Below are 267,824 nucleotides of genomic sequence, written 5' to 3' on the forward strand. Positions count from 1 at the left end.
TATATATATATACGTATATACAGTATATATACAGTATATATATATATACAATCTGTTGAGGGGGCCCAATTTTTTATTTTTTTTTGCACTGGGGCCCATGAGCTCGAAGTTACACCACTGGCAGTTTTATTGCCACCTGAAATGAGTATGGCTGGATGTTTTTACTCTGCCTGCTCCTCATTTTCATTGCCTGATTGTAACTTTTACTCTTAATAGTAACAGCTTATCAAAAACATGCAATTTACTGCCTTTTTAAAGAGATAAAATAAGTATTAAGTGGAATTAAGTTCAGTCATTGGTCCGGCACTCCACAACAGTCCCAGTTTCTAATGTGGCCCCCACACCTGCTCCAGGGCATATTGTGCTTGAAAATACCAAATCAACAGTTTCTAACATACACAAATCAGCCTGGCTTCAAAAATCATGTCACGTAACGTCAACATTAAAGTCACTCTAATCACGTTATTTTATCATCTTGAAGCTCAGTGTGAACATTAAAGCTCTTGGCTCTGTATGTCTGTATTCTTTTATGAAGCATTGTGCTGCTGCCACATGAATGGCTGATTGAATAATTTCATTGCACTACAAATAAGCAGATGTACAGATGTTCCTAATAAAGTAGCCAGTGAGAGTAAGTATCTGGTTTCAGCCCTTGAACCTTATAGTAGTGTCCCAGCCAATAACATTGATAGATACAGTGATTTATGTGTTTCATAAGTATTTCATTCATTTGTTCTGCAGAAATTGCATCGTTATTAGGGTTGCAGTATGTTTAGAGTTGAACACTTAGTGAAACACAGTGTTCTGGGGATTTTAATGATTTATTAATAATTTAATGGGTTATGATACATTTAAAAATACACAGTACATTTCCCAGATATATGAATGCACACACACACACACACACAACAGAAAATCAAGTGTGCATTTGTGAAATTAATAGTCAGTTATATTAACACTAATCACTAAATCCCTTAAATATCTTAATAATGATAGAAGAAGAAAAGTTCATTTCTGAGCTTCACACACCTGCAGTGTATTTAACGTCCCTCTCTTAATAAAGATTCATCCACATTACAGATAACCTAATATAACAACTGTCAGTGTTCCACCTCCAAACATCATTAAGTTATATCACCTTCCACTGCTTCAACTCGGATTTCAGTGCATCTCACACAGGTAGGTGAAATGGAAATCTGGCTTGTATAACCGTCTACGTCTGAGAGCTCTTGCCTCTCAGGGTGAGTAGCAGCATTAGTCAGAGTGCTGTGTGAGCAGGTGTGTGGGCAGGCTGACTGGTTGAGAGCCCAGGCAGATGAACCTAAAAGCTCATCCTCTGAATACCTAGCCTCTCCTGTGACAGTGCATGCATTAACAAAAAGGGGCATTATCCCTCACTTTTGAATGTTCCACAAAGGTCTTTATAAATTTAAACCGCATGTGTTTTTTTTTTCCTCGGCAGTGGGAATTAGCACAGGACCTTAGTCACATGTCATGTGGTTTAAGGTTACTAATAGCTCCCACCAATTGCCTTTTTTTTTACTTTCTACTTTTTTTTTTTTTTTTTTTTACAAAGCGCTTCCCTGCAGTGACAGAGAAAGCCTTTGCCCCCAGGTGGGGAGCGGAGGCGGACATGCCCGCTCCCTGGAGGCCGTAACCAGAGGCTTGTAAGGGCCCGGCGCTGTTCTCTAATACTCCTGTGAAAGACCTTCTCCAGCGCCTCCCAATGAGCCACCTCTCTAAACGCGGAGGCTGAAATGGAAAACGCCTCAGTCCTTCAGTGGAGTACAGAGAAAAGACCATCGGGGGGTGGGGGGTGAAGTTGTCTCAGGAGTGGGTTGCTTGTTCTGGAGCAAAAAAAGGAAGAAGATAAAGTGTGAGAGATAGACAGGGAAGGCTGGGAGAGAAGTGGTACTTCTATGCGCGTAGGCGGAAAAAAGGGGGAGGGAATGAGCAAGTGAGTGAGCGGAGAGGCCGTTGCACTTCTTTCGGGGTCCCTGTGCTGAAGATCATCTCCCTGGCGGGGGTAAGTGTAGGGGGGGGTAACGCCCGACATCCGAGCGCATCAGCCTTTTTTCAGTGTGTCTCAATGGAGATGGAGCATAAAGATGGTCTGGTTCATTTCAGTTCAGTGACATTCAGACGTAAATGGAGTCTTCGTCACTTTTCCATTCATCACTCCATTATTTAATATGACTAACTGAATGATGGGCACTTGTGTAATGACACCTTAGAAATATTTGCCAGCATCACTTGTTTTTGTTCTTTATCAATTGTGTCTCTGATTTGCATTCCAAATCAGCAGATAATAAACAAAGCCTAAGAGGTCATGTTAAATGCCACAGTGACCAGTGTGTTCTTGCGTACTGATACTGTCTTTTATGGAAATTTCCCTCCTATTAGATAAGCCCACAAAGGACACAATGGACAGAAATGGCTCATTTCCAGCACGACAAAAAAACAACAAACATACACAAAGAAGCACAATGTAAACTAACAGTGTCAATAAAGCTGTACAATTACTCATGGGGGGCGGCACAATGGCTCAGTGGGTAGCACTGTTATCTCCCAGGTAAAGCGGTGTGGGTCCCAGCTATAACATGCAGCCACTTTTGGGCCCTTGACCCCTATGGCTCCAGGGGCGCCGCACAATAGCTGACCCTGTGCTCTGACCCCAGCTTCCAAATGAGCTAGGATGAAAAGGCAGAAAATAATTGAATTGTACTCTACTCGTGTATATGTATGTATGACAAATAAGAATAAATATTCTAAAATATGTGGTTTGCATGTTCTCCCTGTGTCTGTGTGGGTTTTCTCTGGGTGCTCAGGTTTCCTCCTACAGTCCAGCTGGACATTCTAAACTGCCCTGTGATGGAGTGCAAACACGTCTTAAGATGTGCAACAGTTCAAAATTCTCCACACATTCTCTATTGGGGACAGGTCAGGGCTGCAGGCAGGCAGGCCAGTCCAGTACCCGTACCCTCTTCTTCCACAGCCATGCCTTTGTAATGTGTGCAGTATGTGGTTTTGCATTGTCTTGTTGAAAAATGCATGGACGTCCCTGAAAAACATGACACCTTGAAGGCAGCACATGTTGCTCTAATTTTTCAACGTACTTTTTTGCATTAATGCTGCCATCACAGAAATGTAAATGACCTTGCTAAGGTCACTGACACAGCCCCATACCATGACAGACCCTGGCTTTTGGACTTGTTGCTGATAACAGTCTTTGGTCCGGAGCACATGGCGTCTATTTTTTCCAAAAAAGACCTGAAATGCTGATTCATCCATTCATCCATCAAACCATGATTACAATCACCTGTTGACATCACCTGTTTAAAATCGCATTATTATTTAGTTTTTTCACCTCATTACTAGCCCTAAATTGCCTCGTCCCAACTTTTTTTGGAATTTGTTGCAGGCCTGAAATGCAGGAAAGGAGGTATATTAAAAATTAAATGAAGTTGAGCAGATAAAACATGAAATATCTCAGGTTCATCCTGTCTGCAATCAAATAAAAGTCAAAGTAAATGTAAGGAACACTGCATTTTTATGTAATTAGCATTTTCCATACTGTCCTAACTCTTTCTGATTTGGGGTTATAATAGCACACAGTACCTGCTAATGAACGAGCTAAAACCTCCTCCTGTGTGTGGCACTCACACTACAGGATTTTGCAAGAGCAGCATTTTTCTAAAAACATGTTTGGTCAGGTTTTAGGACTTTTGCCAGCTTCCCACCCTCAACTCAGGGAGGGAACATGGCAGGGTATAAACACTTCATCCTAGTTATTACTTAACAAATACTTTTCTTAAATAAAATATGTGATCAGCCTTCAATTCTGCTGACTTTTTTCAGCTCTTTTGGCATCCACCGTGTTTCAAGTCTTATCATGTCAGTCACACATATGTCATGTGTGACAGACTGATGAATTAGTTTTGTCGCTGGTCCTTTTGTGGTTCAGCTTTGATCTTTTAAAAATCTCTCATTAAACCATTTCTTTGTCAACCCGGTTTTGCACAACATTTGTAGCGCAACCTGTTTTAAAGTTGATTATTGAACTTTAAAATTGTGGGTTGCCCAAATTGTGTTAAGTCCCAAGTTAAATGCAGTCCTTTTCTGGGGGGAAGACTTACTCTATTTGAGTCTTCAAAGCAAGCCTGCTTTAAACTTCTGCAAAAGCAAGAGCACGTCATGCTCTAAGCTGCTAAATGACCTTAGGGGTGAAAGAGGAAGAATTCCCTAAACATAACTCAACAAATGGACTGTTAAATATTCTCCTCTCTTTTTTAAACAGGTTGCCCTTTTGACATTTGTAACATAAAATGTACCATCCTATACCTATAAAAAACCGTTCACTTTTTTAATTGTGAAGAGATATTTAGAAAACCAGCTATTATTTGCAAAGGTGTTTTCTGTAGTAATTAAGTTTAAATTCATTGTCAATACTACAAAGGATAGTGGTACTGAAAGGCTTCTGAACGCTATCATTCTTTCCTTCTCTACTATTTAAAAAGCAAAGTCTTTTTTGTTTTTTTGTGATTTTTATTTATTTGATTGATAATGCAGTGATTGATAGTCAAAATATTATAGCCATAGCAACCTCCTTGTGTTAATAAGAGGGATGTTCATGATTTGGTAAAGTTATACTTTAATATCGGTTTCACAAATAAAGAAATCCCCAATCTCCTGCACATCAGCACCAGTTTGTTATTAGTATAAGGACACTGGACCAGCTTTACAATAAACTGTGTTTGTTTAAAAGAACTTGCACCATCGGTGCGCTCAAGTCTGCGTCGTCGCCAGTACTTCAACCGAGCCTTATGGACTCATACGATAAACTAAAGCCGTATGGCATCGCTATAAATGGTTGCATTGCCGGGTTTAGTCATCATGTCATGTGGATGGAAACGTACAATACAGCAGTAGTAGTGGTATTGTTATTATTATTATTAGTAGATGTAATAGTAGTAGTAAAAGTATTATTATTTTTTTCTTCTTAGTATTATTACTATTACTTTTATTGTTATTAGTAGAAGTAGTAGTAATAATAATAGTATTCATTTATTCATGTTTACACTAATAACACATTATCTTATACATCATATGTACGAACTAGTGTTTAACTGTGGCACTGGTAGGGCATCAATTTAGAATTAATTCTACTAGTGTGCACTTTTTTTTACTGTGCTGTGTAAAAACCTAGAACATCCTACAACATTCATTTATTCACTGTCTGTTTTACCAGTGCTTTATTCTGGTCAGGGTCAGATCTAATTAATTGGGCGAAAGACAGGAAACACCCTGGACAGGTCACCAGTCCATCACAGGGCAAACACACACGGCTTAGCCAGCTTAGCTACCGTGATGCTGATCTGTGGTTTCAGTGCAATTTTTTTGCATTGAGCAAATACCGATCACTGCATAATACAGACTTTGCAATTCACTCTAAATAACATGTTTGGGTTTGTGGCACAAAACATAATAAGTTTAAAGGTGAACTATTTAATAAAATTTAGAAATTATTACTGAATCATGTAAACATGGGCCTCTTAAAGTCTATCCAAACACAGTGTGCACCCCAGGCTGTCCAGATGAACCGTAACCAGAAGGCATTTATCTTAAATGGAAAAATAACAGATTATTTTATAATGAAATAACAGTGAAATAACAGATGTACTGTAATAACAATAGTAAACTGACCAAACAAAGGTCATCACAGTAGGGTGACAGGGTTAACCTAAACCACAGGATTTAATCACGATGCCCGACTGTTGTTTCAAGTAGCAAAAAAAGGAAAAGGTATGTGTTTTAACAATGACATAACATTTATTTTGTCCTCAACAATAAACGTCACAGCTGCTCTTAAGCATGAAAGTAATATTTCTGTGCAAGGTCACCTAAGGAGCACAAGGTCAAACATTCACATTCATAAAGTTTTACAGAAACCTCAGGGCTACCAAAGAAAAAACTGCAGGTATGTTGAAGGTGTGGTTGAGAAGTTGGCGAAGTTCCCAGACATTTCGGTCTGTCAGTGGGACAGTAGAAAGGTGTTGAACATTTACATTCCCTGAGTATTTTACCTACACTGATCAGCCATAACATTAAAACCACCTCCTTGTTTCTACACTCACTGTCCATTTTATCAGCTCCACTTACCATATAGAAGCAATTACTGACTGTAGTTCATCTACATACTCTCGACATACCTTTTTAGCCTGCTTTCACCCTGTTCTTCAATGGACAGGACCCCAACAGGACCACCACAAAGTAGGTATTATTTAGGTGGTGGATGATTCTCAGCACAGCAGTGACACTGACATGGTGGTGGTGTGTTAGTGTGTGTTGTGCTGGTATGAGTGGATCAGACATAGCAGCGCTGCTGAAGTTTTTAAATACCGTGTCCACTCACTGTCCACTCTATTAGACAAAAAAAAGTCAGAGACGATCACTCATCTATTGCTGCTGTTTGAGTTGGTCATCTTCTAGACCTTCATCAGTGGTCACAGGGCGCTGCTCACAGGGTGCTGTTGGCTGAATATTTTTGGTTGATGGTTTATTCTCAGTCCAGCAGTGACAGTGAGGTGTTTAAAAACTCCAGCAGCGCTGCTGTGTCTGATCCATTCCAGCACACTAACACATCACCAACCATGTCATTGTCACTGCAGTGCTGAGAATGATCCACCACCCAAATAATACCTGCTCTGTAGTGGTCCTGGGAGAGTCCTGACCATTGAAGAACAGGGTGAAAGCAGGCCAAAAAGTATGTAGAGAAACTGATAGACTACAGTCAGTAATTGTAAAACTACAAAGTGGTTCTATATAGTAAGTGGAGCTGATAAAATGGACAGTGAGTGTAGAAACAAGGAGGTGGTTTTAATGTTATGGCTGAATGGTGTAGCACTAGTGTCTAACTGTACACCTACAGTACATCAAGTGCCTAAAGGGGATTTGTTCCTGATAAAGAGGCCTGCTGTACCTGATACCCTTTTGATTGATACATGAGAAATGGGGTGTAAATTGTACACCCGCAAAGTTCATCTGTATAGAAAGCGCAGCTTGAAACACGACCAATTCAAGTATATACCAGACAGGTGTACCTAATAAAGTGCTCACTTAGTGTATACGTACACACATGAATTTACTGATCCGTGAAAACCTTTTTTAAAATGTTGATGATACCGGTTCCTCAATATTACTACTGAATTGCTGGAGGGTTTCACCTGTTAATCACTCTGACTGTCTTTCTTCACCCGGAGAAAACCACCAATAATATGTAAGTGACTAATCCAGTTTGACACAAGGTCATTATATGTGAATATGGGAAAAGCCTGTGTTTCGTTCAAACTTGAAACAATTACTAAAAGATAAATATTGCTTTGGCTTTGCCAAGTTCTCACAGACTCCTAGATCTATTATGGATAAATAAATAAAGAAAAAAATAAACACAACGGCTTCGTGTTCCAAAAAAGTTGGGACAGTGGTTCTATTTACATTGCTTTTCTTTGTAGCAGTGTTTATTATTTGTTTGGAAACCAAGGACAACAGATCTTGTAGTCGCAGAAGCCTTGTTTTCATTTTTGCTGGCTCCCACACTTCATTTGTTCAACAGTCTGAAGTCTTGATTGTTGTATATTTCGCTCGCACATTTTCAATGAGACAGGTCTGGATTGCAGGCAAGCCAGTCTAGCACCTGCACTCTGTGATCACAAAGGCACACTGCTGTAACACGTACATTCTTGCTGAAACAAGCAACCGGTTCCGGAAAACATTTTGTACCCATTAGCATTATTTACAGATATGCAGGTTACCCGTTCTGCTGGCACTAACACACTCCCATACTGTGACAGATGCTGGTTTTCAAAACTTTGTATCTGTCACAGTTGGTTTAATTGCCTTTTATGTACTGGGACTTTTCTAAATTCTTCACATTTTTTCATTTTATGGACTGTAGTGCATTAAGAAATATCGTGATTTCTTTAGCTGGGCTAAAATTGGCCACTAGTCTGCTGGGTGGGAAAACACCAGACTAAAAAGGGGGGTACTTCAAAGCCCATGGTGATGTAAAGTTTACTTGACTGTGGACAGTGACACCTTAAAATAAATAAAGTATCTATCTATCTATCTATCTATCTATCTATCTATCTATCTATCTATCTATCTATCTATCCATCTATCCATCTATCCATCTATCCATCTATCCATCCATCCATCCATCCATCCATCCATCCATCCATCCATCCATCCATCCATCTATCCATCCATACATCCATCCATCCATACATCCATCTATCTATCTACATACCCACCAGCCCGTCTGTCTGCCTGTCAGTCTGTCTATGTTCGAGCAGTTTCTATAAGAGTAAGGATTTTGTTAAGGGTGATGTGTTTGATGGGGTGATTCTTGCTGGTCCGGTCGGACAAATTACCTTCTAACATAAGATGCCGTTTTGGGTTTTTCTCTTGACCTTGGCAAAAAGACCACTGTTTTATGTACTTAATAGATGCAGTCAATTTAGACATATTCTTAAGGGCACAGAAGAGTCTCCAACTAGGATTTAGGATCATTCCACAAACTTAATTGATGTTATAGAAAATTTTCACTCTAACTTTATAATCTAAGTTGCTGTATGTATATTTTAAAGCCCTAGATTTTTGTTACATTTTTTGGAAAAAGGTCAACTTAAGAATAAACTTTCTGTTCGACAATGTGTATGTGTCCCAATTATTCTGTCACAAAAACATCTGCACATTGCCAACATCACTAAAGTCTAAAGTACCGTACATGTCCCGTCATGTATCAGGGCTGTAGTAGCTTCAACTTTTGAGAGATCATAAACTGCTGCCTTCCCTCTATAGTACTATTCTTCTGCCTGAACTTTTCATTCATTTTGGGAAATAGTTTTTCCCAGCATTCACTCACAAGCCGAGGCTGAAAATGTTGGAACAAACAGAAAAAAACACTTAATATAAGTGTGCAAACAGGGAGCAAGAAACAGTTCAGCAGTGCTTAAATTAGTCTTCCTCGCCAAACCATAAACTTTTAATGACCCAGTTTAGTTTTACGTCCGGACATTTTTACTGCATGCCTCAGCTTTATTGATACTTGTTAAACGGATGATTACACATAATATATAGCGCCTTAAAAGTATCCATCCCTTAATCCTCTGTTTACATAAATGATGTCACAACCTTGGATTTGTAACCATTTGCATAATTTAGGAAATTATTTGGGAAGTAGACGTTAATTTTCTCAGTAAAGACCTCAAAACTAATCATTTAATCCCTCTTAGTTTAGTACTTACTGTATTTGTGCCATACGTGGACATGACCATCATTATTCTTTATCCATCATGATTTTGTTTTATGTCCATCATTATAGGACAGCTCAGGCATTAATACAGTTAAATAGTATAGACTTGTCTCACACTGTACGGCTATAAAAGCAGCCATAACATTAAAACCACCTCCTTGTTTTTACACTCGCTGCCTATTTTATCAGCTCCACTTACCATATAGGATCACTTAGTAGTTCTACAATTATTGACTGTAGTCCATCTGTTTCTCTGCATGCTTTGTTAGCCCCCTTTCATGTTGTTCTTCAATGGTCAGGACTTCCAGGACCACCACAGAGCAGGTATTATTTAGGTGGTGGATCATTCTCAGCACTGCAGTGACACTGACATGGTGGTGGTGTGTTAGTGTGTGTTGTGCTGGTATGAGTGGATAAGACGGAGTTTTTAGATGGAGGTTTTAAACACCTCACTGTCACTGCTGGACTGAGAATAGTCCACCAACCAAAAATATCCAGCCAACAGCGCCCTGTGGGCAGCATCCTGTGACCACTGATGAAGGTCTAGAAGATGGCCAACTCTAACAGCAGCAATAGATGAGCGATCGTCTCTGACTTTACATCTACAAGGTGGACCAACTAGGTAGGAGTGTCTAATAGAGTGAACAGTGAAAGGACACGATATTTAAAAACTCCAGCAGCACTGCTGTGTCTGATCCACTCATACCAGCACATTACACACTAACACACCACCACCATGTCATTGTCACTGCAGGGCTGAGAATCATCCACCACCTAAGTAATACCTGCTCTGTGGTGGTCCTGTGGGGGTCCTGACCATTGAAGAACAGGGTGAAAGCAGGCTAAAAAGGTATGTAGAGAAACAGATGGACTACAGTCAGTAATTGTAGAACTACAAAGTGCTTCTATATGGTAAGTGGAGCTGATAAAATGGACAGTGAGTGTAGAAACAAGGAGGTTGATCAGTGTATGTGGTCTGGCTCTGGCACTGACACTGGACCTATGGAAGGAATAGGCTATTTATTATTGGTAATAAGATATTTTTGATGATGTACAAAAAGATTTTTAGGTGTGAAGCTGTACACAAAACAACCTCACAAAAAAGTCAGGCAAAGCACAAGGTTAAAAAATATTTCTTACAAACTGCTTCTAGAAGGACTGTCAGTTTGTGTGGAGCATTATTGATTGCGCTGACTTCAAGACTTCAATGTCAAGTTTTAAACAACCAAGAACCATACAAGGCCAACACCAATAACTAAAGCCCTACCTAATTCACAGCTGTGAAAATCATGTCACAGACCGTAGAATGAGCCGTTTCCTGTGAAATATTAAAAATGATTTCTTTGGAAACAGCACTTTATATTAAGTTACAAACTGCTTCTAGAAGGACTGTCAGCACAGAAACTGTTTGTATGTAGCATTGATGATTGCACTGTTTTCTTTTCTCTCTTTTTCTCCAACTTTTCCTCCCAATATTCTCACCTAATCTAGTCATATCCAATTACCCTAATTGGGTTACGCTTCAACCCTCCACTGCTGACTGAGGATCTTTGCAACTGACACACGCCCTTCTCAGACACGTGTGCAGTTAGATTCAGAATAAACAACCAACCGTCATCCTGGTCAGACATGGGGTCTGCCTGGCACCACCTGAAAACACTCGTCCATTTACTTACATTTACAGTCCACATACATTTACTTACTCAATCACATCTAAGGGCGACTGAGCGAGGTGGATAGAAACCTGAGTAGCCAAACAAGACCCATGAACACTGGAAGAAAATGCAAAAGTCCTCACAGAAAGTGATCAAAAGCTATGGTCCAACCTAGGACAATGCTGCTCAGCTTTTCCCACTCTACCAGAAATTCTCTTTTCCCAGCTTGTTGAGAAATTGAGGTCAGAACACAGGGTCAGCTTTGATACAGCACCACTGGAGCATTGAGAGCTTTGCTGTAGGACCAAACAGTGGCAGATCGGTGGAGACAGAATTTGTGAACCCTCAAACTTCCAATCAGTAGTCCAGAGAAAATTGGCTTAAGGCCAAGGAGAAAAGATGAGGGAACAGTGGTCTCAGGACGGGTCCTAAGAACTACAACCCTGCATTAAAAGACATAACTATTTTTTTTAGTGAACAGAGGTGAAGCTCATCAGATCACTTAATAGCTAAGCATCTGTCTTGAATGTGAAGCATGTGTAAGACCAGTGACCTCCCACCATGATGAGCTAAGCAGGGAGACACTCCGGTGGCCCTTACTACGTTGGCTTTGAAAAGCAAACAGCAGCATTAAAGATGGAACAATTTGCTGCTAATAACATTCACTATGGGGGATCATACAGAGCAAATACACAATGCATGGTGATCAGTTCTTCATTGCAACCTTTGAACCAAAATAAATTAAAAGAGCAGCAAGCCAGTCAGTAGCTAAATAACTTTCAGATATAATAATAAACAGTAGCATGATAATAATATCATGTAGACAATGTACAGTAAATAAGGAAGTAGATTGAACAGTAACAAATGAAGCCCCTAGAGCACTGATGGTGCCTGTGTGTCTATGGAGGAAAATCACATTGAGTTGATATCAAGTGCAGAAAAAATACACTTGATTCTGACCAGCACAGAAATGCAAGCAGTTCTGCTCAGAAACAGGTTATTTTAAGGGGGACGCTATCTAGAGCAGACTCGCTGAGGCCCCCTAGGTGACCTTAGTGAGCCTAGAATGGGGTCCAGTAAAAAAGTAACATTAAGCATTAAAACATAGTAACATTAAAACCACCTCCTTGTTTCTACACACATTGTCCATTTTATCAGCTCCACTTACCATATAGAAGCACTTTGTAGTTCTACAATTACTGACTGTAGTCCATCTGTTTCTCTACATAACTTTTAGCCTGCTTTCACCCTGTACTTCAATGGTCAGGACCACCACAGAGCAGGTATTATTTGGGTGGTGGATCATTCTCAGCACGGCAGTGACACTGACATGCTGGTGGTGTGTTAGTGTGTGTTGTGCTGGTATGAGTGGATCAGACACAGCAGCGCTGCTGGAGTTTTTAAATATCGTGTCCACTCACTGTCCACTCTATTAAACACTCTTACCTAGTTGGTCCACCTTGTAGATGTAAAGTCAGAGACGATCGCTCATCTATTGCTGCTGTTTGAGTTGGTTATCTTCTAGACCAGACCTGGGCATTGTACGGCCCGCGGGCCGGATGTGAGACAACCCCAACCGGCCCGCATGAGGTTCGTGGCAATTAAAAATTATATGTAAATAAATGTACATCAAACATGCAATATAACAGGATTGATTTTGACGGGAGCGCTGTGTCTTTAAATATCTGCAAGTTTTGTTTTACGTGTGTGCGCGAGTGTATCAGCTTCACTGTAATGCTGTAATGTTGTTTTTACTCTGCCTACTTCTAATTTTCTGATTGTAACATCTATACATTAACAACTTATTAGAACTGCACAATTTACTGCTTTTCATAAAGAGTGGGCAGTTGTAGCCTAGTGCTTAAGGTACTGGACTAGTAATTAGAAGGTCGCTGGTTCAAGCCCCACCACAGCCAGGTTGTTGCTGTTGGACCCTTGAGCAAGGTCCTTAACCCTCAATTGCTCAGACTGTATACTTTAACTGTATTGTAAATTGCTTTGGATAAAAGCGTCTGCTAAATGCTGAAAATGTAATGTAAATGTAAATAAAGAGATAAAATTAATATTGATCAGAATTAAGTTCACCCTATTGGTGCGGCCCTCCACAACAGTCCGAGTTTCTTATGTGGCCCCTTGGAAAATTTAATTGCCCACCCCTGTTCTAGACCTTCATCAGTGGTCACAGGACGCTGCCCACAGGGTGCCGTTGGCTGGATGTTTCTGGTTGGTGGACTATTCTCAGTCCAGCAGTGACAGTGAGGTGTTTAAAAACTCCATCAGCACTGCTGTGTCTGATCCACTCATACCAGCACAACACACACTAACACACCACCACCATGTCAGTGTCACTGCAGTGCTGAGAATGATCCACCACCCAAATAATACCTGCTCTGTAGTGGTCTTGGGAGAGTCCTGACCATTGAAGAACAGCAAGAAAGGGGACTAACAAAGCATATAGAGAAAGAGATGGACTACAGTCAGTAATTGTAGAACTACAAAGTGCTTCTATATGGTAAGTGGAGCTGATAAAATGGACAATGTGTGAAGAAACAAGGAGGTGGTTTTAATGTTATGGCTGATCGGTGTATATTATGCATTTTCTCCCTTTTTCTCCCAATTTAGTATAGTAAATTTGTTTTCCGCTGCTGGGGGATCCCCGATTTTTTGCAGTTGAGGAGGGTATATTGCTGCTCACGCCTCCTCCGACCCATGCGCAGCCCTTAACTGAACCCTCTTCCACCCATGCACTCTGCACAGGTGCCTCTATCTGCCAATCAGGGTCCTTACACAGCGTTTGAAGGCCCTGCCCTCATATTCCGGTCATACATCCCTGCAGGCACTGCCAATTACGCCCGCTAGCTGGCGCCCAGCCGACGGTGGCAACACCGAGTTTCGAATGGAGGAGTTCAGAATCTCGGAGCTGGTGTGATAGCGGAATATCCCGCTGCGCCATGTGAGCGCATAAATACTTTTTTAAAGTACGGTTGGTGAGCAGTAAAAAGCACTATCCCACTACTGCTAGGATCCAAGGTTTGAATACAAACATGTGCTATTAGCCGGTCGGGCATCTACATACAGACATGATTCGCTGTGTCTTGGGGAGTTTATTCGAAACCTATATCGCCCATGTGAAAAAGTCATTGCCCCTAAACCTAATAAGTAGTTGTAGTAATATTTTGTTTTATGCATTTTCTCCCCTTTTTAGCACATCCTATGCGCCATGCTTTCTCTCCACTAATGCCGACCCCCGCTCTGATTTGAGAACAAAGCTAACCCACGCCCCCTTCGACACGTGGGCAGCAGGCTTATGCATTTTGTCACCCACACTAGGCAAGTGCATATATGCAAATCAGCCTTGTGTACGGAGAGACACACCCTAAACCGCACTCTTTTCCCCGCCTCTGTGCAAGCACCATCAATCAGCCAGCAGAGGTCATAGTGCATCAGTTACGAGAAGTCCTGGCCTATCTGGCTTAATACCCCACCCCTATATGAACAACAGGCCAATCGTTGTTCATGTAGCCGCCCAGCCCAGCCCAGCCCAGCCCAGCCCAGCCCATGGCAGACCTGAGATTCGATGCGATGTATTCGAAATCCCAGCTCTGGTGCGCTAGCGTGTGTTTTTTTTACCGCTGCACCACCTGAGCGGCAAATAGATTTTTTTAATAGAGAGCAGAATTCTTGTTTCATCACTTATGAAAAATTGTCCAGATCCTACAGAAGCAAAGCAGCCCCAGATCATCACACTACCACCATCATGTTTGACTGATGGTATGATGTTCTTATGTTGGAATGTGGTGTTAGCTTTATGTCAGATGTAACAGGACCCATGTCTTCCAAATTCCACCTTTGACTCATCAGTCCATAGAATATCTTTTGTGTCATTTAAAGGTATTTTGGCAAATGCAAGATGAGTCTTTGTGTTCTTTTTGGTCAGGAGTGGTTTGCACCTTGCAACTCCTTCATGGATGCCATTTCTTACTGAGGCAGTAAGGTGAGGTGAAATTTGTTACGCCAGGAATTCCTAAATCTAAATCTAACTAAAATCTTACTTTATTATATTTCAATCCTGCAGATAAATCTGAAAGAGTGGCATAATAAAAATAGTTTGTTGGACTGAATCAAGGCATTCTAGGTCACACTGTTGATCTGTAACATCTTGGTGGGTTGGAATCAGCTGACAAATCCAGATGTTTTAAGACGCTGCAGCAGGGCTTTTAAGTAACAAAATACAAGTACTTTGTTACTGTACTTAATTTACAGAATCAATCAAGTTAAGAAATGAATACTTTTATTTTACCTACAACATAAAAAAATGGACTTTTTATTCACTACATTTTAAAAACATGTTAGTTACTTTAGCTTTCATGAATCTATTTATTAATTTGTTTTATCTCTCTATTTTTCTCTTTTATTAAGGCAAGTAATTCGATTACCAGAAATCATCAATGCAAATGTTTCGCATCAAAGCGTCATTTAATCTATACAACTATATACATCTCGTGTTGTTTTGCATGAACGACTTTCACTTTTGCACAACGCGTTCACGCTGTGGCCGGGTGACATGAAGAAGACGATGGCTTTGTCCGAAAACACATACTAAACAGTACGTACTAAATTAGAGGCAGTGCGCTCTGCTCGGCCAGAGGTAAGCTGTTTGTTTGTTTGTTTGTTTATTAGGATTTTAACGTCATGTTTTACACTTTTGGTTACATTCATGACAGGAAACAGTAGTTTATCTTCACACAAGGTTCATCAGTTCACAAGGTTATATCGAACACAGTCATGGACAATTTAGTGTCTCCAGTTGCACTTGCATGTTTTTGACCTGTGAGAGGAAACCGGAGCTCCCAGAGTAAACCCACGTAGACACGGGGAGAACATGCAAACTCCACACAGAAAGGACCCAGACCGCCCCACCTGGGGATCGAACCCAGGACCTTCTCAGAAGTAAGCTCTTTTAGTACGCAAGTATGCTGTGTTGCATACTCCATGTGTTTGCAAATGGCATCATCCGGGTACTGTTCGTGTACTGTTAACTGTTTTACTCTCGCGTAATGTATGGAAGTATGCGATTTTGGACGCAGCTGAGATTTCATAGCTCAAACTGCAAAATTGAGAAAGAGAGAAAAAATAGTGAGCGGCGAACAGAAGAGACGGGACAGAGAAAATGACAGAAAGTGTCCAAAGTTTGGGATCATTTTAGGCTTAAAAAAACAAAAACTCAGTACAACATCCACACCATCAGAGCGTCTGTTTTTTTGCAGCAGGAAACAACATCAACGCACAAGGCAAGGCTTAGGCAAACACACATGTACACGCACACAAACAGCAAATCTACCTCATATGGGAGATACAATCCTGACAGAACTTTTTTGCCTCCTACAAATGCCTGGATACATTTTAAAAGTAATTTGAATTTGATTTATTTTTTATAAATTTGTTTTTGCATTTCAAAAAACTGTACTGTATGCAAGCAATAAAAATGTGCAGTTTGTTCTAGGAGACATGTCTTATCTTATATATACAGTGTATCACAAAAGTGAGTACACCCCTCACATTTCTGCAAATATTTCATTAAATCTTTTCATGGGACAACACTATAGACATGAAACTTGGATATAACTTAGAGTAGTCAGTGTACAACTTGTATAGCAGTGTAGATTTACTGTCTTCTGAAAATAACTCAACACACAGCCATTAATGTCTAAATAGCTGGCAACATATGTGAGTACACCCCACAGTGAACATGTCCAAATTGTGCCCAAAGTGTCAATATTTTGTGTGACCACCATTATTATCCAGCACAATTGGGTTTAGTCCATCACCTTTACCTTCAGCTTCCTCAGCAAGGCAGTTGTCATCTTTGAGGTTGTGTTTGGGGTCGTTATCCTGTTGGAAAACTGCCATGAGGCCCAGTTTTCGAAGGGAGGGGATCATGCTCTGTTTCAGAATGTCACAGTACATGTTGGAATTCAAGTTTCTCTCAATGAACCGCAGCTCCCCAGTGCCAGCAACACTCATGCAGCCCAAGACCATGATGCTACCACCACCATGCTTGACTGTAGGCAAGATACAGTTGTCTTGGTACTTCTCACCAGGGCGCCGCCACACATGCTGGACACCATCTGAGGCAAACAAGTTTATCTTGGTCTCGTCAGACCACAGGGCATTCCTGTAATCCATGTTCTTGGACTTCTTGTCTTCAGCAAACTGTTTGCTGGCTTTCTTGTGCGTCAGCTTCCTTCTGGGATGACGACCATGCAGACCGAGTTGATGCAGTGTGCGGCGTATGGTCTGAGCACTGACAGGCTGACCTCCCACGTCTTCAACCTCTGCAGCAATGCTGGCAGCACTCGTGTCTATTTTTTAAAGCCAACCTCTAGATATGACGCCGAACACGTGGACTCAACTTCTTTGGTCGACCCTGGCGAAGCCTGTTCCGAGTGGAACCTGTCCTGGAAAACCGCTGTATGACCTTGGCCACCATGCTGTAGCTCAGTTTCAGGGTGTTAGCAATCTTCTTATAGCCCAGGCCATCTTTGTGGAGAGCAACAATTCTATTTCTCACATCCTCAGAGAGTTCTTTGCCATGAGGTGCCATGTTGAATATCCAGTGGCCAGTATGAGAGAATTGTACCCAAAACACCAAATTTAACAGCCCTGCTCCCCATTTACACCTGGGACCTTGACACATGACACCAGGGAGGGACAACGACACATTTGGGCACAATTTGGACATGTTCACTGTGGGGTGTACTCACTTATGTTGCCAGCTATTTAGACATTAATGGCTGTGTGTTGAGTTATTTTCAGAAGACAGTAAATCTACACTGCTATACAAGCTGTACACTGACTACTCTAAGTTATATCCAAGTTTCATGTCTATAGTGTTGTCCCATGAAAAGATTTAATGAAATATTTGCAGAAATGTGAGGGGTGTACTCACTTTTGTGATACACTGTATTTATTTTTGCTCTTTATTAAAGCAAAAGTATTTCTTATCCGATTACTCAATTAATCGCTGGAATAATCGGTAGAATACTCGATTACAAAAATAATCGATAGCTGCAGCCCTACCATGAGCGCCACAATTTTTCATTAGTTTCATTACAAACAGTACAAAATGAAAATGATTTGCCTGGTGAATGTGTACTGAGGCGAGTGTTAAATTACTGACCTACGGACAGGAAATATTCAAGTCATCGCTATGGGCGCTCTCTTTCTTCACTGCTGAAATCTACTCAGCACTTGCTGTGGAAGACAAAGAAAAGAACACAAATGTTTAGATGAAAGAAGATCCAAGACTGTAAATAGTCAAAAACAAGACACTAAAACAAAGAGTTTGAAAAATGGTCCTGAAAAGTCATGACAGGAGAAGAGAGGAAGACGGAACAGAAAATAGCAAACAGTCAACATTGTATGTTGAGCTGGCGTGATAATAGAAAGCAGATAGAAAGGACTTGCCAAAAGTTCAAAACAAGGCCTTCAAGCTACTGTCCACTCTGTTAGGCCTGGCTACTGTCTGTTAAAAAAAGTCTACATCCTCAGACTGTACTTTGGCAAACCTTTGTCAAGCCCTACAATACAGAGTTACATGCACAAATGCCACTTAAAACTTTACTGTGCAAAAAAGAAGCCTTATGTTAACCATGTCTCGAAGCGGAGTCAACTTCTCTGGGCTCAGAGGCACCTAGGATGGACCATCGCACAGTGGAAATGTGTACTGTGGTCAGATGAATCATCATTCCAGGTCTTTTTTGGAAAAAATGGATGCCAGACCAAAGACGACTGTTATCAGCAACAAGTCCAAAAGCCAGGGTCTGTCACGGTATGGGGCGGTCTCAGTGCCCTTAATAAAGTTAATTTACACTTCTGTGATGGCAGCATTAATGCAGAAAAGTACATTGAGATCTTAGAGCAACATGTGCTGCCTTCAAGACGTCATCTTTTCCAGGGACGTCCATGCGTTTTTCAAAAAGACAATGCAAAACCACATGCTGCACACATTACAAAGGCATGGCTGCGGAAGCAGAGGGTACGGGTACTGGACTGGCCTGTCTGCAGTCCTGACCTGCCCCCAATAGAGAATGTGTGAAGAATTTTGAAACTAAAAATGCGACAACGACCCCGTACTGTTGCACATCTTAAAGACGTGTTTGCAGGAAGAATGAGACAAAATAAAAGCTGAAAGACTAAATCACTTGGTCTCCTCTGTGCCAAAACGTCTTTTAAGTGTGGTGAAAAGGAACTGTCCCAACTTTTTTTGAAATGTGTTGCAGGCCTGAAATGCAGGAATGGATGTTTATTAATAAATGAATTGAAGTTGAGCAGATAAAACATGAAATATCTCAGGTTCATCCTGTCTGCAATCAAATAAAAGTCAAAGTAAATGTAAGAAATTCTGTGTTTATTTATTATTTGCATTTTCCATGCTGTCCCAGAATTTTCTGATTTGGGGTTGTAGTACAAACCATTTTGCACCCTTATTGTCATGGATGTGTACCACCTGCCATCTATAAAATATATTGTTTCTATTTCTACTTGAGTAAAATATATAGACCATACTTTTACTTAAGTAAAAACGTACTTCTACCACTTCTGCACTGCAGTGATGCTGATTTATGGGAGTATTTAACATCCACCATAATACTTTTCTTATGACAGCCTCAAACATGTTAAATTTATGAGAGTAAGACGGGGTTTTCAAGAGAAAATGACACATAAACAGAATGATGGATCCACTGGGGCAATTCTGCTGGATGAGGATATAAAAGATTCAATATCACAGGTTTTAAATTAAAACTTTTGCTAATAGAAAACAAACTCCCATCCTGGAGTTTCCCAGGCAGACTTCGGTTCTCCTCACATTCCCTCAGCTTTTTTCAGCCCCACCTCACTTACACAACCTCTCCATCTGTCTTTGGGAAATGAATCATTCTTCAAAGCTGTGGGTATTTCTGCACCCCACGGTTAAATAAGCTTTTTTAACACCTAAGTGTCTGTCAGAATTTGTGTCTTCGTCAGGAAGGTTCATCTGCTAACTGATCTTTTTACTTCATACACCGATCAGCCATAACATTAAAACCACTCACTGTCGATTTTATCAGCTCCACTTACCACATAGAAGCCCTTTGTAGCTCTACAATTACTGACTGTAGTCCATCTGTTACTCTGCATGCTTGGTTAGCCCTCTTTCATGCTGTTCTTCAATGGTCAGGACCCCCACAGGACCACTACAGAGCAGGTATTATTTAGGTGGTGGATCATTCTCAGCACTGCAGTGATACTGACATGGTGGTGGTGTGTTAGTGTGTGTTGTGCTGGTATGATTGGATCAGACACAGCAGCGCTGCTGGAGTTTTTAAATACCGTGCCCACTCACTGTCCACCTCCTACCTAGTCGGTCCACCTTGTAGATGTAAAGTCAGAGATGATTGCTCATCTATTGCTGCTGTTTGAGTTGGTCATCTTCTAGACCTTCATCAGTGGTCACAGGACGCTGCCAACGGGGCACTGTTGGCTGGATATTTTTGGTTGGTGGACTATTCTCAGTCCAGCAGTGAAATGAGGTGAGGTGTTAAAATACTCCAGCAGCGCTGCTGTGTCTTATCCACTCATACCAGCACAACACACACTAACACACCACCAACATGTAATTGTCACAGCAGTGCTGAGAATGATCCACCACCCAAATACCTATTACCTTACTCTGTAGTGGTCCTGGGAGAGTCCTGACCATTGAAGAATAGCATGAAAGGGGGCTAACAAAGCATGCAGAGAAACAGATGGACTATAGTCAGTAATTGTAGAACTACAAAGTGCTTCTATATGGTAAGTGGAGCTGATCAAATGGACAGTGAGTGTAGAAACAAGGAGGTGGTTTTCATGTTATGGCTGATCGGTGTATATATTTTAATTAAACAGTTTTCATACACTTGTAGGAGACAAGTAGGTCACGGCGGTCTTAAAATTTGAGTTTGAGTTCTTTAATATGTTAATTTTAGGCTTTTTAAAAAACATAAAACCTCTGGGCCAAAACTACTTCGACCACACACAATAAAATTACATAAAACAGAGGTGTTCTGCCAAGGTTATTAAATCTAATAATGTTTTATAATGCAAAAATCATTAAGAATCATTAAAATTCAAAGACTGTCATGACATAAACTGTCATTTTGAAGAATACTGACTGCTGGTAGGCCACCATGTTTTTAGGACACCAGCAACAAGTAAACAACTTTTCTGTTTTTTTTCCTGGAAACATTTAACATGCAGTCGTGTGTGAAACCTCAGAAGTTTAAAGGCACAACTTGAAATGGCAATCCAAACTATCCAATAAGCTCCTGATTTTTTTCAGATCACAGCAAACACCACAGAACCCTAATAGACATACATTAGAATTAGATAACAGACATAAATTGTAATTAGATAACAGTCAACCACCAGCAAGAAGGCATTTGATATACAGTACAATCCTATTTCCGGAAAAGTTGGGACGTTTTGTAAAATGCAAACAAATGCAACAAATGTAGAATTTGACGCCTGCAACACACTTAAAAAGTTGGGACAAAGGAATGTTTTCCACTGTGATTCATTAGCTTTCCTATTAATGAAACTTTTTAATGGTTTGGGAATTGAGGGAATTGTTGCAGCTTTTCAAGTGGAATTTTTCTCAGTTCTGGCTTGATACGCGTGTCTGATTCTCCTCTTCATGATGCACCAAAAAATTTTCAATAATAAAATCCTGATGTACCTTCACATACACTATATTGCCAAAAGTATTCACTCACCCATCCAAATCATTGAATTCAGGTGTTCCAATCACTTCCATGGCCACAGGTGTATAAAACCAAGCACCTAGGCTGCTTCTACAAACATTTGTGAAAGAATGGGTCGCTCTGAGGAGCTCAGTGAATTCCAGCATGGTACCGTGATAGGATGCCACCTGTGTAACAAGTCCAGTCATGAAATTTCCTCGCTACTAAATATTCCAGTCAACCCGATAGAACACCTTTGGGATGAATTAGAGCGGAGACTGCGAGCCTGGCCTTCTCATCCAACATCAGTGTCTGACCTCACAAATGCACTTCTGGAAGAATGGTCAAAAATTCCCATCACCCAGAAGAGTTGAAGCTGTAATAGCTGCAAAGGGTGGGCCGGCATTATATTAAACCTTATGGATTAAGAATGGGAGTCACTCAAGTTCATATTCGTGTGAAGGCAGTATGCAAATCATCCACACCATGGCCACAATGCACCCCATACCATGACAGATGTTAACTTTGCACATTTTGATAGTAACAGTCTGAATGGTACTTTCTGTCTTTGACACAGATAACTTTATGTCCACTACTTAATGTAGTCTCATCTGACCACATCACACATCCTTCAGTTTATCTGAGATTAACTCAGGCCCAGAAAACTCAGTGGCGTGTCAGTATAGAATTAATGTACAGCTTTGCTTTGTGTAATAGAGCTTCAGGTTGCATTTCTTGATGCAGTGGCAGACAATGTCAAGTGACAATGGTTTGCTAAAATACTCCTAAGTCTATGTGACTATATTTATCAGTTTCTACTGAGGTCAACAGTAATGTCAGGCCTTGTCCTACACAGACTTAGATTTTTAAGATTACCTGAATCTTTTATGATATTATGTAAGGCAGAAGGTAAAATACCTAAATTTTAAATTCTTACTTACACTGACAAATGTTTTTTTTTTTTTAATTGTTTGACAATTCTCTCATAAAGTTTGGAACAAAGCTGTGAGCCTTGACCCAGAATTGCTTGTAAAGACTGATCCTTTAGTGGATTCCCTCACCTGTCACCAGTTTACCTGCTCATTGTGGAATGTTTCAAAGTGGTATAATTTGAATTTTATATAAACTTTTTACTCTTACTTTGCCTCTTTCCCAACTTTTTTGTTGTGTGTGCTGCAGGCATTACATTTTAAATTTGTTTAAATTTACAAAATACAATGAGGTTGATTAGTAAAACATTGGAATTCAGTTATAAAAGATTCAAGAAACTTAACAAGTCACAGATTCTTCTTTTTATTGCGTTTGGCTAAACATCCAAACTTAGCTGGAAATGGGGTTTGTACATTAACATAGACATGAGAAAGCCACAAACAATCAAGCCAGCATTGTGTCCACAAAAATGCGTTTTTTATTACCCTAATGACTATTTTCAGGTGTTTTCAATTACGACGAAATATGGTGAAAGACTAAACCCCCTCCATTCAACACATCATGTTTATTTCTCCTTAGTGTATCTGAATGAGATTTTTTATTCATAGCTGATATTTCAGTCAAGAAAGTGATATGAGAAACATCATGTTTGCTTGCATACTGTATAAATCATAGACTGTAAGCTTAATAGTACTTCAAAAGCATCTAATTTTTGTCCTTCCTGTGTAGTGCAAGAACTGAATCTTTTAAAGCAAGGATAGTCTAAAAATGACTCTGGAGATTGTCAGAATCTGTTTCTTAAAGTAGGAAAGGTTGACTGCTGTTTTGACTTGTGATATATTACAGCAACACTAGGCAAATAACAGAGTTCCAAACAGGCCAAATAGTATGTAAAAAAAAATAAAAAATGGCAAGTTCACGGAAACGGAAATTCACAGAACCATGGAAATTTCCTTTTAGGGACAACTGTTTAAAAAGGGGATAGCACAACATGGCTAAAACTTTGACAAATGGTATCAGCAAAAAAGACAAATTGTGCCAAATTGAAGCTCATGTCATAATTCAATTAGGACTTTCACGATAAAAAATTGTAATCATGATTACAGAACCAAATCACAATTAATATGTTAAATATATTATATGTTATATGTTACATGTCATACATGTGTAATTATCTGTACTATTATGTGTATTGTGTACTATTATGTGTTCTATTATATGTATCACCAAAGCAAATTCCTTGTATGTGTAACATACCTGGCGAAATAAAGTGATTCTGATTCTGATTAATCTCAAACTGCAAAAATAACAAAACTAATTTTAACAGTTGTGCACAATTTTATTGTAATTTTTTTCTTACAAAATTAAAAAAATACTACCATTGTCATTTGCTACAGACCTTTGCCAACAATTTCACTTGCTCACAACCTGTCTGAAATGATGAGCCACATTCCCAGCCACGTGTCTATCAGTGACATTCTAAACACCCACTGACACAAACTGTAGTACTGCACATAATATTGAAAATAAAATTGTACCTGTTATTGATTATATTCTCTGTGCTCCATTAGATGTGCTGTGTTATTTTACAAAATTTCCCAACTTTTCTCAAAATGAATTTTTTTTTATATACAGTACATCTGGAAAAACATGCAGATTAATTAGTTTCTCTGGTTTTACTATTTTTAATTGGGTGTTTGAGTAAAATAAAAATAAAAATTTTAGTTTTATTCTATAAACTACTGACAACCTTTTACCCAAATTGTCATTTAGAGCATTTATTTTCAGAAATGACAACTGGTCAAAATAAAAAAGAAGCAGTGTTTAACAGCTTGAATACTGCAAGAAAAACAAGTCTATATATATTTTTAAAGCTTTTGTGCTCTTGGTATGCCGTCCACCAGTCTATTACATTGCTGTTGGGTGACTTTATGCCCTCCTAGCGGAATAAATCAAGCAGTTTGGCTTTTGTTTGTTTACCTACTTACTGACCCTCCATCTTTATCGTGATCACATTCCAGAGATTTTTAACAGGAATGATTAAAGTTCAACAATGATTCCAGTTATTTTTGGGGTACTACGAGCACTACCCAGCTGGTCCTTATTCAAAAGGATACTGATGCCCACAGCAGTGGTTTTTATACTCTTCATAGTTAAATAAGATTTAGTTTAGTTGATCATTTCATCCTTGTTTCGTTATGTAAAACAGCCTGTGCAGAGTGCATAGGTGTAAAAGGGTTCCGCATAGGGCTGCACACGGGTCTGATCGGGTCTGCTGTGTCTGATCCACTCATACCAGCACAACACACACTAACACACTAACACACCACCACCATGTCAGTGTCACTGCAGTGCTGAGAATGATCCACCACCTAAATAATACCTGCTCTGTAGTGGTCCTGTGGAGGTTCTGACCATTGAAGAATAGCATGAAAGGGGGCTAACAAAGCATGCAATGAAACAGATGGACTACAGTCAGTAATTGTAGAACTACAAAGTGCTTCTATATGGTCAGTGGAGCTGATAAAATGGACAGTGAGTGTAGAAACCAGGAGGTGGTTTTAATGTTATGGCTGATTGGTGTATTCTAAAATGTTCCACTTTGACTCAATAGTGAGTACATTAGGGGTTTTTTGTTTGTTTTGTTTTTTTAAAGAAGGTTTCTCTTGTTTAGTAGTGGTTTGAACTGCTAAATGCTATTTATGTCCACTTGTTGTAATGTGAAATTATTAAGGTTTGCTTTTTTACTACAGTTCAAATGTTTCTCCATTTGGAAGAAGTACCAGCATTTTTCACAAGCTGCTGGTATTCTTTTTGCCCTCTCCATACCAGGTTCTGATTGATTCATAAGACTGTACATAAACTGCAACACCCAGGATACTATGGGACCTGTTATTGTTCTAGTCTAGTACAAGACAAGCACTGTTAATTCACAATATAATACTTAATGATTTGCTTATACCGGTTGATATAGATGATTTGGTGAGTTTGATGTGAAGGATCCACTGTGGCCTGCACAGAGTCCCTAAACATCATTAAACACCACTGGGATTAATACAAGTGGATAAGCCTCTCATAAAACTTGGTCTTTTAACTGAATGTGCTAATTTGTTTGTTTGTTACATTCATTCATTACACTCATTACACAAGATTCATCAGTTCACAAGGTTATATTGAACACAGTCCTGGACAATTTGGTATCTCCAATTAACCTCACTTAATGCTCATGGTTTTAGATTAGAATGTCCAACAAGCTTAATTAATGCATTTTTTCTTTACTACATGGTAAATATGCACCATCAGCCTAAACAACCTGAATAAAAAAAATAATTTTGCTCCATTTCTTTTAAGAAAAACACATTTAGAATATCTGTTTTCTTTTTGTTACAAGTGTCTGATTGCATCTGTACAAACAAAATGTGTTTAAGCTGAAATAAAACAAGAAGCAGACACCACATGTGTTGGCTCACATACCGAAATATTAGCAGTATACAGAAAATTGTGGCAAAACAAATACCAGCTGATGCTTTTATGTGACTAAAAGGGCAAATGTTTGCATACTAAAACAAGAGGTTATAAAAATCTAATTTAAACAGAATCAGAACAGCAGCCGATGTGCTGTGAGAACAACAGCATTCTCTAACATATGGTGGTATGGTTTGATTGTTAAGAACTAAATGTGAACAATAAATTGTAGTCCCAAATCAGAAAAAGTTGGGAAATGGAAAATGCAGACAAAGTAAAAACACAGTGTTCCTTACATTTACTTTGACTTTTATTTGATTGCAGACAGTTTGAATTTAAGATATTTCATGTTTTATCTGTTCAACTTCATTTCATTTATTAATAAGCATCCATTCCTGCATTTCAGGCCTGCAACACATTCCAAAAAATGTTGGGACGGGGGTAATTTAGGGCTAGTAATGAGGTGAAAAAAACGAAATAATGATGCAATTTTAAACAGGGAATGTAAACAGGTGATTGTAATCATGGTTTGGAACAAAAGCAGCATCCAGGAAAGGCTGAGTCTTTGATGAGCAAAGATGATCAGAGGATCTCCAGTTTGTCAACAAATGTGTAAGAAAATGATTGAAATGATTAAAAACAATGTATCTCAAAGAAAGATTTGAAGGGATTTGCATATTTCTCCCTCTACAGTGCATAATATCATTAAACCATTCAAGGAATCAGGAGGAATTTCAGAATTTCAGCACCTCAAGGCCAAAGGTGAACACTTCAAGGCCAAAGGTGAACACTTCAAGGCCAAAGCTTAAGCTGAACACTTGTGATCTTTGATCCCTCAGACGGCACTGCATCAAGAACCGCCACTTAACAATAGCTGATATAACCACATGGGTGAGGGATTACTTTGGCAAACCTTTGTCAAGCACTACAATACAGAGTTACATGCACAAATGCTACTTAAAACTTTACTGTGCAAAAAAGAAGCCTTATGTTAACCATGTCCAGAAGCGGCATCTAGGATGGACCATCACACAGTGGAAACGTGTATTGTGGTCAGATGAATCAGCATTCCAGGTCTATTTTGGAAAAAATGGATGCCGTGTGCCGTTCTGACCAAAGACAGAAAGGACCATTTAGACTGTTATCAGCAACAAGTCCAAAAGCCAGGGTCTGTCATGGTATGGGGCTGTGTCAGTGACCTTGGCAAAGGTCATTTACACTTCTGTGATGCAGCATCAATGCAGAAAAGTACATTGAGATCTTAGAGCAACATGTGCTGCCTTCAAGACGTCATCTTTTCCAGGGACGTCCATGCGTTTTTCAACAAGACAATGCAAAACCACATGCTGCACACATTACAAAGGCATGGCTGCGGAAGAAGAGGGTACGGGTACTGACCTGTCCCCAATAGAGAATTTTGAAAGGAAAAATGCGACACTGACAACCCCGTACTGTTGCACATCTTAAGACGTGTTTGCAGGAAGAATGAGACAAAATAAAAGCTGAAACACTAAATCACTTGGTCTCCTTGGTGCCAAAACATCTTTTAAGTGTGATGAAAAGGAATAGCAACATTAAAAAGTGGTAAATGCTTTACCGTCCCAACAGTTTTTGGAATGTGTTGCAGGCCTGAAATGCAGGAAATAATGTTTATTAATAAATTAAATTTATTGATCGGATAAAACATGAAATATCTCAGGTTCATCCTGTCTGCAATCAAATAAAAGTAAAAAAAAAAAAGTGTTTTTTTATTATTTGCTTTTCCCATGCCGTCCCAACTTTTTCTGATTTGGGGTTGTACGTTTCTCTAATATTAAATCGTTTAGCATAAATGCTAAAGAGGAATCACTGAAAGCTCATGAAATAGATATAAACTCTTTGCATGATATATTTTCAACAGTGTTTGACGTGTAAGCTGTGGTATTTTTTAATAAAGATTGATAAATTCAGACCAGCCTCTTGGGATGATATTATCATAAAGATTAATAAATACCATTTTAACACAGTTAAAACCATCTACTCTGTTTGTGCCTCCTCCAAAATACAATATGAATAAAGCGTTCCTAAATTTTCATGCAAATCAACTCCTCATGAGGAATCTAGAGTTCTAGAGCAAGACAGATGGTAACCATTTAACGTCCTTTTTCCACCTTCTTCCAGTCTTTGAGCTTTACAGAGCGGCGGTCAAGGGCCATCTTCCTGTTACCATTCAGAGTGCTAAATCTTGTCTGAAATTACCAAGTCAAAGGATTTTAAGAAATACCCGTGGACACACATCCAGTGACGTACGCCCTCGTAAATCAGGGTATTTTTATAGTTGAAAGACATTCATAGATCCAGCAAGCAATATGCAGTATGAGTTATTGGGTTCATGTGTTTCAGCTACCCCCATTGCTAACAGGTGAACAAAATCAGTTTTATTAAGTAAATTATACATTTCCAACCTTGTGGCAACAATTTGAAGAAGAACTTTTTTCTGTTCCAGCATGGGCCCTTGTGCACAAAACAAAGTGTGAAGGAACTGCATTGGCCTGTGAAGAGTGTGAATAGGAATGTCAAAGATCCTCAACCAACATCAGTGCCTAAACTCACAAATGTTTTTGAATAAACGGGCACATTTTAACAGACACAATCCCAAATCTTGTGGAACAGAACTGCTTCCAGTTACAGTGTATCACAAAAGTGAGTACACCCCTCACATTTCTGCAGATATTTAAGTATATCTTTTCATGGGACAACACTGACAAAATGACACTTTGACACAATGAAAAGTAGTCTGTGTGCAGCTTATATAACAGTGTAAATTTATTCTTCCCTCAAAATAACTCAATATACAGCCATTAATGTCTAAACCACCGGCAACAAAAGTGAGTACACCCCTAAGAGACTACACCCCTAAATGTCCAAATTGAGCACTGCTTTTCATTTTCCCTCCAAAATGTCATGCGACTTGTTAGTGTTACTAGGTCTCAGGTGTGCATATGGAGCAGGTGTGTTCAATTTAGTAGTACAGCTCTCACACTCTCTCATACTGGTCACTGAAAGTTCCAACATGGCACCTCATGGCAAAGAACTCTCTGAGGATCTTAAAAGACGAATTGCTGCGCTACATGAAGATGGCCAAGGCTACAAGAAGATTGCCAACAGCCTGAAACTGAGCTGCAGCACAGTGGCCAAGATCATCCAGCGTTTTAAAAGAGCAGGGTCCACTCAGAAGAGACCTCGCGTTGGTCGTCCAAAGAAGCTGAGTGCACGTGCTCAGCGTCACATCCAACTGCTGTCTTTGAAAGATAGGCGCAGGAGTGCTGTCAGCATTGCTGCAGAGATTGAAAAGGTGGGGGGTCAGCCTGTCAGTGCTCAGACCATACGCCGCACACTACATCAAATTGGTCTGCATGGCTGTCACCCCAGAAGGAAGCCTCTTCTGAAGTCTCTACACAAGAAAGCCCGCAAACAGTTTGCTGAAGACATGTCAACAAAGGACATGGATTACTGGAACCATGTCCTATGGTCTGATGAGACCAAGATTAATTTGTTTGGTTCAGATGGTCTTAAGCATGTGTGGCGGCAATCAGGTGAGGATTACAAAGATAAGTGTGTCATGCCTACAGTCAAGCATGGTGGTGGGAATGCCATGGTCTGGGGCTGCATGAGTGCAGCAGGTGTTGGGGAGTTACATTTCATTGAGGGACACATGAACTCCAATATGTACTGTGAAATACGGAAGCAGAGCATGATCCCCTCCCTCCGGAAACTGGGTCGCAGGGCAGTGTTCCAGCATAATAATGACCCCAAACACACCTCTAAGACGACCACTGCTTTATTGAAGAGGCTGAGGGTAAAGGTGATGGACTGGCCAAGCATGTCTCCAGACCTAAACCCAATAGAACATCTTTGGGGCATCCTCAAGCGGAAGGTGGAGGAGTGCAAAGTCTCGAATATCCGCCAGCTCCGTGATGTCATCATGGAGGAGTGGAAAAGCATTCCAGTGGCAACCTGTGAAGCTCTGGTAAACTCCATGCCCAGGAGAGTTAAGGCAGTTCTGGGAAATAATGGTGGCCACACAAAATATTGACACTTCAGGAACTTTCACTAAGGGGTGTACTCACTTTTGTTGCCGGTGGTTTAGACATTAATGGCTGTATATTGAGTTATTTTGAGGGAAGAATAAATTTACACTGTTATATAAGCTGCACACAGACTACTTTTCATTGTGTCAAAGTGTCATTTTGTCAGTGTTGTCCCATGAAAAGATATACTTAAATATCTGCAGAAATGTGAGGGGTGTACTCACTTTTGTGATACACTGTAGCTGAGGCTGAGATTCATTAGTGATTTTGCTGATGAGATGGTGAATAGCCAGTGATATTCATGTTTTTTAAACAAAGCCAGAAATGTTTGGCTGAGGTAAAAACGTTGGATAACCAATGAAGACAAAATGTACTGGGGTGGGATTTAAAAGGTTTTATAGAATAAATAATATAATGTGATTAATAACTCATTAATAGCTCATTAAAACAACAACACATAAAAAATGGACCTGTTGAGAGTTCTGGAATATTGGCCCATGTGACTCATGTTAATGTAAAGCACCCTCAACACTCAAGTTGAATGATAAAATGTACATAGAGTTCTCAAATAATAAATACAACTTAAGTGAAGCACTGTTCAAGTGTTAAAAGATAAAAATTTTTACCTTAAAGTCCAGTCAAAGAGCTGATCTCATTGGTGGCAAGACCTCAAATTCTGGGGTACTCCACTGCATCCTAAGTTACTAAGCAGAATGTTACATCATATAAAAGAACAATGCTTTATCAGTTATGGCAAGTCATTCAGACCCTGAATCAGCCAGGAATCTTTACACCATCACACTTCCAGCACGTTAGACTGTTAGTATGTTGTTCTCGTGAAAATTTACCTCACGTCAGATGCAATGGAAGCCAGAAATGTTTGGCTGGGGTAAAAACGTTGGGTAACCAATAAAGACAAAATATACTGGGGTGGGATTTCAAAGGTTTTATAGAATAAATGATAGTGCATAGAGCTTTTTGATGAATATACCACATTAATACAACAGCACATATAAAATAATAGACCTGTTGAGAGATCTGGAACCTTGGTCCATGTGACTCATGTTAATGTAAAGTACACATGATAAACTGTAGAGAGTGTTCTCAGATAAAAAACAAAACAACCAAACTGAAGCACTGATCCAGTGTTAAAATGTAAAAAATGATACCTTAAACTTCAGTCTGAGAGCTGATCTCGTTGATCTCCATCAAACGTTGGTCGCAAGACCTCAAACTCTGGGGTACTCCACTGCTTCCTAAGTTACCAAGCAGAATGTTACATCATATAAAAGAACAATGATTTATCAGTAATGGCAAGTCAACCAGACCCTGAATCAGCCAAGAATCCTCACACCACCACACTTCCAGCTCGTTAGACTGTTGGTATGTTGTTCTCGTGAAAAGTTACCTCACGCCTGATGCAATGGAACACGTATTCTAAATCACTTCACTCCGCTGAGGTACAAAAAAACCATTGGGTAACCAATAAAGACAAAATGTACTGGGTTGGGATTTAAAAGGTTTTATACAACAAATTATAGTACATAGAGCTGTTTGATGAAAAACACATACAAAAATGGACCTGTAGAGAGCTCTCAGATGAAAAAACACCACCACTGAAGTACTGATCAAGTGTTAAAATGTAAAAATGATACCTTAAACTTCAGTCTGAGAGCTGATCTCATTGATCCCCATCAAACGTCGATGGCAAGACCTCAAATTCTGGGATACCCCACTGCTTCCTAAGTTACCAAGCAGAATGTTACAGAGCAATGGGCACAAAATAGTAAGACTCATCCGAAAGTATACTAGCTGCAAACAAAGACTCAAACAATACTGAATATGGGGAGTTTATACTAGTAATTAGATTTGTACTGTGTTGAAAGTCTGGATTATTCCACATCTAGGTTGTGGTAAATCATTGTGAAGTTGTTTATTTGAAGGTTTTCTAGCAAGCTGTAAATGTGATAGAAATGGATAAACTGAACTGAGGTTGGAGTGTGGAGATCCTAATTTCTTTTACCAAAATCAGTTCACTTTTAATCCATGATAACTGTACATTGCTGATGCATCATTGGGGAAAAAGTAGCCACACACCCATCAGAAGGAAAAAAACGTGTAATTCGATCCGATACTGTTGCTTAATGTAAATAACACTTAATGTAAATAAGGCCATTCAAAAATTAAAACGCACTGATCTACTCAAACTTTTAGCATTTTAAAAAATCATCTACTACTGCCACATCTAAAAACACCATTAAACGGCGTGTCGTCCAAAGTGTCTACAATTGGATGATGTGAATGTCAATTAAACGCGATGGACCAGTTAGAATTGACGCAGAGTTGAGATTTTCCTTCAAGTTCCGTCACGTTTTTAGATTATTAAACCCTGCTGGATCTGTGGCTAAATTGGAAACGGTGTAGTTTGTTTTATTTCATAACACTAATGCATTAAATTTCGTTGAGGATGTGAGAGAGCTCCAAGCCGGGAAACCATAGATACATTTGTTTATTTTTTATTATTTAATTGTTTCATTTTTGTTTATAAACAATATTTTGTATTATTTATTTTATAATTTTTTTGCTGCCTCTTCAAGGTGTAGACTTGAGAATTGACAGATCTAGAATTTTATATTGAAATTATAATTTATTTGTTAAATACAGATAAAGTTGCACTTTAAATTTTATTTTAAATGTTTGTACGTTGCTGTTAAACAAGCCAAAAATGCTGCTAAATGTTGTGTGTGTAAAAGTGAAAATAAAAACAGCAGTTTTGCAGAAGTGTGATGTTGTAGGTTCTGTATTTATTTCTTTAGAATATTAGTTTCACAGTCTGAGCTTTGTTATTTAGATAGCTAGTTTAACCATGGTGCATTGGGACATGTATTATTTCTGCTTAGTTGTTTGAGAGGAGAAATGACAGTATCGGATTGGTATCGGTATCGGCAGTTACTTAACTTGCAGTATTGGTATCGAACATAAAAAAGTGGTATCGAGCCAGCCCTAATAAAAAGTATGGTATATATATGGTGAAGAAAGAATGCTTTATGGCCTCTGTCCTCTTTGCAAAGAAGAGCATATTACACCATTGGTAGTGACTGTGGTCATTTGAGGGAGGTTAAGTGTTTTAATTCAGTAAATAGCTTTTTTGGCATCTAATGACAAAATGATTGCTTGTGTAATCTTTATGGACAGTGTGGTAAATTAAATTGATTGGATTAATATTGTGTAACTTTACTGCTTCAATTCTTACTAATCAATTTTGTCAATATTTATCGATGCAAGGGGTGAGCAGCTGAAGGGTAGCACAGGCTTTACAGTCAATATTTATATGCCGATTATATAGAGGTTTCTGGACAGAAAGGCATGAATACAATAATTCAAATAAAAGATGTTCAACAAGTCCATGTTGATGCGTCCACATACATTTGGCCATAAAGTGTGGGTCAGAAAAATGCTGTTCTATTTCCATTTACAATATAAAATACAGAAGTGAAATCGTTGAACAAAAATGTTTAAAAGTTTAAGCAGGGAATTCATCTGGGCAGTAAATTAGCTATCAAGTATCTTATTTAGAGCTTCATGCCAAATTCTGTTTAAGACACAGTATGCTGGCCAAATCAAATCTAGGCATAAACTGTTCAGTTGGGATTCTGATTTTCTTCGCATACGTGTATGAAAATCCCATATTAGCAAGAAATGACTCAAGCTGTATTTATAGCAGCAGTCACTGTGATACTTTGCTAAAATGCACAGAAGAAATAACTTTACTTTGCTTAGTGAAAGCCTCCTACACACACTATTATCAGAAACATAGATTATACAGGGTGGTAGTGAATTTCATTTACAATTTACAGAATCCTGATTAGCCAAGTAAAAAAACCTGCTGCCAAGTGACTGAAGTGCTACAATTAAAACCCTTCTGTAAGTTCAGAGGTCCAGGTCCAGTCAATATTAAAGATTTTTACTTCTCACAGAGTGTATCATCTGCACACAGAGCCATGCTATTTTAGCACCTGCTCCCAAAATGCACCACACCAACTCCCACTATTGTTTTTGACGAAGGTCCTTGTCACTGTTTACAAGACCCTGTGTGTGACCAAAATGCCCAAAATAACTTTTCCCACGTCAAATACAGGATATCGCCACCAAGGCTCCTGGACTGCTGCAACTACGGTCCTTTAGTTAGACAATGAGATGAAATCAGTCTCACTTTGTTGCTATTTTTTGTGTGTGGCCTTTAGTGTTTATTGGAAGAAAAATCAGCAGAAAGTAATGCTCTGCAAGCACACAAAACATGCCAAGTGATTCACTTGGGGCGTCTTAAATTTCTTGCCAAACAAGGTCAATATAATTGATAATGATAACTTTAGATTTTATTTACAGGTTTAAACTTTTGCTCAAGGAGAAGTCTCTAAACACTTAATAACCAACAATAAACCACACAGATGTAAACACTTTATTAAATCCAGCATCACAAATTGTGTGATTTTAAAGCAGTGGGAAAACTTATGCTCAAAGCCGCCATTAAAATCATTTTTTGTTGCAGAAACCTTGGTTACAGAGACCAAGAGTAACATGGCCCTCTAAACTATTTATCCTTTTACTGCTGGACACAACAAAGAGGTCATTTAACTTATTTAAACCACTGGTTACCATGACAAGCATTTGTGGTTCCACCCAACAGCAATAAAATAGTGTTTTTTATTACTGAGGACAGAATTATAATAGAATAATAATAGAATTATAATAAAATTATAATAATATTAAGAACTTGTATTTTAATAATAAGAACTTTGGAACATCTACACTGGCTTCCAGTACAATATCGAATACAATATAAACTGCTGGTGCTGGTTTTTAGATCTTTACACAGCCTCATACCTTCTTATCTTGAAAGTCTGCTTACATCATATACTTCAGAGAGAGACGATCGCTCATCTATTGCTGCTGTTTGAGTTGGTCATCTTCTAGATCTTCTAGACGCTGCCCACATGGCGCTGTTGGCTGGATATTTTTGATTGGTGGACTATTCTCAGTCCAGCAGTGACAGTGAGGTGTTTAAAAACTCCATTAGCACTGCTGTGTCTTTTCCACTCATACAGGTACAACACACACTAACACACCACAACCATGTCAGTGTCACTGCAGTGCTGAGAATGATCCACCACCCAAATAATACCTGCTCTGTGGTGGTCCTGTGGGGGTCCTGACCATTGAAGAACAGCAGGCAAGGGGGCTAACAAAGCATTCAGAGAAACAGATGGACTACAGTCAGTAATTGTAGAACTACAAAGTGCTTCTACATGGTAAATGGAGCTGATAAAATGGACAGTAAGTGTAGAAACAAAAAGGTGGTTTTAATGTTATGGCTGATCAGTATATATATATATATATATATATATATATATATATATATATATATATATATATATATATATATAAAGAAGTAAAAATAAAGACGTACCTACGACAGTAATGCCCAAGTTCAAGTGGGGGTTGGGTTAAAACAGGAAAAACAAAGTAAATGTCAAAATTATTTTGAATCTTCCTCTTCTGTCTTCTAGTCAGTGCCACCTCCTCAAAGCCATACAACATAGCAGCCTCACTACTGTCTTGTAAACTTCCATCTAATGTTTTATGACAAATCACTCCTACCACTCTATGCCACCCACTCCATTTTGCCTGCACGCTCTTTTACACTTTCCTACACTTGACCATTAATACTTAACTTTTATCACCACTTTTATCACCTCAACTCCTTGCAACTTAACATTTCTGCCACCCTCCTTCTCATTCATACACATGTACTCCTTTTTACTCTGGCTAACTTTTATCCCCCTTCTTTATAACTCATACATTCATCTCTCTAGGCTCTCCTCAACCTGCTCCCAATGTCATTCCATGGAGACTCCTGCTTAACCTCATCCGTCAGCCTGTCCGTGACCATCGCACACAATGATACAGTACTCATAAAACACCGTCCACATTTCTGTTGCCATTACTGAAGCCCTATTTCACATCAGGATCTTTCATGGATCCATTAGCAGCAAAGGTTGAGACTCCTTTTATTGTCAAATCATCTCTGGAAAGAAAACATCCAAAGAGTCCAAAACCTTGGACTTGCACTTCTAAGTAGACAGTGTAAATTACAGCTGACAGTTGACATGCATTTCAGAATGACCACCTTACATGCGCGACGGTTTGGTACTCATGTGTGACGAATCGAATAGCTGAATCGAATCGATAAGACTCATTCCCAAGAAGGAGTGAGAAAGAGACCACTGTTGGTGCGATAATTCGAAAATGGAAGAAATACAAGATCACAGTCAATCGCCCTCGCTCTGGAGCTCCATGCAAGATCTCACCTGGTGTGGTAAGAATGATTCTGAGAAAGGTGAGGTCAGTCCAGAATTACACGGGAGGAGCTTGTCAATGATCTCAAGGGAGCTGGGAGCACAGTCACCAAGAAAACCATTAGTAACACACTTCGCCGTAATGGATTGAGATCCTGCAGTGCCCGCAAAGTGCCTCTGCTCAAGAAGGCTCATGTACAGGCCCGTCTGAAGTTTGCCAATGAACACCTGAATGATTCAGAGAAAGCTTGGGAGAATGTGATATGGTCAGATGAGACCAAAATTGAGCTCTTTGGCATCAACTCCACTCGCCGTGTTTGGAGGCAGAGAAATGCCCAGTGGGGATGGTGTTCTTGGGGTCATATCCAGCATTTCTCTGCTCCCAGCTCCCTTGAGATCATTGACAAGCTCCTCCCGTGTAATTCTGGGCTGACCTCACCTTTCTCAGAATCATTCTTACCCCACCAGGTGAGATCTTGCATGGAGCTCCAGAGTGAGGGTGATTGACTGTGATCTTGTATTTCTTCCATTTTCGAATTATCGCACCAACAGTGGTCTCTTTCTCACCAAGCTTCTTGCTGATGGTCTTGTAGCCCATTCCAGCCTTGTGCAGGTCTACAATCTTGTCCCTGACGTCCTTTGATAGCTCTTTGGTCTTGCCCATGGTGGTTGAGAGATTTGAATGGAAGAAACTGATTCTGTGACAGGAGTCTTTTATACAGGGACAGGACTAATTTGTGTGCCTCATGGGCACATAACTGGTCTGTGGGGGTCAGAATTCTTGCTGGTTGGTAGGGGATCAAATACTTATTTCCCTTAATTAAATACAAATTAACTTATAACTTTTATTTAATGTTTTTTTTCTGGATTTTTTGTTGATATTCTGTCTCTCTCTGTTAAAATAAACCTTCCATAAAAATTATAGATTGTTCAAGTTTTTGTAAGGGGGTAAACTTACAAAATCAGCAGGGGATCAAATACTTATTTTCCTCACTGTACCTTTTTAGCCTGCTTTCACCTTGTTCATCAATGGTCAGGACCCCCACAGGACCACCACAGAGCAGATATTATTTAGGTAGTGCATCATTCTCAGCACTGCAGTGACAATGACATGTTGGTGGTGTGTTAGTGTGTGTTGTGCTCATGTGCTCATCGCTCATCTATTGCTGCTGTTTGAGTTGGTCAGATCTTCTAGACCTTCATCAGTGGTCACAGGACGCTGCCCACGGGGCGCCGTTGGCTGGGTATTTTTGGTTGGTGGACCATTCTCAGTCCAGCAGTGAGGTGAGTGACAGTGAGGTGTTTAAAAACTCCATCAGCACTGATGTGTCTCATCCACTCATACCAGCACAACACACACTAACACACCACCACCATGTCAGTGTCACTGCAGTGCTGAGAATAATCCACCTCCCTAATAATACCTGCTCTGTTGTGGTCATGTGGGGGTCCTGACCATTAAAGAACAGCATGAAAGGGGGCTAACAAAGCATGCAGAGAAACTGTTGGACTACAGTCAGTAATTGTTGAACTACAAAGTGCTTCTATATGGTAAGTGGAGCTGATAATATGGACAGTGCTGTAATGTTATGCCTGATCGGTGTATATTTGACTGTATAGTGTAGCTGAGAGTAACTTGTAGCTTAGCCAGCTATGTTATTAAACCCATTTTCTCAACACCACACTTAACACTTGCACTTTTACACCGGCATAACACACATCCCGGGGCATGAAACTCCATTTGAACAGTACTACAGACTAATACTAGTGAAAGGTCATGACTGATGCCAAATCACTCGTAAGGAATGCTAATAAGCAAACACATCTAACTCAAAATCTGACAGGTATCAGAATGTTATCAGAGAAGCTTAAATAAAAGTACAAAGAGTGGTGTGAGCAGCAGGCATGGACCTGCTTCACCTTCTGATCATGTGAAACAGCAGTGCTTTCACTTATACATGAAAGCCAGGACTGAAAAACACTGGTTTTGTCACTCATATGTGAAATTACTCAGCTAAGTGTGCTTTATTTACAGCTGAGCGGCGGCTACTGAGCTTCCTTTGAAAAGCCTAAATTTAAAAATGGAATGATATTTCTATTTCTAGCGTTCTCCTGACAAACAGTGGGGGCTAAAAGTCTGAAAACACTAATGCTTCTAAAAATGCTTCTATCTTGGCTTTTTAGACATAAATACAATATACAATGTACAATTCCAAATCAGAAAAAAAATTGGGACAGACTGGAAAATCCAAATTTAAAAAATGCAGTGTTTCTTACAGTTACTTTGACTTTTATTCTATTGCAGAGAAGTAGGGGCGGCACGGTGGCTTAGTGGGTAGCACTGTCGCCTCACAGCAAGGAGGTCCTGGGTTCGATCCCCAGGTGGGGCGGTCTGGGTCCTTTCTGTGTGGAGTTTGCATGTTCTCCCCGTGTCTGCGTGGGTTTACTCCGGGTGCTCCGGTTTCCTCCCACAGTCCAAAAACATGCAAGTGAGGTAAATTGGAGACACTGAATTGTCCAGGACTGTGTTCGATATAACCTTGTGAACTGATGAACCTTGTGTGAAGATAAACTACCGTTTCCTGTCATGAATGTAACCAAAAGTGTGGAACATGACGTTAAAATCCTAATAAACAAACAAACAGAGAAGTAGTAATTGGTCGTGTCTGAGAGACTGAGAGAGCTTATAGTCCGGATTTAGTGCCATCTGATTTCCTCCTTTTTGGACGCTCAAAGAAGCATTAAGGGGAAGAAGATTTTCATGTGATGATGATGTAAAAGCAGCGGTGCATCAGTGGAAAACTGAAAACTTTTTGCTGAGAAAAGTGATGTAATTTGTTTGTAAAATTCTTAATAAATAGAGTTAAAAAAGTACAGAAACTATTTGAAGAACCCTCGTACAAAGAGGCGGACACCTGTAGGAACATTAAAGCAGCCCTGACTGTTAAGACAAGTGTTTATTTTTAATTACATCAATAGCCAGGGCCTTTACCCCTCATCTGTGGGACACAGTGGACACTGTCAAAAATGCCCCGGAAGCAGAAAGATCTACAGAAAACATTAAACCAAGGAACTAAACCCACAAACAACTCATTGATCTTTAATCATCTAACTATATAAAATGGACAATCACTTGGACCCTAATATAATCGTATTAAAACTTGTGTAATCTAGGCGCTCGGGATAATCCGCTAGCTCACCAGTGCTGACAATCTGAGCTCCTGGGTTCGAATCTCGGCTCTGCTACTGGTCGGCTGGGTGACCTCTAGTAAGAATAGTTGTATATGTCTGGTGGGTGGGAAAGACCAGACAAAAGGATTGGGTTATCAACGCTGTGTAAGGAGTAAGGACCTTGATTGCTCAGGGCGCCTGTACTGACTGTGCGTACCGGAGGGGGCGCATGTCAGTTGAGAGGCGTCCTCAGTCAGCGGTGAAGGGTCGAATCAGTATAGAGGATGCAATCAGGGTAATTGGACACGTCTAGACTGGTGGATAAAATTTGGGGGGGGGGGGGGGGGGGGGGGGGGGGGGAGAGGAAAAGTATAAAAAAAAAAAAAAAAAAAAAAAAAAAAAAAAAAACCTTGTGTGATCAAATGTCACCAGAAATTGTACTAGCATTCGGAAAGCCACATAAATTGGCCTTGTGGTATACATTTTAGCCCAGGCGTAAACTGATCAGCATTAAAAAAAAAATCTGTAATTACTTAACTGTATTATTTAAGGATTATCAAATGCTATCAGGGGTAATTTCTGGGGGAAAAAAAACAGTTCTTACTGGAGAATTACCATCACAAGTGCCGGATGTAGAGCTTTTAAGATTTCTCAGGAAATTGGGCTTCCTTAAGAGGGTGTCCGAAACAAACCAAGCCAGTATAAACCAAACAAAGATAACACATAAGTCACCAACATGCCTGGGAGCAAAGTTAGAATTTCAGAATTTCAGTCCATTAGCCCATTATGTCAGCTCCACTTACCATATAGAAGCACTTTGTAGTTTTACAATTACTGACTGTAGTCCATCTGTTTCTCTACATACTTTATTAGCCTGCTTTCACCCTGTTATTCAATGGTCAGGACCCCCACAGGACCACTACAGAGCAGGTATTATTTAGGTGGTGGATAATTCTCAGCACTGCAGTGACACTGACATGGTGGTGGTGTGTTAGTGTGTGTTGTGCTGGTATGAGTGGATCAGACACAGCAGCGCTTATGGAGGTTTTAAACACCTCACTGTCACTGCTGGACTGAGAATAGTCCACCAACCAAAAATATCCAGCCAACAACACCCTGTGAGCAGCGTCCTGTGACCACTGATGAAGGTCTAGAAGATGACCAACTCAAACAGCAGCAATAGATGAGCAATCGTCTCTGACTTTATATCTACAAGGTGGACCAACTAGGTAGGAGTGTCTAATAGAGTGGACAGTGAGTGGACACGGTATTTAAAAACTCCAGCAGCGCCGCCGTGTCTGATCCACTCATACCAGCACAACACACACTAACACACCACCACCATGTCAGTGTCACTGCAATGCTGAGAATCATCCACCACCCAAATAATACCTACTCTGTGGTGGTCCTGACCATTGAAGAACAGGGTGAAAGCAGGTTAAAAAAGCATGTAGAGAAACAGATGGACTACAGTCAGTAATTGTAGAACTACAAAGTGCTTTTATATGGTAAGTGGAGCTTATAAAATGGACATTGTATGTAGAAACCAGTAGGTGGTTTTAAGGTTATGGCTGATCGGTGTATGTCCAAAAGCGTAATTACGTAACAAATGCACCATAAAGTGTATTTTCTTTTTAAATAATTGGAAACCAAGATAGGGTAGAGGTGTAGGTAGCAACGCCAACATAAACAAACAGTAAGCACCATGTCCTTCATTCCAACAGAAGAACAGAATTTATTAATCACACTGGGAAAAACCAAGCCCTTCTCGCAGTAAGCATCAAAACGTGACCTATTATGAACAGACGTTATTTTTAAACTGAAGCGTCTGCCTTATTGCCACCCATAAGCCTATTTACACATTCCGGTCTGGAGGAAAAAAAGGGCTCATCAATCATAAGTCACTGTGATGGACATTAAATACTAGAGGTTTGGGTTACAGAACAGCAGTAAGTTAAGACATGGTTTCACACTCGGTTTCACCAAGGACGGATTAAGGATAGTCTGGGCCCCTGGGCAAAGAGTTCAAACTGCTTGAAATTGCTTATCTTAAATTGAAATAATTGCAAAATTGCTAAATTAATTTGTGTCTCTGCGCTTAAGAGAAATTAAACATAATAATTTTGAAACGATACAAATTCAGAAACATTAAGTAAGGGCCTGAATCGCATATTTGCAACAAAACGTCTGTTATGAAATATGGTAACTTGCCTGGCAATTTGTAGGTCCCTAGAAAGTCAAGGAGCCATGGTAAACGACTTCTATGGAAGTCTAGGGCCCCATAGCAGGGGCCCTCGTGATCAAGGGCCCTCTAATGGTATGCCCTGCTCTTCTCTAGGGCCCCCTGGTAGGGGCTCTCATAACCAGGGCCCTCTAAAAATATGCCCCCCTCTTTCCTAGGACCCCTAATAGCCAGAAGTCGAAGTCAGAGCAGTGCCACAACGCCTCATCCATTTTCATAAGGGGCCCAAAAGCATAGCTAGGGCCCCCAAAAGCATGGCTAGGGGCCCCAAAAGCATGGCTAGGGGCCCCAAAAGCATGGCTAGGGCCCCTAAGAGGCCCTGGGGTCAAAGTCCCTAATAGTCAGAGGATCCTTAAAATGGAGGGCCCTCGGAAATAAAAAATATATTGTGTCATAAATGTTGATAGGCATCGCAAAATGTTTTGGGCCAGGGCCCCCCCGGGGCCCCCTGACCTCAAGGGCCCCTGGGCGCTGGCCCCACTGGCCCGGTCAGTAATCCAGCCATGGGTTTCACACAGCAGGACAGAGGATCATGGAATGACGCTGCATGTTCGGCTGCCAGAGGAATTCATTCTGTATAATTGGTCAATTTTTTGCATATTTTGTAAGAATCAAGGTGCAAAATCATTTATACAGGGAGCTATGGTTATGCAGCTATACATTTCCACTAACCCACCACTGATGAGGGTTGGAGGGGACAGTATTGACCTAGTGGGTAGAGCTTTGAGCCATTAATCAAAGGTTGAGTTCAAATACAGTTAATGTTGGACGCTTGAACAAGGCTGTTAACCCTCTGAGTTCCTGTAGTCTGCACTGCATCCCACAGGGTACGTGGGGGAAGATCCATAGAGCGAACACGACAATCAAGGTGGTCCCACAGATGCTCAATTGGGTTAAAGTATAGGGAATTAGAGGGCCAGGGTAGTACTTGGATCATAATCTCACAACCAATGTCGGACAGTTCTAGCCGTGTGACATGCCCGCGATTCCATCCACCCAGGGAAGACAATCAGCATGTATGGTTGTACTTGATCTGCAAGGATGGATTCATACCCAAATCGGTTGAGAGTGCCTTCCACATGGATGCATGGGCCCAGAGAATGCCACGTAAACATTCCCCAGACCATAACGCTCCCACCACCAGCTTGTGTTCCTCCAGCAATGGTGGCAAGAAGAATGCCTTTATTTGTCATACACAGACGTACAGTACAACAAAATTCTTTCTTCGCGTATCCCAGCTTATTTGGAAGCTGGGGTCAGAGCACAGGGTCAGCCATTGTACGGCGCCCCTGGAGCAGAGAGGGTTAAGGGCCTTGTTCAAGGGCCCAACAGTGGCTGCATGGCAGAGCTGGGATTGAAACTCTCAACCTTTCAGTTGATAGCCCAAAGCCCTACCAACTAGGCTACCACTGGTGTTTGTTCTCTGATGTTTCTCACCTGACAAGCCAACGTCTATCCGTTCGATGAAGCAGAAAACGTGACTCATCGGAGAAGGCAACCGTTTGCCAAACATCGTAGGTGCAATTCCAATACTGGCATGAAAATTGAAGCCTTTTCTGTCGAGGTGCAGTGACCATCCGTCTGCTTCGGAGCCCCATACACAGTGGAGTTCACTGAACTGTTGTTTTAGACACAACTGGTAGCCCTCTGGTTCATCAAGGACAGTTGTAGCCTTGCGGTTAAGGTACTGGACTAGTAATTGAAAGGTCGCTGGTTCAAGCCCCACCACTGCCAGGTTGTCACTGTTGGGCCCTTGAGCAAGGCCCTTAACCCTCAATTGCTTAGACCAGGGGTTTTCAACCTTTTTGGACGTGCGCCCCCCTTCATGTGCCAGCCGCGACTTGCGTTCTATGTTATGTATGAATTAACATTTTCCATCACATTGTGCAGACAGCCTATCGCACACCCTATATACCCACCAAGCCAGCTCACGAAATGTGACTTCCTTCATGAGCTACGTACTGCTGCCATCAAAAGTGGTCATAATTATGTGACTTGACTGTGTATATGGCAAATTAAGGCATTCCATCTGCCCTAGATTATTATTATCATCATAATCACCATCATCAGGAGGGGTATCCAGCAAAAACCTGTGCCAAGGCGAGTACTCGGACCACAATTGTTCGCTGTGGTGACTCGTAACACAGGAGCAGACTTAGCTTGTCTAATCCATACATGTTACGTCTCTCTGTAAGTATCCACCACTGGCAAGTAGACAGACATAGTTGTTGGCGGCACTCATGTCAAAGAAGAAGGAAGAGGCATGGTAATAGCCTGCAGCCCTTCAAGGGCAGCGTGGGTGTCATTCAAAGCATCTGAACTACAAGGTAAAACAAGCTACAAAATCCAACACAGCAAAAATGAAAAAAAAAATAAAAACATAAAGAATTACTTGTGTTCATGGTGCAGTTCAAAGAAATAAAGACTGTGGGTGATGTGGATGTTAGATGCGGTGGCGTCTATCAGGACGTTTAAATGCAAAATTAGGGTCAAAAACAGTTCTGGAATTTATTCTAGTAATGTTACATTGTTTTTAAGTCTGATGAAATTAGATAGAGCACAACAAACAAGTTATACGGTCCATTCCATCCATTATTCATGGTTATACTGACTGCCAAAGCTGAGAGGATGGTTTCTAAACCTTAGCAAGCAAAAGTAGGCTCTGTGAAACATTTATGTTTAAAAGAAGAAAAAAGCCACATGAGGTGTGGTTGGAACTTCCTGCTGTATTATTACTAGCAGTAAGTCATATCTGAATATTCCCTATATATGTAATTTTATGTAAATAATGTATAGTCAAGAGGCAAAAGCAAACTGCCAATCAGCATGGCGGATCCAGGCAGAAACGCACCCTTACTTTCTAAGCCGCTTATCCTAATCAGGGTCGCAGGGGTGCTAGAGCCTATCCTAGCTCTCAATGGGCGCAAGGCACACAGAAACATGGGAATTGAACCCAGGACCTTCTTGCTGTGAGTCACTGTGTCACCACTAGGCAGAAACTGAATAACATAAATTGAACTCATATGAGTAAATTCTTCAACGTGTGTTAGATCAAAGCAGCAACATTTAAGACTATACCACTAGCTTACTACTTGTTAACTAGTTCTGAAGCTAATCTATTAATTAACGTTGAAACCACCTTCTTGTTTCTACACTCACTGTCTAGTTTATCAGCTCCACTTACCATATAGGAGCACTTTGTAGTTCTACAATTACTGACTGTAGTCCATCTGTTTCTCTGCATGCTTTATTAGCCCTCTTTCATGCTGTTCTTCAATGGTCAGGACTCTCCCAGGACCACCACAGAGCAGGTATTATTTAGGTGGTGGATCATTCTCAGCACTGCAGTGACACTGACATGGTGGTGGTGTGTTAGTGAGTGCTGTGGGTGGATCAGACACAGAAGCGCTGCTGAAGTTTCTAAATCCCTCACTGTCACTGCTGGACTGAGAATAGTCCACCAACCAAAAATATCCAGCCTACAGCACCCCATGGGCAGCGTCCTGTGACCACTGATGAAGATCTAGAAGATGACCAACTCAAACAGCAGCAACAGATAAGCGATCGTCTCTGACTTTACATCTACAAGGTGGACCAACTAGGTAGGAGTGTCTTATAGAGTGGACAGTAAGTGGACACACTATGTAAAAACTCCAGCAGCGCTGCTGTGTCTGATCCACTCATACCAGCACAACACACACTAACACACCACCACCATGTCAGTGTCACTGCAGTGCTGAGAATCATCCACCACCTACATAATACCTACTCTGTAGTGGTCCTTAGAGAGGTGGTTTTAATGTTATGGCTGATCGGTGTATATATGACAAATAAAGATGTTCTGTTCTATTCTATGTCTGTGACTGTATGATTACACATTGCTTAAACTGCAATAGGCTTTAATGCTGCATTACAAGGAAGAAGTTCCTGCTTCAAACTCTGCACCAGGAAATATTCCACTCTAAACTCAGGACTGAGTCAGGACTGGGTGCAATCATAATAATAATGATTATTATTATTAGGATTTTAATGTCATGTTTTACACTGTTGCTACAGTCATGGCAGGACAGGTAGATACAGGTTACACATGATTCATCAGTTCAATGCAATGTCACGGGCAATTTTGTTCTTCCAGTTCACCTCACTTGCACGTCTTTGGACTGTGGGAGGAAACCCACGCAGACACGGGGAGAACATGCAAACGAATAAATCGAAATCTATGATACATTTATGCATACTGAGCCAGGAACGGCGAGCACAACTCCCACCAGTAAAGCACTCCTCGCCTCTGCTTCTCCGAGCTCCGGGGATAAACGCTTTACAGCTCAGAGCTGTCCAGAGGTCAGAAACAACTAACAGTCTACTGACAGCGAACTGGCCAGACTTGATGTGAGAATCTCATCCGTGTTAGTCTTGCACAAAAGAAAGCGCTACGTGAGGGCTTGGCATTTAGCCATAAACAAATAACATCCCTAACCAATAAAAACAAATCCATCTTCCAGCCTGTCAGCTCAACTGTCTCTGTCATGAAGGAAAATAAAGAAACAAAGGGGGGAAATATCGGATCTGCAAGAACACAGCGTGAGAGACGATATCGTGTTTTCAGGAATCTCAGAACGCTCACCTAAAAACCTGGAACGTCCGATTTTACAGCAACACAACATGAAGATCAACCTGAAAAAAATTACATTTCACAACGTAAGTGGCGTTTATGACGTTTTATTTCAAAATACACTGATCAGCCATAACATTAAAACCACCTGCTTGTTTCTACACTCACTGTCCATTTTATCAGCTCCACTTACCATATAGAAGCACTTTGTAGTTCTACAATTGCTGACTGTAGTCCATCATGCTTTGTTAGCCCCCTTTCATGCTGTTCTTCAATGGTCAGGACTCTCCCAGGACCCCCACAGAGCAGGTATTATTTAGGTGGTGGATCATTCTCAGCACCGCAGTGACAATGACATGGTGGTGGTGTGTTAGTGTGTGTTGTGCTGGAATGAGTGGATCAGACACAGCAGCGCTGCTGGAGTTTTTAAATACCGTGTCCACTCACTGTCCACTCTATTAGACACTCCTACCTAGTTGGTCCACCTTGTAGATGTAAAGTCAGAGACGATCGCTCATCTATTGCTGCTGTTTGAGTTGGTCATCTTCTAGACCTTCATCAGTGGTCACAGGACGCTGCCCACGGGGCGCTGTTGGCTGGATATTTTTGGTTGGTGGACTATTCTCAGTCCAGCAGTGACAGTGAGGTGTTTAAAAACTTCATCAGCGCTGCTGTGTCTTATCCACTCATACCAGCACAACACACACTAACACACCACCACCATGTCAGTGTCACTGTCATAATACCTGCTCTGTAGTGGTTCTGTGGGGGTCCTGACCATTGAAGAACAGCATGAAAGGGGGCTAACAAAGCATGCAGAGAAACAGCTGGTCTACAGTCAGTAATTGTAGAACTACAAAGTGATCCTATATGGTAAGTGGAGCTGATAGAATGGACAGTGAGTGTAGAAACAAGGAGGTGGTTTTAATGTTATGGCTGATCAGTTTATATAAACAGCTTAAAATCTGAGTTTAAATTTAAATCTTTAAAAAAATGCACGTTTTAAATTTTCTCCGAATTTGGCATGCTACACTTTTCCTGTAATGACAGAGTACATTCGAGCTGGCATGGACTCCACAACTTTATGCAAAATAGTCATGAGTCATGCCTTTGGCTTGATCTATGCCTTGACATGTGATCACAGAGATGCTCAGACAGGTCCTTGATCTTCAGGGCTTGGTTTTTTTGCTGACAATGCAGTTTAAATAGTGGGACCTCAGTGAGTCAGTGGATGATACAGACAACACGGGACTGCACTACATAATATGCCATTTGCTGTGAAGTTCAAAATGTAGTGTAGTGTGCAAGTGACTCATGTTTACTGGTTCATTTGCACTATGAGGCAGTCCTAGCAACCCTCCGGCAATTCAGTTAGCAATCGGTTAATCAAAATGTCCAAGATTTCGAATTCTAAAGCAGCTAAAAACGTGACTCAGGTAACTAAGTTTGGAGAACTCCCAAATGATTCTGTGGATGCAGAAGTGGGGGTGTCAAAACACGGACATCATTCAAATTCTGTAATTTAATGTGTAATTTAATGACTGCCATCAACTGTGGCACTTTTCTGTAAAAAGCCGTAAAATCTGTGATTTTTAAAAAACGAGGTCTGTGAAATTAAGCAATTCATCCTGTGAATTTAGTAACTATAACTATAACACAGATAGATACTTTATTAATCCTGAAGGATCTAGGGAAAACAACACCTCAACAACTCAAGGATGTATGCAAGGATCCTGTTTGTGGACTTCACCTCTGCATTCAACACCATCATCTGCTCCAAACTCTCAACGCGCTCTGTCCTCCGCCATCTGTCTGTGATCACCAGCCTCCTAACAGGCAGGACACAACAGGTGAGGCTGGGAAAGAGTAATCTCTCAATCACTTTACTCTCTCTACTCCAACGACTCAACTCCACCTCGACTGCTACAGACACAACAGTTAAACTCCTGAAGTTTGCAGACGACACTACAGTCATCGGACTCGTTCAAAATAGAGATGAGTCTGCATGTCAGCAGTAGGTTGAATGACTGGTGTTCTGGAGCAGTCAGATGAACACTAGTGGACACTAGAGACAACCCTTAATCCTGCTCCCAATAACAATATCAAACAGCACTGTGAATAAAGTATGTATCTATCTGTCCGTCCGTCCGTCTGTCCATCCATCTATCTGTCCATTCATCTATCTATCAGGGCCCAGCAAAGGATGTTTTTTTCTTTGCAACTGAGAATCCATGGTCTGCCACAGGAACTGTTCTACACTGCAGTCATTGATTCTATCCTGGGCACATCCCACACTGTATGGTTTGGATCAGCCACAAAATAGGACAGAATCAGACTGCAGTAAGCTGTGGGAACAGCGGAGAAAGCCTCAAAGCTTCCCTGACCACTCTCTAGGAAGAAAGCACAGACTCCTTACACCCTGGACACAACCTTTATCACCCCCTCCCCTCCGGCAGGCGCTTCCGAATCCTGCAAACAAAAACTAACAGACAGTTTTTTTCCCATATGCCATTGCACTCATAAATAACTGACCTGTGTCACAAACACACATAACCACACACAACTGTTTCCTGTATTGCTTAACACTCAACAACATCAGTACATTTTCAACTTATTACATATGAACGCTCAGTAGTATTATTTACATGCCATACTTGTACTATTTGTACACTAATTTTAAATTCTATTTCTATTTAATTATTATTACTATTTATTAAATACTTGGCCAATAAAGCTGATTATTATTCTGTTACAGGCAAAAACCAGGGAGATTCACTCGAAAGAGGCCCGGAATATTCTACTGTAACTTCCGTTACAAAAATATGCTACATACCTTGACGTATGTGTAATCGATTGCATGACATGCAATGTTCAAAGTCAAAGTTTGCTTTATTGTCAATACTGCAATATGTACAGGACATACAGAGGATTGAAATTACGTTACTCTCAGACCCATGGTGCAACACTAAACATTATATAAACACTAAACCTAAAATATATGAAAGATATAAAAATTGAATAAACCCACTAAAACACAAAAATATATTTACACTGAAACTTAAAATAGGAAAAATATAGGTTTAAACTTAAAATATAAAAAATATAGATCTTAACTTCAAACATAAAAAATATAGGTCTTAACTTAAAATATAAAAAATATAGGTCTTAACTTAAAATATAAAAAATATAGGTCTTAACTTAAAATATAAAAAATATAGGTCTTAACTTAAAATATAAAAAATATAGGTCTTAACTTAAAATATAAAAAATATAGGTCTTAACTTAAAATATAAAAAATATAGGTCTTAACTTAAAATATAAAAAATATAGGTCTTAACTTAAAATATAAAAAATATAGGTCTTAAGTTAATATATGAAAAATATAGGTCTTAACTTCAAATATTAAAAATATAGGTCTTAACTTAAAATATTAAAAATATAGGTCTTAACTTCAAATATTAAAAATATAGGTCTTAACTTAAAATATTAAAAATATAGGTCTTAACTTAAAATATTAAAAATATAGGTCTTAACTTAAAATATGAAGAATATAGGTCTTAACTTAAAATATAAAAAATATAGGTCTTAACTTAAAATATAAAAAATATAGGTCTTAACTTAAAATATAAAAAATATAGGTCTTAACTTAAAATATAAAAAATATAGGTCTTAACTTAAAATATTAAAAATATAGGTCTTAAGTTAATATATGAAAAATATAGGTCTTAACTTCAAATATTAAAAATATAGGTCTTAACTTAAAATATATAAAATATAGGTCTTAACTTAAAATATTAAAAATATAGGTCTTAACTTAAAATATGAAGAATATAGGTCTTAACTTCAAATATGAAGAATATAGGTCTTAAGTTAATATATAAAAAATATAGGTCTTAAGTTAATATATAAAAAATATAGGTCTTAAGTTAATATATGAAAAATATAGGTCTTAAGTTAATATATGAAAAATATAGGTCTTAACTTAAAATATGAAGAATATAGGTCTTAAGTTAAAATATAAAAAATATAGGTCTTAACTTCAAATATAAAAAATATAGGTCTTAACTTAAAATATGAAGAATATAGGTCTTAAGTTAATATATGAAAAATATAGGTCTTAAGTTAATATATGAAAAATATAGGTCTTAACTTAAAATATGAAGAATATAGGTCTTAAGTTAATATATGAAAAATATAGGTCTTAACTTCAAATATAAAAAATATAGGTCTTAACTTAAAATATAAAAAATATAGGTCTTAACTTAAAATATAAAAAATATAGGTCTTAACTTAAAATATGAAAAATATAGGTCTTAACTTAAAATATGAAGAATAGAGGTCTAAAATATGAAAAATACAGCTCCTCCCAGCTTACAGAGGAAGTAGAGGCGCTGATGAGCGTCTCTACTCCTAGGAACGTCCTAGGATGTTGGAAGTAATCTCCATTTTCTGCCAGACAATTTTGCCCTTTTTGCAGCTCTCTGACATAAGACCTCATCGATTGTGTCCTGCGACATTTTTGGACGGCCTCCGCCATGAGAAAATATCGATGATCCTGTCGTTTTCAGTGTCCTTACCATCTACTGAACAGCACTCTTTAGAAGAACATTATGAACCCCATACTTCTTCCTAAATTCACTCTGACATCTCTTAAACGAATGAGTGACCCAATAGGTGTGCACCTTGAAGATGCGCTGCTCAGTAATGTCCACCATCCTGATGAGAAGTCAAGTGACTGAGTGAAGGGGTACGGGGTATGCACCGGGAAGTTGCAAACGGAGGTTAAATGTTGTGACGGCTGTCCAGGCATCCCGGCTTGTTCGAAGCTCCATAATGAGCACACTGCACGTTGTTTCGTTCAGATCACTTCATCCTACGAAGAGTTATTACAGAATATTTGGGGCCTCTTTCAAGTAAATCATCCTGTTCAATAACTTTGATTAGTAAAATCTTTTGTTTCTATACGTCAGTTCAATGAACAAATCACTGATCGTTCCTTTTATTGCATTTTACAAAATGTCCCAAGTCTTTTGTGAATAGGGTTTGTATATTGCATTAATAATGCTACATTATGATAATACATAAACATTCACTGACCAGGCATAACATTATGACCACTGACAGGTGAAGTGAAAAACACTGCTTATTTCTTCATCACGGCACCTGTTAGTGGGTGCGATATATTTGGTCGCAAGTGAACATTTTATCCTCAAAGTTGACATGTTGGAAGCAGGAAAAATGGGCGAGCGTAAGGATTTGAGCAAGTATCACAAGGGCCAGATTGTCATGGCTAGACGACTGGGTCAGAGCATCTCCAAAACTGCAGCACTTGTGGGGTGTTCCCGGTCTGCAGTGGTCAGTATCTATCAAAGGTGGTCCAAGAAAGGAACAGTGGTAAACCGACGACAGGGTCATGGGCGGCCAAGGCTCATTGGTGCACGTGGGGAGCGAAGGCTGACCCGTGTGGTCAGATCCAACAGACGAGCTACTGTAGCTCAGATTGCTGAAGAAGTTAATGCTGGTTCTGATAGAAAGGTGTCAGAATACACAGTGCAGCACAGTTGCAGGGCTGTTTTGGAAGCAAAAGGGGAACCAACACAATATTAGGAAGGTGGTCAGGAATGTTACGCCTCATCGGTGAATAACATGTATTGATTTTAAAATTCTGTGTGCATTGATGATCAATACCTTTAAGTTTATTAACCAGTCAATTAGAAGTATTAGAATGACTATAACAAAAACACAGTTAAACAATCAGAAATTACTTTTTCCTGTTTGGCAGTTTTAGACGTTTATCTGATTGTTAATCTGGCTAGACCTCGCACCAAGCATTAACACCTAATGTGTTTATGACCTAGTCAGACATCATGTTTCTATTAGCTTCTTCCAACACTCATTCTGGGGAAAAAATAAAAGAAACTGACTCACTCGCTTTCTTAATCGCTTATCCAATTAGTGTCATTAGTGTGTGTGTGTGTGTGTGTGTGTGTGTGTGTGGGGGGGGGGGGGGGTGGTGTCTCCAGTTAACCCGACTGCATGTTTTTGGACTGTGGGAGGAAACCGGAGCCCCCGAAGGAAACCCACGCAGACACGGGGAGAACATGTACACTCCACACAGAAAGGACCTGGACCACCCCGCCTGGGGATCAAACTCAGGACCTTCTTGCTGTGAGGCGACAGTGCTACCCACCGAGCCACCGTGTCGCACAAAAAAACACACACCCATTCACCTATAGGGCAATTCAGTGTCTCCAATTAACCTGACTGCATGTTTTTGGATTGTGGGAGGAAACCGGAGCTCTCGGAGGAAACCCACGCAGACACAGGGAGAACATGAAAACTCCAGACGACCCCGACTGCGGATCGAACCCAGGACCTTCTTGCTGTGAGGCGACAGTGCTACCCACCGAGCTGCCCAGTAAAAGAAACATAAAAGTGAAATATGCCAATGTCACGAGATTTCAATTAGTTTTTTCTAATGTTACATTTTTAAGCTATAGAATCTATAGCTTTCTATATATAGAAAATAAATAAATAAAAAAGACGTATTCAGGCTTGTTCCCTAAAAAGAATGTGTAAAGAACCAATTTTCACTTTACATCAACAAAACATTACATTAAAATAAAGGTTTTTGATGTAATTTACAGTCCTGTGCAAAATTTTGCACAGGACTGTAAATGTATTTAAATACTAAATTAATCAAATAAAAACTAGGATCCACTCAAAGCTTCATTTATTCATAAAACGTGTCCATCAAAGTAAATAAACCGCCAGTCAGGTGCTTCCAGAAATACAGTATATTAGCAAAAGTATGTGGACACCTGGCAATGACTTTGTGAACCTTAATGTACTTCCCATTCTAAAACCACAGACATGCTGCACAGACAGGCCCTGCTTCTCCCAACACCTTCTATGAACCACTGCATCCCTCCCCTAGCTTGTAATCAACATCCTAATTCATTCCAAAGGTGTTCAGAGGGGTTGTAGTCAAGGTTCTGTGGAGTTCCTCTGGCCCAAAATGATCTATGTCTATGGAAGAAATGATTGCCTAAGTTGGAAGCATACCATTACTTTTGTATAATTCATTATATGTACCTGTTAATCATTGGAAGGTGTGTCCACATACTTTTGATCATGTAGTGTAGATCGGGGGAGGGGGTCTTATGGGCTAGATAGAGAGGTCTGGGAGTTGGATGGTCACTCAAAAGTGCTTCCAATGTAAATTTTTTGTTGTTTTTAAACAGTTTTGTACAAAAAGCACTAATCAGACAAACAACTACACGTGTTATTAAAAAGCATAATGGCTTTTAGCAGAGTGCTGTTTCGAGTGGCTTTATTATCTGTAGTGTTTTAATGCAGCAGAGGTGAAATCACAGGTCCATATGCACCCCAGTCACACGGCTTAGAGAGTGCATTAGCACTGCTACCGTTGGTGGCTTGGCAAACATGTAAATACGTCAATCTCGATGGTTTCAAAAGCTTTTTGCAGCTGTCACGTATCACTTCGCTCCAGGCAGGGACAGAATCCAATCTAAACAGTCATGCTGCTGATAGTCCCGGTTCTCAGATATTAGACAGTCGAACATGAAAGGATCGGCGAAACTCTGATGACACAAATGAAGTGAATGATTTTGTAAACTAGAAAGGTTGTCAGAGTGTCTACTTTAATGTGCGGATGTAGGTGAACAGGTCGTCGGGTTAAGTTTTCGCAGTTGTACAAGCAAGAGGCTGTTAATGTTATTCCATCATCAGTCTCAGAACATACAGAACTAATAATATGATGAAAAAAAAAAACATACATATCAAGGTATAACCCAGAAAAGTAAAAAAAAGTGTTTATCTGACCGAGGAACTGATCAGAATTGATGGTGTCTAGGTTTGGACAAAACATGATTTGTATTGCATTAAATCAGAGCTCAAGGCAGCCAAAAAATATTTATGTATATAGCCATAACATTAAAACCACCTCCTTGTTTCTACACTCACTGTCCATTTTATCAGCTCCACTTACCATATAGAAGCACTTTGTAGTTCTACAATCACTGTCTGTAGTCCATGTGTTTCCCTGCATGCTTTGTTAGCCCCCTTTCATGCTGTTCTTCAATGGTCAGGACTCTCACAGGACCACTACAGAGCAGGTATTATTTGGGTGGTGGATCATTCTCAGCACTGCAGTGACACTGACATGGTGGTGGTGTGTTAGTGTGTTGTGCTGGTATGAGTGGATAAGACACCTCACATCACTGTCACTGCTGGACTGAGAATATTCCACCAACCAAAAATATCCAGCCAACAGCACCCCGTGGGCAGTGTCCTGTGACCACTGATGAAGGTCTAGAAGATGACCAACTCAAACAGCAGCAATAGATGAGTAATCGTCTCTGACTTTACATCTATAAGGTGGACCAACTAGGTAGGAGTGTCTAATAGAGTGGACACGGTGTTTTAAAAACTCCAGCAGCACTGCTGTGTCTGATCCACTCATACCAGCACAACACACACTAACACACCACCACACCATGTCAGTGTCACTGCAGTGCTGAGAATCCTCCACTACCTAAATAATACCTACTCTGTGGTGGTCCTGTGGGGGTCCTGACCATTGAAGAACAGGGTGAAAAACAGATGGACTACACTCTCCATCAGTAACTGTAGAACTACAAAGTGCTTCTAAATGGTAAGTGAAGCTGATAAAATGGACAGTGAGTGTAGAAATAAGGAGGTGGTTTTAATGTCATGGCTGGTCAGTGTATATATATACAATTACTAAAAGAAACATGACAGCCATGGGATTTAGCACCGTCTTAAAACTGCTAGAGTGCTATAATTAAATCTGTGACACCATGAGGTGAAGAGAACAGAACAGACACACAAAACAACCAACAGACGAGGAGGCGAGGGACAGGCCACGCCGTGACTAAAAAAAGAAACGCACACAGTCCAAGAGGCATCCTGAGCTCGAGCTGAGGAACACACAAAGAACGCCTTAGTGAAGTCACTTCCGTTAATTGTCTTTGATTCTAAATAAAACAACTGACAGTGTCTCCCGAGTGTTAAACACTACTGATCCAGTGCTTTCCAACAATAAACAAATCCTAAAAAAAACACACATTCTGCGCATCCAGAATTCTGGGGCATTAAAAAGTACCTAATTTTGTGCTTCTCTCTTTTTATACTGGAATTTCACACCTTGTTTGCCGCCCATCATTGGCCCCAGGGTCAAAAAATCCCTAAAAACGTGACTCTCACAGTAAAAATAACCGAACAAAACAGTTTCCTTCTCACATGCATAAACAATCTGTCAGGAAAACCAACAGAGGCGCATCCCGTGCCCTAAACAGTTGTATAAAAGTAGTCCGATGGCACACAAACAAGGTTAATCGGTGCTTAAAATGCGCTCGATCTCCTCCAGCCTCTTCAACGCGGCCTCTCTTTTCTTTTCTATGTCTTTAATCTCTTGTGTGGATTTACTCTTAGTCCTCCTGTCGGGCTGGCTGTTGTCCAGCATCTTCTCCTGGCCGTCGGGGCTTTTGGCGGGGGAGGATTTCCGCAAATTCTTCTCCCTCCCTGCCTCTTCCCCTACTCCCGACGTGCCTGGCCGCCCTTCGTCCTCCTCTTCCTCCGAGTCGCCTCCCGGCCGCTGCTGTTTGCGATCGTTCTGCTGCTTCTTTCCTGCAGCCTCCGCTCCCTCTAGCGGCGCCTGAGGCCTCCCGGCAGCAGCGATTTTTGAGCGGACGATAGCAAGGTGCCGCTGTACGTACTCCTCGTGCGGAGCCATGGCCAGCGTCTCCTGGAGGCATTGCTCAGCCCGGGCGAGCTGCCGCTCCTCGAAGTACACCACGCACAGGTTGTGCTTGGCCTGCACGTTGCTCGGATCGGACCGCAGGATGCGCTCGAAGGCGTCACGGGCGCCCTGCGTATCCTTCAGCTGGTTCATTAAAATGTCACCCTTTAGGATGAGGCCCTTGGCGTGCTCTGGATGGTAGTGCAGGAGTTCGTCCAGGACGGTCAGAGCGTCGCGTTCGCGCCGGCCCTGGGCCAGGAGGAGTGCCAGGTTGAAGAGGGCACTGCGGAAGCCTGGCTGCAGAGCGATGGCTTTGCGCATCCAGCGCTCTGCTGCTTCGTTTTCCTCAGCATCCATGGCCAGCATGCCCAGGTTAAAGTAGCCGTTGGCGTCGTTGGGCTGCTCCTCCACGTAGCTCAGGAAGCGGCGGTTTGCTTCAGGGCGGAGCTTTGCCTCACCTGTGATACAGAAGCATCAGCAAAAGTTAAATCCTGTTATAACCACAACAGTGATTCTCCTGGCATGCAGTAAAGAACAAATAATTTTATTATATTCATTAAAAATCCAAATTCAAATTCACTGTGTACCAGATCCTATAATAATCCTATAATAATTAAAATAGATTATAACGTGGCTTTCCATGTACAATACGGCTATGTGGGCCATGGCTGTTATCATGACCTACATATGCAGGAAAAAAGGGGGTGGGGGGGGGTCATGCCATATCATCAACTGATGGGAACACTAATCGATTCTAACATTTTGGAAAGCTAGTGAGTGGAACTATATTGCCAAAAGTATTCGATCGTCTGCCTTCACACGCATGTGAACTTGAGTGACTCCCATTCTTAATCCATAGGGTTTAATATGATGTCGGCTCACCCTTTGCAGCTATAACAGCTTCAACTCTCCTGGGAAGGCTTTCCACAAGGTTTAGGAGTGTGTTTATGGGGATTTTTGACCATTCTTCCAGAAGCGCATTTGTGAGGTCAGACACTGATGTTGGATGAGAAGGCCAGGCTCACAGTCTCCGCTCTAATTCATCCCAAAGGTGTTCTATCAGGTTGACTTTGGAATATTTAGTAGCGAGGAAATTTCATGACTGGACTTGTTGCACAGGTGGCATCCTATCACGGTACCATGCTGGAATTCACTGAGCTCCTCAGAGCGACCCATTCTTTCACAAATGTTTGTAGAGGCAGTCTGCATGCCTAGGTGCTTGGTTTTATACACCTGTGGCCATGGAAGTGATTGGAACACCTGAACTCTATGATTTGGATGGGTGAGTGAATACTTTTGGGAATATAGCGTATTTTGTGATTGCGGCCTTGTTGTGGGCACTGTGTCTGCACTGGCAGGTTGTAATAAGTGGCCAAAAATTAGACATGTGTCTGAAAGGGCATGTGGTGACTCGGCTCTCTTTGATCAGATCAGGAACATTTTGTACTCTTGACTTTTAGCACGTGTGTTAAGGATTTGATTTTGAATAGATATAATAATTAAAATAGATTAAAATTTTACCCATAAATCTTAATTGCCCATTATGATTTCTCTACAAGCTTGGCAGGTCTGGATTTGGGCAGTTTATCCCATTCTTCTCAACAGATCCTCTCGAGCTTTATGATTATGGTGGATTTGATGGTGTGTGTCTGTGATCTATCACCTTCAGGTCTCTCCATAGATGGTGGTTGAGGTTTAGGTCTGGGCTTTGGCAGGGCCACTCAAGGACATTCAGAGACATAGGAACACATTAAGCCTTGGATACCGTTTTATATCTTAGCCCTGATCAATGCCTTACCACAGTTTGATTGTTTGTTATATCAAACACAATCATGGACAATTTAGTATCTGCAATTCTCCTCACTTGCATGTCTTTGGACTGTGGGAGGCAACCGAAGCACCCGGAGTAAACCCACGCAGACACGGGGAGAACATGCAAACTCCACACAGAAAGGACCCGGACCGCCCCACCTGGGGATCGAACCCAAAACCTTCTTGCTGTGAGGAGACAGTGCTACCCACTTAGCCACCGTGCCACCTCAGGTTTGATAGTAGTTAGTTCCTTGGACTTTGTGGCTTGGTTTTAGCCCTGACGATGCAGTGTAAGTTGTGGGTCCTTATAGACCAGTGATGGGCAAACTACAACCCGCAGACCACATACGGTCGCACTTAGACTCATTAGGCATTTACAAAATTACACAAAAAAAAAGCATTAATTTTGCCTTTGCCGTTTCAGCTGCTTTCACTAGATGGCGCACTTCAAACACTGCCGACCTTTGCTGAAGCCGAGTCGATGCACTGGCAAAAAACGATGATCAACAACACTTGTTGAATTGAATAAGGTAGCCAGTACCTAGGTAACTGTCACCTCTTAGTTAATGAGTGTCACATATAATTTATAATAGTTCATCATCAGCGTCTAATATTTGCCCGGCCTGTCTGTCAAATTTTAAAACCCAGTGTGGTCCTTAATCCGAAAAGTTTGCCCACCCCTGTAATAGACACAGGTATTCCTTTCCAAACTGGGTTTAATCAATTTAAATTTCAACAGTTGGGCTCCAGTTGAATTTTAGACACCCAGCACAAATTGGAATGGCACAGTAAAGGATTTGAATACATAGTTATGTCAACAAGTCTCCTAACCAATCACATTTGAAAGAGATGTGGGAACAGCGGTAACAAAGGAGTGAAGGAGACGTGTTTAAACAAGCATACAGCGAAACCCTCAGGTAAGTTAAAAACTGGATGGAATGTAAAGCAGTGATGGATTTTGCTACAGTTTCCACACAGCTGTTTCTTTCTGCAGAGGAAAGAATCAGCTACAGTCAGGTGGCACGCTGGTTTATTACAGTACTGCAGTCTGTGCTATCAGCCAGTGCTACTTTTTTTTTTCCAAACATTCATGTTCTTCATTTGCATAAATCGTAATAAATCATAAGTAAATCATAAGAATATGGTTTACTATGAAGATATGATGATTTTGGGGGCTTGAATGTGACATTTTATAACAAAAATCTTTTCTATTTTCTTTTTTTATATGTAAATTCTTAGTCATGTGATTACTAAAAAAAAAAAGTTCCTTGAGGTGCCCGGGTGGCACAGCGGGATTTTCCGCTACCTGGTATTCTAAGCTTTCAGAGTTCGAATCTCAGCTCTACTACCAGTCGGCTGGGCGCCCCCTAGCAGGCACTATTGGCAGAGCCTGCAGCAGACAAAATTGATTACTAGTCTGCTTGGTGGAAAAAGGGGTGGGGTCTTTGATGTTGTGTAGGGGTCCTGGTTAGTAGCTTGAGGTGCCTGTACAGAAGTCGATGGACTGTGTATGGTAGGGTGGGAGGGTGTGTCTGGCGAATATACCCTCCTCTGATGTGATCAGGGTCCCTAGCAGCAGAAGACTGGCTACATTAATTTGGGAGAAGAAGGGAGAAAGTGCATAAATAAAATGGTAACAAAATACAAAAAAGTTCCCCTGCAAATACACCGATCAGCCATAACATTAAAACCAGCTCCTTGTTTCTACACTCACTGTCCATTTTATCAGCTCCACTTACCATATAGAATCACTTTGTAGTTCTACAATTACTGACTGTAGTCCATCTGTTTCTCTGCATGCTTTGTTAGCCCCCTTTCATGCTGTTCTTCAATCTCCCAGGACCACTACAGAGCAGGTATTATTTGGGTGGTGGATCATTCTCAGCACTGCAGTGACATTGACATGGTGGTGGTGTGTTAGTGTGTGTTGTGCTGGTATGAGTGGATAAGACACAGCAGTGCTGATGGAGTTTTAAAACACCTCACTTTCACTGCTGGACTCAGAATAGTCCACCAACCAAAAACATCCAACCAACAGCACCCTGTGGGCAGCGTCCTGTGACCACTGATGAAGGTCTAGAAGATGACCAACTCAAACAGCGGCAATACATGAGCGATTGTCTCTGACTTTACATCTACAAGATGGACAAACTAGGTAGGAGTGTTCAATTGAGTGGACGGTGAGTGGACACGTTATTTGAAAACTCCAGCAGCGCTGCTGTATCTAATCCTCTCATACCAGCACAACACACACTAACACACTACCACCATGTCAGTGTCACTGCAGTGCTGAGAATGATCCACCACCTAAATAATACCTACTCTGTGGTGGTCCTGTGGGGGTTCCTGACCATTGAAGAACAGGGTGAAAGCAGGCTAAAAGTTATGTAGAGAAACAGATGGACTACAGTCAGTAATTGTAGAACTACAAAGTGCTTCTATATGGTAAGTGGAGCTGATAAAATGGACAGTGAGTGTAGAAACAAGGAGGTGGTTTTAATGTTATGACTGATGTGTATCATTCAGACTGACCAAAATGCAATTGATGCCAATGATTTATAGGCCTGTGACAGGCTCTTGGCCAAAGCCCTTAACCCCTAAATGACCCAGAAATGTGATTTAAGACTGATCCTGTACTCCCACACCCTTCTTTCACAGTTAAGATATATTTATTTAAAATAAAAAAACAAGCCTGTACCATCTTGATTATGATTTACAAATCAGCCATTTATGTGAGTAATCCTTTTAGACTCAATCAGCGAGTATTCAAAAAGCCACTTGTATAAAAGTAACAGATCCGCAAACAAACAAGCAGTGAATTTAAGCCCTAATCATTTACAGTGACAGACAGTTGCCGATCCCACCCACATACCTGCTTACTGAATAAAGGTAGGACAGCTTTTGTATAAATCTACCAACAATAAAAAGTGCTGCAGCACTAAAGGCCTGCAAATTCTTCAAGAGACACACTACTGAAAGTTAAATATTTCTTACAAACTAAGTAAACTGTCTTTCTATTCAGTCATTCATGGCACAAATCTTCAGCCTTTGTGCCAAAATGAATATTTGTATTGTACCAGAACACAGCATTCAGAATGGGCTGGTAAAGTACACAGGTACAGTGAATATAAAGCAGTGATTGACTCGCTTAATACCTTTCATTCATTCACACAGTACACAACCGTAACTCCACTTTCTAGACATTTTTGTTATTGTAAGTAGGGCTGTCGCGGTGAAAGAATTTCCCCTTGCGATATTCAACCTGTCTCAATATCGCGGTATGCGGTGATATCGCCATTTTTGTTTGTTTGTTTGTTTTTGAAAATTACTTAATTAATCTGGATTTTAGAGCTATATAAACAAGCTTTATTGTTAGGCTATGATTCGGTATATTATTGCTTTATAATGGCAAAGATGGGACAGCTTTAAGACCAATGAAATGCGTGTTTAATGTTAAATACAGAACAGAGCAGGGATGCGCGTCTTTTCTCTATTAAAAAAGGTTTAAATTTAGCTTTTAGCCTAGGATAGATATACACTGTGAAACGAAAAAAAAAAGAGTTTAGGCTAAATATTTTAAACGCACATCTAATCAAAATATGGTAAAAAAAAAAAAAAAGAATAAAGAATAAAGTCTGTAAGAGTTTAAACCTGCGTTATCATGCGCGCTAGAAGAACCAACATGTTCATCTGATGTGGTTTAGAGAGGATCTGAGTGGGGTAGTGATGTTCCCGACGTTACCGATGTTGCACTAATACACGTGTACTGATCCTGCATGCGACTTTACAGATCAAAGCAAATCTAGCCTGGTTATCGCGCCACTATTAACTATCTATTTAGTAGATATAATTAACATAACAATATATACTACATTTTAAGTTATTATCCGTTTCAATACATTTTTATTCAACGAAAAAATACATTTAAATCATTCCAGCAAGCCAGCAAGAGAATATTTGCAGGCTGCAATGCCATATTATAAAACGGATAGTTCCGGTCCTAAAATCTGATTGGCTGAGCCGCGTTCGAAGCCGTTGTAAAATCCCCGATAAACTCACACCTAGGACCACCTCACATCATTCCATATTAATACGCCACTGAATAGAAAAAATTAATGTTATTTTCGCCCTCATGTTGCCTAGCAACATTGTTAATCGAACTATTTTGCGTCGCGGAAGAATGCTTTATTGTAAGTTTATACACAATAAATACATTTATGAATTAAACATTGTTGTATTTATTATATTTTATGTTGACCGCCGTTTTATAAAAGCAATAAGCCACTCGAGACCGTGCGTTACTGCTATGATTTTAGCACGGGGAAAGAAGTTTTAGGCACTCCGCTTCACGTCACAGTAATGCACGGCCTCTCGTGGCTTATTGCTTTATTAACCGTCATTAATTGTTTTAGTTCGCCGAGGCTGTTTGAATATAGTCTAAATTACAAGTATTTTATTGAGTGTGAACTCAATTTGATCATTAATAAACTTGCCTATAATTCCTGTTGCGATTGTTTACATTTTAAAACACAAAGCCTGACACTCAGCAGCAACGCATGCGAACAGGTTGCGGGAAAATGTCGCTCCTAGCTCATTTTCATTATGAATTTATTTAACATTTATTACGCCCGATTGTAAGCGTATAAAACAAGATGGACCCTGCAAAAAAAAAAAAAAAAAAGAGAAGAAAGAAAGAAAAAACTTGAATATCGCGGTGATGCGGTTGCTTGGCATGCCCTGCGGTTGGCTGGTCTATACCGCGATATTTCAAAATTGCGGTTAGCGCGACAGCCCTAATTGTAAGCCTAGAATACACAGCTGAAAAAAGTCACATGAACCATAAAGTTCTGTATAAAAAAAACAACCTCCTGCAAGTTATCATGTAAAATGCAATGTTAAAGGTTTCTACATTACTATTTCATGCATTCACAGATTATCTATATTTATTTATTCATTTATTTATTAGGATTTAAAAATCATGTTTTACACACTTTGGTTACATTTATGAGAGGACAGGTAGTTAATGGTTACACAAGATTCATCAGATTAAGTCTTAATGTCAAACACAGTCATGGACAATGTTGTATTTCCAATTCACCTCACTTGCATGTCTTTAGAGCTACCGGAGGAAACCCACGCAGACACAGGGAGAACATGCAAACTCTACACAGAAAGGACCCGGACCGCTCCACCTGGGAATCGAACCAGGAGCTACTGGATGATCTACACCGATCAGCCATAACATTAAAACCACCTCGTTTCTACACTCACTGTCCATGTTATCAGCTACACTTACCATATATAAGCACTTTGTAGTTCTACAATTACTGACTGTAGTCCATCTGTTTCTCTGCATGTTTTGTTAGCCTGCTTTTATCCTGTTCTTTAATGGTCTGGACCCCCACATGACCACTACAGAGCAGGTATTATTTGGGTGGTGGGTCATTCTCAGCATTGCACTGACACTGACATGGTGGTGGTGTGTTAGTGTGTGTTGTGCTGGTATGAGTGAATCAGACACAGCAATGCTGATGGAGTTCACCTCACTGTCACTGCTGGACTGAGAATAGTCCACCAACCAAAAATATATCCAGTCAACAGCGCCTCATGGGCAGTGTCCTATGACCACTGATGAAGGTCTAGAAGATGACCAACTCAAACAGCAGCAATAGATGAGCGATCGTCTCTGACTTTACATCTACAAGGTGGACCAACTAGGTAGGAGTGTCTAATAGAGTGGACAGTGAGTGGACACGGTGTTTAAAAACTCCAGAAGTGCTGCTGTGTCTGATCCTCTCATACCAGCAAAACACACACTAACACACCACCACCATGTCAGTGTCACTGCAGTGCTGAGAATGATCCACCACCTAAATAATACCTGCTCTGTGGGGGTCCTGACCATTGAAGAACAGCATGAAAGGGGGCTAACAAAGGATGCAGAGAAACAGATGGACTACAGTCAGTAATTGTAGAACTACATAGTGCTTCTATATGATCAGTGGAGCTGATAACACAGTGACAGTGAGTGTAGAAACAAGGAGGTGGTTTTAATGTTATGGCTGTGGCTGATCTATGTATACTTGTATATTAGGATTTTAACGTCATGTTTTACACTTTGGTTACATTTATGACAGGAACGATAGTTAATCAGATTAAGTGTTAATGGCAAACACAGTCATGGACAATTTTGTATTTCTAATTCCCCGCCCTTGCATGTCATCAGAGCTCCAGGAGGAAACCCACGCAGACACAGGGAGCACATGCAAACTCCACACAGAAAGAACCAAGACCGTTCCACCTGGGAATCAAGCCCAGGGCCTTCTTGCTGTGATGTGACAGTGCCACCCACTAAGCCACTAGATGATGCATTTAGCCCATGTAAAAAAAAAAAAAAAGTCAATTTTTGTGTACTTAAACACCTGTGTTAAATGAAGACCACCAACCTGAGTCTTTCACACTGCAGTGATGGCATTTCGGTGCATTGCTTTGTACAAATGCTTTCATTTCGCTCCACTGGAGAGCTTTTGAGCACGAGCCGTCTAGTTAAGCTTCACATTAAGCATCTAAAAGGGGTTCAAGTAAAGACTAGGCCACTTCAGCCCTTTCATTCAGTTTGTTTTGAGCCATTAACAGATTAACAGCGAAATAGCTCTAGTGCTTGAAACTGTTGTCTTGTTGTGTTGCGTAATTGCACTTAAGCTTCAGGTTATGGACTGATGGGCAGATATTTTCCTTTGGGATTTTCTGCTAGACGACCCAATTCATTCTTCCGTCAATTCTAACAAGTCGTCCAGGCTTTGAGGCTGTAAAGCGTCCTCATGTCATGACACTACCACCGCTGTGTTTGGCTGTTATTTTTTTAACAACTGTGGAATGCTGTTAGCTTTATGCTGAATCTAATAAGCCTGTGTCTTCTAAAAAGTTCACCCTGAGACTCAATAGACAACAGAACACTATGCCGAAAGATTTGAGGAGTTTTTGGCAAATGGTAGACGAGTCTTTATGTTCCCCTAAATCCCCTCTACTGATAGGACAGATTAGGCATCAAATTTCTTCATTGATCATCCGAGGACTTCTGTGACTTGCAGGATGGTACGTTCTGCTTCCTCTTCACCAATGGCGATCCCCGCTCTGATTGAGGAGAACGAAGCTAACCCACGCCCCCTCCGACACGTGGGCAGCAGCCATATGCGTCATGCCACCTACACTCTGACGAGTGCAATGCGGATCAGCACTGTATACAGAGAGGCACACCCTGACAGCACTCATTTCCCATTTCTGTGCAGGCGCCATCAATCAGCCAGCATAGGTCGTGATTGCATTAGTTATGAGAGAGTCCCTATCCGGCTTTAATATCCCACCCCTATCTGAACAAAAGGCCAATCGTTGTTCATGTGGTTGCTCAGCCCAGCCGGCAGGCAAAGCTGAGACTCGATGCGATGTATTCGAGATCCCAGCTCTGGTGTTCAGCGTGTGTTTTTACCGCTGCGCCACCTGAGCGCCATTTTATTAGGATTTTAATGCCATGTTTTACACACTTTGGTTACATTAATGACAGGATAAGTAATTACAAGTTACACAAGATTCATCAGCTCAAAGTTTTAATGTCAAACACAGTCATGGACAATTTTGTATCTCCAATTCACCTCACTTGCATGTCTTTGGGCTGTGGGAGGAAACCAGAGCTCTTAGTGGAAACCCACTTAGACACAGGAAGGACCCGAACCGCTCCATCTGGGAATTAAACCCAGGACCTTCTTGCAGTGAGGCAACAGTGCCACCCAGTCAGTTGTTTCAAAATATTATTCCTTTAATTTATGAAATATGCACTTGGTGTTCCCTTAAGTTTATTGTCTATTAATAAGGCCAGTGGTAGCTTAGCTGCCCTTACAAAAGGTACTAGACTAGTGATTAGAGGGTTGCTAGTAGAGGTGGAAAGAGTACTAAAATATTGTACTCAAGTAAAAGTACTATTACTTTAATGAATTTTTACTTAAGTACGAGTAAAATTACTAGTCTAAAAATCTACTCAAGTAAAAAGTAACTCGTGTAAAATGTACTCAGAGTAAACGTTACTTAGTTACTTTTTCTACAGCAGGGGGGGTCTCTTCTGTGTAATGCAAACAGGACAAGTGGATATTAATCTCACAATAATGTGTCATTTTAGTCACATAAAACTTTTTCAAACTGTATAACCACTAGTGATGTGTCGTAGAATGATTCGATTCTATTGAATGGCCCTTTAAACCAAAATAAAGGAACCGAGTCTGGGAGTCGTTATATATATTTACGGCTCTTTAAAAGGAACCGAGCTAAAAGATCCGACTCCCCATCGCAGAATTCACTGCAGCAGTTTCCCAGACGCGATTTAGCGAATTAAAATGTAGCGAATTACAATTCTTAATACAAAACATACTTAAGTAAAATTACTGGCTGTAAAATCTATTTACAAGTACACATAAAAACTACTCAATTACAGTAACGCGAGTAAATGTAATTCGTTACTTTCCACCTATGGTTGCTAGTTCAGGCCACACCAACACCAAGTTGCCACAGTTGAGCCCTTGATCAAGGCTCTCAACCCTTAACTGCTTGAATTGTACTCAGTCAGAATTCAAAGTCGCTTTTAAAAAAAAATCATCTGCTAAACACCATGAATGTATAACTATATTTCTTCATGAATGATTTTGAACACATTTATCAAGCAGGATAAAAACACTCAAAGCTGTTTTCTGATAAAGTCTCACTCACCTGATTCTTGCATGAGCAGCGCTGAGTTAAACAGGGCGAGTTTGTGCCGTGGGTTGAGGTCCAGTGCGCGGTTGAAGTTCCTGAGCGCCTCCGATTGTTCCTTCATCTCGATGTTTACGATGGCCAGGTTGTACCACAGATCAGGATTGGTGCGGTCCAGTTCTAACGCTCGCAAGTATGCATCCTTCGCCTCACTGGGCTTATTCATTTTCAGAAGGAGCTCTCCTCTGTACATAATGCACAATGAGAAAATTGTCACATGCGCATTATAAGACCAAGGTTTAGATATGTAATATGTAATCTACACTGATCAGCCGTAACATTAAAACCACCTCCTTGTTTCTACACTCACTGTCCATTTTATCAGCTCCACTTACCATATAGAATCACTTTGTAGTTCTACAATTACTGACTGTAGTCCATCTGTTTCTCTGCATGCTTTGTTAGCCCCCTTTCATGCTGTTCTTCGATGGTCAGGACTCTCTCAGAACCACTACAGAGTAGGTATTATTTGGGTGGTGGATCATTCTCAGCACTGCAGTGACACTGACATGGTGGTGGTGTGTTAGTGTGTGTTGTGCTGGTATGAGTGGATCAGACACAGCAGTGCTGCTTGAGTTTTTAAACACCTCACTGTCACTGCTGGACTGAAAATAGTCCACCAACCAAAAATATCCAGCTAACTGCACCCCGTGGGCAGCGTCCTGTGACCACTGATGACCAACTCAAACAGCAGCAATAGATGAGCGATCGTCTCTGACTTCACATCTACAAGGTGGACCAACTAGGTAGGAGTGTCTAATAGAGTGGACAGTGAGTGGACACGGTATTTAAAAACTCCAGCAGCACTGCTGTGTCTGATCCACTCATACCAGCACAACACACACTAACACACCACCACCATGTCATTGTCACTGCAGTTCTGAGAAAGATCCACCACCTAAATAATAGCTGCTCTGTGGGGGTCCTGACCATTGAAGAACAGGGTAAAAGCAGGCTACAAAGGTATGTAGAGAAACAGATGGACTACAGTCAGTAATTGTAGAACTACAAAGTGCTTCTATATGGTAAGTGGAGCTGATAAAAAGGACAGTGAGTGTAGAAACAAGGAGGTGGGTTTAATGTTATGGCTGATCAGTGTATATAGAGGTTTAACTGTTCTCACTGTTATTGCTTCAATAGATCCTGCACACTATGAACTTAAGGACCACATCACCAGGATCTAAGGTCTAAGGCTTTTGCTTTCTAATAGACCCAAATACAACCAAAGACTAAATGCTTGCCAAGGATCAAATTTCCTCCTTACCGTGCAGGACAGACATAGTCAATGTCAGCCAATTGACTCACTTTTAAACAAGCATTAATATAAAAGATAAAATGGTTTAACATTAAATCATCTCAGATCTATGAGGACTTGCCTGCTGATGTAGGCCTGTTTGAAGTCGGGTCTCATGCTGATGGCCTGTCTGTAGAGCTGGTCTGCTTCTTCGAGGCGGGACTCATTGGCTCGGATGAGATTAGCAAGATTAATGTAAACGTTTAGGTGGTTGGGAGCCACGCGAGTAGCATACTTCTTTCCTGGAATGACCTGTATTTTAGGAAGAAAAAGATGAATGTTAAACAGATGGCACATGCTTAACACCAGTATGAACTTAACATTAATATGAAGTACAGACAGGAGGATTGAACAGGCTACAGATTTGCTGTTGCTCATGCTAAATTGTGTCCCATTGTAGAATTCATTTATTACTAAAATTAAAGACTGAAGGCAGTGAGAATTCAGGAACCATAAGCAGGGAAATGTATACTACTCAGCAGACTACACAGGACATTTAAATTCAACTATTATCCATATTATCCATAACATGTTACGCAATCCCACCACTACTGAGATCCGGGTTTGAAAACCAGCGATGCTATTAGCCAGATGGGCTATGATAGGCTATGATGTCTTAGGTCACCAGACCCTGACCCTAAATATATACGCTGATCAGCCATAACATTAAAACCACCTCCTTGTTGCTCCACTTACCATATAGAAGCACTTTGTAGTTCTACAATTACCGACTGTAGTCCATCTGTTTCTCTGCACGCTTTGTTAGCCCCCATTCATGCTGTTCCTCAATGGTCAAGACTCTCCCAGGACTACTACAGAGTAGGTAGTATTTAGGTGCACTCAGCACTTCTCAGCACTGCAGTGACACTGATAGTGGTGGTGTGTTAGTGTGTAATGTGCTGGTATGAGTGGATCAGACACAACAGTGCTGCTGGAGTTTTTAAATACCGTGTCCACTCACTGTCCACTCTATTAGACACTCCTACCTAGCTGGTCCACCTTGTAGATTTAAAGTCAGAGACGATCGCTCATCTATTGCTGCTGTTTGAGTTGGTCATCTTCTAGACCTTCATCAGTGGTCACAGGACGCTGCCCATGGGGTGCTGTTGGCTGGATAATTTTGGTTGGTGGACTATTCTGAGTCCAGCAGTGACAGTGAGGTGTTTAAAAACTCCATCAGCGCTGCTGTGTCTTATCCACTCATACCAGCACAACACACACTAACACACCACCACCATGTCAGTGTCACTGCAGTGCTGAGAATGATCCACCACCTAAATAATACCTACTCTGTGGTGGTCCTGGAAGTCCTGACCATTAAAGAACAGCATGAAAGGGGGATAACAAATCATGCAGAGAAACAGATGGACTACAGTCAGTAATTGTAGAACTACAAAGTGCTTCCATATGGTAAGTGGAGCTGATAAAATGTAAAGTGAGTGTAGAAACAATGAGGTGGTTTTAATGTTATGGCTGATCAGTGTATATACACACATATATATTTCGCAAATCTGTTTTGGATCTAAGAAATACACCTCACGCATTTGCATGCGGCATGTCTCAGCAAAAAATCAAGATATTTTACAGGAAACAAACTTTGTTATAAATAACAAAGTTATTTATTTGTTTATTAGGATTTTAACATCATGTTTTACACTTTGGTTACATTCATACATTTACCTGACAGAACAGGTAGTTACTTATTACACAAGATTCATCAGTTCACAAGTTTAATGTCAAACACAGTCATGGACAATTTAGTATCTCAATTCACCTCACTTGCATGTCTTTGGACTGTGGGAGGAAACCAGAGCTCCTGGAGGAAACCTCGGGAGAACATGCAAACTCCACACAGAAAGGACCCAGACCGCCCCACCTGAGGATCAAACCCAGGACCTTCTTGCTGTGAGGCGACAGTGCTACCTGTTGAGCCACCGTGCCGCCCTATATTTTGATTAGTGCTAATATTAAGATTAGAACACATTTAATAGAAAAAGACAAAATATTAAATGTACCAACTTTTGTACTGTTATTGTTTTATTTATTTCCTTAACACATTTAGCAAATAAACAATAAGTGTGTGAACACAAGCAGAAGTTTGTTCCCTCTAAATAATGTGTTCACTTCACTTCAAATAACAGCAAAACAGAATGTACCAAATAGAAGTTTATTGACTTTGACTTTTGACTTGACTTTATTGACTGGCTTTACTTCAGATCCCAAATGTAATTAAGTTCAAAGTACGAGGACGAGAGATGCAGTCGGAACAATAAATCAGAAAACTGATGAAAATCTCATGAAGGAAGATGATGACTGCAAGGTTACAGGATGGTAAGAACAGAACAGGGGAAACAGAACCACGTTATAATCGAAAGATATGTTATTTTGTACCAACATTATTTCCCAGGGTCGCGGAGGTCCAGTATATATATATATATTAGGGCTGTCGTTAATCGCGTTAATTAACGCAATTAACGCGTTAAAATTTTTATCGCGATTAAAAAAAATTAATTAATAGAGATTCAAATTTTTTATCTAACTATTTTTATTTGGCTGTTTGTGCCACATACATATGTGTCTCTGTGGTAATTAACTGTATTTCAAATGAATTAGGATGTAAAGCGCATGAACTGTACACGGAACTTTACAAACACTGTTGTTAAATGGATCATAATATACTGTATAAAGCAGGCAGGTCCGCGATCGGGTTTTATACGGCCCGCATCTTCTGTCTTAAATTGTTCAAACAGAAAAAATTTGTGATATTTGTAGTTTTTTAAAAACACATTTGTATCTAATATTTATATGGACTAAGCATTTACATGGACTGTATTAATTAACACTATTTTTTATAGCTACAGTCAAAAACTTATAATGTCTGGTAACTTGACTGTTTCAGGTATTTATAGGTGTTTAAATGGTAATTTAGAACAGTGTTTCCCAGTCATGTTTCTGCACATTACAGTATTAAAAGGTTTTCTTAATAGATCTATGAAATAATTGTATGTGTTTTGATGTTTTATTGATGCCTAATATTAGATCAAAATATTTTGAAAAGCATAATTTCTGAGTTAGCCAGAAAACTTAAGCAAAATGTCAAATATTGTTTAATATGTATGCCAGGAAATACTCCAAAGGTAGCCATGCATATTTTATTGTTTAAAATAATGTCATCAGGGACTGCTGGCCCTCAGGCACTTTCACATTATCAAATCTGGCCCTCCTCGAAAAAAGTTTGGACACCACTGGTATAAACGCTTTAACACAGTTAACGATGTGGGTCTACATGACGTTATACGAGATGCACAGGGGCGTAACTGATTTTTTTTTTTTTGGGGGGTGGGTATGGTTGGTGCACCTGTTTTCAGTGTCAGGGTTATGAACAGGAAAAGATCCTCACTTTTGTCAGATAATGTGCTTTCTAAAATGAATTTAGAATTAATAATTTTATCATATTTTATGAATGTTTGTATTGGTAAACACGTTCTTGCAATAAAAATGTGCATAACTTCAAATTTTGCTTAATTATTAGTTTGCGATTAATTGAGATTAATCGCGATTAATTTTGTTCTTCAAAATTTTTGATCGCGTGACAGCCCTAAAATATATATATATCTTATAAATAAACATCTTAATTTATGCATTTTCTCCCCTTTTTCTCCCTTTTAGCGCGTCCAACTGCCCGATTGCGTCATGCTTCCTCTCCACCAATGCCGATCCCCGCTCTGATTGAGGAGAACAAAGCTAACCCACGCTCCCTCCGACACGGCAGCAGCCGTACGCATTTTGTCACCTACACTTTAACTATTGCAATCAGCACTGTATACGGAGAGACACACCCTGACAGCATTCTTTTCTCGTCTCTATGCAGGCACCATCAATCAGCCAGCAGAGGTTGTAATTGCATTAGAGCTCAAGATGTCAGCTCTGGTGTGCTAGCATGTTTTCACCGCTGCACCACCTGAATGTCTAATTATAAATGTATATATAGATAAAATCCATTCTGTGTATGCTGTGTCTGATCCACTCATACCAGCACAACACACACTAACACACCACCACCATGTCAGTGTCACTGCAGTGCTGAGAATGATCCACCACCTAAATAATACCTGCACTCTAGTGGTCCTGGGAGAGTCCTGACCATTGAAGAACAGCATGAAACAAAGCTGACAAAGCATGCAGAGAAACAGATAGACTACAGTCAGTAATTGTAGAACTACAAAGTGCTTCTATATGGTAAGTGGAGCTGATAAAATGGACAGTGAGTGTAGAAACAAGGAGGTGGTTTTAATGTTATGGCTGATCAGTGTACATGATCAATGAGTTGAACTGACCTCAAAGCTTTATAAATGCCAAACTGGCTGATCAGACCTTGTTTGCACATTTACATTACATTTACATTTTTTGCATTTAGAAGACGCTTTTATCCAAAGCAACTTACATTGCAGTTGAGGGTTAAGGGCCTTGCTCAAGGACCCAACAGCAGCAACCTGGCAGTGGTGGTGCTTAAACCAGCAACCTTCTGATTAAGTTCAGTGTCTTAACCACTAGACTATGTTCAATGTCAAGAACACATGATTTTTCCATTTAAACAGTTATGAAAAGACAAATTTGGCTCACACACAGGAAAACTGGGGCCACTTTCACATGCAGTGTTGTTGTCAAACAAGAATTTATTACTGGGGACAAATAAAGTCGATCTTTCTAGATCTGAATTAGCCAACTTAATAAATAGCTTCAGGCCATAAGGCCTAATTTCTTCCTTCACACTTATTAATCTAGTGTTGTCAAGTGATCGTAAATCAGGGGTTTGTATTATTGAGGACAAAAGAAACAGTCAGAGGATGTGAGGGACTGCAGTGTAGTTTGCTCACAGGCGCTCTCCCCTAGCATGATTATATCCCGTGGTAAAATAAGAGGCCAACGACATGAGCGCTGAAACAAAGACGCCTGTTATTGTCATGAGAATTACACAATTATCACAGCGACATTGTTATTATACTGTCTAAATACAGCTCCAACTCCTTAAGCCTGATTTCCGTGAGGCTGCGTTTCATAACTGACTGGGAGTAAGACATTATTTATTCTGGCAGATTTGTTTCTTAGCTTGCATGCCAAAAACCGGCTCATCAAGCTGGTAGATATAGCAGCTTTATATAACTTTGTAGTTTTCTGTTATTTCTTTTTGGCTACACGTTTAAGCAATCTGGTCAAAGTACGTATTATTTTAAAGAGTGGAAACTAAATTATCTGTAAGTGGGAAAATACTTTCAGATCTTTATTTTACTTGACAAAATATTTCGATTTTGTCAAAGGAGTGGCTTTCTGGCTAATTTTTATTTCATACAAGCAGATACAGTGCCTTGCAAAAGTATTCGGCCCCCTTGAACTTTTCAACCTTTTGCCACATTTCAGACTTCAAACATAACGATATGAAATTGTAATTTTTTGTGAAGAATCAACAACAAGTGGGACACAATCGTGAAGTGGAACGAAATTTATTGGATATTTTAAACTTTTTTTAGAAATAAAAAAACTAAAAAGTGGGGCGTGCAATATTATTCAGCCCCTTTACTTTCAGTGGAGCAAACTCACTCCAGAAGTTCAGTGAGGATCTCTGAATGATCCAATGTTGACCTAAATGACTGATGGGGATAAATAGAATCCACCTGTGTGTAATCAAGTCTCCGTATAAATGCACCTGCTCTGTGATAGTCTCAGAGTTCTGTTTAAAACGCAGAGAGCATCATGAAGACCAAGGAACACACCAGGCAGGTCCGAGATACTGTTGTGGAGAAGTTTAAAGCCGGATTTGGATACAAAAAGATTTCCCAAGCTTTAAACATCTCAAGGAGCACTGTGCAAGCGATCATATTGAAATGGAAGGAGTATCAGACCACTGCAAATCTACCAAGACCCGGCCGTCCCTCTAAACCAGAGGTCACTAACAGGCGGACCGCGGTCCGGGTCCGGACCCAGAAGCTGTCCCATACGGACCCGGACCTATAGCCAAAACAGAAAGTTATTATTTGAAACCTGACGGAGCGCTTCTATTTTAACCGGCGCAGCTTTTGTAGTCTTTACGGTAGCGGTTTAGCGGATGAGAACCAATCACGTGACACCACTCAGCCAATCAAGTCTGTGCATTCCAGCCGGTAAACACTGCGACTGCAGTGCAGACAGTTGAGAGAGTTAGAGGCGAGTTACATGTGAAAAGACGGTGGAAAGAAAAAGAAAGATAGCGAATGTAGAAAAAACGAAGGGAGAGATACAGACAACTGTGCAGGAGAAAGTTGAGAAAAAGACGAGTGAGACAGGAGACAAATGGCGCTCTCCAAAAAAGAAACGTGTACAGCAAAAATACAGCATTTAATCCCTGATGGAGAGACTAATTTCTGTTTTTACTTCACACTGGAGCACAATTTATTTTTATTTTCTCTTAATTTGATAAGAGAAAGGTTTGATAAGGTGGGGCGGCCCGGGTCCTCTCTGTGTGTGCATGTTCTCCCCGTGTCCGCATGGTTTTCCTTCGGTGCTCCGGTTTCCTCCCACAGTCCAAAAACATGCAAGTGAGGTGTATTGGAGATACTAAATTGTCCATGACTGTGTTCGATATAACCTTGTGACCTGATGAATCTTGTGTAACGAGTAACTACCGTTCCTGTCATGAATGTAACCAAAGTGTAAAACATGACGTTAAAATCCTAATAAATAAACAGACATTTGATTTGACAGTTATTGATAACATGCAGATGTTGATACAACTACTAGGCTACATTATACTATATTGTATATATGTTATAGTGGTTAAGGTACTGGACAGTAGTATATATAATGCACTACCTGTCAAAAATATGATTTATGACCCTGATTTATGACCCCTTGCCCCCACCTCTGTGAGCGACAGGGTAGTTTGATTGACAGATCATGTTGACTGACATAGTATGGAACGCCCACCCAGTCCCGCCTCTCCCATTCCACCTACCACTCCCATCTCATCTCACCTCTCCCATCCCATCCACCTCTCCCACCCCACTCACCCTCCCACCCCTAGCACACTCCACACTACTCAGACACAAAAGCGATTTATGTTGGTGTCTTAAAGCAAACATCATTTGATTAATACCAACTAAATATAAAATTATATTTTAAATAAATGAGATACTTAGTTTTTCTTCACAGGCCAACACAACAAGCATAAACACACAACAAGCATAAACACACACACACACACACACACACACACCTACCAACCCACACACACCCTCCCAACCCACACACACACACACACACACACACACACACACACACACACACACACACACACACACACACACACACACACACACACACACACACACACACACACACACACACACACGCACATACACCCACATACACCCACCTAGGTTTTTAACATTAAAGTTTTTACGAAACCCCATTTTGTAACAATGTCTGTATATAGTGTTTAAGCAGCCGTATACTGTTGGAATTCTAGGGCAAAAAGCTTTAAAATGGCTAACGTATATGTAAATCAGACACATTTTAAGTATTTTACAGCAACACTATTGTTAGGCCTAGTGTTCGTGAAGCCAAATCGGTTTTGCATCAATGAGAAAAAGATGTCAAGGCGTTGGTAGTATGCATAGCAAGTATTTTAAGGAAAGTTAAAATAAAACCTATTTGATTCTTTGGCTCACGATGATTGTAGGTCTAATAAAGAGTAACGAGGCAAGCATTGTTTTGTCTGTTAAAAGAAACATCAAACACATACACATACACCTACACAACACTCCACCACTACTCAGACACATAAGTGATATAAACTATCGTTTTAAAGTATGTATCATTGATTAATGCTAACTAAATATAAATTTATATTTTAAAATAAAATGTATAATAAACAAATAAATGAGATACTCAGTTTTTCTTCACAGGCCAACAAACCACCCAAACCACAGACCCCCTACCACTCCACACACACAAGGTTTATCTGTTTAGGTGCGCTTCATAGGTTTCTAACATTAAAAGACACTTAGGTGCGATGTCTCTATATATGTTAATGTTTAAGGTTTATAACATTGGACAGACCGGCAGACAGCCTGAGTTATCTTTACTACAAAGGGGGCTTTCCAGACGTGTATCCACACCAACCCACAAATGGTGAGGGCACAAACACATTTCCAAAGGTTTACGATACCCCATATCACACAGATTGTTAAATCTTTTTTAGATATTTTTCAGCAACCCCAACTGTTAGTTCTTGTGTTAGTGAAACAATTTGATTTTTGCACCAAGGAGAAAAAGATTATGTCAATGCATATGACAGCCAACATCGTGATCACTTTAAGGTAGCTAAATTAACTTATTTGATTCTTGGGGTTATGACATTTTGTGGGTTGAACAGGAATAGCATGACATACCCTGTTTTGTCTGTTAAAAGAAACATCAACCACATCATCAACTTACATCACCTCACAACATTCCACCACTACTCAGACACAAAAGCGCTATAAGCTAGCGTTTTAAAGTATGCACCATTGATTAATGCTAACTAAATATAAATGTGTATTTTAAATTAAATGTTTAATAAAACAAATAAATGAGATACTTAGTTTTTCTTCACAGGCCAACACAACAAGCATAAACACACACACACATACACACACACATACTGTATATACCATCACAAATAAGGCTAGTTGAAGGTATAGTGTTGCTTTTTTTTTTTTTTAAACATTAAACGTATAGCCACCTTTCCTAAGACTCTAAAGCTACATTTTCCTAAGACTGAAGACATTTTTTCAGCAAGAGATTTTATTTTGTGAATGGCAAAATATATTAAGATAAGATAAGATAAGACTTTATTGATCCCCTTAGGGAAATTAACTTGTTACAGCAGTATGAAGACAGGAAAAAATGGAAAGAAATATTAAAATATTGCACACATAGTGTGTAATTATTTACTCTAAAAAAATATCTAACAATAATATATACATTAGAAATATACATAATATATTAGGTTATTGCACTTCTTCTTCTTTCGGCTTTTCCCTTTTCAGGGGTTGCCACAGCGAGTCATCCTCCTCCATCTCACTCTGTCCACTGCGTCCTCTGTCCTCACCCCAACTACTTCCATGTCCTCTCTAACTGCATCCATATACCTCCTCTTTGGTCTTCCTCTTTGTCTTTTTCCTGGCAGCTGCATATCTAACATCCTTCTACCAATATACCCACTGTCCCTACTCTGGACATGTCCAAACCATCTCAGTCTGGCCTCTCTAACTTTATCTCCTAGTTGTTTAACCTGTGCTGTACCTCTGATTATCTCATTCCTAACCTTATCCATCCTTGTCACTCCCAAGGAGAATATTAGGTTATTGCACTTATTGTAAATAAATTACATATTGCACTTGTTATTACACCATGAACATGTAAGATTGGGTATGAGTGAGATTATTATATATTATTACTGTTGTCCTGATGGCTGCTGGAATGAAGGACCTGCGGTAGTGCTCCTTCTTACACAGGGGGGCGGAGAAGTCTGGTACTTAAGGAGCTTGGTAGGTCTCCTCATGTAGTGGATGTGTGGTGATGTCCAGGATGGATGACAGCTTGGCTATCAACCTCCTATCTCACACCTCCTTTACAGGTTTTGGGATTTAGCAAGTGATTGTGCTGTCAAATTTAGTTTTATACAATGTGGATAAAGGTTCCACATACATTTTCTTATTAGCTTATTAACCTATAGAACTACACACTAGATAAATACTTAATCCCAAAATGAAAAAGTTACCAAATACATTTTTATACATGTATAACACATGTATAACTTTATAATAGACCTACAGCTGTATTGCTAAACCACTAATTACACTTAAAACAATTACAACTTAAAATACAACTGAAATTTTGCTTTGTTGCCCCCAAAACTTTTTCAGTCTTTGTTCGAATGTGGATGGTGCAACCGTCCTTCAGATCTACTGCATTTAAACTCTGGAGCCCACTCTCTCCCACAATTTCTGTTCTGCTCTTCCATCTCTTTCTTCAAAGATCAACTAAAAAACTTTCTTCTTTACAGCTCATTACTTTTCTTCATCCATCTTTTACTGATTTTTATGTTTTCCTCTTCTTCGTTATACCTATCATAAGTATCGCTGAGTTCGTGAAAAAGTTATATAAATAGAGTTATTTAATATTATTATTATAGTATTTAAGATGCTTTTACTTGCTGTTTTTGCATTAAAGTAGTTAGCTTGTTACACATTTGCACAGCGTTTTGTGTAAAAATAATATTATGTTAATCATTAAGTAGTTTCACACAAGGTTTTTTTCCCAACAACACTTTCTTAAAGCGATGCAGCCATAAATTTCACCTGTGGTTATCAACATATTTGTTTGGGTCTAATAATGTTGTAAGAAGGTGTGATGAGTGATGCTAATGAGGTGGCAGGGTAGGTAATACATTTACATAAGTCATTGTTTTTTGTTGTTTTTGTTCTTTTCTTGGTACAGGAATGATTTAAGATTCTTGTCCATTGTAATCACTAATGCTATAGAATGGTACATAATATAAGGTTATAATTTATTCCTTTAACATAAGAGCACACATTTTCCTGCTTACATCAAAATGAGAAACATTAATGCTGGCACAGTTATACTTTTAACATATTCTTCACAACACAGCAGTAGTACAATCCAAAGTATGAAAAGTCACACAGAATCACTTTTTAAAGTGACAAAACTCTTAACTCAGTACATGCATCACATATGTTGTTTAATTATTCTAGTTAATTATTGTTCACTACATATACTAGGTTATCAATAATGCTGTGAAGTTTTTTGTTAAGTCCATTGCACTTGGTTATTATTATTGTTTATAAATATTAAAAACTTTTAAAAACTATAATCATCCATAGTATTACAGAATTGACACAGAATGTTGTAGAAGAAAGGCCTTTAAGTTTAAATGTCTTAAATAATTATTGAAATGTTTTTACATCAACCGATAAAGCTATAAGTTCTCGCTGCAACTAAATACAAACCATTTTACAAACTGCCGTATGCAATAAAACCAAAGAAAAATACAGTCAAGAAAGACAGGCCATATTCGTCAGATAAGGTCACTTTGTGATCATGCAAACTGATTGCTACTGAAGACATGCAAATTGCTAGAGCGGATGTCGGTGAACAAATAAACTTTAAAAATGTATTGTTCATATAATTATGTATAGTTAGTAATGAACAAGACTGACTGATCTTATAATTCGGACTTTGAAAAGTATCATCTATTGTTTTTAACTAAATAAGTTTATCATATCTAGAATCTTGCTTGAAATAAAAAAGATTATGATTACATGATTGTAACTGTAAGATTAACAACAACAAAAAGAAAAGAAAAAAAAAAGTGAAATAACATATTTACACCTCAAACTCAAGAAGGGAAATGTATAAACATTCACTCATACTGTTCTGCCTACAAAACAGTTGGCAAACTTTGTTAGCTCAATAATATGATGCACAAGAGTTTAGTATTCTTCAAAAGAATGTAAAGACTCATTTTCTTCTTAATTTCATTTGTTGCTCGATATAATTTTTTAGAAGTAGGAAGGTTTTCAATTTGGGCTTATCATTAAATATAACCGGTTTATAAATAAAATGTGTCTGTATTGACACAATTAAGATTCCTATTTCATCGCCATACATAATGTATTAGGCCATAGATCTGTTTTAGACTGTTGTCAGAAATGTTCAGACTATGTTACTAGAAATAATAAAAATACTGCTCAAGCTATTTCTTGAAATGCCGGATTCATCTGAAGTTATATTTATTTTAGACATACATTTTTACACATAGATAAGGTGAGCATTTTCAACACCTTCACCATGAATGATGGGTATATGAAACAAGAAAATTGAGCTTAACAGGACACAGGAGACATCAGGATTTCCCCCCTACTCTTTCCTTAGAAACAATAGTATGGGTTATTTTAATATCATCATAAAGCAGGTAGTGTTAAACTTTTCTGGTTGTAACAAGAGAAAGTCCGGTGCAAGGTATCAGATACGTATGTCTGATTGTACTTGATATCAGTACTAGATATTACCAGATTCAGTTATCATTGTTCATCATCGCTTCATTAAAACAGACAAACTTTTACTGATCATTACTGTAAAACTGATTTCATCAAGGGGAACGTGCAATGTGATTGTTAAATGTAACTATCATGTGGTTTTGATACAAAACATTTTTTATTAAAATATATACAGTAAAAATTTTATTGTGCCATTCAGTTTATCATTATAAACATGGGTTACATTAAATTACAGTAGTGTTTAATAAATCTGCCATTAATAGTTACAGATCAATGATTTAGTTTACATGCTTTATTTTACTCTTAACATATATAAAAACAAATAAATATTTTCATATCCACGGATTAAACAGGTTTTACTTAACCGGTAAATTGTACGGCTTACATAATAGTTTATCGTACAGCCAGCTTTAGTCATATTTAAAGATCATACGAGTTTATGCATGTAATTGATTTGGTAGATAAGTGCAAATAAAACTACTCAAACTGAGCAAATAAAAATAGAAGGAACAAATAAACCAGTTTAAAAGTCAATCTGATTTATACATTTAGCTCCATGGTTAACAGAGCTAATCAACTCTAGAGCAGACCTCAAAAGATCATAAATTAAAAACATTATTATTAAAATACACAATATTTCATTCTTAAAAAATTGTCTTAAGTCACTTTTTTCATGTTTTTGTCCCTGTAAAATGGCTGCATGCATTCCTTTATCTTTTTAAAAAATTAACCGTATGGTAAACTGCCTAAAATCCGAGAAGCTGTATTAAATCATACATTTTTTACTCTAATATTCTTATACACATTATCTGTGATGCAATCATTACACACAGAGTTTATCTAATTTTAACAAAGCAAAATTTCAGTTGTATTTTAAGTTGTAATTGTTTTAAGTGTAATTAGTGGTTTAGCAATACAGCTGTAGGTCTATTATAAAGTTATACATGTGTTATACATGTATAAAAATGTATTTGGTAACTTTTTCATTTTGGGATTAAGTATTTATCTAGTGTGTAGTTCTATAGGTTAATAAGCTAATAAGAAAATGTATGTGGAACCTTTATCCACATTGTATAAAACTAAATTTGACAGCACAATCACTTGCTAAATCCCAAAACCTGTAGAGGAGGTGTGAGATAGGAGGTTGATAGCCAAGCTGTCATCCATCCTGGACATCACCACACATCCACTACATGAGGAGACCTACCAAGCTCCTTCAGTACCAGACTTCTCCGCCCCCCTGTGTAAGAAGGAGCACTACCGCAGGTCCTTCATTCCAGCAGCCATCAGGACAACAGTAATAATATATAATAATCTCACTCATACCCAATCTTACATGTTCATGGTGTAATAACAAGTGCAATATGTAATTTATTTACAATAAGTGCAATAACCTAATATTCTCCTTGGGAGTGACAAGGATGGATAAGGTTAGGAATGAGATAATCAGAGGTACAGCACAGGTTAAACAACTAGGAGATAAAGTTAGAGAGGCCAGACTGAGATGGTTTGGACATGTCCAGAGTAGGGACAGTGGGTATATTGGTAGAAGGATGTTAGATATGCAGCTGCCAGGAAAAAGACAAAGAGGAAGACCAAAGAGGAGGTATATGGATGCAGTTAGAGAGGACATGGAAGTAGTTGGGGTGAGGACAGAGGACGCAGTGGACAGAGTGAGATGGAGGAGGATGACTCGCTGTGGCAACCCCTGAAAAGGGAAAAGCCGAAAGAAGAAGAAGTGCAATAACCTAATATATTATGTATATTTCTAATGTATATATTATTGTTAGATATTTTTTTAGAGTAAATAATTACACACTATGTGTGCAATATTTTAATATTTCTTTCCATTTTTTCCTGTCTTCATACTGCTGTAACAAGTTAATTTCCCTAAGGGGATCAATAAAGTCTTATCTTATCTTATCTTAATATATTTTGCCATTCACAAAATAAAATCTCTTGCTGAAAAAATGTCTTCAGTCTTAGGAAAATGTAGCTTTAGAGTCTTAGGAAAGGTGGCTATACGTTTAATGTTTAAAAAAAAAAAAAAAGCAACACTATACCTTCAACTAGCCTTATTTGTGATGGTATATACAGTATGTGTGTGTGTGTGTGTATGTGTGTGTGTGTTTATGCTTGTTGTGTTGGCCTGTGAAGAAAAACTAAGTATCTCATTTATTTGTTTTATTAAACATTTAATTTAAAATACACATTTATATTTAGTTAGCATTAATCAATGGTGCATACTTTAAAACGCTAGCTTATAGCGCTTTTGTGTCTGAGTAGTGGTGGAATGTTGTGAGGTGATGTAAGTTGATGATGTGGTTGATGTTTCTTTTAACAGACAAAACAGGGTATGTCATGCTATTCCTGTTCAACCCACAAAATGTCATAACCCCAAGAATCAAATAAGTTAATTTAGCTACCTTAAAGTGATCACGATGTTGGCTGTCATATGCATTGACATAATCTTTTTCTCCTTGGTGCAAAAATCAAATTGTTTCACTAACACAAGAACTAACAGTTGGGGTTGCTGAAAAATATCTAAAAAAGATTTAACAATCTGTGTGATATGGGGTATCGTAAACCTTTGGAAATGTGTTTGTGCCCTCACCATTTGTGGGTTGGTGTGGATACACGTCTGGAAAGCCCCCTTTGTAGTAAAGATAACTCAGGCTGTCTGCCGGTCTGTCCAATGTTATAAACCTTAAACATTAACATATATAGAGACATCGCACCTAAGTGTCTTTTAATGTTAGAAACCTATGAAGCGCACCTAAACAGATAAACCTTGTGTGTGTGGAGTGGTAGGGGGTCTGTGGTTTGGGTGGTTTGTTGGCCTGTGAAGAAAAACTGAGTATCTCATTTATTTGTTTATTATACATTTTATTTTAAAATATAAATTTATATTTAGTTAGCATTAATCAATGATACATACTTTAAAACGATAGCTTATATCACTTATGTGTCTGAGTAGTGGTGGAGTGTTGTGTAGGTGTATGTGTATGTGTTTGATGTTTCTTTTAACAGACAAAACAATGCTTGCCTCGTTACTCTTTATTAGACCTACAATCATCGTGAGCCAAAGAATCAAATAGGTTTTATTTTAACTTTCCTTAAAATACTTGCTATGCATACTACCAACGCCTTGACATCTTTTTCTCATTGATGCAAAACCGATTTGGCTTCACGAACACTAGGCCTAACAATAGTGTTGCTGTAAAATACTTAAAATGTGTCTGATTTACATATACGTTAGCCATTTTAAAGCTTTTTGCCCTAGAATTCCAACAGTATACGGCTGCTTAAACACTATATACAGACATTGTTACAAAATGGGGTTTCGTAAAAACTTTAATGTTAAAAACCTAGGTGGGTGTATGTGGGTGTATGTGCGTGTGTGTGTGTGTGTGTGTGTGTGTGTGGGTTGGGAGGGTGTGTGTGGGTTGGTAGGTGTGTGTGTGTGTGTGTGTGTGTGTGTGTGTTTATGCTTGTTGTGTGTTTATGCTTGTTGTGTTGGCCTGTGAAGAAAAACTAAGTATCTCATTTATTTAAAATATAATTTTATATTTAGTTGGTATTAATCAAATGATGTTTGCTTTAAGACACCAACATAAATCGCTTTTGTGTCTGAGTAGTGTGGAGTGTGCTAGGGGTGGGAGGGTGAGTGGGGTGGGAGAGGTGGATGGGATGGGAGAGGTGAGATGAGATGGGAGTGGTAGGTGGGATGGGAGAGGCGGGACTGGGTGGGCGTTCCATACTATGTCAGTCAACATGATCTGTCAATCAAACTACCCTGTCGCTCACAGAGGTGGGGGCAAGGGGTCATAAATCAGGGTCATAAATCATATTTTTGACAGGTAGTGCATTATATATACTACTCTGGACTAATAAACAGAAGGTTGCCGGTTCAAGCCCCACCACCACCAAGTTGCCACTGTTGGGTCCCTGAGCAAGGCCCTTAACACTCAATTGCTCATTGTGTTCCGCTCATTGTGTAAGTCGCTTTGGATAAAAGCGTCTGCTAAATGCTGAAAATGTAAATGTAAATATCAATATATTTACATTATATATATATATATATATATATATATATATATATATATATATATATATATATATATATATATATATACAGTGTATCACAAAAGTGAGTACACCCCTCACATTTCTGCAGATATTTAAGTATATCTTTTCATGGGACAACACTGACAAAATGACACTTTGACACAATGAAAAGTAGTCTGTGTGCAGCTTATATAACAGTGTAAATTTATTCTTCCCTCAAAATAACTCAATATACAGCCATTAATGTCTAAACCACCGGCAACAAAAGTGAGTACACCCCTTAGTGAAAGTTCCTGAAGTGTCAATATTTTGTGTGGCCACCATTATTTCCCAGAACTGCCTTAACTCTCCTGGGCATGGAGTTTACCAGAGCTTCACAGGTTGCCACTGGAATGCTTTTCCACTCCTCCATGACGACATCACGGAGCTGGCGGATATTCGAGACTTTGCGCTCCTCCACCTTCCGCTTGAGGATGCCCCAAAGATGTTCTATTGGGTTTAGGTCTGGAGACATGCTTGGCCAGTCCATCACCTTTACCCTCAGCCTCTTCAATAAAGCAGTGGTCGTCTTAGAGGTGTGTTTGGGGTCATTATCATGCTGGAACACTGCCCTGCGACCCAGTTTCCAGAGGGAGGGGATCATGCTCTGCTTCAGTATTTCACAGTACATATTGGAGTTCATGTGTCCCTCAATGAAATGTAACTCCCCAACACCTGCTGCACTCATGCAGCCCCAGACCATGGCATTCCCACCACCATGCTTGACTGTAGGCATGACACACTTATCTTTGTACTCCTCACCTGATTGCCGCCACACATGCTTGAGACCATCTGAATTAAACAAATTAATCTTGGTCTCATCAGACCATAGGACATGGTTCCAGTAATCCATGTCCTTTGTTGACATGTCTTCAGCAAACTGTTTGCGGGCTTTCTTGTGTAGAGACTTCAGAAGAGGCTTCCTTCTGGGGTGACAGCCATGCAGACCAATTTGATGTAGTGTGCGGCGTATGGTCTGAGCACTGACAGGCTGACCCCCCACCTTTTCAATCTCTGCAGCAATGCTGACAGCACTCCTGCGCCTATCTTTCAAAGACAGCAGTTGGATGTGACGCTGAGCACGTGCACTCAGCTTCTTTGGACGACCAACGCGAGGTCTGTTCTGAGTGGACCCTGCTCTTTTAAAACGCTGGATGATCTTGGCCACTGTGCTGCAGCTCAGTTTCTGGGTGTTGGCAATCTTCTTGTAGCCTTGGCCATCTTCATGTAGCGCAACAATTCGTCTTTTAAGATCCTCAGAGAGTTCTTTGCCATGAGGTGCCATGTTGGAACTTTCAGTGACCAGTATGAGAGAGTGTGAGAGCTGTACTACTAAATGGAACACACCTGCTCCCTATGCACACCTGAGACCTAGTAACACTAACAAATCACATGACATTTTGGAGGGAAAATGACAAGCAGTGCTCAATTTGGACATTTAGGGGTGTAGTCTCTTAGGGGTGTACTCACTTTTGTTGCCGGTGGTTTAGACATTAATGGCTGTATATTGAGTTATTTTTAGGGAAGAATAAATTTACACTGTTATATAAGCTGCACACAGACTACTTTTCATTGTGTCAAAGTGTCATTTTGTCAGTGTTGTCCCATGAAAAGATATACTTAAATATCTGCAGAAATGTGAGGGGTGTACTCACTTTTGTGATACACTGTATATATATATATAGTTAAACATTCCGGACCTTTGCTTCAATACATTTTCTCTAACTGGACCCCTTGAAATTTTAGTTGAATACCCCTGCTCTAAACTTTCAGCTCAAACAAGGAGAAGACTGATCAGAGATGCAGCCAAGAGGCCCATGATCACTCTGAATGAACTGCAGAGATCTACAGCTGAGGTGGGAGACTCTGTCCATAGGACAACAACCAGTCGTACACTGCACAAATCTGGCAAGAGTGGCAAGAAGAAAGCCATTTCTCAAAGATATCCATAAAAAGTCACCTGGGAGACACACCAAACATGTGGAAGAAGGTGCTCTGGTCAGATGAAACCAAAATCGAACTTTTTGGCCACAATGCAAAACGTTATGTTTGGCGTAAAAGCAACACAGCTCATCACCCTGAACACACCATCCCCACTGTCAAACATGGTGGTGGCAGCATCATGGTTTGGGCCTGCTTTTCTTCAGCAGGGACAGGGAAGATGGTTAAAATTGATGGGAAGATGGATGGAGCCAAATACAGGACCATTCTGGAAGAAAACCTGTTGCAGTCTGCAAAAGACCTGAGACTGGGACGGAGATTTATCTTCCAACAAGACAATGATCCAAAACATAAAGCAAAATCTACAATGGAATGGTTCACAAATAAACGTATCCAGGTGTTAGAATGGCCAAGTCAAAGTCCAGACCTGAATCCCATCGAGAATCTGTGGAAAGAGCTGAAAACTGCTGTTCACAAACGCTCTCCATCCAACCTCACTGAGCTCGAGCTGTTTTGCAAGGAAGAATGGGCAAAAATGTCTGTCTCTCGATGTGCAAAACTGATAGAGACATACCCCAAGCGACTTGCAGCTGTAATCGCAGCAAAAGGTGGCGCTACAAAGTATTAACGCAAGGGGGCTGAATAATATTGCACGCCCCACTTTTCAGTTTTTTATTTCTAAAAAAAGTTTAAAATATCCAATAAATTTCGTTCCACTTCACGATTGTGTCCCACTTGTTGATTCTTCACAAAAAATTACAATTTCATATCGTTATGTTTGAAGCCTGAAATGTGGCAAAAGGTTGAAAAGTTCAAGGGGGCCGAATACTTTTGCAAGGCACTGTATCTTACCATAATACATTAATACTATCTTACCATAATGATTTCATACAATCTTACTATTAAAGGTTTTATACTATCTTACTACAGTGGTATCTTGAAATCCAACGTCAATGCGTTCCATGGTCCCATGAAACTACATATATTTTAGGCTACTGTAATAATAGTAATAATTACTAGGGATGTAACAATACACTCCTACCTAAGATGCGATTCACGATACTGGGTTCACAATACGATTTTTTTACCGGTTTTTTTTTTTTAATGCATTTTTTTTCCCCATTTTCCTCCTAATTTAGCACATCCAATTTGTCTTCCGCTGCTGACAGACTCCAGATTTGCATCCAAGGAGAGAACGCCACTGCCCACACCTTTACACGTGTACAGGCCTCCTCTTCTCGTCTGTGCTTCCTGCACGGGCGTCTCTTCTGCCAGTCAGGGTCCTAACACAGTGTATGATTACTCACCCACCCACATATCGTACGGTCCCCGCAGTGGCCAATTTGTATCTGCTGCAGGCACTACCAATTATGCCTGCCAGATGGCGCCCAGCCGACCGGTGGCAACACCGAGCCTCGAACCCGGGAGTTCAGAAACTCGGTGCTGGTGCGTCAGCGGCACATCCCGCTGCGCCAGCTGGGCGCTTTCGCGATTTTTTAAAACTGAAATTGAAGACAAATTATGGCAAAGTTTCCTCTTATTATTTCTCTTAAAAAATAAAATAAAATACTGTATTTGTGCTTATCTTTTATTTATCTAAATAATAAATGCCCTTTTATTTCTGAGGTGAGTACAAACTATTTAAAACAATTTTGAATTAAGCCCAATTTGGCTGAAAACCCCCGAATCTGGCAACCAGGCATATAGCGCCAGTGACGTGAACCAGGTGAGGTGTATAGCGCCAGTGCCCTCTTCTGTTTAAAGTGAATATCGATTCATTTTGGAATTTTTTAATCGGTTATTAACTGTCCTGCGGTGCATCGTTACATCCCTATTAAATGCTATTAATGATTTTACACTATCTGACAGTTTTTTCTTACTATCTTATTATTAATAATTTCACACTATCCCACTTTTAATGATTTCATATCACATTTTAACCACATGTTTTTTACTCCAAGGTGATTCTGACAGGAAGCTTTATACCCATCTGAGAATGAAGCTTACAAGGTTGAGACCGCCATGGCAACAATGCCGCTCCTGCTGGAAATGATGGGAATCTGCCGTATCTGCACTCAAAGCGTGTGTTCAAAAACCTAGTGAGCTGTCTTGCTGTCTTACTGCCTACATAGGCAGCTGCCTCAGTAGAGAGGATTATAATGAGTCATTGACTTATAAGTCATTGACTTAACTAAGCCAACACAGTTAGCCTCATGCCATTCAAACCAATGGGATGGGGTGGCACAACGCGCTAGCATGTCAGCTATTATCTCCCTCCCTGTACCGAAAACGGTTAAATTCACTGACAAGCCCGAATTTGCAAATAAAAACACTTGTGCACATTTATACAAATTAAAAATCACTGATAATTTGTTTACGTATGAAAATAACTCCATTCGTTTCTCCGCACCGCCCGCCATGATTTTATTTTTCTGTGAGAAAAGTTGTGCCGCACTGAATGCTGGGATTGCCTCCACCGCTAAGGCAGCCTCGGATGCTCCTTCGTTCTAGAGTCAAAGTACCGTTGAAATTTTAAGATACCTCACTAGTGAGCATATTAAGGCATCTAGGATTTCGAACAGCCTACTTCTCGGGAGCGCGTGTATGATGACATAAAATGCTGCCTATGTAGAGAGCTCACTAGGTTTTCGAACACACCCAAAATGTTCAGGACTCACTACGGACTTTATCACCGACTGATATAAAAATTATTGAACGATTATTTTATATTAGTCTATAATAATAAGAGCAAATAATAATTTAATTTTTTTCACTAGTTTAAACTTTTGTTTAATTTTCAGTTTTAATTCTTTTTAAGTATCTCCAGGCCACCTAAAGAGGACGGGTCCCTGTTGGGTCTGGTTCCTCTTAAGGTTTCTTCCTTGTAATTTTAAGGGAGTTTTTCCTTGCCACTGACCCCCTCGACTTGCTTAACAGGAGGATTTTGTTTTGTTGGTCCTGGACGCTTTAAAGTTGCACTGAGACACTGAGTCTCCAAAAAAAAAGGGTGGGGGGCGGTGCTGATACAAACTTGCTTCCTGTTTAGGGTGTTCCTGCCTTGAGCCCAGTGTTTCACAGTGAAACTGGACCCAGCACGACCCAGATGTGCTGATGATAAATGATGTAGATCTAAGAAAACTGAGTATTTTCTATAAAATGTCACAAAATGCTGTTACATTTAATTTGATTTGCTGCAATAAGTGGTTTTGCTTATTTCCACTGTGAATAACATTTGCCAGAAAACAGGCCAAATCTGACCTGACCAGAACCAGAATACATTTACAGCATTTGCATTAGCAGAAATTATTGGGCGGCACGGTGGCATAGTGGGTAGCACTGTCGCCTCACAGCAAGAAGGTCCTGGGTTCAATCCCCAGGTGGGGCGGTCCAGGTCCTTTCTGTGCGGAGTTTGCATGTTCTCCCCATGTCCGCGTGGGTTTCCTCCGGGTGCTCCGATTTCCTCCCACAGTCCAAAAACATGCCACCAGGCTAATTGGAAACACTGAATTGTCTTATAGATACCTAGCCGCTAGATGCACAAACCCAAGCGTCAGGAAGGGCATCCGGGGTAAAAATTGTGCCAAATCAATGCGGATCATGATCCGCCGAGAGCCGACCCCTCAACTGAACGGGACAAAGGCCATGGAAGAAGAAGCATTTGCAGAAATTATTGGATAACGGTCTTTCGCAACATGGGAAGAATTTTAGCCAACCTACATCTGCATAACAGTTATAAATAAGACACATTGTCTAGATTTCAGGTTTTGCTACGGTTCACGGCCTGTCATTTGAGTTTAAGTCATGACTTAGATTAGGCTAGTCAACAACTAGACCACTACGTAAGTCGAGACTTGAATCCAGTTGAATTGAAAACATAGCTGCATGTCTAATTTGAAGTGGTTCCACAAAAAGGAGTGGACTTCAATTCCCCTGACAGAGATGTCACAAAATAATAATACATTGTTGCAGTCGTTTCTGTTGAGGATGATGCAAGCAGTTCTAAAAGTTATAGTGGCAAAAAGGTTTATACAAGGGTCATACTGGTGTTGGATACCATTCTCTCCTAAATCAACAAAACAGTTTTACATAAGAGTTACGTTTTTACTTTCATTGTGATTTGTCTTATTCATTAAAATTATTCAGCAAAAAATGTGCTTGGAAGATGGGAATTATTTACAGCTCTTTGTAAAAAGAAAACAAACTCCTGAAGTGTTTTTTAGCAAAGTATAACGTATTGATCATATACACTGATCAGCCATAACATTAAAACCACCTCGTTTTCACATTCACTGTCCATTTTATCAGCTCCACTTACTATATAGAAGCACTTTGTAGTTCTACAATTACTGACTGTAGTCCATCTGTTTCTCTGCATGCTTTGTTAGCCTGGTCAGGACTCTCCCAGGACCACTACAGAGCAGGTATTATTTAGGTGGTGGATCATTCTCAGCACTGCAGTGACACTGACATGGTGGTGGTGTGTTAGTGTGTGTTGTGTTGGTATGAGTGGATCAGACGATGTATTTGAGATCCCAGCTCTGGTGTGTTAGCGTGTGTTTTTAGCGCTGCTCCACCTGAGCGACCCTATAAGCGATTTTGTTAACCAGTGACACAAGTAAAATATAGGGAGGGGGAGGGGCTGCACAAAATTGATCAATTTTGACTTGTGAATTCGCGCTGATGAGCAATGACACACTGCTATGCTGGGTTGACATCAAAAGAAGTTTTTTTGGGGACTTTTGCCTTTATTTTATTTTTTTATTTTATTTATTAATACGATTTTTAATGTCATGTTTTACACACTTTGGTTACATTCATGACAGGGCAGGTAATTACTGGTTACACAAGATTCAAACACAGTCATGGACAATTTTGTATCTCCAATTCACCTCACTTGCACATCTTTGGACTGTGGGAGGAAACCAGAGCTCACACAGACACTGGGAGAACATGCAACTACACACAGAAAGGATCCGGACCCCTCCACCCGGGAATTGAACCCAGGACCTTTATGCTGTGAGGTGACAGTGCTACCCACCTAGCCACCATGCCGCCCAACTTTTGCCTTTATCTCCCAATCAAAACATTCCCAATTATCGCCTGTGAATCAGATGTGGTCTGATCAAGAAGAGCCCCTCTGACAGGTGTCCAATTCGTGGCTGCTGCTTATCACCGGCCAGTGCTGGGCTCCCACACTAAATTAGATGTGCTAAGCTGTGTAAATACCTTTTATGACTGGGTTTTATTGTTTGGAAGGGCTGAGTTAGTTTTGGATGTAAACAAAGATTATTGATCTATTAATGATATAGTTTAATGGCTAATCTGTCAAACGTGGCCTGACCACGAGCAATTTATAAAGCAATGCAAATGGAAAGCTGTTGATGTGACTGGGACTTAAAATAGAAAATCAATTCTCCGTTAGCCATGAAAGCACATCATACCTGTGGCATAAGAGATTTTGCGACCAAATACGCCTCTTCAGCATCTTTGGATCGGTCGAGGTTCTTGTATGTTCTTCCTACATTCATGTGGGCACCGATGTCATCTACAGAGGTAAAACAACTGTCAAAATGAGCAATACAGCAGGTTTTGAACATGACAAAAGTAGGGGCTCTAAGCAGGCCACCTCTTTTCCTCAGAGTTCTTCTGTTGCCACAAAATCAGAAGCATGAGATTCTTTTATTTAAATATAACTGATTTTATACACCTTAGCAATGGGTGTGGCTGAAACACCTACATTCAAAAAGTACTCAAAGTAGCTGTTCTTTTACCTGGGCAGGAATTTTTCAGATCTCACAATTATAATCCACATACAAAAATTACTAAGACAGCACATTCATAACTGGGTCACTTCTAAAGTAATGTAGCCCTGACAATAAAATGATCAATGATGAGATTAGTTTTAACTTGAAGTACTCAGTAAATCTGTTTTTTAGTCTCCCTTCTGCACTGTGAATGAATCCCAAACTACAAAATCGCTTCTGGGAATTTATCCCCAGGCTGAAACAGTTGTGTGCAAGTGTTATTAGAAGCAAACTGATGCAGTAAAACATCTTTTAAAAACATTTATAGGTGATGAAAAGCTAAAAAAAAAAAAGCTGAAACTGTGTATCCAGTGATTACCGGTCAGCCAGGTGCCTGCATCAACACGAATGGCTCCACTTACTATAGAGAAGCACTTTGTAGTTCTACAATTACTGACTGTAGTTTCTGCATACCTTTTTAGCCAGTATCACCCTATTCATCAATGGTCAGGACCCCCACAGAGCAGGTAATATTTAAGTGGTGGATCATTCTCAGCACTGCAGTGACACTGACATGGTGGTGGTGTGTTAGTGTGTGTTGTGCTGGTATGAGTGGATCAGACACAGCAGTGCTGCTGGAGTTTTTAAATACCGTGTCCACTCACTGTCCACTCTATTAGACACTCCTACCTAGTTGGTCCACCTTGTAGATGTAAAGTCAGAGACGATCGCACATCTATTGCTGCTGTTTGAGTTGGTCATCTTCTAGACCTTCATCAGTGGTCACAGGACGCTGCCCACGGGGCGCTGTTGGCTGGATATATTTTTGGTCGGTGGACTATTCTCAGTCCAGCAGTGACAGTGAGGTGTTTAAAAGCTCTATCAGTGCTGCTGTGTCTGATTCACTCATACTAGCACAACACACACTAACACACCACCACCATGTCAGTGTCACTGCAGTGCTGAGAATGATCCACCACCCAAATAATACCTGCTCTGTAGTGGTTCTGACCATTGAAGAACAGCATGAAAGGGGGCTAGCAAAGCATGCGGAGAAACACATGGACTACAGTCAGTAATTGTAGAACTACAAAGTGCTTCTATATGGTAAGTGGAGCTGATAAAATGGACAGTGAGTGTAGAAACAAGGAGGTGGTTTTAATGTTACGGCTGATCGGTGTATAACGCACCGTCACAAAGCTGAACTGGCCAACTGTATAAAATTAGTGTAGTGAAGCCCAACATTATAATATAATTCAATAAAATTCTCAGCTGCTTAAGACTGCAGGGGAAATAACAGTTAAGGCCCTTCCTTAAATGATAGTCAAAACAAATCTGACTGTTATGTAACGGATAGACTTGTTATATAAAAGAACACCTGGCCACGAATCATACCTGGTTGCACTCTTGTGGCCTGGAGGAAATATTTGAGCGCTGTCTCATAATCATTTAGGTTTTCCAGAGCATGGCCAACGTTGTTCCATAATTTGGCGTTATTCTTGTTTACCTGCAGAGAGAAAATGTTGACGTGTTAGTGCTACATGTGCAGAAACCATCATAAATGTAATAATTGTTATCTGTAAAAACAAATCTCCCTCTCATATTTAGGTTTTTTTTTTAGGGCACCTTATATAAATAACTATTAGCACCTTATAAAAATATAAATAACTAATTTAGGGCACCTTGTATAAACATTATAAACATTATACAACCTACATATATATTAAACACCTTATCAACCATTTATAAACACTACCATATTGAACACAACCGGCACAGTCACTTTAACTATCTTGTGATTTGTTGCTGCTTAGTTTTGCTGCTGCTACACTTTTGCAATTATGCACTTTAGATCAACATAAGCTGCTGCAGCTTTTGTGCAATACTTTAAAATGTAAATACTTTGTACTTTTTTGTTTTGTTTCATAGTTTATTCTATTTTATACTTCTTAGTCTATTCTTATTTTTTTTTTATTCATGTTGCACGCACCGAGGCCTGGGTAACTGTATTTCATTCTATCATGTACGTGGTTGAATGACAATAAAAGAGTCTGAGTCTGAGTTTTAGCATGTAAAATGAGACAGAAATTTGAATGTGGGGGGGGAGGTCGCGTGGTGATCATATCTTCAGTTGATGTGCTAGTAATCCGATCCGCTCTTTTCATTTGTAAGATCTCAAAGCAACTAACAGACTTATAGTAATACTAAATAGTGGGTGTCTGGGTTGCAGTATCATCACCCTAATGCGGTGAAAAATAGTAGGACAGTGCAGGTCAGATGTTTTAGAGACAAAGTTAGGGAGGTGAGATTGAGATGGTTTGGGCATGTGCAGAGCAGGGATGAGAGTTACATCAGGAGAAGAGTGAGGAGGAGGACAGGAAGCCAAAGAGAAGATTTATGGATGCGGTGAGGGAGGACATGCAGGTGTTGGGGTGACAGAGGAGGATGCTCAAGACAGGGCAAAATGGAGATGAATGATCCACTGTGGCGATCCCTAACTTCTGCCAACATCCACCCCCACCTTCGTTCTGATTGGGGAAGGCTATAGTCTGCAAGCACACCCTCCAACATGTGCACAGTGCCTACCAGATAACGTATTCAGGTTTCAGAAACATAATATCTATATCATATCATGATCATAATAATATAATATGTCACAAATAATTCAAGAACAGTTTATTGAACACTGAAAAAACTCCATGACCCCTGAATGCATCTCAATGCCCAGATTTACACATCATGAAAGCACTATGCAGTAGCAGTAACACTCCCTGGAAAGGGCGCCAATCTATCGCGGGACTTTGGCCAATCCCTCATGGACACAGCCTGCACATTGACGGCCAACCGACCAATAAAACTTCTGGGGGTCTAAACCTTGGATCCCAGTGGTAGTGCGCTAGCATGATTTACCTGTGCCAACTAGGCATCTCTAATAAAATAACTTAAATTCATGAAAGTTACATTTAGTTACAACAAAACTAAGTCCAGTAACCCCAGTAATGTTTCACTTAATGTATTTTCATTTTATGATAATGTTTTACCACCGCTTTATTCGGGTCAGGGTCGTGGTGGGTTCGGCTTCTCCGGAATCACAGAGCAAGGACAGGACGTCCACACATTGCACTGACAGTTTGGAAAAGCACACATTAACAATTTACACCGCATTTACACCGAAATTGTAAAAATTAACTTTAAAAATGGTGATGTGAACTGGCCGCCAAGATCATGTGACTTGACGCCCTTAGACTTCTTTCTTTGGGGTTATCTTAAGGATAAAGTGTACACCAGCAAACCACAATCCATTGAGGACCTCAAAGAAGAAATTTGACACAACATTGCTGAAATTTCTCAGCAATTATGTCAACGTGTCATGGAAAATTTCATCAAGAGTGAACATGTGCTGCCACGGTCGAGGCGATCATTTGTCAGATGTTTTGTTTCATACATAACCTCCATGTCTTCACTTTCAAATAAAGCAAAAACATCATTAATGTTCAAATAAAAAGTGTGTTTTATTAAAAATTTTTAATGTCAGTTCATTTTGGGACACCCTGTAGTAACTATGCAGTGAAATATAGTGTCTGTCTGAAAACCTAGTAAGCTATACATAGGCGCATTTTACGTCATCCTGTGTGCGCTGTCTAAATTCTTAGATACCTTGAAATGCTCCTACTAAGACCGCTCAGGTGGCACAGCGGTAAAAACACACGCTAGCACACCAGAGCTGGGATCTCGAATCCATCGTATCGAATCTCAGCTCTGCCATCCAGCTGGGCCGAGCGGCCACATGAACAACGATTGGCCTGTTGTTTATATAGGGGTGGGGTATTAAGCCTGATAGGGACTCCTCGTGACTCGCAACTACGACCTCTGCTGGCTGATTAATGACGCCTGCACAGAGGCGGGGAAAGAGTGTGGATCACGGTGTGTCTCTCTGCACACAAGGCTGATTCACATATAATTTGCAATGAACAGAGTTCTTTTCAAATGCAAATACATTTTAATTAATTTTTTGTACAAAGGTGTACAAGAGTAAGTTATTTGCACATTCAGGCTTGTCAGTGACAATTTAACATTTTTCGGTACACAGAGGGAGACTTTTGCTGGCATGCAAACAGGTTGTGACACCTCAGCCCATTGATTTGAATGGCCTGAGGCTAACTGTATTAGCTTAGTAAGTGAAACTGTGGCTGTTTCATTAAGACTGTTGTTGTGAAGAGCGTAGGTTTAATTAGGGTGGATTAGAAATCACATACTTTTAAAGCAGAAGTGAACAGCGTGTACTCCGACTCCCAGTCCCAGGTTCTGTAGAATGTTTTCACTGCATGCGTCATTAGAAGAACTCCCATAAACAACCACGAGACTTTCTTCAAGACCCTGGAGAAGAAAAGAATGATACTCTCTGAGGTATAATATTTTTCTCGTCTTATAAGATTTGCAGAAGACTTTCTAAGCCAAAACGTCATAGTTTTTACTGTGTAGATACAAAAAAAATTTCAAATCCTGATTAAACCAAGTTTATATTGGATTATACAATTCCACATGAGCTGTATATGCAGATGAGCCAAAACATCAGGACCACCCCACAAAAATGTGCATGCCAATGTTTACATGCCACGGTCTGCTTTATATTAAATTCTGGGCTGATTGTAGTTTCTCAGTTCACATGTTGAATGAAGCAGATATTATCAAGCATAAAGAGCTGAGTGACTTTGATAAAAGCCAAATCGTTATGGCCAGACGACTGGGTTAATGTATTTACAAAATAGAAGGGGGTGTTCACAGTCAGCTATAAGTACCCACCAACAGTGATCTGAAGAGGGACAAGCAGCAACAGCTCATTGATGCAGAGAACATAAAGGCTATGGTGCCTGGTTTAAACCAAAAGTAGGGCTTCTGTGGCACAAAGTGAGGATCATTTTAACACTGGTGATGAAGTTTGTTTGTTTATTAGGATTTTAACGTCATGTTTTACAGTTTTGGTTACATTCATGACAGGAACGGTAGTTACTCATTACACAAGGTTTATCATCTCACAAGGTTATAAGCTGGGAAGTGGCTAACTCCTGTCCACCGTGGAAGACAGAACCAACAATGGACATCCAGCTATCTGAATGGATCAATAATAAGCGTGTAATGGTCAGAGGGGAATGAGGTCTCACAAGTTGAGGGGTGATGTGTTATTCTGGTGTGGCTCATAAGGCATCTAGAAAGGGTCACTTGGTCCACCTGGTTTTGGGGTCGCATCTTGACTTGGGTGCCTACAGTGGGACATTTTTATGTAGTTTATTTCTGATTAGGGAATCCAATTAGATTGTGACTCAGGTGAGTTGAGACGTTTATCTTTAAGGTCATATTACTAAATAAGTGACAATTTGAATTTAATTATGTAGGTAAGTGCCACACAGAAAAATAATTGTGTTGTATCTTATCTGTACAGAGACCCTTCTAAACAATTCTATTATTTTTTTATTTTATTATTTTCATTTTCAAGTTTTAGCGCCACCGTGTCCAGGTCAGGCAGTGAAATCACTGGGCACAATGCAGGAACACACCCCGAGCAGGACACCAACCTGCGAGGACTCGGCCAAACCCCCACCCCCTTAGACACAGCCAATAAATAATAGCACAGCTGAAAATTCAAACCCTGGATACCAGTGGTAGTGGGCTTGTGTAGTTTATTCTATCTGAGTGTTCCAAAATTATTATTATTATAAATTTTATAACATGCTGTGTTTTTATTTGTTTACTGTGTTTACTGGTTAATTTGCACTATGAGGCGTCCTAGCAATCCTACGGCAATTCAGTTAGCAATCGCTTGGGTAAAATGTCCAAGATGGCGAAGTCTAAAGCAGCTAAAAACATGACTCGGGTAACTAAATTTGGAAAACTTCCAACCAATTCTGTGGACACAGAGGGAGGGTGTCAAAACACAGATTTCGCATCGTCGCTGAATGTTCTAGGTTTACGTTCAAGCATGAATGTAGGCTGTGCTGTGTATTGTAGCTTTCATTTGTTTGTTTGTTTATTAGGATTTTAAGGTCATGTTTTACACTTTGGTGACATTCATGACAGGAACGGTAGTTACTCATTACACAAGATTCATCAGTTCACAAGGTTATATCAAACACAGTCGTGGACAATTTAGTGTCTCCAATTCACCTCACTTGCACGTCTTTGGACTGTGGGAGGAAACCGGAGAACCGGAGGAAACCCATGTGGACATGAGGAGAAAATGCAAACTCCACACAGAAAGGACCCGGACCGCCCCACCTGGGGATCGAACCCAGGACCTTCTTGCTGTGAGGCGACAGTACCCACTTAGCCACCGTGCCGCCCTGTAGCTTTTATTTATTCCATCATTCAATTTATGAGTGTAATTTAATGAGTGCTGTGTAATGTCGCACTTTTGTTTTAAAAATCTGTGAAATCTTGCCTTGCCTTGAAAAACAAGGTCTGTGAAATGAAGCACATTTTGTCGTGAATTTAGTAGGACCCTAAATATCAGGTAACAGGGACAAGCAGATAAAGGAAGATTACTTTTTCCTCTAAAAACATCTGCTGAACATTTACTATTTTAAAATCCTGGACCTTGTTTATTTTGCCATGTACACATGCATTTGTACATTCTGACTTGGCATCATTAATCTGAATGTAAACGTTGTTTGTGTCATAAGCTATAATTACGAGCCACATTGTAACGATAACTGCGCTTTGATGATTGAAAGATATTTGAATGAACAGTGTGTGTTGCAGCGTTTTACCCTTTGAAGGCCAGGCTCCTAAATCCGTGGGCCACCAACACGCAGAAGCCCATGCTGGGCACATAAAGCACACGCTCGGCCACCACAAAGCCCACGGGGAAGAAGAGGTTGGATGCTGGGATGAATGGGAGGACGATCAGAGAGAGAGCCTGCAGGAGACACGCAAGGAGAGGCGGTGATTAATACGACTTGTTGAAGTGATCACGTTCCCTGCTCTAGCTTTCCATTCATGATGTTTTTCATCTCTTCATGTAAATTTAACAGTGCGTGTTTCACAGCTTGGCTACAGTTTTAATACCCTATCAGCTTACAGCCGCCCCAGGACAACAACGTAAACGGCCAAAATAACAAGAAAATCAGTCAGGGGTAGACTGCAGGAGAATGTTTATGAACAGTGCTTTAAAAGTAAAAACAAGCTCTAAAGTTTTCATAATCTGAACAAAATCTTTTATTTTACTGCAGCGCCACAACTTTTTTAATGACATGGTAAATATAATTTCATAGCTTTTCTTCCTTGTACAAATGTTTTACTACGAGAGTAGATTAACCCAGGGGTTTTCAACCTTTTTAGGCATGCGCCCCCCTTCGTGTGCCGAGCACGACTTGCGCCCCCCCTCACAACAACCCCCCCCCTCCCCTTGGTGGAACAGCACTCGGTCGCGTGTACCAAGCGCTGCTTCCGCCACGCCCCCCCTCCCCTGGATAAGGCACGGCTCGAGCACGGATGCCAAGCACGGCTTTCGCCACGCGCCCCTCCCCTTAGTGGACCACGGCTCAATCGCGGATGCCTGCCACGTCCTCCGCCAGTCTCGTCTGCCACCGGTTCATAATAATAATAATAATAATAATAATAATCTCATAGTGCCACGCCCCCAAGTACTTGCGCCCAGGTTGAAGACCCCTGGATTAACCAATCAAAGGCTCAGACAAACACTCCGGTGGAACTAAGAAAGCCAACTAAGAACATACTTCAGTCAAAACGTTCTACAAAACACACAAAGGGAAAACCGTACATCAGTCCTAGCTCTCTGGGTCCAGGCTTACATCAGATGGCGTGGAAGACAGTGGAAACATGTATTGTGGTCAGATGAGCTGATGTATTAGTTTGTAAGTTTTCTGTGCCAAAGGACCATTCAGACAACTTTTCCCAGTATCTCTATGGTCCTTTCAGCAAGACAAAGCCAGGCCTCGTTCTGCAGGTACAACAGAATGGCTTCATAGACAGAAAGTGTGTGTGTGTGTGTGTGTGCTTGACCAGTCTGCCTGCAGTCCAGATCTGTCTCTATATGAAAATTTTTAGCACAGGGTGCTGGGTGGCACAGCAGTCTAACACTCTAGCAAACCACTGTTTGTAGTTTATCTGTTTCTCTACATACCTCTTTAGCCTGCTTTCACCTACTCTGTGGTGGTCCTGTGGGGGTCCTGACCATTGAAGAACAGGGTGAAAGCAGGCTAAAGAGGTATGTAGAGAAACAGATGAACTACAATCAGTAATTGTATAACTGAAAGTGCTTCTAAATGGTAAGTGAAGCTGATAAAATTGACAATTTGTGTAGAAACAAAGAGGTGGTTTTAATGTTATGGCTGATCGGTGTATACATGTATCTTCTTCTTCTTCTTTCGGCTTTTTCCCTTTTTCAGGGGTCGCCACGGCGAGTCATCCTCATGATCGCTCATTGATTTGGCACAATTTTTACGCCGGATGCCCTTCCTGACACAACCCTCCCTAATTTATCCGGGCTTGGGACCGGCACTACAATGCACTAGTGCATCTAGCGGCTAGGTATCTATAGGACAATTCAGTGTTTCCAATTAACCTGGTGGCATGTTTTTGGACTGTGGGAGGAAACCGGAGTACCCGGAGGAAACCCACGCGGACACGGGGAGAACATGCAAACTCCGCACAGAAAGGACCTGGACCGCCCCACCTGGGGATTGAACCCAGGACCTTCTTGTTGTGAGGCGACAGTGCTACCCACTAAGCCACCGTGCCGCCCCGGTGTATACATGTATACAGTACAATAATTTTTCTGCATGTCCCAGCGTGTTTGGAAATTGGGGTCAGGTTAAGGCCTTGCTCTGACTGATAGCCCAAAGCTCTACCCACTAGGTTATTTACTGATTAATCATTAAATAAATCAGTAAAAAAAGAATATTGGTGCGCCCAGCACCAGCGCTGAGTTCCTCGGTTCAAAACTCGGCGTTGCCACTGGTCGGCTGGGTGCCATCTAGCGGGCATAATTGGCAGTGCCTGCAGCAGACACGATTCTGCTAGGGCCGGATGACCGAGCTATATGGGTGGGGTCTTCAAACGCTGTGTAAGGACCCTGATTGGCAGATAGAGAGGCGTCTGTGCAGAATGCATGGGTGAAAAAGGTTCCACTAAGGGACCCGTGAGCAGCAATATACCCAGCTCAACTACAATCATGGATCCCCCAGCAGCGGAAGACAAATTGATGCTAAATTGGAAGAAAATGCATAAATAAAATAGAAAAAAAAATCTTGGTAATAAATGCATTGTGGTCTGGCGTCTGTGTGTCCCACCAGATCAACCACCCGTGAAAACTAAATAAAATAATAAAATCAAAACCATCAGAATGGAAAATATCCCTACACCTGAGGACTGAGGTATATTTAAATCTGTGAGAAACACTGGTCTTGTTTTATACTGTAAATGTATTAGTGACCGACAAAATGCACATTTTGTAGAAATCATTCCTAAATCTAATCAGGGCTCGGCCAGAGAGAGAGAGAGAGCGAGAGAGAGAGAGAGAGAGAGAGAGAGAGAGAGAGAGAGAGAGAGAGAGAGAGAGAGAGAGAGATAGGTGTAGCCGACACTGGAGATGTAAAGTGATGCACTAAAATACAACGAACAATATACACTGATCAGCCATAACATTATGACCATCTCCTTGTTTCTACACTCATTGTCCATTTTATCAGCTCCACTTACCATATAGAAGCACTTTGTAGTTCTACAATTACTGACTGTAGTCCATCTGTTTCTCTACATACTTTTTTAACCCGCCTTTTCCCTGTTCTTTAATGGTCAGGACCCCCACAGAGTAGGTATTATTTAGGTGGTGGATCATTCTCAGCACTGCAGTGACAATGACATGGTGGTGGTGTGTTAGTGTGTGTTGTGCTGGTATGAATGAATCAGACAGCAGTGCTGCTGGAGTTTTGAAATACTGTGTCCACTCACTGTCCACTCTATTAGATACTCCTACCTAGTTGGTCCACCTTGTTGATGTAAAGTCAGAGACGATCGCTCATCTATTGCTGCTGTTTGAGTTGGTCATCTTCTAGACCTTCATCAGTGGTCACAGGACGCTGCCCACAGGGCACTGTTGGCTGGATATTTTAGTTGGTGGACTATTCTCAGTCCAGCAGTGACAGTGAGGTGTTTAAAAACTCCAGCAGCGCTGCTGTGTTTTATCCACTCCTCCAGCACAACACACACTAACACACCACCACCATGTCAATGTCACTGCAGTGCTGAGAATGATCCACCACCCAAATAGTACCAACTCTGTAGTGGTCCTGGGAGAGTCCTGACCATTGAAGAGGGTAACAAAGCATGCAGAGAAACAGATAGACTACAGTCAGTAATTGTAGAACTACAAAGTGGAGCTGATAAAATGCACAGTGAGTGTAAAAACAAGGAGGTGGTTTTAATGTTAAGGCTGATCAGTGTATTTCTTTTAAAACGTTTTATGAAACACGTAAGGGAAAGACTTACATCAATTCTAGCTCTCTGGGCACAAGCTCACATCAGATGGACCGGAAGACAGTGGAAACGTGTGCTGTGGTCAGATGAGCTGATGTATTAGCTTGCAGAACAGCACAATCAGTAAATAAATCAGTAAATCTTGGGATTAAATGCATTGTGCTCTGGCATATGTTTGTCCCACCAGATCAACCACCCATGAAAACTAAATAAATAATGAAATCAAAAACAGCAGAATGGAAAATATCCCTACACCTTAGGACCGAGGTATATCTAAATCTGTGAGAAACACTGGTCTTGTTTTATACTGTAAATGTATTAGTGACCGACAAAATGCACATTACTCTGAGAAAGTGGAAATAGCAATCATTCCTAAATCTAATCAGGGCTCGGCCAGAGAGAGAGATATAGCGTTTTCATGTGCAATGAGTCGTAGCTGGTTCCGGAGCTGTGAAGCGGTGAACTAAAATACTCCCATTGTTTCCGCATCAAACAGAACTCTGAAGCATTTGATGCTAATCCCTTCTAATTGTGTCTGAAACACCAGGGCAGTGAAAACAATGTTGGGCTAAAACCAACCGAGTCAGATGACCTCAAACATAATCAAGTAAACACAACTAAGGTCACATGTCTATTTCCTGCTTAAAACCTATACACATTAACTTTGGATTGACCCAAAATAACACGTAGCTTCCGTTCGGCGTTAAACAAATAACATACTCTGCAAAAACCCCTTTGATAGCCGCTCAGGTGGCGTAGTGGTAAAGAAGACACGCTGCAACCAGAGCTGGATTCTGAGTACGTCGTATCGAATCCAGCTCTGCCTTACCGGTTCGAGGTTGAGTGGCTGTATGAGCAACGATTGGCCGGTTGCTCAGTTAGGGGGAGGGACAAAGAACCGGATGTCGGGTCTCTCTCTGTCAGAATGCGATTACGACCTCTGCCGGCTGATTAGAGGCACCTGCACAGAGATGAGGAAGAGTGCCCTTAGGGTGTGTCTCTCCGCATGCAACGCTAGGTGGCGCCACACTCATCAATGTGTGGGTGGTAAAAATGCATCCGGTTGCTGCCCATGTTTTGGAGGGGATATGGGTTAGCGTCGATCTCCTCGGTCAGGGCAGGGTTCGGCATAGACAGAAGCACGATGCAAACTGAACAATTGGATGCGCTAAAGGGGGAGAAAAAGGGGAAAAATAAAAAAAATAAATAAACAGCAGAGGGCACTGGCGCTATTCACCTCGCTTGGTTGATGTCACTAGCGCTACGCGCCTGGTTGCCAAATTCACGGTTTTTCATCCAAATTGGGCTTAATTCAATGTCATAGTGTCATATTTTGTACCTACCTCAGAAATAAAGATAATAACAAATATATAAAATTTTATTTTTTTTAAGAGAAATGATAAAAGGAAACTTTTTTTCAATTTCAGTTCGGGAATCGGGGAAAAATCGTATCGTGAACCCAGTATTGTGAATCGCATCGCTTCATGGGTAGAGTGTATCGTTACATCCCTAATGTATAGTCATAGCTATTTAGCAGCATCTTATATACAGTGTATCACAAAAGTGAGTACACCCCTCACATTTCTGCAGATATTTAAGTATATCTTTTCATGGGACAACACTGACAAAATGACACTTTGACACAATGAAAAGTAGTCTGTGTGCAGCTTATATAACAGTGTAAATTTATTCTTCCCTCAAAATAACTCAATATACAGCCATTAATGTCTAAACCACCGGCAACAAAAGTAAGTACACCCCTAAGAGACTACACCCCTAAATGTCCAAATTGAGCACTGCTTGTCATTTTCCCTCTAAAATGTCATGTGATTTGTTAGTGTTACTAGGTCTCAGGTGTGCATAGGGAGCAGGTGTGTTCAATTTAGTAGTACAGCTCTCACACTCTCTCATACTGGTCACTGAAAGTTCCAACATGGCACCTCATGGCAAAGAACTCTCTGAGGATCTTAAAAGACGAATTGTTGCGCTACATGAAGATGGCCAAGGCTGCAAGAAGATTGCCAACACCCTGAAACTGAGCTGCAGCACAGTGGCCAAGATCATCCAGCGTTTTAAAAGAGCAGGGTCCACTCAGAACAGACCTCGCGTTGGTCGTCCAAAGAAGCTGAGTGCACGTGCTCAGCGTCACATCCAACTGCTGTCTTTGAAAGATAGGCGCAGGAGTGCTGTCAGCATTGCTGCAGAGATTGAAAAGGTGGGGGGTCAGCCTGTAAGTGCTCAGACCATACGCCGCACACTACATCAAATTGGTCTGCATGGCTGTCACCCCAGAAGGAAGCCTCTTCTGAAGTCTCTACACAAGAAAGCCCGCAAACAGTTTGCTGAAGACATGTCAACAAAGGACAGGGATTACTGGAACCATGTCCTATGGTCTGATGAGACCAAGATTAATTTGTTTGGTTCAGATTTTGATTTGATTTGATTTTATTGAACCATTTCATATTTTATAAATAGATACAATACCTCCTATAAAAAACTGAAACAGTCAGGGATAACACAAAAAGTCCATAGACTTATTTCCATTGTGGTCACTGTGGTCCCCACAGATGGTCTCAAGCATGTGTGGCGGCAATCAGGTGAGGAGTACAAAGATAAGTGTATCATGCCTACAGTCAAGCATGGTGGTGGGAATGCCATGGTCTGGGGCTGCATGGGTGCAGCAGGTGTTGGGGAGTTACATTTCATTGAGGGACACATGAACTCCAATATGTACTGTGAAATACTGAAGCAGAGCATGATCCCCTCCCTCCGGAAACTGGGTCGCAGGGCAGTGTTCCAGCATGATAATGACCCCAAACACACCTCTAAGACGACCACTGCTTTATTGAAGAGGCTGAGGGTTGAGGTGATGGACTGGCCAAGCATGTCTCCAGACCTAAACCCAATAGAACATCTTTGGGGCATCCTCAAGCGGAAGGTGGAGGAGCGCAAAGTCTCGAATATCCGCCAGCTCCGCCAGGAATATCCGAAAAGCATTCCAGTGGCAACCTGTGAAGCTCTGGTAAACTCCATGCCCAGGAGAGTTAAGGCAGTTCTGGGAAATAATGGTGGCCACACAAAATATTGTCACTTCAGGAACTTTCACTAAGGGGTGTACTCACTTTTGTTGCCGGTGGTTTAGACATTAATGGCTGTATATTGAGTTATTTTGAGGGAAGAATAAATTTACACTGTTATATAAGCTGCACACAGACTACTTTTCATTGTGTCAGTGTCATTTTGTCAGTGTTGTCCCATGAAAAGATATACTTAAATATCTGCAGAAATTTGAGGGGTGTACTCACTTTTGTGATACACTGTAGTTACAGTTAACGTTGTATAGTTATCTATTTATTAGGGATGTCCCGGGCCGATCAAGGCATTTTTTAACTGATCGGAATCGGCTTTACTAAACCCGATCCTAATCCCGATCTTTTGTTTTACATCAGCATGTCCGCTGTGTGGAAATAGTTTGAATTGGAAAGTAAAACAAGTCCAACAGCGGTGTAATGTCTGCAATGCGAGCGTTTCACGAGGCGGGAGGAGCAGAGCTGCGTTCATTACTGTAGCATTTTACTATTTATATGGTGTGTGAGTCGAGGATCACTCCGGTTTACAAAACAACATAGTGATGCACTCGTTTAATAAAGAAATAAATGCACGGTATATTCACATATTGTCAGGAGCAGAACACTTTATTAACTTCTTCTGTTACGGTTCCAAATAGCGGACAGCTGAGTCAAGCACACTATTCCATGCACTATGGAAGCCCCAAAGGGTCAAAACACACTCACTTCGCATAGAAACGTCCATCAAACCATTGTCACAATACAAGCACTTTAAAAACTGGCTTTCCTTCATAACAAAAGAGCCTTTCCATTTTATTTTGGTATTCAGGTTTTACTGTAATGCTTTTAAGTAACTTTTTTCTTATATTCAAGTTAAGCTGCTACACAGATTTCTGTTCATTTTTAGTGCATCACTGCATTAAACAGATTTTTTTTCTTCGAATGTAAAGTTTAAAGTAAAACTAATTATCTCACTCATTTTGATTGATTTTGTAAAAATACAAAACATTAAGCAATAGCTTGGATGCAACATTTTTCCCTACAGCACTGCAGAGCTATTTAGTTGTTAAACATATACACTGGATTAATTTGAATAACTGTAATGTACTTGAAGTGTGCACTGTGTGAACAGTATTATCCAGTTCTTATCTAGACAATATCTAGAAAATACAAGTATCGGTTTGAGACTCGGTATCGGATCGAGATCAAAATTAATAATCGGGATCGGTATCGGGAACAAAGAAATGTGATCGGGACATCCCTACTATTTACACATCTTTTATTACTATTATTGTAGTTATATATATCTAACTAACCTTTTATTATTATTACTGTTATTATTATAATATATGCTTAATCTCATTCATATCCATATGCCTATTATTATTATTGCTATTATGGATATAGTACTAAGTACATAGATATAATTCCATACATGTAAATAGCTATAGTTATAACTACAGTATACAGTGTATCACAAAAGTAAGTACACCCCTCACATTTCTGCAAATATTTCATTATATCTTTTAATGGGACAACACTATAGACATGAAACTTGGATATAACTTAGAGTAGTCAGTGTACAGCTTGTATAGCAGTGTAGATTTACTGTCTTCTGAAAATAACTCAACACACAACCATTAATGTCTAAATAGCTGGCAACATAAGTGAGTACACCCCACAGTGAACATGTCCAAATTGTGCCCAAATGTGTCGTTGTCCCTCCCTGGTGTCATGTGTCAAGGTCCCAGGTGTAAATGGGGAGCAGGGCTGTTAAATTTGGTGTTTTGGGAACAATTCTCTCATACTGGCCACTGGATATTCAACATGGCACCTCATGGCAAAGAACTCTCTGAGGATGTGAGAAATAGAATTGTTGCTCTCCACAAAGATGGCCTGGGCTATAAGAAGATTGCTAACACCCTGAAACTGAGCTACAGCATGGTGGCCAAGGTCATACAGCGGTTTTCCAGGACAGGTTCCACTCGGAACAGGCTTCGCCAGGGTCGACCAAAGAAGTTGAGTCCACGTGTTCGGCGTCATATCCAGAGGTTGGCTTTAAAAAATAGACACATGAGTGCTGCCAGCATTGCTGCAGAGGTTGAAGACGTGGGAGGTCAGCCTGTCAGTGCTCAGACCATACGCCGCACACTGCATCAACTCGGTCTGCATGGTCGTCATCCCAGAAGGAAGCTGACGCACAAGAAAGCCAGCAAACAGTTTGCTGAAGACAAGCAGTCCAAGAACATGGATTACTGGAATGCCCTGTGGTCTGACGAGACCAAGATAAACTTGTTTGGCTCAGATGGTGTCCAGCATGTGTGGCGGCGCCCTGGTGAGAAGTACCAAGACAACTGTATCTTGCCTACAGTCAAGCATGGTGGTGGTAGCATCATGGTCTTGGGCTGCATGAGTGTTGCTGGCACTGGGGAGCTGCGGTTCATTGAGGGAAACATGAATTCCAACATGTACTGTGACATTCTGAAACAGAGCATGATCCCCTCCCTTCGAAAACTGGGCCTCATGGCAGTTTTCCAACAGGATAACGACCCCAAACACAACCTCCAAGATGACAACTGCCTTGCTGAGGAAGCTGAAGGTAAAGGTGATGGACTAAATCCAATTGAGCACCTGTGGCGCATCCTCAAGTGGAAGGTGGAGGAGTTCAAGGTGTCTAACATCCACCAGCTCCGTGATGTCATCATGGAGGAGTGGAAGAGGATTCCAGTAGCAACCTGTGCAGCTCTGGTGAATTTCATGCCCAGGAGGGTTAAGGCAGTGCTGGATAATAATGGTGGTCACACAAAATATTGACACTTTGGGCACAATTTGGACATGTTCACTGTGGGGTGTACTCACTTATGTTGCCAGCCATTTAGACATTAATGGCTGTGTGTTGAGTTATTTTCAAAAGACAGTAAATCTACACTGCTATACAAGCTGTACACTGACTACTCTAAGTTATATCCAAGTTTTAGTTCTATAGTGTTGTCCCATGAAAAGATATAATAAAATATTTGCAGATATGTGAGGGGTGTACTCACTTTTGTGATACACTGTATATTGATATTACTCATAGATATGTAAGTTTACTGATATTCTCTGTTTTTTTGCACGGTGCTACTATTTGCACTTCTGGTAGATGCTAATTGCATTTCGTTGCTTTGGACCTGTAATAAGCAGTGACAATAAAGTTGAATCTGTAGCTGTAGCTGTAGGTCCCGTGATGACATTGTAGGATTATTGGAGATTTCTTTACGCATCTTGCGGTCTGCTCTTGGGCTGAACTTGCTATAACGGCCTGACCTGGCCATGTTGGCAGTTGTTTTAAATGTTCACCACATGTAAATGATTTTCCGGACAGTGGAATGGCTGATTTTTAATGATATCACTTACTTCAACAATCAAGAGCAAACCAAACTAATGTCTGAGGTTTAAATAAAACTCCACTGTCCTCTAACGATGGTCTAATCATTGCAGCAGATGTGGTGCACCGGATTCTAATTTTAGACATTTTAAGTAGTAATAAATGTGGGGGTGTCCTAACTTTTTCCTCACAATAAATTTCCATTTTTGTTCATTACGTTTAAAAGTAATTTTTTAACATTTTATTTGTTTAGTTATATAAGCTCCATCTCTCAGTACTGTTCAAATGAAGCTCAAATGTCCATATGTTTAACTATGTTCAAAAAGACAAAAGGATTTCATGGGGTGTCCTAACTTTTTCACATGACTGTATATTAACCGAGACTCGATTCTAATAACTGAGACATCCATCTCAGCAGACGCTGTGTTTAGAATAATCTGCAGAATTTGCTTTGGCATCCACTTCAGAGTAAGTCAAAGAAATCAAAACGTTAGGACACAGTTGCAAAGGGTGGATTAAACAAAGAGGAAAAACATCACACTAGGTGTGAAAAGGCAAACAACTTCGCAGTTATTTCAATCGCGCGGGATCTAGCCGGCCAAGATCAACTAGAATAAAAGACACAATTGTACTAGCCGAAGCTTTAGGAGAAATTCTCAAGCTGTGTGCGGTATTGCTGGCACGACTGGAGCAAGAGAGGGTGAAATTAACGACTGACAACGTGATAATATATCCTGTTTGCACAGAACAAGTGTCAAGGGTCTTAACACAGGAACTCATTAGCACAGTTAGCCAGGGCCAAAGCAAACAGATCACTATCCTTATGCAACCTGTTGAAACCGTCCTAGCAGTGTGAATTATCTCAAACTTTTGAGGCTGATCCGTTATAAAAGATTTGTGGCCTCGCATTTAAATGCCAGCGGATTGAGAAAGTTCAGCGGAGAGACGCGCATGATGGATGCTCTGGAGTGTTATTGCACGAGAAATTATCAGAAAGTTCAACTTCTTTTTCCTTGAGCACACAAGACGACAAGATTTAAAAGCGGGAACTTTTGCAAGCACAGACACTGTCAAAAGTCAAACACATGTGGCCGACAGAACAATAAGATATAATGTTTAATAATGTGAAAAGGAAGGGGGAAGAGCTGTGGCAGTTGGGAGAGCTGTAATAAAGCACTGACAATCAGCAATTCATTTTTTTTTCTTGATTTCCCCCTTTTTCTTCCAATCTGTTAAGTCCCTATTGTGAATCTGCTGTCGCATTGCATGACCTTAGACCTCAGGGACAGTCGGATTACCACACGGTCCCTCAGACATGTGTCCGACCTGTGGCAGCTGCCGATGTTGGATTCACACACAGAGCTGTTTCGCATACATAGAGCCATGCTATACTCCATGTGACTCGTACACCCCGCTCAACTTAAGCAGACACCCGGACCTGTTTGAAAGGTCACATTTTAAAGCTGGTTAAGACCCCAGCCAACCTTCCCTTCCTCAAACACAGCCGCTCTGGCCAGTTCGGTGGCAAAGCCACTCCTGTAGGGGTGTGTTGCTTGTATGTTAACCCTGTGGCACCCAAGCACCCGACAATCAGAACTTCAGAACCCAAAAAGACAACTTTAGGAACTTAATTCAAAAGTCAAATAGCAAGTGCACATACTTCAACTGCATAGGTTACAAAAACTAGAGATGTTAAAGTGTCACATGTCATGGCAGCACATGGCAAACCTGGACAAAGGGCATCTGAAAGAGACAGATGGCCCTTTAGAAAACAGTTCAAAACAAGCCTGCCATTTAAAAACATCTTGTATATAAAACCGTGTTCTGAACACGTCAGAATTGGTGGTGTTGGTATTAATGGGTAGATTTTCCTTCTGAAGAATAATCCAACATCCTAAGACAAACATTTCAGAACTTGCATAACAGCACTGAAGCAAGGATTACAACTGTTCAGGAGATAAATGGCAGACTTGCGTCTGCTTAGTCTAAATATTATTCAAGGTTTCTGTTATTTTGTCCACCCCCTATACATGCAGAGCTGTAGAGGAAAAACTACAAACAATTATAGCATGAAATGTAGAAACCCTACACCCACATTCACTTCTTTCTAAATCATTTACAAGGATGTGAGATTTATTTCCTGGAACAACAGTAAAAAACTGCAGTCACACAACCCGGAACACTCACAAAAATGCCTGCTCGCATGAGCTGGGGGAAAGACCCTTGGTGTACCATTTCAGGAACTGCTATGGTGTAGCACTTCAGGTCGTGATGGAATATGTGGTCAGAGTTTTACAGTTGCTGCATCACTGCATCAAGTTCAGAGGCTCTAAATTCTTACTGTGCTGGGTTATCAAAAGCAGAAATTCAACTTCATAATGTTAACTATAGCTGTTTGTTTGTTGCCTTGTACGACACATCAACTTATTTTACTGTAAAGCCATTTCTTTAGCAAAGTCTGGTAAGGATCATGGGTTCTACTGTCCTTACAACCTAAAAACATCAGATGAACCAGAGAGTGTGCGAGTTTGAACGTCAGCTCTGCTACTGGCAGGCTGCGCTCCAATACGGACCTATTCGGTCGGGTAGGATCTGCCGAAGGAGATTTTTCATAACTTCTACAACTGCAACCTCTGCTGGCTGATTGATGGTGACTGCACAGAGACTGGGGGTAATGGGGATCAATGTGTGACTCTTGGTGTGTGTTAGTCATGGCTCTCCTCGGTCAGAAGCTGAGGTCAGCAGCAGTAAAAGAAGTTATTTATTTATTAATCAGGATCATGTTTTTCACACTTTGGTTACATTCATGACAGGACAGGTAGTTACTGGTTACACAAGATTCATCAGTTCAAGTTTAATGTTAATGTTATACACAGTAATGGCCATTATTGAATCGCCAATTTACCTCACTCACACACCTTTGGACTGTGGGAGGAAACCGGAGCTCCTGGAGGAAACCCACACAGACACGGGGAGAACATGCAAACTCCACACAGAATGACCAGGACCACCCCACCTGGGAATGGAAGCCAGGACCTTCGTGCTGTGAGGCATCAGTGCAACCCATAGAGCCACCATGCCACCCCAGTAAAAGAAGCGAAATGCCATCGGGTTAATGAATACGTCTAGATTGGGGGGTAAATTAGAGACGATCTAACACTGAGGCCGGACACTGGATAAAATCTGTGTGATAATATAAAATACTAGATTTATTTTAAGCTTACTGGACATCCCATTGCTAAACCATGGGTATTGACATAGAGTTGGCCTTCTCTTTGATAAGCTTTCCACAAGATTTTGGAGTAACCGTAAACTTTTAAAACCACTTGAAAAACGTTGACTTATTTAGGACACTAGGACACTTATTAAGGTACTAGTCTAGTAATCGCAAGGTTGCTGGTTCAAGCCTGACCAATGCCAGATTAAGGATCGTTTTAACAGTCATTTAAATGGTCTGCAATTGCCCTTACCTATAATATCTCTGTTGGTAAAACATTTAAACCCTTCATACCTATCTGGATGGTTTATCTCCAAACGTTTCACAAACTTTTTTTGTCAATGTTGTTTATTAACTAAACTTCCAGTCTTACCATCAGGACAGTCTTGGCAGAGCTGTGTCCATGGCGCAGGCTGTGATAGGCCAAAAGGCCTAGTAGCGTGTAGAACACCAGCGTTGCAAGATTACGCGGGTCTACAACAGACTCCACCAACGGTATCGTGCCCATGGTCCAGTCACAGCACAGCTCGGATGGGTTAAGTAGGAGCCAGGCATTTACTGGCAGCAGGTAGTTAAAGGTGAGCTGGCGAGCAGGTGTGGAGCTGACCGCTGCCGGGTTATCAAACCTGCACAAAAACACAGCTGATCAACTCTTCAGGTTTAACAGTCAGAATAATTAACAGACGCACAATAACGAATGAAAATTTACACAGATGAGCCAAAAAAAAATCTGAACCATCAGCCTAATATGCTGTCCAAAGAGCACTGACCCGCAGACTACACAGGGACTCCACAAGATCACAGGGTCCTGTTCTAACCCCATACACAGAAGGATTCAAACCGAAAATTCCTTAATTGCTCTGACGGCCAGTTTTAATTAGTCAATAGTAGACAGGATTTAGCATGGTCACTGACTGACCAGCGACTATGTGGCTTCATAAACACAAGGGATCGATGCAATGTTGAACACATTCACCTCATCAACAGTATTGAAATGATGTGCAATTTGAGCAAGAGTAGCTCTTTTGTTGGTACGTACCAGATGCTACAGCCTACAGTCCTCTAGCAACAAAAAGTCTTGGCCGCCCAACAACCTGTTGGCAGTTTGTGAGGTGTCCCTCCACAGAAAACCGCACCATTGGTGGATAAGCACCATTCTGCCTGTGAGCAATCCTTGCTGTTTTGGATCAAATTCAATAGTCAACTGGTAGCCCATTTGAACATCAATCAGGTTAATCTTTATGCTGCCCAATTCTTGCAAAATTCAACTCACATCAGCCTATTATTTTTAGTTTTCTTTTTCCCCATCTAATTAAATCCAATTACCCATTTTGAACTATGACCCCTATTGATGCAGACCTCCACCCCTTCTTTTCACCTGCATGTGGCAAGTTCATATGGCGCTCAGTATTGCGCACTGCTTTCCATTATTTCTCATCTTATTGTGCAGGCGCCATTTGTCAGCCAGCAGAGGCTGTAATTGCAGCAGTTATGGCAGAGCTGAAATTTGAATTCATGTGTTTAAGATGTTAACTTTGGTGTGCCAGCATGTTTTACAGCTGTGCCACCCGAGCACCATCAGCCCAACATTTAATAAATCTCTGACTATGACATGCACATGTTTGATGGGTGGTCCTAAGGGTTTGGCTCATGAAAGTATATGGCAACCTATTCTGTAACAATACCAAAGAGCAGTTTAATTACTTCTAGGACATACCGTGGTACCTTAAAACTCAACAATTGGTTCTGGGACTGGATTCTCACAGTTTCTCAAAACCTTGAGCTGTAACACAAGTTTAAAAGTGAAACAGGAGAAAAATCCAGATAAACACAGATACATGTGGAGCTTTCAGAGTGGATTTGTCGGTTATTCCACACAAATGCAGATTCATCTCATTTTCACACTTTGATGACGTTTTACCACACAGCTTAAGCCAAGCGCTGAACAAAGCGGCTGGTTATTGTTTTATTTCGTTTATGCATTTTCTCCCCTTTTTCTCCCTTTTAGCGCGTCCAATTGCCCGATTGCGTCATGCTTCCTCTCCACCAATGCCGATCCCTGCTCTGATTAAGGAGAACGAAGCTAACCCACGCCCCCTCCGACACGTAGGCAGCATGCCGTATGCATCTTATCACCTACACTTTGATGAGTGGAGTGCAGTGCAGCTCAGCACTGTGTACGGAGAGACACACCCCGAGAGCACTCCTCTCTCATCTCTGCGCAGGCACCATTAATCAGACAGCAGAGGTCGTAATTGCACCAGTCAGGAGAGAGAGACCCCATCCGGCTTAGTCCCGATGTTCATGCGGTCGCTCAGCCCGGCCGGGAGGCAGAGCTGAGATTCGGTACGATGTATTCGAGATCCCAGCTCTGGTTCCAGCGTATGTTTTTACCGCTGCGCCACCTGAGCGGCCCTGCGGCTGGTTATTGTTAAATTTAAATTAAATAAATACTTTTTTTTTTTTAAAGAAACTGAAGACGTTGAGTTTAATGGAAATGTTGAGTTTAAGGGTACAAATTTCTCGATGAAGGGCATTGAGTTTCAAAGATTTTGAGTTTAGGGGACGTTGAGTTACAAGGTACCGCTGTATTAGGAAATGTTTTCTTTGTCTTTGCCAAGGTTCTTCAGGTCTAGAAAAAACGTGCACTGTATCAACTAACTTGGACTCACTGGTAATAAAATAGACGTATAAACATACTGAGATTGTTTAAATTAAAAATATGCATGAAGCAGTTTGGGCATTGCAACTTTACCATGAAGTGCCAAGTAAAGCTTGTTATGACTGCTTGTGAATGTAACCCGATAGCCATGCAAATGCAGCCCGAAGTGTCATAATCAGTTATTGTTACAGATATTGATATAAATTCATTTTAAAAGTTGAGAGCAGAGCAATTTACTAATGCACACACATTCCAAAAAATGTCAATCATTTTCAGCAAACTGGGTCAAAGTTCAATTAGGAAAAAAAAAAACACAAGCGCAAAGCGGCATAGGAACAACGCCACTTCTCATGTGAATGCTCCCTAAGTAGTACACAACCAATTGGATTTAGTAATGTTGGCACACTACTCAGCAAGGCACTTAGTTTGTGGTGGTGTAGGTGGGGTAGAATTAACTAGACACTGTATTGAGTACCATTATTTACTAATGTTATAAAATATTGACATCTGGGTGGCGCAGGGTCTATCTAAAGATCGGGGTTAAAATCTCAAAGGTGCTATCGGCGGTCCATCGCAGGGCTTCGGCCACCCACCCCCCTCAGACACAGACATGATTGGCTGTGTCTAAAGGGGGGTGGGTGGCCGAAGCCCTGCGACGGATTGCCTTGTGCCTAGTGTTTCCAACCCCTAGGTGGGAGCACCGTCTCGTTGCAGCTCAACTGGTCCGTGGTGCAAAAAAGGTTGGGGACCGCTGTTCTAGTCTTCAAAAACTTGCAGTTCATACATGTTCCTGGATTCAGAATGGTACACCTACACACCAGAACCTTAGCTTCAGGGTGGCTGACCATGCCAGGAGGATAAGAGCTCACTGTTTTAGTGTCCTGGCTCCTCACTGGTGGAACAAGCTTAGGCAGCTAGTTCGAACAGCTCAGTGAGCCTAAAGACATGTCTTTAACCAATTCATAGGGTGACGTCTCTTCTATATTCTGCACATTGTTTGTTTAGTATTATATTGCTCATGCCCCCTTCAGTTCTCAGTTTGAAATGTTCCTTGGCTACAGACTGGATCGAGTTGATTGAGTTATAAATGTTTAAAGGTTATTCCAAGCATGTTGAATCTTAAACCTTCAGCAGATGGAAAAACCAGCAGGTTAATAAAGGGCAAACACAATGACAAAAACACCTAATAAAAAACAGAACTACTGCTTTGAAAACTAAATCATCTTAAATAAAAAGAAGACATGAATTCAGTTCTGTTGTTTTTCTGTGCAACGTTCATGTGGCTTGAGTTTGGCAGCTGGCAGTGACCTATGTTTTCAGAAAAGACAAAGACTTGGCTATGCCCATCTCTGTGTTCCAATCTTACTTGATAATGAATACTGGTAGCTTTGACATTTCCTGTGACTTGCTTACCTGGTGAAAACTGGCAGCTGGGACTGAATGACCTGCACTCGCACAATGACCAGGAGCAGCGTGCTAATAACCAGCACCACCAGCTTCAGCAGGGTCTGCAGGATTGAGTAGGGGAAAACGTCCTTCCCTCGTAGCACCTGAACCGCTGTCTCAATCAGCATGGGCAAGGTGAACTGTGGGCAGACAGATAACAGGTAGCAGGGTGAAGATAGGATTTGACTTTGTTTACTTTGTCTGATGCACTGTGTCTACTGTAATCTTCAATAATTCAATAATTCCTATCTGTATCTATCTATCAATCAATCAATCAATCAATCAATCTATCTATCTATCTATCAATCTAATCTATCATCTATCTATCTATATATCCACCTATCCATCTATCTATATATCCACCTATCCATCTATCTATCTATCTATTTATTTATATAGCTATATATCCACCCATCCATCCATCCATCTATATATCCATCCATCCATATATCCATCCACCTATCCATCCATCCATCCATCCATCCATCTATCCATCTATCTATCCATCATCTATCCATCCATCTATCCATCATCTATCCATCATCTATCCATCCATCCATCCATCTATCTATATATCCATCATCCATCTATCCATCCATCTAACTATGTAATCTGGTCTGCAGAGAGTTTACTAGACTCAGAAAATAAGAACAGACAATAAAATTGCATGTTAGTGGTACTGAAAAGAGGACCAATGTACAATAATAAAAAAGAAAAAAAAGAAAATAGGCAACCTACAGCATCTTAAGAGCCCAGAGAGCTGTCTGCTCCCAAATCCTTCAAAGCCAGTTCTGATAAAAGGCTTGTAATAGATTCCAAACGCTGCCTTGCTGAATAATTGAAAGAGCGCAATGAACTCCCAAAAGGATCACAAGGCCTTTAGTGTGCACTGGATGGCAGACGCACGATGATGGATAACTTCAGCAAACCAACTGGTTTTCAACCTGGCTTTACTTAATGACCGATTACTTATATTGATGGGAAACAGCGAAATGCGTCAAGGCAGTTAGAGTACAGAGAAAATCCCATAAATAACAAGGATCATATTTCACTTTGAAACAAAAGATTGTTATCTCGATGAGTGATCTATCTGGTGAGGACATTTTCTGTGCATTATCTGTGAGTCACTGTGCCCGGAGGATGTAAAAGCTGCTGAAATCACTTAGGGTCATGTCAATAAGGTTTTTTAAATAAATACTGAAACTGTTTAACGAAACAAACACCACGTGCAGAGCTAGCTTCATTAGCATTTGGTAAAATGAGGAACAACAAAAATCTGTTACTACAACCCCTGGCAAAAATTATGGAACAAAATTATTGGAAGATGTTCTGTCAATTGTTTAATTTTGTAGAAAAAAAATAAATCACAGACATGCCACAAAACTATCATTTTTCAAAATGTCAACCTTCTGGCATTAAGAAACAATAAAAAAAAGAAACAAATATAATAGTTGTGGTCAGTCACAATTGCTTTTTTTAGATCAAGTAGAGGAAAAAAATATGGAATCACTCAAATCTGAGGAAAAAATTATGGAATCACTCTGTAATTTGCAGTTTAAAAACAAAACATCTGCAGCAGATTAGATTTGCTAATTATTCTTCAGTTTAAAAAGAGTGCTTACACCTCGGAGAGCTGTTGCACAAAGCAGATTGTCATGAATCATGGTTCCAAAACAAGATATGTCAGTTGAAACAAATGAGAGGATTATAAAACTCCTTCAAGAAGATAAATCATTGTGGAATGTCGCAAAAGATGTTGGTTGTTCCCAGTAAGCTGTGTTTAAAATCTGGACCAAGTACAAACAAAATGGGAAGGTTGTAAAAGGGAAGCACTGGTAGACCAAGTAAGACATCAAAGCATCAAGATAGAAAACTTAAAGCAATATGTCTTGAAAACAGAAAATGCACAACAAAACAAATGAGAAACAAGTGGCCGGAAAGTGGAGTCAATGTCTGTGACTGAACTGTAAGAAATCACCTAAAAGAAATGGGATTTACATACAGAAAAGCCAAACAAAAGCCATCATTAACACCTAAAAAGAAAAGAACAAGGTTAAAGTAGGCTAAAGAAAAGCAATCGTGGACTGTGGGTGACTGGATAAAAGTGATCTTCAGTGATGAATCGCGAATCTGCATTGGGCAAGGTGATGATGCTGGAACTTTTGTTTGGTGTCTGTCCAATGAAATTTATGAAGATAACTGCCTAAAGAAAACATGTTAATTTCCACAGTTGTTGATGATATGGGCCTGCATGTCGGGTAAAGGCACAGGGGAGATGGTCTTCAATAAATGCCAAAGTCCACATTGAAATTTTGGACGCTTTTCTAATTCCATCGGTTGAAAGGATGTTTGGTGATGATGACTTCATTTTTCAAGATGATAATGCATCTTGCCATAGGGCAAAGGACGTGAAAACTTTCCTTCAAGAAAACATATAATGTCAATGGCATGGCCTGCAAATAGTCCGGATCTCAATCCATTTGAAAATCTCTGGTGGAAATTGAAGAAAATGGTCAATGACAAGGTTCCAACCTGCAAAGCTGATCTGGCAACAGCAAGAGACAGTTGAAGGCAGATTGATGAAGAATACTGTTTGTCATTAATTAACTCCATGCCTCAGAGAGTTTAAACCATTATAAAAGCCAGAGGTGGTGCAACAAAGTAATAATGGTGCAGTGTTTTCTAATGATTCCATAATTTTTTCCTCAGATTTGAGGAAAAGAATTTTTCCTCTACTTGATCTAAAAAAAAAAGCAATTGTGACTGACCACAACTATTATATTTGTTTCTTTTTTTATTGTTTCTTAATGCCAGAGGGTTGACAGTTTGAGAAATGATAGTTTTGTGGCACGTCTGTGATTAATTTTTTTTCTACAAAATTAAACAATTGAAAGAACATCTTCCAAGAGTGGTGATTCCATAATTTTTGCCAGGGGTTGTAGTTTACTCTTTTAAAAAACATCCAATGTTTCATATTTTGTACAGAGGAACATTGATTTAATGGACTAAAAGGTGGAAGCACAGGTCAGTACAACTGGCTTGTCCGAAACAGCGAGGCGCATAAGGTCCACAAAAGTGCTAAACATGCACATATGATAAACAGTTAAATGAACAACGTAAACAGATATTAGATATTTTTAATAGATTTAAATAGATGATTATTTTTCTACACTGAATTTCACTGCATACTGTTTTTCTTTAGATCTACGTATACTCACTGCTTGTTTCTTTACACCATATTCCTCACATATGTGAGCCACAGAAACACCGCTTTCCACTTTCTTAATAATTTCTAACTTTTCAGCAATACCTAGATGCACCCTCTTTCGCTTACCACTTTGCTTGTCTTTTCAAAGCCATAACTAAGCACTAGAACATAATGCATAAAAAAACAGAGAAAAAGATGAGAACAAAGCGAGCCTCCCGGGAAACATAGCGCATTACTCATGTAAACAGAGAGACGGGGTGCTGGCTAGAGCACAATTACTGAACTCCTGGGTCTTGGTACGCTTCTCGCATATTTCAAACAATCGGACGGGACATTTAGTTAAATCCAAAATCCGTTAAATGGAGGTCCGTTAAATCGAGGTAGCTCTGTAAATGCAAACTCATTTGGATTCTGATGTCTGCAACACACGAAAAAAAGGGGAAAGGGCAAATAGAGAGAGAAAAGTCACAACAAGCAGGTCAATTGGTCGGGTATGAAAGGAGGATCCACCAAAGGCTCAGAGTTTGCAAGTTCAGATGGGTCGTGACTCGACACTTGGTGACAGAAGAGTTAACCAGTCCCTTTTTACCTTCAATGTAAATAACCCAGATCACACACTTATCCCATTCCAATGTTTGATGCGTGTGTTATAGTTTTATGCAGTGCACTGCTGTCAAATAACTGCCTGATAGACATACAAAGAAGCAGGTGTACAGGTGTTCCTTAAAAAAAAAAAATATGTAAAAAAAAAAAATATATACAGTGTATCACAAAAGTGAGTACACCCCTCACATTTCTGCAGATATTTAAGTATATCTTTTCATGGGACAACACTGACAAAATGACACTTTGACACAATGAAAAGTAGTCTGTGTGCAGCTTATATAACAGTGTAAATTTATTCTTCCCTCAAAATAACTCAATATACAGCCATTAATGTCTAAACCACCGGCAACAAAAGTGAGTACACCCCTAAGAGACTACACCCCTAAATGTCCAAATTGAGCACTGCTTGTCATTTTCCCTCCAAAATGTCATGTGATTTGTTAGTGTTACTAGGTCTCAGGTGTGCATAGGGAGCAGGTGTGTTCAATTTAGTAGTACAGCTCTCACACTCTCTCATACTGGTCACTGAAAGTTCCAACATGGCACCTCATTGCAAATAACTCTCTGAGGATCTTAAAAGACGAATTGTTGCGCTACATGAAGATGGCCAAGGCTACAAGAAGATTGCCAACACCCTGAAACTGAGCTGCAGCACAGTGGCCAAGATCATCCAGCGTTTTAAAAGAGCAGGATCCACTCAGAACAGACCTCGCGTTGGTCGTCCAAAGAAGCTGAGTGCACGTGCTCAGCGTCACATCCAACTGCTGTCTTTGAAAGATAGGCGCAGGAGTGCTGTCAGCATTGCTGCAGAGATTGAAAAGGTGGGGGGTCAGCCTGTCAGTGCTCAGACCATACGCCGCACACTACATCAAATTGGTCTGCATGGCTGTCACCCCAGAAGGAAGCCTCTTCTGAAGTCTCTACACAAGAAAGCCCGCAAACAGTTTGCTGAAGACATGTCAACAAAGGACATGGATTACTGGAACCATGTCCTATGGTCTGATGAGACCAAGATTAATTTGTTTGGTTCAGATGGTCTCAAGCATGTGTGGCGGCAATCAGGTGAGGAGTACAAAGATAAGTGTGTCATGCCTACAGTCAAGCATGGTGGTGGGAATGCCATGGTCTGGGGCTGCATGAGTGCAGCAGGTGTTGGGGAGTTACATTTCATTGAGGGACACATGAACTCCAATATGTACTGTGAAATACTGAGCAGAGCATGATCCCCTCCCTCCGGAAACTGGGTCGCAGGGCAGTGTTCCAGCATGATAATGACCCCAAACACACCTCTAAGACGACCACTGCTTTATTGAAGAGGCTGAGGGTAAAGGTGATGGACTGGCCAAGCATGTCTCCAGACCTAAACCCAATAGAACATCTTTGGGGCATCCTCAAGCGGAAGGTGGAGGAGCGCAAAGTCTCGAATATCCGCCAGCTCCGTGATGTCGTCATGGAGGAGTGGAAAAGCATTCCAGTGGCAACCTGTGAAGCTCTGGTAAACTCCATGCCCAGGAGAGTTAAGGCAGTTCTGGGAAATAATGGTGGCCACACAAAATATTGACACTTCAGGAACTTTCACTAAGGGGTGTACTCACTTTTGTTTCTGGTGGTTTAGACATTAATGGCTGTATATTGAGTTATTTTGAGGGAAGAATAAATTTACACTGTTATATAAGCTGCACACAGACTACTTTTCATTGTGTCAAAGTGTCATTTTGTCAGTGTTGTCCCATGAAAAGATATACTTAAATATCTGCAGAAATGTGAGGGGTGTACTCACTTCTGTGATACACTGTATATATATATATATATATATATATATATATATATATATATATATATATATATATATACAGGGGTTGGACAAAATAACTGAAACACCTGGTTTTAGACCACAATAATTTATTAGTATGGTGTAGGGCCTCCTTTTGCGGCCAATACAGCGTCAATTCGTCTTGGAAATGACATATACAAGTCCTGCACAGTGGTCAGAGGGATTTTAAGCCATTCTTCTTGCAGGATAGTGGCCAGGTCACTACGTGATGCTGGTGGAGGAAAACGTTTCCTGACTCGCTTCTCCAAAACACCCCAAAGTGGCTCAATAATATTTAGATCTGGTGACTGTGCAGGCCATGGGAGATGTTCAACTTCACTTTCATGTTCATCAAACCAATCTTTCACCAGTCTTGCTGTCTGTATTGGTGCATTGTCATCCTGATACACGGCACCGCCATTGGATGCACATGGTCCTCCAGAATGGTTCGGTAGTCCTTGGCAGCGCCCATCTAGCACAAGTATTGGGCCAAGGGAATGCCATGATATGGCAGCCCAAACCATCACTGATCCACCCCCATGCTTCACTCTGGGCATGCAACAGTCTTGGTGGTACGCTTCTTTGGGGCTTCTCCACACCGTAACTCTCCCGGATGTGGGGAAAACAGTAAAGGTGGACTCATCAGAGAACAATACATGTTTCACATTGTCCACAGCCCAAGATTTGCGCTCCTTGCACCATTGAAACCGACGTTTGGCATTGGCACGAGTGACCAAAGGTTTGGCTATAGCAGCCCGGCCGTGTATATTGACCCTGTGGAGCTCCCGACGGACAGTTCTGGTGGAAACAGGAGAGTTGAGGTGCACATTTAATTCTGCCGTGATTTGGGCAGCCGTGGTTTTATGTTTTTTGGATACAATCCGGGTTAGCACCCGAACATCCCTTTCAGACAGCTTCCTCTTGCGTCCACAGTTAATCCTGTTGGATGTGGTTTGTCCTTCTTGGTGGTATGCTGACATTACCCTGGATACCGTGGCTCTTGATACATCACAAAGACTTGCTGTCTTGGTCACAGATGCGCCAGCAAGACGTGCACCAACAATTTGTCCTCTTTTGAACTCTGGTATGTCACCCATAATGTTGTGTGCATTGCAATATTTTGAGCAAAACTGTGCTCTTACCCTGCTAATTGAACCTTCACACTCTGCTCTTACTGGTGCAATGTGCAATTAATGAAGATTGGCCACCAGACTGGTCCAATTTAGCCATGAAACCTCCCACACTAAAATGACAGGTGTTTCAGTTATTTTGTCCAACCCCTGTATATATATATATAAAAACTGGTCCGATGTACAGGCGTTGCTAATAAAGTGACTGGTCCATTTTTGTTTACAATAAACACCACCAAAACACTTCCCATTGTTATTGATTAATTGGGGTTTAAGTAACTCCACTATAGAGGGACCCAAATGCCAACCAAAATGCCTAAAATTATAAAACTCAAGACAGGCAGAGAGAGAGAGAGAGAGAGACAGACAGGCTGGCAGACAGAAAGACTGGCATTCAGGATAAACTCTTACCCCTTGAGCAACAAATACTTCATAGACACAGCAAATCCCAATCACCGTGATTCCCTGCTCCTTGCAAAGGGTGGCAACAGCTACCAGGAAGACAGTAAAAAGGATGGGTGTCCACACTAAAATAAAACAATGTTGCAGGTTAGATAATGTAAAACAGAGCACTAGCTTTAACTTGTACACATCATATAATGTTTAATAAATGACACCTTTAAAAGCTATTTTGTTTCTTTCAGTTTTTATCTATTTAAAAGACTGACATTTAAAACCAAGCTGTGACAGAAGTCAATAATATAATCACTTTTTACATCAACCTACACTATACAGCCCGAAAGTACAAGAACACGTGAATGTGATCTTGTTGCATTAATATGGATTTTTCAACCTCTTTAAACCCTGTTGCAGCTTTAACAGCCTCCACTCACCTGAAAAGGCATTCCACAAGACTTCGCGAGTGACTGTACGCATTAGTTGAAAGAGCATTTGTACAGTCAGGCACTAACGTTGGTCCCACAATCAATGTTTAAATTAATCCAAAGGTGCCGTCATTAAAACGTGGATTTAATAAACCTTGGTATTTGCACCTAAACTGCTGTCTAAAAGATAGACGCATATAATTTATTCCATACAATTGATTTTATACACCAGGTTGTGTGTAAAATGACACTGTTGTCAAAAGCAATAAGTGTGGCTTAAAAATAATAAAGACATAATCGTTCATAAAGAGGGGCATCTGCATACTTTTGGACATATACTGGACAGAAAGTTCAACATATGCATAAACTGTACATAAATTGCCAATCATATCTGTGTGGATGCCTGGCTGGCTGATAACAGCATTGAAACTCAAACCCAGATCTCGGGGGGTGGCCGTATATAAAATATACACCGATCAGGCATAACATTAAAACCACCTCCTTGTTTCTACACTCACTGTCCATTTTATCAGCTTTACTTACCACATAGACGCACTTTGTAGTTCTACAATTACTGACTGTAGCCCATCTGTTTCTCTGCATGCTTTGTTAGCCCCCTTTCACGCTGTTCTTCAATGGCCAGGACCCCCACAGGACCACTACAGAGCAGGTATTATTTGGGTGGTGGATGATTCTCAGCACTGCAGTGACACTGACATGGTGGTGGTGTGTTAGTGTGTGTTGTGCTGGTACGAGTGGATAAGACACAGCAGCACTGAAGGAGTTTTTAAACACCTCACTGTCACTGCTGGACTGAGAATAGTCCTCCAACCCAAAAACATCCAGCCAACAGCGCCACACTAACACACCACTACCATGTCATTGTCACTGCAGTACTGAGAATGATCCACCACCTAAATAATACCTGCCCTGTGGTGGTCCTGACCATTGAAGAACAGGGTGAAAGCAGGCTAAAAAGATATGTAGAGAAATAGATGGACTACAGTCAGTAAATGTAGAACTACAAAGTGCTTCTATATGGTAAGTGGAGCTGATAAAATGAACAGTGAGTGTAGAAACCAGGAGGTGGTTTTAATGTTATTGCTGGCTGATCGGTGTATTTTAGAGATAGATAAAATGAGGAGGGTGATAATAGGTAAAAACTCATGGCAGATCATTATATATATAAAGGCCAACAAGAGCAGCACCAGTTGATTTAATAATTTGATGTCGGTTATAATCACACTATGATTAGTCACCTCAGATCAGGAAGGGAAAATAACTTTGTTTTTCCATAAGAAAGTTATTACCACCCTCAGGGTTTTTAGACGATAGGAAATAAATGAAAAAGTGAGAGTACATCTAGAAACTGCATGTCATTCCGATAGATCAAAACTGACTAAACCCTGTCCTTAAATGTTCTGGGTGGGGAGTAGTTCAACCTTATGAGCAAGTCACAGCCTGGCGACATGGCTTTAGAATGAACCTGTTGCCACATGCACGGCTCAGTGACACTGAAAAGACTGACGACGACTTACCGATCGAGTGATCTGGGCCTTTTGACTTGGTATAAGCCAGAAAAGCTGCCAGCAGAAATATTGAGGACAGGAGTTCAGCTCTCCCGACAACACCTGTGATCTGGCAGAGAATGAAGAAAAAAAAAAGCAAAATCGAATTCATTTCAGGAAAACGTGGACGGTTATGGGAAAATGAACAGCAAAGTGAAAAGTGCTGCACTAGACGGAATTCAATATAGAGCGCGTCGCTCGAATCATGCCTGCTCTACAATAACAAGGACACACAGTGTCACTGATGCAAAGCAGCACTGCAGTGAAACAGACAAAACAGCCTCCGCGCAAAACTGCACGACACCACTCGCCTCTGCCAGGCCCAATTTAACTGTACATAAGGCATGACGGGAAATGTACAGTGAGAGGATGAACTGTAGCAGATCTCTGCAATCTTTTTTAAATGAAGCAGAAAATAATATTCTGCAAGCCCAACCATTCTGCCCCTATACTGAATGCTATTCATGAAAACTGTTAAAACCAAACATTGCATGACTTGCAGCACCAGTTTTACATATGTCCGTATCTGGAGAAGTTTAAAAAATATTTTCTATGCTCAGAACATGAGTTTCTTTAGTTATTTCTGTCATGGGGTGGCATTAATAAATAAATTACATAAATAAATTACAGATTCTTTTAGAGCAGCTGTTGAAAATGTCTTTAAGGAAGCATTACAAACAAAAGACACAGTAAAGCATTAGTTAAATGGAAAAACCTCCAGTGGAAGTGAAAGCATTCTGTATGGTATATTAAAGCTATTGTTAATTTTTTCCCTTCAATTTTACTCTGAGAATACAACTGCAATATTTTAAACACAGAGTACATATACTTTAAGAATAAAGGTGTAATTTTTTACTGGACATTGACAATAAAGGTTTACTTTCGTAGCTAAAGAAATACTTAATCTCCTGGCACATCAGCATCAACATGTTATCAGTATAGGAACACTGAAAAGGCTTTGCAAAAAACTGATTCTGAAGCATTACGACATTTTCAGAATATATATATACACCAATCAGCCATAACATTAAAACCACCTCCTGGTTTCTACACTCACTGTCCATTTCATAAGCTCCACTTAGTCCATCTGTTTCTCTGCATGCTTTGTTAGCCCCCTTTCATGCTGTTCTTCAATGGTCAGGACTCACAGGACCCCCACAGAGCAGGTATTATTTGGGTGGTGGATCATTCTCAGCACTGCAGTGACACTGACATGGTGGTGGTGTGTTAGTGTGTGTTGTGCTGGTATGAGTGGATCAGACACAGCAGCGCTGCTGGAGTTTTTAAATACAGTGTCCACTCACTGTCCACTCTATTAGACACTCCTACCTAGTTGGTCCACCTTGTAGATGTAAAGTCAGAGACGATCGCTCATCTACTGCTGCTGTTTGAGTTGGTCATCTTCTAGACCTTCATCAGTGGGCACAGGATGCTGATCACGGGGCGCTGCTGGCTGAATATTTTTGTTGGTGGACTATTCTCAGTCCAGCAGTGACCGTGAGGTGTTTAAAAACTCCATCAGTGCTGCTGTGTTTTATCCACTCATACCAGCACAACACACACTAACACACCACCACCATGTCAGTGTCATTGCAGTGCTGAGAATGATCCACCACCTAAATAATACCTACTGTGGTGGTCCTGTGAGAATCCTGACCATTAAAGAACAGCATGAAAGGGGGCTAACAAAGCATGCAGAGAAACAGATGGGCTACAGTCAGTAATTGTAGAACTACAAAGTGCGTCTATGTGGTAAGTAAAGCTGATAAAATGGACAATGAGTGTAGAAACAAGGAGGTGGTTTTACTGTTATAGCTGATCGGTGTATATAATATATTATCAAGGATCCCCAATATTTTGCAGTTGAGGTGGGTATATTGCTGCTCACGCCTCCTCTGACCCACGCGCAGCCCTTAACTGAACCCTTTTCCACCCATTCACTCTGCACAGGCGCCTCTATCCGCCAATCAAAATCCTTACACAGTGTGAGAAGACCCCACCCACATATTCCGGTCATCCCTCCCTGAAGGCACTGTCAATTATGCCCACTAGATGGCGCCGGTGGCAATGCGAGTTTCAAACTGAGGAGTTCCAAATCTCGGTGCTGGTGTGCTAGCCGAATATCCAGCTGTGCCACCCGGACGCCTATTTTCAGAATATTTTGACTTGATTCTTGAAATTAAATCTTTTGAAATTCTTAGAATATGATATTCTTAAAATTAAAACACAACATTATTCGCAAATTATTGTATTTATTTATTTGGGTTTTTATGCCATGTTTAACACTATTCTCAAAGCAAAATATAAAAAAATATATTTAACAGTGGCCCTAATACACTGTTGTAGTAGACGCCTGTTTTCTGTGCTCTGAGGATTTGATTTGAAATGGATACACATGCCATTTTTACCCTTCATTCTACACATACAAAAATTATTTTGAAAATGAAAGACTAAAATCTCTTATTTACAAAGACTTACAGACCCCTTTGCTGTGGTACCTATTGCAATTTTAACTGATCTGACAGTTTGAAAGGGCAAACACAGTCTATAAGCGGCAACATGTAAACTCCAAGGAACCGTCTCTGCAATCAAATAATGGCAAAACTTAGACCAGTGTGAGGATACAAAACAACGTCTTAGGCTTCACGTATTCCCAATATCACAGGAGGCCTTGGCTCATCAATGCAGCATTTCATAAATCACTGTTGAAAGAAAGGAAAATAAAAAAACTCGCTCGATGTTTGTTAAACAGCATGTAAAGGACTCTGGCAGGCAGGAAAAAGATTGTCTGCTCGTATGAGATGTAAACTGAACTCTTTAGTCAGAAGAGCAAGCACCATGTCTGGTGAAAACAGGCACCTGGCTAATACTGTATTTATGATGAAAGGTGCCGGCATCATGCCATGGTGTGTCTTTCAGCAGCAGGGACGAGGAGACTGGTATGAATTGAGGGGCGAATGAAGGCAGACACATTCTTGAATAAAGTATCTTCTAAAGCACATAAAATGTCAGGTTTCATCAAATCTCCTGGTTTAAAAACCTTGAGGATTTTATTTACAGCAAATAAGGAAGAAATAAAACAATAGTACTTAAAATCACTAAAAGCAGGAAGGCATTTTCTAAATTATCATTTGAAATGGATAAACACAAGGTTCAACAAGCATTCGTTCTACAAAACTGAATCAACTCCCAATCTATTACTGCCACCACATGGAAGTGTTTGCAATGGCAGTTTAAAACAACATTTCTATGTTCCATGTTTTACACACTTTGGTTACATTCATGACAGGACAGGTAATCACAGTTCAAGTCTTTAATGTCAAACACAGTCACAGACAATTTTGAATCTCACTTCACCTCACTTGCACGTCTTTGGACTGTGGGAGAAAACCGAAGTCACCAGAGGAAACCCACGCAGACACAGGGAGAACATATAAACTACAAACAGAAAGTACTAGTACTACTCCACCTGGGAAACGAACGCAAGAGCTTCTTGGTGTGAGGCGACAATGCTACCCACCGAGCCACCGTGCCAGCCTAAACCCCCAGCAGCCCAAGGGATGACATTGGGGGTTTTAAAGAGGCCCTTGTTTTAAACACATTCAAAACACAAACTGCTGCCGCTCAGGTGGCACAGCGGTAAAGTACGCTAGCTCCCCAGAGTTGGGTTTCCAGATACATCGTATCGAAACTCAGCTCTACCTTTCCGACTGGGTTGGGCGGCAGCATGGACAACGTTTGGCTGTTGTTCAGGGTTAGGGGTAGAAGTCGGAGCATAGGTCCTCATAACTGGTTGACTGACGGCACCTGCACAGGGCTGAGGAATAACACTGAGGGGGGTGTGACCCTCCGTGCGCAGTGTCTCTCGGTGTATGAACTCGGCTCGTGCAGGTGAAAAATGCAGGCTGTACTGATTGCATACTGGAGGGGGCGCAAGTCAGTTGAGTGGCGTCCTCGGTCAGCGGTGAAGGGTCGAATCAGTATAGAGGACGCAATCAGGGTAACTGGACATGACTAGATCAGGGGATAAAAATTGGGGGGAAAAATAGATCATTAAAAAAAAAACACAAACTGCTAAGTTCAAATCTCAGCTTTACTACCGGCAGGCTGGGCGCCTGCACGGACAATGATTGGCTCGTCCGTCAGGGTTGGATGCCGGAGAGGATTCCTCATAACTGATGTAATAATGACCTCTGCTGGCTGATCGATAGCGCCCGCATCAAAGGCGAGTGATCAGATAAGTTTTTGGAGATCTGAGTCCCATATAAAAATCATCTCATGCAGGTGAAAAGATAAAATCAGCTACTCCACACGTAAGAGGGGGCGTGTGTTAGTCACGGCTCTCCTCAGTCAGGAGTGGAGGTTAGCAGCAGTAGAGAGAAAGCAAAATGCAATCGAGTAACTGGATATAACTAGATTGGGAGGAAAACTGAGAAAAATGCTGCATTTATGAGGGATCTTCAAAATGTTTCCGCACTTTTATATTTTGGTTGGACACGGTGAGGGCGGGAGGAGTAGTAATTGGTCGTGTCTGAGAGAGAGCTTATAGTCCGGATTTAGCGCCATCTGATTTCCACCTTTTTGGACGCTCAAAGAAGCTTTAAGGGGAAGAAGATTTTCATGTGATGATGATGTGAAAGCAGCGGTGTGTCGGTGGCTACACACTCAACCAAAAACATTTTTTGCTGATGGTATTAAAAAGTTGGTACGATGCTGGGAAGGTGACTATGTAGAAAAGTGATGTCATTTGTTTTTGAGATTCTTAATAAATAGTTTAAAATTTTCAAATTCAATCCTGCTGATGGTTCTAACTGGCCCCTGTCCTGCTATAAACTGAAACTGAATGACAACAAATCACTTGTGGTAAACATAATTACGTCCCTAGAGAGACACACAAGCTATGGCTTTGGTTTTTCATGAGCTCATGTAGCTCTGAATCCATCTTGCAGCAGATGTGCAGCTTGTGTAGATCGTGTTTGCAGACTTCTGTTTTGTGTTTAACACGACACAAATGAGCTCAGTGTTCCCACTGCTGTCCGTCATCCTAATCAAAGAGAAGCACGTAAAGCAGGGTGTATGACAGCATTTTGGCCTGTTGCTTCCCCAGTGCTGATGGGATATGAGCAGTATGGACAGCTTTCTTTTTCGAGTCACTGGGACCAGTTACTACACTGTACCTGGGAGCAATATGTGGTAATAAAGTGAAGTCAGCAACCTGGAGTGGATTATACACATTACTTACATTTAAAGCGAAAACCCACCCAGTGGTTTGCCTACAAATTCATGGCTTCAGTGCACAAATTACTGATTCATGAACAGCTACGACCAGAATTTACACAATTAGGGACGGTAATGATTAACTGGTTCATCGATAAATCAGTATTTGCTTCAAAAGTACTGTCGCTTAAAACTTATGCGGTTGAATTCGTTTTAAGCTGACGCTTGATTAGAGTTGAAACTCACTCACACTTGTCCTCAATGTGCAGCGCCAGCTCTGCTTACACGCTGCATTCAGAGATTCTAATCCAAAAATTAACACTGTTATAAATGTATTCACTTTTTTGTCATTAAGACATAAAGCGACATCAGTGTCCAGCCATACAAATACTCTTTTGGCTAAATGGACACAAATTCCCCCTGACAAATATCAGTCTTGTGAGAAGACTTGTCAGAAGAGTGTCTGTTGTTATAGCTGAAAAAAATCAGCTGGATGTGAGTGCCAACTTATGCCAACTGGATTAGTGTTTTCAGTAGTGCTTACATGAACAAAACACAAACCAAAAAATTACATAAAGCATAGTAGGTCAGAGCACACAACAGACAGAGAACACATGTCAGACATGTCTAGGCCCTTGGATAGGGACTGATATTTTCAAAAAATAATAATATACAGTAGACCCTTGACTTACGAACCATTTACCATATAAACGATTTTTTCCACTTAACGTACAAACAAATTTCAAATTACGAACCGGAATTCGCACGTGAACACCACACATCACGAACAAGTTGACTCAGACCGTCTCACCGTCTATATATATATATATATATATATATAACAAATAATGTACATAAAAAAAAAAACCACATCGCATTTCAGTACACTATGTGTGCTGTCCCATACACCATAATAAATTGGGGCCATATATACAGTGTATCACAAAAGTGAGTACACCCCTCACATTTCTGCAGATATTTAAGTATATCTTTTCATGGGACAACACTGACAAAATGACACTTTGACACAATGAAAAGTAGTCTGTGTGCAGCTTATATAACAGTGTAAATTTATTCTTCCCTCAAAATAACTCAATATACAGCCATTAATGTCTAAACCACTGGCAACAAAAGTGAGTACACCCCTAAGAGACTACACCCCTAAATGTCCAAATTGAGCACTGCTTGTCATTTTCCCTCCAAAATGTCATGTGATTTGTTAGTGTTACTAGGTCTCAGGTGTGCATAGGGAGCAGCTGTGTTCAATTTAGTAGTACAGCTCTCACACTCTCTCATACTGGTCACTGAAAGTTCCAACATGGCACCTCATGGCAAAGAACTCTCTGAGGATCTTAAAAGACGAATTGTTGCGCTACATGAAGATGGCCAAGGCTACAAGAAGATTGCCAACACCCTGAAAGTGAGCTGCAGCACAGTGGCCAAGATCATCCAGCGTTTTAAAAGAGCAGGGTCGACTCAGAAAAGACCTCGCGTTGGTCGTCCAAAGAAGCTGAGTGCACGTGCTCAGCGTCACATCCAACTGCTGTCTTTGAAAGATAGGCGCAGGAGTGCTGTCAGCATTGCTGCAGAGATTGAAAAGGTGGGGGGTCAGCCTGTCAGTGCTCAGACCATACGCCGCACACTACATCAAATTGGTCTGCATGGCTGTCACCCTAGAAGGAAGCCTCTTCTGAAGTCTCTACACAAGAAAGCCCACAAACAGTTTGCTGAAGACATGTCAACAAAGGACATGGATTACTGGAACCATGTCCTATGGTCTGATGAGACCAAGATTAATTTGTTTGGTTCAGATGGTCTCAAGCATGTGTGGCGGCAATCAGGTGAGGAGTACAAAGATAAGTGTGTCATGCCTACAGTCAAGCATGGTGGTGGGAATGCCATGGTCTGGGGCTGCATGAGTGCAGCAGGTGTTGGGGAGTTACATTTCATTGAGGGACACATGAACTCCAATATGTACTGTGAAATACTGAAGCAGAGCATGATCCCCTCCCTCCGGAAACTGGGTCGCAGGGCAGTGTTCCAGCATGATAATGACCCCAAACACACCTCTAAGACGACCACTGCTTTATTGAAGAGGCTGAGGGTAAAGGTGATGGACTGGCCAAGCATGTCTCCAGACCTAAACCCAATAGAACATCTTTGGGGCATCCTCAAGCGGAAGGTGGAGGAGCGCAAAGTCTCGAATATCCGCCAGCTCCGTGATGTCGTCATGGAGGAGTGGAAAAGCATTCCAGTGGCAACCTGTGAAGCTCTGGTAAACTCCATGCCCAGGAGAGTTAAGGCAGTTCTGGGAAATAATGGTGGCCACACAAAATATTGACACTTCAGGAACTTTCACTAAGGGGTGTACTCACTTTTGTTGCCGGTGGTTTAGACATTAATGGCTGTATATTGAGTTATTTTGAGGGAAGAATAAATTTACACTGTTATATAAGCTGCACACAGACTACTTTTCATTGTGTCAAAGTGTCATTTTGTCAGTGTTGTCCCATGAAAAGATATACTTAAATATCTGCAGAAATGTGAGGGGTGTACTCACTTTTGTGATACACTGTATATATATATATTGAACGAACATTCGGACAGCAGACCGGTGTTTTTCCAGTGTTTTCTTTATATTTTGTAAAATTCAATATTAGAATGGCCCCAATTTATTATGGTGTATGGTACAGCGCACGTACTGTACTGAAATGTGATGTGTGTTTACAGTATGTACAGTACAGTACTACTGTGTATTATTGTTTATTATTGTTTATTACAGGAATGTCTATTCTATAATGTAAGACTTAAGGAAAAATATACTTGTATTTATAACAAAAAAGACCATTTAAGACATTAGAGAGGTTAGGTAAGGGGTGGTTTGGGAGGTCTGGCACGGATTAATTCTGTTTACATTATTTCTTATGGGAAAAATAGGTTTAACTAACAAACATTTTGACTTAAAAACAGCCCTTCGGAACCAATTAAATTCATAAGACAATGGCCTACTGTGATAAGTGATTAGGTTTGGACCCAGAATTGAGAGTGCACTGACAAGTGCACCACTCAATGTCTAGGCTGATGCAGGTTTGAAAACTGACATGTGAAATCGATTTTTGAATCTGAAAAACAAAATGTTACAATGAAACAGCCTGTGCCCCCAAACAGCTTGTGATCTAGCATAAGCACATGCTGTATAGACCAAGCAAGGTATTTACGGGTTTAGAAATTGGTAACAGAGCCAAAAACTAAACATCTTCTATTTAGCAACATTTTAAGCAATATTGGGGCAGTAGTAGCTCAGTGGTTAAAATACTGGACTAGTAATCAGAAGGTTGCCATGGTCAAGCCCCACCCCAGCAAAGTGTCCACTGTTGGGCTGTCTAGCAAACGTAAATATAATTGCATATACACCAATCAGGCATAACATTTTGACCACTTTTTTAAGTGTTGGTCCCACTTTTGCTGCCAAAACCGCCCTGCAACTGTGATGCACTGTGTATTCTGACACCTTTCTATCAGAACCAGAATTAACTTCTTCAGCAATCTGAGCTACAGTAGCTCGTCTGTTGGATCAAACCACACGGGCCAGCCTTCGCTCCCCACGTGCATCAATGAGCCTTCGTCGCCCATGACCCTGTCTCTAGTTCACCACTGTTCCTTCCTTGGACCACTATTGATAGATACTGACCACTGCAGACCGGGAACACCCCACAAGAGCTGCAGTTTTGGAGATGCTCTGACCCAGTCGTCTAGCCATCACAATTTGGCCACTGTTAAACTCGCTCAAATCCTTACGCTCGCCCATTTTTCCTGCTTCTAACACGTCAACTTTGAGGATAAAATGTTCACTTGCTGCCTAATATATCCCACCTACTAACAGGTGCCGTAATGAAGAGATAGTGTTATTCACTTCACCTGTCAGTGGTCATAATGTTATGTCTGGTCGGTGTATAATAGCAGAAGTGATCGATTGGTTTTATGACACTTTATACACATAATAGTGTCATTTATGGCATGATCTGTGTTTAGTTCTTTTTTTATAATTCTTGTTTATATTTGTCTGTTTATCTTTTTTGAAGTTTAGGATTGCTCTTGTGTTTTCTCGGGTGAGAGGTTTTTTTTTTGTAGTTCCAGGTAAGTGTAGTTGTTGACTCTCTCTGGTGTATTTGAGGCATTCTATCAGGATATGCTTTATTGTGATAAATGTGCTTAGTACTCACAGCCTCTGTGTGAATCGGGTGAACAGCGAACAGCAGTGCGGCCACCAGGCTGGTTGTTGGGTCGAGCAGCAGGCGGCAAAAGCGCAGGAAGAAAACACATACGACTGCATGGAGAATCACATTGAACAGATGGTAGGACGCTGAGTTCAGTTCACTTAGCAGGTAGTTCAGGCGGAAAGTGAGAACAGTAAGTGGCCTATAGGATTTATGGCTCCGCTCCTACACACACAGAGACATGGGAGAGCATTTTAAAGCATTTAAAGCCTTTAAAACATTTAAAGCATTGCTTTCTAGCATTCCGCTTAGTGTATTTCTGTCTTGAGCAATACATTTATTTCACATGATTTAGATCATCAAGGCCTTACCGATACATTTCGAATATAGGAATTCAGGACTACACAAGTGGGAGTTTTAGAGGAGGGTTAACAATCAAGGATAAGTTTTTATTACTTTTCTTCACTCAGAACAGAACAAGCTGACTCAAAGCAAAGAACAAGAAATATTTCTTTGAAGGTAATTTGGTTAAATAGAAAAGAAATGGATGCAAAAAAAAAATCATTTATGGGTCATTCCTGGGATTGGGTGCCTTTTGGACCTTAAAACTTTTTGAAAATTAAACACCGTTTTAATTTGTTTTTCATGTTTTATTATAAAAAGGACATTTCCACTAATATTGGTCAAGCTAAATTACACATGCACCTCATATACATTGTGACGTCCACCCTGTTACGTATTAGGTCGTAACAGGGTGGACCATAACAGGGTGGACATTCTGACATAAAATTAGCCATTAGCTAGCGAGTGAGCAAAACCATGCCAGCATAAAAGTGAACTCAGACAAAGAATTCTCTGTTTTTTAGTGTGATTATTTTTAAAATGATCAAACCGTATAGCTTTTTCTCATATATCCCATAACAGGGTGGACATGTTATGGTTGACTATATAAGACTTTTAGGATAAAATGTAGAAAAAACAACATTAAAAAGAGGAGTTTAATAAGCCGCTCATCTTCCACAGGTGTTTTCCCTCCAAAAAGATCATGTGAGCTCCAGGAAATGATGTCAGGATGTAAAACAGCTCTTCATTTTAAGAGACAGTAGTAAGAAATAACAGGGTGGACCAGCAACTTGAGGGACGTGTGAAAAACCCTTATAATAAGCAATAACATGAAAGAAAAAAAATCCAAGGTTTAGAGGGACTTAAGCAAAGCTTTTAAACAGTATTAAACGACTGAGATATTTTCATGATTAAATCTCATATATCATCACTAAATCAGAATGTACAGCACTGGGAACATGGGAAAACCTCTGGTATCTAAGAGATAAAAACAGTATGTATACAGTCATTTTATTTTGGGGAGGTAAAAAACATTGTGTTTAGTATTTGAAAGTGTTCATTATTTCAGTAAGATGTTTAGAAATTGTATTTTTTTAAATTTACTGGGGACACAAAAGGCACAGAATTGTAGGAATGACCCTTAAAAATTCAAAAAAAAAAAATTAAATTCTTCAAAATTAATTTAGATATTTATTTGAATAATTAATTCTTAATATTTATTCATTAATTCTTAACTCTTAATTACTATTATTATTTATTTAGATAATTATGTCTCAATTGTGGGTGCTCAGATCATGCAGCTGTAAATTATGCTAGCCCCATACCAGTGTTCAAATCCTCAGCGGTGCTATCAGCTGATCAGGTGTCTACATACAGACACAACTGGCTATGTCTAAGAGGGGAGGATGAAGAGACTATGCCATGGATTGGCAACCAATCTGCATTCAATTCTGGGGAAAACCACACTCACCGCGACCCTGACCGGAATCAAATGATGGTAAGACAAGAAAATAAAATGAAGGGCACTCAGTGGCACAGCTGTAAAACACGCTAGCCCACCAATGCTGGGATCTCGAGCATGCTCTGATACCGGCCGGCCAGACATCTACATGCAGACATGATAGGCCAAGGTCTCCCGAGTGGGAGGGCTGGAGGGATTCCACATCGCTGCTGGGGATAACAGAAAGCAGTGAGTGACTCTAGATATGTGTTATCTATCCCTATGTGCATACATGTTGGAGGGGGCGTGGGTTAGGTATGGCTCTCCTCAGTCAGGGTATGGGTCTGCAGGGCTGAGGAGAGATACAACCAGAGTAATTGTATATGACTACATTAGAAGAACTAGAAGCAATAAAGCAAATGAAATGAATAATTAATAAATTCTGTGATGTAAACAAGTATCAAAGGCACATACAGTGTATCACAAAAGTGAGTACACCCCTCACATTTCTGCAGATATTTAAGTATATCTTTTTATGGGACAACACTGACAAAATGACACTTTGAGACAATGAAAAGTAGTCTGTGTGCAGCTTATATAACAGTGTAAATTTATTCTTCCCTCAAAATAACTCAATATACAGCCATTAATGTCTAAACCACCGGCAACAAAAGTGAGTACACCCCTTAGTGAAAGTTCCTGAAGTGTCAATATTTTGTGTGGCCACCATTATTTCCCAGAACTGCCTTAACTCTCCTGGGCATGGAGTTTACCAGAGCTTCACAGGTTGCCACTGGAATGCTTTTCCACTCCTCCATGACGACATCACGGAGCTGGCGGATATTCGAGACTTTGCACTCCTCCACCTTCCGCTTGAGGATGCCCCAAAGATGTTCTATTGGGTTTAGGTCTGGAGACATGCTTGGCCAGTCCATCACCTTTACCCTCAGCCTCTTCAATAAAGCAGTGGTCGTCTTAGAGGTGTGTTTGGGGTCATTATCATGCTGGAACACTGCCCTGCGACCCAGTTTCTGGAGGGAGGGGATCATGCTCTGCTTCAGTATTTCACAGTACATATTGGAGTTCATGTGTCCCTCAATGAAATGTAACTCCCCAACACCTGCTGCACTCATGCAGCCCCGGACCATGGCATTCCCACCACCATGCTTGACTGTAGGCATGACACACTTATCTTTGTACTCCTCACCTGATTGCCGCCACACATGCTTGAGACCATCTGAACCAAACAAATTAATCTTGGTCTCATCAGACCATAGGACATGGTTCCAGTAATCCATGTCCTTTGTTGACATGTCTTCAGCAAACTGTTTGCGGGCTTTCTTGTGTAGAGACTTCAGAAGAGGCTTCCTTCTGGGGTGACAGCCATGCAGACCAATTTGATGTAGTGTGCGGCGTATGGTCTGAGCACTGACAGGCTGACCCCCCACCTTTTCAATCTCTGCAGCAATGCTGACAGCACTCCTGCGCCTATCTTTCAAAGACAGCAGTTGGATGTGACACTGAGCACGTGCACTCAGCTTCTTTGGACGACCAACGCGAGGTCTGTTCTGAGTGGACCCTGCTCTTTTAAAACGCTGGATGATCTTGGCCACTTTTCTGCAGCTCACTTTCAGGGTGTTGGCAATCTTCTTGTAGCCTTGGCCATCTTCATGTAGCGCAACAATTCGTCTTTTAAGATCCTCAGGGAGTTCTTTGCCATGAGGTGCCATGTTGGAACTTTCAGTGACCAGCATGAGAGAGTGTGAGAGCTGTACTACTAAATTGAACACACCTGCTCCCTATGCACACCTGAGACCTAGTAACACTAACAAATCACATGACATTTTGGAGGGAAAATGACAAGCAGTGCTCAATTTGGACATTTAGGGGTGTAGTCTCTTAGGGTTGTACTCACTTTTGTTGCCGGTGGTTTAGACATTAATGGCTGTATATTGAGTTATTTTGAGGGAAGAATAAATTTACACTGTTATATAAGCTGCACACAGACTACTTTTCATTGTGTCAAAGTGTCATTTTGTCAGTGTTGTCCCATGAAAAGATATACTTAAATATCTGCAGAAATGTGAGGGGTGTACTCACTTTTGTGATACACTGTATGTCATCCTCACTATACATGTCTTAGCAAAGTTTTACCTCTGACATTGGGGTCCCCCAAAAGTCATTAAGGAAAAGGTTTTTAATAGGCGTCGATGGACGAAGGTCCTTGTTATCCAAAATGGCAGAGACATCGTCAAACACAAAGCCACACAACAGGCTGTTCCAGTAGCAGCCCGCCACCAGCACAGTGAGCAGGCAAATCTCCTTCCACGACACTACAGCCATCATAAACTGGAGAGCTCATAAAGCACTGAAGACACAAGACAGAGAGAATCTAATTATTTAGAGACTGGGAAACTCAGTTGCTTGCTTCAACAAAGCTCAACAAAGCTATTGCCTAAGATAAGGAACTGTAGAACTTTCAACTGTTGGACAGATGTTGAGCTGTGATGTTGAGCATTGAAGATGCCAACATCACAGTCTAGACTTTTTCTAACTGCTAAGCTGCATGCCATCTAAAGTAGGATTTTCCAAACATTTACTTAGTTGCATCTTACAGCAAACAGCTTACAAGTATTAGTATTTAGGCTCACTGTTCAGAATGACTTAAACTCAGCCACATTACCATTACACTACCACTGCCATGTTTGACTGTTGGTTATGATCCTTATTGTGAAATGCTCTGTAAGCATTGGGGGGATAAAGGTGTAAGCCAGACACTTCTAGGCAGATTTAGCACTGTTCCAGGTTTTTTATTTGGAATTCTTAACTTGCTTTTCTAAAGTATTTGCAATCCCAGAAGCATATTGTTTTTTAATGCAGTGCCAACTTTTAATTTGAACATTATCACAATATTAGGATCATACCACCAGCTCTGAAAAATACTAAACTCTGTGCTGAAATGTACTGATGGATCTGCTCACACATTTCATTTGCTTCCAAGTGAACCAGACATAAACAGCATGTTGATTTTATTATTCAACTTTAAAGCTCATTTTTGTTACGAACACCGAGTAGCATTTAGATAAAGCACACAGATTGTGCAGCTCTTATCATTACCAGTGTTTCAAATGTGCTTCTCTGTTTGGAGCATTAACGGTAACAGCTAAACCAAACACACCCATTTATTCACCGGATTGTCCAAACACCTTTCTCTCTCTCTCTCTCTCTCTCTCTCTCTCTCTCTCTACACAGAATTTAGTTCACTGGCTGTGATATAGAAAACATTATTACATTTCTCCTCAGTAAACTTGTGTACAAACTCCAGTGGAATTAAATATTCATTCATACAGAAAGCTGTAGAGTCACTAAATCACTTATTCAGTTAGCTAGTCTTGGCTAACGGAATGTTTTGTAAAAGTTGCATGTTCTGAAACATGGCACGACATGAACTCACCTCGTCATGATTCTGGTGTAATGTAGTAAGAGTTAGTGAAAGTACACGTTCATATTTTAAACATATAGCCAAGTTTTAATCAATAAGAGCAGCAGATAATCAACAGCTAACCGTTCTTCAGAGGACTGAAAAAAACTGAATCCGGGTCACAGTGCACGAGCTACAATGTATATTCATTGCGCATGTGTGGAAACAAAAAGAAAGATCTACAAATCATATAACACCACATTGGCTGTTGAAAGTTGGAAAGCGATGACTTGAAGATCAAGCTAAGTTTCTGGTTCATGTAGCTTAAAAATAAAATAAAAAATAACTTTTATATTGCATTTTATTTCGTGTTTATTAAACTTTATGTTCTGCAAACAAATAAATATTCTTTTATTTCTTTTATAAATTTAGATTTGAAAATATATTTACAAACAATAAATTCTTTTAGCCCCTCTTTAAACAAGAAATGATGTAAATAGGTAACTTATTTATTTAAGGATAGCATGTAAATGGCCTACAGTTTAAAGGGAAGCATCTTCAATGATGAAGTATCGTAAAAGTAACTGGTGAGAATCAAAGCCACTTAAAAAGTATTTACTTAAACACAGTATTAATTTGGAAGTAATTACATATTTAAAAAACATTATTTTTAGAGAAATAATAAATAATGGTACCCAGGTGACGTAGAAATAAGAAATCAATACTTGTAAAAAGTTCGTGGGTGAAGTTGAGTATAAACATGCCCGCACATTCTCAGACTTTTCAGTCAATCGCTGAGACATGAATTAGTTTGTTATGGATTTGTGAAAGACTTAACAGACTCATTTATTATTTTTCTACATTTCCAACTGTACTTTACATTTTACATTTTCGACATTTAGCAGGGGTCTTTATCCAAAGCAACTTAAAGTATTGTGACAGTATACAGTCTAAGCAATTGAGGGTTAAGGGCCTTGCTCAAGGGCCCAACATTGGCAACCTGGCAGTGGTGGGGCTTTGACCTTTCAATTACTAGTCCAGTACCTTAACCACTAGGCTACAAGTGTACTATGAGTTACTTTTCTTGCTAAATTTATTGAACTATTTTTTTTTTTTTTTTTTTTGTGATGTGGTGAAGTTGTTTTCCAAAACTATCTACTTTTTGCTCACCCTTAAGCTTTTTATTTTTTTGTTTAATTTTTTAACAGGGCCCTATTCCTATACGGAATGCGTTCATGCTTGTGCAGCCAGCACAGAGAAAGTATTTGCGACAAACGGAATACGACTGTTTGTATTGGTTGCTTAGGAACAGCGCGAGCTGGGCTGAGATAGCTTTGAGGCTAACGGACTATTAAATGTTGCGGTGAGATTTAAAACTGTTATATAAGGTAATTTGTTTAAAGAATAAACATGTTTTATCCCTATTATAGATATAATAGTTTCAGTTAAACCTGAAATTCAGTGGGCTGTAACAAATTTTAATTTAGCCGTTTGGGCTAAGCTTGTGTTTATTTGTTCGCCTCGCGCAAAACGGACTTTTCTCTTTTTTTATTATTACTATTTAATTGTAATATAATATAATATAAAACACTTAATATAATATAATATAATATAATAATGCCTGACTGCTTAACACTTTCAAAATGAAAACTAACTGTTACTTTTGTACTTGTGCAGCCCTGCTCTGACCATCTAAACAAGTCCATCATGCCTCCGGTCACAGACTGGACCTTCCTGATGAGGGTCGATCCAGAAGATTTAATAAACGATGATCAGAAGATCTGTGATATGTTTTTAAAGGTATTCAGTCTTCTACATATTAAAGTCGATTACACTGGTTGTTGCTGTCATTTTCTAGCACGTTGGAGACACAGTAATACCTGGTACAGTACTTACACTCAGTTGCCTAATCAGTACCTGCACTCCTCTTTTAAAAGTTCAGCCATAACATTAAAACCACCTCCTTGTTTCTACACTCACTGTTCATTTTATCAGCTCCACTTACCATATAGAAGCACTTTGTAGTTCTACAATTACTGACTGTAGTCCATCTGTTTCTCTACCTACCTTTTTAACCTGCCTTCACCCTGTTCTTTAATGGTCAGGACCCCCACAGGTCCACCACAGAGCAGGTATTATTTAGGTGGTGGATCATTCTCAGCACTGCAGTGACACTGACATGGTGCTGGTGTGTTAGTGTGTGTTGTGCTGGTATGAGTGGATCAGACACAGCAATGCTGATGGAGTTTTTAAATACTGTGTCCACTCACTGTCCACTCTATTAGACACTCCTACCTAGTTTGACCACCTTGTAGATGTAAAGTCAGAGACGATCGCTCATCTATTGCTGCTGTTTGAGTTGGTCATCTTCTAGATTTTCATCAGTGGTCACAGGACGCTGCCCACGGGGCGCTGTTGGCTGGATATTTTGGGTTGGTGGACTATTCTCAGTTCAGCAGTGACAGTGAGGTGTTTAAAAACTTCCAGCAGCACAACACACACTAACACACCACCACTGTCAGTGTCACTGCAGTACTGAGAATGATCCACCACCTAAATAATACCTGCTCTGTGGTGGTCCTGCGGGGGTCCTGACCATTGAAGAACAGCATGAAAGGGGGCTAACAAAGCATGCAGAGAAACAGATGGACTACATTCAGTAATTGTGGAACTACAAAGTGCTCCCATATGGTAAGTGAAGCCGATAAAATGGACAGTGAAACATAGAGGTGGTTTTAATGTTAGTGGTTAAGGTACAGGAATTGAAGTAATTGAAAGGTCGCTGGTTCAAGCCCCATCACTGCCAGGTTGCCACTGTTGGGCTCTTGAGCAAAGTCCTTAACCCTCAATTGCTTAGATAAAATACTATCAAAGGTACTGTAAGTCGCTTTGGATAAAGGTGTCTGCAAAATGCTGAAAATGTAAATATATAAATAGACATGTGTACAGTACAGTTATTATTTTCTCCCACCCATCCCAGCTTGTTTGGAAGCTAGGGTTAGAGCGCAGGGTCAGTCATTGTATTGCACCTCTAGAACCTAAAAGGTTAGGCCAAAAGTGGCTGCATTGGAGAGCCAGGATTTCAACCTACAACATAGCCCAAAGCACCACCCACTAGGCTACCACTGCCCCTAAATGCTTTACGTAAAGTGCTATAAAAAACAACCCAGAAATCTATGATTTGTTGATTCTCCTTTATTTAAACAACTAAAATGCAAAGAAAAGATGTCCAATGTTTACACTAATGAAAGTAATTGTATTTTTTAGAAATAAGTTTATATAAGTTCAGTTTATATTTCCAAGTTTATATTGCCAGTGATAGGTACATAGTAGTGTGTATGGCGCTGGCACAGATAAATCATAGTGGCATTTTAAACATCTAACAATCACTGCCAATTTAACATAGTCTGCTGACCCAAAATGCAGCAGTGCCAATCCCGACACAGTGGCACCGATAAAGGGCAAGGACACACTGGGCACAGTAAAAGATGACCTGTAGTACCAACAAGCTATGTGTAAAAAATTACACCTACCAGAACCACACACATTACCATGATACACTAAAATCATCACCACAATCACACACAAGTAATCAGATGACATTGTTTTAATTGAAACACTAGTTAAAAACTATTTTCTGCTGTATTGTATTCTATGTTGAAAAAATGCTTGTATGGCAAGCTTAGCTGATTACAGATGTTTCCTTTCCAGTATATACAATGTTGCATATTTTCACTTGCCAAAGGATTAGTCCTGTGTTCTAAACTAGGTGCCATAATGGTCAATTCAGCAAAATACAGGACACACAAACTTATTACATTCATTTTGCATTCTGCTTGTACATTAACAGATTGACGCACGAGAGCTGAAAGGGAAGGAGACAGAGAAAATGCTACAGTTGTTTAGAATCTCACAAAGCTTGCTGAAGGTATAACTGTTTACCCATTAAAAATGAAAGACGGGATGTAGAAAGTGTATTTAACTGAACATGTGCAATATCCAATCTATTTTTTTGTGTATTTTTTCCTAGCTGAAGTTAGAGGAAGTCAATTGTGCCTATGATGTTGTTGACAAAGCTGGCATAGAGCAAGCAAGAATGGGTATGCGTACTGTTGTAAAGATTGGTAATGTGGCCTGTATCATTACATTGTAGTCTATTTATTATTATTTTGCAGCCTTTACTTGTGTTTTTTGCTCAACAGAATCTGAATTCAAAGAGAAGATATATCAGCTGGAAAAAGAACTGGAGGTAAAAATAAGAGAAAATTCAAGTCGCATTGAATGTGCAGTTGGCAGTGGGGGGGACGAGCTTAAGAAGATTACCAAGCTAATCCCATTGGTTAGCAGGTTGTCACTTACAAATGAGTGTGTTCAGTTTCATACAAAGGGCTCTGTATCAACGTGTGATATGCTATACTACTGTCTAAAGCTGAATAAAGCTATACAGTTTGAAGGTGTACTGATAAGTAAGTAAGGTTTATGCTGTGTTGCTTATAGAAAGTACAGCGCTCGACAGGGGGTAGAGACACCCGCTTCCTGCGGGATGAAATCCGCCAGCTAGAGAGTCATTTGGAGCAGAAGGAGAAGGAACTGCTGCAGCTTGAAAAGGAGATGAGTAAAGAAAGAAAAACCAATGAGGAGGTACAGACTGAGACTATATTGCTTGTGTAGATCTGCATGTTACAACTTGTCTGTTGTTTTAGTCTGTAACAGTCTCTTAATATTAGCTGTTTATACACTGATCAGCCATAACATTAAAACCACCTTCTTGTTTCTACACTCACTGTCCATTTTATCAGCTCCACTTACCATATAGAAGCACTTTGTAGTTCTACAATTACTGAGTGTAGTCAATTTCTCTACATACTTTTTTAGCCTGCTTTCACCCTGTTCTGCAATGGTCGGGTGGTGGATGATCCTTAGCACTGCAGTGACAATGACATGGTGGTGGTGTGTTAGTGTGTGTTGTGCTGGTATGAGTGGATCAGACACAGCAGCGCTGATTTTTAAATACTGTGTCCACTGTCCACTCTATTCGACACTCCTACCTAGTTGGTCCACCTTGTAGATGTAAAGTCAGAGACGATCGCTCATCTATTGCTGCTGTTTGAGTTTGTCATCTTCTAGACCTTCATCAGTGGTCACAGGACACTGCCCACTGGGAGCTGTTGGCAGGATATATTTTTGGTTGGTGGACTATTCTCAGTCCAGCAGTGACAGTGAGGTGTTTAAAAACTCCATCAGCATTGCTGTGTCTTACCCACTCATACCAGCACAACACACACCAACACACCACCACCATGGACACGGAGAACATGTAAACTCCAAGAAAGGACTCTGTCTGCCTGTCTGTGGAATCAAACCCAAGCCCTTCTTGCTTTGAGGCAACAGCACTACCCACTGCTCTACCATGCCGCCCAGTGTTGTTGTACTTTGTTGCTTTTTTAATAAGACACCCACAAACTATACCGCTGTTTCTGCGTGACTATCAGTATGTCATTTCAACACATAAAGACAATGCTGGCACCATTACCAGACAGGAGAAATTGCTGTTGCAGTGGCAAGTAGGTGATCCCCCACTCTGCCTTCCCTTTTTCAGAAACGACTGGTTGTGTTTGTAAAGCACACACCAAGCTCGTGGCACCGCAGTGACTTAAACCTGGGTCTCGAAGCCCAATTATTTTTAGATACCCCCACCACTCAAGTTCACCAGTATTGCCTATTGGTTCCAACCTAAACAAGTTCCACTGGTATTTTAACATGAATCTCTAATAGAGAAATGATGACCAGTGGGGAAAACAATCACAGTTCCTAGGTTTAAAACATCTAGCTCAAAATATCAGCTCAGTATTTTAACAGAAACATTGTAAATATCATTTTTCATTAGATTATTTAAAACTTGTTGGATGTCATTCTAAACAAACTTTATTTCTTTTTCTGATCTTTATGGGACCACAGAGACGGAACAATAAAATATTCATGCATATTTATATTTGCCGGAAAAATAGAAATCATAAAGCACTTGTAATATTTAATTTAACTATACATCTGCTGTACTTTATAAGTAAAAAAATACTTAAGTTCAGTCAGTGCAGTTATGCTTGTAAACATGATTTAAATTCATTCTAGCTGTCCCTGCGAGCGGAGGAAGCTGAAGGTGAAAACAGAAAGCTGAAAAGAGAGGTACATGCACGTCTCTTTACACACGCTCTGGAATAGAATTGAAGCCCTTATCATGGCTTTCCTCAAGCCTGTCATATCTCTCTCTGATACCTCTTTGCAGTTTCATTAGTGTGTCCACATTTTCTGATACTTTTCTCATCTCATTTCATACAGTTCTTACTTTCTTGCATTTTGCATGTTGCTTTTTCTTTCTGTGAATGCTGCCTTTTGCTTTCATCATTTATTTGCTGCTCTTTGCTCACATCTTCAAGATAAAGACACTTAAGAAAAAGGTAAGAACCAGCCTTACTTGCAACAATCCAAATTGGCTTTCTTGGGCCCAGTATAGACTAGGTATTAATATGTGTCTCCAGTGATCCAATTTTGCAACTACCAGGGTTGCCAAAAGTGCCAAACCTCCTAAAAAGCAGCCAAATCCATTTTTCATGCATATGATGGCATTTCATTTCATATAGGGGAACCAAGGTGAATAACAATTATAATTCAATTATATAGGTAAAAAATAAAATAAATCATAACAAAAATAACATCAAAAGCATAACAAAAGTAGAGATTTTTGTTCAGTCTGTGGTATAATAGAGTCCGATAGTGAGCAATAGTGACTTCCCAGTGTGCTTTAAGTAATCTGATTTTTAAGATGCATTTAACTTGCAATTATACCTGCAATTAGCTCTGACTGTTTGTGACTGTATCACTTTGGACAGATTTTAAAACCAGCTATATTACGATTAACAATGACTGATTGGGCCGCTCAGGTGGCACAGCGGTAAAATACGCTAGCACACCAGAGCTGGGATTTCGAATACATCGTATCGAATCTCAGCTCTGCCATTTGGCTGGGCTGGGTGGCTATATGAACAACGTTTGGCTGTTGTTCATCCAGGTAGGGAGCCGGATAGGGACTTAATAACTGATGCAATAACGACCTCTGCTGGCTGATTGATGGCATCAGAGCACAGAGTTATAATGCGGAATAATTTGTTGATCAGGGTGTGGCTCTACGTGCACAAGGCTGATCGGCATATAAACTCACCTCGTGCAGGTGAAAAGACGCAGTTGGGTACTGCTCATGTGTTGGAGGGGGCATGTATCAGTTCACTCTCCTCAGTCAGGGCGAGGGTCAGCACCAGTGGAGAGGAAGCATAACGCAATCGGGTAAAAATTGGACACACTAAAAATCGGGAGAAAAAGGGAGAAAATGCATAAAAAAACAATGACGGATGAGTTTGAACATGGTCCATGTTTGTATATAAGTGAATTACACCCACTGTTTTTCATTACCGTGATCATTCTGCTTTCCTGGATTTTTTTTTTTTGTAGTATGAGCAGCTTTACCAGGATGTCGAGTTCTACAGAAAGGAGCTGGAACAGAAGGACTCAATCCAGAACCGTAAGGAGAGCAGCGAGACTCAAAGACGACTCAACAAAGCTAATCAGCAGCTCTACCAGTGCATGGAAGATCTCCAGGTAAGATCAAGTGCCCTGCAGAGCTACAGAACTACAGAAGTGATTACTAAGAAGATAAAGAACAAAAGAATTTACACTAATAAAATCACAAACAAAGATCACAACAAGAGAAACAGTAAGAAATGGATTATGAGAGAACAAAAGGTGAGAAAATTGTGATATTTTAAGCTGCTGTTATGTACACAAAATGTAATTAAATAAAAATGTTAGCAACTTAGTTGTTAGCAGTGCTATTTATCGGCCAGTTGGGCATCTGCACAGACATTATTGGCTATGTCGGGGGAGGGCGAATGGACAAACCGCAGCCACTGGGTGCTGTTGTTTTCAGTACTCTTAGTGCTGGTCCTAAACCCAGATAAAATAAGGAGAGCTGTTTCAGGAAGGGCATCCGTCAAAAAAACTGTACCAGGGTTGCTCAGGTGGCGCAGCGGTAAAACACGCTAGCACACCAGAGCTTGAACTTCAAAAAACATCGTATCGAATCTTAGCTCTGACATCCGGCTGGGCTGGGCGGCTACATGAACAACGATTAGCTGTTGTTCACAGGGTGGAAAAGCTGGACCAGGGTTCCTCATAACTGGTGCAATTACGACCTCTGCTGGCTGATTGATGGTGCCTGCACAGAGTTGGGGAATAATGCTGATCAGGGTGTGGCTTTCTGTGCACAAGGCTGGTCTGCATATGAACTCGCCTCACAGTCGGTACTGCACACGTGTTGGAGGAGGCGTGTGTCAGTTGCGAAGCTCCTCAGTCAGCAGTGAAGGGTTATTTTGCTATAGGTAAAGCGTAACGCAATCAGAGTAATTGGATACGACTAGATTAGGGGAGAAAATTGGGGGGGGAATTAGAGAAAAAGAGGGAAAAAAACTGTACCACGGTGGTTATGCGGAATGTGGCAGATAAAACAAAATACCATGTGGATACAAGTTCAGTTTAATATACTGTCGTTCAGCCTTTTTCTCAAATATTAATTAGTATATTTTTAATTAAGCCATGATTGTTAGCTTATACAACTCTTTTTTACTTATTCTGGCAGCGTGCAGAGGACACGGCAGCTGACCTAAAAAGTGAAAATGATCACCTGCAGAAGAACCTGGAAGAGTCAGTGAGAGAGATGGAGAAGATGACTGACGAATACAACAAGATGAAGGTCGTGGTCCAACAGACAGATGGCATCATGGACCAACTAAGGAGAGAGAGAGACCAGGCCATGCTCCAGGTTCATATTTTCTTAGTCTAAGGTTGTGATCTGTTCCAAAAGGGATGTGTAGGGTGGGTCCATACTGAAGTGAGCAAAATGTTCCCTTTTAAAAGTCCTTTTAAACAGAAAACTGGTTTACACTTTGTATGCCATTTGTACTCTAAATGAAAATGAGGGCCAGTGATACCTCAGTGGTTAAGGTACTGGACTAGTAAACAGAAGGTTGCCGGTTCAAGCCCCGCCACCACCAAGTTGCCACTGTTGGGTCCCTGAGCAAGGCCCTTAACCCTCAATTGCTCATCATGTTCCACTCATTGTGTAAGTCACTTTGGATAAAAGCGTAAATGCTGAAAATGTAAAAAAAAAAAAAGTAAAAATGTCAATGAAAATATTTATTTATAGGTTTTAGTAGGTTAACATATAACTGTAATTCAAATAATAAGCATTAGAATCCTCTCTACCTAGGCAGTAGACAGCAAGGCTGCTCACTAGGCTTTCAAACAGACACATTGACTCAGTTAATTAAAAACATTTAGCTGTTAAATCTCTAAGAAAATATGCTTAGCTGAGCTAGCATGTTGGCTTTTGGTAATAAGCTAATGCTAACTAGGGTATAAATTATTAACGGGTTATTCATTATAGGCTCTTTCCAGAGAGCCAAGTAAAGCCAAAAACATAAGTAAAAAATGTACATTGCTCCCGAAGGGGAATCGCCACAGTGGATCATTCTGGTCACCATACCTGTCAAGCTACTCCTACCTTGTATCCAGTGTTCTTATTACATTCCTGTTTTTACTGTGAAGGATGTAGGATTTTGTCATAGTCACAATCATCTCAGAAAGGACAATAGTGTTTATTTGTTTATACAAGATGAATCACGTGTGTGTGTGTGTGTGTGTGTGTGTGTGTAGGTAAGAGAGCTAACAGAGCAGATTCAGACTCGAGCTGAAGAAGATGATCCGGTGATGGCTGCAGTTAATGCTAAAGTGGAAGAATGGAAGGTAACTATTGTTTGTTGTTTTTTTCAAAACCACTCTTCGTAAATAATTTGTACATTTTTATTTAAACGGTAGCATAGCTGTTCTGTCTGTTGGTATATGTTAATTCAGGTGATATACTCTGCATCAAATTGAATTAATAAGCATACAATACTGCACAACACACAATACCAGAGTATATCTGAAATGCTTTCTTGCTCCATTATGTTGAATGTAAATGTGAAAGCTAGTCTGGCATTTACATGTATGAATATTTATTTGAATCAGTGTTGATAAGGATTAATAATATGATTCATTGCATAAGGCGCACAGATGGTGCACTGATTGATGTGCTAGCCCACCACTGCAGAGATCTCGAACTCTCGAGTTTGAGGATCATATGGTGCAAATTTCTTGTTTTGGATGAACACATGCAAAACAACTGAGAACTGTGTGCAGAAAGCTTGTCGTTACTTGAAAATACTGTACATCAGCTGAGTGATACAGTTTTGGTGTGAAAAAACTGTGTTCATGTTTTTATTTCTTTTGTTTATTCCCATGTTTATTACGTAGCTTAAATCATCCAGATACTGGTCTTATAAAAATCTATAAAAAAAGATTTCTAACAGACTCAATTCAATGTGGTCACGAAACCGAAAGCTGAAACAAATTATTTGTGTGAAGAATCAGTTTTGTGCCAAGAGTTCCTAAACACTCAGAACATACTCCGTGCGTAACTACGTGCTAAATACAGGCTGTCAGAAACCATTGTTTCTGTTAGTGATGGTTATCCATGACACAAAGACAATCCACATATACTTTTAGCTGTATATCTGTTGAATGATTTTTTTTTTCTCCAGTACTAAGTGATGCACATATTACTAACAAGTTCAGCAGGTCATTTCATTAGTTGGTGTTTAATCAGAAGTTAATATTCATTTTTTATTACTATTATTAATAATAATAATCTTTATTTATGAAACACCTGTTATACAGCATCAGTACAAATGCTTTGCAGGACAGAACGTGGCATGAATAACATAATTCCAAAGAAATAATTGAATTAATTAATACACTGTAAATCAGCATGTCACTGATGCTCCAGGATTTCAAGCTAGTCAAGTTGTTTGGGAAAATATCTCCCAAATGTAGGACAACATAGGAAAACTGCACACAGTAGCCTGTACCCCTCAGATTGTGTCTTTGGCCCACTAAACAGGACTTTAATTAGAGCAGGATTTTAACCTGTTTTGTTTTTATTTTTGTACTTGTGTTATTATGGAGGATTTAACCTCATACCTATGTGAGACCCCATATTCTCACGAATAACCTGCATTTGAGTTATGATGGGTGATTTAACCCCATTCCCAAAAGTTCTGTTATTTTATGCTTGCCATGTATCTTTTTATGTGGCTTCAACTTACACAATGAAATGAATATTATATAAAATACATTCCTCACCAGGAACATCATGCAACAGTGCAATGAAAAATTTTGGTTATGGAAACGTACTGGTTCCAGTTTGTCTGAATCACGATTACATGACTTGCTGTGGTAAATCTCTGCTACTGTACTGTTCAACAAAAGACAAGCATGAAATAACTGTCACTATCTTTTTGGTTCAGTTTCTCTTGTATAATAGTGTATTTGTGTATGTGTGCATGAAGAGTGTTTTATCAGGGAAGGATGCTGAAATCATAGAATACCAGCAGATGATTAGAGACCTGAGAGAGAAACTGAGGGCAGCTCAGATGGACTCGGACAAAAGCAACATCATCGCACTGCAGCAGGTACAGAGCACGTTACAGTCCTCACTGCTTTACATAGTAGGACACATTTATACACATTTTCCTTTAATTCAGTAGTGAAAGTAGTAAATCATCTGATACAAAGAACAGAAATTTGCTTCTTTAGGTTTCTACAGGCCCTAATGTTGTAAGCAATTATATAAAACTTTAAATTGGGATTACAGTACCAGTGGATGTTTAAGTGAAGTTAAACATCCGCCCAATTAATTGGACTCCCTGTGACCCCGACCAGGGTGGCATGGTGGCTAAGTGGGTAGCACTGTCACCTCACAGCAAGATGGTCCTGGGTTCGATCCCCAGGTGGGGCGGTCTGGGTCCTTTCTGTGTGGAGTTTGCATGTTCTCCTCGTGTCTGCATGGGTTTACTCCGGGTGCTCCGGTTTCCTCCCACAGTCCAAAGACATGCAAGTGAGGTGAATTGGAGATACTAAATTGGCCAAGACTGTGTTCGATATAACCTTGTGAACTGATGAACCTTGTGTAATGAGTAACTACCGTTCCTGTCATGAATGTAACCAACGTGTAAAACATGACGTTAAAATCCTAATGAACAAACAAACAAACAGAACCTGACCAGGATAAAGCGGTGGTAAAACAGACAATGAATATGGAAGCATATTTTCACCAAAATTGTTTCTTCTGGGTTCCTGAAGGCATGAGTTTGAGATTTTTACTGGACAGTTTCTGTGAGATATTTGGCATGTTCTTCCCATCTGCATGTTTTCCCTGTAGGTTTTTTTTACTTGTCTAAGTTGTATTCCTGCCTTGCACACACGATAAAGCAGTTACTGAAGATGAGTTGTAATTTTTACCTGTTCACTTGCTCACAAAAAAACCTGAAGAAGCAAATTGTATTTGTTAGCATTGTTCCTATATTGGGTTTTAACCCCCTTTATGTTTCCCTATAATGTATTTAGCTATTTAACCTCTAAATAGCTTGGCTGAAGCTGTTCCTTTCTAAGTCTTTGCATGTGGGATTTGTCCATCTTGTGTTGCTTTCAGTTATTTCATGCTTTGACATTTTGCTTCTTTTTTTGCGGCTGAATACTTATGACGCAGGTTGTTTATGAACTGTGTGCTGTAAGTACCTTCATTTGAACTGGATCATCTCTGTAGGTCTCTGTCTTTTGAAGTCTGTACTTATTACATTTTACATGTAGTATTTAATATTTACAATCTGTTTGCAAACGTACAATTTGCTGTGCTAGCAGAAATTGGTTTTGACCTCTGTGTGTGTGTTGTGTGATTTAAAGGCTGTTCAAGAGCGAGACCAACAGATAAAGTTGCTTTCGGAGCAAGTGGGACAGTACACTGGTGAAATGGAGAAGAATGCCTTGCTTATAGAAGAGCTCAAGAAACCACTCAAGAAGGACCAAGGTATATTTTTTGCAAATGTACTGGTGGTACTTACACTATATGACCAAAAGTATTGGGACACCTGACCATGAGCATTTAATAATGGGACTATGGAGGTGTAGTACTGACTGAAGAGAGAGAGAGTGCAGAATGTGTTACTGCATTGTGCCCAGTGATTCTGAGAAAACTAGACCCACCACCAGGTTGACCAGGATAAAGTAAATAAATAAATAAATCTCATTACAGCTACATTTACATTTTTGGCATTTAGCAGACGCTTTTTTATCCAAAGCGACTTATGCCAAGTTCACACTACACGACTTTCCAAGTCGTCAGGTCGCTGTACAGTTCACACTACACAACTGATCGGCAAGAGGAGGTTTTACACTACACCATCTATCACCAACTGGAATTGCAGGTGAGCTTCTTTGGTCTCCCAAACTACGTTTTGTCACGAAGACAAACTCGAGAAGTGACGAGGGGTTTAATGATACCACGTCCAAAAATGCACGTCAACAAGTAGCGAGCGATCAAAGTTGTTTGTGCGCTGATGTGCATCGTAAAATCAAAGAGAAAAATAAATGAATCCGCATGGATTTGGCAACACGACCAGCAGGGATTGTTTTGCTCTGTAGCGAGTTGGAGGGTAATAAATATTTTTTTGTAATGCAGTGTTGGTATTATGGTTTGGCGTGGATGATAAGTTCACAAATATTGTAAAGCTTGTGTGTGTGCCGATGTATTCTGATAGAAACTATATTATCCCCCTCACCACACTCATTGCCAGTCGCAACAGACTGATCCAGACATTCAACATGCTAGATATCTCTCCTCAGTCTCGCCGCTCGGATTAAGTTGTTGAGTAGTTCACACGTAGTGATTGAGAGCCGAGTTTAGCCCGCCGAGCAAGTGCTGAGTTGCTCCCGAGCTGCCACCAGTCGGCGAGCGAAAATCGTGGTGTGAACTAGGCATTACAGTACAGTGATAGTATATTGTCTAAGCAATTGAGGGTTAGGGCCTTGCTCAAGGGCCCAACAGTGGAAACCTGGCAGTGGTGGGGCTTGAACCAGCAACCTTTGGATTACTAGTCCAGTACCTTAACCACTAGGCCACAACTTTTCAGCTACATATTGTTACATAGTGTTTAGCTCTCAGTCAACTTGTTTTAACATTTTTACTGACTGATCGCAGAGAAAATAGAAAAAAAAACTTTAGACAGTTCTGTTTAGACACTGACTTTTCTGATCTTCCATCTGAGGCATTTATTTGTCCAGGCTGCAGAACTTGTTCAGAAAGCGCGCACTGACTGGATAAACTATGGTTTTATGATGCCACACTGATTCAGGGTGAATGATGGTTTGATGATAGTGAGCAGACTCTGGCTAAATGATTCAAGGATGGCTGCATTAACATGCTTCATACGGTCCATTAATCACATAGTGCTAAGGAGCTGTGTAAAAAAGCGTTGAAAATAACTGGCTGTTTTCACAGATTTTCCAAGATGTCTGCCCTTTAGAAGAATTTAATCCATCACAAAAGCAAAAAGATGTTACAAACCTTGGTTAAAAATGGTCTACAAATATTGTGCTTTTTATTTTATTTGTATGTTTTATGACCTCAAATCAGAAAAAGGTGGGACTGTATGGAAAATGTGAATTAAAAAATGTTGTGTTTTTTACATTTACTTTGACTTGTTTTTTATTGCAGACAGTATGAACCCAAGATATTTACATTAACATTTTCAGCATTTAGCAGATGCTTTTATCCAAAGCGACCTACAGTACTAAGCAGTTGAGGGTTAAGGGCCTTGCTCAAGGGCCCAACAGTGGCAGCCTGGCAACCTTTGGATTACTAGTCCAGTACTTTAACCGCTAGGCCACAACTGTCCCAACTGATATTTCATGATTTGTCTGGTCAAATTAATTTGATTTGTTAATATTCAGCCATTCCTGCATGTCAGTCTGGCAACATATTCCAAAAAAAGTTGGGACAGGGGCAATCTTGTGGCAAAAGACTTTTTTATGCAATTAAAATAAATGTTATCACATACTTAAAATCACAGGTCTACAAGTTGATGTTTACAGGTACATAGGTCAAAATTACAACAAAACCTTGGCATCATACACCAAAGAAACAGCTCTCTATTAACACCGGTCCTGTGTCACAGGACAGTCACATTGTAGACCCTTCCTTATGAGCCCTGCATTTCTTAAACACAAGGGCAGTACAGTGGCTCAGTGGGTAGCACTGTCGCTCACAGCAAGACGGTCCTGGGTTCGATCCCCAGGTGGCTAGCTAGACCTCTGTACTATGACATTAAAACATAGATTTAGAAGTTTGCCGTTGATCCCAGTATATTATCATACTGCTATGCTATTTCACCCTGAGTCTAATACTGTCTGAATACCTCTCTGCAGGATTGGGCTCTAGTGTACAGCAGCGGAAGCTGGAGGAACTGAATGCCAAGCTACAAGCAACAGAGCGGCGGGCACAGCAAGCTGAACGCGCTGCCCATCTGGCTGAGTCCGATGCCCAACACAAAGACATTGAACTGAGTGAGACCCTGAGCCGCATTCGTCTCTATGAGTCTGTAAGTGATGCCACCACATGCCATTTTTCCTCTTTAAGCATCCTAGTCCAGTTAAAAGAGGAAATACTAAGAATACAACAAACACTCTCGTCGACCCAGCTGTGCATCCAATAGGCACAATTGGCTGTGTCTAAGGGAGGGCACCGAAGGGATTCCTGCTAACTGCTGCAATTGCAAGCTGGTTGATAGCACCTGAACAGAGGTGGTGAATTAGTGTGACTCTTTGTACACAATGCTGATCCCTGTGTAAACCCTGTGCAGGTGATAAGAAGTGGTTAGCTACTATGAATGGGTCTGTAACAGTAGTGGAGATACAACTGGGTAATTTTATATGACTAGATTGGGATGCATAAATAGATAAAAAAAGACACCTACACAAGCATGACTCTCTGTGTGCAATCCGACTCCGTGTGTAAGATTCCACCACTGACAGGTGAAAAAAAGTGGCCGGTGACTGTCAGAAGGGGCGGGTCCTAGTCGGCAGCTCTCTGTAGCTGGCGCGGCTGATGCATGGCTTTTAACTATATATGCATTTTTGACTCAAAATAACCAATGTGCCTGGTTCCTTTTAAGGGCTCAGACGGCCTGGTTGCTGCTGTAGCTGAGATCAAAGAGTGCAAAAGCCAGTTGAGGAGTCGAGACCGGGAGATAGAAGGCATGACGAAGGAGATCAACCAACTGGAGCTGAAGATCAACGACCTACTGGATGAGAATGAGGAATTAAGGGAGCGTCTGGGTCAGTAACTTGGAGTTTGATTATACAAAGCTCTTTATGTTTGTGCGTTGCATCTTACTCTGTCTCATTTCACATTTCAGTGTGTCTTTAAGTGAAGTATTTACTGATTATATTTTTTGTATAGGACTGAATCCAAAAGAAGAAGTGGATTTGACTGAGTTCAGGAGATCAAAAGTGTTGAAGCAAAGGCAGTACAGAGCAGAGAACCAGGTTCTGCTAAAAGAGGTAAAAAGGTTTGAAGCTTTAAGCTTTTGTACTTATTAAGCTTCCTTATATGTTCAATTATAATAGTTGTATTATTCTGATATTTCTTAAAGCTGTGTTTAAACAGGATTTTCACTTTAATCTCCCAGAAAATTTCAGGAGCCTTAATCACATAAAATTGAAAAACATTTTTATTTGAACGTAATACTCTAGGGCTAGCATATTTTTCAGCATATTTTTAAGGTGATGTCTCAAAGGGGCAGCCTTCTTAAGCTCAAGAGTTTGGCTGTCAGCTCTGCTATTGACCGGCCAGGCACCTCCACAGACACAATTTGTCTGAGAAAGGGTGACCCGAAAGGAATTCTTCATTACTACTGCAATTGTGGCCTGTGCAAGGTGGCCAGTGTATCTGGGTGGCACTGTAGACTATCATAGGATAAACTGGGTCTCCTGTACCTGTGTGTCATGCAAATACATAGTACTTGTTGTTAGAACACAGCTTCCAGTTGTTGGTTAAGACATGTGACAATTAAAAACATGGATGGGTCAAACACAAGCAAGACTGCATGGACATGCTCAGACATTCTGGGGGGACAGGTGCTCAACTGAAAAAATGGCACCTCTCTGATTAATTATTATTAAAAAAAAATACATACAGAAGCACAGCTCCTAATTTTTTCTGGATTTTTCTCCTATATCTCTCAATTGCTCCAATTTCCTGTTGTAAATCAAACATCAGGAGAGAATTTCCAGTCAGTTCAAAAAGAACATCACCTGCCACTAAGTGAAATAATGGAGTTTTTTATTATAGACATAAATTAAAGCACTTTATGTTTTTATTGTAATGTTCCTACCTTAATATGTGAGCAGAACCTTAGAACTTCTTATTTTAAATCTAAGTGATTATGGCCTCTGACTGTAATGAACTTTTTTTTTAGATTGAACGTCTAGAGGAGGAAAGGCTGGAACTAAAGCAGCGTATTCGTGCCCTGGTAAAAGACAAAGGTAAAAGTCTAATTTTGTTAGTCCCATCTTGTTTGGGCTGCACAGGAACACAAGTTTGATTTAAGCTTCTGGTTACTCCAGGCTTTTTTGTCGCACTGTGTGAACCAATTCAGTACAGCTCATGTGGGTCATAGTGGGTCCGGTATCCTTGGAATCACTAGGTGCAATGCTGTAACACATCCCAGACTAGTGCAGTTAAATCATTAACAGGGAAACTATTGTGCTTAAAATATCCTATTATTGCATTTTGGTATGGTTTGGGTATAAGTCCAAAACAGTACCAGCAACACAATTGCCTTTGTTAATTCTAACTATATGCTGTCCTCTAAAGGAATTACAGTCATAAACAGTTCATTGCTTGATGACGATGCAGAAGAGGGGCCCAGCAGGTCAAACAGAGAGAAACCAACCCTAACTTCTACTGATGAGGAAGTCAAACGGAAAGTAAGTTTTTAAAGTAACATTATTTACTGTACTTTAAACGAGCATGTAACTAGTAAGGAACTGCTAACTATATGTACAATCAGTTATGTTACCATCATGTTTATTGTTTATTAGGACCAATATTTAAAAAACAATCAGGTAACGAGTATTAATTAGATGCTCTAATTACTACCTGCTCTTGTTCCTCCAGAATGAGTACCTGCAGAAAGAACTGCAGAGCAAAGAGACTGAACTGGAACTTAAGAAAACTGAATTATCACAGTTTAAAGTTAAATGTGAGTGCTGGTCCAGGTTCCCAGTTTCTATTTGAATGTGGCATCATTTATGTGGATTTTATTTCCAATGTTGTGATCTGTGTGACATCCACAGCAAATGAAATTCTTAAGGAAAACAAGCAGCTGGAACGAGGCATGAAAGAGATTTTGAAAGCCATCCAGGAGGCACAGAACAAAGCTCCTTCTCAGACTGCTATCAGTGTCCCCAGCCTGGACAGACTTATCAGTGTAAGTTCATTTGCATAAACCAAGTGGCCTGCATGTCTATTAGAAAACAGGTTATGTTGGGTTATTTTGGCCAAGTGATACCACAGAACATACTACACCAAAATTATACATACACACTCAATCATTCACAGTAAATACCTTCTTCTGTGTATGGTCACACTGGGTGCATTGCAGAAATCACCCTGAAATCACCCTATTCAGGGTACCAGATCAATACAGTACATTATAAATTTACTCATTCATTCACAGTAAATACTCTTACACTTATGTATGTTTACATCCAGACTCTAGAGATGAAGTACTCAGAGGGGAAGGTTGATGTAATTGCACATCTGAGGGGACAGCTGGACCAGCTGACTGGCAGGAATGAGGAACTGAGGCAGGAGATGAAGGCGGCTAGAGAGGAGGCCGCCAAGACCCTCATGCAGTTGACAAAGGCCAATGACAAGGTTTGTCTCACACTCTTTACCTTCTGTGCACCTGATAGGTGGTATAAAGATTGCATGTGCAGGGGGGAATTCTTGAAACACAGGTTCAGACTAGCACACAAATTCTCTGAAAAGCCACTGTGTAAAGGTACTGACCACTTCTTTTTTCCCAACCAAAAACAAATTCCACATTTCAAATACAAGTTCTACCACATACAGTAAATCACACTATGCTTTCTGTACTTTTCTGCCACTTGTGTTGGTGCCTTGACAAGACAGTTAGTATCAGTATTGCAGTGGCAAAGGGGTTACTCTCAATCCGACCTTTTTTCCTCAGACATGGCTGACTGCCGCCATAAACTTTACTATAGCAATATCAGTACTAGCAATAGAAACTTACTTAACGTCCTCTCTTCACTAAATATTGGCAAATATTTGGCACATTTTTGTCATTGGAGTGACTCTACTTCAGTATTCATTCAGACTTTGTTTAGGTTGTGAACTGTTTATACACTGATCAGCCATAACATTAAAACCACCTCCTTGTTTCTACACTCACTGTCCATTTTATCAGCTCCACTTACCATATAGAATCACTTTGTTGTACTACAATTACTGACTGTAGTCTATCTGTTTCTCTGCATGCTTTGTTAGCCCCCTTTCATGCTGTTCTTCAATGGTCAGGACTCCCACAGGACCACCACAGAGTAGGTATTATTTGGGTGGTGGGTCATTCTCAGCACTGTAGTGACACTGACATGGTGGTGGTGTGTTAGTGTGTGTTGTGCTGGTATGAGTGGATAAGACACAGCAGCACTGCTGGAGTTTTTAAACACCTCACTGTCACTGCTGGACTGAGAATAGTCCACCAACCAAAAATATCCAGCCAACGGCGCCCCATGGGCAGCGCCCTGTGACCACTGATGAAGGTCTAGAAGATGACCAACTCAAACAGCAGCAATAGATGAGCGATCGTCTCTGACTTTACATCTACAAGGTGGACCAACTAGGTAGGAGTGTCTAATAGAGTGGACACGGTATTTAAAAACTCCAGCAGCGCTGCTGTGTCTGATCCACTCATACCAGCACAACACACACTAACACACCACCACCATGTCATTGTCACTGTAATGCTGAGAATGATCCACCACCCAAGTAATACCTGCTCTGTGGTGGTCCTGACCATTGATGAACAGGGTAAAAGGAGGCTAAAAGGTATGTAGAGAAACAGACGGACTACAGTCAGTAATTGTAGAACAACAAAGTGCTTCTTTATGGTAAGTGAAGCTGTTAAAATGGACAGTAAGGAGGTGGTTTTAATGTTATGGCTGATCTGTGTATTTTGTGCATATCAAATCTGACCTAGAGTTGTTCAATAATGATGCAGGTTTAAAATGGGTATATTTTACTGTCCCTAAAATCGCTTGTGAAACCACACATTAATAAAGATAAACGTTCTTGTTTTTAATCTTTGCTCAGACTTTACGTTTGGAGAGCGAGATTGAGACAGTAAGGCAATCAGCTGGCACGGCTGCCCCTCCTAAGACTCTTTTGCTACCTGAGGAAATGGCACCAAGCAGTGTGCAAGTCATTAATTCCCTCAATGAGTACATGATCCAGCTGTTACAGGTAAGCATTCGAGCTACTCTGTCTATATATATTATTTGTGGGAGAACTTGGTGACTAAGAGAACCAACCACTTTTCAGGAGATAAAAATAAAAGAAGACTCCAGCAAGCTGCTCGGCCAGGCCTTGGAGGAGTACAAGAGGAACTTTGCAGTCTTAAGGCATCAGCAGGGCTTGCTGTACAAAGAATATCAAAGGTCTGTGCGGTTAGAATTGCAAATGATCAAATATTCGAAATACTGACACATTCTTTCATATCAGCGCTGTCTGTTTTCGTTTTAGTGAGAAAGAACTCTGGCAGAAGGAGAAAGACTCGTTTGCAGAGATCAAAGCCAAAATGGAAGAACAGAAAGAACTGGATGCTGTAAAGATCCAAGAGTATAATGTAAGATCTGTACCATGTAACACAGTTCTGATGCAATGAGACAGTAGACACATGTTCAGTCTGCAGTCGCTTCTTAACACCTGCCAGTATTCGGTTCCCACACAGACCTGTATCATGTACAGAGAGGCATATTGTGCTCATATGAGCTCGCCCCCCTACACTCGCTCAGGCACCCAGACCAGTCCTGGATGTTATACATCACAGCAGCAGCTAGAACAGTGGTAGCCTAGTGGGTAGAGCTTTGGGCTATCAATTGAAAGGTTAAGAGTTCGAATCTCAGCTCTGGCATTTAGCCAATGTTGGGCTCTTGAGCAAGGCCCTTAACCCTGTCTGCTCTGGGGGTGCCTTATAATAGCTGGCCCTGTGCTCTGGCCCCGCCCCCCAAAAAACAAGCTTTGATATGGTAAGAAAGAATTTCATAGTACTGTATACTGTAAGGGTTGGTTTCACAGACAGGGATTAAGCCTAGTCCTAGACTACACAGCATTTTGAATAGAGATTCTCCATTTAAAGCAAAATGTAGTCCTGGACTAGCCTTAATCTTTGTCTGGGAAACCAACCCTATATGTATTAATGACAAATAAATGCATTCTGTTCTGTTCTGTCATTCTATAGAAGAGAGCCCATTTGCCCCTTCCGTACTCAAACATGGCCAATTATGTTTAGATAAATAGATGGATAGACAGACAGACAGATACTTTATTGATCCTGAAGGAAATGCACTTGGCAGGTCGATGGCTCTGCTGAGTTCTCGATTTCAAACACAGTGGCAGTGGTGTGCTAGCGCTTCAGACCACTTTGCTATTCGAGAGTCCGTAATTAAGATTTTTTTATTAGAAATCCCTGGTTTTTGGCGCCTGGAATTTTCAATATTCCGCTAGCATACCAGCGACCGTGTTTCTGAACTCCTCAGTTCGAAAATCGTTGTTGCCACCGGTCGGCTGGGCGCCATCTGGCAGGCATAATTGGCAGTGCCTGCAGCAGATACTAATTGGCCACTGTACACCTGTACGCCTCTTCCGACACGTGTACAGCCCTCCTCTTCTTAACCCTGCATTCTGCACAGGCGTCTCTTCCACCTATCAGGGTCCTAACACAGCATATGAAGACCCACCCACCCACACATAGTCGGGTATCTCTCAGCAGCGGATTGGGTATCTATGTGTGGGTGGGTGGGTCTTTATACGCTGTGTAAGGACCCTGATTGGCGGAAGAGACGCCTGTGCAGAATGCAGGGGTGAGAAGAGGAGGGCTGTACACGTGTCGGAAGAGGCGTGTACAGCGACGTGCTCTCCTCGGATGCAATCGGGTATCTGTCAGCAGCGGAAGACAAAATTGAGTGTACTAAATCGGGAGGAAAATGGGGAGAAAATGCATAAAAATCCCCGTTTTTCAAACTTTAATCAGTCTGCAGGTCAAAGGTTGTCCATGTTTTTACATCTAGGAATTTCACAGTTTCCCGTTTACAGTAATACTCTTTCTTTTGTTTTATGTCTACTTCTTTAGCACTGGCTAGAAGCTCTACAGCAGGAGCCAGCTGAGATCCGGAGGCAGGTGGCTGAAGCTGCTCGTAAAATGACCGTACTCAAAGTGAATGAGAAGTCTCTGACTCGCCGATACACCACACTGATGGAGCAGGAACAGCATCTCAGGAAGGAGAACAACAAGCTGAAGGATGATTTTGTTCAAATGGAGGCTACAGTCACTGAAAGGATTGGCTACCTGCAGAGGTTTAAGGTGCATCCTTTTTTTACAACATAATGTCTATGCACTTTTCTATTGGAAGCAAATCGAAATAAAAAGCAAAAAGATGTGAAACTTGAATTTAAATGTAATTAAAAATGACTGTTGACTCTTACAGGAGATGGCTTCATTTAAAATGGCCGGACTACAGAAAGCTCTTGATGAAAGTGTTCCGTCATCAGAGCTAGAAAAGGCACTCAAGCAGTATAATGACCTCACAATGAAATACAGAGACCTGCTCCAGAAAGATAATCATCTCATTCAGAGGACCACCACACTGGAACATATGGAGGTAGGTGTTTTTGTTTTATTAGTTTATTCCACCACAGCGAATTGTTCTGGTCCACATCACCGAGTTAGTACGCCGTATGCCCCTCCTGACACAACTCTCCTTATTTTATCTGAACGTAAGTCCAACAACGAGAACACACTGACAAGTGCACTTCTCAGTGGCCCCACCTGATAGCCAATCATGTCTGTGTAGATGCCCGACCGGCTAGTAACACTCCTGGAACTCGAATCTTGATCTCAGCTGTAGTGGGCTGTAGTAGAATGTTTTACCGCTGTGCCACCAGAACATCTTTTTAGTATCAATACTTAAAGAGACGAAAAGGTTGTAAAACCCAACCCAGCAGGAGCTGATGAATGAATGTTTGCACATTTTAAATAAAAGGTCTGTATTCTACTATAATTATATGTAGCCGGGACATATTTGTATGGCTACGTTCACTATATGGCCAAAAGTGTTTGGGCACCTGACCATTAGCTTGTTGGACATCCCGTTAAAAAAAACCAAATGGTATTAAAATAGAGTGACCTCTGTAATTTTTTTCAGCTATAACAGCCACTCTTGGCAGTTGTAGTCTAGTGGTTAAGGAACTGGACTATTCGAAAGGTCACTGGTTCAAGCCCCATCACTACCAGGTTACCATTGTTGGGCCCTTGAGCAAGGCTCTTAACCCTTAGTTGCTTAGGCATTATACTGTCACACTACTGTAAGTCGCTTTGGATAAAAGCATCTGCTAAGTGCCGAAAATGTAAATGTTCCAGTTCATTACAAAGCTGTATAATGGAGCTGGGGTCAGGGCTCTTTACAGGCCAGTGGAGTTTCTTTAAACTTAGTTTTTTAATGTCTGGATTAGGCATGGAACAAGAAAGGGCCTTCCCTAAACTGTTGCTGCATAGTTGGAAGCATATGATTTCTTTTTTATATAATTGATTTATTACATGTAGTAATTGTTGTGGCTGAAACACATGAATTTAGAAAATAAGATGGATTGTCCCAATACTTTTTGGTGTTAGTGACCCACTGGCACTAATTTGACAGCGTTATGAATTGGAGTAATTGTTTTGTTATGGAATAATTATTTTATTGTGTTATTTGTTGTTGTTTCAGAATGAAAACCTCTCGCTCCGGGAGCAAATCAGTACCGTCAACAAAGAGCTGGAGATCACAAAGGAAAAACTGTACACTCTAGAGCAAGCCTGGGAACACATCAACACTGTTGGTGAGCATCTGCACACAAAAATGCAGGGATCAATAGGGAATCAAAAAGAAGAAACCAAGCAAAAGTAGACAAGAGAAGGAAAGATTGTACTCATTCATGAGGATGTTTGTGTTTCCAGGTGAAGAAAGCAATATGGCTAAAGCGGCTAAGGCTCTGGCAAACAGCGAAATTGCGTCTGTGTCCAAGCGCATCACCACTCTGGAGATGAAAGAACTGAATGAGAGGCAAAGAGCTGAGCACGCTCAGAAGATGTACGAGCACATGAGGAGCTCTCTGAAGCAGGTGGAGGAGCGCAACTTTGAACTGGAGGCCAAGTTTGCTGATGTGAGTTTCACGACAAGAAAATGTGTTTAAAATATGATATGCATTCAGAAGTCGTGCATTCGTTATATTCCGACTGCTTGCAGATGTCTGTCAGCACTCATAAAAGACTCAAATTATGCAAGGCCTTAAGTCATACAAAATTGTGTGTGTGCGTGTGTGTGTATGTACAGATGGCAAAGCAGAACCTGGAGGCCCAGCGGACTGAGCGTGAGCTAAGAGACGAGCTGGCTGCCAGTGTTAGTAAGGAAGCCAGCGAAGCAGACAGACGCCGCATTACAGAACTGGAGAAAAGTGAAGCTCAGCTTAGGATTGAGGTGTCCAAGTAAGCTAAATTAAACCTATTATACAGTTCAACCAGCTCTAACTTTTTATCCAAACACCATTTATAGGGAACTCGGATGTCGATGTAGTAAAACACACTAGCACATCAGAACTGCGAACGTCTCGGACTGTGAGTTCGTATTGGGTAACTGGATACAACTACATTGGGGGAACAGTTGGAAAAAATGCATTAAAAAAGATAATTTATTGTTCTTAGCTTAAGATTCAGGCCTTGTTTACACATTGTCGGTCAATGCCACATAATTAAAATGATAGATTATTTCCACATAAAGATTAACCAGCACACATAAGCACTCCTTTAAAAAAATAACAAAGCACAGAAGCTGCATGTTTTAATTTCAGTTCCATATTTTACCACCACTTTATCCTGGTCAGGGTTATGGTAGCTCAGATTTCCCTGCAATCACTGGGCACCAATCCGTCATGGGCCGTCCCCCAAGACATAGCCATTAATGTCTGTGTGTAGACACCCGACCAGTTGATAGCACTGCTGGGGATTTAAACCCTGGATCCAAGCGCTACTAGAGTGCCCAGTGGTTGAGATTATTATTATTAGAAATTTGAGATGTTACTGCAACCGTGGAAATGAAACTGACCTTTTTTCCATGACTTTGGTTTTTGGAAGTATACACTAGAATAATTATTGGCTTACTTGTAAATGTTTTATGTAATAAGATGGACTGTTACAAGGTATATTTTACGGTATACTTACTGTACAGTATAATGTTGTGATTCAAAGTGGACGGTAAGGAATTTTAAAACATTTACAATCATTTAATTTGCAAAGCATCATGGGAACTGTAATTCTTTTACCTTACCAAGACAGTCAGTCACGTTGTACCATCTACATTTTTTTTTTAACTAAATACGATTTCCTAATATAAGAGTTTATGTGGCGCTTTGGTGGCACAGCAATAAACTATGCAAGCCCACTACTGGATGCTTTTTGTGGAATTGAATCCAGTTTTAATGAAATTAGTATAATTGAGAAAACTGAGTAAGAGGAAAATCACTTTTTAAACACAGATCCAGTTTTTTTGTGCTCAGTTAAAATCTTTATATTAAATTTAGTCTGAAGATCTAAACGGTTTGTTTACAAAAATATTTAAAAATAAAGTGGGGGCAAATAATTTTGTGACATTGAAAAATGATCCAAAGAACCATGTGTAAACTAGGCCAGAGTTATCAGACCTATACCAACTAAAGATGCTGATTAAATGTGTGTGTGTGTGTGTGTGTGTGTGTGTGTGTGTGTGTGTGTGTGTGTGTAGGCTGCGGGAGGTTTCTGATGTAGCCAAAACACAGGTTTTTGCACTGGATGCTAGGCAGCAGTCCCGAGAGAAGGAAGTGGAAAGCCTCAGGAGACAGGTGCTCGACTATCAGGTAAAACTTTTGTATAAAAATACAAAATAAAAATAAAATACAAAATAAAAATACAATTTTAATTCACATTATTTAAAAAAGGGTAAAGGGGCATAAGCCAATGTTTTTCTTTAACCAAGTTAAAAAGACTTTTAGAAGTTAAAAATGCTTAAGGATGGTTTATTGATACATGTCTGCAGAAGAGGATTATAGACCCTTAAATTAAAACTAACATATATTTTCCTAACATTCTGTTCTTTCTAAAATTTCTTTCTTTCTTTATTTGTACTAGAAATGTTTACTGCAGCACTTCCGTAAGTCGCTCTGAATTACAGTGTCTGCTAAATCCTTTGAATGTAAATTCACTGTGATAACAGTCTGAATGTATTACAATGACACTAGCATGAAATGAAACTAGCACTAGCATGCTTGTTTAGAACAGTATTAAAATCATTATTATTTCTCACAGTAAGGGGCTTAGTTGGTGCAGCGGTAAAATACACTCAGATCCGGGATTTAAATCCAATGCTCTTGGGCCTCTACACACACATACATATACACATACAGTGTATCACAAAAGTGAGTACACCCCTCACATTTCTGCAAATATTTTATTATATCTTTTCATGGGACAACACTATAGACATGAAACTTGGATATAACTTAGAGTAGTCAGTGTACAACTTGTATAGCAGTGTAGATTTACTGTCTTCTGAAAATAACTCAACACACAGCCATTAATGTCTAAATAGCTGGCAACATAAGTGAGTACACCCCACAGTGAACATGTCCAAATTGTGCCCAAAGTGTCAATATTTTGTGTGACCACCATTATTATCCAGCACTGCCTTAACCCTCCTGGGCATGGAATTCACCAGAGCTGCACAGGTTGCTACTGGAATCCTCTTCCACTCCTCCATGATGACATCACAGAGCTGGTGGATGTTAGACACCTTGAACTCCTCCACCTTCCACTTGAGGATGCGCCACAGGTGCTCAATTGGGTTTAGTCCATCACCTTTACCTTCAGCTTCCTCAGCAAGGCAGTTGTCATCTTGGAGGTTGTGTTTGGGGTCGTTATCCTGTTGGAAAACTGCCATGAGGCCCAGTTTTCGAAGGGAAGGGATCATGCTCTGTTTCAGAATGTCACAGTACATGTTGGAATTCATGTTTCCCTCAATGAACTGCAGCTCCCCAGTGCCAGCAACACTCATGCAGCCCAAGACCATGATGCTACCACCACCATGCTTGACTGTAGGCAAGTTACAGTTGTCTTGGTACTTCTCACCAGGGCGCCGCCACACATGCTGGACACCATCTGAGCCAAACAAGTTTATCTTGGTCTCGTCAGACCACAGGGCATTCCAGTAATCCATGTTCTTGGACTGCTTGTCTTCAGCAAACTGTTTGCTGGCTTTCTTGTGCGTCAGCTTCCTTCTGGGATGACGACCATGCAGACCGAGTTGATGCAGTGTGCGGCGTATGGTCTGAGCACTGACAGGCTGACCTCCCACGTCTTCAACCTCTGCAGCAATGCTGGCAGCACTCATGTGTCTATTTTTTAAAGCCAACCTCTGGATATGACGCCGAACACGTGGACTCAACTTCTTTGGTCGACCCTGGCGAAGCCTGTTCCGAGTGGAACCTGTCCTGGAAAACCGCTGTATGACCTTGGACACCATGCTTTAGCTCAGTTTCAGGGTGTTAGCAATCTTCTTATAGCCCAGGCCATCTTTGTGGAGAGCAACAATTCTATTTCTCACATCCTCAGAGAGTTCTTTGCCATGAGGTGCCATGTTGAATATCCAGTGGCCAGTATGAGAGAATTGTACCCAAAACACCAAATTTAACAGCCCTGCTCCCCATTTACACCTGGGACTTTGACACATGACACCAGGGAGGGACAACGACACATTTGGGCACAATTTGGACATGTTCACTGTGGGGTGTACTCACTTATGTTGCCAGCTATTTAGACATTAATGGCTGTGTGTTGAGTTATTTTCAGAAGACAGTAAATCTACACTGCTATACAAGCTGTACACTGACTACTCTAAATTATATCCAAGTTTCATGTCTATAGTGTTGTCCCATGAAAAGATATAATGAAATATTTGCAGAAATGTGAGGGGTGTACTCACTTTTGTGATACACTGTATATACAACGTAATTTTAATTAACTGAATTCATGTTAATGAATATTCTATTAACCAGGCTCAGTCTGATGAGAAGGCCCTGATCGCCAAGCTCCACCAGCACATTGTAGCACTACAACTGAGTGAAGCTGCAGCCGTTAGCAAGCTGCAAACCTGCACTACTCGTCTGCACCATCTAGAGGCCCAGAGGCTGCGGGCAGAGCAGCAACTGGATACCCAGCAGCAGGCTCTGTGGCAAGCACGCCAGGAGGGGCGTCATCGTGCCCGGCACCTCCGCCATGCCCTACATGCCCTGCGCAGGCAGTTCTCTGGAGCGCTTCCCCTCGCTCAGCAGGAAAAGTTCTCCAGCACAATGTTGAAGTTGCAGGAGGATAGAGCGATAGCAAGGGAGGAGGCACACAGGGCGCAGGAGGAACGCAGCATGGCTGAGGGGAAAGCACAAGAGCTGGAGCTCAGGTTAAAGGGCCTTGAGGAGCTGACGGCCACGCTGAAGGACGTGAAAGGAGCCCACAAGGTATGAAGTGCTTAAAGGAATAAACATACACTATATGGACAAAAGTATTGGGACACCTCCTCTAATTACTGAATTCATGTATTTCAGCCACAACAAATGCTAAGTGGTGTAATGAATCAATTTTTTAAAGGAGATAATATGCTATGCAGCAACAGCTTAGGGAAGGCCCTTTCCTAAATGGGGGGTGGGACTAGCCTCATGTTCCCAGCCTTTTACGGCCTAGTAAAAGCACCTTTACCTGTCTTTTTTTTCCCATTTTTGTCACTATTTTTTGTCCTGGTCAGGGTCACGGTTGGACAGGGCTTTGGCCACTCCTATCCCAGACTTAGCCAATCACATCTGTCTAGACACCCAGCTTGACATAGATGTATTTTATTTGGATTTTAACATCATGTTTTACACACTGGTAATAGCTGGTTACATCAGTTCAAGTTTAAGCTTAAGTTTAATGTCAAACACAGGCATGGACAATTTTGTATCTCCAATTAACCTGACTGCATGTTTTGACTGTGGGAGGAAACCGGAGCTCCCAGAGGAAACCCACACAGACACGGGGAGAACATGCAAACTCCACACAGAAAGGACCCGAACCGCTCCATCTAGGAATCAAACCCAGGACCTTCTTGCTGTGAGGCAATATATATATATATATACATACCGATAAGACATAACATTATGACCACTGACAGGTGAAGTGAATCACGGCACCTGTTAGTGGGGGGGATATATTAGGCAGCAAGTGAACATTTTATCCTCAAAGTTGATGTGTTAGAAGCAGGAAAAATGGACAAGCTTAAGGATTTGAGGGGGGAGCAAAGGCTGGCCCGTGGGGTCCGATCCAACAGACGAGCTACTGTAGCTCAAATTGCTGAAGAAGTTACTGCTGGTTCTGATTGAAAGGTGTCAGAATACACAGTGCATCACAGTTGCAGGGCTGTTTTGGCAGCAGTAGGGGGACCGACATATACAGTGGGGGAAATAAGTATTTGATCCCCTGATGACTTTGTAAGTTTACCCCCTTACAAAGACTTGAACAGTCTATAATTTTTATGGAAGGTTTATTTTAACAGAGAGAGACAGAATATCAACAAAAAATCCAGAAAAAAAACATTAAATAAAAGTTATAATTAATTTGTATTTAATTAAGGGAAATAAGTATTTGATCAGCAGGGGATCAAATACTTATTTCCCCCACTGTATACACCCACTTTGACATTCCACACTTTGGACCTGATTATTTGACATCTTTGGATTAGTTCTGTAAACTTCTGGACCATACTTTTTTTTTTACATTGAAATGTCAGTACATATCTGTATCCATTGTCTAAATACTGTTTAGGAAGCATTATACAGGCAATAGGAGAGCTTTGTGTTATATTTGTTGACCCATACAGGTGAGTGAGTGGCATAAGAAGCTGGAGGAGGCTCGTCTGCAGGAGCTAAGGAAGAACCGAGAACTGGTTGCACAAAGGGAAGAGATCAAGTACCTGAAAAACATGGTGGCTGAACAGGAGCACACCATCAGCAGCCTGCAGGAGGAACTGGTGCAGCAGAACAATGTAAGGCTGCCATTTACCTAAAAATACAAGAAAAGAAATGCTGACTTTTATTTTCAATTAATTATTATTAATGATATGTTGTTTCTTCCCGTTTGTACTGTAAAGAAATGAGTATTAAAGTCTATGTACAAAGATGTGAGAGTTTGATTTGTGATTTCCCCAGCTGATGGAGGAGCAGCAGCTCTCCTGGGATCAAAGGGAGGTGGAGTTGGAGCGGCAGCTAGACGCTTATGAGAAACAGCAGAGCCAAATCATGGGATCAGCTCAGAAGGTTCTGTTTTGCTCCACATCCTGTTTACAGCAAGTCTTTGACCAATTTTGTTATATAATATACTTCCAGCATTTTAAATGTGCACACATAACTTTTGACTTCGTTTATTTAAATAAATACAAACAAGTATGCAATTATTAGCATTAACAAGGATATATTTACCCATTGCAGACCCAGACCATTGTCCTGCACTTTTTTCTCCTGTAAATTGTTTTCACTGTGTTTTTGTGTATGCTTATAAGTACATACTGTTTAGTTTAGATGTATAAGTATAAAGTCAAAATATATTGTGTTTAAAATTTGATGTTGAATAGTTCTTTCTTCTCAATGTCTCAGGCAGTTTCCAGTAAGATCAGGCACATATCTAGTCTAGAATTAAGCTGGGACCAATATTAAATATTATATTTAGGTATACTAGGAGACTGTACTCATTTGGGTGGCGCGCAGAGGTCTAACACCACTGCTAACTCACCACGGCTGAGATCTGGAGCTTCCGAGTTTAAGAATCTCAGCTCTGCTATCAGCCAGTTGGGCTACACAGACATAATTGGCTGTGTCCGAGGGTGGACAGGCTGATGGAATTCCTCATTGTTGCTGCAACTGCTGGCGAATAATAGAGATCAATGCGTGACTCTCTCACCTGACAACATACAGAGGTTGAAGAACCTGCTTTTAATGTTCTGGTGCTAGATGCCACAGGACTTCCTAGGATGTCTTGTGGAGCTTATGTCTCGGTGCGTCAGCTCTGTTTTTTCATATGGATGGAGGGTCGGTCGTAATGTTTTGGGTCATCAGTGTATATACAAAAGGAGAGATTAATGTAAACATCAAACAAAACAGTTCAAAGATCAATGCACTCCATATTCATATTATGACTGTTGAGTAGATTATGTCAGCCTCTTTTGAGATAGTAGTGGTCTTAATATTGAATATTATTATTTTTCATTAAAACTGCTAATTTGTGTATTTAGTTTGAAGACGCGTCATGTTTCCTGCCAGACCCGAACCAGCCTCTAGCCCACCAGCTGGACCATGCATTGAGTAAAATAAAGGAGCATGCCCGCACAGTTTTGGAGATCCAAGCCACCTGCAAGACTCTGGAGGAGGTACAGCTAAATATCATTCATCATGTATTTGCCTTTCAAGACATTAATTGTTATAGAACTTGGAAAGAAACATCACAGCCACTTCATTTTGTGATTAATTTATTTTTGTGCAGGTAATGTTTCTTTATCTCAGATTTAATCTGATTTATATCAGATTTCCTGGATCATATGGAGTGTGCATAAATAGTTTAGATGTCTCGACAAATTCTCCTGGCTATCATCAAATTTCATTTAGTCATGAAGACTGGAAAACTGCCACATACTTGTTTTTTTTCTTTTACCTTCCTACATGTATTCATGCTTTGTATCTTGCACTTGGTAATACTGTAACATAATCATGTACATTGTATGGGCAGAAGTATGTGGACATCTAACCATGAGCTTGTTGGTCATACCATCCACAAAACTGTGTAACTGTCAGTACTTAGAAAGCATTTTTAAGGTCAGTCACTGACCTCAGATAAGAAGATCCGACTTGCAGTCCATGCTGTGATATATTCCAACGATATTAAAAAGGGTTGATGTCATGGGTCTGTACAAGCCACTGGAGTTACTCCACACCAGCCTCGTCAAGCCATGCCTTTATAAACCTTGCTTTGTGCACAGGGGTATAGCGATGCTGGAACCCAGTGAAACAGGAGGTTACCATAAATGTCACAAACACCACATCTGAAAGCATGTTTTTTATATTATAAGATTGATTTTATTGAGCTGTTAGCAATGAGTGTGGCTAAAACTCATCACCTGATTCATTTGCAGAATTGTCCACATACTTTTACCATAGAATGTCTAATTTACTGGTGGATGTTAAGCAGTCTCTCAAGCTTTTGTGCAATCTAAAGTTCAGTGCAAACTTTGACCTTTTTTGTGTAAACAGAAGCTGAAAGAAAAAAAGGCAGGACTGTGGCAGGCTGAGCAGAACGTGCTGTCACGAGACCGAGTCATTAACGAGCTGCGCCTCCGGCTTCCAGCTGCTGCTGACAGGGAGAGGCTCCTCGCTGACCTGAGCAAACTGGATGATTCAGGCAGCCAGCAGGCCCTAAAAATCGCACACCAGACTATTAGCAATCTGCAATGCCGCCTCGACCAAAAAGAGGAGGTCCTTAAGAAGTACCAGAATCTTCTCACCAGGGCTAGACAGGTATTGAAGCATCACTTAATTGTCAATAGAATTATCTCTAAATGGTCTCCACTTTTCTGGAGTCACAACTGGATTTTGGGTCATGGACTAATGTGTGGTAATGAATCCTTGCTTTAGTTGTTTTCCGGTTAAATTATAAGCATGCAATTTAGTAAAGAACAAGCCAACATTTATACAGCGTTACACTGCCTTGCATATACTGTAGTGTATACATATCCTGACATTGCACAACACTGCATTACATAATATTTGCACTCTTGACATCCTGGATATTTTGCACTAGATGTATTTATTGCGTGTATGTTAACTGTGTGTGTTTCAAGCTTCTTAAAACTTTTTTTTGTTCATTTTTTATCACTGCACTGGAAAAGTTGTTTGCAAAGTAACAAAAGCACTATGCATATTTTACCAAATCTTGGTTGTCGATCAACAGGAGCAAGGAGAAGCAGCAAAAAGATATGAGGAGGAAGTGCGGAACCTGCACGAGAAGCTGGATCTTCACTCTGATGTGTCTCTGGACCGCTTTAGACAAACAGCTTTGGTAGGATAACACTCTCATTTTAAATATGCAGCAAAACCTAGCATATTCATGACCTAAATACATCAGTCTTTTTATTTCAGATCTTTACAGATACTTCTTTCAAAGCACCTAATGCTACCTGGTCTCATTTTCAAATAAACAGTCTAGTAATCATGAAATTCACCACCACCTTAATCATATGTCTAAAATCTGCAGGAGTTGATGAAAAAACCCACCATCGCTGTTCCCACCACAAAGCAGCTACAGCGACTGGCTGAAATGGAGCAGACCGTCTCTGAGCAGGACACGTCTATCTCATCTTTAACTCAGAAGCTAAAGGAGCTGAACGCTGAGCTCGAAAAACAAAAACATCTCACAGCTTCTCAGGCCAAAGAGCACGCGGCACAAAGAGCCAAGTAAGTCTTACTGACCCTGTCTGTCAGAGACTAGAATATTAAGAATATTGTAATAGCGTACCTTTAACCACCAGATATGACTTTATATTTAACCCAAACTTCCAAGTTCCTAAGTCACACCACATATGAATTCATAAAGAAACACACAAACACACACACACAGTAGGCCTTTATGTGTAGTAAGCGCTTACCAATTAAGTGAGAGAGGTAGACTACCAAGTGCCATTAAGTGGATTCAGACTCATCGCAACCATATGAATGGTGTTTCTTCAGAACATTTTGTCAGCCAAATGGTGCACTTTTTATAGAAGCCTCTCCAGCAAAGTCGATACGTAAATGTTATGGGTGCTTAGATTGGTACTCTGCAGCCTAATTTATTATACTTGAAATAAATACATATATTATCAAAAATCTTCTTAGTATAATTTTATGCGTATAATGTTGGTTTTCAATTTTGTTTAAAAAAAAAAAAAAACAAGTATGCATTGTTTATTTAGCTCATGCTTCATAACGAAAATTAAATGTAATTGGATTATTTTAAGATCAGGCTTTGGGATCAGGCTTTTTGTCTGACTGCTGTGATTTCCAGGCTGGAGGAGAGGCACTCGTTCCAAATAAAAGCCATATCTAAAGAATCAGAGGAGCTGAGATTACAGCTGTCACAGATGGAAAAAGAGCTTCATTACTTCCACACAGAGCTGGAGGTCCAAAAAGAGGCTAACGTGCGCTCACCAAGCAACACCATGAAGAATTTGGTTGAGCGTCTGCAGGCCCAGCTGACCCTCAAAGAGAAGCAGCATAAGGTGAAAGTTCCTGAAAGCACTTAACAAAAACAAGTTGCTGCAACATGCAGCTTAATGTGTGTCGAGAAAGCATGTGCTAGCCAGCATGGATGGTACGCACAGGCCACCAGAGTGCACAAGACAATTTTGCTGTGTACACAGATGACAAATCTAACCATTTTAAACACTCAAAGAAAATCTATCAAAATCAAAATATGTAGCATAGACAAAGCGACAACAATAATTAAACTCTTGGCAACCATGACAGTCACTCACTCACTTTCTTAACCGCTTATCCAATTAGGGTCACGGGGGGGGGAGTAACACCCTGAGTAACACCCTGAGTAGCACACAGTAACACCCTGGACGGGGCGCCAGTCCATTGCAGGGCAGACACACATACACACACCAGTTAACCTGACTGCATGTTTTTGGACTGTGGGAGGAAACCGGAGCTCCCGGAAAAAACCCACGCAGACGTAGGGAGAACATGCAAATTCCGCACAGAAAGGACCCATATCGCCCCACCTGTGGATCGAACACAGGACCTTCTTGCTGTGAGGTGACAGTGCTACCCACTGAGCCACCGTGCCGCCAACCATGAAGCTGTATATATAAGATCACAACAACCCCTAAAAACAATGAGAACAGTAACTTTATATACAATGAGTAAACTGATAACCTCTCCTGTCATGAATGTGGTCAACATGGCATTAAACCTTAAATAAATAAACAGTGAGAACTTCTTAAATGTTATATAAAAAGTGAATAAATTGTATATTTCAAAACCCTTTTATGTACCACTGTCTTCTATCTATGTAGCTACAGTCATGGCTGAAAGTGTTGGCACCCCTGAAATTTTTCCAGAAAATGAAGTATTTCTCCCAGAAAATTATTGCAATTACACATGTTTTGTTATACACATGTTTATTTACTTTGTGTGTATTGGAACAACACAAAAAAGCAGAGGAAAAAAAGGCAAATTTGACATCATTTCACACAAAACTCCAAAAATGGGCCGGACAAAATTATTGGCACCTTCAACTTAATATTTGGTTGCACACCCTTTGGAAAAAATAACTGAAATCAATCGCTTCCTACAACCATCAACAAGCTTCTTACACCTCTCAACTGGAATTTTGGACCACTCTTCTTTTGCAAAATGCTCCAGGTCTCTCGTATTTGAAGGGTGCCTTCTCCCAACAGCAATTTTAAGATCTCTCCACAGGTGTTCAATGGGATTTAGATCCGGACTCATTGCTGGCCACTTCAGAACTCTCCATCCATTTCTGGGTGCTTTTTGAAGTATGTTTGGGGTCATTGTCCTGCTGCAAACCCAGCTTTCTGACACTGGGCCCTACATTGCGACCCAAAATCCTTTGGTAATCTTCAGATTTCATGATGCCTTGCACACAGTCAAGGCACCCAGTGCCAGAGGCAGCAAAACAACCCCAAAACATCTTTGAACCTACACCATATTTGACTGTAGGTACTGTGTTCTTTTCTTTGTAGGCCTTATCCGTTTTCAGTAAACAGTAGAATGATGTGATTCTGGTCCAATCACTTGTAATCTCACGGTTGGACTACTGCAACTCCCTCCTGGCAGGAGCTCCCATGTCCACTATTAAACCCTTGCAGCTCATCCAAAATGCAGCTGCCCGTCTGGTTTTTAACCAGCCCAAACACTGCCACATCACCCCACTGCTGCGTTCTCTTCACTGGCTTCCTGTAGCTGCACGCATTCAGTTTAAAACACTGATGCTCGCCTACAAAGCCAAAAATGCACCAGCCCCAAGCTACCTTCGCGGTCTAATCAAACCCCGCTCTGTACCACGCAACCTCCGAGCCACTAGTCTCGCTCGACTTGAGCCTCCACCCAGGACTAAAGGAAGACAAGCATCAAGGCTCTTCTCTGTTCTAGCACCCAAGTGGTGGAATGAACTTCCTCTGTCTGTCCAAACATCTGAGTCTCTTGCTGTCTTTAAAAAACGATTAAAAACTCACCTTTTTACTAAACACTTAAGCTGACTTGTACCTATTTACTAACATTTTCCATTTTCCAAAAAAAAAAAAAAAAAAAAAACTTTGGTTCTAACAGGTTTCAGCAAATTCATGTTCTTTGACTGTTGCTTACTAAAACTTGAGAAATGAAATGTTTACTATGGAAGCACTTCTGTAAGTCGCTCTGGATAAGAGCGTCTGCTAAATGCAGAAAATGTAAAATGTAAATGTAAATGTGCTTTACAAAAAAGCTCTATCTTGGTCTCTTCTGTCCACAAGACGTTTTCCCAGAAGGATTTTGGCTTACTCATGTACATTTGGGCAAACTGCAGTCTAGCTTTTTTATGTCTCTGTGTCAGCAGCAGGGTCCTCCTGGGTCTTCTGCCATAGCGTTTCATTTCATTCAAATGTCGACGGATAGTTCGCGCTGACACTTATGCACCCTGAGCCTGCAGGACAGCTTGAATTTCTTTGGAACTTGATTGGGGCTGCTTATCCACCATCCGGACTATCCTGCATTGCAACCTTTCATTAATTTTTCTCTTCCATCCACATCCAGGGAGATTAGCTGCAGTGCCATGGGTTGTAAACTTCTTGATTATGTTGCGCACCGTGGACAAAGGAACATCAAGATCTCTGGAGATGGACTTGTAACCTTGAGATTGTTGATATTTTTCCACAATTTTGGTTCTCAAGTCCTCAGACAGTTCTCTTCTCCCCTTTCTGTTCTCCATGCTTAGTGTGGCACACACAGACACACAATGCAAAGATTGAGTCAACTTCTCTCCTTTTTATCTGGTTTCAGGTGTGATTTTTATATTGCCCACACCTGTTACTTGCCACAGGTGAGTTTAAACGAGCATCACAAGTTATTTACCCACAATTTTGAAAAGGTGCCAATAATTTTGTCCGGCCTATTTTTGGAGTTTTGTGTGAAATTATGTCAAATTTGCTTTTTTTTCTCTGCTTTTTTGTGTTGTTCCAATACACACAAAGTAAATAAACATGTGTATAACAAAACATGTGTAATTGCAATAATTTTCTGGGAGAAATACTTTTCTGGAAAAATTTCAGGGGTGCCAACACTTTCGGCCATGACTGTATAGGGGTACCCTTACCCCAGTTTGGGTCTGAAATCAATGAAACCTTTAAAAACACAGTAAACACCTGTTATTATATTATATAAATTATGTATCTTGATAGTTTGATGTTAATGCATCCTTTGCACTCAGCTGTACCAAGACCATCAGGTTTTTTGAGGAGGCATTAGTTGACAGTTGATAGCATTTTCTTGGTGTACAGGCTCTCAGTAAAGCTTTGCTGGAGCTTCGAGCACAAATGACGTCTCATGCTGAGCAACAGATCATTGCAAACGCAGCTCAGAAGGAGGAGTCACTCAACATCCAGCAGATCGTGGACAAGCAAACCAAAGAGCTAAAGGTCAGCAGTCCAAAACTTGCATCTGCATGCATGCGCACATCCTGTTTGAGCTTTGACAACCACACGCTGATAGATCTTCACATTCAGCCTAAATTAATTAACTCAATTATTTTAGGGCTTGGTGTCAATGTTTCTGGAACTACTTGTATCTTTTAGCTTATAACAGCACACCAGTACAATGCACACCTCTAAAATCTGAGCTTTATTTTTTCTAATCTGTCATTATAAAAATTTAAGTGATTTTGTTCATGTTCTTTTCACATGTTCCCTGTGCTGTGTGTATGTGCTCTGGCTGGCAGGCCCGTGTAAAGGAGCTAAGCGAGGAGCTGCAGTCTGTAAAGGAGAATGTACGAACAGGAAAATCGCGGGAGAACTCTTTGAAGGATGAGATTGAGAGCCTCAACAGGGAGCTGCAGAGAAACCAAAAGAACCAAAGCAGACTGCAGAGTGAAAGAGACACTCTGGAGGAAGAGCTAGACCAGCTCAAGCAAAAAGTCAAGAGACTTAATAGTGGCCTGCAGGTCGGGCTGCACAGACTCCTATGTCACCGTCACACTGATAACTTTTTAAGATAAGATAAGACTTTATTGATCCCCTTAGGGAAAAGATAGGGGTGCTCAGCTGGCACAGTAGTCTAAAGTGCTAACACACTACAAATACATTAAGGGTGTTTGTGGTGTTTCTGCAGAGAAATTTTAACTGAAAATTGAAAATGACTGAACAAATCGAGCTAAAATGTGCTAGCACGTTAGACTGCTGTGCCACTCGAGTGCAAATAATTTTTTAATGACAGATAATCCATATGCCATTCTGAATGTTACATTTTCTTCGAATTTAAATATACAGTGTAGGTTCTAAATTTGCTAAAATACACACTGTGGCGGTGTGCTAGCTTGTTAGAACTCTGCACAAGTTGATAACCCTTTTTCTTTCTCTTTAAATATAGGTTAAACTGAACTAGGTTTTGTGTTCGGGGTGTGTTGTAGGCTCAGACTGAAGCTGAGGTTAAATCGTCCACTGTAGAAGCTTTACAGAAGAAAATCCGTAGGCTGGAGACTGAACTGGACAGAAAGAGTGTGGCAGAGCCGACTGAGAAGAAAACAGCTGTGAAGGATGACAAGGTGAGAACATTCATTTATGAATTCATTTAAATCAGTGAAGCAACATGGTGGGGTGGTGCAGCTGGTAAATAGGTGCCCAAACAACAGTCTGTGCTTAGTTCTAGCATGTTCACCCTGTGCCACTATAGGTTTTCTCTGGGTGCCTCAGCTTTCTCCCACCTCTCAAAGACATGCAGTAGGTGGACTGGCTGCTTTAAAATGCCTCAAGTGTGTATGAGTAAGTGAGTCTGTGTTGTTCTGGGATAATCCGGCTGTTCCTGCTTTGCACTCCTTGTTTCTAGGTGCAGCCAGAATTAAGTGGTTGGTGAACATGAATACATGAATAAATGTCACTGTGCTCTTTTAGGATTTCAGGCTAAATGCTAAACTGTTGGCATAAAACATACAGCCATGGATGTAGCCTGCACTAAAAAGTAACAGTTTATAAGTTATTTCTTTATTGAAATATTTCTTTTGGAGCAGTCCAACAAAGAAGAACTGATCAGGTGGGAGGAGGGTAAAAAGTGGCAGACCAAACTGGAGAAACTCCGCAACATTTTGAAGGACAAGGAGAAAGAGACAGAATCCCTCGCCAAACAAGTCACCACCCTGAAAGAGCTCTACGGGAGGTAACCATTGGTCACAAAGCATTTTAACTTAATTTAAAGTGTGAAAATGTCTGATGATAAAATCTTGTATTCGAACACTTTCTGGTGTTGTGCAGACTGGAACAAGAGAAGCTAGGCCTGCAGAGGAAGTTAAAAAGTCGCAGTGTGACCGTGGATCAGGTGGTGGGTACACGAACCCTTGAGGCTGACAAAGAGATCGAGGAGCTGAAGAAAAGGAACTTTGAGCTGGAGCAGCAGATTGAGATAATCAAGTATGTGTTTGCTTAATGGTATAATGTACCGAGTTAAATAACTATTTATTACAGGGGGTGCACAGCAAAAGCCTCAGCAGTGTGGGCAGTGGTAGCTTTGTGGTTAAAGTACTGGACTAGTAATCGGAAGGAAGACCTGCCACTGCCAAGTGGCCACTGCTGGGTCCTTATGCAAGGCCCTTGTATTCGGTCACAAATGTAAACTGCTTTGGATAAAAGTATCTGCTAAATGCCGTAATTGTAAATGTAAATGCACAGTTTAGTACATCCTCAGCTCTATCACCCCTGCAAAACTTGCTAACTAACTAACAAGTTGAGTATAATCACTGGTGACTTGTTCAAGTGGCATGTGTTAAAGTAAACAGAGTAAAACGTAATGTCACACAAGATTCATCAGTTTACAAGTTTTAATGTCAAACACAGTCATGGACAATTTTGTATCTTCAATTCACCTCACTTGCATGTCTTTGGACTGTGGGAGAAATCCAGAGATCCCACAGAAAACCCGGACACACACGGGGAGAACATGCAAACTTCACAAAGAAAGGAGCCGGACCACCCCACCTGGAAATAGAACCCTGGACCGTCTTGCTGTGAGGCGACAGTGCTACCCACTGAGCCACCGTGCAATCCAAACATATATTAATTACCAATGTGCGATCAATTTTAAAATTAGAATAAGAAAGTGCAATATACAACAACGGAGACTCCACAGACTGTTGAATAAATGTACACCGACTAGGCATAACATTATGACCACTGACAGGTAAAGTGTATAACACTGATTATCTCTTTATCACGGCACCTGTTAGTAGGTGGGATATATTAGGCATCAAGTGAACATTTTATCCTCAAAGTTGATGTGTTAGAAGCAGGAAAAAGGCTATTGTGGGGTGTTCCCGGTCTGCAGTGGTCAGTATCTATCAAAAGTCGTCCAAGGAAATTCCCCAGATCTCAATCCTATCGAGCATCTGTGGATGTGCTGGACAAACAAGTCCGATCCATGGAGGCCCCACCTCACAACTTACTGGAGTTAAAGGATCTGCTGCTAACATCTTGGTGCCAGATACCACAGCACACCTTCAGGAGTCTAGTGGAGTCCTCAAAGGGTCAGGGCTGTTTTGGCAGCAAAAGGGGGACCAACACAATATTAGGAAGGTGGTCATAATGTTATGCCTGATTGATGTAAGTTGAAAAAAAGTGTATTGCAGGCATTAAATTCTACATTTGTTTATATCTACAAAATACAATGGAGCTTGTAAAACACTGGAAATCCTTTAAACTTGATTAAATGAACAAAATGATTAAATGACCAGCTGCTTGTTTTATAGTGTTGCACAAAATGTCCCAACATTTCCAGAAATGGGGTTTGTACATGTATGTATCTGCAAGATACAAAAAAACGTAGTGGTTGTGAATCACACTGTTACAAGGTCACTTTTTATTCTCTTTTTTGTGGTTTAGACAGCAGCAGGCTTTACCTCGAGATGCTGCCATGGAGGACATGAACATCAGAAACCTCTATCTGGAAGAAAGACTTCATTCACTGGAGAGTCAGCTGGCCAAAGAACCCCCATCCAGACCATCTGTAAGTATCCCAGCTTTTTATTCCAATATTTATATAATAGTAATGACTGATTCTGTAATAGTATAATAGTAATTTAGAGTTTTATTCATCCTCTTTTTTTAATGGACAAAAAGAGTTCAAAGAGTTTATCAGCATAATAAAATGCTAAGTGGTTCCAGTAATCTTGCACTACATACCTAGTGTTTTTTTTCTTAAGTTCTCCCTTCTATTTGCTTACAAGGATAAAAGTGGATTTTCTTCAGCCCAGATCAGCGTGTCTTCTAAAATCCTGCAATCTATGACCTTTGAGGTCACACATGACGGAGATGAAAACAGCCAAACGTTTTTGTCAAGCAATGTGAAATCTTGCCATTCACAAGGACATTGTAGGGATGAAGATGACCCCAGGTCAGTGCTGAAAGTGGAAACACCAGTGATGGTGGATAACACAGTACATCAGGCAGCTGCAGAAGAAAGTGGGCATGGCCAAGAAGAAAACTCATTTCCTAAAAGGGAGAGTAGTCCGGAGCTAGACTCAAAAGACCTGGCAACAGCTGATGAAATGCCTGTAATGGAGACTGAGGTGAATTTTACCGAGACAGAGAAAGAAATTCAGATCTTGCCCAACATGCAAGACTCAACAGAATTGGCCCAAAAGGAACTGGAAGGATCAGGCAACCCTCAGGAGATGCCTCCAGAGAATGAACATGTGGATTCAGAGAACAACCAAACGGTTGGGCTTAAATGTTCTGTTAAAGGGCAGGGTAAAACAGACCAACTAAAAGAGGCAGTCGAAATGTCTATGACTGAGAGTACCTCTGTATTCTTAGAGCCAAACCAAGGCTTGCAGAAGCTTGAAGAGTCACTCATTGGAAACAAGAATCTGTCTGAGCAATCACGTGGGTCTGAAGAACAGATTCCCTTTACAGAGCTGCAAAGACTTTGTGCTTCAGATGGGGATCAAAGTGTCATCGAGACTAAAGACATAGAAAGCTGTCTCACCACACAGACTGACTTTGATGATGTGCCCGAGCCAGAGCTTGTCATTGCAGACAGAAAGCTTAAAGCAGTGGCATCACTAAATGCTACGATGGATGGTAATGAACAGGGGAGGAAGGGTGAAATGAAACCACACAAGGTACTGGATCCTAGCACATTTCATCAAAAAACCTCCAAGACAGTTCCCCAAAACCAGCCTCATAGCTCTATAGGCATCTTGCTTGTGTTTGTTTTGCGCTGTCCCAGCATTTTACCCCTTGGTGCATAGTAGCAACCATGTTTTGTTGTCAAACTCTGGTATGTGCTGCATTGTTCTATCTTTGTTGTAAAACATTACGTCACTTTTTGCACAGACTTCAGGAAGGGGATCAGGTACACCATCACAGAGGGAGCATGACCTACAAAAAGAGAACCTCAAGCTCTCCAGTGAGAACCTGGAGCTTCGCTTTCAGTTGGAGCAGGCTAACAAAGACGTGCCACGTCTAAAGGTACAATTGAGATCGTACAGTTTACCCACCCAGGCACCTCTATTCCTCTGTTGAGGTGCTGGTTCAAGAAACCTGTAAATATAAAAAACAGATCAACGTTTTCAAACATAAGAACTTAATCACATGTTTTGGGAACAATACACTAAAATTGCTTTTTTTTTTTGCTTACTAATATTTCCTTGCAATTTCATTAAGGTCATTAGAAAAATGAAAACGGATTGTATTGCGTAACTCTCACAATACAGCTCTTCATAGGAAGCCGTTTCTGGCAGGTGAAAGGACTGCATGCAAGTTGAGGGGTGCACATAATAGTCTGCGGATTTTCTCAGTTAGGGTGTGGGGGTCTCAAGTGGCTAAGAAAATTATCCCTAAGGAATTAGGTAGGACTAAATTAGACAAGAAAAAAATACAAAAGACAAAAACCATGGGGTTCTTTGTGGTAAAGCTCATTGTCTGGATGGTGTAAATAAATAAACAAAATATTAAAAATCTGATTGTTTAAAATAATGAATTGTTCTGAATTGTTGCTTGTCCTGAAACGAATACATTAGGGCACAATGAGGTTAAAAACTTTTTATTCTTTATTAACAGGATCAGGTATCTGACCTTAAAGAAATGTGTGAAGCCTTAAAAAAGGAGAAAGCAGAAGTGGAAAAGAAGCTGGTGCATGCCCGTGGGGTAAGCTGTTATTGCATGACATGTTCATGAACATTCACGCTCAGGTGGTGCAGCGGTCTCGCTACTATTAGGTGCTATTGGCCAACTGTCTTCACAGACACAAATGGCTGTGACCTGCAGTAGGCTGGTGCCCTGTTCGAGGTATTCCTGCCTTGCTCTCAGTGTTTCCTGGTGGACCTGCCGCGACCCTGACTAGGATAAAGCCGTTGATAAAAATTCCATGAAGTGAAAACAATGTGAAACATTCAGATACATTTATTATACATCGGCGCCCAGGTGGCGCAGCGGGATATTCCGCCTACGCACCAGCACAGAGTTTCTGAACTCCTCGGTTTGAAACTCGGTGTTGCCACCGGTCGGCTGGGCGCCATCTGGCGGGCATAATTGGCAGTGCCTGCAGCAGATACCAATTGGCCACAGTATCTGCAGGGTGGGGACCAGACTATATGTGGGTGGGTGAGTAATCATACACTGTGTAAGGACCCTGATTGGCAGAAGAGACGCCCGTGCAGGAAGCCTGGACGCGAAGAGGAGGGCTGTACACGTGTAAAGAAGGCGTGGGCAGCGGCGTGCTCTCCGTGGATGCAAATCTGGAGTCTGTCAACAGCAAAAGACAAATTGGATGCGCTAAATCAGGAGGAAAAATGGGGAGAAAATGCATAAAAAATAAAAATAAATAAATGTAAAAACAAATTATTATATGTGTTGAATAAACAAGGGCTTGATTTTTTTGCTCAGCTCAGCTTACTGTTCTTGATGCTCTACTACATGATATGAACCAGAATAATGAATTCACCATATACATTTACATGTGACTAAACACTAATTTTTTTCACCATCAAGACCACTCCAAATTCAGCATAATTTATCTGACTCATTTAGCATAATTAATATTCAAATACTGCAGATAAGAAATATGAAAAGAAAAAAATGATACAACTGATAAAAAAAATTATACAAATGATACAAGTGAGGTATCATGTTAAGTTAAGGGAGATAAACTAAGAGACACCAGCTGTATTGCAGTAGGGACATGCAACCTTGCTAAATGTAGGCTATAAATAGTTTATCGGGGATATAATCATTAAATTCCATGAAGAGATTAAATGTGGGTAGCACTGTCGCCTCACAGCCAGAAGGTCCTGGGTTTGATCCCCAGACGGGGCAGTCCGGGTCCTTTCTGTGCGGAGTTTGCATGTTCTCCCCGTGTCTGTGTGGGTTTCTTCCGGGAGCTCCGGTTTCCTCCCACAGTCCAAAGACATGCAGTCAGGTTAATTGGAGACACTGAATTGCCCTATAGGCCCTATGTGTGTGTGTGTCTGCCCTGCGATGGACTGGCACCCCGTCCAGGGTGTTACTGCGTGCCTTGCGCCCATTGAAAAGCTGGGATAGGCTCCAGCACCCCACCCTAATTGGATAAGCAGGTGCGTGAGTGAGTGTGTGAGTGAGTGAATGAGTGAGTGAATGAGTGAAGGCGTGCGTGCGTGCGTGAGATTAAATGTCAAACCCCAGCTATGTTTTTCTGCTCTAGTCTGGACGAAGTGGAAAGACGGTTCCTGAGCTGGAAAAAACCATTGCACTGATGAAGAAGGTGGTGGAGAGGGTGCAAAGAGAGAATGAGAGTCTGAAAAAGAGCTCAGCTACCACGACTCAGGAACAGCTTACCACTCTGGAACGGGAGCATGAGAAACTTAAGGTAAATGTATGTATATACCATTTATATACCATATAAATGGTATATATTTTAAACAGTATAAACGGTAATATATTTTAAATTATATTTTCCGATGATCACAGTAGTCGTCTCCTTTTGTTTAGGCTGATTATGACAGGATGAAAGAAAAGACACAGCTGACATCAAAGATGGAATCAAAGGCAAAAGGAGTGGAGAAAATCATCATGGAAAATGAGCGCCTGCGCAGAGAAATCAAAAAGGTTCCATTCACTTTGTGCTACCTGATTGTACACGGGAACAAATTAGAGCAGGTGTCATTAGTTATATTTGAACTGAGGCCAAATTTTTACAAAGCAAATACTGTAGTGTTCAGGCCAGGCAACCCACATGCTCGCCCACTCACGTGCTCATTTGTTTCAGACTATAGGACACACTCATCATTTTATGAGCTTTTGCATAATATACATGCAGATTATAACACAATAAACACCATGAAAGCAGTAATTACTAACACAACTCTCCTTACTCATATAAGGTGCTCTTTCAGTGTTCATAGTGCTGAGGTGGTGCAGCGGTAAAACACACTGTCACACCAGAGCTGACATCTCGAACTCGTTGGTTTAAATCTCAGCTCTGCTACTGGCTGGCTGGGCGCCTACACGAACAATGATTGGAACAATGATCATTAACAGGGAGGGTGCCGGAGGGATTTCTCATAACAGCAGGTAAAAAGATGCAGTCGGCTACTGCACACGTGTCGGAGGGGGCATGTGTTAGTCACGGCTCTCCATCAGTAGAGAGGAAGCATTACGAAATCGGGTGTTTGGATATGACTGGATTGGGAGGAAAATCGAGGCAAAAATGCAAAAATATAATAATATAAAAATATATTTATATAAATGTAAATATATAAATATAAGATAATATACTATACTATTTTATACAGATTATAGTATAATAATAATTATAAGATAATATGATATACAGATTTAACCAACCAGCAGAGGCTGCAACTACAGCAGCAAAGAGAAACCTCTTTGACCTTTCCCTTCCTCAGACACAACCAATGGGTTGGCCTGGCCTGTTGATAGCAAAGCTGTGATTCTAGTTTGAGCTCTCAGTGGTAGATTAATTCATATATCAGCTTTCCTAATCATTTTACACGTTTGCATCTCCTTCTACATGTGTAAACCATCACTTTAATATGCTATGATAAAAAAGTTCTGTTTTCCAAAATAGGAATCTGAGGCTTCAGAAAAGCTGAGAGTGGAAAAGGCCAGTTTGGAGGTAAGAATTGAGAAATTAAAGACAGACCTTGAGGAGACCAATCAGAAGCTTCTTGTGGCTCAGTCCAAAGGTCCATCATTGGAGGGGGCAGATAGCAGGACGTGGAAGTCTACAGTAGTGACGAGGTATGAATTTAGCTGAATGATTTCCCTCGACTGTCTCTGTTGTGGATGAAGAATCTCATGAAAAAACAGCAAATATGATTGTTTTTACTTGCAGAATGTTTGAAAAGAAAATGAAAGAGCTTGAGAGTGAAATTTGCAAGAAAAATGCAAGTATCTCAGAACTCAAACATCAGCTCACAGAGGTTCAGGAGAAAGAGCAGGCAGCACGGCATACCATTCTGCAGTTAAAGGAAGAAGTATGTTTTATAGTATGTGGGGTGTTGGGGTGTTTTTTTTTATTGTACATTCAAACCTGTATACTGTCTTTTTTTTAGGTAGAACTCCTGAAAAATATTCCCTTAGAAGCATCTACAGACAAAGGGCTTGCTAAGCAGTTTCAGAACATTAGGTAAGTTTATAATAGTAAGAGAAAACTGTAAACATACTGTAGGTTGTGTTTACATGAGATGTTCTTTTATTAGTGCATCAGTGCATAGTGTCCATGTAACTTTAAAATGGTCAGAATTTTTTATAGAGCAGAAGAAGTTTAAGTCAGTGTGCTACAGAAAACAAATGAAACTATGAAAGGCTTTAAGGTGAATAAATACACTATATTGCCAGAAGTATTCACTCGTCTGCCTTCACACACATATGAACTTGAGTGACTCCCATTCTTAATCCATAGGGTTTAATTTGATGTGGGCCCACCCTTTGCAGCTATAACAGCTTCAACTCTTCTGGGAGGGCTTTCCACAAGGTTTAGGAGTGTGTTTATGGGAATTTTTGACCATTCTTCCAGAAGCACATTTGTGAGGTCAGACACTGATGTTGGACGAGAAGGCCTGGCTCACAGTCTCCGCTCTAATTCATCCCAAAGGTGTTCTATCGGGTTGAGGTCAGGACTCCGTGCAGGCCAGTCAAGTTCTTCCACACCAAACTCGCTCATCCACGTCTTTATAGACCTTGCTTTGTGCACTGGTGCGCAGTCATGTTGGAACAGGAAGGGGCCATCCCCAAACTGTTCCCACAAAGTTGGGAGCATGAAATCTCTTGGTATGCTGAAGAATTAAGAGTTCCTTTCACTGGAACTGAGGGGCCGAGCCCAACTCCTGAAAAACAGCCCAACACCATAATCCCCCCTCAACCAAACTTTACACTTGGCACAATACAGTCAGACAAGTACCGTTCTCCTGGCAACCGCCAAACCCAGACTCGTCCATTGGATCTCCAGACAGAGGAGCATGATTCGTCACTCCAGAGAACACGTCTCCACTGCTCTAGAGTCCAGTGGCGGCATGCTTTACACCACTGCATCCGATGCTTTGCACGTCTCCACTGCTCAGCCATGGAAACCCATTTCATGAAGCTCTCTACACACTGTTCCTGAGCTAATCTGAAGGCCACATGAAGTTTGGAGGTCTGTAGCGATTGACTCTGCAGAAAGTTGGCAACCGCTGCGCACTATGCACCTCAGCATCCGCTGACCGGCTCTGTCATTTTATGTGGCCTAACACTTGGTGGCTGAGTTGCTGTCGTTCCCAATAGCTTCCACTTTGTTATAATACCACTGACAGTTGACTGTGGAATATTTGAGGAAATTTCACGACTGGACTTGTTGCACAGGTGGCATCCTATCACCTTTTTTAGAATTACACCTACTGATAAGATGCACTTTGTAAGATATACAATCACTGCCTGTTGCTTTATGCACTTTGTTGCTGCGTCTTCCGCAACCATCAATTGATAGGGATAGATCCTCTAATGACTAGGTAAGGTATCCTTTGGGTGGTGGACCCTCCTCAGCATTGCAATGGCATTAACATTTTTTAATACTGGGAGGAGAATCCCAATACTAAGCCAACGTCATTTTGTGCTCATAAACTGTGTACTGATACAAGGCGTGGGCTGGGTAGCACTGTCGCCTCACAGCAAGAAGGTCCTGGGTTCGATCCCCAAGTGGGGCGGTCCGGAGTTTGCATGTTCTCCTCATGTCCATGTGGGTTTCCTCCGGGAAATCTGGTTTCCTCCCAAAGTCCAAAGACATGCAAGTGAGGTGAATTGGAGACACTAAAAATTGTCCATGACTGTGTTCAATATAACCTTGTGAACTGCTGAACCTTGTGTAATGAGTGACTACCGTTCCTGTCATGAATGTAACCAAAATGTGTAAAACATGACGTTAAAATCCTAATAAACAACCAAACAAACTGATACAAGGCAGGAGGACAATGAACACAGATTGTGCATAAAACAGAAAGCAATAGTTTCTAACTGTACACCTACATGTGTTAACAGGGTATGTGTTCCTAATAACAAGATCAGTTAGTGTATACTGTGTATAAAATACCCAGATCTGCTGCTGCATCTGATACACTCAGAACAACATACAGTACACTGCCATGTCATTACCATGTTAGTGTTATTGCAGTGCTGAGAATACTCCACCGCTTAATTAATACTGGGCCAATGGGAATTTAATGGTTGGGAATCCAGTTGACAAAATATACTAAAAACGTAATAGGCTACAGTTAGTAATTATACCCACAATGTGTATCTAGTGTATATAGTAGGTGTAGCTCATAAAATGGCCAAAGAATGTATGTAGGTAAGTGAACCTAATAAAGTGTACCATCCATCTGCAATTATTAGACTAGCAAATCATCAGCTGGAGAGGGAAAAGGCTCATCATCTTCATCAGATCCAGAACTATGAAAAGAAGTTTGGAACCAATATGGACGGACCAGGTACCATTTCATTGACAAATGGATTGCTATAAAAACAAGCTCATTAGACCTCATTCTTAACCTTTATGATCACTGCAGGATACAGTGAGCTTCAGGCCCAACTAAAAGCAGCAAATAGTGAAAGGAGTCAACTAAAGGTAATGCCTTTATAAAATTGCATCATCCAATAGTTTTTTTCTTTTGTTCTGGACCTCTGTTATACTGCTTATTGCCAGCTAATGAAAATATGACTTGTACATTCTTTGCCAGATGAAAACAAACCATCCAGATTTGAGAACTCAAATGGTTATGAAAACCACATATCATGCACTGGAATTAGACACGATTTAGTTTGCATAGATTGCATTTTTATTAACTGCTTTGTCCTGGTCTGGAAAAACTTGGCACATGGCAGGAATACCCTAAACAGGGCACCAATCCAGTGCAAGGCTTTCACAAAAATATTCAGACCCTCTGTTCATTACTTAGTCGAAACCTGTTATATTCACATTTGCAGTCACATCAACACGATAATGGAAAGAAGCTGGGATACTCGAAACAACTCTTGACTAAACCAGGTGGTTAATGATAATTAGTCTTTTAATTGTATGCCAACATCACTAACATAAAATCCTGGTTATGGAATATTTAACACATTCTGCAGCAGTAAAGATGAAAATCCAGTAATTGTATACAACTAGTTGAGAAGAAAATCGTACCTAGGTTTTACTTAGCCAGAACTAACAGTATTTACTAATTTTATATGGAGAATGTTATTTCACCTGGGTTGGCTTGATATTTTGGGATAGCAGAAAGACATTGGGTGCTTGGGTGGCCAAATATTAGTACCAAATATTTGTACCTAGACATCATCCCAATCTGAGATAATTACATTTCAGGTCAAGTTTCACTCACACATTTAATCATTTCATTGATCCTCTTTAAGGATGAATTGAGAAGGATGACCAAAGAGCTGGCAAACTTCGATCCAACGTTCTTCGAGGAGCTTGAAGATCTGAAGTTTAACTATAACGTGGAGGTTAAGAAAAACATCCTTCTGGAAGAGCAGCTAAAAAAACTGTCGGAGCGCTTTGGAGTGGACGTGGATATCCCGTCGAATGGATCGTTCAGCTGATATACATCATCACATGTTGGGGGTTTATAAGTCTGAAATCATTCCAGAAGTTCTGATAAAACCAAACAAGAGTCTTCATGTCAGTTCAGGTTTTTATGTTGATGTATTTTTATGTACATTGTAAATTTTTTATTTATTTTTTTTTAAATGAAGATGTTTTGATTTCTTTTCTGTGCTTGTTATTTATGGCATTTTTTATTAGCAAACATATGTGCTGACTGAGTTACATTCAGCCAGTTTGTTTCATGTACAGTACCCCATCCATCACTGCATCTGGTTCAGAGTCGTAAGTATAAAAACAATAACTTTTTAACAGCTATGTGATATACACATGACACAATTATTTATCATTTTAGGGCCTGACTGATCTTGTGTGGGCAGATCGTTTTCCATTTACAGCATTTAGTGGGCGCTTTTATCCAAAGCGACCTGTTGTGACCAAATACAGTTAAAGCATTTAAAGGCTAAGGTTCTTGCTCAGGGGCCTAACGGTGATGTTATGATTACCACTAAGCTACCACTGCCCTGTATTAATGTTTCACAGTTGTAATGTGCAGATCAATCTAATAATGTGCCAGCAATATTTTATGTTTATAAAGACAGTTAGTGTGATGGGCTGTAAAATCAAGACATGCACACACAGTGGTGCATGCATGGACATGACAATAGCTGTCAGTAACTTCTCAATGACTGTGTCACTAATGACTAAAAACTAGGTGATGCTGTAAATAAAACCCCACTTAAGTGGAATTTAAAGTTACAGGGATTAAATCGATGTGTTTATTTATTTTGCTGTTTAGCATGGTAGGTTCATCAGTAAATTACTGTCCATGACAACTGTTTTATCAGTCTGGTCCTAATAGTTTTAAGCTGCCTTAATAATTGCCCGTAAATATACATAGTCTTGTGCAAAGGGTTAAATTTTCCATGTTTTGTAGATTTTCCAAGTAAAAATATGTATTTAAAGTAAACAAAGTTGAACATGGTATTTTTCTGCTAAATTAGACTTTTTTCTTTCAACTGCTCCTGCATCATTCTGGTCTGCATGCCTGATGCAACCCTGTTTGTTTTTATTCGGGCTTTGGACCAGCACTGAGAGTACACTGACAAGTGTACCTCCAAATCTGGGATCTTGAATACATCGTATCAAATCTCAGCTCTGCCTGCCGGCTAGGCTGAGCGGCCACATGAGCAACGACTGACCTGTTGTTCAGATATGGATGGGATTAAGCCGGATAGGGTCTCTCGCTCTCTTAACTAATGCAATTATGATTTCTGCTGGCTGATTTATTGATGGCGCCTGCACAGAGATGAGAAAAGAGTGCTGTCAGGGTGTGTCTCTCTGTACACAGTGCTGAGCTGCACTGGTCAAGGTGTCGGTGATAAGATGCATACGGCACGCTGCCCACGTGTCGGAGGGGGCGTGGGTTAGCTTCGTTCTCCTCAATTGGACGCACTAAAAGGGAGAAAATGCATAAATAAAAATAAAAAAAGAGAGAATGCCAAGGTTTTTAACAACTTGAGCTTATATGAACACCATCAACCGCAATAGTAAAGTTGGTGAATTTCACTAGCTGAGTTTTTGGGCCTACTAATAAGACTTCAGTCTTGCCAGCATTTAGTTTAAGGCAGTTCTTATGTAACCATTGCTTGCGGGCAGTAATGCATGCACTTAGACACTGGACAGGTGTTATAGATGGAGCTATACTAATATAAATCTGAATGTCATCAGCATATCAGTGAAAATCTCGAATAATCTGGCCATAGTTAAATGTACAGTTTGTTTCCTGTAAAGCAGGTTAACTTATTTCATCTTAAAATCCACAAATCATGGCATCGGACCAAGAGCACCCAAACTTTTGCTTAAGACTGCACACTTTTCCTCATAAAACAGAAAGTATTATTCCACAGTTTCAGGTTTAATGTACCTCATCTTACTAGGATAATATATTTTGCATTGTAAACAGGAAGTTAATAGTATGTAGGAATGTTTGTCTTTCTGTCCCATCTTTAACCAATCAGACTTCAAACTGAACGTCTCTTATTGAGCTGAACTGCCGTCCGTTCAGGCTGGACAGAAAGCTGAACAAGTTCTTTTGTGAGTCGGATGAACCGTCCGGATCACACGTTTGCCGGTCCATGTGGATCACCACAGGTCGAGAGTTCAGGAAGGCGTCGCCGTCAGGCCATTTCAGACCCAAGTGGTGCCGGTGAAGCTGCAACAACAGGTATTCTTATATTAATATACACTGATAAGCCATAACATTAAAACCTCCTTTTTTCTACATTCACTGTTTATTTCATCAGCTCCACTTACCATGTAGAAGCACTTTGTAGTTCTACAATTACTGACTGTAGTCCATCTGTTTCTCTACATACCTTTTTAGCCTGCTCTTCAATGGTCAGGACCCCCACAGGACCATTACAGAGTAAGTATTATTTGGGTGGTGGATCATTCTCATCACTGCAGTGACAATGACATGGTGGTGGTGTGTTAGTGTGTGTTGTGCTGGTATGAGTGGATCAGACACAGCAGCGCTGCTGGAGTTTTTAAATACCGTGTCCACTCACTGTCCACTCTATTAGACACTCCTACCTAGTTGGTCCACCATGTAGACGTAAAGTCAGACGATCGCTCATCTATTGCTGCTGTTTGAGTTGGTCATCTTCTAGACCTTCATCAGTGGTCACAGGACGCTGCCCACGGGGTGCTGTTGGCTGGATATTTTTGGTTGGTGGACTATTCTCAGTCCAGCAGTGACAGTGAGGTGTCTAAAAACTCCCATCAGCATTGCTGTGTCTAATCCAATCATACCAGCACAACACACACTAACACACCACCACCATGTTAGTGTCACTGCTGTGCTTATGAGAATGATCCAATACCTAAATAATACCTGCTCTGTGGTGGTCCTGGGAGAGTCCTGACCATTGAAGAACAGCATGAAAGGGGGCTAACAAAGCATGCAGAGAAACACATGGACTACAGTCAGTGAGTGTAGAAACAAGGAGGTGGTTTTAATGTTATGGCTGATCGATGTATGGTTTACAATAAATGCACTTTCTGCAACAATGACTTTTAATAGAGCTCAAACTATTACCACTAGTACTGTTAAAGTCTACAAAACTTCGTCAATCAACAATCTTAATACTGTATTGGCCATCACATGAGATTTGACTTTACCTTTATAAGCATGCCATTGCTACAGTGCCACACTATTCCTTCCACTTTGCCCTCATGGCTTTCTTGAAACCAGGAGTACAGCTGCTTGTACTCCACTGGAGGAGCATTTCTGATGTGCAAAATGCCATGAGGCACCAGAACATGCAGCGGATGCTTCTTGCTGCCCAAGCCTGGGGAAAAAGTAGTAGAATATACAACACTATGAAAAAATGTCCAACATAGTAGCTCTTAACTTTAGGGGCTTTATGTAGGAGGGTTCTGTATGTACCAAAGTGATTCTGAGCGTATTTATGTAAATATTATTTCTAATGGTTGATCTGAATATGTACATACTTCATATAATCTGAAGGTTGCATAAGCATGTTTTAAAAAACTATGATCATTAAAACACCCACAGTCCAAAGACGTGCAAGTGAGGTGAATTGGAGATACTAAATTGTCCATGACTGTGTTTGAGATTAAACTTGAACTGATAACTACCCGTCCTGTCATGAATGTAACTAATGTGTGCAAAACATGACGACAAACCATGCTGAAGAAACAGCTTACCATATGGGTTTCCATTCACGTTGGTCCCAATGAGTTCCAGGGTCTGCTCGATGAGTTCTGCCAGAGGAACACTAGCAATTTCTAACAAAGTTTCATCCTCTTTGTGTGGCCTTAAAACGAGAGCTGCTGCAGCATCATGGTCAACCACCGAGGCGTGCCAGCAGTATTGCTTGTTAGAGTTGTCAACTGGAACCCACCCTTCAATTAAATAAATAAATAATTAAAAACACAGCACAGAACTCTATGAACTGTAATCAATACTGCACACCTCATCATTCCAACAATGCCAACATGCCAAGAATTAAACACCTTACAAAAAATGCGGTTGGATGGTGCAGCGGACTAATATGCTAGTGAATCACAGCAGAGATCATGAGCTCTCGAGTATAAATCCCAGGCTGTACTATTAACCTGGCCGTGCATCTGGATGTGCCTAAGGAAAGGAGGTCAAGGATCCAATTGCAATCTCTGCTGTGTGGTTGTTGAGGCTCATGCACAGGGGGTGGATACGGCCCTCTGTGAGATTGCCACTGGCAAGGGGATTGGGGGGTAAGTGCGGGATAGTCTTCTCTAGATCTTCTCAGTCAGTATGGGGCAGTACAAGCTGCAAGAGAATTGCAATAGGGGAGGTGGCGGGGATTAGACTGAAAGAAGTGGGGTGCACCACTTTGTTGTAATATGTAACCCTTTATCAATTAAACCCTTGAAGCCAGACTCTTGTAAACCAAACTCAGTTTAGAGGAAAATTAACTTATTTACAGGCCTGGAGTTTTCAGTTCTGTTTGTTTATTAGTGAGCTAACAGGTTCTTTGGATTTACATCTACAAGCGACATGTTAATGAGTGATTTAAAGTCTAATCAGATCAAACTTAAGCCTAGTAGGTTGAGCTTCAGGCTATCAATCAAAAGACTGTGGGTTTGAATTCCAGCTCTGCCATGAAGCCACCATTGGGGCCTTAAACAAACCCTCTCAGCTTTGGATTGCTGTACAATGGCTGTTCCTGCACTATGGCCCCAGAATCCAAAGAATCTGGGATCTGCAGAAGAGGAATTTCACTGTCCTGAACATGTGTATAAGTATATATTACCAAGAAGGCATTATTTTAGGCCTTCCCAGAGGAGTGGGGGCAGTTATAGTCACAAACAGGGGATCATCTCCATATCACTGCTTATGGTTTGGAAACTGGATGTCCAACAAGCTCAAAGTCAGGTGTCCAAATACTTTTGGCAATAAGGTGTACCTGTTATTTACACTGAAGGTGTGCTTTTATGTTAGCGCCATGCTAGTAAAGAAGATCTGACATAATCTATCAACACCTTTTGATTAGCCAGACTCCTCAAGCCATGCTATAAATTGACAGTGTTTATCACTTATGAACAGCCAACAGTTCTTTGGCTTGAATACAGACTTTTATACCCTACTCTAACCAGTAGGCAAAAAAGTATTTGTTTTTATCAAACATGTCAAAAAAGGCTGATGTGATAAATAAAAATAAACCAATACGAAATAAATGTCTAGAAACTTGATCTACTGGCTTACAAAAACCCAAAAAATATGTGTAACATTAGGTTTACCAGGGATGTGTCCATGTTCGTCAGGTACCGGATGGCCGTCCTCATGCTGAACTCCACCTGCAGGAATCCATGTGTCAGGTACATCTCGAAAATCTTCTAGGTTCCATGTGAAACCTTGCATTAAAAAGCAGAAAGCATTTAGAAATCATTCACATCCCAACAGAAGCACCTCATGCTGTACCGCTAAATGATGGGGGATACTTTCATACCTTTACAGGTCTTCTGAGAGAATTGATATTTTTTAAACTTCTTGTCTGCTTGCTTGGTGGGTTTCCGGTCCAGGCGAGCCCAGAGATGGGGTTCACCTACAAAGCCAACGTGAAGTATGTAGTAAGCTACTGGTCTTCACATGAAAAGCACATATACTGTAGATTCAATGCACCTGCTCAATGAATGAGCGTAAATGTTAATATAAATTAGTAGCTGTGATGGCTATTCTCAAAAGTGCACTGCATACTCTTTCATAGAACCTTGCATTACAACATTTTGCCTCGTGGCCAATGTTTCTGGGGATGGCCAAAACAGTCCCAAGAGTCAGAAAGAGCAAAAATGGCTTATGTAAAAATTGTGTGCTCATCTTCCACTACTGCACCAGCAAAAGGATTTAATCCTGGTACCTAACAGCAGTCAGGGTACCGCTGGTTATCACATGGTCTGGAGAGGCATAGCATTGGAGAGTCACACAAACCTCCATTACTGACCTACCACCAACCCATCACGCTTGATGATGTTGCAGGCAGCTTAATGTTCACTATGGCATCTCCAGACTCTTTTACTTCTGTCACATGTGCTCAGTGTAAACCTGCTCTCATTAGAGAATGGGTTTTCTGGTGTTTTTCTGAATACCAATCAAGCTGCACAGTGCTGGGCTATAAGCACAGGTCCCAGTAGATGACGTCGGGCCCTAATGCCACCCTCATGGAGTCAATTTCTGACAGTGGTCATTTAGTAATGACAAAACATAGTCTTATAAAACAGTTTTTAAATGAATTAAATACATAAACAGCATGCATTTGTACATATATTCAGTCAGCTACACAATTGTTGGTTATGTTGGTAAAGATAAATAGACGTGTTTGTTATTAAAAATTACACAGCAACACGTTTAGTTAGGTGGTTTAGAAAACCGTTTATAAAACGGATAGTTCCGGTCCTAAAATCTGATTGGCTGAGCCGCGTTCGAAGCCGTTGTAAAATCCCCGATAAACGCACACCTAGGACCACCTCACATCATTCCATATTAATACGCCACTGAATCGAAAAAGTTAATGTTATTTTCGCCCTCATGTTGCCTCGCGGAAGAATGCTTTATTGTAAGTTTATACACGATAAATACATTTATGAATTAAACATTGTTGTATTTATTATATTTTTTGTTGACCGCCGTTTTATAAAAGCAATAAGCCACTCGAGACCGTACGTTACTGTTACAATTTTAGCACGGGGAAAGACGTTTTTCAAAAACGTCATCCCCGTGCTAAAATCACAGTAACGTACGGCCTCTCGTGGCTTATTGCTTTAGTAATATTTAACTTGGCATGGCCTCATAATTCTTTATTAGTGATTAGCTGCTAACTTCTCTGTACCCATATAAATAGAACTTGTTTGACTGCACCCAATAAAAATAAACTAGTAAGACAACAATGTGACCATGTGATTTTAAGTGCCAATAATTACAGAATTAACTACATGGGTTTTGTGCTGTCACTAGCAGTGTGGTACCTCTGTATGTAGTAACATAGCAACATGTGCCATCCAGCTTCTCAGTGGCGAGAGCACAATGAACATCTGACTCAACAGTTACAGGATTCATAGTGTCTGTAGCCACGACCTGAAATTGCTGAACACACAACAATGCAGATTTACAGTCAGTACTGTGTAGAGTGACCATACGTCCTCCTATTCCCAGACATGTCCTCTTGTTAGGGGTTAAAACTGTGTTTAGGAATTTCCAGATAGCCTAAAACATTTGGGATTTGGGTTTTGCTTTCATATTCGCATTAGTTTGCATGCATTTCTGCATTTCATGGCATGATTGGCTGATCATGTACACACCCTACATGCAACCATTGGTCAAACTGCTTCTCATTTATTATCCGCACCACAGCAACAGTCAATAAAATACAAATGCAAATAAATATTCACAGTTTAATTGCAGAAAATTCCAGAGCTGTTGACTTTCATTCTAAGCTGTAAGAATCTCTTGTCTGTTGAGTCGAGCGGCTTTTGTGTGAAGAGTACACATTTAAACACGCCTTGCTGATATTTTTTGCTACTTAATTACATGGAAATTGATTGGTTTGTTACCAGACTAAACTTTTTTACTGATTCAGACTAACATCATAGCATGGCCTTGACAGTCTTCATCAACAATCTACCAGCCACATACCTTCACATAGCCTTATGGCATGGTGCTACCGGCTACTTGAAACCTATTCAGCCCCAATTTTGCACCCACCATGGACTCTCTGCCTTGAGTCTTGGTCACCCTAGTTTGTTTATTAGGATTTTAACGTCATGTTTTACACTTTGGTTACATTCATGACAGGAACGGTAGTTAATCATTAAACAAGGTTATATCGAACACAGTCTTGGACAATTTTGTATCTCCAATTCACCTCAATTGCATGTCTTTGGACTGTGGGAGGAAACCGGAGCACCCGGAGGAAACCCACACGGACACGGGGAGAACATGCAAACTCCACACAGAAAGGACCCAGACCGCTCCACCTGGGGATCAAACCCAGGACCTTCTTGCTGTGAGGCGACCCACTTAGCCATATTTTGATTTTCCAAGAAGGCACAGAGGGGAAGACACGAGGCAGTACAATAAACATCAGCCCCTCAGGTCCAAGGTAAAAAAAAAAACATTATGAGCAAGTCAATGATCCAACAAAGACTCATTTATCTCACACATCTGCTACGAGCATGTTATTCTGTTTACTTGCATGAACTGGCATTCATGAGCTCAACTGTAGGGAGATAGAGATAGTTCAGTGGTTAACGTACTGGAGTAGTAACAGAAGGTAGCAGGTTCAAGCCCCACCACCAAGTTGCCACTGTTGGCTCGGATATATATATATATACATATATTTGTGTGTGTGTATATATATATATATATATATATATATATATATATATATATATATATATCAGTGGCGGCTGCTGGTCTTTCAAAGAGGGGAAGCTCATTGTCGGCTTACATCATAAAATTTGTCAATTTATCTATATATAAATGTATAAATTCTCCCCTTTGTTAGTTTTCAAGAAAATGGCATGAAATGGGTTGCAGTCTTCCGACTTCACTCGCAAAATCCGCGATGGTACTGAAGCTCCCAGCGACAGCTGTCAATCAAAATGGGATTCAGCCTTTCGACTGATCCTCCAATCATCTTGCAGAAGCTCAGCGTCCAGACCCGCCCACAGCTCCATTCACCCCCAGAGACGCTCAGCGTCCGGGGGCGGGACAAAATCGTGGCATTTATCCAATGACCGGCGAGTTTCGAAGTCCCGCCCATGCAGCCCCATAGAAGCAAAGAGACGCTCAGCGTCTGCGGGTAAATGCATTGACGCTCCGGGAATGTATGAGTTAAGTTAACAAAATCGAGTCGATTTGTGATAATTAGCTGATTCTGAACGAACTCGTCTTCAAGATGAACGTGTTCTAACGCATTTGTAGTCAATGAAATGTTAACACAACTGTACATATTTGACCATTTAATTTTTGACATTTCAGGGGAAGCTGAGCTTCCCTTGCAGTCTTAGAGAAATCGCCACTGATATACTGTATATATATATATATATATATATATATATATATATATATAGAGAGAGAGAGAGAGAGAGAGAGAGAGAGAGAGAGAGAGAGAGAGAGAGAGAGAGAGAGAGAGAGAGAGAGAGGAGGGACAGTGAGTGACCATATACTGTATCCCATACACACTCGCACATACTCACACACACACACACCAGCATACACACACACACCAACAAATGCACACACACTTACAAATACTTTTTCCACACATACATATACACACTTTATATACTTGTTGTTCTAATTTGTTTGTTATTTTTTAAGGCTAATTACTAATGTTATTGAACATTCTTTAAATTAATACAAATGTTTATGTATGCAATTTTTTTTTCATTTATTATCTAGTTTGTAAATGCGCTTTGGCAATACAAATGTGAATATTTGTCATGCTAATAAAGCACTTTTAAAAAGCTAACCCAAGCCGGCCGGCTCTACCATCGTTATTCCTCGCAAATGCATGCTCTCTGGAGAATAAACTGGACTGTATCAGACTTCAGCGAACTACCCAATGTGAGTACAGGGACTGTTGTGTTTTAATTTTCACTGAAACATGGCTTAGCGACAACATTCCAGACAGTGCCATTCAGCTAGACGGGCTAGCATCGTATCGCGCCGATAGAAATGCAGCTCAGTCCGGTAAAACACGAGGAGGAGGCGTTTGTGTTTACATTAACACCGAATGGTGCAAGGACTCTGTGCTTGTTGTGGCGTACTGTTCTCCGATGGTGGAATTTGCTGTTGTTAGATGCAGAACTTTTTATTTACCACGGGAATTCACCAGCGTGCTTATTGTCGCGGTGTATCTTCCGCCCAGCGCGAACGCGAAGGAAGCATTGAGCGAACTTTACAGAGCCATCAGCGAACTGCAGACCATTCATCCAGACGGACTGTTTATTATCGCTGGGGATTTTAATCATGCAAATCTCAAGTCTGTTCTCCCTAAATTCCATCAGCATGTGGACTGTGCTACGAGAGGAGCGAACACGCTGGATAATGTTTACACTAACATTGCCGGTGCGTACCGGGCGGAGCCCCGCCCCCACCTCGGATACTCAGACCACATCTCTGTAATGCTAATTCCAGCATACAGAGCACTCGTCAGGCGCTCCAGACCTGTACAGAAACAGGTGAAAACCTGGCCAGAAGGATCCATCTCTGCTCTTCAGGACTGTTTTGAGTGCACTGACTGGGACATGTTTAAGGAGGCTGCAACATACAGCGATTACACTGATCTAGAGGAGTACACGACTTCAGTGACCTGCTACATCAGCAAATGCATTGAGGACGTCACTACCACTAGAACCATCACTTCCAGACCCAACCAGAAGCCGTGGATGACTCCAGAGGTGCGTGCACTGCTGAGGGCCCGAGACTCCGCTTTTAAAGCAGGTGACCAGCCGGCTCTGAGAACAGCGAGAGCCAGACTGTCCAGGGCGATCCGAGAAGCAAAGCGCGCACACGGCCAGAACATCCACAGCCACTTCCAGAACAGCGGTGACACACGGCGCTTGTGGCAGGGCATCCAGGCCATCACCAACTACAGGACGACCCCACCCGTCTGTGACAGTGATGCCTCCCTTCCAGATGCGCTGAACGACTTCTACGCTCGGTTCGAGGCGCAGAACAACATGTTGGCGAGGAAGATGATCCCACCTGGTGACGACCAGGTGCTTCGTCTCTCCACAGCGGACGTGAGGAGAACTCTGCACGGAGTCAACCCACGGAAGGCTTCTGGACCAGACAACATTCCTGGCCGAGTGCTCAAAGGATGTGCAGACCAGCTGGCAGATGTATTCACTGACATCTTCAACATCTCCCTGAGCAGCGCCATCGTTCCAACATGCCTCAAGACGACCACCATCGTACCCGTGCCAAAGAAGTCATCTGTGTCATGCTTCAACGACTATCGTCCCGTAGCACTCACGCCTATCATCACGAAGTGCTTCGAGAAACTAGTCATGAGGCATATTAAGACACTACTGCCTCCCACCATGGACCCACTGCAGTTTGCGTACCGTCCTAACCGCTCAACGGACGACGCCATATCCACTACACTTCACCTGGCTTCTACACACCTGGACAGAAAGAACACTTACGTCAGGATGCTGTTCATAGACTTTAGCTCAGCTCAGCATTCAACACCATCATTCCTCAGCATCTAATTGGAAAGCTGAGCACGCTGGGCCTGAACACCTCTCTCTGCAACTGGATCCTGGATTTCTTGACTGAGAGACCTCAGTCCGTCCGGATCGGTAAGAACACCTCCAGCACCACCACACTGAGCACCGGCGCTCCCCAAGGCTGTGTGCTCAGTCCACTGCTGTTTACTCTGCTTACGCACGACTGTACAGCAATGCACAGCTCGAATTCCATCGTTAAGTTTGCAGACGACACAACTGTGGTGGGACTCATCAGCAACAACGATGAGTCAGCGTACAGAGAGGAGGTACAACATCTAACGGACTGGTGCCAAGTCAACAACCTGTCTCTGAATGTGGATAAAACCAAAGAGATGGTCATTGACTTTAGAAAGACACTAAGGGACCACTCCCCACTGCACATCGACGGCTCATCTGTTGAGATCGTCAAGAGCACCAAATTTCTCGTTGTTCATCTGGAGGAGAATCTCACCTGGACCCTCAACACCAGTTCCATCACCAAGAAAGCCCAGCAGCGCCACCCCCCATTCTCACCACGTTCTACAGAGGAACAATCGAGAGCATCCTGAGCGGCTGCATCACTGTCTGGTTCGGAAATTGTACTGCGTCGGACCGCAGGACTCTCCAGCGAGTAGTGAGGACAGCTGAAAAGATCATCGGGGTCGCTCTTCCATCTCTCACGGACATTTTTAACACCCGCTGCATCCGCAAAGCTCTCAGCATTGTGGACGATCCAACACATCCATCACATGGACTTTTTACTCGATACCGCAGCATCCGGACTAACACAACCAGACTGTGTAACAGTTTTATCCCTCAAGCAATCAGACTCCTAAACTCAGGACTGTAACAATTTCCTCCGGAAATTTTCTGCTGCCACACACTGATCTGTATTGACTATGTTACTTGCATTTTTGACTATGTTACTTGTATTTTTGCACACCCCCTGGAAATGCACAATAATTTCTGCACCTTACTTGTATTTTGCACCTTATTTACTTTTTAGGCACCTTATCTGCATTGCCAATTTTACGCTGCTAATGTACAACATGTCACTACCTCATGAACCATTGTACCATCTATTCACCATCATGTACTAACACTTGTCTTAAGTCCTGTCTTCTAATTACTTGTTTAGATTAGGGATAATTAGGAATATCTTTTGTAGTTATTTATTATAGGATTTTTTGTATTATTGTTGTATTTGCACTGTTTTGTATTGTCTTGCACTTTTTGTACCGTGTTACACCGTGATCCTAGAGGAACGCTGTTTCGTTTCAATATGTACTTGTATGTAGCTGAAATGACAATAAAACCTCTCTGACTCTGACTCTAAATTGAACTGAATTGAGAGAGAGAGAGAGAGAGAGAAGCATCAGAATAAAGTTCAGTACTATGGAAAGGTGTGACGCGCAGACTGCTAAGTATCTAAGATGTAAGATCTCCAGCTCTAGTATCTCTGCAGCTGTTTTAAGGTAAAAAGACACTGTGCTTCAATATTTTGTCCATTTCTTTTTTTGACTATGTGTTTATTCTCACCTGATGCTCGCGTTTTCTAGAAGCTTCTTGTTTCACCTCAGTAAGAAAAACACATGGGATTTTCTGCTGAACCGAACCGAGGAGCCGCATGACTGATTCTGATCCTAATCTCCACCAACAATAAACCTTTCCAACATTTTACTGTATGCAGCACGTTGTGAAGTAAACTTGTAGCTGTGAGAGATGAGATCTGAGATCTGGCTGCTCCTATCTGCCCTGTTTACAAGTCATTCTGCAAAAGCGTTTACCCGCGTCTCAGTATTAAAGCCGGACGTCCTGCTGCCACCGTCTGGACTGGAGACCCAACCATCCTCTTTTACTTCAGTAGGTGCGAGTACTGGCCGCCGGCGGATCGTGATCCGCATTATTGATTTGGCACAGTTTCTACGCCTGACACAACACTCACTAGTTATCTGGGCTTGGGACCGGCACTACAATGCACTTTATGCATCCTAGCGGCTAGGTACCTATAGGACAATTTTGTGTCTCCAGTTAGCCTGGCTGCATGTTTTTGGACTGTGGGAGGAAACCGGAGCACCCGGAGGAAACCAATGAACAGCTTTGGAATAAACTGGAATATTAACTGAAGCTCTCCTGACCAACATCTTTGCCCAGCTCTACAAACACTCTTTTGAATAAATGGGCACAAATTCCCACATACATACTTTTAAGCCTTGTAAGAAGCCTTCTTATAAGTGTGATTGTACTGTAGTTCTAACTGAACAGATCACATAGTAATCTTGTAAAATGAGATGTGCAAGCTCATGGTCCGGTGTCCAAATACTTTTGGTCATATAGTACACTTGTAGTCACAATTGTAAGTCACTAAAATTGAACAAAACTGCCTGCTAAATGTCATGAATGTAAATGTTCTGCTGATAATGAGATTTGTAAGAAAAATACAAAACAGGAGCATTTCCATTAGTAGTCTTCGACCTTTGGTACATACCATAAGTCATTTAAACAAATCATAGTTAAATATCAAAGGCTTTAGCCTCCACCCACCTCCCTAACCCAAAATCACACCACAACATACAGTATTTACAGAACGTTGTAAATATGTTGGTGCTGACACTAAGGCACTTTAAAATAAAGACAATTAATGTCCTTAAAAGGCCCATTTATTCTGGATCTGAACACTTCCCAAAAAAGGCCTTATAACTGCTGTGCACCACTGATGCTCCCCAACTAATCTGACAACACACCTGAAACTGCTTTATCTGAATCTGAAGCTGTGGTGGGTCCAGAGTCACATGAGAATAATCCATGCAGGAAATCGCTCAGTTACTTTTTCTACAGAAGCAGATAACTGTTTTAAACATAATATTTTTCTATATTTTTTATTATTAAATTAATAACAATAAATATTGTAACATCTTTTTGGGGTGTTTTAAGAAGACAGTTGAAATTGACCTTTTAATTCTGTGATTTAAAAATTTGTTAAATAACAGGCTATACACTTTTTACCCAACCGATATATTGATATGTAAGGGCCCTTGGACCTTTATTAAGTGCATTGGCTGAAATCAGACAGACAAATCACTGATTACCGATCATCACAAAGCAATAAAAGGAAATCTCTCACCCTGTCATGTAGTTTACAGAGCTGAAGAATCAGACAGAGAACAGAAGCAAACATTTGATAATTTGATGCAGGTTCATTTACTCTGTACAGCTGTACTTAATAGCTGATGTCATGGGTGAACACAATAGCCAAGAGAGTTAAGGGCCTTGCTCTAGGGCCCAACAGAGGCTGTATGGCCACTGTTGACCTACTGGAAAACTCTGAGATTCTAAGATATAAATATATAAGATGTAAAACACTAAAATAATAATCCGAGTAACTACTTTAAAGTGTGTATAATAAACTGTGGACCAATTATACTGTTAAAACAATGTATGATAACAACAGTAATAATAATAACAAACTGCATGTTTGTACTGCTTATGCATTTAGTATTAGTGTTGGGCGCTTTGTTGTGCAGCTGTATAATATGGGGTTTGAACGTCTAAGGTGCTATCAGTCAGTTGGGTGTCAACACAGACTCAATTTGCTATTTATGGGCGGGTGCACTTGTCAGTGTATTCTCAGTGTACTCTCAGCAGGGTTGCACCAGGAAGGACATCTGGCATAAAACTTTGCAAAACAAGTGTGAAGACCAGAATGATCCTGTGAAGTGACCGCTAAATCTGTGACCAGTTAAAATAATTAAAAAAATAAAATTATATATTAGTTGTAGTGGTAGAAAAAAATCATGTCAAGCCCTAAGCAGTATGTACCTTTGTTGTTGTTGTTTTTATTAAGCTTTACACATTTTTCTTAAATATTAACTAACTCCGTAGCAGAATTATGTTTTTCAGAAAATCAAAAGCAGTTGCCACACAGGTGGCGCAGTGGTAGAACAAGCTAGCACACCAGAGCTGGGATTTCAAATACATCGTATCGAATCTCAGGTCTGCCATCCGGCTGGGCTGGGCGGCTATATGAACAACGTTTGGCTGGTGTTCATACAGGATTAGGGAGCCGGATGGGGACCTCATAACTGATACAATTATGACCTCTGCAGGCTGGTTAATCGAGAAATAACGTTGATCGGGGCGTGGCTCTCCATGCACAGGGCTGATTCGCATATGAACTCGGCTGGTGCAGGGGAAAAAATGCAGTCGGCTACTGCTCACGTATCGGAGGGGACGTGTGTCAGTTTGCTCTCCTCAATCAGGAGCGGGGGTCAGCACCAATAGAGAGCATAACGCAATTGGGTAAAAACTGGACATGCTACAAATCAGGACAAAAAGGGAGAAAATGCGTAAAAAAAGCATGTATTTAAGTGCAAATCATTGCCACATGACATTAGAGGCAAACATTTATTATTTACAGTTACACCTGGGTAAGGGCCACCCACAGTTCAAGTCTCTCAAGTATTTTTCAACATGTATCAGGTGCACCTTTTGACCTTAACAGTATAACAATATCTGGTCCAGACACAAAGACCATCCATGTTTCCCTTACTGCACATCCACAGTAAACAGTAAACACAGTAAACTCAGTCTCAGCTTAATACAATGTACTCTTATCACTCCCTGTGCAGGTCTACTTGAGTTCTGCTTCAGGCTTCATGCTGAAGGGCTCCAGACGTTCACTCTCGGGCAGCAGGTTGTTGAGGCGCTCCATCAGAGGCACAGTCTGGTCGATGCCCATCTGGATCCGTCGCAGGATCATGGACATCTCGTTCACCTTTTGAATCTGCTCAGCGTATTTGGCATAGCGCTTCTGTCTCTCCTGCATGATGCTGAAGAGCGCTTCCACTGACAGGTCCATCTACGAACACCACAGATATGACCTGGCATTCTGAGTTGATGCATTTTTCAACAGACCAGCAGGACAACAGTGGGTGCTCATACAGCTTATAAATGTTAAATGACACAAGGAAAACTGAATGATGCATTGTGACTGTCCAGGACACTAATATTAGCCTACACTGCTTGATTGTGGTCAGGGTAGTGGTGGGTCTGGTTATCTGGTAAACAGAGTGCCAATCCATCTAGCCCCCTCAACCCCAAAGACATTATGTCTGTTTAGGCGCATGGGCAGCCAGTAGCACCTGCTCAGATACAAACCCAGATCTCAGCGGTAGTGGGCTAGTGTAATAGATCGCTGCCCCACCTAAGCATCCCAATATGTACTTATATGGACTAAACATAATACTTAAATTATATTCATATCATTTCTATAATATTTATATAAAAGTGCTTGTGTGATGCAGGGGTAAATTACTCGAATACCCAGTGTGATTTTGGCTGGTCGGGCATCTACATACAGACATGAATTACTATGCCTGAGGGGGGGCAGGGATAGCCAAGGCCAAGGATTGGTGCCCTGTCCCAGGGTTTGTTACTGCATTGCACCAAGTGATTCCAGGGAAACTGGACCCACCGCAACCCTGACCAATAAAGACATAGATTATACAGATAAGCATGACATTTAATTGCTTAAATCTATTTGTTTTGCATAGCCTAAAGTACCTCTTTAATCCTTTTGACGAGAGCGTTCTGGTCGAAGGCCACAGCCTCGGCACACTGGTGCAGATGATCCTGGTAGCGCACACACAGCTGCATCACCTGCACGTGGTCTAGCTTTTCCAGAGACACGGTACTGGGAGACACCTGTCCACTCAGGACACCTGGTAAAATCCCACTGCTGTGAGCACACTTCTGTTCCAGCTTTAGTATGGAGTATGAATTTGTGCTGCAGTGTATACTACATGCTCTTACCCTTTAAAAGTGGCTGAAAAGTGGGGATTTCCTGAAGTTTGATGACATCAGGATCATTATGGATGTTACGTAATGATTGAGTACCTTGAGCCACTACCACGATGTCATCCATTTTTGCTCTTTGCTTTGCAGGTGAGGGCACAACTGACGAAAACAAGAACACAAAGTGTCAGTAATGTGAAGTACACAAGCTAATGCCTCTGCTTGTGGAGAAACATCAGTCTGTCTTTCAGGAAAGAGCAGGTAAATAAGTTAAAAGCCAAATTCATGAGGTGCTGAAACTAGATATTTAACAATGTTAGGTCTGAAAAGAAAAACAATAACATAGAGCACTGTTAGAAACAAGGTACTCATCACGTTTATTTCCACAGATACTTTACACATTAAAGTACCCTCAGACACAATTTGGTCCTGCATGATTTGGTCCACTTGGATGGAACACAGATGTGTTTTTTTTCCCTTTGCTTCTTTGCTATTTATTTAGGCTGGTAAGAAAGCAGCAATCACTCTCGAGTTCAGACTAAAATGAATTGTCACAGACTGCCTGTGTTAAGAGGTTGTTAGGAGGATAGGGCAGCAGTAGCTCAGTAATTAAGGTACTTGACTATTAATTAAAAGGTTGCTGGTTCAATCCCACCATCACCAGGTTGCCTCTGCTGGGCCCCTGAGCAAGGCTCTTAACCCTCAATTGCTTAACCCTTTGATGCACAAGCTAAGCAAAACCCTTCTAATGCACAACATGGGTCAAAAATGACCCATATTCATCCATTCAACAATATTTTCATATCCACATTTGTCAGTTATTCATGTATTTGCTGTCTTAGCTAATAAAAGCTATCTATACTAGAATATGTAAACAGCTAGCAAGCAAATAGTATTGGACATATTCAAGATTCAAGAGCCTAATCTTTGGTTGTCTTTCAAAAAATATGTTTTTGACTACAAACACTTACAAATGTCAGTAGTTCCTGTCAAATTCCATAGGAAATACATAAGGGTCATTTTTGACCCATGTTGTGCATTAGAAGGGTAGTGATACAAAAATGATTTTTATTAAAAAAGTAAAAAATATAAAACTGAAATAAGGATTTGTGATGATCAAAAACAAGTTAATTGAGGAATTCATGGAAGCTTGAATGACGCAATTAATTTATTGCAAAGATATAGAAAATAAAAACTCAGTTGGGTCACTTTTGACCCAGGTTGTGCATCAAAGGCTTAAATTGTATTCAATGATAACTGTAAGTCGCTTTCATTTCATCAACCTCTTTATCCTGGTCAGGGTCGCAATCAGGTTCCACTAGGAAACACTTGGCGCATGGCAAGAGAACCCTGGACAGGGTGCCAACCCACTGCAGGGCTTTGGCCACTCAACCCCCAGATATAGCTAATCTCATAGCACCTGTTGTGATTCTAACCCGGATCCCAGTGGTGGTGGGTTAGTGTAATAAACTGCTGTGCCAGCTGAGCCCCTAGAACCAAAATGTACCATGAAAAAAAAGAAATAATTTTGGTCTTGAGGTGTGAAAGTGCCCAGGTGAAGGGTGCATCCAAAAACTACAAAAATGCATCACTGAGGGTGTAGTTTAGATATAAACATTAATGCAGTACACAATCATCAGTAATCAACTGAGTTTAGTAATTTCTAAGACAAACAACTGAACATACCTGAAGAACTGTAATCTGAATGCTTGTGCTCAGCATCTCCACTCTGTTCAGCACCCATCCTCTGTTCAGTACAGTCTAATTCTGTGTTAATACTTCTTTGCACTAAGGAGTCAATATGACAATACATTAGTGTTGACCATGCACGTAAAAGGTCAAGGTGCACTGGTCAATAATGAATTGTTATTACTATAACAACTAAAGTAAAAATAACTGAAAAAACATAATGGAACCAAATTGTTAAAGCAACTGAATTTAAGAGAATGTACCACATGACTAAACAGCATCTGAAAAACACAAACATGGGCCTTAACCTGATAACGATCCCATATTCCAGAATTATAAGCCCTATTAATACTACTGATATTATACAAAAGTGTTTTGTGTTTACCTGGATAAATTAGGATGCCTTTATGACTTAAACATTATTAAGTCAAGTACTGGACTAGTAATCAAAAAGTCGCTGGTTCAAGACCCACCACTGTCAGGCTGTCACTGTTGGACCCCTGAGCAAGGCCCTTAACCCTCAATTGCTTTGACAATATACTGCCAAAGTACCGTAAGTCACTTCGGAGAAAAGCGTCTGCTAAATAGTGCTGGGCGGTATGAAGGTACATTCGGTATATCGTCTTTAATTCCCTATATTATGTATGGATTTTTCAAATACTGCCATACCGTAGCACAGTTAATACAACAGCTGTAAGCTTCAGAAGGCAGCTAATCATATAACATTGTTCGCCGCTAAAAGCGTTATGGAGCGCTGTGCAGATTTGATACAGCTCACGAGTTAGCCAGGTAGAGTTAGCATGACAGTGTTAACAGATGAGGGAGGTTTCCTAAATATGGTGATGAAGAAAAAAAAACAGATGGAGGATGAAGAGAGGGAGACCAAATATGCACCTGAAGAACCTGCCAAAGAAATGAGCCGTGTCGGCAGTTTAGAACAGACTAAAACACTATATACGGTTTGTCGAGCCACGGCTGTTGTACACAACGAAATTACGAACGCAGTAACAATCCACATATGCAAGGACCTCATAACCTTTATTATATACATGGTGAAATTAAAACTTTGAACATTATATGTACTTATGACAGTAAAATCCCAGTCATGAAAAAACCATACCAAACCATACCGTGCTATACCGTGAAACCGTCAGAATCCTACAAAATACCGTGATACACATTTTTTGTCATACCGCCCAGCCCTACTGCTAAATGTTGAAAATGTAAATGTAATCCTTGATTAGAATATCTGAAACCCCAACTTTTCTCATTCCTTAGAGAACAAGTGTTTCATCTTAAACTCCCTAAACCAAATCATTCAGTGCTTTTACAAAAATATATTTAAAATGAATTATGGGTTTCTGTTATTTTGTCCAGCTCCAGTGCATTGTGTGTCATTAAACACCTCATAAAGCTAGCAGTTTAATGTCAAATGTTGACATTGCAGTAGAAATAATGACTAAAAGACTTACCGTGCAGCTGTTGTGTGATGTTTCTAATCAGAACAGCTGTACTGAACCGGACTGTAAACACAGCGCATCTGAAACTAAATCTCTGCGCTAGCTCTGTTAGCCTGATAGCTAGTTTTACTTAGCTGGTTAGCTTAGTTGGTTGAAGTATTTTAGTCACATTAGCTGTGACATTATTTATTTCGTTCACGTCACTGCATGTAATTATTATTTCTAAACACACTTATTTTGAATAGGAAACAATATTTACATTAATGCGATAGTAAAGTGGCAAGGTTTGTAAGAAAACCGCTAGCATCTTTACAGGCAGGTCAGCTGACAGGCGGCGCAGAAAGATGACGATGGTCAATACATGACGTCATGGCATAAAACACCTTATGGTATTTCTTTATTTATGGTTACATTACTGACCGGACAAATAATTATTGGTTACACAAGTGTTATCAGTTCAAGTTTAATGTTAAACACAGTCATGGACCATTCAGTATCTCCAATTCACCTCACTTGGACGTCTTTGGACTGTGGGAGGAAACCGGAGCTCCCAGAGGAAACCCACACAGACACGGGGAGAACATGCAAACTCCGCACAGAAAGGACCCGGACCACCCCACCTGGGGATTGAACCCAGGACCTTCTTGCTGTGAGGCGACAGTGCTACCCACCGAGCCACCCCAAAACACCTTATGTAAACGTTTATACAGCTCTGGAGAAATGCACAGAGCACTGTAAAATTATCTTTTTTTTATTTTATTTTACTGTTTATAGGTGTGTGTTTGAGTACAATAAACATTTGTTGTTTTATTCTATAACATTTCTCCCAAATCATATATAAAATAACTGGCATATTACAATTGTCATGACAAATATAAATAAAAAAAACTGATAAAAAAAAGATGTAGTGCTTCAAACCTCGAATAATGCAAAGAAAAAAAAATCATAGACGTTTTTTAAAGATCGCAATACCAATCATTTAACTTAGGAAGAGTTTCGAAATCAACGTTTGATGGAATAACCCAGATTTTCACATTGTTCATGTACTTGTCATGCTCTCCACCAGTCTTTCACATTTCTGTTGGATGACTTGTCACTCCTTCATCCATCTATCTTCACCTTGATCACATTCCAGAGGTTTTTAACAGGGTTCAGGTCCACTTCTGTAAGTCGCTCTGGAGAAAATGCTGAAAATGTAAATGTAAATGGAGATAGGCTGACCATGACAGGGTCTTAATCTGGTGGTCCTTCATCCACACCTTGATTGACCTGGCTGCCACTGATCATTGTTCTGCAAGAAAAATCCTCAGAGTAACATTGTCAGAGTGAAAGGAAGCAAGTTTTATTCCAAAATAACTGTTTACATGGCTTGATTAATGCTCCTTTTACAAAGACAAAGCAGTATTTATTATACTTTTCCACATCAAATAAGGTTTGGTTCCGGTGATTTTTTTAGTACCTAAATAAGCAGAAAACGTTGTGCCTGTGTTGGAATTTAACAGAAATGAACTGGCTACCATACATAAAGATGTTTGTAGGTGTTTGCTATGGGTCTGTAACTTTTTTTTATTTAAATAAAAATGATTTTACATAATTAAAATATATAATATAATGAACATTATAACAATATATTCAATTTGTTTTTATTTTCTGCATTACTGTCTAATACTTGATTTATACTAGATTTTTTTTAGAGAGCAAGTCTGTGTGATTATTTCTGAAGAATTGGAGAACATGCAGGCATATGAATCTGCCAGGAGTGGAGGTCAGCAGCAATAGAGAAAGCGAAATGTAATTGGGTAATTGAATACGACTAGATTGGAAGGAATAAATGCATAAAAAAATAATGTTCAGGATACTAGTGCTATCTATCTAAAAATGTTTTCGTGCAAATTTCACCTGTTATTATGAAAGATGTTGCTATCAATTAGGACAATTTCATGGAACAGGTATCAATCCTGGTGAGGTTGAACGAGCTTTCAAAAGATCTCAGGGACAAAATGATTAAACATTTTAATGGAAACAGCAGCAGCACCTTAAACATCCCTGTGAGAACAAATTAATGTATAATCCACAGGTGGAAATTCAAGAAACCTTCCCCAGACATGTGCACCACACATGCTTTAAACTACATAAAATCATCTGATCTTTTACAATGATCTTTTGTAGAAACTGTGGTCCATCTATCTAGTACAGTTCCAGAAGCATTTCAGATTTTAGCCAAGTGCATTTAAAATCGTCTCTTGCTTTACTAACATGCTGCTTAGATCTTTTCTGTGTATCTGATGTAGTTTTTAAGCCTGATTACTTTTATATTCTACGTCACTGCCTATATTATGTAAGCACAGTTTATTTCTGTATATTTTAGATACAGGATAAGGAAAATAAGTAATAATTAATCTAAAAGGTTCATTTAAGCTACAGTGACTCAACCTGTAATTACATACGCACTACATTAATGATAAAATTACCAGTCATGTCTGTGAACTGTGAAGATCAGAGCGCGTTCTGATTGGCTGATCAAAGCGTCAACTATACCCCCGCGGCCCAAGGGCTTCGTTATGATTGGTCAATAAGTCGGCACGGACGGTTAGGACGATTTGATTGGTTGAAAAAAATGTAGGTTAGTGGCTCGTCGAAAAGACGAAAAGTAGGTCAGAGACTGTTTATGTCACAGCCACACCAATCGTCTAGCTAGCTAACAGCGTTAGCCTGAGTGTGATGTTGCTCTGTTGTTTAGGTGAGTAAGATGAATTTACCTCATACATATGATTTGAATATAGATTTTGGGTGAGATATGCAGGTTCTGGTGGTTATATGAGAGTTTCTTGTTCAGCATGGTGTTGCTATTGATTTTAAGGAGGCGGAGCGTTTGGCTTCGTCTCAAACCGCATACTAGCGTACTAAATAGTATGTACATCACTAATAGTGAAGTTGTTATTTTGGCATACTGTTTAGTACGCTAGTGTGCGGTTGGGAACTTTCCCCATGTTAAAGCGTTATCTAACTAGGTGAAGTTAGTATACGTTACCGCTGCTATACTGTACATTTGTACATTTTTCAGTTCTCTTATTGACTTCTAATTGTATTAAAACTAGACGGTCTTGTCGCCCAAAATATGATAAATGATGGTTTCTGTTTTCTTTTATGTAAGAGACCCAATAAAGCCGGTTAACCGGCCTACACATCACTGTGACTGTTTTCGTCACACACTGACTAGCACTTACTTCATCTTTAATAGAATTAAGTGTTATTCCTTCTACATACTGTTTAATATGCAGCTTGTTGCATTTTAGGCTGTCCCAGATTTTAAAAGCCAGAATTATATGGGACAGTCATAGTGTGCGATAATATTTGTAACAAACACCACATGTAATTATTTTGCAATGTCATTTAATAAACTACCTGCTGACAGGACTGGGGTAGCTGATGGGTAAAGGTACCAGATTAGTGTTAATGGTTCAAGCCCCACCACCAGCAGGTTACCACTGCTGGGCCCCTGAGCCAGGCCCTTAGCTTTTAGACTTACAGACTTAGACAAACTTTATATTATATTTTATTTTATTTATTTTATTATAACTTTTAATTGCTTGCACTGAAATTAATAACAGTTGTAAGTCGCTTTGGATAAAGTCGTCTGCCACATGCCATAAATGTAAACGCTGTGACATTGTGCCACCCTGTCATATAAAGTTCCTAAGAAATACTTTGATGTTAGTTTCATTCTAAATCTTTAAAACATAAATAGCGGGGTTTTTTTAATTATTCAAAACATTTGTTTTATACATTCTGACCTCAGTAAATTTCATGCAGGGAAACTAAGAACCACATACAGTACGTTTTTGTATTTGATCAGCTGTTAAGAGTAAATAAGAGAGGGTAATGCATTAAACTGACCTTTATGGTTCCAAAACATTTACATTGTTATTATGCATTAGTATCTATTTTAAAATGTTTGAAATTACTGTTTGACAGTGTTGTGAAACCAATATAACTTTTTTCAAAATCATATAAAGCAGTTTAATCAGTGTAGAAAATATACATTTCATTACAAAATTATATAAAAAGGTTAAAGAATTAGGCAAAATAATAAACCCCCAAACATATAAACCCCCCATTTAGAGAAAAGGCTAGGACATTTATTTGAACCTCTTGAATCTTTATTTGACAGACAAGTACAAAGTAATGGCTAGCTTGGTTGTATTTTGTCAATATAAACAACACAAAGTCAGGATGAGGCAATCCACCAATGGATCAGTCTTTCCGATCAAAGATGGTTTGTGGCGTACCATTGAGTGCCAGACTTTTTGAGAGAATTTCTCAGTGCATGTCTTTCACCATCTACCAAACCTAATATTCTAAAAAGATTCAGCCAGTCTGGAGAAATACATGTAGGGCAAGACTGGAAACCACCGTTGGAATGGGTGTGACCTTTGAGTCCTCAGATGGCATATTCATTTTACAACAGTCATGATATTTTGATAAATATAGCCACAGTTCCCTGAATAAAGAAGTGCAACCTGAAATTCATTTTAGAGGCACACATGCTGTCTTGTGTGGCAATGTCATTACAGCAAGACAATGCCAGGCATTTCCATGTGAGTCCGTGTGCTTGACTGGCATGCCTGCAGTCCACATCTGTCTTTTATTGACCATGTATGAATGTAGAGCAGAATTAGACAACAGAGACCACAGACTGTTGAGCATTTAGTGTCCTCAGTTCCCAGATGATTAAAAAGTGTAAGTTATAGGAAATGTGATTCAGCGCAGTGGTAAACATTCCTATGTCTTTACGTTTGAGTGTGTTTCAGACACAAAATATAATTTAGTTGGTCAGTGAAAACACTGGAAATAATTTTTTGTACATTCTTTAGTTACCAGCCGGTAAGGTATCTCCTGTCGTGTAATGTAAACGTTTTTGGCTAGATTGTTGGGAACGTTTGGGTGAATTGTTGAGGGAACATTTGGGTGGATTGTTAAGGGAATGGTTGGGTGAATTGTTGAAAACCCAACCATTACCTCAACAATTCACCCAACCATTCCCAACAATCTACCCAAACGTTCCCCCCTCACGTTCCCCCCTCACGTTCCTTCAACGTTTCCCCCTCACGTTCCCTCAACGTTCCCCCCGAACATTCCCCCAACGTTCCCCCACGAACGTTCCCTCAACGTTCCTTCACGAACGTTCCCTCAACGTTCCTTCACGAACGTTCCCCCAACGTTCCTTCACGAACGTTCCCCCAACGTTCCCCCACGAACGTTCCCCCAACGTTCCTTCACGAACGTTCCCCCAACGTTCCTTCACGAACATTCCCCCAACGTTCCTTCACGAACATTCCCTCAACGTTCCTTCACGAACGTTCCCCCACGAACGTTCCCCCAACGTTCCCCCACGAACGTTCCCCCAACGTTCCCCCACGAACGTTCCCTCAACGTTCCTTCACGAACGTTCCCCCTACGTTCCCCCACGAACGTTCCCTCAACGTTCCTTCACGAACGTTCCCCCACCAACGTTCCCCTAACGTTCCCTCAACGCTCCTTCACGAACGTTCCCCCAACGTTCCCCCACGAACTTTCCCCCAACATTTCCACACGAACGTTCCCTCAACGTTCCTTCACGAACGTTTCCCCAACGTTCCTTCACGAACGTTCCCTCAACGTTCCTTCACGAACGTTCCCTCAACGTTCCCCCACGAACGTTCCCCCAACGTTTCCACACGAACGTTCCCCCAACGTTTCCCCACAAACGTTCCCCCAACGTTCCCCCACGAACGTTCCCTCAACGTTCCTTCACGAACGTTCCCTCAACGTTCCTTCACGAAAGTTCCCCCAACGTTTCCTCACGAACGTTCCCCCAATGTTCCTTCACGAACGTTCCCCCAACGTTTCCCCACGAACGTTCCCCCAACGTTCCCCCACGAACGTTCCCTCAACGTTCCTTCACGAACGTTCCCCCAACGTTTCCACACGAACGTTCCCCCCCCCAAACGTTCCCTTAACGTTCAGAGGCATGCTGGTACATACCGGAATTACAAATATATTGTCTGGCCCTTTAAGAATGTTAAGTGCACTATAGGGCGCAGGGAGCGAGTGTGTAGGGAAGGTGTCGGAATTTATCGTTTCCGTCTGTGCTTGTGTTCTTCTGTTGTTTTGCACTGAGCTTGTGTGACATTAAATATAGCGTTCTCGTTAAACCCCCCTCACATTATTATGTATGTGTCGCCACAACATTTACATTAATATTTTTTATCGTATAGAACTCAGTTCTGTAATACAGGCAGAACTAATCATTAATGTTATTGTGTAACTATTACAACATTTCATGCATTTTAATCAGCGTTCTGCTTGATGCACTTTATTATTATTTAACAGATTTATTTGTTGTTTAATTGCTGTTTGCTCCTTGTTTACTGAGTTAGTTCATGCAATTTTATTAATTTTTGGTTGTTTATTGGGCAAGAACAAGAAATACTATAATAGAAGATAAATAAATAAATGAGTCTCGGACCTCGGCCGATCATCCAGTATAAACTAACACGACCACGTACAACATCCAGTACAGAAATCACTCCCCATAATGTTTTTTACAGATATAGCAAATATCTATACATGCACATCACATATACAAACACAAGAGTCAGAACAACAGGAGACACACCGTTACGTTTATATTATTGTTTATAACACTTGTGCTTGATTTACACTGTTTAAATATGAAGTAAATATTTAAAGCCGAATAACGAATTTTGAAACGAATAACGACTCGTTTTCTTGTTTTTCAACTTTGGGATTTGAAGTGAAAAACGAATGACCAAAGGTACACGGAGCTGGAACCTTTTGTCTGGACTTGTTTTCGGAATTCTCTACAGAATACATTATTCTGCTGCTCATCTGACACTTTGAATCCGAACCATCTCCAAATAATTGAGCCATTATTATTCTTTTTACTAAGCAGCTCCTCCACCGTCTCCATGCCATCATGGGAGTTTTACTTACAGAAATGTGTTCTGAGGGCAGAAAGGATTGGCGGTGGGGAGGGAGGGGCGAGTTGTGTTCAGTGAGGGAGAGGGGCGGGGCAGGTGAACATGCGCAGAGACAAACTGGGAGAAGACAAAGACGAACTGTCGGATCTAATTGGAACGCAACATCTATATATATATATATAAGCGATATTGTCTTATCTTATATCGCGTATGAAAATATATCGATATTTTATAAAATCTCGATATATCGCCCAGCCCTATGTTGACCTATTAAAGACATACAACAACCTTTTCTGCCATGACCATGACCCAAGGGCAGACTTGGTGTCAAAAACTAAACACTAAACTAACTAAACATTTGTCAGTTAAATAGAGGTTCGACAAAATGAATTCTTGTTTTTATTGCAATTTACACAACATTCTGTTTAAATTCATTATATTTACAAGTAGGCTATTTGGCAAGGGAATGATACATTACACAGTATATTTCATTCTTTTTAGTTCTGTTAACAAAGCACCACAATTTCATGGAGCAACATGCTTAGATTTTCCACCCAACTCTTAAAAAACATGAATCACATTCAAAAAAGTGAGTAATTTTGTGTAGATTCCAGTTTCATAGCCGTATCACCCAACCTCACCTCTGTGAGTGGTTTCTTTCTAATACAGCTTATGCAAACACATTAGGCACTTACATGTTGACAAGCTATTCATAGAGATAAGTCAGACGTGTTAAATGTGTAACTAGTGCTCATGTGTGTAGTACAGTTCATAGTTTTTTCTTCTGGAGTAGGTATTTGGAAAAGTTTGTTATGTTAGCCAACCTGTCTAGTGTTCCATCTTGCTACAAATAGTAATGGCTACCGAGGAAGGTTTTAATTATATACTTAAATATACATTTTAAATATATATATATATATATATATATATATATATACAGTGTATCACAAAAGTGAGTACACCCCTCACATTTCTGCAGATATTTAAGTATATCTTTTCATGGGACAACACTGACAAAATGACACTTTGACACAATGAAAAGTAGTCTGTGTGTAGCTTATATAACAGTGTACATTTATTCTTCCCTCAAAATAACTCAATATACAGCCATTAATGTCTAAACCACCGGCAACAAAAGTGAGTACACCCCTTAGTGAAAGTTCCTGAAGTGTCAATATTTTGTGTGGCCACCATTATTTCCCAGAACTGCCTTAACTCTCCTGGGCATGGAGTTTACCAGAGCTTCACAGGTTGCCACTGGAATGCTTTTCCACTCCTCCATGACGACATCACGGAGCTGGTGGATATTCGAGACTTTGCGCTCCTCCACCTTCCGCTTGAGGATGCCCCAAAGATGTTCTATTGGGTTTAGGTCTGGAGACATGCTTGGCCAGTCCATCACCTTTACCCTCAGCCTCTTCAATAAAGCAGTGGTCGTCTTAGAGGTGTGTTTGGGGTCATTATCATGCTGGAACACTGCCCTGCGACCCAGTTTCCGGAGGGAGGGGATCATGCTCTGCTTCAGTATTTCACAGTACATATTGCAGTTCATGTGTCCCTCAATGAAATGTAACTCCCCAACACCTGCTGCACTCCTGCAGCCCAAGACCATGGCATTCCCACCACCATGCTTGACTGTAGGCATGACACACTTATCTTTGTACTCCTCACCTGATTGCCGCCACACATGCTTGAGACCATCTGAACCAAACAAATTAATCTTGGTCTCATCAGACCATAGGACATGGTTCCAGTAATCCATGTCCTTTGTTGACATGTCTTCAGCAAACTGTTTGCGGGCTTTCTTGTGTAGAGACTTCAGAAGAGGCTTCCTTCTGGGGTGACAGCCATGCAGACCAATTTGATGTAGTGTGCGGCGTATGGTCTGAGCACTGACAGGCTGACCCCCCACCTTTTCAATCTCTGCAGCAATGCTGACAGCACTCCTGCACCTATCTTTCAAAGACAGCAGTTGGATGTGACGCTGAGCATGTGCACTCAGCTTCTTTGGACGACCAACGCGAGGTCTGTTCTGAGTGGACCCTGCTCTTTTAAAACGCTGGATGATCTTGGCCACTGTGCTGCAGCTCAGTTTCAGGGTGTTGGCAATCTTCTTGTAGCCTTGGCCATCTTCATGTAGCGCAACAATTCATCTTTTAAGATCCTCAGAGAGTTCTTTGCCATGAGGTGCCATGTTGGAACTTTCAGTGACCAGTATGAGAGAGTGTGAGAGCTGTACTACTAAATTGAACACACCTGCTCCCTATGCACACCTGAGACCTAGTAACACTAACGAGTCACATGACATTTTGGAGGGAAAATGACAAGCAGTGCTCAATTTGGACATTTAGGGGTGTACTCACTTTTGTTGCCGGTGGTTCAGACATTAATGGCTGTATATTGAGTTATTTTGAGGGAAGAATAAATTTACACTGTTATATAAGCTGCACACAGACTACTTTTCATTTTGTCAAAGTGTCATTTTGTCAGTGTTGTCCCATGAAAAGATATACTTAAATATCTGCAGAAATGTGAGGGGTGTACTCACTTTTGTGATACACTGTATATATATATATATATATATACATATACAGTGTATCACAAAAGTGAGTACACCCCTCACATTTCTGCAGATATTTAAGTATATCTTTTCATGGGACAACACTGACAAAATGACACTTTGACACAATGAAAAGTAGTCTGTGTGCAGCTTATATAACAGTGTAAATTTATTCTTCCCTCAAAATAACTCAATATACAGCCATTAATGTCTAAACCACCGGCAACAAAAGTGAGTACACCCCTTAGTGAAAGTTCCTGAAGTGTCGATATTTTGTGTGGCCACCATTATTTCCCAGAACTGCCTTAACTCTCCTGGGCATGGAGTTTACCAGAGCTTCACAGGTTGCCACTGGAATGCTTTTCCACTCCTCCATGACGACATCACAGAGCTGGCGGATATTCGAGACTTTGCGCTCCTCCACCTTCCGCTTGAGGATGCCCCAAAGATGTTCTATTGGGTTTAGGTCTGGAGACATGCTTGGCCAGTCCATCACCTTTACCCTCAGCCTCTTCAATAAAGCAGTGGTCGTCTTAGAGGTGTGTTTGGGGTCATTATCATGCTGGAACACTGCCCTGCGACCCAGTTTCCGGAGGGAGGGGATCATGCTCTGCTTCAGTATTTCACAGTACATATTGGAGTTCATGTGTCCCTCAATGAAATGTAACTCCCCAACACCTGCTGCACTCATGCAGCCCCAGACCATGGCATTCCCACCACCATGCTTGACTGTAGGCATGACACACTTATCTTTGTACTCCTCACCTGATTGCCGCCACACATGCTTGAGACCATCTGAACCAAACAAATTAATCTTGGTCTCATCAGACCGTAGGACATGGTTCCAGTAATCCATGTCCTTTGTTGACATGTCTTCAGCAAACTGTTTGCGGGCTTTCTTGTGTAGAGACTTCAGAAGAGGCTTCCTTCTGGGGTGACAGCCATGCAGACCAATTTGATGTAGTGTGTGGCTTATGGTCTGAGCACTGACAGGCTGACCCCCCACCTTTTCAATCTCTGCAGCAATGCTGACAGCACTCCTGCGCCTATCTTTCAAAGACAGCAGTTGGATGTGACGCTGAGCACGTGCACTCAGCTTCTTTGGACGACCAACGCGAGGTCTGTTCTGAGTGGACCCTGCTCTTTTAAAACGCTGGATGATCTTGGCCACTGTGCTGCAGCTCAGTTTCAGGGTGTTGGCAATCTTCTTGTAGCTTTGGCCATCTTCATGTAGCGAAACAATTCGTCTTTTAAGATCCTCAGAGAGTTCTTTGCCATGAGGTGCCATGTTGGAACTTTCAGTGACCAGTATGAGAGAGTGTGAGAGCTGTACTACTAAATTGAACACACCTGCTCCCTATGCACACCTGAGACCTAGTAACACTAACAAATCACATGACGTTTTGGAGGGAAAATGACAAGCAGTGCTCAATTTGGACATTTAGGGGTGTAGTCTCTTAGGGGCGTACTCACTTTTGTTGCCGGTGGTTTAGACATTAATGGCTGTATATTGAGTTATTTTGAGGGAAGAATAAATTTACACTGTTATATAAGCTGCACACAGACTACTTTTCATTGTGTCAAAGTGTCATTTTGTCAGTGTTGTCCCATGAAAAGATATACTTAAGTTTCTGCAGAAATGTGAGGGGTGTACTCACTTTTGTGATACACTGTATATACACTGATCAACCATAACATTATGACCACCTCCTTGTTTCTACACTCACTGTCCATTTTATCAGCTCCACTTACCATATAGAAGCACTTTGAAGTTCTATAATTACTGACTGTAGTCCATCTATTTCTCTACATACCTTTTTAGCCTGCTTTCACCCTGTTCTTCATTGGTCAGGACCCCCACAGGACCACCACAGAATAGGTATTATGTAGGTGGTGGATCATTCTCAGCACTGCAGTGACACTGACATGGTGGTGGTGTGTTAGTGTGTGTTGTGCTGGTATGAGTGGATCAGACACAGCAGCGCTGCTGGAGTTTTTAAATACCGTGTCCACTCACTGTCCACTCTATTAGACACTCCTACCTAGTTGGTCCACCTTGTAGATGTAAAGTCAGAGACGATCGCTCATCTATTGCTGCTGTTTGAGTCGGTCATTTTCTAGACCTTCATCAGTGGTCACAGGGCGCTGTTGTCTGGATGTTTTTGGTTGGTGGACAATTCTCAGTCCAGCAGTCACAGTGAGGTGTTTAAAAACTCCAGCAGCGCTGCTGTGTCTTATCCACTCATACCAGCACAACACACACTAATACACCACCACCATGTCAGTGTCACTGCAGTGCTGAGAATGACCCACCACTTAAATAATACCTGCTCTGTGGTGGTCCTGACCATTGAAGAACAGCATGCAGAGAAACAGATGGATTACATTCAGTAATTGTAGAACTACAAAGTGCTTCTATATGGTAAGTGGAGCTGATAAAATGGACAGTGAGTGTAGAAACAAGGAGGTGGAGAAGAGTGCTGAGGAGGAGAGGAAGGCCTAATAGGAGGTTTATGGATACGGTGTGGGAAAACATGCAGGTTGTTGGTGTGACAGAGAAGGATCTTCAGGACAGGACAAGATGCTCTTTTACGGAAGCAGCAGAAAGAAAAAGAAAAGTAATTGAAATGGAAATAACATCTCGTCTTCAGTCTTGCATTATTCCAAATGTTACCTTACAAAGGGCTTTTAGTGATAAATCAACAATATAGTCCAAGACTGGGTTTAATCCATGTTTCTAAAACTGGCCCTCTATGCTAAATTTAACCTTTACATGGATTTGCCATTTGCAAATTGGACAATGACCTAGTTTTAACCTTTCTGTCTCCCACTTTCTGTTATTACATTGTATTTGCAAAATAGCTTGGGCATTCAGATTGAGACTGGATCTAAACTTCATGGTCAGAAGTATGTGAACCCATATACTAACTGTTGAGTTTAGTGTTTTACCCATATGCATTGCTAACAGCAGCTGTGTAAAATTAGTTATATAAAACGACTCTATATTAATTCATATGGCTTGCAAGCGAATGTTCATTTACATTTACATTTTCGGCATTTAGCGGATGCTTTTTATCCAAAGCGACTTACATTTGTGACAGTATGCAATCTAAGCAATTGAGGGTTAAGGGCCTTGCTCAAGGGCCCAACAGCAGCAAGCTGGCAGTGGTGAGGCTTGAACCGGCAGCCTTCTGATTACTGGATCAGTAACCACTAGGCTACAGCTGCCCTATTCAACTCTGTTCAACAAGCATGGTCAGGTGTCCACACTTCTGTTCTGTTTGTAAGCTCAACCACTGTAGACCACCAGACAAATACAGAAAGAAAAGCACTGACCTTGATCTTTTGAAAAGCAAACTGCTTGGCATCTACTTTCTTTACTGATTAATGGTTTAACCACATATTTATCGTGGTTGGAATTTGGCTCATGTTCTGCATTTGTGTTGTCTAAATGCCCAGTGGATTCGCCTAGTTCAGTTTTTCTTTCATTACAGCATGACCCAGTTTGCAGCCTTTCCAGGAAGTCTCCTTTCTATCTAAAATGGTTTGCTGCCGTGACTGTGAATCTGAGTGAGGCTGTGGCACAAGGTTCTGATTCTGAAAGTTAGTAGTTTTCCAATTTTAAGCATGGTTTACTTGCTGGGGTTTAAATAGCAAAATATAAAAATTCTACATTCATTTGCTAATATTTGCTGCTCTGGTATCTGGAAGTTATTATTTTTTAGACATGACAGACAGACAAAGCATGTTTTATAAACCTGAGACAAACTGCATGTTAGTGGATCAGTATGTGGCCCGCCCTGCTGTTAAATGTTTTTACATCACTCGTCAATGACCCCTCCATCAAATACCAGATGTTTGTAGCTGTCTTCTATTTGAATGAGAAAGACTGATTATTTACCGCCCTTTCTTTTTCAGAAGACTGTAGCTACAGAACCCGGTGGAAACAGCTCTCTGAATAAATCTGTGTGGTGAGTATTAAGGCTAAACGATATGATCTAAACCCCTGGCTGACTGTAGACAGGAGAGATTGTGCTTTACTGATTACACTGTTTTAAGTAGAGCGTTGGAGAAGCCGTGCTGCTAACTGTAGCAAAAAATCACTGCACTCAGTTCAGAGGCTTAAGAAGTCCAGAGAGGATTGTGGTACTGATTTAAGTCTGTATTATTAGTACTTTAGGAAAAACAGAATCATTGATTTTTTACTTATGCATTTTCTCCCTTTTTCTCCTGATTAAGCATAGTCAATTTGTCTTCCTCTGCTGTAGACCCCCAATTGCGTTCAGGGATGGTATATTGCTGCTATGTGCCCTCTGACACGTTCGCAGTCCTAGCCGGTCTGCTAACCAGGGTCCTTGCACTGCATTTGAAGACCCCACCCACTTAGTCCCGTCATTTCCCCACCCAGCAGACACAGTGGCCAATTTGTGTCTGCTGCAGGAACTGCCAATTGTGCCTGCTAGATGGTGCCCAGCTGACCAGCAGCAGAGCCGAAATTCTTACCGGGGTGTTTGGAATCTCAGCACTGGTGGTCTTGGTATTTAAACTAAATTGGAATTAAAATACTTTTAAATAGTTTGAATAGTATGGTCTTTTCTGTTATTTTAAATTTATATTTTTTAATACAAGAAATGGCTGTTGTTTGATATCACTATGAATATTACAACCTAAAGTCAATCTTGTTGCATCAATAGACATCAGTTATATTTTTTAAATAGGCAGCTTAGCATTTATTTAAAAATGTATTAACGCAGCGGTGGTGGTGCAGCGGGATATTCCTGGCGGGCGTAATTGGCAGTGCCTGCAGCAGATACTAATTGGCCACCGTATCTGCAGGGTGGGGGCCGGACTATGTGTGGGTTGGTGGGTCTTCATACGCTGTGTTAGGACTGATTGGCGGAAGAGACGCCTGTGCAGAAAGCAGGGGTGAGAAGAGCGTGTACAGTGACGTGCTCTCCTCGGATGCAATCGGGTATCTCTCAGCAGCGGAAGACAAATTGAGTGCGCTAAATCAGGAGGAAAATGGGGAGAAAATGTATACAAAATGTATTTAAATATCCTATAACAAACTGTATTAATACCAATCACTCGACAAGTTTCATCAGTGATTACAAAATTGTGGTTCTATTAGTAGTATGCAAAACACCTCCACAATTTATTTTATTTTGTGTATTAAGGTTTTGATGTCATGTTTTACACTTTAGTTACATTCATGACACGACAGGTAGTTAGTTACAGGTTACACCTGAATCATTAAGTTCAGTTCAAGTTTAATATCAATATAAATGATTAAAAAATGCCTGTTTATAGTTTTGATGTTTTATAATCTTGGTTTTCTTCCTAGGATGCTCCCATCAAAACAATTAAACTGTCCTTAGATGATCTAATGGCGGACCAAAGGATGGACATTTCCTCCACCATGAATGAGTTCATGTCTCCCAGTTCCAATGATCTTATCAGCAGTTCAGTGGGAGCTCCAGGCCTGGACTACACACGCAAGCGGAAAGGCAGCACCACCGATTACCAGTAAGTACATGTGTAGCACACACGCACACACACTGTGCAAGATTTATATTCTTTAAGCGTCAACACGTGCATTAGTGGCTACAGTAACTGCTTGCTTTAAAGACAGTTTTTGTAGCATAAAATTTAAAGTACTATGTTTATTAATTAAGTGTTCAGTTCACTCATTTAGTCTGTGTGAATCTGTAATGTCATTCTTTCATTTTAGTAACCAGATCCTACTGTCCTTTCTGTTTCAGGATTGATGGCTTTTCATTTGAGTGAGTATAATTATACTTCTGATTTTTGTACAGTACTGTACCTGCATTTATTACCATTTAAGGCATTTGTTGTCTCAGCTCAGTTTCTTCCCAGGTTTAATAGTCACCTAAACTCAATGTAACCCTTGTGTTCTGTTGACATTGACTTTATTGCCTTTACCTATAGAGAGGTAGGAGACTTTGTAAAGTGTGTGTGTGTGTGTGTGTGTGTATAAAAGAGAAACGGCTGTACCCTCAATATCAGACAGAAACTAAAGCTAAACTTAAAAACATATTAAAATATATTGATCGCACACTAAAACTGATGGGTGTAAAATAGGGGGTGTTTGGAACACAATATCAATATAAATATTGTTGATTCGAAGTTTCCATAAAATTAGTAGAAGTCATGAAGTATCAAGGTGACTTAAAAAAGGCTCAGAATATTTTGTCTTAAAGCTGTTAATAAGGCTTAAGGTTTTCAGGAACCCCAAACAGAACATGAGGGTTATGAATATGTGTTCCATTTTTCATGTTCATATTTTCCATCCTTGTTTTTATTACAGAATTGTATTTAATTAATCTTTGTACTTTGTAATTTCCACAGCGATGGTATGGACACAGATAAGGATAAACAACTTGGAAGGTAAATCCTAAACCATTCCTCTCTTTATCAGCATGAAATGTAAAGAAAATATTTTGTGAATGTTCTGACATTAAAAAATCCTCTGATTACAGAGAAGACCAGCAGGGCCGGATTAAAAATGCCAGGTACTGACACACCACAAAGAAACAAAAGCTTAAAAAATATCATACTTAACTTGTATACAAACCCTGTTTCCTGAAAACTTGGACATTTTGTAAATGCAGTTAAAAAAAAAAAGAATCTGGGATTTGTTTATTCTCTTGAACCATATCTGACAAAAATACAAAGAAATGACTTGTGGGTGGCCGCCAAAACACCAGAGCTGACATTTCGTACTTGTCCGTTCAAAACTCAGGTCTGCACCTGAGCCTGCACAGAGTCGAGGGATAATGTGATCAGGGTGTGGCTCTCCGTACTGATCCGCATATGAACTTGCCTCGTGCAGGTGAAAAGATGCAGTCGGTACTTCACATGTGTGTCAGGGCATGTGTCAGTCTCACTCTCCTCAATCAGAAGTGGAGATCAGCATCAGTAAAGAGGAAGTGTAATGCAATCGGGTAATTGGATACGACTAGATTGGGGGGAAATTTGGGGAAAAATGCAAAAAAAAAAAAAAGACTTGTGGTGTTTGGCTGACCAACTTGATTGTTTTTTGTAAATCTAAACAAATTTTACTCGCAGTCCAGATCTGTCTCCTCTAGAAAATGCTTGGTGCATCATGATTAGGAGAAACGGAGCGGTGAGCAGCTGAAGTCTTATTTTAAGCAAGAATGGCCAACAATTCCACTTGCATAACTGTAACAATCAGTCCCACACCATTAAATGTCTCATTAATAGGAAAGCTGATGGAACACACTGATGAACACGTACAAAGTTTGATCTCACTTCTTTACATTAAATAAAGGTTTAAGGGAATTAGTAAATCAAAGATTCTTGTTTGAACTGCATTCACAAAATGTCCCAACTTTTCTGGAAATGGGGTTTGTAGATAAAAGCAGTACATATGTAAGCACTTCTTAAAGCAATTTGGCAATATGTTTTATTTCCGTTTCTTGCTTGTAAATTGGGCGTTTAGAAAATGTGACAGCCTCTAATATGAAGGTTCTGCTTTTACTGACTCATCTTTAAGAGTGCTTTTATTGTTTGCACTTTCACTTGTCCAAGCAAGTTTGCAGAACCCTGTGGAGTAACAGATGTAGCTTCACTATCTTCATCCATCTTTCAAGGGCTGTTACTATAACTACAATTCTTCATCTGTTATCATAATGTTATTTCAGCTCCACTCATCCTGTAGTCTGTATGCACTATAGTAATCGGACCAACTCATTCAACTTTGTGTAAGAACTATTAACATGGTTGCAGTACCCTGGTAATCATAACGCCTCATAACGTCTACTAACACTTTATTTTGTTGCCGTGGTTACAAAAAATACAAATATCACATGCCACAATAAATGCTGTTTCAAAGAAATTGTCATCACACAAAAGGTATTAGACAACACCCAACCTAGAGAAAACGTAGCTTTTCTAAATACACGTTGCTGGATTGCTGGACGCAGTGGACATGCTGGCACAGTGGGTAGTGCTGTTGCCTCACAGCAAGAAGGGCCTGGGTCGGGCGGCCAGGGTCCCTTCTGTGTGGAGCTCCCTGTGGGTTTCCTCTGAGTGCTCCAGTTTCCAAAGACATACAATCAGGGGAATTGGAGGTACTCAATTGCTTTAAGTGTGTGTGTGTGTGTCTGCCTTGTGATGAACTGGCAACCTGTCTCGGGTGTTTCCTACATTTTGCTCAATAAATCAGACCCACCGCAATCCTGACCAGGATAAAGCGATGGTAAAGCAGACAATGACTGAATGAATGAATGTTACTGGATTTAAAAAAAGTAATAATCATTTGTTTTTCTCTTTTTGTCTGCAGGGAAGCCCACAGTCAGATTGAGAAGAGGCGCAGGGACAAGATGAACAGTTTTATAGATGAACTGGCTTCACTAGTACCAACGTGCAATGCCATGTCTCGTAAACTGGACAAGCTGACGGTGCTGCGCATGGCTGTACAGCACATGAAAACATTACGAGGCAAGAAGCAGAACCATCATACTCTGGTTCCTTGTGTGGTTCTGGACTTCATTACATAAGCTAACTAAAGGAAATATATTTTTTGTTTTCTTAGGAGCTACAAACCCTTACACAGAAGCAAACTACAAACCATCCTTTTTATCAGATGATGAACTGAAGCATTTGATATTAAGGGTAAGTTTTACAAATCTGATGCTCGTTTTGCAAAACATTCAAGCTGAATTTGTGCTCACAGACTCAGAGATGAGTGTAAAAATCTCATTCATGATGACTAGGCATAACATTATGAGGTGAAGGTATGCAATTACTAACTGTAGCGCGCTGTTGCTCTGTGCTCTTTGTAAATCTTTTCTACCCCATACAATAATAGAAAACGGGGAAATTGGTTTGTACTGGTGTGTGTCCATCTGGAGTGACGGCATATCTGGGTTAAATAAAATGAAATTAAATAATCTTGAATAATCTTGAGCGGCAGTGTGGCTCTGGGTAGCACTGTCGCCTCACTCAAGAAGGTTCTGGGTTCGATTCCCAGGTGGAGCCTTGGTGGTCTGGGTCCTTTCTGTGTGGGGTTTGCATGTTCTCCCTGTGTCTGTGTGGGTTTCCTCTGGGAGCTACGGTTTCCTCCCACAGTCCAAAGACGTGTTTGTTTGTTTATTAGGATTTTAACGTCATGTTTTACACTCTTGGTCACACACATGACAGAAACGGTAGTTACTCATTACACGAGATTCATCAGTTCACAAGGTTATTTCGAACACGGTCATGGACAATTTTGTGTCTCCAATTCACCTCACTTGCATATTTTTGGACTGTGGGAGGAAACCGGAGCACCTGGAGTAAACCCCCCCTCAGATAAGGGGAGAACATGCAAACTCTGCACAGAAAGGACCCAGACCGCCCCACCTGGGCATCGAACCCAGGACCTTCTCCAAAGATGTGTAAGTGAAGTAAATTGGAGATACAAAATTGTCCATGACAGTAAAAAAAAACTTGAACTGATGAATCTTGTGTAACCAGTAACTATCTGTCCTGTCATGAATCTAACCAAAGTGTAAAACATTGCGTTAATTCCTATTTAAATAAATACATAAATAACTATTCTGGTCTACTGAATAACATGCTGTATACAGTAATAGTGTGATTCTCTCTTTATATCCTGCAGGCTGCTGATGGTTTTCTATTCGTTGTGGGTTGTGATCGTGGCAAAATTCTATTTGTATCAGAGTCAGTGTATAAAATCCTGAACTACACTCAGGTACTTAAGTTCTTGAATTATTTTCAAAGTATTTGTGTTGCTGCTGACATAAAGCCAGAACTGACTTTTACTTTCTGATTTCCACAGAATGATCTTATAGGCCAGAGTCTGTTTGACTACTTGCATCCTAAGGACATTGCCAAAGTGAAGGAGCAGCTGTCATCGTCTGATACAGCACCTCGAGAACGGCTCATTGATGCCAAAAGTATGACCATATCTCAGCTACACTAAAAGTATGACCAAAAGTATGTGGACACCCAGCCATGAGCTTGTGTCTGTCCTATGCCAAAACCATGTGCATAAACATGAAGACACCCCCTTATCACAGACTCCATACTCATTCTGCTGGAAAAAGGTTTCCACAAGACTTCGTCTTTATTTAGTCAAATGAGCATTTCTGAGATCAGGCACCAAAAGAGGCCTGGCACACAATCCGATTCATTCCAAAGGTGTTCCATGAGGTCGGGTTTAGGGCTGTGCAGGAAACTTGTCAAACCACTACAACTGGACACTTTTCACTAAACACTTGCCACAAAGCCTGATGCATATACTAACTGACTTTATACCCCTGTTAGCAAAGGGTGTGGCTCATTTTTACATATTTAGCAGATATATTTCCAAAGTGACTTACAGTACTGTGACAGTATACTGTCTAAGCAATTGAGGGTTAAGGGCCTTGCTCAATGGCTCAACAGTGACAACCTGGCAGTAGTGAGGCTTGAACCAGCAACCTTTTGATTACTAGTGCAGTACCTTGACCGCTAGGCTACAGCTGTCCCAGAACTCAACTAGGACAGGTGTCCACATACTTTTGTCTGTGTTAATTCATACTCTTTATACTCTAAGCTTAGAGCGTAACTTATAAACACAGATGTCTTGTTCACCTTTAGTATTATTTACTGACCATAGTGTTTGTGCCGCACATCTCTGGTACCTGTCAATGAGGTGTGGGTGTGTGTGTGATGCCTTGCAGTAGTCTAGTAGCTTGTCCAGGGTGTATTTTTTTTCTGTTTTGTGCTTAATGCTCCTGGGATAAGCTCCAGGTCATCCTGACCTGTCAAGTCAACCTGCCAAGGTTAAAAAGTTACAACAGATGAATATATGAAAGACTTGGTTCGATCGCTCTATAAAACCGGAAAAGGCTGTTTTCTTTTAAAAGTCTACAACACTTTGTGTATACAAGTTCTTTGTATAGATTCCACAATATCTGACCAAACAGAGTTAACAAAGTTTTTTAATTAAATGTTTTGGTGGTGCAGCAGTCTTTTACTCTAGCCTACCACTGCTGAGATCCAGTTAAAATTTTGGAGGTGCTATCAGCTGGCCAGGGTCTACACAGACATTAAAGGTTTTCTCTGGGGGAGTTGGCCAAAGTCCAGTGATGTACCCGGTGTTTCCTGTTGAAACTGGATTTGCCATGAGCCTGATCAGAATAAACTGTTCCCAATTATGCTCTCAGCTTGGTCACATAATGTTTCAGGCTTATAATAATACTGTACAGTAAAGTTACCAAAGTATATTTTAGTAGAATAAAATTAAATGATATTAAAATGAAAACATGGTGCTTTGGTGGTAGCTCAATTGGTACAGTGGGTGCTGCACAGCAGTGTAGTTCCAGAAAAACTGGTGTTTTTTACAGTGTTCATGTTTTTCAGGTTTTCTTCCCCTGTATTAGATGTAAATAGGTAAATGTGTGTATGTTACCCTGCAGTGGATAAGCATCCTGTACAGTATGTGTTCCTTCCTGCACTCAATGTTTCTGTGACCCTGAGCATTAAAAATAAAAGTACAATGATGATAAATAAAAACTTGAAATACTGTCTTTAAAGCATAGCTAAAATAGACAACCAAGTAAAATATACACAGTCCATTTAGCATTTCTAAGAATGTAATTTACATTACATTCAAAACCTTGGGCATGATCCAGTAATCATATGCAATGCCACTTGTACCACCAGTATTGAACACTTTTAAAAATAAAAATAGAGTTTTTTTTCAGCTCTTTAGTCATGAACAGTTTGGAAAAAGCATTCTGCTAAGTAATGCCATCTCTCTTTAATTTTTCATCTTCTCTGGTCTATAGCTGGTTTGCCAGTAAAGACTGACATCACTCCCGGCCCCTCCAGACTGTGTTCGGGAGCCCGTCGTTCCTTCTTCTGCAGGATGAAATGTAACCGGCCTTCTGTCAAAATGGAGGACAAAGACTTTCCCTCCACCTGCTCCAAGAAGAAAGGTACATGTGTTCTCCTAAGTGGAAAAAAATAATAACTGGATAATTTAATGTGTCATGAGGTTTATTAATCTTGTTTTTTGTGAACAGCAGACAGGAAGAGCTTTTGCACCATCCACAGTACAGGTTACCTAAAGAGTTGGCCACCTACGAAAATGGGCCTGGATGAAGATAATGAGCCTGATAACGAGGGCTGCAATCTGAGCTGCCTAGTTGCAATCGGTCGTCTGCACCCCCACATCGTCCCTCAACAGGTGAACGGAGACATCCGGGTTAAACCCACAGAGTACGTCTCCCGACACACTATAGATGGCAAGTTCGTCTTCGTCGACCAGAGGTAAGAGTCAAGACCTGGATCTTAAGCGATCTGTCTCATAAAATCTACAGTTAAATGGTCTTTCAAATAGCATAATTTATACTAATCTACTTTGTAAAAGTCTTATTAACTTGTCCACAAATAGAAGGATCTACTCAGTGTTGTGTATAGGATTTCCAATAGTCTAAGACTGCTAGATTCTTAATTAGGGATGTAACGATATACTCTACCCACGATACTGGGTTCATGATACAATTTTTTTCCTGATTTTTTTAAAACTGAAATTAAAGACAAATTATGACAACATTTCCTTTAATTATTTCTCTTAAAAAAAATAATAAATCTGTATCTAATATCTAAATAATGAATGCCCTTTTATTTCTGAGGTAGGTACAAACTATGCAAAACAATTTTGAATTAAGCCCAGTTTGGCTGAAAAACCCCGAATTTGCCAACCAGGCATGTATAGTGCCAGTGACGTCAACCAGGCGAGGTGAATAGCGCCAGTGCCCTCTGCTGTTTAAAGTGAATATCAATTCATTATACATGTCAAATTGATTTGAATTGTGGAATTTTTGAATCGGTTATTAATTGTCTTGTGGTGAATCGTTACATCCCTATTTTTAATATTATGTTTATTGAGAGTGTACTAATATATGGTGGTGTTCAATTTTAGGGCGACTGCTATTCTAGCATATTTACCTCAGGAGCTTTTGGGAACGTCATTCTACGAGTATTTCCATCAGGATGATATTAACCATCTTGCCGAATGCCACAGACAAGGTAGAATTTATTCCATCATGGTAAATGTTTATGTACATTATTTATGTAAGAAATGGAAAAGCTTTACAGTTGAAGAAATGACTCTGGATATTATTCTCAGTTCTGCAGATGAGAGAAAAGATCACCACAAACTGTTATAAGTTTAAGATTAAGGATGGCTCCTTCATCACTCTGAGGAGTCGCTGGTTCAGTTTCATGAACCCCTGGACCAAAGAAGTAGAGTACATTGTCTCAACCAATACTGTGGTCTCGTAAGTACTCTTCATGTAATTACCCAATCAGGTGGCAGCAGCACAGTGCATATGATCATACAGACAATGCTAAAGAGCTGTAGTTAACGTTTACATCAGACAGACAGTTACTTTCAGGCAGACTGGTTTGAGAAATGTCAAAACACTTCTCAGATATTAATATGCAGCAATCTTCAAAGTTTATGTGGCCTGGGTGAGGTGCCAGGATGATTATGATTAATAATAATGTCGGCAGTAAAGCACACTAGCCCAGGGCTAGATTCAGGGTTCAAATCTCAGCACTGCTATGGGCCGGTCATCATCTACACAGACAAGATTGGGGAGGGGGGGGTGGCCGAACAGCCTAGCCACTGGGAGTTGCACTTCTCAGTGTGCGCTCAGTGCTTGTCCCAAGCCTGGGTAAATAAAACATTCTTATTGGGTTGCCACATTCTTATTATGTCATGCCACAAAGTTAAGATGTAATAAAATAGTACAATTCTCCATTACCTGATTATAATCATTCTGTATTTTTGGACAGCTTGAAAGACTTCAAAGTATTTACAGTGTATCACAAAAGTGAGTACACCCCTCACATTTCTGCAGATATTGAAGTATATCTTTTCATGGGACAACACTGACAAAATGAAAATTTGACACAATGAAAAGTAGTCTGTGTGCAGCTTATATAACAGTGTAAATTTATTCTTCCCTCAAAATAACTCAAAATACAGCCATTAATGTCTAAACCACCGGCAACAAAAGTGAGTACACCCCTAAGAGACTACACATCTAAATGTCCAAATTGAGCACTGCTTGTCATTTTCCCTCCAAAATGTCATGTGATTTGTTAGTGTTACTAGGTCTCAGGTATGCATAGGGAGCAGGTGTGTTCAATTTAGTAGTACAGCTCTCACACTCTCTCATACTGGTCACTGAAAGTTCCAACATGGCACCTCATGGCAAAGAACTCTCTGAGGATCTTAAAAGACGAATTGTTGTGCTACATGAAGATGGCCAAGGCTACAAGAAGATTGCCAACACCCTGAAACTGAGCTGCAGCACAGTGGCCAAGATCATCCAGCGTTTTAAAAGAGCAGGGTCCACTCAGAACAGACCTCGCGTTGGTCATCCAAAGAAGCTGAGTGCACGTGCTCAGCGTCACATCCAACTGCTGTCTTTGAAAGATAGGCGCAGGAGTGCTGTCAGCATTGCTGCAGAGATTGAAAAGGTGGGGGGTCAGCCTGTCAGTGCTCAGACCATACGCCGCACACTACATCAAATTGGTCTGCATGGCTGTCACCCCAGAAGGAAGCCTCTTCTGAAGTCTCTACACAAGAAAGCCCGCAAACAGTTTGCTGAAGACATGTCAACAAAGGACATGGATTACTGGAACCATGTCCTATGGTCTGATGAGACCAAGATTAATTTGTTTGGTTCAGATGGTCTCAAGCATGTGTGGCGGCAATCAGGTGAGGAGTACAAAGATAAGTGTGTCATGCCTACAGTCAAGCATGGTGGTGGGAATGCCATGGTCTGGGGCTGCATGAGTGCAGCAGGTGTTGGGGAGTTACATTTCATTGAGGGACACATGAACTCCAATATGTACTGTGAAATACTGAAGCAGAGCATGATCCCCTCCCTCCGGAAACTGGGTCGCAGGGCAGTGTTCCAGCATGATAATGACCCCAAACACACCTCTAAGACGACCACTGCTTTATTGAAGAGGCTGAGGGTAAAGGTGATGGACTGGCCAAGCATGTCTCCAGACCTAAACCCAATAGAACATCTTTGGGGCATCCTCAAGCGGAAGGTGGAGGAGCGCAAAGTCTCGAATATCCGCCAGCTCCGTGATGTCGTCATGGAGGAGTGGAAAAGCATTCCAGTGGCAACCTGTGAAGCTCTGGTAAACTCCATGCCCAGGAGAGTTAAGGCAGTTCTGGGAAATAATGGTGGTCACACAAAATATTGACACTTCAGGAACTTTCACTAAGGGGTGTACTCACTTTTGTTGCCGGTGGTTTAGACATTAATGGCTGTATATTGAGTTATTTTGAGGGAAGAATAAATTTACACTGTTATATAAGCTGCACACAGACTACTTTTCATTGTGTCAAAGTGTCATTTTGTCAGTGTTGTCCCATGAAAAGATATACTTAAATATCTGCAGAAATGTGAGGGGTGTACTCACTTTTGTGATACACTGTACATTGATGTAACACTTACAATTTACAGCGGTTAGGCATAACATTATGACCACCTTCCTAATATTGTGTTGGTCCCCCTTTTGCTGCCAAAACAGCCCTGACCCGTCGAGGCATGGACTCCATTTGACCCCTGAAGGTGTGCTGTGGTATCTGGCACCAAGATGTTGGCAGCAGATCCTTTAACTCCTGCAGGTTACAAGGTGGTGCCTCCATGGATCGGACTTGTTTGTCCAGCACATGACCCCCCTGGTTTACCACTGTTCCTTTCTTGGAGCACTTTTGATAGATACTGACCACTGCAGAATGGGAACACCCCACAAGAGCTGCAGTTTTGGAGATGCTCTGACCCAGTCATCTAGCCATCAGAATTTGGCCCTTGTCAAACTCGCTCAAATCCTCACGCTTACACATTTTTCCTGCTTCTAACACATCAACTTTGGGGATAAAATGTTCACTTGCTGCCTAATATATCCCCCCCACTAACAGGTGCCGTGATGGAGAGATAATCAGTGTTAATCACTTAACCTCATAATGTTATGCCTCGTCGGTGTATTATAGAATAAGCACGGTCCCTTTTAATTAGAGGACATTTCTGGCTCTATCTGCTGTCAGCTGAAGTTGAACACTAATTTGGGACCACAGAATGTGAGGTTGTCCATGTAAACAATTATAAACTAGTAGTCAGAACCCATTCCTAACTTAAATAATTGAGTTATTGTTTTTGAGTGTTGATTTTTAACATATTTTTCTTCCTCTGTGTTTTAAGGGGCAGTGTGCTGGAAGGAACTGACCCAAGTTATCCTCAATCAGCTTCCTCTCCTCAGAGCATGGACAGTGTGCTCACATCTGGAGGAGGTCAGATCATTTACATCAATCTACTCTGAACTTAGACATCTGCTATATATACATCTGTCATATAGCTTCATTCACTCAGTATTATTAAGTCCAGTGATTATAAACTTATGATGTCCTGATAAAATAGAGACGTCCCATTTAAACTGGCAGGGCAGCAACAGTGAAGTCATTTGAATTCCTGATTGTGAATCTTCTGTCGCTTGTACAACCTCAGATCTGATCAAGGAGAGCTGGATCACTGCACCCCCCCCTCTCTGACAAGTGGCCTGTGTTGGATTCCCACATAGAGCTATATCGCATACAGTCATTTGACCACCCCCACTTGCACAGGAGCCCAGACCAGTCCCAGAGATTGCATCACACAGTAAAAGGAGAACCCATTGAACCTTTCCTCCCTCAAACACATCCAACTGTGTGTGTGTGTGTGTGGACGCCGGCTCCACAGTGGTGTGCTAGCACGTTAGACTGATGCGCCAACCTATCAGTCATTTTCTATAAGCAACCTGAAGTGGTTATAATTTCAGCAAAGATGGATTTGATCCAATTCATGCAACTTACTTACAAGACTTACAAAGCTTCAGCTTCAGAATTTCCCCTTCATTAAAAAGTGAGGTGGGTGGCACGGTGGCTCGGTGGGTAGCACTGTCGCCTCACAGCAAGAAGGTTCTGGGTTCGATCCCCAGGCGGGGCGGTATTGATCCTTTCTGTGCGGAGTTTGCATGTTCTCCCCGTATCTGCGTGGGTTTCTTCCCGGAGCTCCGGTTTCCTCCCACAGTCCAAATACATGCAGCCAGGTTAATTGGATACACTGAATTGCCCTATAGGTGAATGGGTGTGTATGTGCGTGTGTGTGTGTATATGTGTCTGCCCTGTGATGGACTGGCGCCCGGTCCAGGGTGTTACTGTGTGCCTTGCGCCCATTGAAAAGCTGGTTTAGGCCCAACCCCCCCCCTCAACATGTTTGTCTTGGAACATATTATAAAGTTCTGTAAGTTTAGATCAGTTTCTAAAAATATGTCCTTTAAAAAATAGAGCAAGTGTGGCTAAACCTGTTCAAAACCTACACAGGGTTGTGAGGGACCGACAGGGTTTTTTGACAACCTTTGCTAAAAGACCAAACTGTCAGTGGTAGGGTGTGTTCCAATCATCAGATAAGACATCTGCCATGAATTAGAAGCTTATGAAACACACCCATCATTGTCAACACTTCAGCAAGCTGTACGTCACCATGGGCTTGGAGGCTGTTGTGTAAGAATAAAACCCTCACCAACAAGCCTCAGTAAACAGTAAACTTTAATAATTTTTGGAACAGGACTTCTTGTATAGCAACCTCCATGCCCTTAGCAATGGTTAGTGGCACAGATGTCCTAACAGCTTGTGCTTTATGGCAGACCTGGGGATTTGTGGTGTTTTTCGGATTACATCTGACAATCCAGACACATTTTCTCTTTAGCATGTGACTAACCTTGGCAAGAGACTACTGTTCCATGTACTTTGTAACAGGTGCAGTAAAACTAGCCACATTTACACCAATCAGCCATAACATTAAAACCACCTCCTTGTTTCTACACTCACTGTCCATTTTATCAGCTCCACTTACCATATAGAAGCACTTTGTAGTTCTACAATTACTACAATCTGTTTCTCTGCATGCTTTCTTAGCCCCCTTTTATGCTGTTCTTCAATGGTCAGGACTCTCCCAGGACCACCACAGAGCAGGTATTATTTAGGTGGTGGATCATTCTCAGCACTGCAGTGACACTGACATGGTGGTGGTGTGTTAGTGTATGTTCTGCTGATATGAGTGGATAAGACACAGCAGCGCTGATGGAGTTTTTAAACACCTCACTGTCACTGCTGGACTGAGAATAGTCCACCAACCAAAAATATATCCAGCTAACAGTGCCCCGTGGGCAGCGTCCTGTGACCACTGATGAAGGTCTAGAAAATGACCGACTCAAACAGCAGCAATAGATAAGTGATCGTCTCTGACTTCACATCTACAAGGTGGACCAACTAGGTAGGAGTGTCTAATAGAGTGGACAGTGAGTGGACACGGTATTTAAAAACTCCAGCAGCACTGCTGTGTCTGATCCACTCATACCAGCACAACACACACTAACACACCACCACCATGTCAGTGTCACTGCAGTGCTGAGAATGATCAACCACCTAAATAATACCTACTCTGTGGGGGTCCTGTGGGGGTCCTGACCATTGAAGAACAGGGTGAAAGCAGTCTTAAAAGATATGTAGGAAAACAGATGGACTACAGTCACTAATTGTAGAACTACAAAGTGCTTCTATATGGTAAGTGGAGCTGATAAAATGGACAGCGAGTGTAGAAACAAGGAGGTGGTTTTAATGTTATGGCTGATCGGTGTATATGGGTGTGGAAAAAGTCAACAGTTGTACTAAATCAAAATCCTTGACATTATAGAACTTGGGTGCTTGGGTGGCACAGTGGTCCCTGGGGTGGTCAAAGCCCTGTGATGGATTGGTCCAGGGTATTCTTGCCTTGCACCCAGTGTTTCCCAGTGGAACTGGGCTCTCTGCAACCCTGACTAGAAAAAATTATAGAACTTTCTATAATGAACTAAACAGTGCACCACAATGTTTAAGCCGTCCTGAGTGGTAAAGTTAGATATTTGCTGGATTTTGTAGGTGGAGGAAAGCGAGCTCTTCAGACAGTCCCAGGCATCCCAGGGGGAACCCGGGCGGGAGCCGGCAAAATTGGCCGCATGATTGCCGAGGAGGTGATGGAGATCCAGAGGTAAGGATGGATTCAACTTCATGATCAGCATTAAGATTCTCAGTATTGATTTTGTTTGAAAGCTACTATCCTTCTGTCCCCACCCACGTTCCTGCTTCTTCCACTCACATGACTCATCTCCGAGTCCACTTTTCCACCCTGTCGTTTTCTCCTCTGCAGGATTCGAGGCTCATCTCCGTCTAGCTGTGGCTCCAGCCCACTCAACATCACCAGTACGCCTCCTCCTGACACCTGCTCTCCAGGGGGCAAGAAAGTAAGAGAAAATCCAAATTTTTTCTCTCTTATCCTTTCATCTGCACTATTTAAAGCCTATGACCTACTTTCACCCAGCATTGGATAATGAACTTTGTTCCTGTGTAGAATACATTTCTTTCTCCAAGTGATCACACTGACTTCTCTCTGGAGCAACTGTATATCTTAACTAAGACTGGAACAACTTCTCACTTTTGTTGCTTTACAGATTCAGAATGGTGGTACTCCAGACCTGCCCTCTACTGGTATTGTGCCTGGACCAGACTCGATAGGATACCCATACTCCAACAACTCCATAATGAGTAATAATAAGTTCCCTTTTTTTCTTTCCTTTCAGCTATACCATATAGAAGCACTTTGTAGTTCTACAATTACTGACTGTAGTCTATCTGTTACTCTGCATACTTTTTTAGCCTGCGTTCACCCTGTTCTTCAATGGTCAGGACCCCCACAGAGCAGTTATTATTTAGGTGGTGGCTAATTCTCAGCACGGCAGTGACACTGACATGGTGGTGGTGTGTTAGTGTGTGTTGTGCTGGTATGAGTGGATCAGACACAGCAGCGCTGCTGGAGTTTTTAAGAATTGTCCACAACCCAAAAATATCCAGCCAACAGCGCCCCGTGGGCAGCATCCTGTGACCACTGATGAAGGTCTAGAAGATTACCGACTCAAACAGCAGCAATAGATGAGCGATCGTCTCTGACTTTACATCTACAAGGTGGACCAACTAGGTAGGAGTGTCTAATAGAGTGGACAGTGAGTGGACACGGTATTTAAAAACTCCAACAACACTGCTGTGTCTGATCCACCATGTCAGTGTCACTGCATTGCTGAGAATGATCCACCACCTAAATAATACCTGCTCTGTGGGGGTCCTGACCATTGAAGAACAGGGTGAAAGCAGGCTAAAAAAGTATGTAGAGAAATAGATGGATTACAGTTAGTAATTGTAGAACTAGAAAAGTGCTTCTATATAGTAAGTGGAGCTGATGAAAACCACCTCGTTTCTACACTCACTGTCCTTTTTATGTTATGGCTGATCAGTGTATAACTTTAGTACTAAATCAGAGTGCATCATAATTTAAATATTTAACTCAAGATGACACAGTGAGCAGAACCAGTTCAGAATATAGAGTCTGTAAAATGATTCATTTAGTCTAAATGCTAAACATTAGTGTGGTTATTAGATGAGAAGCAGATTTTAACCTTCATACTGGAGCATGATACCTAGTTTTTATTTATTATTAGTGTTGGTTTTTGCCTTTTTAGTTTAATATACCTGCAAGAACCATTTTCCTTCATGTGGACGATTCATGTTAAAAACAGTATGTTCAACTGTGTAATAATCTATATAAATAATATTATTACAATTAAATGATGAATTTCAGTGCCTAATAAGCCAGCTTATTAAACCTATTACACTGAACACTTGAATTAGAATTTTCTACTGTGCTATTCATGGGTTCAAAAATGGCTTTAAGGTTTGCTCCAATGTGAACTGGATTGTGCACAAATGATGATTAAGTTTTGGACATTTTTATTTGGCCAAAACTGGCAGTGTCTAATTTTTTATAGTTTTTTATTCCAATAACTGACTCATTTCATATGGCCTGATTGTGTGTGATCTAAACTAACATGACACGTATGTGAGCACATTACACGTATGCTTAATGCTCATTGCTTTTATTAAACCATTTAAGTTACTGAGTGGGGGGGGGGGGGGGGGGAGATCAATACCCAACATCAGCACCCTTTTTTTATCAGCTGTAAAGATTGAAATTGGGGATAAACAGGTAAAGTTTGTAATACACACTTTAATCTTTCCCTGTAGGTGACAACTCCCACCTGAGCATCGACATCATGGACGATCCCGGCTCCAGCAGCCCCAGTAACGACGAAGCAGCCATGGCTGTCATAATGAGCCTGCTGGAAGCTGACGCTGGTCTCGGTGGTCCTGTAGATTTCAGTGACCTGCCCTGGCCTTTGTGAGAACAATGCAGGGTCATACACCTGAACCTCAGACTGATCTCTAAGCAGGACAAACCACAGCTCTTATACAATAGAGAACCTGCCACTGAAACACACACACACACCTGTTCTCTTCTTTTATCTCTGTATATACTGTATTGTACAAGTATTCATCTCTTTAAACACACAAGATTATTCTTCTGGTTGTGATTATAATGTTTTTACACTACAAACCCGTATAAATGTTTAATATTCTATATGCAGGTTGTAACAAATATTGTAATTCTATTATGTAAAAAGTCTTTATGCAAAGTATATAAAAAGTGTTAAATGTATTGTAACAGCAGTGAATTATTTTAAATATGTTTCTTGTCACGAGAGTTAGAAGATTCATATTTTTGCTGCGTCCTCAAGTAAAATTTGTTAATTAGACAATGTCATTTTATAATCTATTAACACTACAGCGATGTAATTTTTGTTGGGTAAAAAAAGGTTGTGAGGTGACAGTGACTGCACCTATATTCAGGAAGCACCACAGTGGATCATTTTGGTCCATATACCTGATAAAGAGTTAAGCTTTTTTTTCTTTCTTTTTCTGACACTGATCTCCAGTGGTCAGCCCAGCAACAAACAATCCCCTCTTCCCCCAGCACTCTATCTTGTCCGGTCTGGTATCACCAGGGAAACACTAGGTGCAAAGCAGGAATACCCTGGAGCAGCCTCACTGTCAAACGTAGCCAATTACGTCTGTATCGATTTTCAGCCGATAGCACCACTGAGATTCGAACCTGGGTCTTGTGATGGGCTAGCTTAATAATCGGCTGTGCTAACCCATGTATCAGCAGACTTTTTTTAGGCTGCCAGGTTACACCTAAACTAGACAAATTTTCTCTCTGTCAAATTGATAGTTTGTGTTTTCTTTCACATGTTGGCAAGGGACTACCGTTTACTCACTTTAACCAACTAACCCTATTTATATGGTCATAGAAAAGTTACCAGCAAAAGTCAAATATAATCACTACCTAGACTAACTGTACAAAATAATTACGTGCCATACCTACAGTGGTGTTCAAAAAAATAGCAGTGATTTAAAAAAAAAGTGAATAAAGCACAAAATCATTATAATAACTTTTATTTCCATAAATGCAAATGCACTGAAAATACTACACTTTTAATTCTAAATCAAAACATTAACAAAATGTAGCCAGTTTGTGTTAATCCTTAACAGAAAATTAAGAAAAATGAATATTAGGCTGTTCAAAAAAATAGCAGTGCCAGCATTTTTCTTTAAAAACTCAAAAAATGTATCTATAAACTGAAATTTTTTTTGAGGTTTCACTTTACTTTAAATTACTGAACTAATATTTAGTGGCATAACAATTGTTTCCGAGATCTGTGTTACATGGAGTCGACCAACTTCTGGCACCTCTGAACAGGTATTCCAGTCCAGGATGATTAGACGACATTCCACAGTTCTTCTGCAATTTTGGGTTTTGCCTCAGAAAAATGCGCTTCAGATGTTAGAACACAAGTTCTCTGTGGGATTGAGGTCAGGGGATTGGGCTGGCCACTGTATTACCTTAATCTTGTTTGTCTGTAACCAAGATGTTTTGGGTCATTGTCATGTGAAACACCCATTTTAAGGACATTTCTTCTTCGACATAGGGCAACATGATCTCCTCAAGTATTCTGATATATTTAAATTGATCCATGATCCCTCGTATGTGATAAATAGGCGTAACACCATGGTATGAAAAACATCCCATATCATCATTTTGTATTTTAACTTTGGCTTGAATTCACTGCTCGAGGGTCTGACATACTGTCTACGGCCACTAGACTCAAAAAGAACAATTTTGCTTTCATCAGTCCACAAAATGTTGAGCCATTTCTCTTTGGACCAGTCAATGTGTTCCTTGGCAAATTTGAACCCAATCAGTACGTCTTCTTCTTAACAACGGGACTTTGCAAGTAGTTCTTGCTACTAGTAGTTCTTGCATCTTCTGTACTCACTGCTAACTTCATATGTTCCTTGATCTTTCTGGAGGTGATCACTGGCTGAGCCTTTGCTATTTTGGCTATTCTTCAATCCATTTGAACAGTAGTTCCACGCTTCCTTCTGCGTCTTTCAGGTTTTGGTTGTCACTTCAAAGCATTTGAGATCATTTTAGCTGAGCAGGCTATAATTTGCTGCACTTCTCTGTATGTTTTTTCCCTCTACAATCAACTTTTTAATCAAAGTACGCTGTTCATCAGTGCAATGTCTGGAACAACCCATTTTACCCAGTATTTCATAAGATTTCTGCAGAATGAATGACTTCACCAGTTGAAATCGTCACTGCTATTATTTTGAACAACCCCCTTTCAATCAATGCCTTGATTACTTAGAATGAGCAGCATGCATGTCTTAATGGTTGGGTTTGTTTTGTTTTCATTACTCTACTACACTTTCAAGTAAATGATTTCCTATGTAGAAATATATTTTCTACTAAAAACAGTGATTTATCAGGTTAATGGTGTTGGACTGCTATTTTTTTGAACACCACTGTATATTTTGACCCATTACATATAGAAATTAATAAGGATCTTGGGTGTTTATTAAAATCATTAAAATGAAAAAAAAAAAAAATTTGTAAAAACAATTCAAGGAGCTCCCGGAGGAAACCCACGCAGACATGGGGAGAACATGCAAACTCCACACAGAAAGGACCTGGACCGCCCCACCTGGAGATTAAATCCAGCAACTTCTTGCTGTAAGGCAACAGTGCCACTATTGGACCATGGACCATTGTAAATTAGATAATATTTTAATTACAAAAAGATGTGTGTTATTTAATATAATATTTAAGTTCCACATGATGGGGGGGGGGGGGGGGGAGTCAATAAGCGGTTTGTTACTGTATAGAAATGATTTAATCAGGGGCGTAACTACCGGGAGGACAGGGAGGGCAGGTGCACTGAGGCCCATGGCGAAGGGGGGGCTTGATAGGGGTCAACCCCCTACCGCACTGCCCTGCCCCCCCCCCCCAATATGAAATTTAGATTTGGTTTAAATTTAAAATGTGTTTATTAAAATCACTAAAAATAAAAAATAAATAGTAAAAACAATTCGTCAACTCTGACAGCCTTTAAAAACTTTTACCTGTACAAAAGTATAAAGTTGACTAGCTGGTTGCATTGATTTCTATTCTATTTCTATTCTGGTTGTTCACAATCGGGTGTCTACAGCTGAAGATAGGCTTCTAAAAGAAAGAAAATGAAAAGGCATAAAATTCAGTTGTAGTGCTTCACCACACGATGGCGCAAGTACAAAATGATGGTGCTTCATGGACTATTGTGCAGTAGGTATTATTTCAATGACAGATTTTACTCATTTATTTATTAATAATCATTTTAAATGTGTTTTAGATTTTGTTTTAACAGAATATAAATGTATTTATTAGGATTTTAACGTCATGTTTTACACTTCGGTCACATTCATGACAGGACAGGCTGTTGCTGGTTACACAAGATTCACCAGTTCACAAGTTTTTATTGTCAAACAGTCATGGACAATCTTGTATCTCCCGGAGGAAACCCACGCGGACACGAGGAGAACATGCAAACTCCACACAGAAAGGATCCGGACAGCCCCACCTGGGGATCGAACCCAGGACCTTCCTGCTGTAAGGCCACAGTGCTACCCACTTAGCCACCGTGCGGCCCTTAATTGTAAATTAGGTTTGTTTATTTATTAGGATTTTAACGTCATGTTTTACACTTTGGTTACATTCATGACAGGAACGGTAGTTACTCATTACATAAGATTCATCATTTCACAAGGTTATATCAAACACAGTCATGGACAATTTAGTGTCTCCAATTCACCTCAGTCTTTGGACTTTGGGAGGAAACCGGAGCACCCGGAGGAAACCCACGTGGACACCATGCAGTCCACACAGAAAGGACCCGGACCACCTCACCTGGGGATCGAACCCAGGACCTTCTTGCTGTAAGGTGACAGTGCTAGCCACTGTGCCACCCAACAGAATATAAAGATGCAATATTATATTTAAGTTCCATGTGCTTTCAGAAGGTCAAGAAGTGGTTTGTAACTGTATGGAAATGATTTAATAGTGTATGACTCTATATAAAGCTGTTTGTGGGTGTAAGCTCATATGTAACTCAGGCAGCCTGGATCTGTTCTGGTTCACGTCAGTCACGTGTTCCTTGCTGCACGTGCTCGCGCTGACTGTGACGCAGGTACCTGGGTGCTCGTGCACGGTTCCGCTGCAGCGCTTCTCTCCTCAGCTCTTCATTGGACCACAGCAGTGATATTTCTGTCCTATGTTGCCATCCAGTGGCAGAATCTCTGAAGAAATCATTAATTCATGGCACTAACAGAGGAGTGAACAAACACAGAAAATATGAAAAGCTGGACCTAGAAAACAGAACTCTACATTATTCCCACCTTTAAAGTTGAACTGGGTAGAATATTGAGTGATATTGACCAGCAGTAAAACATTTTAAGCTTCATTCATTCAGTTTTAGTAAGAGCATCTAATCCTGGTCAGTGTCGAGTGGAATCCAGAGTCAACAAGGTAATTAATTAAGCCTGAACAGGATTCCAGTCAGTATCATTGTTTTAGTTTAGTTTTGAACAGTCAATATGAGGCTAACGGTTCCAACAAGTAATGAAAGTCTATAGTGAACTTGATAGTGAGCATCAGAAATGTACATTATGTACACCAGGACCAAAAGTATCTATCCAACAAGCTCAGAGTTAAATCTCCACCATACACCACCACTGTTCAGGCAGCTTAAATATAACAAATTCAAATTTAACATTAAAACTAGGCTTCAATAATGGGTTCAATAACCCAGGTAAGGTGGTCGGGTCCTTTCTGTGTGGAGTTTGCATGTTCTCCCAGTCCTCACAGTCCAAAAACATGCAATTAGGTTAATTTGAGACACTGAATTGCCCTATAGGAAAATGGGTGTGTGTGTGTGTGTGTGTGCCCTGCAATGGACTGGCGCCCCGTCCAGGGTGTTACTGTGTGCTGTGATAGGCTCCAGGATAGGCTGGTTTAAGCCCCACCACTGACAGGTTGCAACTGTTGGGCCCTTGAGCAAGGTCCTTAACCCTCAATTCTACAGGGTGGGCCATTTATATGGATACACCTAAATAAAATGGGAATGGTTGGTGATATTAACTTCCTGTTTGTGGCACATTAGTATATGGGAGGGGGAAACTTTTCAAGATAGGTGGTGACCATGGCGGCCATTTTGAAGTCGGCCATTTTGGATCCAACTTTAGTTTTTTCAATGGGAAGAGGGTCATGTGACACATCAAACTTATTGAGAATTTCACAAGAAAAACAATGGTGTGCTTTATTCTTTAACTTTATTCTTTCATGAGTTATTTACAAGCTTCTCTTTGTTTACAGCCATTGACATGTCGCAGAGGTTAACACGTGAGGAGCGGATAGAAATTGTGTTGATGTCTGGTGCACGCAGTACGCGGGTCATTGCAGCAGATTTCAATGCAAGACACCCTACGAGACCACCCGTCTCCCATGCTACAGTTAGCAAACTGCTTGCCAAGTTTCGTGAAACTGGTTCAGTGTTGGATTTGCCAAAATGTGGACGTAACTTTATTCTTTCATGAGTTATTTACAAGTTTCTGACCACTTATAAAATGTGTTCAAAGTGCTACCCATTGTGTTGGATTGTCAATGCAACCCTCTTCTCCCACTCTTCACACACTGATAGCAACACCGCAGAAGAAATGCTAGCACAGGCTTCCAGTATCCGTATTTTCAGGTGCTGCACATCTCGTATCTTCACAGCATAGACAATTGCCTTCAGATGACCCCAAAGATAAAAGTCTAAGGGGGTCAGATCGGGAGACCTTGGGGGCCATTCAACTGGCCCACGACGACCAATCCACTTTCCAGGAAACTGTTCATCTAGGAATGCTCGGACCGGACACCCATAATGTGGTGGTGCACCATCTTGCTGGAAAAACTCAGGGAACGTGCCAGCTTCAGTGCATAAAGAGGGAAACACATCATCATGTAGCAATTTCAAATATCCAGTGGCCTTGAGGTTTCCATTGATGAAGAATGGCCCCACTATCTTTGTACCCCATATACCACACCATAACATCAATTTTTGTGTTCCAACAGTCTTGGAGGGATCTATCCAATGTGGGTTAGTGTCAGACCAATAGCGGTGGTTTTGTTTGTTAACTTCACCATTCACATAAAAGTTTGCCTCATCACTGAACAAAATGTTCTGTGTAAACTGAGGGTCCTGTTCCAATTTTTGTTTTGCCCATTCTGCAAATTCAGTGCGCCGATCTGGGTCATCCTCGTTGAGATGCTGCAGCAGCTGGAGTTTGTAAGGGTGCCATTTGTGAGTAGCTAATATCCGCCGAAGGAATGTTCGACTGATGCCACTCTCCAGTGACATGCGGCGAGTGCTACGCTGTGGGCTCTTGCTGAATGAAGCTAGGACAGCCACTGATGTTTCTTCATTAGTGACAGTTTTCATGCGTCCACATTTTGGCAAATCCAACACTGAACCAGTTTCACGAAACTTAACAAGCAGTTTGCTAACTGTAGCATGGGAGATGGGTGGTCTCGTGGGGTGTCTTGCATTGAAATCTGCTGCAATGACCCGAGTACTGCGTTCACCAAACATCAACACAATTTCTATCCGCTCCTCACGTGTTAACCTCTGCGACATGTCAATGGCTGTAAACAAAGAGAAGCTTGTAAATAACTCATGAAAGAATAAAGTTACGTTAAAACCAAGCACACCATTGTTTTTCTTGTGAAATTCTCAATAAGTTTGATGTGTCACATGACCCTCTTCCCATTGAAAAAAACTAAAGTTGGATCCAAAATGGCCGACTTCAAAATGGCCACCATGGTCACCACTCATCTTGAAAAGTTTCCCCCCTCCCATATACTAATGTGCCACAAACAGGAAGTTAATATCACCAACCATTCCCATTTTATTTAGATGTATCCATATAAATGGCCCACCCTGTATATAATAAATGCTGAAAATGTAAATGAAAAGGCTATATGTAAGAACTGATTCGGCTCATGAGAAATTTCCAGTTTTATCTGTATAATTTTGATAAAATCATTTGTTTATTAAGATGTTTATTAACCATATAATGTTTCATAGACAAGTGTGATTGGACATGCAGCTTACATTAGGCTTAACTGGTAACACACAATAGCTTCAAATCTCCAGTGCAAAACCATCAACACTTGTTAAAAATACTTGGTGTGTAAAAATACCTAGTTAATAAACCACAGCAAACTAATACCTTTATTGAAATCACAAACTATAAAACAAAAAGTTATTCATAAAAAGTGGCATCACAGCTGCTACACACAGGAATAAATAAAACCAGTACCATTAAATACAGGTGTGACATCACTTGTGTACAATTTGATTGCTGAAAGGCCGTGCAGCACAGCTAGGTGGCTCAGACTTCGTTCTACTTCTGTCCTATAATTTGAACATAACAAACAAGCCAGAACGCTTCATTCTGATCTACATTGGCTTAATTCAACATATTAAACAGTGAAACTCATCTAGGTCACTGGAGTGAATAATTCTACAGTGAAATGTTGAGACTTTTTTCAAGTGTCAGTTCAAGACAGATTGTGCTGCGTTTGATTAATAATTGATGACGTTTAACTGCTTCTTCTGTTTATATGCTTGCATTGTTAAGAGTCCGAAAACCCTGACATACCAAGCTGACAATAAATTACAAACTCTAATCATGACTAGATGGCAATCGCTTCACCTGGAAATCCCCAAATCACAGAGGTCTGTTCCTAACTGCATACTACAGTACTAAATAGTATGACGTGGAGTTTGGTAATTTGGAAGCTATTTTTGCAAAAATACAGGAGGTTATGTACTGCCATTTAAGAGGCCAATTTATAACCAATCAAAAATTAAAACAACATATTTGATGTGTAATACTATTTAGTACTGGAAAGACAAAATCCTTTCACTGGTATCTCTTACAGGGTCATGTTCTTTATGCACTGCTGTCTACTTGATACACGCTTCTGTTTTAATACATTTGGGTAAAATTAAAACCATATTGTATAAACGCTTTGCTCAGCAGCTAGACAGGCTGTAGAATTCAAATTGTGCACATGGGATTGAATGATTTCAATTAATTTCTATAAAGTGTATACTTCACTTACGCTGAAAAAATTGAGATGACGTGTAAAACAAGGTCACCTGTGTGGTATCAGATCTGACTTGAAATTAACATATAACTGCCCCATGTAACAAATCTCACACAGAGCAGTTTGAAATAATAATAATAAAAAAATGTCCAGGTCGAACTGGCCTTAAGAATTCAGATTTGTGAACTATTTTGTTCCGTGGAATGCAGTTCACTAACTTTTATTTTTATACTCTTAAATCATTCTAAATTCTCTGATCAGCCATTTCACTATAAAAATATAGCAAGCCTCAGCAAAAGAGTAGAAGTTACGTAAGAATGCTAAGTAGATAAGCTTCTCTGTGTCTCTTCTCTTTTGGGTGTAGTTTGCTTGCTATGCACGTTTTAGTTTATTTTCTCATCAACATTGCACTAGATCTGGATTTCTCAACCTGCAGGCCATCTGCAATTTCTAGCACAAGACAAATGACTGTGCAGTCCACACTTCTATGATATAGACCTATTATTGCTTTATAAAAGGTGCAGTGCACGACACAAATTCTGGCCACTGTTATGGCCCACAACCCAAACTAGCATGGATGGCTTCATATCAGTGGCAATGGTTTGGGACACTGCAAACTCTATTGCCAACAGCTGGCCGCACACACTTGACCATGGCTTAAGAGTCGACTTGTGCAGTAGGTTGACTCCTGGTGAAAAACTGACCCAAACATCAGTACATAATCACAGTATTTCTTTATGAAGTGGTGCTTCCCTCTAAACACAGCAATTGATCACTGGCAACACTGCATGTATACCATCAAGTGAGGACTTGAAATGTTTTGCTTGGATCCTTTTCAAATCCAACAGCTATGTGAGACACTTAACCACACTCAAAAATACTACATGCTCTCGGCTGCCCTGACGCAGCCGCACTATAGTCTCTGATGCTCCTGAGGCAGGAAAAGGGCTTGCAAAGGCAACAAGGGTTTGGTTGCCCAAATCTGCATTAATGTGTCTATGTGATTGAGGGGTTTCAGACGGCTGGCGCAGGAGCATCGGGATCAGGGTGATGTTGGTGATTGGGTAAGATGTCAAGTTCATCCACCTGAGGGACGGCATGTAGTGCCACCATCTGATCGTGAGGAGTGTCTGCAGCAGCGGCTGCCAGGTTACTGATCGATTTGCTCTTTACACACTGGAAGTCGACGTGTCGGCTCTTCCCCTCCTCCTTCTCCCAGCTCAAGCGGATGAATGGTCTCTGTACGTAGTTATAGATGACCTCAGGCCGACCGCCCGGACGTTTCTTTACCTTCTCTTTGTAGGTGGGATAACCTGGGAGAAGCAGAGGGGAAGAATCTGAGCATCAGGTACAGACCACTGAAAAAACATGTAAGAGCCTGATAGATGGGCTAATGATGTTAACTCCAGTAGAGATGGGACGATCGGGGTTTTTGGCAACGATTGCGATCTCCGATCTCCTTTCAGGGCAATCGGACGATAGTCGATTTCGATCGGGGGGGCGGTGACATGCAATTTTTAGCGCAAAATCAGCAGTAAATAATAAAGTAACCAAACAATTATTTTTTTCACCCACAGGAGACATATCTTATTAGTCTAACTGACCACACACACACACACACACAGGTTTAATGTTATCCAGTTTAGTCTGAAAAAAACTTAAAAAGAGCCTCACAGTGAAAATAAACCGAACAGCAACAGCGTGTGTGTGTTTCTTTAAAAAAAAACGCTTTGTTCACAGTGTCGCTTTAAATGATTCTGATTCAGGAGTCGAATGTGACGCGTAAGTTTCTCTCTCCGTTTTTACTGTTATTAATAAATGCTGTGGTTTTAAATAAACACCAGCTACTACAGAACATTTTGTGTGACTTTCTTACATTAAAAAGCTTAATTAAAAAGCTTAATTAAACCGCTATTACCACAGAGCGGTCACCGAGTCAGACTCGTTCCGTCTGTGGAGCTAAAAGTTCTGATTACCCTAAAAGTTCAGCAGATGATCCTGAACTAACGAATTTGGTAATGAATAAACTTTTGCCTCTGATTGGCTCTGTAACGTCTTCTGTTCTCATCTACATCACAAGTAAGAACCGCTTACGATTTACCAAAGTGAACCAGGAGTTTATATAACGTGCTGATAGAATCGACTCAGATGTGACCGGGTTGAATTATCTTTTTAAAGTAAATATTACAATCAGCAAAATTACATCGTATGTATGATGCACAACGTTAATGATGTTATTTTAGGTCATGAAGAGCTTTCACTGTGGTTTTTGTACGATGGTTGATGAATGGTGATGTGATGGTTGGTGCTTCGTAGCTCAAAGTCTGGATCAATCCACTGAGCTGTTAACTTAACGTGATCTTTATATATCACACGATCGGATCGGCTACTTTTAGGAAATATCGCCGATAGCATATTTTGATTAAAAATCGGCCGATACCGATTCATAGCCGATCGATCGTCCCATCTCTAAACTCCAGTCATAATGCCCCTTACAATATCACATGAACCATGTTCAGAAATTCACTTCCCCTCAAAGACCTGAAGGAAGTTTATAATGGTGTAAATGTCACAGATCCAGTTTCAGTAATATTCTAATAGGTCAATTAGTTCTGCCTAGCAAGAAATCATCCTGAACCACCTCGTAACCCAATCTCTTACCTTCAATGCCTAATCGGATTTTCTTTAATCCTCTCTCCTTTAACACCAACTTGGCTACGTCCCGATTTTCAATGTATTTGAAGAACCGATACAGTTTTGTGCTGTAGATAACTACATAAGGAATAAAAGAAAAAAACTGGTTACTGAAATGACAGTGTTCATCACTGACATCAAAAAATGAGTACAGTAAAGTCACTATTTCATATCCTCATATTTACATTTCAAAACGGAATGTTGGTCCACATTTCACAGCTCTCACTGGATAATCCTTTATTTCACAAGAATTTAGCATGTGTCTGGGGCAATTTGTGCACATTTAGTCAAAATAACATTTGTGAGCTTCAGTACTGATGTTAGATGAGATTTGATGTAATTATAATTGCCGTTCTGACTTTTTTTCTCAAAATATCCACCTCTCTGGACCTCTACAGACCAAGATATTTGTATTTCTGGAATACCCAATCAGGCTGTTGGCCCTGTAGAGTATCTCTGTGGCTGTGGGATGATGCATTGGACGGACAAAGCACATAAACATTTATATAAATGACTGTGTAGGTGCACTGTGAAACAGCAAGGTGGGTGAGGGAGATGGGGGTTGTAAGTGGCTGTGTTCAGTTGTGGTAGCTCAGCAGTTAAGGTACTGCTGTAGTAATCATAAGGTCACTACTTCAAGCCCCACATCTGCCAGGCTGCCACTGTTAAGCAAGGTCCTTAACCTTCAATTGTTTGAACTGTATAAGGCCGCAACACACACACACACACACAAGCTTGCTTTATGAATTTGGTGATGTAGACTGTTTTATGATGTTAATTAACTCTGTGGCATTGTTTTCCTGAAGCATGACCCTTATCCCTCTCAACCCTGGGAATACTTGATCATGACTGAGCTTCAGCTCTGCCCCTTAATTATGTCGCCAATGAAACGACTGGGGTACACAGCAGCGCAAAACTAATCGGCTAAGTAAAAAGGACAAAATCCATAAATAGTTTAATTTAGTGTTTAGTTTTTAACGCCATGTCTGCCCTTTGGGCCATGTTCATGGCAGGAAAGGTCGTAATCTGTCTTTTATTTACTTATTTCATTTGACTTAGAGAGGTTATGTCTGTTGTCTATGTATGTTCATTTATGTGTTGCTTCAGTTTTGTTAATGACAGGAATTTTAGGAGTGTTGTTGCTTTTGTCTTGGTAAAGAGTTCCTTTATGGTTTTTGCTGATAAGATCTGTTGTCTTTCATGGTTATAGATGATACACTCCAGCGTTAAATGTTTTATTGTAATCTGTGTTTGGCATGTTGCGCAATATGGGACATCTTCGTCTTTTATCAGGTACATGTGTGTTAATCTAGTATGTCCAATACGGCATCTTGTGTATACTGTCTGGTCCCCAAAATCCATAAATAAAACGGAGAAAAATGAACCAGTTAAATGGGATAGGCTAGTAGAGACAGCTAGCCTATTTTGGGATTTTTTTTTAAGCAAGCAGCTAGCTAGCAGTCATTCCCATTACACACTTTTTCTTTCAAGGTAACTGGCTTGAGTCCCAAATGCTGGATCACATGCAACAATTAACAGCCACATGGCTACATAAATGTGTGACAATGTTTTTTAGTCACAAGATTTTTATATAATAAGAGCTCACTTACTCTGAGAGTATTCTTCCCCCATCTGTGGTGGGTACTCCTCATCCCAGTCCACAACATCGTCATCGGTGAGCACCACCACGTGGCATTCCCGTTCCCCGCTCTGAGCACTGGCCACCATCAACGGCAGCACCATCTCCTCCAGGTATGACTCAAACTGCTGCCGTGCTCCGTCATTTGACAGCTCGTGCATCAGTGCACCTGATATAAATATAAATATCAGTTTCACAAACACTTGACTGTTTCTTTAATAACTATTTATTGCAGCATCTGCTTTGCGTAACTACAACACAAAAGGTAAAAAGGTATCAGTCAAGCATGAATGAACACCCAATGCAATCAGATCAATAAAAACTGCAGCCACACCCCCATAGACAAGCACAGCAGAAACTAATGACCTATTTTAATTCTCAGAAAGCATCCATCATATGCCGACACCCAGCACGCTGCATTAATGAGCCTATCTGGCATGCAACCGATAACAAGAACCCCCTCCCTTCCAATCTGATTCTCAATGCATGATAAATACTTAGTTACTTACTCAGGTCTCTGCACTTGATGGTGCTGTAGTCAAAGGAGATGCAAAGGTAGTCACATGCCTCCCTCAGTTCAGGAATGGAGATCCCATCAGGGCAGCGGATTATCCCCGATTTGTAGTAATCCTGCCGTGCAGAAAGAGCGAGACATGAGGGAAAACAAAACAGGCAGCCATTACTGTAGGCGCTGAACAAGCACACGCGCACACGCAGAGCAAATGGCCTGTCAGATACACTGCGCTGCCTCCACCCCCTCATGCATATCCAAGTAAAATCCTGCCAAACCTGCAAACCACTTAAATGTACAACATGGGACCAAATGCTTCCTCCAAAACAGCAGCTCAAAAAGAATAGAGTGTTTCTCTAAGCACTTAACCTGCCCTCATTTTTCCACTCTCCTAAGAGTGGAAACACATTTGCACCTTTAGGAACAAACAAGACTTTAGTAACCTATTTAAGAAAACTGGAAGATTTGCAAGTTTGGCGATTGTGAAGCAATAAAGCATAAAAACTACTTTACAAACTGCTGTCAAATAGATACCTTGTTCCCTTGTGTACTCTTAATTTGCCTTATCCTCCAGAGACACATGAATAGTCCCTGAATGAAAATAGCAGCATGCCGTGCTGTGTTCAGAGCTGATCCTAACAATGACAGTTGTGTAACACTACACTGGTCATCTGCAGAACATAATCAGAGACTCAACTTCATACGGATTGACCTACTTGCCAAACTAGTCTTAATATTTAAGGCAAACATATTGAAAAGAGCGAGTATCGCACAATATGTAAAAAACTGACATTAAATTAATTTTAAAATCCTCATGTTATTAAAAAAAAACGTAGATCAATTCAAGTTAATGTTATGAATATTTTTACACACAAACAGGGTGGGGGTTGTTACATGAATAATGTACATGAATTTAAGAACAGATTAGAAACTGCCTTGAAAAGCAAGTAAGCGAATTTGTGAAATTGACCACGTCAACTGCTTTGTACAAATGATCAGATTTCCTTGACTCTTATGTTTTTTTTCCTGCTCAGATGACACAGAGGTGGATCTGATCCACTCATCAGAAGCTCATGAGATTGAATACATCTGCAGGCATTGCTGACCTATTCTAAATGTGTTGGCATTTTAGGTTTTTAGCAGAACATTTAATACTAAGTAACACTGGATCAATGAAAAATATGACATCAGAATAAAGTGAAACTGTCAGAAGTCAGACTAAAGACGGTCTGTCTAAGCATATCAAAAACAACTACACCTTATCAAAAGTTAAAAGAAAAGAGGGATATATATCTAGATATATATAAATAGAAAGTGTAGTTTATAAAATGGCCAATTTATGCATCTTTTGCTTTTATTTTCATGTTTTGTCAACATTCGCTTTATCCTCGTCAGGATTGCAGTGGGTCCAGCTTCCCAAAAACACTAGGTGCAATGCCGTAACACCCCAGAGAGACACCAATCCATTGTACATAACATAACCAATCAAGTCAATATGTAGATGCCCCAACCAGCTAATGGCAATGTCACAAAAATCCAACCCTGGATCCTAGGGTGAGTAGTAGTGAGCTTCATACTAAATATGTTCATTAACCCCAAAATTAAAGACAAAAGCAGGCAGATTGTGAAAGCATGCAACTTCCTATTCATCCCAACTGTCCACTTCTTACTCAGCATCTGTACAAATGCATTAAGTAATCACATCCTGGACAGAGAGGAGGCAAGCAGAAACAAGGTCTAAATAACAATATTAGAACAAATACCCAGAGGCAGTAAGTGAAATTTATCCATAAACATTACACCAAAAAAAAGACTCTTGGTTAACAGAAACTGCAGGACATTGTGCTGCTTGAAAACGAAAATCTAAAAGCAAAAGTTGAAACACTACACTGACCTTTTAAGGGCACTGTATGCTGAAGCTATGCGTATTATAATACAGCGGTCCATCCAATAATGAATCAATTTACTGTAAAGTAACTGTATGATATTCTAAACCTCAACAACAAATGTTTTTAAATCAGAGCGCTCACCAGGATAGCGCGGAACACAGTCGAGCTGATCCCCTCAGCAACCTCATACTCGCCCTTCTCATTGGGTCGGGTGAAGTTGTACTCCCTGCCAGCTCCAAACATTCTGAAAAAATGTGACATTGGAAAATAATTTCATTTGCTTAATAATGCACAGAAACATATTTGCAGAGTTGACACATACACACACACACACACACATATATCAAAATTCAAATTCATGGTGAAAATGCTGATTGGTTAAGGTGAGTTTAGGAAGCAGTTGGTAATAGTATATTCATTTCAAAGAGCAAATTTGAAGGAGGCCTTTAATCCTTATCGGAATAGCTGTTCGAAAGTACTATTTTGAAGTACAATGTCGGAGAATTATACATAAAATATTTGGGATGAATAGAAACGTAGACCAAAAGCCTTCAGGTCTTCTTGTACAACATCAGTGTCTGAATTCACAAACATTCTTTTGGTTAAATGCACACAAACTCTCACAGAGACACTTCAAAACCTTGTTTGTTTATTAGGATTTTAACGTCATGTTTTACACTTTGGTTACATTAATGACAGGACAGGTAGTTACCCATTACACAAGGTTCATCAGTTCACACAAGGTTATATCGAACACAGTCATGGACAATTTTGTATCTCCAATTCACCTCACTTGCATGTCTTTGGACTGTGGGAGGAAACCGGAGCCCAAAACCTGGTAGAATGGCTTTGTAGAGAAGTGGAGGCTGTTACAGCCTCCTAACAGCCAAACTCAATGTCAAAGCCAATGGCGTTGGAATGAGATGTCAAACAAGCTCATGGTTAGTGTCTACATACTTTTGGTCTTATGGAGCGTAATCTTGGTCTGACTGCCTGATGGTACAACGTAATTAGGAAAAGGTTTTTCTGTGCTTTATGTGCTCCCAAATCATCCAACCACAAAAAAGTAAACTGAGTAAACACAGAGAAAAACACCATGTGTAGAAAAAAGGTGCTCATCAGAAAACACTATGAGGAAAGCTGCTTTTATCCAACAACATTAACCAAACTAGGGCTTCTTTTATTGGTTAATTGTTAACAATCCTGGTTGCTATATAGACTAAATTAAAGTAAACAAGTGTTAAGCATAGGGATGCAACGATGCACCACAAGACAGTTAAAAATCAGTGCACATGTGCCACGATCTGAATCGGTTATTTATTTAAGATGAATCGATATTCACTTTACATAGCAGAGGGCACTGGCGCTATTCACCTCGCCTGGTTGACGGCACTACAGGGTTGCCAGGTTCGGAATTTTTCAGCCAAATTTATTTATGTCAGAATACTTTCTTTATTTGTATTATTCATTTATTATTCATTATTTAGATAAATAAAAGATAACAAATACAGTATTTTATTTTTTTTAAAGAGAAATAATAAAAGGAAACTGTCATAATTTGTCTGTAATTTCATTTTGTTTAAAAAAATTGGGGGAAAAATCGTAGTGAACCCAGTATTGTGAATCATCGTATCGCATCATGGGTAGAGTGTATCGTTACATCCCTAGTTAAGCAGTTTAGCTGTTTTCATTTTAACTTGTCATTTGGCAGTGGAAGTCTGCAATAAAGCCAAACTCCTCCAGCATGGAATCTGGCGTTTTATATTACAGTAACTGTTTGCATTTAGATTTAGTATTTTTAGACAGACAACACAAAATGTTGCATGTGCCATATTTTTCTGCTCAACGTTGAACTTTGAAAAACCAAATCAAATTCACACACCAGAGCCATTGTTATTTTAAATAACAAAATCAGACTTTGTTTATTAAAACTCAATTAATTAAAATTAAAACTGTATGTTGGGTCCCTGAGCAAGACCCTTAACTCTAAACTGCTTGAACTGTAAACAGTCACAATTGCATAAAAATGTCTGCTAAATGCCGTACATGTAAATGTTAACAACACTGCACTACTGATCTATTTCAATGCTAACAATAGACTTACTTTGCAGTGTACAGGTTAATATTAATGTCTAATATGTAAATAGCTGCATTAGCTGTCTTAGCAGGTCAAAATGTGGATTTTATTTAAATTGAATTGGTTCAAATTACAAAATTGATCTGCGGACACTGGATCGGGTGTATTACTGAACATAGCGGGTTTCAGGCGGCAGTCAGGTTCTAAAATTGGCTTCATGTTGAGTCCTCTCTTGTATCAATGACACAGTGTCCTTGTCAAATTATTGATCATTCTGATCAAATGAAATGTCCTTAGAGGCTACTTAGTCCTTTTAATGAGTTAATAATGATGAGGTATTAGTAAGGTGTGTATGAATGTGTGACCCAGTGGATTTTGACAAGTAAATTTAAAGCGGTAGTAAAAAGATGTAAAAAAGAATTGAGGCTTATTATTTCAGAACAGATGTGATCCCAGAAAAATCATAACAAACAGGTTGATGTTTTAAACCAGTCCGAAGTACAAAACCACATTTAAGCAAACACAAAATATTACACATGCAAAATCAGGTTGGCAGCCTTACCTGCCGAGCATGGTGTTCGGCTGAGCCGTGAAGATCGCCGGGTCAACAACAAAGTGCGTATTATCCACGATGAGAGTGACCCGCTCTGCAGTCCTCACACTGCGAGTGCCATCCTTAGCATTTTCATAGACATAAATCATGTCCGAGCCATGAGATTTACTGTGGGAATCAGGGCAGAAGGAACCGGAAGAGCAGCCTTTCTGAGGCCTGGGACTCGCAGACCTTGACCAAGAGCCTGCTTCCCTCTCTCGATCTGACATGACAAATAGAAAAAACAATTAAACATCCATGAATGAAAATCTAGGGTGTGTGTGTGTGTCTGGGGTCCAAAAAGACATAAATGGGTGAGATGGAGTGGAAGAACTTGACTGGCCCGCACAGATCCCTGAACTCAACCCCATCCAGCACCTTTGGGATGAAATAGAAAGTATATTGCGAGCCAGGCAGTGTCATCCATCATCAGTGCCCGACCTTACAAATGCTCTACTGGATGAATGAGCGATACTTCCCACAGACAAACTGAAATCTAAAATCTTGTAGAAAGCCTTTCCAAAAGCATAGAAATTAATCTAATCTACTGATCTAGAATGAGATGTCAAAAAGTGTGTGTGTGTATATATACACACACACACACACACATATATATATATATATACACACACACACATATATACAACCCCTGGCAAAAATTATGGAATCACCACTCTTGGAAGATGTTCTTTCAATTGTTTAATTTTGTAGAAAAAAAATTAATCACAGACGTGCCACAAAACTATCATTTCTCAAACTGTCAACCTTCTGGCATTAAGAAACAATAAAAAAAGAAACAAATATAATAGTTGTGGTCAGTCACAATTGCTTTTTTTTAGATCAAGTAGAGGAAAAAAATATGGAATCACTGAAATCTGAGGAAAAAATTATGGAATCATTAGAAAACACTGCACCATTATTATTTTGTTGCACCACCTCTGGCTTTTATAATGGTTTAAACTCTCTGAGGCATGGAGTTAACTAATGACAAACAGTATTCTTCATCAATCTGCCTTCAACTGTCTCTTGCTGTTGCCAGATCAGCTTTGCAGGTTGGAACCTTGTCATTGACCATTTTCTTCAATTTCCACCAGAGATTTTCAAATGGATTGAGATCCGGACTATTTGCAGGCCATGCCATTGACATTATATGTTTTCTTGAAGGAAAGTTTTCACGTCCTTTGCCCTATGGCAAGATGCATTATCATCTTGAAAAATGAAGTCATCATCACCAAACATCCTTTCAACCGATGGAATTAGAAAAGCGTCCAAAATTTCAATGTGGACTTTGGCATTTATTGAAGACCATCTCCCCTGTGCCTTTACCCGACATGCAGGCCCATATCATCAACAACTGTGGAAATTAACATGTTTTCTTTAGGCAGTTATCTTCATAAATTTCATTGGACAGACACCAAACAAAAGTTCCAGCATCATCACCTTGCCCAATGCAGATTCGTGATTCATCACTGAAGATCACTTTTATCCAGTCACCCACAGTCCACGATTGCTTTTCTTTAGCCTACTTTAACCTTGTTCTTTTCTTTTTAGGTGTTAATGATGGCTTTTGTTTGGCTTTTCTGTATGTAAATCCCATTTCTTTTAGGTGATTTCTTACAGTTCAGTCACAGACATTGACTCCACTTTCTGGCCACTTGTTTCTCATTTGTTTTGTTGTGCATTTTCTGTTTTCAAGACATATTGCTTTAAGTTTTCTATCTTGATGCTTTGATGTCTTACTTGGTCTACCAGTGCTTCCCTTTTACAACCTTCCCATTTTGTTTGTACTTGGTCCAGATTTTAAACACAGCTTACTGGGAACAACCAACATCTTTTGCGACATTCCACAATGATTTATCTTCTTGAAGGAGTTTTATAATCCTCTCATTTGTTTCAACTGACATATCTTGTGTTGGAACCATGATTCATGACAATCTGCTTTGTGCAACAGCTCTCCGAGGTGTAAGCACTCTTTTTAAACTGAAGAATAATTAGCAAATCTAATCTGCTGCAGATGTTTTGTTTTTAAACTGCAAATTACAGAGTGATTCCATAATTTTTTCCTCAGATTTGAGTGATTCCATATTTTTTTCCTCTACTTGATCTAAAAAAAGCAATTGTGACTGACCACAACTATTATATTTGTTTCTTTTTTTTTATTGTTTCTTAAAGCCAGAAGGTTGACATTTTGAAAAATGATAGTTTTGTGGCATGTCTGTGATTTATCTTTTTTCTACAAAATTAAACAATTGACAGAACATCTTCCAAGAGTGGTGATTCCATAATTTTTGCCAGGGGTTGTATAAACAAAACTATTTGGACATTCAACCATGGCATCTTACTTTTAAAACCATGGACATTGAGTACCAAGATTTAACAGTCTTCACTCTTCTGGGGAAAGATTTTGATAACATTTTGAAATGTGTCTGTGTGAATTTCTGCCCATTTAATCAAGACTAAACTAACTGTGGATGATAAGGCCTGGATTACAATCTACATTCCATTTCATTCCAATACTGTTCAGTGGGGTTCAGGTCAGGGCTCTGTGCAGGTCCGTGACACTCATCCTCACCAAAGCCATCAAACCTTATCACTTGGTAAACAGGGGTTAAGTCAAGCTGATACAGAAAAGATCTGCCAGATAATTGGATGCATATACATTTCTATAACTGCTTATACACATCTCTAAGCTATGACAGATAGACAGACAAGACAGATAGAAAGACAGACAGATACTTAATTGATCGTGAAGGAAATTAAAGCCCCAGTAGAATTATACAACAAAGAATTAACAGTACAGTACAAAACAAAAGCAGACAGAAAAACTAGAACTATGAGTGTGGCTACAACACCTAAGGTGGGGTGTCATATACTTTTTGCTACTGAACTAATTTTAAATATTTGATAAATCAAACCATTACATTTTTGTATTGTTTCACCCCTAATTAATTTGTACAGACACACAATTCAAAGCTCTGCTAGTATTACCACTGAGCTGCTGGCGTGTAGGGGAGGTAACATTCCTGATGCAGGGCGTGAGTTGGCCCTCGGCCCTTTCGTGTGATGAATCCCTGGAACGATCTCCAGAGCGACGCCTCTCCCTGCAGAGCTCGGCCCCATGCACACTCATTCTCACTGCTTCGTTCTGCAACTGAAATCCCCGCAATCGACTGCTGCTGCTTTAAAGAAAAGGAAACAAACATCACCCAGTCAGTCACATACACTACAGTCACATACACTAAGGCAATACGAGATTTAGAACAAACATAATACACAGTGTTTCTCATATGTCCATCCCAGTACAACAATGTCTAACGCCGTTATGCCAGTGCCACTCCTGTGCTGAGAGTGGTTCAACACCCAATGACGATCCCTTTTCATTGATGTATAGCATCAAAGTGAACACATATGGCAGGTGTACCTGATAAAAACAGACAATAAGTGCACCCACAAGGTAGGTTCACATAACCTGCCAACTTTGTACAACTCCAGCCAAAAGCATGCGGACAGCTTCTTAATTTTTTAATGAATAATCACATTTTTGTTAATTTGCAACAACTAAACAATGTGTAAATATGTGTGATGGGTAGTGAGCACAAATATCCTCATTAATGGAAAAAAAACAGGGACATTTTGAGGATTTGATATTGTGGAATGTTATAGACCGTTTTATAACAAAATAGGACAAGGTGTGTGTCGCCACACTTTTTCCAGGCAGTAAATGAGAAATAAAAAGGCAAAAAGTCATAAATTGTATGGGGGGCAACTTTGGTGGGAACGCATACTGAAAATCAAGCAGTATTTTTTGCTGAGGGCAACAATAAGCTGACACTGGCATAAAATACTCAGAGCACTGCTGCGAAATAGTAATGGGACACAATGTTGAAAATGTATGGTGGTGCCCTTGAAAATGTAACTGTACCACATAAAGACTGTTGACGCTGTTTTAAATACCAGTTTAGGGTGAGAAAAACTTGATAGGTAAATGAACATATAAAAGTATGTACTGTACATGTAACATTACTGATCCTTTGTGTCTCGTTTTGTAACACTACAGAGACTATTGCAATTAAAGCGTATATTGGACAACATAAATAATGCAACATTAGCCAGTGTAAATGTGCGTTTAGGGCAAATTTATCAACACAATCCCTGAAAGCAACCACACCTTGCTGCAGAGCCCAAGTCCTTTTAATAAAAAAGTGTCTCCTTCAGGGACCAAATTACACAATATGATGACGCTGAAGAAAAGCTTTGGGCAAAAGCAGAGAGGAGAAGAACAGAGCTGGCATTAAGAATGAAGATCAGATTTTCTCATTTATCTTTCCCACATAGTTAAATATCTACTTGTTTCTTCTCTACCTACACAAGACTGGCCAGCTGCAAATGCAGACCCAGTCAAGCGTTCACAGGTTGCAAAGTCTGCTGGTTAAATAAGTGATGAAGAGGCTGGAAATAGTGCTCATATAAAAAAAAAAGACCCACGCAGGCAGATTGTTGGATGGCTTAATGATTTCTTCCACAACAGAATCATTCAAGAGTCGTTTATAGAGCCAGCTATGGCACTATGTGATATCAATATAACAATCAATTATTATATTGGACATATTTCACCATATTTTTCAATCCAGTTTCACTTCTTTTATAGTGTAAATAAATGCAAAATTGACAAACAGGACTGGCATAATTAAAATAAAGTACACCATTATATATATTATTAAGGATTCTTATAAATTAGTAAAGTCACCAACATCATTATTACATAAAATAAATTAACCAATGTGAGTGATTTAGACAAACTCTGTTCCAGTATGTACATGCAAATTCTTACATCCATCACAGTATATCACTAAAAACCTACCTTTAAAATGTTAAATGGAGGACAGTATACTTACTTTTACAAGGTTTTTGTCTTTAGAGAAATCTAATAATAAATGAAACATGTCTGTTTAAAACTGTGCCCATTTAGTCAACATTTGGTTGCTGGTTCAAGCCCAATCAATGCAAATTTACTACTGTTGAGCCAATGAGCAAGTAAACAAACACAGAAACAAATCTTTACAGATGTCACATTGTGAACAATGGCACAGTCATGCTGGAATAGAAAAAAGCCTTTTCCAAGCTGTGGCCACAAATGTGGTGGCATATGGTTTATTTCATATACATAATAGCAATGGGTGTGTTGAAAACAACTAACTGCAATAATTGGGAGGGGTGTCCACATGTTTTAACCATGTAGTGTATTTCGTAATATGACACAGACCTGTGGGCCACAGGTATTAAAGAAAAATCCAAACAAATACAAGGGTTTAATAAATCAAGTTTTATTACAGAAGCATGTAATCAGCCAGCTGGGACCCTACACAGACACATGATTGGCTGAACGGATGAAAAAGGGTTCCTTATCATTAGACCAGTCAAGGCACTTGCACAGGGTACGGCTGATCACAGATGGCAGTGCGTGGCTCTCTGCACACTGTGAGACCCCGCCCCAGCAGGTGAAAAGAAGTGCTGGCGGCCGTGTGCGTGTCAGAGGGGGCAGATGACAGCCTCAGCACCTCCTTGATCAAGGTGGGGTCGCAGCAGTGGCAAGAGAAAGCTTCAATTGGACATAACTAGATTTGGGGGAAGCATATCAAATCTCACTTTACTTAACGTTAGATTTTCTTATTTATTTATTAGGATTTTAACGTCATGTTTTACACTTTGGTTACATTCACGACAGAAACGGTAGTTACTCGTTACACAGAATTCATCAGTTCACAAGTTTAATGTCAAACACAGTCATGGAGAATTTTGTATCCCCAATTCACCTCACTTGCATGTGTTTGGACTGTAGGAGAAAACCGGAGCTCCCGGAGGAAACCCACGCAGACATGGGGAGAACATGCAAACTCCACACAGAAAGGACCTGGACTGCTCCACCTGGGGATCAACCTGGGGATCACCCAGGACCTTCGTGCCGCCCTAACATTAGATTTTAAATTGCATGCACATTATTAGTACATTTATACACTTAAAACGAGTGCAAACCAGTTGGTACCATATGTATTGATAAAAACTACATTTGTAAGTTGTTGCATACAAATAGTGTATCGTGTGTGTCATTTAGCCATAGCCAATCTTTGATTGCTGCCAGGACGCCTGTATTGTATCAACACTGGCATGGTTATACTGAAAGATTTATTAATATAATATATATTTTTAAATGTGACCCCTAATGGCAAGCATTTAAAAAATGATCACACTACATTTGATCCTTTGTTCAGCACCCCTCTCCACACCCACCGCGTCCCAGCCCACTTTGTTCTCTTGTCCTGTCAAAAGTGACACAGTCGGTTCCGCACACCCATTGTCAGGACACAGACAGGTTTATTTATGAAGCACTATGGTTTTACAAGCAGCAGAATTAATTCAGTCTTTTAGAGTAACAAAAAAAAGTGCAGCGCGTTTGGTTTCTTAAAGACAAAGCAGAATCGATAGGACTGTCCACTGCTCTGCTCTTAATGCTTAACGGATCGACTGGGGTTACATCGGTCAGATATGAATGACATACAGAACAAAGACAACACGAGGATCCGTTATTCATTCTATTACAGATCGTAGCTGAGCTAAGACGTCTGATCAGACGTGAACACGCATGCAGGAGTAACACCGACTGGATCCTTTGTTCCTGAAAGCGGAGTGAACTGCACCTACCCGCGTGTGTCGCTCTTCACACTGAAGACAAAGCAGCGGGGCAGCAGCGGTGGCAGACAAGCGCACAGCACCTGCGCACCTTCACACCACGAGGGCTTGGTGCGGGGCTCCGCATCCTCGAGCATTCCTCCCCAACTTTAGCATAATTCACATCCCGAGCCTCCACTGCATCAGTGCTACCCGCTCGGCGCGACCTCTCTCATCTGACGGAGCGGATCGAGCATGAATGACTGGTTGCTGCCTTGCTGACGTAGCGCGAGATATAAAAACCCGCCACCGGAGAGTAGTGAAGCGTGATTCACCAGTGAATCAGCAGATTCGTTTTAAACGACTCCTTTAAAACAGAATCGGTTCCATAGTTATAAAGTTCTGACCAGTGTTGCTACTCCTTGCGATTTTTTCCAAGATCTTGGGATTTAGGGGATCGATTTGGGAATTTTGCCCATGGATAGATAGATAGATAGATAGATAGATAGATAGATAGATAGATAGATAGATAGATAGATAGATAGATAGATAGATAGACAAGATAGATACAGACAGACAGACAGACAGATAGATAGATAGACAGACAGACAAGATAGATACAGACAGACAGATAGATTAGATAGACAGACAGATAGATAGATTAGATAGACAGATAGATTAGATAGACAGACAGATAGATTAGACACAGACAGATAGATTAGACAGACAGATAGATAGATTAGATAGACAGACAGACAAGATAGATACAGACAGACAGATAGACAGACAGATAGATTAGATAGACAGACAGATAGATAGATTAGATAGATAGACAGAGACAGACAGACAGATAGATTAGATAGACAGACAGATAGATAGATTAGATAGACAGATAGATTAGATAGACAGACAGACAGACAGATTAGATAGACAGACAGATAGATTAGATAGACAGACGACAGACAGATAGACAGACAGACAGATTAGATAGACAGACAGATAGATTAGAGACAGACGACAGACAGATAGATAGATTAGACAGACAGACAGATAGACAGACAGATAGATAGATTAGATAGACAGATAGATAGATTAGATAGACAGACAGACAGATAGACAGACAGATAGATAGATTAGATAGACAGATAGATAGATTAGATAGACAGATAGATAATTAGATAGATTAGATAGACAGACAGACAGATAGATAGATTAGATAGACAGACAGACAGACAGATAGACAGACAGACAGATAGATTAGATAGACAGATAGATTAGATAGACAGACAGACGACAGACAGACAGATAGATTAGATAGACAGACAGACAGATAGATTAGACAGACAGACAGATAGATTAGACAGACAGATAGATAGATTAGATAGACAGACAGACAAGATAGATACAGACAGACAGATAGACAGACAGACAGATAGATTAGATAGACAGACAGATAGATAGATTAGATAGATAGACAGAGACAGACAGACAGATAGATTAGATAG

At 40.6% G+C, this 267,824-nt stretch overlaps 6 protein-coding genes across 10 annotated transcripts in view; 2 read left to right on the forward strand and 4 right to left on the reverse strand.

Moving 5' to 3' along the window:
* Positions 1-55,282: 55,282 nt before the first annotated feature.
* Positions 55,283-140,245, reverse strand: tmtc3 (transmembrane O-mannosyltransferase targeting cadherins 3). The gene is made up of 14 exons (XM_063000755.1): positions 140,225-140,245; positions 138,925-139,138; positions 134,994-135,212; positions 125,524-125,623; positions 123,573-123,688; positions 116,372-116,544; positions 112,670-112,922; positions 98,915-99,063; positions 96,407-96,527; positions 93,546-93,657; positions 91,848-91,951; positions 68,343-68,512; positions 66,925-67,151; positions 55,283-56,816 (listed from the first exon to the last, which is right to left on the reverse strand). The coding sequence occupies exons 2-14, from the start codon at positions 139,114-139,116 to the stop codon at positions 55,951-55,953; spliced, it is 2,802 nt and encodes a 933-aa protein (XP_062856825.1). The 5' UTR covers positions 139,117-139,138; positions 140,225-140,245; the 3' UTR covers positions 55,283-55,950.
* A 1,314-nt stretch (positions 140,246-141,559) lies between these two features.
* cep290 (centrosomal protein 290) lies at positions 141,560-191,684 on the forward strand. The gene is made up of 53 exons (XM_063000756.1): positions 141,560-141,579; positions 141,869-141,991; positions 144,042-144,119; positions 144,222-144,291; positions 144,394-144,440; positions 144,689-144,832; positions 146,321-146,374; positions 147,695-147,841; positions 148,878-149,060; positions 149,954-150,043; positions 151,687-151,809; positions 153,080-153,203; positions 155,600-155,772; positions 156,346-156,508; positions 156,633-156,733; positions 157,651-157,717; positions 158,049-158,161; positions 158,352-158,436; positions 158,531-158,664; positions 158,949-159,113; positions 160,572-160,721; positions 160,800-160,915; positions 161,001-161,103; positions 162,610-162,840; positions 162,965-163,138; positions 164,243-164,354; positions 164,473-164,678; positions 164,849-165,000; positions 166,292-166,403; positions 168,597-169,052; positions 170,447-170,611; positions 170,775-170,882; positions 171,854-171,988; positions 172,866-173,129; positions 173,563-173,670; positions 173,866-174,065; positions 174,655-174,868; positions 178,151-178,288; positions 178,588-178,809; positions 179,275-179,409; positions 179,872-180,017; positions 180,113-180,268; positions 181,733-181,856; positions 183,188-183,322; positions 183,914-184,000; positions 185,532-185,696; positions 185,819-185,935; positions 186,915-187,087; positions 187,182-187,323; positions 187,402-187,475; positions 189,716-189,810; positions 189,889-189,947; positions 190,736-191,684. The coding sequence occupies exons 2-53, from the start codon at positions 141,899-141,901 to the stop codon at positions 190,922-190,924; spliced, it is 7,317 nt and encodes a 2,438-aa protein (XP_062856826.1). The 5' UTR covers positions 141,560-141,579; positions 141,869-141,898; the 3' UTR covers positions 190,925-191,684.
* Positions 191,685-192,824: 1,140 nt separating this feature from the next.
* rlig1 (RNA 5'-phosphate and 3'-OH ligase 1) lies at positions 192,825-203,970 on the reverse strand. Its single transcript, XM_063000087.1, has 7 exons — positions 203,745-203,970; positions 197,955-198,072; positions 196,442-196,537; positions 196,233-196,346; positions 194,658-194,855; positions 194,109-194,278; positions 192,825-193,140 (listed from the first exon to the last, which is right to left on the reverse strand). Exons 1-7 carry the CDS (start codon positions 203,832-203,834, stop codon positions 192,943-192,945), a joined length of 984 nt encoding a protein of 327 aa, XP_062856157.1. The 5' UTR covers positions 203,835-203,970; the 3' UTR covers positions 192,825-192,942.
* Positions 203,971-205,068: 1,098 nt separating this feature from the next.
* Positions 205,069-211,447, reverse strand: borcs5 (BLOC-1 related complex subunit 5). Its single transcript, XM_063000088.1, has 5 exons — positions 211,160-211,447; positions 209,685-209,786; positions 208,017-208,160; positions 207,768-207,925; positions 205,069-207,063 (listed from the first exon to the last, which is right to left on the reverse strand). Exons 2-5 carry the CDS (start codon positions 209,740-209,742, stop codon positions 206,836-206,838), a joined length of 588 nt encoding a protein of 195 aa, XP_062856158.1. The 5' UTR covers positions 209,743-209,786; positions 211,160-211,447; the 3' UTR covers positions 205,069-206,835.
* A 2,348-nt stretch (positions 211,448-213,795) lies between these two features.
* bmal1a (basic helix-loop-helix ARNT like 1a) lies at positions 213,796-242,379 on the forward strand. Of its 3 annotated transcripts, none has more exons than XM_063000089.1 (20): positions 213,796-213,887; positions 224,185-224,293; positions 224,609-224,661; positions 226,035-226,216; positions 226,453-226,473; positions 227,060-227,098; positions 227,191-227,223; positions 229,017-229,174; positions 229,269-229,348; positions 230,337-230,429; positions 230,517-230,634; positions 232,513-232,662; positions 232,750-232,996; positions 233,652-233,758; positions 233,859-234,009; positions 236,962-237,050; positions 239,715-239,823; positions 239,983-240,076; positions 240,284-240,377; positions 241,908-242,379. In XM_063000089.1, the coding sequence occupies exons 4-20, from the start codon at positions 226,077-226,079 to the stop codon at positions 242,063-242,065; spliced, it is 1,881 nt and encodes a 626-aa protein (XP_062856159.1). In that variant the 5' UTR covers positions 213,796-213,887; positions 224,185-224,293; positions 224,609-224,661; positions 226,035-226,076; the 3' UTR covers positions 242,066-242,379. The 3 variants fall into 3 exon arrangements, with proteins under 3 accessions (XP_062856159.1, XP_062856160.1, XP_062856162.1); XM_063000090.1 differs by having other exon boundaries at positions 232,753-232,996; XM_063000092.1 differs by lacking the exons at positions 213,796-213,887; positions 224,185-224,293; positions 224,609-224,661 and adding an exon at positions 224,775-224,836.
* A 6,785-nt stretch (positions 242,380-249,164) lies between these two features.
* The window catches only part of btbd10a (BTB (POZ) domain containing 10a), a 42,587-nt gene continuing 23,927 nt past the window's right edge, over positions 249,165-267,824 (reverse strand). The window contains exons 1-8 of one of the 3 annotated variants that reach the window (XM_063000757.1): positions 266,353-266,542; positions 262,642-262,832; positions 259,624-259,876; positions 257,126-257,228; positions 255,094-255,214; positions 254,556-254,753; positions 252,913-253,023; positions 249,165-251,564 (exon numbers count right to left, since the gene is read on the reverse strand). In XM_063000757.1, coding sequence (XP_062856827.1) covers positions 251,266-251,564; positions 252,913-253,023; positions 254,556-254,753; positions 255,094-255,214; positions 257,126-257,228; positions 259,624-259,876; positions 262,642-262,832; positions 266,353-266,477 — 1,401 coding nt within the window. In that variant the 5' untranslated portion in view covers positions 266,478-266,542 and the 3' untranslated portion in view covers positions 249,165-251,265. Of the gene's footprint in view, positions 251,565-252,912; positions 253,024-254,555; positions 254,754-255,093; positions 255,215-257,125; positions 257,229-259,623; positions 259,877-262,641; positions 262,833-266,352; positions 266,543-267,824 lie in introns of those variants that run through there. The other 2 variants (XM_063000759.1, XM_063000758.1) reach the window with 2 other exon arrangements.

Source organism: Trichomycterus rosablanca, chromosome 8 (genome assembly GCF_030014385.1).
Source record: "Trichomycterus rosablanca isolate fTriRos1 chromosome 8, fTriRos1.hap1, whole genome shotgun sequence".
NCBI classification, from domain to species: domain Eukaryota; kingdom Metazoa; phylum Chordata; class Actinopteri; order Siluriformes; family Trichomycteridae; genus Trichomycterus; species Trichomycterus rosablanca.

Bases quoted from the DNA above. Each gene is read 5' to 3' on its own strand.
- tmtc3 (XM_063000755.1), bottom strand. From the start codon at position 139,116: ATGATGGCTGTAGTGTCGTGGAAGGAGATTTGCCTGCTCACTGTGCTG. The intron at 93,658-96,406 runs GTATGTGATTTC...TTCTCTCTGCAG, and splicing joins TGTTCACTTCTGCTTTAAAA to GTAAACAAGAATAACGCCAA. The intron at 91,952-93,545 runs GTATGATTCGTG...TTACCTCTGTAG, and splicing joins GGCCACAAGAGTGCAACCAG to ATGACATCGGTGCCCACATG.
- cep290 (XM_063000756.1), top strand. From the start codon at position 141,899: ATGCCTCCGGTCACAGACTGGACCTTCCTGATGAGGGTCGATCCAGAA. The intron at 162,841-162,964 runs GTGCATCCTTTT...TGACTCTTACAG, and splicing joins GCTACCTGCAGAGGTTTAAG to GAGATGGCTTCATTTAAAAT. The intron at 170,612-170,774 runs GTAAGGCTGCCA...TGATTTCCCCAG, and splicing joins AACTGGTGCAGCAGAACAAT to CTGATGGAGGAGCAGCAGCT.
- rlig1 (XM_063000087.1), bottom strand. From the start codon at position 203,834: ATGCGGCTCCTCGGTTCGGTTCAGCAGAAAATCCCATGTGTTTTTCTT. The intron at 194,279-194,657 runs GTAAGCTGTTTC...CTTTTTCCCCAG, and splicing joins CGTGAATGGAAACCCATATG to GCTTGGGCAGCAAGAAGCAT. The intron at 193,141-194,108 runs GTAAAGTCAAAT...CTGTTGTTGCAG, and splicing joins GCAATGGCATGCTTATAAAG to CTTCACCGGCACCACTTGGG.
- borcs5 (XM_063000088.1), bottom strand. From the start codon at position 209,742: ATGGGTGCTGAACAGAGTGGAGATGCTGAGCACAAGCATTCAGATTAC. The intron at 208,161-209,684 runs GTATGTTCAGTT...TGTTTTCGTCAG, and splicing joins TTCAGATTACAGTTCTTCAG to TTGTGCCCTCACCTGCAAAG. The intron at 207,926-208,016 runs GTAAGAGCATGT...GGATTTTACCAG, and splicing joins TTTTCAGCCACTTTTAAAGG to GTGTCCTGAGTGGACAGGTG.
- bmal1a (XM_063000089.1), top strand. From the start codon at position 226,077: ATGGCGGACCAAAGGATGGACATTTCCTCCACCATGAATGAGTTCATG. The intron at 234,010-236,961 runs GTAAGTACTCTT...CTGTGTTTTAAG, and splicing joins TCAACCAATACTGTGGTCTC to GGGCAGTGTGCTGGAAGGAA. The intron at 240,378-241,907 runs GTAATAATAAGT...CTTTCCCTGTAG, and splicing joins CTCCAACAACTCCATAATGA to GTGACAACTCCCACCTGAGC.